Source organism: Schistocerca gregaria, chromosome 3 (genome assembly GCF_023897955.1).
Source record: "Schistocerca gregaria isolate iqSchGreg1 chromosome 3, iqSchGreg1.2, whole genome shotgun sequence".
NCBI lineage: Eukaryota > Metazoa > Arthropoda > Insecta > Orthoptera > Acrididae > Schistocerca > Schistocerca gregaria.
In genome coordinates, this window is record NC_064922.1 from 453,105,879 (window position 1) to 453,394,236 (window position 288,358).

Below are 288,358 nucleotides of genomic sequence, written 5' to 3' on the forward strand. Positions count from 1 at the left end.
TAAGACATTAGGCAATAATTTTGATTGTACTAGAGGGAGCCGTAGAAAGCATAAATTACACAGGAAGAACATATAGATCAAATAATTGAGGAAGTTGAGTGCAGGTGCTACACTGAGACGAAGAGATTGACACAACAGAGGAAGCCTGAATGTAACACGCAATAATTTTGGAGGGAATGTTTTGGCCTGATTGCTGTTTCTTGTTATGTAAAATATCACTATCAGTAATAGTGCGTCGACTAACATATAAAGTTATAGTTGAATATGAACAACTAGCAACTTGTAGAAAATTAGGTTTTAAAGCGTGTCACAGCTCTGCAGTATATTATGATTCCAACTCACACGTATTGACAGCAGCTCTCAATATTTCTATATTACGACATTAACATGGTCTATTTTCCATTACAGAAACTGCAGTCAAGAGACGCATTGTGAAAAAGAGTCATAACAGTTTTATTTTACGCCTTAAAAACGGATTTTCTGTCCTACTATCCTTACGAAGAAGACAATTTGTGATCACTCACACAGGCGGTCAAGCATAGACACGCTGAAATAACAGGCGATTCCTGTGACTTACGCCGCCACACTTCATGAACTGAACAGGTAACAAGAAGCAATATCCAGAGCGTAGCGAAAGCCGACGTAAACGTGTGCTAACAGTCCAATGTGCGAACCGAATCGATAAATGTAAAAAGAGCCAAAGTCAATTACTATCAATCACGTGTACCGAAGGTTTCACGGAATAGAGAGGACTGGCGGAGCCTCGGTTTTTACTGACGCTGTCGTGTCACTGAAGGGGCGCGAGAGCGAGCTGCGGCCGTGCCGCGGAGCACGAATACATCTGACCTTTGGTCCGGACAGACAGGCTGTGCAGGAATCCGTATCACTGTCGGACACTAAATGCCTCACTCCCTTAATCGGCACTCAGGGCCAGAAATTGTCCAGTCTGGTTCAACTTTGAGACTAAGGGGTCACAGTGGTGCTGGAATATCCGCCAAAGGTTCCCATGGCGTTTCCTCGTCGTGATCGGCGAGATCATATTTCGGAAATGTCTCTGAAACTGCTGGCTTGTAGACGATATCTAGGGCGCCGCTTGGTACTGCCTGCACTAGAGTGAGTGCCAGTCGCAGATCAGATGGGGGCAACGGTTCACCCTCCGTGGGTACCTCAATCCAGGAATGATCAACGCCTCATCGGCTACAATCGTTGGTCTTTGTCGAGCCTCCTTTGGCGTCTGAAATGAGGGCGAAAGTTGTAATGGTGAACAGTCTTGTCCTGGGCGTGATTGCATATCACGTCCAATCTGCTGCTGAGGGGAGGGGGCGCTACAGATCTGATTTCTATGCCGGACTATAGGCTCCTGGCTGGACGCATCCCCAAACATTTGCCAACTCCTACTGCCGACCATGAAGCCTAGGGCCTACCTGAGGTTCCTGCCAAAAGTGCGAGCCCTCACGTAGGAGCCCACATGACAGTAAATCTGTGAGCATGGGTGGTTAGTTCGCTGTGCCAGGCGCAACTGATGTGGAAGTGGGTGCGAGGTTCTCACCCATGTGAAATTCGGCCCGACTACGTTCACGAGGATGAACCCGTAGGTTGTGAGGAAGGTAAATGCTTCCTCAAAATCGATTGTCATCATTATTTAGCCCGTCTATGTTTTGAAGGTTGTAACTCGCCAAGGACAGAAAACCCCAATTAACAAAATTTGTGGAAACTTAAAGTAGGGAAGTGAGTCATCTTGACAGTGACAGCAACTATTGACTATAAAATCTACACTGGTAATATTTTGATTAACACCTATATAATTCAAATACTGAGAATAGCAAACAAAAAGGGGGAAGAAAAAGGAAAGAATTATCATAGATTCTTTATCAAACATCCATAGAATAAATTCAAAATCATATGAACGAACGTTAAATCCAAGAAAGTTATTCACTCAAACATAACATTTACCATGGGAGAGAGTTGTAGCCGAACCGAAAAGAAAATCCAATGCGACTACAATGCAACTCGGATATGGAAATGTTCCGGTAGTTAGTTGCTCTTGAGTCACTCTAGAGTAATTTTGCGATAGCTGTCTGGACGCAAACGCTATTAGATTGTTTCAGTTTTGGAAGTTTGATCATTTCTGAGGTAGAGACTGAAGTATTGCTCAGTCATTTGATTGATGAAAGTTAATCTTTACCGTTCTTAAAGCGACTGTATCGTAAGACGAGTGTTAGACTTCAGTTGAGTGATATTGGTTTATCGGACTTAGCTTTCGTACTGATGAACAATTACAAACCTTGAGAGCAATGGATCAACGACAGATAAACAATTCGTAGTCTTGAGTAGGACACAGTGAAACGAAGACACGAAAAAAGACAAGTACGCCGATTAGTCAAAAGGTGTTGTCAGCGTCACGATTGCTGAACTGAATAGAAGTTAATCTTGAATGATATATCAGTGTGCGTGTGTTGTAGGGACAAACAATTAATTACAGAAAGAACAATAAAATCTGAGTCAAAAGATAAATCTTACGTGTCGCCTAAATCATTAAACGGACAATACGATGATTATTAATGCAAGTTGATTTACCCTTCAAACATTTTAAGTGACTGAGTGAGTACATAAATAATGGACAGTGAAAAGTGATTAGTTTAAACCAGTATTACGGCGTATTAAAAAAACATTTACTTCAACATAAGTTATCTCAGGAGTTACGTCGGAATCGTTGTTAATAACTTGACGTAGCAACAGCATACCAATGCAATAGTAGTCAGCAAAATTTCATCCTCGCTATGTATGATGCGAAAAATGACCGTACTGTTCAAAGCAAGAATCAATATTTTATTTCATCGCGGAACTAACTGGGCATAAAAATTACCAGCTCGCACAAGCTCAGAAGACTTTTGCGGACAGATATCAGAATATTTCTAAACCACGCGAGGAGTTGTGTTCTTACGATAGTTACAGATGCTGTTCCACGTCATACCGATGGGGACGAACATCGTTACGAGTAGCGTCTCCTCCCGGCGAGTGAAGGAGGAGGGAAGGGACGTCACAAGGTTCGAACTATCTACCTGCTTTGCCTTCAGAAATGGAAGCTAGATGGCATGGTGTCGCGGCTAGGTGTTCAATAGTATTGCATTTACAAATATCATGAAACGCAGATGCCGCGGATTGGGGGCTGCTTTCGGAAATCAGAGTAAATATATCCCTCTACAGGAAATATGGTGGCGCGGATGGTAGCTGCTCGCGGATGGTAACTGCTGCATTGGTGCCACGTGTGGGAAATTAGAGAGAGCGTCGACAACTAGCAACCATATTCTTCCTCAGTATGTACTCTGTGCCCTGGCTGGTGAGGGCAGCACTAAGGGTTGGAATGCTGTTGGAACGCTGCGCCGGAGCTGACTGATGGGGTCATATGCCCCGCAGTTCCGGACTGTGCGTTCTTAGGTGGTGTCGACACTGGACCAATACAGTGGCGTCTACCCCATTCTGCGTATCCTCCAGTGTTGGGTGGGCGTCAGTTTCAGCATGTGATGGCAGAGCGTGGGCGAAATTACCACCAAGCCTAACAATAAAACACCATCAGTTGCCTCACTCCGGGACAACGAAATAACGTGCGCCATACCGGATCTGTGTTCCTGGGCAGATACACCAGCCAATCCCAATGTACGGCAGACAACGTGGCCTGTTTCTGTTGTTGCTTCACACGCCGTAATCGAGAATTCGTCGAAAGTGTGTCACTGATTAGCGTGTAAGGCAAAACACAGCATTTCGAGCATGTCAAATTCTGCATCCGTGTCCCACGTCGCGCTGGTAACTGCGTCTGCATTTGTCTGCCACATGACAGTCCCATATTGAATCTCGCAGTTATAATTACCAAATAACAACGCCGACTACTGCAGCAACTGTGCTATATTAACAGGAAGTTTCGAAAAGGGACCCAGTGGCTAAATGAGGGATTTGTGATCGGTGATCAGGCCAAACGTGGTACCATAAATACGTGACTCTGCTTGCCGCTGAATATGACAGCCACTGCCTCTTTCTCTCCTTCTAATTTTGCTGTGCTGCGTTTAATATTTTAGACACTAACGGCGTGTTTGCAGGACAACACTGCACTATTCCCATAATTCAAGCATTTACCAGGGGTTAGACGTAACTGAAAAGGGACAGAGCTAACAGACATTTTATGTTGTAAGAAAGCTTTCTGGACTCCTCTGACTACACGAATTTAACTCTTTTTCAGGGCTACTGATTAAAAGAGAATGAAATTAGGACTACGTTGGAAATAAATATTGTGTAATAACTAACTCTGCCCAGGAACGATTGTAGTTCTCTGATATTCTTAGGAGCTGGTAAGTTATTGACTGTGTCCTCATGATCCTGTCTGTGCGTGAACCCTTCTTTATTTCATATGTGCGGCTAGTACTTTACACTTGGCTCAAAGAAACTATACTCGTCGAAGCAACAACACGGACCACTGGCATGAAGTTGTTCAACCAACACAGGTAGGTTTTACAGATGCTGATTCCAGGAGGCTTCAGTGATCTGGAAGTCATCTAAGTAATTAACACACTTGGGAATATCATGGATGCTTTCCTCAAGGTATCTCTGAAATATTGTGAGGCTTCCTGAACCAAATGGCATTCTGTTATTAAGATACAAGCTGAATGCCGTATTAATCACAAAAATTATTTTTGTGATCATTATAGGTAACTGAGAGTAGTCGTCATCAAGATCTATTTTAGAACAATTATGGGCACAGCCAATTTTTTCAACATTTCCTCTGGCCTAGGAATTGGATCCTGATCTAAGTTAGGTCTAGCGTTAATGGTAGATTAACGTAATGTAATTAATACATTTGTCTTCTTTACTTCTACCAACGGCGTTTACTATAAGCAGAGCTAGTTGCTGAGCTACATTTTTATTCGTACCTCGGACTATGTTCACACCCGCAACGGGATAGAACCTCTATTGCATACCACGGCTCTGCATGTTATTACTCTCCTTCAGTAGCACACATTGTAAGCATCCAGGTTAACGTAACTCGTCTACCTGCTAAACACTTGGAAACACAAGGAAGAAGAACATTGGTCCCACAGCCAAGTGTCTTCAGTGAAAGGTTTGTGTGAGCACAAGTCCACCGATGAAGATAAGGTAGAAACGCTATTAATGTATGAAAGAAAACGGTATGTATTTTCGTTGTTTCTACATAGAGGGAAAAAAATCGCAACACCAAAACATAATTAATGTAGGATAATGAAATTTCGGCCATAAATTTGTCTCGGTAACGTAGATCGCAGGTTAATGATTCAAATGGCTCTGAGTACTATGAGACTTAACTTCTGAGGTCATCAATCCCCCAGAACTTAGAACTACTTTAACATAACTAACCTAAGGACATCACACACATCCATGCCCGAGGGAGGATTCGTACCTGAGACCGTTGCCGTCGGACGGTTCCAGGCTGTAGAGCCTTGAACCGCTCGATCACTCCGGCCGGCAGGTTAATGAAAGCGCGAGGTAAGTCATTACTAATGAGAAATGCTGGTATATTAACAACCAGTGTAACCGTCACAATGGTGAATGCAAACGTACAAATGTACGTGTATTGTGTAGTACAGGTGCCGGATGTTCGTTTGTGAGATAGAGTTCCACGCCTGTTACACTTGCTTTACGCTTGCTCTGTCAGTACAGGGACGATTAATGCTGGTTGTGTTGTCGTCCGATTAAGTCCCACATGTTCTCGATTGAAGACAGATCTGATGATCGAGCAGGCCAAGCTAACATGTCGACACTCTGTAGAGCATGTTGGGCTACAACAGCGGTACACCGAGCGAGGTGGTGCAATGTGTAGCACACTAGACTCGCATCTGGGAGAACGACGGTTCAAACCCGCGTCCGGTCACCCTGACATAAGTTTTCCATGATTTCCCTAAATCGCTCCTTGAAAATGCCGGGATCGTTCCTTTGAAGGAGCACGGAGAACTCCCTTCCCCATCCTTCCGTAATCCGATTGGACAGATGACCTCGCTGTTTGAGCCCATCCTCCAAATCAATCAACCAATCGACCAACCATCCAACAGCGGCTTTTCGGCAAGTGTTATACCGTTGGAAAACCCCTCCCTGGAACGACCATCACAAGACTGGCATACAGTTTTGGGGGCAGGATGCGTGGGATAGAAACAAGAGTGCTCCTGCTGTCATTCGAAATCGCATTGCAGACCATAACTCCAGATGTGGATCCCGTGTGTCTACCACACAGATAGGTTGATTACAGGCCTTCAACTGGCCTCCTTCTAACCAACACACGGCCATCGCTTGTACTGAGGCATAAACAGCTTTCATCAGAAAATACAAGAGACTTCCACTTCCACCCAGCCCTCTAATGAGCTCTTGCTTGATACCAGTGAAGTCGCAAATAGTAATGGCTTGGTGTCAATGGAACGCACACCACAGGACGTCTGGCTCGGAGATGGTTCAAAATAGTTCAAATAGCTCTGAGCACTATGGCACTTAACATCTGAGGTCATCAGTCCCCTAGAACTTAGAACTACTTAAGCCTAACTAACCTAAGGACATCACACACATCCATGCCCGAGGCAGGATTCGAACCTGCGACCGTAGCAGTCGCGAGGTTTCGGACTGAAGCGCCTAGAACCGCTCGGCCACCACGGCCGGTGCTAGGAGATGTCCTTGAAGTAAACGATTTGTAACAGTCCGTTTAGTCACTGATGCCAACCGCTGCTCAGATTGCTGCTGCAGATGTAGTACGATGCCCCAAAGCCATACGCCGAACACGATGGTTCTCCCTTTGGATAGTGCCACGTGGTCTTCCTGTGAACCCACGTTCTCGTGATCACCGCTGCCAGCAAGAATGGACAGTGGCTACATTCCTGCCAAGCCTTTCTGCAATATCGAGAAGGAACATCCAAATTCACGTAGCCCTACTACACGACCTCGTTCGAACTCAGTGAAGTGCTGATAATGGCGTCTTTGTTGCCTTAAAGACGTTCTTAACTGACATTAACTCACCAATTCCAGTCTCAACGGTAACTAACGCTCACGAGCCTTACAGCGTGTATCTAAAGCAAACGTGATTTGCGTCCTCACAGTTGCGCCAGTGTTATGCAACTGGCGCAAAATCCGAATGACGTCATCAAACACGCCTAAAAACTATCGTTTCTGTCTCACAACTCCTATCTGGTGTTAAGATTTCTTTGTTCCGTCGGTGTATAATTTACTGTCGACTACCTACAAATATGTTCTAGTACAGGGATTCAAAGTCAGTGTTGTGTTACTTTATAATAATGTCATATTTATATTAATGGCACACTGTGACACGCTCTCTAACAAGTCTTGAGATGCGGAAATGGATTAACGAGCAAGTTTAAAAAATCGTACTGTTATTCACATCGTCGTAACGAACAAAGCTACGAGAAAAGCAGTCATACTGGTTGTTGTGTCCCTGGTAGCTAAACAACGTTTAATTAACATTTTTAAATTTTTTTTACTACAAACAGTCTAGTTGTGGTAGACTGGACAACAGGCTCACCTTGCACATGGCTTGTGGTATTCCACTATACTGTATAGCAACAACGTGCTGCGACAATGATATTAAAACATCATTCTGTTCTACTAAAGCGAGCCTGAATTCATTCCTTAGGTATCTACTTGTAAGCATCTTCTACGGTAGTCCAGAGAGCTTTATATACGGTTGCTGAAGGATTGCGACACACAATTAATCGACCAGTATTACCCCAGTCGTGATCGAAAGGCACATACCAGGAGAACGTAAAGGCCAGGCAGTCGGAGGCTTCCATTCTTAACACATGGAGCATTACATATGCAGTTGCCTGATGGAGGCGTCTCAAGGATGATAAAGTGGTTGCTGCTGAGATTATTTCCAGTCAGTAGGAGCATTTGGTGATGTCAGTTGTAGCGTTGAACAAAGTAACCTGTTAGACTGCAGTCACCTCGGAAGGAAGATCACCGCCTAGTATACTTTCGCCAGCGTGGCCTGTAGAGATGGATCAGCAGAAACTAGGTTGGGGCAAAGATGAAAATGTAGTGACTGCTCGTCTGGTTCGGCTTTCCATCGTAGTCTATTTTTCACTTGCGTTTAATGTATTTAAGTCAAAGCGAAGTTGCTCACATTATTCTGGCTTTATTACAACTGATGAAGCTATTGTGAGGACAATTATTTCCCTCATAAAGGCTTCCCACTAGCGGGTTCCCGGGTTCGATTCCCGTCGGGGTCAGGGATTTTCTCTGCCTCGTGATGACTGGGTGTTGTGTGATGTCCTTAGCTTAGTTAGGTTTAAGTAGTTCTAAGTTCTAGGGGACTGATGACCATAGATGTTAAGTCCCATAGTGCTCAGAGCCATTTGAACCTTTTTTGAACCCTCATAAAGAAAAACAGGATTCTGTTACGGGATTTTGTGAATGGAAGGATCTGTACTACAAGAAGTACTAAACTTGTCTGTTATAGATCATACTTTGCTTGTGTCATTTCAAAGACAGCGAAGTGATTACAACTGTTCATGCGAAAGTGACTCTGAGTATAATTTTTAAAGTAATACGGAACGTTGGGTCTTATAGAGAGTGCGCAATCTACGTAGTTTGATTTCCAGTTTTAACCCATTAGTCTCTTAGTTGAAAGCTGGTATTTATTATTTTTAGTTCCTGGCAGTAAAGAATCTTTTTACTTCGTTACATGGCGCCCGTTACTTAGCGTTTGACTGTAGGGTTATCGAAATATTAAATCACGTTTATTGTAATAAGTTTTGAGCCAACAACGCCTTACTGGCATAATGGCTTGGCAATTCCGAGTGAAAAAGATATGCTTCACATTTTGTTGGGTAGCACCACAATACAAAATAATATTGACGTTTACTGTTCGAGAATTCTTCAAATATTCTATAGCAGCAGTCCAGTAAAATAAGTTAATGAGCAAACTTTAGACGCGGAAGCTGAACAGTGGAATGAATAGTCTTCGTTCTCTCCCTCCGTTGTTTCCTGTGAAAGGCTCAACTTCGCCATTTATCCTTGTTAGTAAGGCGAAGAGCTTGGGAACTAATTCGAAGCTAAGATAAAATTATTCACCGCACGAGAACTTTAGCCGCCAGTACGGAAGAAATCATCGTTTGTCTTCCATTCAGGGGAAATTTCTAAATTCTGCAGCTCATATTGCAATAAAGAATAGCTCTAGTTACACTTGCTCTAGTATTAAAGTAATTTAATACGTCCAGAGGGTTAATACGTAGATAACAAGATCAGGGAACGATAACGTTGCTGCGTGAACGATTTTGTGCATTTAAGTACAATTTGAAACAAAATTTTCTACCACTAATATTCGACACTGAATGTCTCTGGTCGTACCCCGATAAGGACTACTGTCTCTCCAGTAAGCATGAGCAGCTATTAAAAGACATTCTTTAAAAAGTTACACAAAAAAGAAACCATGTGTAACGAGTATGACGCGTACAAATTATGTTCAACTCTTGACCTACAGTCTCACCAAAACTGTAAAATATCCAGTTGCACTAATTCAGTCTGCCTGTTTAAAATCACTTTTGTAGCTTTCACAGTTACAGGGAAAGAAAGTTATGTGACATCTTTCAGTTACAACACTAAGTGAATTTCAGTTTTTAAGATATCTTGATTACACCATGTACATAACGTTTGCAAAGTAAGATCATTCACTCCTCATGTGAACTATGTAGACTAGGTAACAGAAAGACTTTTTGATCGTTTTCAAAAAATACAATCTCTACGAAATTCAGCGTAAGTAGTTGGTATTTTAAATTAAAAATAACGTGTTGTAACTTGAGGACTGCGATAATCGTGTAGTTGAGGCAAGTGTGTATAATTTAAAATGAAATGTGCGCATAACAGATATAAACTAAATCGATTTTAGACTATCCGTGTACTGCAGTCAGTTGTTCATGTGGGTTCTGCCATTTTAATCACAACTTCGCTTCGGCCTGCTACAGCGACAAAATAGAGAACACTGTTCACGAATACTGTAATTTTGCTTGTTTTGTTTATGTCCATATTTAAGTGTTCCTTATTTGATAATTGACCTGTGATGGAAAATAGGAAACTACCTCTTCTTCTAGATGTACAGAAGCAGCAGTCGTTAGTTTGTTGTGTGTTCAGGTCGAAGCTGATCAATCTTCCTTAGTCACATTTCTCTCCACACCGCAGAAGGACGTCAGAACTGAAACTTGATTGCTTAGGTAAATGGAAAAGTTGAACGTTTGATTATCAGTTCATTTGTTTAGTAGGATCGGGAATGATGGCATCCTTAACGCGGTACAAGACACAGTAGAAATGGAAGAATGTTCATGTCTAGGAAGCAAGACTACACACGATCGCTTAACAATAGAAGCACCGGTCTTCGCCGTACCCCTAGTAGTAACATGTGGGTCATTTCTGACCCACCGAAGGAAACCACAGTTTCATTTGTATCTGGGTGTTTTCTCGAGTGTCGCCATGTTGACCATACGTTCAGGAAGACTTTAAAGTGTAAACAAAGGGTAATTTCGTCTCTAGAATGAATAGTACACTGTCAAACATAAATTTTCAGAAATAAACTTTTTTATTTTAAATTTTGCAGAAGAAATTCCATAGTCTTTCATCACTCATCGTTAAAACAAGTAAGTAAAACAACGTAACAGTGTTTTTCTTTATAGTCTGATTTTCAGTTCCATGGTGAATGACGGAGGTAGGCAAACTGCAAAGCAAGTCACCAATTCTGTAGGACAGCCCCTTGTTACGAAAGTTATGGAGGGGGTCTGTTGTAGGACTTTTTTATCCATATAACCCAGTAGACTGGAAGTGGAATAGAAGGGTTCCGGAGTGGGAATATTTGGAAGAGGATCTCCACTTCCGGAATTTGCCTGCTGACCAAGGGAAAGTTCTCGAAAACCTTAATGGGTTTCAGCGGATTGAGCCTATTTTTAATGTTTATCGAGCTTTCAGGCACAAACGACAACACAGTTATGAAGCCATATTCATAAGATCACTTAAATAATTTTGGAGTCTGATCCATTTTATTTCACCTGCATAAATGTATAGTCACCTTGAATTGGTTGACTACAAACAAAGCTCCTGATCTCCAACGTGTCGTCACGAAGGTGCTGACTACACGAAAAAAGTATTTCAAACTAAAAACTTGTTTATATTTCTGTAGTTTCTTGTTCCAAATTTCAGACACTGACTAACATGTTTGTTAAAAGCGTCATTGTTGCATTTAGGCATCCACATCCGTTTTCAATCTGTATTTCACGTGTATTACCGATTGTAAATGTATTATTTTGAAAATTTACTTGTTTGGAGCGTAGATATCAAATACAAGTTAGTTTATGTTTCTAGTAGATGCCCCGAAACCGCTCTGTTTGCATTAAAATAGAGTTTGATCTTTATTTATATTAAAGCAAGCTATTGATGATAGAAGAGTGGTATGTATCTTGTAAGTAGCAAACCACTTAGACGCTATAGTTTGATTTCTGATGACCTACAGAGAAGAGAAGTTCCCTGTAAGGTCATGCAGATTTTAAGGAAATGACGATGTCGCACAAACGGAATCTTCTCATTGAACGATAATTAATAGGGATGCCCTAGTCGAGCATGAAAATACGGGTATCACACCATGCATGGATGTGTTAATGAAAGAAGGGATCATCCGTTTGCAAGAGCACCGAGCGGTCACTATAACAAACAGGTTTATTATCATAAAGCATCAACATAAGAATTACTCTCTCGGATAAGCAAATGAACATTTACAAATGTACAAGGGACTATCTAGTTTGGCATAGGTGGGTGACCACGGTGAAAGTATAATTACGAGAATAAATTGTGGATATGTTCATTGACTGCAAGAATGGGTAGTGTATTATAGCTCCTTAAAGGAACGTAACTAACATTGTACCCTTACCAAATCAGTGGCTACAATTCCTGCCCATTCTTGTCACATTCATGCAGCATGAAGGTGGAAGTCATCAGCAGTAACGACACGTAACTTTGAGTCCAGCTCGTACTTTGTAGTTAGTACTAAAGTGAAGATAACCTTCTGTATGACAGCAAGTCTCGACTGCCAGCACGTTTTTACTCTTCGATCGCCATCCCGCAAGTGGCAAATGGTCTCTAACGTAACTCTCTGAAGCATGGCTGTTTGTGCCACAGCAGGAATCTTGACAGTCAATTGCTTCACATAATGCCAATTCTGTACATTAATAATTTTGTAAGTAAGTTAAATAAACTCTTGCATATTTAGCCATTATTAACCAATGTTGTAATGTTCTGGGGAGGAAGCCAGAAAACCACTTCCAGTCAATGGCTTGCTTATGAAGCTGACAAATTGAAAGGCTTACACGTGTACACACACGATGAAGTGCATGCTCTACACAAATAAACACTGTAAACCAATCATAAAACCCGTGAGAGGGATTTAAAACGAACGTTCTTGCATGGCATGTAAACCAAGGCAAACGGTGATTCTCATGCTGCACCATCTCTGAAAGTTTGCACCTGATTAGATTTTTATCTTTTTAAAGGAACTCTTCCCATTTTCGCGAACAATATTGGTTTCTGGCAGATACCTGGCCCTCTGTACCGCCCAGAATATGGGGTGCGCGACGTGAAATCCACTTTCGACTACCTGCACTGAAAGTCAGCTCCCAGCTGTGAACACAAATATGATCTCTCTTAGTCCCTTTAGATAATCTTTTTTGCAGCCCTTGCCATCTTGGAAGCTTTCAAGGCTACAGCAAAACTAAAAGGCCCCAGCCATAATAAAAGAATCGACGTCAAGTAGCCGTTAGCTGGGATAGTACTTAACGCTGTCTGCAGTTATGGTGTAGCGTAAGAGACCGACTACATTGACCAAACGGTAAAAGGATATATATCGTAAAATATGCTATGTGGCAGCTTTGGGAAAAGATGCCACATAACACAGTACCTGTGTGTATCGTGGCCGTTACTAAGAGACTGCCACGCCATGCCATGTCAAACAAGTCAGCACATTTTTAGTGCCAGCACTGAGAGATGAAAGCAGCGTTTGTCCCCCCCTCCCTTCTGCCCTACCATTCGTGTTTGTCCGTGTTCGGTTTCGGTAGGCGACATTAGCTTCTTCCGCACCCCATACCTCTCACTCCCCGAAAAACTATCCTACACCTTTTACTGCGCATGTATTGTAATTCCTCAAACATATTAAGAATGAATAATTTTGGAATGAATTGCTGAAGCTCGACTGAATCTCCCACACTGCAGCGGCTTTCTGACAGTATTCCTCGTGAAATGAAAGATTCTGTGTTGAATTTCAGGTGTGGCACACAGTTTTATTCTGGCAAGGAGTTTCAGATATTCTCTTTCTCTGTACTATAAGCCGCTGTGATAGAATCTCGAAGCCCTTGTGACAGTTACTTTTCTTTCACCAGGAATTCTTAAATCAACTCTGTTATAGTGATTTTCGTTATTTTCCAAATGACAGAAATATGAAGACGCCAGTAGCACCATATTTTCCAATTATTTCTAATAGTAGTTTTCATCTACATGAATACTTCAGTGAGGTATGGTGTGAGGTGAGAACTATTGTACTTGTAAAGTAGATAAACCTCTGCATGAGCCGGACTTTCTGTCATAGTCGTCTCGCACTTAGGGAAGAAGTAATATATTGCCTCGTTCTCTGGGAAATTTGATTGTAAATCTAACTAATGACGCGCGGGAGTGTGTGTGTGTGTGTGTGTGTGTGTGTGTGTGTGTGTGTGTGTGTGAGTGTGTGGCAGCAGGAAACCACACGAGCGCCACTGCGAGCAGAAAGAAGTGTCCATCACGAATCCAATATAGCCTCTGGCCCGAAACAATAACCAAACACCTGCCCGCCGCAACCGCAGCTCATCTCGTGTGGTGACACGCAAGATCAATGCGCACGGAAACCGCGGTATATCAGCACTCGATGGACGCAGCCGCCATACAGTCAACACGTTGCACGAAATCTCTTCGCTTGGCACAGTTTTAACGTAGCTTAAGGTGAGGTTGTAAATAAAACAGACGGTGATTACAGGCTTATTGGATGTAATTTCAGGAAAAGGAGTAGCAGAGATATTGACATAAGATGAAAAAATACAATCCCTTTGGTAAATGTTTGGAATTTGTTAAACATACTGCAAGAGTATTGTTGCGTTACACGTGCTATGTGAACACGGTTCTGAAAGTCATAAAAAATCTGAAAAGATTTGTCGTGGTTTCTAAACTGTTAGCACCAAATGTGTGAAGGAAGGGTGGGTGGGAAAAGTAGATGCCTCCAAGAGAAGCTGCCACCCAGACTACAAAAAAGGTAGGTAAAATCTCTAAAATAATCTAAACAGCCTAACGTCTTCATTAACAAGTCTTCATTAACAAGCACTCGTATTTTCAACAGCTTTCGAACGTTTAAAAAGTATGCCGTCCTCCCAAAAAATTGATACAATATTAAAAGATATTAGTTATTAAACAAATTTCGTGGCGCTCTGCGTATTATCATTTGCCGAAAATCTCGAGCTGATATTTTGAATCTTTCACTCAGTATTTGTAAACTGAGTGGCAGTTGACAGAAATTATGTTAAGCTCTCTTACGCCCAAACCGTTTACTTCGCTTGAAAAAAAAAATGCTTATCGTTGGCTTTCAAGCCAAGGGATAGTACTGAAACGGCGAATTTAGGAAATTTTCTCATGTCTCTGTGACAAAGTGTTGTTATGAGTGAGGTAATGGCAGCATTACGAAGAAATAGCTTGGAAATTGTGGCTCCTCATGCAATATTGATGTCGACGTCGAATACAATGAATAGTATGTTGAGGCCACTCGACTTCCTAAAATAAATAGTTGCATGACATTTTACATTGGGACACCCTTAAAGCTAGGTTGAGCCACCGGCATAGAAAGTATTTATTTCTCTGCATACACTGGCTTCTTTCCTTCGTGAAATCTAACATTTTTAAGGACGGGTATTAAGTGTTCTTTACTTTGATGAGTGTGTGTGAAATTTTAGGGCCATAACTGTGTTTGACGTAACTGCGTTAATGAAAGAGAGAGAAGAAAGAAGGTGAAACCCACTTCCGGCATACTGTCTACTACTGACAGGTAGCATCAACAGAGTCGCCGATCTTAACGACGGACGAGGCGGTGGTGCTGGTGGTGGTGGTGGTGGTGGTGGTGTGGGAAATCACGGAAAACCTAAATCAGAATGGCTGGACACGGGATTATATCGTCGTCCTCCCAAATGCGAGTCCAGTGTGCTAACCACTGTGCCACCTCGCTCGGTACGGACGAGGCATTCGGTAGTCAGCCATGAATATCTCAAGGCAGTCATGCACGCTCTTGGATATGGGAATCTGCTAGCAAATTCACATTCTAGAGTGGACGACAACGGTTGAAGTAACATAAAAATGATTCAAATGGCTCTGAGCACTATGGGACTTAACTTCTGAGGTCGTCAGTCCCCTAGAACTTAAAACTACTTAAACCTAACTAACCTAAGGACATCACACACGTCCATGCCCCAGGCAAGATTCGAACCTGCGACCGTAGTGATCGCGCGGCTCCCGACTGTAACGCCTAGAACCGCTCGGCCACCTCGGTCGGCTGAAGTAACATACATATTTCCGATCATGTGCTCGTAAAACAAAGATACCCTACCGCTCGATCCATTACTACTCGAAAGCTCGCACAGTCTGTAAGGCTTAGACAGACGATGTATGGATATTTATTACACATTTCCAAGATTTGTAAAAATTGAAGCAAGGTTTAAATCTATACGAAAGAGCATCGGGTGCAGCGATAGACCCCATGAAAACTTGCGCTCATACCAAGCACTGACAGTTCAGGCGGCCTTGGTAAGTAATAAAAGAAAAACATAAAATCCTAGGTGTACCCGTCCGATCCAATATTCAATACATGACAGCTTACAACTGGTGAACAGCACTATATTTTACTGGAGCACTAACTATAGCAAACTTAACGGGAAACCTGACACTGACAGAAGTTAATAAACAAACAGATTTTTACTGTCAACATATTGGTACATTGTCCTAATTCTATATCTGTCCAAAGAACTAGGACGAGCTATAACGCAAGCATTCTGTTGGCTACTGTGGGATGGAGACGTATTTAAGGCCGCAAGCACCATGTGCCCTCTACAGCTAGAAGAGGGATGCCTCGGCCTGATCGACTTTACGAACTGATCTCCTAACACACAGCTTATTCAAAACCATAGAAAACAACTTAGTCAATCTGACAGTCTTGCTCGATAAATACAGAGCAGAGTCCACAACAGCGCCGATGCACCGCAGAAAGATTCCATCTACATTCTGTTACATGCAAAAATGCTACACGCTACTACAAACTACATAACAGGAAGCGCCTTCACTCCCAGGAAGAAGAACTACATGATGCCCACACAAGAATGTTGTTGTTGTGGTCTTCAGTTCTGAGACTGGTTTGATGCAGTTCTCCATGCTACTCTATCCTGTGCAAGCTTCTTCATCTTCCAGTACTTACTGCAACCTACATCCTTCTGAATCTGCTTAGTGTATTCATCTCTTGGTCTCCCTCTACGATTTTTACTCTCCACGCTGCCCTCCAATGCTAAATTTGTGATCCCTTGATGCCTCAGAACATGTCCTACCAACCGATCCCTTCTTCTAGTCAAGTTGTGCCACAGACCCCTCTTCTCCCCAATTCTATTCAGTACCTCCTCATTAGTTTTGTGATCTACCCATCTAATCTTCAGCATTCTTCTGTAGCACCACATTCCGAAATCTTCTATTCTCTTCTTGTCCAAACTATTTATCGGCCATGTTTCACTTCCATACATAGGTACACTCTATACAAATACTTTCAGAAACGGCTTCCTGACACTTAAATCTATACTCGATGTTAACAAATTTCTCTTCTTCAGAAACGCTTTCCTTACCATTGCCAGTCTACATTTTATATCCTCTCTATTTTGAACTTCATCAGTAATTTTGCTCCCCAAATAGCAAAACTCCTTTACTACTTTAAGTGTCTCATTTCGTAATGTAATTCCCTCGGCATCACCCGACTTAATTCGACTGCAATCCATTATCCTCGTTTTGCTTTTTTTGATGTTCATCTGATATCCTTCTTTCAAGTCACTGTCGATTCCGTTCTTCTGCTCTCCCAAATCCTTTGCTGTCTCTGACAAAATTACAATGTCATCAGCGAACGTCAATGTTTTTATTTCTTCTCCATGAATTTTAATACCTACTCCGAATTTTTCTTTTGTTTCCTTTACTGCTTGTTCAAAATACATAATGTATAACATCGGCGAGAGGCTACAACTATGTCACACTTCCTTCCCAACCACTGCTTCCCTTTCATGTCCCTCGACTCTTATAACTGCCATCTGGTTTCTGTACAAATTGTAAATAGCCTTTCGCTCCCTGTATTTTACCCCTGCCACCTTCAGAATTTGAAAGATAGTATTCCAGTCAACATTGTCAAAAGCTTTCTCTAAGTCTGCAAATGCTGCACTCCTGGAAATGGAAAAAAGAACACATTGACACCGGTGTGTCAAACCCACCATACTTGCTTCGGACACTGCGAGAGTGCTGTACAAGCAATGATCACAAGCACGGCACAGCGGACACACCAGGAACCGAGGTGTTGGCCGTCGAATGGCGCTAGCTGCGCAGCATTTGTGCACCGCCGCCGTCAGTGTCAGCCAGTTTGCCGTGGCATACGGAGCTCCATCGCAGTCTTTAACACTGGTAGCATGCCGCGACAGCGTGGACGTGAACCGTATGTGCAGTTGACGGACTTTGAGCGAGAGCCGTACACCTCTGGTGATCGTCGAGGGGACACTGAATAGTGCATGGTACATCCAAACCGTCATCGAACCCATCGTTCTACCATTCCTAGACCGGCAAGGGAACTTGCTGTTCCAACAGGACAATGCACGTCCGCATGTATCCCGTGGCACCCAACGTGCTCTAGAAGGTGTAAGTCAACTACCCTGGCCAGCAAGATCTCCGGATCTGTCCCCCATTGAGCATGTTTGGGACTGGATGAAGCGTCGTCTCACGCGGTCTGCACGTCCAGCACGAACGCTGATCCAACTGAGGCGCCACGTGGAAATGGCATGGCAAGCCGTTCCACAGGACTACATCCAGCATCTCTACGATAGTCTCCATGGGAGAATAGCAGCCTGCATTGCTGCGAAAGGTGGATATACACTGTACTAGTGCCGACATTGTGCATGCTCTGTTGCCTGTGTCTATGTGCCTGTGGTTCTGTCAGTGTGATCATGTGATGTATCTGACCCCAGGAATGTGTCAATAAAGTTTCCCCTTCCTGGAACAATGAATTCACGGTGTTCTTATTTCAATTTCCAGGAGTGTAGAAACGTAGGTTTGATTTTCCTGAGTCTTTCTTCTAAGGTAAGTCGTAGTGTCAGTATTGCCTCAAGTGTTCCAATATTTCTACGGAATCCCAACTGGTCGTCCCCGAGGTCGGGGAGTAGTATAGTCAAATTTTCAGTAGTACCGGCGGAACAGCGTACGGGAAAATGACTCCCGCGTTTGTTACTACCAGAGTTCTTCGGCATGTTGTACAAGATTGTTAACAGTATGATACCCACCAACGAGAAACTAAAGGCACACATATGATCTGGACAGATTCCTCTGACACGTGCAGTGACCTAGAGACTCTAGAGCGGAGGATTTCGTGAGAAGAGTCGTACCCGTTTGACAAACTATCAAACAAACAGCCAGATCTACAGAACCGTACTGGTCCATTTTGAAGCCACAACAATCACGGCACCATACTTCGAGCAGTTCTCAGCATGCTTCGTACTCCATCTTCAACCTATGATTGATTTCTAGCTTATCTATGGGACCAACATGAAAAAATAAGTAAAAACATCAAATTATTCAGATATCTTTATAAACGTTAGAACAGCCTTTAAAAAACTGTGTCGAATGTCAGTAACCGGTCCTGCCAACAAACTGTTTAACAGCAGCAAACTGACGGATTCGTATCAACATCAAGACACAGCAGAACAGCGCGTCAAGAGCTGAGTGGGAAGAAAGCTGTAGCGGTCAGTGAAATGAGGCACCGCTTTGCAGCGAATCTGATTTCTAGAAAACCGCGCCACAATGAACCTCGACCTGTGAATTAAACGACTGTAGAAAGTTCATGAATATGGAGATTGAAAGACTTCACACGAGTTGCTTAGAAATGCTTGTGTTCTGGCAATTAGTAATTTGTATTTTTCCTTATCTCTTTCACTATTCATTTCATCCCATTACTCCAAATGTCAAAACATGTTATTGCTTCAGTTTCAAATGTTGAATTAACACTGTAAACATATCGTAATAATTAAAACTACTCAACAAATTCATCATTTACAGTGTCACATGGTTTCGCACCGCAGACATGCTTACAGTTTTAACATAGGACACTGTCACAAACATTGCTGATCAGAAACGTTAATCCTTCTCCGCTAAATACTAGCGATGAAAATGTTTTCCACGACGAGAATTCGAAGAATCCGTCGCTCAAACTTGTGCTAGTAGCCTCGGTTACACGGATAAGTATCAACATGTAAGATCTGACCAACTTACCGTCCGGGCTACAAATGGGAACAGTGAGAGTGTCACTAATCACAACAATTGCCCGAATCGTGTAGAGTTTGACACAAAATGAGAAAGACGATATCTGAAACCATGCTAACGTCGATAAATGGAGGTAAGCGACTTGGAACCGCTCGACGTTATCGAAAGATAACCTGATCAGACATATTTTCTGTTTCATATGTAAAAAGGGTGTTAGGGGTACAGGTGCACATGTTTCTAAAGATGACAGAGGACAGCGTACTGAACAACATTACATCAGCCTTTAGTTCATTTGAGGATTAATAATTAGAGCTATTACAACTAGTATGTTTGTTACGTCGGTTCGTACCCCCAAGTGCGCGTGTCACGAGACAGGTACTAACGTTTATTTTCTCCTGGGCAGCAAGACACGTATTCAAGTGTGGACGAGACGACGCAAAACGGATAGACTATACCGACAGGTGTACTCCGCGGTGCTGCACTTACGACCGTGCAGAAAATATTGGGTAGTATATGAAGTGAAGTGTTTGCGAGAAGACTGTTCGACTCAACACTCAAGTGGGTACATATTAAGGTACAAATCATCACAATTCTTTTTTTCCCCTCATCAGCCTTCAGATTGGTTTTAGGCAGTCCACTGCGAATCCTTTTCCTGCCTCATCTCTTCCTCTCAAAATGGCAATTGGACCCAATGTTCCTGATTACCCCTTACATATACCCCTAGCTTTGTCTTTCCCTACAGCTTTTGCCCTCAAGAGTTCCCCTAGTGCGTAGAAATTATTCCCTAATGCTTTAACACATTTCTGATCATCCTGTCATTCCTTATAGCCAATGTTTCCCACATTGTTTTCCTCGCCGATTCTGTGGAGCATTTCTTTGTTATTGTGCGGTCACTTCATTTCATTTTCAGCATTCTTCTGGATCACCACATCTCAAAGGCTTTGTTTCTTCTCTTTCCAGTTTTTCCCACAGCCCCATTAATTTATTGGGTCTTAATACCGCCGTCTACTTGAACATACATCGGACCAACTTCAACATAGCATTCGCTGTAGAATTATTTTCTCTTAAGTAACCCTGCTAAGCAGTGCAGCTACGCACAGAAATCCATTACCATGCAACTGAATCTTCTCCAAATTATTTAGCAGATTTCGCAAACTCTAGACACTACAAGTCAGTTATAAATAAGGGTCACGACAGTGAAGAGGTACGTTGAAAATACTGTAAGTCAAGTTATAGGGCTTGTAATACATACAATACTTCCCTGAGTTCGCGCTGGAGGTGATTATGAGTTATTTATTTACGTTATCATTGAGTTCATTTCTGTCCAGAAAGCTCCACAAAGTTAAAATTTTTGTTCCAGTCCTAAGCGTTTGTTTGACATGGATGTGATCCACAAACACTGACTGGCCCGACTGCCACACGTTCATGTTTTCGTAGTTATGTGAATAAATCATTTGCTACAACTGTAGCTTTCATTTCAGTATATCAGCCCCATAGTACTTGTACGTTAGTATCCCCTCCTCTTGTTCGTAGATGATAGTACCTGAAGATGAAGCTTTAAGCTTCGAAACCGGTCGTAGAATAAATTAAGAAAATTACTAGCAACTGAAGCGGATTTTTAGTCTATAAATTTGTTTCTCAGTTGCGGATGTTCACCTGATTAAATATTTTGTACCAAAGTGTTGTGTCGGGCAGCCAGAACATGTTATCATCTCTTCAGCATGCGAAATAAATTAATTGAGTTAAACACCAGCATAAAGTTCAGCAAGGTGTGCTTATAGAATAAGATTATACCTCATTATGTCAAATAGTGTTTTAACAGCACTAATGCTCACTTCCCAAAATATATACAGCAGCTTATGAGAGCAGCTGTGCGTAAATAAATTAGAGCACTGTACTCCAAGAAAGGCAACTGGAATAAAAATGCGTACCTCCCTCACCTACGATTAGTTGAAAACCTCAATAGTTCCACTTTCGACTTTGCTTTCATGCACATTATGTACAGTATAAAGGTCTTGGGAGACGAAATAACATGCACCCACAAAGTTGAAAGACTTAAACTATGTACTAACGCATCTATTTCAGATAAAACGCCTAAATGTCACTTCCTATTTCATATCAAGACAGAGAATCGCTGATGAGGTGGAACTATTTAACAGACGCCTCTCATACAACAAAGAAACCCACATACAACCATTAACTAGCAACGGTCTCAGTAGCGTACATCACTGCAGCATTAGAATAAGAATAATGCAATGTTGCTGACAAAACACCTTATCTCCGTGAAATTAAATAAGGCCATCTCTCAGGAGTTAGCTCAGCAACATGCTCATGTACCGACCGGGTGAATATCACAGATGCGTCACACACGACCTAGAGATCAACTGCTAGTCCGTAGAGACTGGAGAACAACTAACCCCTGACCATACGTACAGACAGAGGCCACTTGTGGTGGAGTCCACTGGGGGCCGAACCGTACAATAAACCTGGGTTCGGTGTGGGGCGGCGGTGAAGTGGGTGGACTGCTGTGGCCTGTTGTGGGGTTGTTGACCACGGGGGGCTACGGCGGGGACGAAGCCTCTCTGACGTTTCTAGGTCCCCGGTTCAATATACACACATACACACATCTTCTAATTTTGTTACAGTTTTATATTTTATCCTTTTGTTGGCACATGCTCCAGTAGGTTGACTTTTAGGCAGTTCTCCATACACTTATTCTTATGTATTATTACATTTCGTATCTTAAAAGTGACACTCCCATGTACGTAATTAGTTTACATTATTCCGTTTCGAGGACTCTGTCGTTGCATTAATCCTATTGTACCCCAACTACATGGAACCCATGCGTGACACACTCGCTTTCCTCGGTCCTAGTTTGTAGCTCCTTTACTCCTCGCTTATTTTTTATTACTCTCGATATTGTGTGGATGCGAAGTGCTGCCTTATATGTGTGCATTGTTATCCCTTTTGTGCATATCATTTTAAGCCTAACTAAGCTTTTTATACTAAAGTGTTTTTGCTCTGTAAGGACGAGTTTATACCAGGATAGCGACCCTAAAAGTTTACAGCATTCTCCTGCCATATCTCATCTCTCGTTGTCTTGCTGCTCAATTTTTTGATGTATTTTATACACCATCAGTACACACTGTTTTAGTTGCATTTTTGTCTTATATCGCTTTAATCTGATGCTCTCTGTCGCGTTGTCTTTCAGGCATTATTGCCGATTCCCCGATTGTATGGTATTTTAATATTCTTAATTTGTAGTTCTAGATTGTGTCGATCTTGTGAACCACGCTTACATAAGAGGACGGACCAGTCAACCCCCTTTTACCGCTGTTTTGCGGCTGTTTGTGCTCCTACATCAGTCGCTTCCGCAACCGCAATCTGGTTCTGGAACACTTCGTCATCGAGCGGGAGGCAAACACTGCAGATGCTAATATCCTGAAATGCCCTTACCTTAACAGCCACAGCCTCCAAAGGTGTTTTAATAGGCACACGTTCGCTGTACAGAGTGTCTAGAACAAATAGGCAAACTCCACCCAACATCCTGTCATAGGTAGCACAATTATTATACTATCCACAGTAAACCAAGTCTCCTAAAGGACAATGCAGAAAGCAGGAGAAGTTCTCAAAAGGTGTTGTAGCTCAGAAAGGTGGTGGAAATGAAGGCTAATATTAACGATGTTCTGTGAGGCTATGAATGGCGGCAGGCTTTGCCCTAGGGTCACCTGCTGCCACTGGTTTATGGCCTGCAACGGTTTATGGCATCAATGTACATAGGTTCCAGATTCCATTGTGTGATGCGAACTGCGCTTCAGGGGCCGCTGAAATCTCTGCCTCAGCCACACGAGTGGAACAGGGAGACGTGGGGGCAACCGGAATCTCCTTCTTGGAGGACTTCTTTGTATCTTCCCACTCTTTAGAGTATTTGAATGATAGCGAGAGCTTCTTTGGAGCAGTTTCAGGAAAAAAAATGATGAATCCCTGCGACCAGCAGCCTCTGCCTCATTCGGCCACTGGCTAGTGTCCAGTTGTAGACCAGCTGAAACCTTGTAAGGAAGTGTCCCAAGGGGCCACTTCCTGGTGGGAGGTGATTTGTCTCTGGCTGGGAGTGGGGGAGGCAATTTTTCTAGTGGAGAGAAGTAGGTGTGCGAGAAGCAGCAAGAGGAGAGCCCCCAACCATCAGGGAGCAAGCATGATTGCGTAGCCCTTAGGGCCCACTGTAGGAAGTGTACGTAACAGGAGCCAGTAGCACCACCAAAGATGCGATGTCGTATCTGTAGCTTATGATACTGTCGTACATGCTGGGTGCAACTGCTCATACTTCTTCTTGGTTCCTTGATGAGTTAGTTCGTCCAGAGCCTTACACTCTTGTATTTTTTCTTCTCTCTGGAAAACAATACAACTTAGTGAGCAGGGAGAATGGTGCTTTCGACCGGTGACACAGATGGGGAGAGGCAGAAGGAGCGTTCACATGCAGTACTCGTTTGCAGATGGGTCTAGCAATGCAACGCAAAGACATATGCCCAAATTTCAAGCACACTTGAAGCAACATATGGGGACGGGGTGGGGGGGGGTGGGGGCTGAGATATGGTTTCACAACTCATCGGTCTAACATCACCTTAAACTTTTCATGTAATGAATCGCCCTCAAAGGCAAAGTTGAAGACTCCGATAGCGACGCTATTGTCCTTTGGCTTCCTGTGTACACGGCAGACGAAGCAAAGCTCCAAGGTGGCATTTGCCAATCATCAAATTGCAAGAGCAGGCTGTGGTGGAAAATGATGTCCTGAACTGTTCTTAGACTATTATGGGGAGTGATAGTCACCAGCATGTCACCTACCTTGTTACAAGTGAACATCGCCTGTGGCTGCGCAAACACTCTATTGAGAGAGTATCTCCTTCCTTGACACTTATCCCTATGTTCTTCCCATGGTGTATTCAGGGAAGGGGACATTTCAAGGTCGTTGCTCTCTGCATTACATGAGAATTTCCTTCTGTAGAGTATGCTGGGGCCATATGGCCACTAGCAGGAGATAACTTCATCCACTTCATTTGCAGCTGATCCAGCAAAATGCCACCCACTCGGAATGGGGGCTCCACCAAAGGGCGCCACTCACCTTCAGCAACGGCTTTCTTTTTTAGTCATCAGTCTTCTGACTGGCTTGATGCGACTCGTCACGACATCCTCTCGTGTGCCAACCTCTTCATCTCAGGGTAGCACTTACAACCTAAATCATCAATTATTTGCTGGATGTACTCCTATCTCTGTCTTCCTCTACAGTTTTTGTCCTCTACAGGCAACCTCTGCCTGGCCATAAATCCATTGCTCCGAGCCCCATGCTCCAGTCACGATGGGCACATAGTTCTTGGCATACATTCGGAGTTTTCAGCTCAAGCACAAAAGGTGCGGTCCGTGCGTGGTCATGGGGCACCAACATGTAGGTACTTGACGACACCCCCTCACAATGGGATGGAGTTTTGGGTGTATTACATAAAGGGAATGGTACAACAATGTAAAAGCCAAAGGTGGAGCAGACACGTCACTGGGCGACTTCCCTCACGACCCACACTTTTCTAGAATTTTGCAAATTGGTGGCAGGTCAATCCCAAGAATGGGGACGATGTGTTTATTTAATGAAAAGTTGTATAAAACGCTGAAAATGGAAAGTCGAGTCCCAGATCATAAACCTGGTGCACTTACGGTCTCCACCAAGAAAACCATTCTATGGAGAAGCAGAGGGGGAAGGGGTAGTGGAAGTATAGTCTTGCAGCACGGAAAGGAAGTAATGTCGCAAAACCTGGGGCCCCTTGGTACCCAAGCACGTACTCACAAAAAATTTTGAGCCCCTTGGGGGTGAGAGCTGGAATTTTCCCGTGTCTTCGGGCCTATTCCACGTGTATCTCCTTCCCTTGTGTTTCTTGAATAGGTTATTCGCTGTCTGTACTGAATTTTTTTTTATTTTTATTTTGAGCGTTTCGTCATTACAGAGGCTTATCTCCAACATAATACTTTTACTCGTAAATTACAATACAAAGAATAAACGTTCTTAAAATATATTTTCAAAACATCGATCTTGTGTGTCCTCTTCCTTTGCGCCCATTCCACCCATCGTGTGCTGTACGATTTGGAGCCAGGTGGTCATAAGTCGTCTTCTTCTTCTTCTCCCCTCCGGTTCCCAATCCAGTATCAATTTTGGTATTCTGGATTTCTCCATTCGTGGCACATGCCTGTACCTCTGTAATTTCTTCCTATCAATTGCGCCATATATTCTTTCTTTTATTTCCATTATCCTTAGTATTTCTGTGTTCCTTATCTTTTCTTTCCTGGAAATTCTTGTCGATCGTCTCCAGAAGTCCATCTCTAGAGCTTGTAATTTTTTAATGTGTTTCAAATTAATTGTCCAGGTCTCCGTTCCTTACAGAAGCACACTTCTAATATGGATTTGTATATTAATTTTTTAGTTCTGCTCATTATATTCCTGCTCCATAAAACTGAGTTAAGCATCTCAGTGACCTTCCGTCCGCTACTAATTCTTTTATTGATTTCTGACTCTGATTTTCCCTCGATTTCTAAATTGCATCCAAATAGCAGAAAGCGTTTATCTTTTTGATTTTCTTTCCTTTAATGTATAGGTCATCTGAACCATTAGCCAAGTATTCTGTTTTTTGGTAATTAATCTTCAAACCCCAAGTTTTGTATGCTACTGCTAGTTGATTGCACATATACAGGGTGGTCCGTTGATCGTGACCGGGTCAAATATCTCACGAAATAAGCGCCAAACGAAAAAACTACAAATAACGAAAGTTGTCCAGCTTGAAGGGGGAAACCAGATGGTGCTATGGTTGGCCCGCTAGATGGCGCTGCCATTGATCAAATGGATATCAACTGCGTTTTTTAAATACGAACCCCCACTTTTTATTACATATTCGTGTAGTACGTAAAGAAATTTGAACGTTTTAGTTACACCACTTTTTTCGCTTTGTGACAGATAGCGCTGTAATAGTCACAAACATATGGCACACAATTTTAGACGAACGGTTGGTAACAGATAGGTTTTTAAAATTAAAATACAGAACGTAGGCACGTTTGAACATTTTATTTCGGTAGTTCCAATGTAATACATGTACCTTTGTGAACTTATCATTTCCGAAAACGCATGCTGTTACAGCATAATTACCTGTAAATACCACATTAATGCAATAAATGCTCAAAATGATGCCCGTCAAACTGAATGCATTTGGCGATACGTGTAACGACATTCCTCTCCACAGCGAGTAGTTCGCCTTCCGTAATGTTCGCACATGCATTAACAATGCCTCGACGCATGATGTCAGGCGTTGTCGGTGGACCACGATAGTACATATCCTTCAACTATCCCCACAGAAAGAAATCCGGGGACTTCAGATCCACTGAACGTGCGGTGCTTCGACGACCCATCCACCTAATATGCTATTCAATACCGCTTCAACCGCACGCGAGCTATGTGCCGGACATCCATCAGGTTGGAAGTACATCGCCATTCTGTCATGCAGTGAAACATCCTGTAGTAACATCGGTAGAACATTACGTAGGAAATCAGCATACATTGCACCATTTAGATTGACATCGATAAAATGGGGGTCAATTATCCTTCCTCCCATAATGCTGCACAATACATTAACCCGCCAAGGTCGCTGATGTTCCACTTGTCGCTGCCATCGTGGATTTTCCGTTGCCCAATAGGGCATATTATGCCGGTTTACGTTACTGCTGTTGGTGAATGACGCTTCGACGCTAAATAGAGCGCGTGCAAAAAATTTGTCATCGTCCTGTAATTTCTCTTGTGCCCAGTGGCAGAACTGCACACGACGTTCATAATCGTTGCCATGCAACAATTCCTGGTGCATAGAAATATAGTACGGGTTCAATCGATGTTGATGTAGCACTCTTAACACTGACGTTTTTGAGATTCCCGATTCTCGGGCAATTTGTCTGCTACTGATGTGCGGATTAGCCGCGACAGCAGCTAAAACACCTACTTGGGCATCATCATATGTTGCAGGTCGTGGTTGACGTTTCACATGTGGCTGAACACTTCCTGTTTCCTTAAATAACGTAACTATCCGGCGAACGGTCCGGAAACTTGGATGATGTCGTTCAAGATACCGAGCAGCATACATAGCACGCGCCCGTTGGGCATTTTGGTCACAATAGCCATACATCAACACGATATCGACCTTTTCCGCAATTGGTAAACGGTCCATTTTAACACGTGTAATGTATCACGAGGCAAATACAATCAGCACTGGTGGAATGTTACGTGATACAACGTACTTATACGTTTGTGACTATTACAGCGCCATCTATCACAAAGCGAAAAAGTGGTCCAACTAAAACATTCATATTTCTTTACGTACTACACGAATATGTAATAAAAAATTGGGGTTTTTATTTTTAAAAAACGTAGTTCATATCCGTATGACCTATGGCAGCGCCATCTAGCGGGCCAACCATAGCTCAATCTGGTTTCTCCCTTCAAGCTAGACAAGTTTCGTTCTTTGCAGTTTTTTCATTTGACGCTTATTTCGTGAGATATTTGGCCCTGTCACGATCAATGGACCACTCTGTAGTTAGCATCCTCCCATCTTCTGCTACGACTACTTGATCATCAGCAAACAATAAACGATGTAGGTATACTCCATCTCGTATTTCCAATCCCTTATGAGACCATGTTCTAAGGCTAATATCTGTACACCACCATTACTCTACCACCCAAACATGGAGGTTAAATTCGTCTGGTGTGAGACGTTCCCTGGGGGAGAGGGTCCACCGGGGGCCGAACTGCACAATAACCCTAGGTACAGTGTGGGGCGGCGGAGGGGTGAAGTGGACTGCGGTAGTCGTCGTGGGGTTGTGGACCACTGCGGCTGCGGCGGGGACGGAGCCTCTCCGTCGTTTCTAGGTCCCCGGTTATCATACAATACAATACATTAATTTTAATCTGAATACTTCATTCTTGGTCTTCGATCTCCCTTTGATTCTTGTGCAAAGTGTATCATAAAAGTCTTTCCGTATAGGTTTCACCTCTTGTTCTAAATTTCAAACATCTTGCACGGTCTCATATTGTCGAACACATTTCTTTTTACGTCGCCAGATCCTATGAAGGTGTTTTCATTTTTCGTAAGTATTCCTTCCATTAACAAACTGGCTCTCTGGTGCATTTCCCTTCCCTAAGCCTAAATTTACTGGCATCCGACAGATCCCCAAATTTTACAATTCTTCTGTGCATTAGTATCATCTTGGATGCATGAGCTGGTAGGCTGATTTCGCGATAGATCTCGCCCTTGTATGCTCTAGCTGTCTTCCGAATTGTGCAGGTCATATTGTGCCGTTGTTATCTTCGAAATTGTACGGATGTATGATGGTGAGTCTCTAGATTCACTTACTATACAAACCAACTTGAATGTTAGTATGGTGTCGGCCGAGATGGCCGAGCGGTTCTGGGCGCTACAGTCTTGAACCGGGCGACTGCTACGGTCGCAGGTTCGAATCCTGCCTCGGGCATGGATATGTGTGATGTCCTTAGGTTAGTTAGGTTTAAGTAGTTCTAAGTGCTAGGGGACTGATGACCACAGCAGTTAAGTGCCATAGTGCTCAGAGCGATTTGAACCATTTTTTTGTTAGTTTGGTTGTCATTTATAATAACAATTTTAGAAATTCTGAAGGAATGTTATCCGTGTATTACACTATATTTGATCTCAGATCTTCCAAAGCTTTGTCAAATTCTGTTTCTAATACTGGATCTTCTTTTTCTCGTGTAGACTCCCATCTGTTCTTCTGTCACGTGATCAGGCAATTGCTTCCTTTAGTAAAGGCTTTCAGTGTACTATTTCCTTCCATCCGCGCTCTCCTCTTCGTTTAATAGTGTAATTTTTCTTGCACCGTATATGTCGACGCCTTTGATATTCGTTTCAATGAAGGTAGCCTCCTAAAATAGTCGTTGTTCCCTCTGAAAGACGCTGTATATAAAACATATGACTATCGTGTGGAATTCCTCTTAACTTAGGGCAATAAGACATGGATTTTAAATGCAAAAACCATTTGTAGTTGCGAATTATTCGGTAATGGAGAGATGCACATTGGTAATTAGTATGAGACAAAGGAATATGAAGGAAAACGTTGGGGAACAGGTTTGAGGAAAAAACGGCTTTGTGGCCTTAATGACAATGAAATGGAAGTCTGGACGTGTAGCAGGCGAGAAAGTTCTTTTGCGCATTTCAAGATATAAAGCTCTGAATGTGAGATAGGTAGATGACTAGAAAGCATGCATCACCACTGTGGATGCATACTGCTGTGGACCGTAATTCATGGCGAGGTCACAAGGCGGCCTGCATCCGGAAGTGGAAATTAGTAGAATTAGACTATAAACACGCAGACGATTTGGATAAAAAGGAAATATTCTTCACGCCTGTAATATGCCCGTCCCAGTGTACATCGCCATTAAGACAGAATCTACTGAAGCAGTAGGAAGAAAATCACTTAACCTGTTTGGTGGTGAAAGCAACTCCACTGAGTCTTTTACGACCACAACAGAGCGGAAGCTGCACTGCCTGAGATAAGGGCAGATTTAGTGGCCGTTTGGACGACTAGGCGGATCTTTATTGCGTGCAGCTGTCCGCCTGATCCCACAACAAATCAGACTTTGCTCCCCGTATCACAAAGACTGTTACCGAGCCTAGCCATCACAAGTTCTCATACTTCCGGTCTCACAGCTATCGCATGTGAATAAAGCTGTGCTTAATCTTCAAAATCCTTTATTGTTAAAAATAATATTTTAAGACAACTGCTGATAGGGCGAAGAAAAAATTCCTCACTTGAAAGTTGGCGTGCCATTACTCATCCAGACTCAAGGCAAATGATTATCTGCCATAATCAGATCGCGTGCATCTTGAAAACACGTGTATGAAAATGAGGAGACGGCAATGAGTGTCACAACGCTCATAGCCTCGGAATGTACAGAGGAACACGTCACCCCACAATATCGTACCAGTCGTCGTTGGTCACTGTGCATACAGCTGGAACATCAAACCCACATCAGCCACGGGGCTGTTGTTCGAATTATCGTCAGTTTTATTTTCTATTTTTTAGACTTCCGTTCCATAGTTCTCGTCGTTTATAAGCAGGACATCACTTTTTCACGTGACAATAGCCTATCACATGAGAGCGCAATCCATTAAATAGCATGCGTGTGTCTACTTAACGCGCAGTTTACGACCATAACTGGTCCTGTCAAGTTCATGTAGTGTGAATATGTCGATATGTGCTTTTCATGCTGGGTGCATCCGAAACCAAACAACTGCTGCTGTTTATCGTGCTCATGCCGCAACAGTACCCTCAAAGGCTTCATCCTGATAACAATGTTTTTCGTTGCCTGGAGCAACGCCTTCGGGAAACCGGTAATCTTCGTCCATAAGTAATGGACAGAGGTCGTCCGAGGACTAGATGTACTCCACAAACGGAAGACACTATTCTAGAAATCATTCCACCATGGCGAAGTACCCGCGATATTTCAACGTATTTCCAGATACATCAAAAACTGGTTGTTGAGCTACGGCACTATGAGGGATTAGCCGAACGGTCTACGGCGCTGCAGTCAGGGACTGTGCGGCTGGTCCCGGCGGAGGTTCGAGTCCTTCCAAGGGCATGGGTGTGTGTTTGTCCTTAGGATAATTTAGGTTAAGTAGTGTGTAAGCTTAGGGATTGCTGACCTTAGCAGTTAAATCCCATAAGATTTCACCCACTTTTTTTTTTTTTTTTTTTTTTTTGCTCTTTCATAGGTTCATCTACAAAATAAGTTTCAGGGAGAAACGTAAATACGAGTAGGTAGCTGAATGGTTCAGAGACACAGGAGACAGTATATATCTGTTGCCAGGTTGATGCAATGCCCTTAACTTCGGAAGACGTATGAGACAGTTTTGCAGTGCAGCTACGGAATATCATAGCAGCTTTGTGATTGGATTGTCGTCTCCCAAACAAATAGTACACAGATCGCCTTTTGTAACATCGTCCTGGCAGGTGTACGTTTATGTGTTCCTGTACAGCCAAGAGGAAGTGAGTTGGAGCAGCATAATGAAATCTTCTTACAGCTGTGGCAGAAGCCACAAGGAACGGATGTCGAGGTAGCAAACATACGTGACAATTTTCACCACGAAAAAGAAGGGGCCTTATCCCTTCTTCTTCGACTATGCGACACTAGAGAATCTCATTTATGTTCAATTGAGAAATGGGGTTTTTTTCTCTGCACCAACAACACATTTTGCTGATTAACTTTAACATTAGTGTGAAACGTTACATAGTCACTAAAAATTAACCTTCTTGATATGTCTTTGTCATTGACCGTCCTTGCCAACATCTCGATGCTGAAATTAGATTTTGGGGCATAATATTCTGGAATGAGTGCCTGGACGACAGCAGTTTGCATGGACTCGCATTCGGGAGGACGATGGTTCAATCCCGTCTCCGGCCATCCTGATTTAGGTTTTCCGTGATTTCCCCACATCGCTTCAGGCAAATGCCGGGATGGTTCCTTTGAAAGGGCACGGCCGATTTCCTTCCCCAGCCTTCCCTCATCCGAGCTTGCGCTCCGTCTCTAATGACCTCGTTGTCGACGGGACGTTAAACACTTATCTCCTCCTCCTCCTCCTCCTCCAGTTAGCACGGCTTCGTGCGCAAGGGATTAGGCAACAGTTCGGAAACGGTTATTTGCGGGATCTGAAGCTCTAGACATGTTGATTTCTGTGGGCTTCGCTGGAATTCTGCTCCCACGCGACTATTTTGTTTCGATACGGAAGAACGACCAGGAGTTTAGCAATGCAAATGCAGCCCTTTTCTTCAAACTGCTCTTTGCGGACATTACTGTAGACTCCGTTGGTGACGCTCCTAGTGAATGTTTGTGTGAAATGCTCCTTGAACATTTTTTACCGACTCCCTTTTTGTAACTGAAAGGCACACTAACTTCTCTGTTGCAATGTCGTTGCCATACTCTACATTGGTGTTCTCTGGCGACGGCCGCCTGCAACAACAAGTATTGAGTCTATAGGTAAAAGAAGCTTCCAGTAGTACTTTATTGCCGGCCGGAGTGGCCATGCGGTTCTAGGCGATACAGTTGGGAACCGAGCAACCAGTACGGTCGCACGTTTGAATCCTGCCTCGGACATGGATGTGTGTGATGTCCTTAGGTTAATTAGGTTTAATTAGTTCTAAGTTATAGGTTACTGATGACCTCAGAAGTTAAGTCGCTTAGTGCTCGGAGCCATTTGAACCATTTGATACTTTATTGACAGGTCAAGGTTTGAAGCGAACAAGTTGCACCTATTCGTTTGTATGAATTTTTGAAAGTAAAGTTCTTTTGCACTCACCATCTATATCTACATACTGTGAATAACTCAACACCGGCACTCAGAAGACCGCATTCGACGAGTATAGTTCTGTGAGTGGCTTTTGTACCAAATGGAAGACAACGAACGTTTTATAAATAGCGTCACATAGACTGGCAAATCTAGCTTCACTCACGAAGGTGTTTTCAACCTCCACAACAACCATTTTTGGTCGATAAGTGACTTTAAAGCACGCTTTGGCATAAACCTGTGGACTTGAATCGTGGGAGAAATGCTTTCGGGCTCTTACCTGTTGCCAGACAAGCTGAATGTGCCCCGGTATTGTACATTCTTTACTTTCCCTGACGCATTAGGAAACGTTCCACTTGGTGTTCGGCACAATGATGCACAGCCAAACTTTGGAATGAATATTTGTAACTATTTAAATGAAGCGTTTTCAGGGACATTGATTGGTCGTCGACGTCCAATTTTCTGGCCTACATGCTCCTCGGACCATAATCCATTACATTTTTGTTTGTAACGACACTTAAAGTTACAAGTTTATAGTACTCAATCCTTGGATCCAGCAGATTATTATCCAGCGTATAGTAAAGTGTTTGCAAATCCAAGGTGGTCGCTTTGAAGTTTTTCTCTAAAGTGACTGGTGCTCGTACGTGTACGTACCGATTCTGTGAAAATAAGCGTGGACATAAACAAACAGAATGGAATTACTGTGCGTAGCATAATGTGCAATCTAGTGTACCTTACCTGTTTTGTTTTTGTACCTCCTTGGATACAGACGATGTTACTGTATCCGCTATTATTTTCTTTTGGATTTGTTTGTCCCACAGGCAAAACATGGTGGTCGTTTACGTCTGTAAGAAGTTCATGTTATGTCTTAATGTTTAAAATACGGTAACAGTAAAAGAACGAAATACACAAGATGCATTGTGGAGTTGTACATTGGATACAATTTGGTACTTTAAACGTTTTTATGTTCATCTGTCATATCAACAGACAGTTGATACACATCCCAGACGCCGGCCGCGGTGGTCTTGCGGTTCTAGGCGCTTAGTCCGGAACCGTGCGACTGCTACGGTCGCGGGTTAAGTGGTTAGTGTTTAACGTCCCGTCGACAACGAGGTCATTAGAGACGGAGCAGAAGCTCGGGTTAGGGAAGGATTGGCAAGGAAATCGGCCGTGCCCTTTCAAAGGAACCATCCCGGCATTATCCTGAAACGATTTAGGGAAATCACAGAAAACCTAAATCAGGATGGCCGGTGACGGGATTGAACCGTCGTCCTCCCGAATGGGAGTCCAGTGTGCTAACCACTGCGCCACCACGCTCGGTAAAGCGCAGGTTTGAATCCTGCCTCGGGCATGGATGTGTGTGCTGTCCTTAGGTTACTTAGGTTTAAGTAGTTCTAAGTTCTAGGGGACTGATGACCACAGCTGTTAAGTCCCATAGTGCTCAGAGCCATTTCAACCATTTGAACATCCCAGACTTTCTCAGTGCACTCATCCCACTTATCCGCTCACTCCTCTACATTTAATATCATACCTTCTTTTACAGTCTCAATGTAAGGATTTAGAAGCTTATATCATTATAGGAAAGATAGATGCTGCCTGTAGGAAAATTACAGAGACCTATGGAGAAAAGAGAAGCAGCTATATTAATATCAGTAAGATGGAAAACCAGTCCTAAGCAAAGAAGGAAGCAGCGATTGAGAAGTGAGTGAGTTATTTAAACTGTGTATTGAGTAAATAGTAAAGGGAACCAAAGAAACGGAATTAAAGTTGGAAAAGGAATAAAAATTTGAGGTTTGCCGATGATGTTGTAATTCTGTCAGAGACAGAAAAGGACTTGGAAGAGCAGTTGAATGGAATGGACGGTGTCTTGAAAGGTTCATACAAGATGAACATCAATAAAAACAAAAGAGGGACAATGGAATGTACTCGAATTAAATCATTTGGTGTTGAGGGAATTAGATAATGAAAAAAGAAACTTGAAATAGTAGATAGTTTTGCTACTTGGGCTGTAAAGTGACTGCTGACGGCCGAAGGAGAGATAATATAAAATGTAGATTCCTAATGACATGAATAGCGTTTCTGAAGAAGAGAAATTTGTTAATATCGAACATAAATTTAAGTGTTAGGAAACCTTTCCTGAAAGTATTTGTATGGCGGGTAGCCGTATATGGTAGTGAAATATGGACAACATACAGTTGAGACAAGAATAGTAGTTTTTGAAGTGTGGTGCTACAGTAGACTGCCGAAGATTAGATGGGTAGATCACGTAACTATTGAGGAGGTAGTAAAAAGAACTGGGCAGAAAAAAGTTTGTGGCACAACCTGACTAGAAGTAAGAATCGGGTGACGAGACACATTCTCAGACATCAAGAGATCACCATTTTATTATTGGAGAGAAGTGTTTGGTGTAAAAACCATAGAGGCAGATCAAGATGCGAATACAGTAAGCAGATTCAGAAGGACGTAAGTTCAAGTAGTTATTCGGAGATGAAGAGACTTGCACAAGATAGACTAGCATGGAGAGCTGCATAAAACCAGTCTTAGAACGGAAGACCACAACGACAACAACAATGTTAACGACTTTTCTCTCCGAAGCGTATTTTGACATTTCTGTGTATTTTCTGTGAAAGTCAATACCGCTTCATTTTAAGACGTCTATTCCAATTACTAGCTTCGACAGAATCGTGCTGTCATGTTCAGATTGGCATTACACTTCGCGAGCATGTTCAGTTTGAAGATGACAGCACTATTCTATCGAAACTAGCAATTGCAATAAATGTCTTACGATCATGCGGTACTGGCTTTCAAACATATAAACAGAGATCGCCCCAACAACATTTTAGAGTTATGTATTAATCTGTAATCCTGTCCATTTAGTTTTTTATTTCATTTATGTTTCCTTCAGGCCTTTCACCTTCTCTGTAGACATCAGCTCCAAGTGACTTTATTGCTGTAATCCATCCTTCTCTTGAAGCTTCCTAGCAACTTACTGTTGCCACCTCGATTGAAAGGTGCTCATTATTACCTGGTAATCATTAGAAATATTCCGTCACAGTTGTTAGGGAAGATATTGTTTGCTGTCAGGGAGAGGATGTGGTTTCCAAAGCGCATATCCTATCCACTATGATCCCAGTGTCTGTGAGCACCTACATCATACAGTCACATCATTGCATTCGAAGGGAAGGTCCTGTCCCATGGCCTACAGGATCGCCTGATCTGACCCAAATGGATTGTTTTCTTACAAGCTTTCGCGTATAAAATTTCAGCAGAAACTGAAAATAATCTACCCTACCTGCGTGCTTAACTGTGCAGCTAGCATCTGTGATATTTGCGAGACTTCGATAAAATTTTATCTGCGTTTCTCATACATGTATTGAAATTCGATAGTCATTTTCACCAGTGGTTACCAGTTTTTGCTGTAAAATGTGAGTTGTTTACGTCTATAAAAAATTAAATATTATTTTCGATTAAAGCTCTCATCTGAAAGCAGACGGTTCAAATCTTATAAGTTTGACCGGAAAGGTTTGCGACTCTTTCCTCATTTGACTGCCTCATGTTGTAATTTTGTCTCGAATTATGAATTGTGTTGCTCTTTCATAGCCGCGGGCGATTAGCCGATCGGTCTACGGCGCTGCAGTCAGGGACTGTGCGGCTGGTCCCGGCGGAGGTTCGAGTCCTTCCAAGGGTATGGGTGTGTGTTTGTCCTTAGGATAATTTAGGTTAAGTAGTGTGTAAGCTTAGGGATTGATGACCTTAGCAGTTAAATCCCATAAGATTTCACCCACTTTTTTTTTTTTTTTTTGCTCTTTCATAGGTTCATCTACAAAATAAGTTTCAGGCAGAAACGTAAATACGAGTAGGTAGCTGAATGGTTCAGAGACACAGGAGACAGTATATATCTGTTGCCAGGTTGATGCAATGCCCTTAACTTCGGAAGACGTATGAGACAGTTTTGCAGTGCAGCTACGGAATATCATAGCAGCTTTGTGATTGGATTGTCGTCTCCCAAACAAATAGTACACAGATCGCCTTTTGTAACATCGTCCTGGCAGGTGTACGTTTATGTGTTCCTGTACAGCCAAGAGGAAGTGAGTTGGAGCAGCATAATGAAATCTTCTTACAGCTGTGGCAGAAGCCACAAGGAACGGATGTCGAGGTAGCAAACATACGTGACAATTTTCACCACGAAAAAGAAGGGGCCTTATCCCTTCTTCTTCGACTATGCGACACTAGAGAATCTCATTTATGTTCAATTGAGAAATGGGGTTTTTTTCTCTGCACCAACAACACATTTTGCTGATTAACTTTAACATTAGTGTGAAACGTTACATAGTCACTAAAAATTAACCTTCTTGATATGTCTTTGTCATTGACTGTCCTTGCCAACATCTCGATGCTGAAATTAGATTTTGGGGCATAATATTCTGGAATGAGTGCCTGGGCGACAGCAGTTTGCATGGACTCGCATTCGGGAGGACGATGGTTCAATCCCGTCTCCGGCCATCCTGATTTAGGTTTTCCGTGATTTCCCCACATCGCTTCAGGCAAATGCCGGGATGGTTCCTTTGAAAGGGCACGGCCGATTTCCTTCCCCAGCCTTCCCTCATCCGAGCTTGCGCTCCGTCTCTAATGACCTCGTTGTCGACGGGACGTTAAACACTTATCTCCTCCTCCTCCTCCTCCAGTTAGCACGGCTTCGTGCGCAAGGGATTAGGCAACAGTTCGGAAACGGTTATTTGCGGGATCTGAAGCTCTAGACGTGTTGATTTCTGTGGGCTTTGCTGGAATTCTGCTCCCACGCGACCATTTTGTTTCGATACGGAAGAACGACCAGGAATTTAGCAATGCAAATGCAGCCCTTTTCTTCAAACTGCTCTTTGCGGACATTACTGTAGACTCCGTTGGTGACGCTCCTAGTGAATGTTTGTGTGAAATGCTCCTTGAACATTTGTTACTGACCCCCTTTTTGTAACTGAAAGGCACACTAACTTCTCTGTTGCAATGTCGTTGCCATTCTCTACATTGGTGTTCTCTGGTGACGGCCGCCTGCAACAACAAGTATTGAGTCTATAGGTAAAAGAAGCTTCCAGTGGTACTTTATTGCCGGCCGGAGTGGCCATGCGGTTCTAGGCGCTACAGTTGGGAACCGAGCAACCAGTACGGTCGCACGTTTGAATCCTGCCTCGGGCATGGATGTGTGTGATGTCCTTAGGTTAGTTAGGTTTAATTAGTTCTAAGTTCTAGGCGACTGATGACCTCAGAAGTTAAGTCGCTTAGTGCTCAGAGCCATTTGAACCATTTGATACTTTATTGACAGGTCAAGGTTTGAAGCGAACAAGTTGCACGTATTCGTTTATATGTATTTTTGAAAGTAAAGTTCTTTTGCACTCACCATCTATATCTACATACCGACGAGCCAAAATATAGTGACCACTGCCGACTGTGAGGTTAATGACGCCAGCTGGTGTAGCGGGCACGTGACGTTATTACGAAAGGGTGCACACGGAACAGAGACAAATAGACAAACATTCAATGACGATTATGTGCAGATATAGTGTGTATACACACGGAGATAGCAAAAGCTATGGGATACCTCCTAATATCGTGTCGGACCTCCTTTTGTCCGGTGTAGTGCAGCAGCTCGACGAGGCACTGACTCAACAACTGGCTGGAGGTCCCCTGTAGAAATATTGAGCCATGCTGCCCCTGTAGCCGTCCAAAGAGTTACCGGTGCACTATTTTATACATGAGCTGACCTTTCGATTAGGGCTTTCGTGTCGGGCGATCTGGATGGCCGAATCATTCGCTTGAACTGTCCAGAAAATTCTTCAAAGCTATCATGAATAACTGTGGCCCGTGACAAGGCGCAGTGTCATCCAAAAAAAAGTTCGTCGTTGTTTCGGAACAGGAAGACCATGAATGGCTGCAAATGGTCTCCAAGTAGCCGTAAATAATCATTTCATGTCAGTGATTGGATCAACTTAACCAGAGCATCCAGTCCATCCCACGTAATTACAGCCCACACCAACTGAAATCGGATCTCATAGGACGAGGCCACAGTTTTCCAGTCGGCTACGGTCCAGTCGATATGGTCACGAGCCCAGTAGAGGCGCTGCAGGCGATGGCGTGTTGTTAGAAAAGGTACTCGCGTCCATCGTTTGGTACCATGGCCCATTAACGCCGAATTTCGGCCTACTGTCCTAACGGATACACTCGTCGCACGTCCCACATATCTTATTTCAGCAATGTTGCTTGTCTATTAGCACTGGCAACGCAAACGCCACTGCTCTCGGTCGCGAAGTGGAAGGCCGTCGCTCACTGCGTTGTCAGTGGTGATAGGTAATGCCCGAGATTTAGTACTCTCACTACGCTCTTGACATTTTGAATCTGGGAATACTGAATTCCTTAACGACTTCCGATATGGGATGTCCCATGCGTCTAGCGCCAACAAACATTCGGCGTTCAGTGTCTGCTGATTCTCGTCGTGCGGCCACAATCACGTGAAAAAGCTTCTCATATGAATCACCAAAGTAAAAATGACAGCTCCGCCAATGCCCTGCCTTTTTTATACGGTGTATACGCCATATTACAGCCATCTGTGTATTTCTATATCGCTATCCGATGACTATTGTCACCTAAGTGTATATTCATTTCCGCTCCGATTACAAACACTTTCATTACCACTACACGCGCCCGCAAGCCACCAGGCGGCATTCAGGCTCGCGGTGGGCAGTGGCCATAACGGTTTTGCTCATCAGTATGTATATATTACGTGTATAAAGGGAGATGAAAATCTGATAATCATGGGAGACTGGATCGCGAGTGTAGTGTAAGAACAAAAAAAAGGGCTACGGGAGAATATGAGCTTGTAAGTATGAATGAGAAAGACTAATTGAATTCTATAATAAATTTCGGATAGTAATAGCAAATATATTGTTCATGTCACCAGAGGAGGAGATATACACACATCAATAGTAGTTGTGCATCATCCCAGTTCCAGAACTCCTGAAGTTGGACGTTGACTTGGATATTATATCACAGACACAGTCCCTTTCAATGTTCAGAGATGTCACTAAAACCGGCCAAGGATGTAAACAACCATGCATGACAGCGCCTATTAGACGGAGAGGGTCTGATAGCCGATCAGTTCCAGTCATTCCATCAGGAATGGGGTACACGGTTCGTGTTGTCTGTAGTTCAACCATGCCTAGACCGTCAATACAGCGGTTCGATCGCATCTGCATCGTTACTTTGTGCTAGGGAAGTGTCCAGGCGTCTCTGAATGAACCAAAGTGATGTTGTTTGGTCATAGAGGAGATACAGAAAACGCAGGAACTGTCGATGACACGCCTCTCTCATGCCGCCCAAGGGCTATTACTGCAGTGCATGACCGCTACCTGCGGATTATGGCTCGGAGGAACCCTGACAGCAACGCCATTACGTTGAATAATGCCTTTCGTGGGGTCATAGGAAGTCGTGTTGAAACGTCCCCTTAGAAAAATTATACAAGACTGTGCTTAAACTGTCACACAATATTTTTAGCGCAACGCAATCTGACTTTCAAAAATCCCTACAAAAGAATGGCCCCGACTAACATTAACCTATACGTTTCACAAATCACTTACCTCACAAAAATCTTGGTTACTCGAACTACTGCAATACAGCGAGCACCACTACTGCCAGCTAAATAAAAGATTCAAACTACAGAAGGCACTAACTACTGATAGGTATAGTTAGCAAATGAATGATTTCAGTAGAGAACAAACAATGTATTTACCTTAATAGTCATATATATATATATATATATATATATATATATATATATATATATATATATATATATATATATATATCAATTCATGACATCCAGTCTTACAAATTTCAAAACTGCCCCATCTTTCTCCCCACGGCCACAACTGCTGGCGGCTCACCTCCAACTGCGCAACGCTACGCGCCGCTAACAGCCAACTGCCCAACACTACAATGGCAGACAACAATGTAAACCAGCCACAGACTGCACACGGCATAGCCAGTGATTTTCATACAGAGCGCTACGTGGCGGCGGCGTTACCAATACAAAAACCTAAACAGCCTACTTACATAGCCCCCATGTTCCCCACAAAAAAATTTACTAATTGTTTTGGGCAGTGGCCAATACAGATTTGAAAAAAATTTTTCGTAATTATGATTACAATAACAAAGAAATCAACTGCACACACTTATTGATACAATGTTGGTCAAAAGCTAAAATTTTTTCACAGTCCATAAAGACTGTCCTGATCGTTCATCACAGTAAAATAGCAGTGTTTTTCTCAACGTCTGAGCAGTAAAAGAAAATGCACACGAAAGTAGTGGATTTCCATGCAGTCTTGAAGAAGTAGTGTTGTCCTTCCAATTGAAAGACAGTGCTGACTCTTGACATGCAGACAGGTAATGGGCCACAACAGAGTCAGTCGACGTTGAAGACTATCAGTAGGTAGGTCATCACAGAGCAGACCCACTGTAGTCCTGGTAGAGATTACTATTGGTGGGCCACCAGAGGTGCAGACCCACTGCAGTCCTTGTAGAAATAATGGTATTGGTGGGTCATCAAAGGTGCAGACCCACTGTAGTCCTTGTAAAGACGGCCAGCAGCCATCTGTTGCAAATGTGCAGGTGCACAATCACCATTGAAGAGTCTTGCAGAGAATACAGCAAGTCCATAAATCACCACTTCCCCACTCACAAAGAATTTGTTTGAAATGTCCTTAGAACCAGCAATGCTGTTATCCAGTCCCTTGCTGAATTATTAACACATGTGCAAACACTATCAGTCCCTGCTTCTCACACATTGTCCATATACTATGGCCAACAGAAACGTGTGCAGTGAAATGTAACTTAGGAAGTTACTTAATTTGATGAACTTGTGTCAATTACAATTTTATAACATAAGAATACAATAACAAAGGTACAAAATACATCATTAAAAACATAATAATACAGAAACATTTGTAGTAAAACAGGATTTACAAAAGAATAGAAATAAACATGCACATCAGTGTTACAAAAATTATGACATAAGTACATACATAAAGATCAGAATAACTTTTGAAACATCAACTTCACATATGAGCAACAAACCAGAACAGATAAATAATCTCTAAACATGTTTACAAAGTAAATAACATATCAGAAAAATTCTACAACGTAACTCCTATCAGCTAAACACACAGACAGGAAAAAATACAAATTCACATAGCGTAATAACACAAAATATGGGACAGGGTTTGTTTTCAGTGTGACATTTGGTACTGCAGTCCAACCCAAAACTTCATTCTGTAGATCTTTCGTCGTATCTCAACATTTGTTTCTACCAAAAATATCCTATCCAAGCATGCTTTCTGTATTTTGTTCACATCCTCTTTCAAAAAATAGTTTTTCTCCACTGTACACTGCTTTTTTTGGCCAAATCATGTTCTTATAACTTCTCAATGCATTTCTTCCAATTCCTCATAGTTAGTTTCTTATATAGTCTACCCCTCTTAAGCTAACTTAAAATCTATTGAGCTCAGACGCTAAACTAAGGGACGAGGCAATGCAGCAGCACAAAACAATTAATAAAAACAGCAATGAAAAAAATGGAAGTTGTCGAAGCAGGCAGCTATATTACGACTAATATAAGGTAATATAACTTATACCTAAACATGACAAAACTCAAGCAGAAAAAATAGTACACTAAAGACAACAATGCAGATAAGGGAAATGTATATTCACATCTTAATGTCTACATTATTAAAATGGTGCACCAGAAAAACTTATTGTAAAAAAAATATTACCATGTACTTGAAAAGAAAATTATGTATTCAGTTACTGTTATTAATCCCATCTTATTGTTCTTTCCATTCAAAGTGCTCCTTTTTCGAAGAATATGGATCATAAAATTATTATTTAATAGATATGTTGGCAGAAAGTGTTCACATTAGCAAATGCATTTAATTTTATTTTATAAAATCAATGATGCAACACAGCTGGAAAACAGATATTAAATGAAATAAGCAACCATGAAGAGCAAAGCACAAAAATATTATTCAATAGTCATGTGACATTTCATAAGTTAGTAGAAATTCTCTCAACTCTCATAGAAAGACGCTTGTCATAATCAAGTGTGCAGATGTAAGTATCTTTCCAAGTAATGAGTGTGTCGTATTTGATATGCTTTCTACAAAGGACTGTCAATAGCGAGGATAATGGCCTCTTTTTTTTTTCACCTGATGGCTTTCTTTTGTCAGGTGGCTGTCGCGCAGCTGGGTGCCCACGACGTATTACGTGCAGGTGGTCACTTAACTGTCTTACCGAAATATTTACGACACCAGTTTCGGCTACAGTGGCAGTCTCATATAAAAAATTTCACAGGTCAAGAACCCGCGTTACAAATCTGTAGAAACAAAATCCTATTGATATAACAGTGTCCAAAATGTTCCGTCGGCACTGTAATACATTCACGCATTTACATACATTTCATAACTCTTAAAGTACGACTCTTGGTTTCCACCCACCTTTTTCACAAACTAGAGTCCCTAACCACTACTCATTATTCCTTACCTTATTCGTTGACGCTTCTTTAATATTTCATCACAACAGATACGTGGCATAATCAAACAAGCATCAGCTTATTGATCATAAACATACCGCAACATCGTCATCATAACATCATGAAACCTCAGCCAAATCTCAAAATTGTCGTAGCTTCTTCCAGTAATTTCAAAACCTTAAAAAAATTCTCTGCTCATATCAAAAGTGTCATCTACCTCAAACGTACTTTACAAATCGTGATCCCATAACAAATACATCATTCAAAGCGCTCATAGTATCACAATGGTTCTGAAAAAATATGAACAGTTCACAAAGTACAGACAAAATACAATTTCTTAAGTCTGAAGTCATCTTAATGTAATTATATCCTCAGGTGTTACAGATTACAGCAATGGAATGAAATGTATCATGGAAAACCTTTGTATCATTGTACTTCAAATAACTTTAAAAATAAATGTTTAAGTACAAAATGAATCACTCAAATACGTGTACGGTAGTGCTAAACTGTGCGTCTTGTTGTAAGATAATCTCTGTGGAAGTGTCGTAGTTATCGTCCTCCGAAAGCTAAGTTGTGCAGAAGTCAATGTACTTACCTCATGATAAACAAAAATGAAATGCTTTGCGTATAGATATCGTGGTTACTACGCTTATTGCTGTGATGAAGTAAGTACTGTACTGTAACGTATTGTTGCGCTACAGAAAACGCTGTCTCATTGTAGCTATACCACAAAGTTACTATTAAAACATGTTTTCCTTTCCAGAAGAATTCAGAAAAACTGTGCAGATATAAAACAGATACACCGCAAAAGCACAATGTAAATTGTGTCACACATTAGTAGCGTCGTGATACAATCGTGTAGCTATCAAAGAAACCAAATGCTAAGTCATCTTTAATCTCACAGAAAGTACTTCAAATAAAGAATGTCTTTTCAACTAAACCAAAATGTTGCATTAAAATCTCATTAACAGTATATGTTTTAAGTATGTAAGCCTTATAGTCGTTACGTAATCGTGCTACTAACAAGCAAGAATGTACAACACTGTGCCGTCTGTTCACTATAACAATGCATTCGTAATTTCTGTTTAAAAATGTTCCCTAGGTTCTAGACTGAATAGTTAACTTCAAAACATTGTTGCATGTTAACAGCTTCTCGGTGTGACAAAGCATACTAGAAATGTGAAGTGGAATGTTTTATGGCAAAGACAAAGTTAAAAAGCAGATTATCTTTCAATAAACGGTTTTACATGTGAAATGTGGTGTAAACCTTTACCCTTCCTAGTACGCAGAGTTTCAACTTCAACGCAATTATCATGTGGTATACATCGGATTCTGTAAGGTCCATTGTAAACTAGAAAGAATTTGTGACTCAAGTGTTTCTTCTTATGTGACAATGAATGAGCTTTAATGAGAACTTTCTGACCAATATATAATTTCTTTCCATTTGCTTTACCGTGTAATTTTCTCCTTTTGTCTGCAGCAGAATTTATATTTTTAATAGCCAAATCAATTATGTCTTTGTGTCGAAGTTTACGTGTATTCGGGAAAGGTACAAGCTCTCTGATTGTGTTCGGTGGTTCTTTATTCTTCAGTACAAGAACAGGTGGTAAAGCAGTGGAGTTATTCAGCACGTTTTGAAATAAGTGTAAATATCTGTCCCAATGCTGATGCTTTCTGTGACAATAAAGTCTGCAGAGCTTATTGATTTCTTTCATAATCCGTTCAGACAGGTTACAATGTGGTGAGTACAATGAAATAAAAACAGATTTGATTTTATGGTTACGAAGCATGCGTGACCAAAAAGCAGATCTGAATTGCGGTCCGTTATCTGAAATGACTTTACTAACGTGTCCAACTTCACGTAAGAAATTTTTAACAAAGGCGATGGATACAGACCGTCCAGTGGCTTTACGTAACGGAGTGAAAGAAACAAATTTTGAAGAAAGTTCAACAGCGACTAGAACGTACTAAAATCCATTAGATGTTCTGACAAGCGGTCCCAAGAGATCAACAGCAGCAAATTCTTTTAATTTAGAAGGAATGATGGGAAACAATGGAGCACGATGCGAGACAGTAGATGGTTTCGCCTTTTGACAAAGTTTACAAATAGACAAGACTCTTCGAATTCTCTTTTCCATATTGTTAAAATAACAAGTCGTTCGAAGAATATGATAACATTTTCGTGGACCAAAATGTGCATAGCTGAAATGAATGTACCAAATGAGCTTATTAACGAAATCGTCTGGATTGCAAAGTACCCATAGCTTGTCATCAACAGTGCAGCGTTTGAACAGTATGTTGATCCTAACCAGATAAAAATGCCGAATCTGTGAATGTGTCTTTTCATGCCATTTACTTTTGGTGTCTTTCCAAATCGGACCATTATCTTGTTCATGAGTAATGTCCTTTAAAGACGTGGTGATGATGTTTTCAAAGGCGACTTTCTGAATGTAAAGAATACTGAAATTTTTCTCGAGGTTACTTTTCTCAAGCCCAGCCGGTGCGCGTGACAGTGCGTCCGCAACAATGTTCTCCTTGCCGGGAATGTAGACTATTGTGAAGTGGAATTCTTGCAGAAACAATGCACAACGTTTTAACCTGTCATGATTTAATTTTGAAGACTTAAGAAATTGTAATGCACGATGATCACTGTATACTTTTACGTGCTTACCATAGAGAAAGAAACGGAATTTGTTAAATGCCCAAACGATAGCTAAAGCTTATAATTCAGTAACGGAATAATTTTTTTAAGATTTTGTTAGCACTCGGCTAGCAAAAGCAATGGTTTTCTGAAAGGTAGCGTCATTTTCTATGGCTTCTTGAAATAAATGGGCACCAAGTCCGACTTTAGAAGAATCCGTGCTGTGGCAGAAATCTTGTGACAGATCTGGATGAGCTAGTATTTGGCGCGTTAAGTAGCGATTCTTTCAAAGAATTGAATTCCAACTGTGTTTGTTCGTCCCAGTTCCAAATAGTATTTTTTCCAGTGAGAGAACAAAGTTTTGGTGTAACTAGAATTTGCATATTCAGAAAAGGACGGTAGAAGTTTACGAGACCTAGAAAACTGCGGACTTGTTTTTTTGTGGATGGAACTGGAATGACTCTGATTGCTTCTAACTTTTCAGGATCCCGCTGAATGCCTTCAGAAGAAATAATATGTCCCAAAAACTTCACCTTTGTCCTACCGAATTCAGACTTTTGCAAATTAACTGTAATTCCAGATTCTGCAAAAATATGTAACACGCTGTTGAGGATGCGATTATGTTGTTCCCATGAGGCTTCTGCTATCAGAATATCGTCCACATATAAGATGTTGTGACGTTTTAAGAGCTCAGGTAATAAGGAATTTAGCCCGCGAATGAATGCTGCCGAAGAAATCTTCAAGCCAAAAGGAAGTTTCCGAAACTGATAACAAACGCCGAAAAAATGGAAGGCTGTGTATTTTCTACATTCTGGATGAAGTTCGATCTGATAAAAGCTGGATCTGAGATCAATGGAAGACAACACTTTTACACAATTAAAATTTTGAAGAAGTTCTTCCAACGTTTGCGGCCTGTCTGTTTCAGGAATAATGATAGTATTGATTTGTCTCGAATCTAAGACAAGCCTGATCGATCCATTTTTCTTCTCAACAACATGTAATGGATTGTTGTATGAGCTTACTGCAGGCTCAATAATGCCCTCATCAAGCATAGATTGTATTTCTGTTCTAACACGGTCCCTATAATGTGCTGGAATTACGTATGGTCTAACACAAAATTTAGTATGCTCACGAACACGAAATTGGTATTGAAATCCCTTGATTGTTCCTGTTTTGTGAGTAAAAACTGTGGAATGTGCTGTAAAATCTCAAAAAGGTCCTGCCTATGAGTGTCATTACAATTCTCAATTGCTTGAATTTTATTCTGAATTATCTCATTAGTTTCAAATATGCCGTCGATATCATCCTTGTCAGTACTTGCAGAGCGATTGTTAGTGTCTAGTTCCGTAGAAAATTCCGAGCTGTTGTCTAACAGAAGGTAAAGCCGATTAATTTCCTCGTCATGGTTTGAGAGCCAATCTTCAAATTTCAAAGCTATTGACTTAACTTCTTTCTCTAAACTTATTTCAGCATCGTGAAAGTTTAAGATTGCTTTGTATTCATTGAAAAAGTCTACTCCCAATATAATTTCCGTCGACAACAATGGAACAATAAGAAAGTTCATAGAGAAGCTGTGGCTTTGACAAGAGAATTCTAAGTTGGTTTGCTGGCGTACATCTACACTTTTCCCAAAGATTGCATCTTGTAATTTAATCTTACGTAACGGAAGTGTGGGGCAATCGTTCGATTTGTTGCATTTGCTAAAGGCTGTTTCACTAATTACTGAAATGGGACTGCCAGAGTCAAATACTGCCGTAAATTTTACGTCATTTACTGTAACGTGAATCACAGGATATGCAATGTTGTTATGTTTTACGTCGTGTTCCTGGAGTAAGATGTCCCTAATATCTTCCATTTTTACGTAATTACTAGCTACGGCAGCTGCGTCGTCAGTTTCAGAAGTACGTTTTGTGGCTGCCAGCAGTACGAGTCATTGCCTATTGTGTCTTTGTCGGCGCGCGTCGTTATTGGGATTTGGAGACCAAACTACTACAAATTCACCTTTTCGAGAGGGCCCTGCTCTGTTTGAATCCCGCCAGTTCTGCTGCAATTCAGGTCTGTATAAGGTGATGTGACAGTCAGTAGTTAGTGCCTTCCGTAGTTTGAATCTTTTATTTAGCTGGCAGTAGTGGTGCTCGCTGTATTGCAGTAGTTCGAGTAACCAAGATTTTTGTGAGGTAAGTGATTTGTGAAACGTATAGGTTAATGTTAGTCAGGGTCATTCTTTTGTAGGGATTTTTGAAAGTCAGATTGCGTTGCGCTAATAATATTGTGTGTCAGTTTAAGCACAGTCTTGTATAATTTTTCTAAGGGGAAGTTTCAGTGTTACGACTCAAACTGTGCGCAATAGGCTGCATGATGTGCAACTCCACTCCCGACGACCATGGCGAAGTCCATCTTTGCAACCACGACACCATGCAGCGTGGTACGGATGAGCTTAACAACATGCCGAATGGACAGCTCAGGATTGGCATCATGTTCTCTTCACCGATGAGTGTCGCATACACCTTCAACCCGACAATCGTCGAAGACGTGTTTCGAGCCAATCCGATCAGGCTGAACACCTTAGACACACTGTTCAGTGAGTGCAGCAAGGTGGAGGTTCCCTGCTGTTTTGGGTTGGCATTCTGTGGCACCGACGTACGCTGCTGTTAGTCATGGAAGGCGCCGTAACGGCTGTGAAATATGTGAATGCCATCCTCCGACAGATAGTGCAGCATATTGGGGAGGCAGTCGTATTCATGGACGACAATTCGCGACCCTTTGGTGCACATCTTGTGATTGACTTCCTTCAAGGTAATGATATCGCTCGACTAGAGTGGCCAGCATGTTCTCCAGACATGAACCCTATCGAATGTGCCTGGGATAGATTGAAAAGGGCTGTTTATGGACGACGTGACCCACCAACCACTCTGAGGGATCTACGCCGAATCGCCGTTGAGGAGTGGGACAACTTGGACCAACAGTGCCTTGATGAACTAGTGGACAGTATGCCACGATGAATACAGGCATGCATCAACACAAGTGGACGTGCGACTGGGTATTAGAGGTGCCAGTGTGTACAGCAATCTGAAGTACCACCTCTGAAGGTCTCGCTGTATGGTGGTAAAATATGCAATGTGTGGTTTTCATGAGCAATAAAAAAAGACGGAAAATATGTTTGTGTTGATCTCTATTTCAATTTTCTGTACAGGTTCCGGAATTATCGGAACCGAGATGATGCAAAACTTATTTTAATGTATGTACTTGGAAAAGATCCAGAGACGCGAGAAGATTCCAGCTGGATTACATCATCGTCATCAGACAGAGATTCCTAAACCAGATATTGGATTGTAAGGCGTACACAGGAACATATATACACTCAGATCGTAGTTTAGTAATGATGAAGATGAGAATTAAGTTCAAGAGAAATGTACAAAAAAATTGGCATACTGGGATACTGAGTAATGATGAGAAGCGTTCGAAGTTCGCTAAGGATGTTAATACTGCGATAAGGAATATCGCACTATGTGGTTCAGATAAAGAGGAGTGGATATCTCTAAAAACGGTAATCACAGATGCTGGACAGTCAGACAAACGTTCACAGAAGATACTCCGAAGAAACCTTGGTTAACAGTAGGAATACCTAAATTGGGTGCAAATAAAAAAAACTATCACTTATCATCTCATGCATCCCAGCCCCTGACAAGAATAATACATAGAAGAAAAGAAAAGAAAAACAAAAGAAAAGAAAAGAAAAGAAAAGGATCTATTAGATAGCGATTAGTTAGGGTTTAGGGATGGTAAAGGTACCAGACATGCAGTTCTGACCTAAATGTGAAACATGCAAGATATTGTAAATCCTGAGAAAAATTGGAGTAAGCTGTAGGGACAGAGGGATGATATACAATATGTACAAGAGCAAGAGGGACCAATACGATTCGAAGACCAACAACGAAGTGAAAATGGTGGAATACAAGGATGCAGTCTTTCGTCCCTTCTGTTCAACCCACACCTCGAAGAAGGAACCACGGGAAAAAAGAAGGTTCAAGAGTTGGATTATAACTCAGGATGAAAGGATATCAATGATATTCGTTGATGACATTGCCATCCTCAGTGAAAGTGAAGAAGAATTACATGATCTGCTAAATGGAATGAACAGTCAAACTAGCACACATTATGGACTGAGAGGCAACTTAAGGAAGAGGAAACTAACGAGTAGTAGTAGAAATGAGGCTACTTGCCATCAAAATTGGCGATCACGAATTAGACGAAGTTAAAGAAATGTGATAGCTTGGTAACCAAATAACCCATGATGGTCGAAAGAATGAGGGCACTAAATGTAGGCTAGCACAGAGAGAAATGGCATTCCTAGCTAAGAGAAGCCTACTTGTATCAAACATCTGTTTGACTCAATGCCCAGGCGTATCAAGGCCGTTATTACGGCCAGAGGTGGTTGTTTTGGGTACTGATTTCTCAGGATCTATGCACCCAAATTGTGTGAAAATGTAATCACATGTCAATTGTAGTATAATATATTTGTCCAATGAATACCCGTTTATCATCTGCATTTCTTCTTGGTGTAGCAATTGTAATGGCTAGTAATGTAGTTTATTTTCTTTTAATTTCTTGCTTATTTCAGTGCTTTCTGGGCACTGTCTTCCATTCTCACAGCTCTGTAGTGCACAGTTCTGACGTGTTTGTGATTGATATGTTCAGATGCGAACTCAGTTGGTGTCCCTTCACGCACAGCTCCAGGAGGTGATGACTTGACGGTGTTACCAATGGATATCACTACGGGGAGCCAGATGTGGGGATCCGTGGGGGACGTCCAGCATGTCCCATATACCCTCGATCGCTCCACTGCTGTGGCCGCCACGGGTACCGTGGTCCAGTGGGAGGTCGCTCCAACCAGAGGCAGACAGAGAACGACTTTTTGTGGAGGCCCCTCGAAGGGCCACATCAGTTGTTCTGGCGAACAGGTTTCAGGTACTACCTGTCACTGACGAACTCGCTGTGCCAGATGAATTTGCTCGCCCTGTTCCAGAAGAAGCCTCTCGGCCCACAAGGTCTGAGCATTCACAAACGGTGGGAGTTCCCACAGTAGCCAGGTAATGGAGCCTCTTCGGGAAATGGCTACCAAGCAGGAGAAGGAATCCAGTGTGCCTTCAGTTTGCATACCGGGAGACGTTATTCCAGATGTGGAAACAGTGTAACAGGATGCTACGGAGAGCACAGGCTGTAACCTGCTGCAGGTGGTTGCTCTTGGTTTCAGGTGGCCAGCTGAAATAGTAAAGACTCCCAGTCTTTCTTGCGAAATGAAGACAGAGCTCGCCTTCTGTAGTATCGTCGACAGAAACAACAGAAACAAACTGTGGTCCTTCGGTAAATATCCGAGTGGATGGTCTGAATCAGAGCCTGTGACAGTTCTGTGACTATGTAGCCTGCAGATTCGTCGACTTGCGCCGTAGGGTGGTGGGTTTCCGGGTTCTGCTTGATAGGTCAGGGGTTCAGTACACAGAGGGAGCGAGCATACGAGCTGCGGGGGCTGTATGGAGGGGACTGGGCGTTTTTTTTTTTTTTTTCGCTTGGAGGGTCTCGGAAAACTACAGAATGGACATTAGTCTAAAAGGGTGCAGGGGAAACACAGGAAAGTAGACCTATAAGCAATCGTTATTGTAAATTGTCGTAGCCATGTTGGGAAACAACGAAAGCTCCGACCGCCAGTAGAAAACAATGAAGTTCAAATCGTTACAAGCATGAAAAGCTGCCTAAAACTGGAATAAGTTCAGCCGAAATATTTACAGAGGACCTAACCATATTCAGAAAGGACAGATTAATTACATTTGGTGGTGTAGTGTTTATTGCTGTCAGAAGTAGTTTACCTTGTAGCGAAATCGGAGTGGATGGTTTCTTAGTTAGTATGGGTAGAGTTTGTACTTGACAAGCAGAATAAGTTAACAAATTGCTCCTTTTACCGCACCTCCCCCTCCCCCCCTTCCGGACTCAGATTATTCACTTGCGCTGAACAGTTCAAAGAAAACTAGAGTCATTTCAAATAGGTCCCCTACTCAATGAATTATAGTTGGTGGTGACTTCAATTTGCCCTTGGTACGTTGGTGAGAAAAACCTGTTTAAAGTCGGGGGTTGGCGTAAAACGTCATCCGAAATCGTTTTGAATGGCTTCTCAGAAAATTATATTGAACAATTAGTTTAGGAACCCACTCGAAGTGCAAATGGATGCGAAAAAAAGCTTGACCTCTTAGCAACCAATAACCCTGAGCAAGGAGGAAGCATCATGGCAGATGCAGGAATTAGCGACAACAAGGTTGTTGTAGCGAGACTGAATACCGTAGTATCCAAACCCACCAAACATAAAAACAAAATATGTCTGTTTAAAAAAAGGAGGTAAAAATTCGCTTGAGGCCTTAATAGGAAAGTGTCTCCACTCCTTTCAATTTCACTATGTAAGAATAGACCAGATGTGAGATGGGACTGATCCCCCCTGGGACATAAAACAGATCACAACACTGCTGCCGAAACCAAATTTGAAAGAACGCAAAACCCTGAAGATTGGTGAAGTTTCACAGAACCTCGAAATTCAGCGTCAGTTTTACTGCAAGGAGCTTTAAGTACTTTCCACAACGAAACTCTGTCTCGAAATCTGCCACAAAATCCAAAGAGATTCTAGTCGTATGGAAAGTACACCAGTGGAGAGACAAAGTCAATACCTTCATTGTGCGACAACAATTGTCGTGTTAGTGATGACACTGCCTCTAAAACAGAGTTACTCAGTAAGAACACGAAGTAAATGATCCAGAATTCGAATCAAGAACAGCTGTCAACATGAGTAATTTATAAGTAGATAACCTCGGTGTAACAAAACAGCTTAAATCACTTAATAAAGGTAAGCCATCCGATCCTGACTGTATACCAGTCAGGTTCCTCTCAGACTATGCTAATACAATAGCACTATATTCAGCAATCCTACACAGCCTATCGCTTGTCGAAAGATCGTTACCTAAAGACTGGAAAGTTGCACAAGTCACACCTTATCCAAGAGAGGAAATAGGAGTAATCGGCTGAAATTCAGGCGTATATTGGTAACGTCGATTTGCAGTAGGATTTTGGTACATATACTGAGTTCGAACTTTGTGCGTTATATCGAACAAAACGATTTATTGCCAGACAGACAACACGGGTTCAGAAAATATCGTTCGTGTGAAAAATTGCTCTTTATTCTCATGAAGCAATGAGTGCTATTGACAGGCGTTGTCAAATTGATTCCATATTTTTACATTTTCAGAAGGATTTTGACAGCGTAACTCACAAGCGACTTCTGATCAGATTGCATGAGTATGGATTACTGTCTCAGTTGTGCAACAGGACTCGCGATTTCCTATCAGGAACGTCACTGTTCGTAGTAACTGACGGACATTCATCGAATAAAACAGAAGTAATATCTGGCATTCTCCAGGGAAGTGGAGTAGGCCCTTTGCTGTTCCTGATCTACGTGAATGATTTAGGCAACAGTCTGACTAGCAGTCTTAGATTGTTTGCGTATGAAGCTATCATTTACCGTCTTCTAAAGTCATCAGATGATCAAAAAAATTGCAATACGATTAGACAAGATATCTGTATGGTGAGGAAAGCGGCAATTAACTCTAAATGATAAAAATTGTGAAGTACCAATAGGAATCCGCCAAATGTCGGTTACACGATAAATCAGTTAAATCTAAAGACAGTAAATTCTGCTAAATGCCGGCCGCGGTGATCTCGCGGTTCTAGGCGCGCAGTCCGGAACCATGCGACGGCTACGGTCGCAGGTTCGGATCCTGCCTCGGGCATGGATGTGTGTGATGTCCTTAGATTAGTTAGGTTTAAGTAGTTCTAAGTTCTAGGGGACTAATGACCACAGCAGTTGAGTCCCATAGTGCTCAGAGCCATTTGAACCATTTTCTACTAAATACCTAGACATTACAATTACGAATAACTTATATTGGAAGGATCATATAGATAACACTGTTGGGAAAGCAAAAAAAGACTACGATTTATTGGTAGAACATCTGGAAAACGCAACAGGTCTACTAAAGAGACTACTCACACCATGATGTCCGCCCTCATCTAGACTACTGCTGTGCGGTGTGGAATGGGCATGAGATAGGATCTACGAAGGACATCGAAAAACTTCAAAGAGGCAGGTAATTTAGGACGATAGCGAAATAGGGGAGTGAGCGCCACGGATATCATTAAAACAGAAGCGTTTTTCCTTGTGGCAGCATCTTCTCTGGAAACTGCAATTACGAATTTCCACCTCAAAGCATGATGATATTTTGTTGGTGCCTACCTACAAAGAGAAGAATGATCATCACAATAAAATAAGATAAATAAGAGCTTGCACTGACAGATTTAAGAGCTCTTTTTTCCCCTCACCCAGTTCATGACCGGAACGATAGAAAAATAGCTGAAAGGTGATTTGATGAACCGTCTCCCAGGCACTTAATTTCAGATGGCTCCGAGCACTGTAGGACGTAACATCTGAGTCATCAGTCCCCTACAACTTAGAACTACTTAAACCTAACTAACCTAAGGGCATCACACACCTCCATTCCCGAGGCAGGATTCGAACCTGCGACCGTAGCGGTCTCGCGGTTCCAGACTGCAGCGCCTAGAACCGCTCGGCCACAACGGCCGGCCCAGGCACTTAATTGCAGTAGATGTAGGTGCAGATATAGTTAAGGACAGGTTCAAATGGCTCTAAACACTATGGGACATAACATCTGAGGTCATCAGTCCCCTAGATTTAGAACTACTTAAACCTAACTAACCTAAGGACATCACACACATCCATGCCCGAGGCAAGATTCGAACCTGCGACCGTAGCAGCAGAGTTGTTCCGGACTGAAGCCCTAGAACCGCTCGGCCACAGCGACCAGCAGTTAAGGATAGGGGAGAAGTACGTAACGTACCCTACGCCACACACCCAAAGGTAGTTTGTGGTCTATAGTTGTAGTAGTATGTTTAGCCCATGGCGGGTGCAGCGTTCCTTACAGTAATTCGTTTTAGTTTATAGGCTCCGCTTGTGTCTAGTTTTCTGCGAGGTACAGTGGTCTTGTGCGGCACAGGCTGTACGCAACTTTCATAACAGCGAAACTTCCCTCCGTGGTGGCCACACGTCCGTACGGTCTCCCCGAACAGCGGCCGCCGCCGCACGTGTTTGATTTACAGCGACACGCCGCTCTGACAGCTTTCATTTACCCGCAGCGGTGGGGCCTGCACGTCATATCCACCACGCGCTGCATTTCCGCAGTCTGTCCGAAGAAAGTTATATTGCCTTTCACATTAGCTGTTCAGCGTGCTAAATTATTGCTCCTCCTATACGGAAATGGTTGTCAGGGAGGCTTACGAAGTTCCTGTTTTATGAAAGCTTCATCACTCTGGAGCACTTTTCTCACAAGACTGAAATCTCCTTTCTCTCCGGAAATAATTGAAGGGTTTCAATGCTAAACTGACTAAGCGCCATTTTTGCCTAAATAGTGATTTCTAGTTCGTTAGAAGGTATGTGAACAGAACTTTTACACACTACAGTAGTGGACATAAGTATAAAGGCATGCACATTGGTGGAAAAATTTACTTTGTCGGTGGAATAACTGTGCACAGTGTTTATGCAATACTTTGAGAGCCAGTATACTAACAAACGCACTCAAACGGCATCGCGTTTAATGTCAGTAGTAAGTACATAGACATGTATCAACGATTCAGGTGGTAGAGGATGGAAATCAGGATAAAGGCAGTCGATTCTGTCCGGTGTTAGTGTGTGCGTCTATACAGTAGTACATAAAAGTATCCGAACGACCTTAATTACATTTCGCCTGATTCGCATACAACCGTCATAACGCAGCTGTCCAGCAGGTTCTCTAATCCTCCTCGGTACAGTCGTTTCACTATTGGAAATGGTTTCAACAAATAACGACAAGAAAACACTACTCTGTATCACAATAACTTAAGATGTAAATTAGTAACACGATAATACAAATATTATGGAACACATTATCACACATAAGACTGTCCTTAAGGCCTGTAAGCTGACATTTATTACAATAAATTACGTACCTGGAATGCTACCACTGTCATTATTATATTAGATAGGTAATGCGCGTAATAAGTTTGTCATATTCATGATTTCCTCTTCAAAGTAACATACCGCACTTATTATTTAACACAAAAGGACATCAAAAATTTAAGATTTTCTCGAGCTGCTAGTTGAGAATATGTATGAACTTCAAATGACACGACGAACCGCACGTTCTGCATATGGACTCAAACCCAGGTCATGCAGACTAAGCAAAGATTTCGTGACTGATGGAAACTAACAGCTATTCCTGACTAGGCATACAGAGAGCGATATACCTCGATTTTAGACAGTATCAGTTAGGAAATATCAACTTTAAATGACATAACGTAAACATTTTTAATGGACGTGAATTCCTACCCAGCATCAATTGTCCCAGTTAACGAACTATGAGAGATGTTAAATATTGCTTCTTCACAAGTAACTTACATGAAATGCCGTGAAGTAAAGCTTTGTGTTGGACATGGATTCAAACCCAGAATATAATCGGATTGTTATCGAAGCACAATCAACTGTGACATGTAGGATTTTCTCGGCAATAGCAAGATGTTTTAACTGAAATGACGAGACGAAACATTAATTTTTTCCTGACCAGAACTCCAACAGAGCACCTATCGCTGTTACATTCTAGAGAAAACGAACGTTAAATATGTTTTTGTTACACCAGCAGCGACATGCGAGCATGTTTGAACTAAAAATAATATGACAGAGTTCAGTGCTGACTGGTAATCGAACCCCACATACATCGTTGTTGACTACACACAAAGAGACGTCAGCTACCGAATTTTTCTCCACCAGCAGCACGGAATAACATCCTTGAACATACAGTGACGTCGCAAATAGTTCAGTGTCTCACTGGGAGTCAAAAATGTCAGATACGGTAAGTGTTGACAACAAATGAAAATACACTAAAAATTAAAATTATTATCCAGCAGCATATATGTGTTCTCATGCCAGAGCTTGATAATCATAATGAAAAATTTAGTGCCGGGCCAGGATTCGAACCCATTCAGGCGCAATATGTGGATATGTTGAGGAATCTGCAGTTTTGAACAAACAACAAATTGTAGTCGAGTTGTATTGTCACGAAGGGAACAAATTCCGTGTTAACGGCGGTCTGAGTTGCATTCCCAGTTCAGAACCAATTTCATCGACATACAGAAGCTCAAATAAAAGATGGAATAAGTGTCCTGTGACCCTACAAAGCGTTTGTTTAGTCCCTAGAAATAAATAACTAGTATAAGAAAAGTTGCTGTTGGTAGAGTTAATACATGTCGCCACTCCTCACTTTATTGTGGTCCAACCTAAAGTCTACTTGGTACAGAAGGAATATGATGTATAAGGGGATTATCCGACCAAAATGCCATTATACCTTCTTCAATTGGCGTAGCCAGAAGAGAATAGAATCTGTCTCTCCCTATCAAAAATCATCGGTAGAAGTTGAAATTGAACCCAGACACTGAATATACGAACCTCTCAGCACCCCAACAGTCCACCAGACAGGCATCTCTGTGGCTCATTTTTCTATTGTAACGCCGTTGCGACACACTGGATGATAATTCTGACACACAGGCTCAATGTGGTGGTTTGCAGCATGTTCAGTACATTAATTTACTTGGTTGACCAGATCGCCATGAACTAGCTGCCTCGGCTACCCAGTGCATACATTAGACTCTAGTTTTTAATCACCGAAACTAAATAACGTAATTGCCACCTACACAGAACTGCCAACAGTGTAGGATGCAGAAATTTAAGTAGGAAGTGTTCCTTTCCACTTGAGCTACTCTATTGCGCTATCTGTTTGTTGAAAGCGTCGTTCAGTGCAAAAGAAAAGCTGTAACTGTCTATCACTCAGAAGTCTACATCCGCCCATATCCATTATCTCACAACACTGTGGAATGCGGAAGTTCTGTAGGATTTGTTGTTGACTTCTTGAGCAGCTGAAGCTACTGTTCAGCTAGTTGTGTAGCGGTAAGTATAATGCACTGTAGACAAAAACGTCGCGAGTTCAAATACATTCACTGCTGCATTTTTTAAAAGGCAATTCTGCTGTCTGCTGAAGTTATCAGTCTAATGGAACGTTGAACATAATTCCCTTCACTTCTCATCTCAAAATATTCGCATGTGAAAAAAGGGCTAAATACTGCGACATTTTGTTCTTTTCAGGTTTAATAGACAGCCAGGCAGCAGATTCATCTTGAAACTTTTGTATTATGTTTGGGGAGAGCTCATCGTGCCAAAATACGCCAGATAAGAATTTTGTACATTAGCTGTCGTCTGGTAGGGGCATTTTATTCTTCTTCAAACCTTGTTTGACAGCTTTAATGCAGAACAAGTTTTCTACACCACATGCATGTAATCAATAAACTGCATGTGCATTGTCAGACTGTTATACCTAACGTCAGAGAATTCGCATGTATCATTGACGATTAATTTCTCTCTCTTATTTACTATTGTTTAAACAACACTAAAAGAGAACCTACGAAAATTGTGCACTGTATTATAAGAAATAAAATAAAACTACCCACAATAACCTTACGACGAAAGTCTGTTTTAATAAAGCTGAGCCGGCCGCGGTGGTCTCGCGGTTCTAGGCGCGCAGTCCGGAACCGCACGACTGCTACGGTCGCAGGTTCGAATCCTGCCTCGGGCATGGATGTGTGTGATGTCCTCAGGTTAGATAGGTTTATGTATTTCTAAGTTCTAGGGGACTGATGACCAAAGATGTTAAGTCCCTTAGTGCTCAGAGCCATTTAATAAAGCTGAGTGTCTGTACACAAGCGTGCCTCTATCGAACCGAATTAGTAAAATACTACTCACTTTGATTTCGACTGAGTCTGTGTAATTGGTATGATGTGTGATACTCAAGAGGTGTGCAAATATAGCATTTCGTGAATATAGTTACGTATTCCTAGAAACCCAAAATTCGCTTGTCAGCAACGGAAAGAGGCATTACCTGTTGTGCAGCATTGTAAGTTTTTCACCATTGCACTTTGAGCCGAAAGTGTTTTCTTGCGTTTTCCTTATCGATGTTTGATCTGACTGCTTGTAGCTCTTTCACAGAAGGGATAAAAACGCTACACTCAGTGAGACTGGAACCGCGACCCAGGACAGACGTTTTTTTAGAGAGCAGCATGTTACGACACAGCTAGCCAGGGATACACGTTTGGGATTCATATTACGTGGCCAATAGTGACTAGAACTAATAAAGCGCTAATTAAAGGACAGGATTAGTTGAAATTTACAGGTGCAACGACTTTCCTGGACTGAAAACCATAAATGTACGGACTTTTGTTACACCTCAAACGATAATAACTCAGATTATTCAATGGAAATAACAGGAAAAATCAAGTGAACTTTGAGGCTTAATTCCATCATAGCAGGAAGTAACTCGTCGATCGCAGAGTTGCCAAACATACCTTGCCTTGTTGCCAAATCTCAGTTACAGTACCAGCAGGAAAAGACGAACCGATGTGTTCCTACAGAGGGCTGGGAAGTGACCATAGCTGTCATATCATAGACGCGGCTGGCACGGCCTGGAATGCGTCTCATTTGCATTTCTGTAACTAGGTACATTTCTGTACACGTAACGTGTATCCACAGAACATATGGCCTGTAGTTGAAGAAGTGTCATGATGATCTCTCCATTGGCAAAAGATTCAGGAATAGTCCCCCATTCGGATCTGCGGTAGGGGACTGCCAAGGGGGAGGTTACCATGAGAAAAGGATTGAATAGTCAACAAAAGGATAACGTTCTACGAGTCGGGGCGTGGAATGTCAGAAGCTTTAACGTGGTAGGGAAACTAGAAAATCTGAAAAGGGAAATGCAAAGGCTCAATCTAGATATAGTAGGGGTCAGTGAAGTGAAGTGGAAGGAAGACAAGGATTTCTGATCAGATGGGTATCGGGTAATATCAACAGCAGCAGAAAATGGTATAACAGGTGTAGGATTCGTTATGAATCTGAAGGTAGGGCAGAGGGTGTGTTACTGCGAACAGTTCAGTGACCGGGTTGTTCTAATCAGAATCGACAGCAGACCAACACCGGCAAAGATAGTTCAGGTATACATGCCGACGTCGCAAACTGAAGATGAACAGATAGAGAAAGTGTATGAGGATATTGAAAGGGTAATGCAGTATGTAAAGGGGGACGAAAATCTAAAAGTCATGGGCGACTGGAATGCAGTTGTAGGAGGAGTAGAAGAAAAGGTTACAGGAGAATATGGGCTTGGGACAAGGAATGAAAGAGGAGAAAGACTAATTGAGTTCTGTAACAAGTTTCAGCTAGTAATAGCGAATACCTTGTTCAACAATCACAAGAGGAAGAGGTATACTTGGAGAAGGCCGGGAGATACGGGAAGATTTCAATTAGATTACATCATGGTCAGACAGAGATTCCGAAATCAGATATTGTATTGTAAGGCGTACCCAGGAGCAGATATAGACTCAGATCACAATATAGTAGTGATGAAGAGTAGGCTGAAGTTCAAGACATTAGTCAGGAAGAACCAATATGCAAAGAAGTGGGATACGGAAGTCCTAAGGAATGACGAGATACGTTTGAAGTTCTCTAACTTTATAGATACAGCAATAAGGAATAGCGCAGTAGGCAGTACAGTTGAAGAGGAATGGACATCTCTAAAAAGGACTATCACAGAAGTTGGGAAGGAAAACATAGGTACAAAGAAGGTAGCTGCGAAGAAACCATGGGTAACAGAAGAAATACTTCAGTTGATTGATGAAAGGAGGAAGTACAAACATGTTCCGGGAAAATCAGGAATACAGAAATACAAGTCGCTGATGAATGAAATAAATAGGAAGTTCAGGGAAGCTAAGACGAAATAGCTGCAGGAAAAATGTGAAGACATCGAAAAAGATATGATTGCAAGAAGGACAAACTCAGCAGACAGGAAAGTCAAAACAACCAAAAAAAATGGTCCAAATGGCTCTGAGCACTATGGGACTTAACATCTATGGTCATCAGCCCCTAGAACTTAGAACTACTTAAACCTAACTAACCTAAGGACATCACACAACACCCAGCCATCACGAGGCAGAGAAAATCCCTGACCCGTCGGGAATCGAACCCGGGAACCCGGGCGTGGGAAGCGAGAACGCTACCGCACGACCACGAGATGCGGGCACAAAACAATCTTTGGTGACATTAAAAGCAACGGTGGTAACATTAAGAGTGCAACGGGAATTCCATTGTTAAATGCAGAGGAGAGAGCAGATAGGTGGAAAGAATACATTGAAAGCCTCTATGAGGGTGAGATTTGTCTGATGTGATAGAAGAAGAAACAGGAGTCGATTTAGAAGAGATAGGGGATCAGTATTAGAATCTGAATTTAAAAGAGCTTTGGAGGACTTACAGTCAAATAAGGTAGACGGGATAGATAACATTCCATCAGAATTTCTAAAATAATTAGGGGAAGTGGCAACAAAACGACGATTCACGTTGGTGTGTAGAATATATGAGTCTGGCGACATACCATCTGACTTTCGGAAAAGCATCATCCACATAATTCCGAAGACGGCAAGAGCTGACAAGTGCGAGAATGATCGCCCAATGAGCATAACAGCTCATGCATCGAAGCTGCTAACAAGAATAATATACAGAAGAATGGAAAAGAAAATTGATAATGCGCTAGGTGACTACCAGTTTGGCTTTAGGAAAAGTAATGGCGAGAGACAGGCAATTCTGACGTTACGGCTAATAATGGAAGAAAGGCTAAAGAAAAATCAAGACACGTTCATAGGATTTGTCGACCTGGAAAAAGCGTTCGACAGTATAAAATGGTGCAAGTTGTTCGAGATACTGAAAAAAGTAGGGGTAAGCTATAGGGAGAGACGGGTCATATACAATATGTACAACAACCAAGAGGGAATAATAAGAGTGGACGATCAAAAACGAAGTGCTCGTATTAAGACGGGTGTAAGACAAGGCTGTAGCCTTTCACCCCTACTCTTCAATCTGTACATCGAGGAAGCAATGATGGCAATAAAAGAAAGGTTCAGGAGTGGAATTAAAATACAAGGTGAAAGGATATCAATGATACGATTCGCTGATGACATTGCTATCCTGATTGAAAGTGAAGAAGAATTAAATGATCTGCTGAACGGAATGAACAGTCTAATGAGTACACAGTATGGTTTGAGAGTAAATCGGAGAAAGACGAAGGTAATAAGAAGTAGTAGAAATGAGAACAGCGAGAAACTTAACACCAGGATTGATGGTCACGAAGTCAATGAAGTTAAGGAATTCTGCTACCTAGGCAGTAAAATAACCAATGACGGACGGAGCAAGGAAGACATAAAAAGCAGACTGACTATGGCAAAAAAGGCATTTCTGGCCAAGAGAAGTCTACTAATATCAAATACCGGCCTTAATTTGAGGATGTACGTCTGGAGTACAGCATTGTATGGTAGTGAAACATGGACTGTGGGAAAACCGGAACAGACGAGAATCGAAGCATTTGAGATGTGGTGCTATAGACGAATGTTGAAAATTAGGTGGACTGATAAGGTAAGGAATGAGGAGGTTCAACGCAGAATGAGAGAGGAAAGGAATATGTGGAAAACACTGATAAGGAGAAGGGACAGGATGATAGGACATCTGCTAAGACATGAAGGAATGACTTCCATGGTACTAGAGGGAGCTGTAGAGGGCAAAAACTGTGGGGGAAGACAGAGATTGGAATACGTCAAGCAAATAATTGAGGTCGTAGGTTGCAAGTGCTACTCTGAGATGAAGAGGTTAGCACAGGAAAGGAATTCGTGGCGGGCCGCATCAAACCAGTCAGTACACTGATGACAAAAAAAAAAAAAAAAAAAAAAAAAAAAAAAAAAAAAAAAAACTAGGTTTAGCGACTGGAGCGCAGTTACTAAATAGTAATCAGAATTGACTGTAAACTAAGCATCATAAATCAGTAACTCTCATAGTTGTTTATATATTCCTTTCGTAAGTGTACTCAAAACTAAGATATTCATTCATGGGCGATTTCGTGCCTGGCCGACAGCCGAGCACAACAAGCAAGAAAAATACAAAACAATGTATGTGTGTGTGAGAGAGAAAGAGAGAGAGAGAGAGAGAGAGAGAGAGAGAAATATAAAAAAGAATGAGAGAGAGAGAGAGAAATATAAAAAAGAATGAGAGAGAGAGAGAGAGAGAGAGTAAATATTGTTGTAAAGAAATTGCATCATGGTACGTAAAGAAGTCTTTTATTAAAATGACATGTTCCACATTATTACGATATTTCGTATTTATGATCTATGGAAAAATATTAATGGAATCAAATCAAATCTTATCTTATCATATTACTGACTAGCCATGAAGAGTCATGAATTACCTAAATATTCGCCAATATCGGTAACCAAATCTAAACTTGAAAATAAAGGACCACAGTTTTTGTAATAAACAGGGACTCCTATCAAGACCCTTTCGTCTCTGTTAACTAACCACGAAAGATGTCTGATATACCTCCATTCAGAAGTAACAAAGTGCGGATGCATTTAAAGAGGGAGCGTATGATGTGAAGTTCTGTGAAGGAGATACGAAACCAACACATAATCGGATTGTTAGCTAAGTAAAATCACATGTTATGTATCGGTTTTTCTTACCAGCTGCTAGCTGTTTGAATCTGAAATAAGGATACAAATTTTTGTGCCTGAGCGACAATCGAACTGCACACCTACCGTCCTTTTTTACCATCCACGAATATGGCTTAAGTATCAATTGGTTACTCACCGACAGTAAGATGTGTGCGTGTCTGACCCGAAATAACGACATCTATTGCGAATGTTGGCAACACATGCCCAGACATTAAAAATTCACTAGCAGGCAAGTATGCACGTGATAGGTCTTGAAATGAAATTATGAATATTTTTGTACTGGATCAGTATTCGGACCCACATACTTACCTTTGTAGTAGACCTAGAGGAAACTGCAGTCTTGGGGAAAGGGACGAAATGACTGAACTATACTGTTCCGAGAGATTCAGATCCTCGAAAGAGGAGATACGAATTCAAATCACACTCCAGCACCAAATTTTTCTACATCTGCAGTTCAATTAAGTACAAGTAATATAAGAGCCCTCTTCCTTTGAATGGCTATCGTTTCATCAAATAAAATAAAATTTCCTGACGTAAGTAAGTTTACTTGGGACAGTATTACTGTTTACCATTTCTTCCGCCTATGTCATTTCCCAACGTATACTGGCACTGCCTAGTTGGTAATGAAGGAACGTGATGTTTAATGTGGATTATGAATTATAACCTCTTTCTCTTGAGGTTACCAGAGGTAAAGTAAATTTGTTTGTGCCTGAACCCACGCCTATGTCATTTCTCAACGTAACTGGCTCTGCCCAGTTGGTAATGAAGGAACGTGATGTTTAATGTGGATTATGAATTATAACGTCTTTCTCTTGAGGTTACCAGAGGTAAAGTAAATCTTTTTGTGCCTCTTAAAATTAAATGGCTGAACCCACGCATTGCCTCTGAGATAGTTCATTCCACCAGATCATTGTGGCCACATTTCCCAGCCCCAGGAGTGTGCTGTAACGGATGATATGCTTAGCTTACAAAATTAGTCACGGTGGAAAACATGCGAGTCTATTAAATAGTTAAGTAGAAGCAATTTTCTGACACAGAGATTATGCTATTCTTATGTCAGGAGGATGTAAAGACTCTTCATTTACTTGCACCTAGAAATAGCTGTCGAATACTGCCAAACCAAAAGCCAAGGAATTTTACTGCCTTCCGATATACGTCGCTGTCAGTTCTTCCATATGATTTGGTCGACGTGACCTGTTTCAACTTGTGTATGACAGAGAATATTTTAGAAAATCAATTATTTTCCTTTGCAATAGACAGAAAGATTTTCATTCTAATCTACGGAAGTTCAAAATTTTCGCAATGTCAGTTCAAATTTAATATTCGCTTCTGTAATGTGGGAAAGTATTTCGCAGTTGCAAAACCCGCATCCGACCCATTGACCTTACGCTTAGTTGCTGACCATAAATTGTAGCTCAGAGTGACACCAGTTTAAGTAACCTAATGTAGCGAAGGCTGTTTGCCAGTGCTCTTTCTCACTGGAAAATACGCAATTAACCCATTGGGCTCCATCAATAAATTATAACATTAATTTCTGTGTGTATGCAATGCAAATGGATTGTAAAATTTAGTGGTGCTCTCCCTTCCACTTCTATATAAAATATGCCTGATTTAAACAGGCCTTTTATCATCACAGGTCCTGGGCAGTGCAACATTATACTGACAACAGTAATGTGCTTTTATTGACAACCTCACTGTTCGTTTTACCTGATTTTGTAATCTTTTAAATAAAACAACATACCTTCCAGTGGGAGACATTTCGTCCGCCTTTTCCTTCTGTGAAATTTGTCAGTAAGCTTTCTGCCTTCCAACCAGCGAAATGCGACAGAGTACGGTTGGTAAACGATTCACAAACCACGATTTAGTGCCGTTAAGACGATTTATTTAAACACTGTCGTAGCTGAAGGAATTTAGTTTCTTCTTAAATCGTCCTATGCAGCTACGTTCACAGATATCTCAAATAGGAAAAGCTCTTTATCCAGGTACGGAAGTTGTAAAACAAACTTTCCACAGTTTGTGTCAGGTTGATCTTTTCGTCTGATAGCACTGCGTAAGTATTTTCTCTAAGAGGTATCACAAGCAGTGTTCATGTAGCTGTGGGAACCATTGGTTGAAAACGAGTTTAACATCAATGGGTGAAAAATGCCGAGTTGCACTGGGGTCCAAAAGCCACGTTAAACTGTAGGTTCCCCTATTAACTGTCTAGGCAAGTCGACTCAAAGGTCAGAGGAAAGCTTCGGCATACGACCTCCAGCACGTCTGTGCCTATTAAAGCCCTGTGGTGTTCAAACCAATCTTCTAACTGAAGACTACTTTACTTTATTATGTGTTCCAAAGTTAATGATCTTCAGGCTATTTACATTTTTGTGTTTTCATGCTGTAGCTTTGATACCAGTAAACGTAAGTACCTGTTCGAGCTCTGTCACCACTCGAGTTGTCAAGGTGGTAGACGTCGATGCTGTCGACCCCTGTTACAATCTTGTTCATGGCTATGTTTCAGTCGAATACCACTTTGTGCCTTTCTGTGTATTTCAAAATATAGTTTTATATACTCTACACATATCCACATTGATATCTGATAGAGCTGTATTTAGCAACATGCATCAGATATGTTTTCCAAGCAATATATCAGACAACACGTCAGAGCAGCGAGATTTCGTTTGTGTGTTGCGCATGGTGCAAGAAATATTTGTGTTTTGCTTGCTTTTGTCACCTTAAATCCAAATGAATATCTTAAATATCACTTTTGAACAGTGTTCACTTCTCTATTAATTAATGTATGGACCTCAAAAAAAGTAATTTGCGTGAGTAGCTATAGAGCATGTTCTGAAAGGTATTGATACAATGTTTTGCATCCATTTACCATAGGGAATCAAAAAAACTAACCAAACGCATTACATTGCGTTTACTCTCTGTGCCTTGACTAACACATATGAATCCATGACAAAATAAATTATCTGAAGAATCTCCTGTGAAAGTAAAGGAACATGATATGACGCTTTAATTATGGCACACTGGATCAGAAACAATGAAATTAATTCTGTGGCACATTGATGTATTGCATACTAGTGAAATAAAATACTCATCAAATAAAAACGGTTTTGTACCTTCGTTGCAATCGAGTTTCAGACACAAATCATAGACAGATTTTATGGGTCACCACTCAACAACATTAAAGCATGTTACACTGTCCAGAGTGAAGAGTGGAGCAGACGTTGTCAGCAGAAGGCAAGGTAGCGCAGTGCCTCAGGCGCCGCCGGTAGGCAGCAAATGGGCTTCAGAGAACTCAGACGCATGCGGTGTTCAGAGGCAGATTGCCAGCCAAGAAATATCTCCCTAAAATAGTGTTGAACCTAACTGTTATTACCAATGTGACAGAAAGCGAAATATATTATAGATTCGCTTGAAATAAACTCATAGCTTCAGCACCGAGAGGAAAGGGTCAGTGAAAGTATTGTTGACGTGTGCTTTCTGTTGCCAGATGTCATATTACCTAGTCTCGTGTTTTACCTCAAGGCTACGGTTGTAGTCAAGACTGGTGTACTCAGACTGCAGTCAAGACAGCCTCTGGGAAGTGCCGCAGTCTTCAATGTTGCCAGACCGAGAATACTGCCGGACATAGAATTCTGAGGGACGCGCGACTGTATTGTCCACATTACGTGAATTGACGGCGGTCAATTTTTTGTGTCTAAGACTGTATCTGCAACACGTATTGCACATTGAAGACCCAGAAGAATTAAAAACAACAAAATTTGTTTGAGAGCAACGTTAACTATAGCGTTCACAGTATTCATAGTATGTCTTCCAATGCCTACTCAAGGAAGACAAGGATACACATTCTAGTTTCAATATTATAAATATGCCACAGTTTCTGAATGAACTCCGTGGTAGATTGATAATCATTTTGTACATTTAGCAGTACCGATATATAACATTTGATTTTACTTACTTAACAATCCGATTACTTGTTGGTTTCGTATCTCCGTCACAGAACTTCACATCATGCGCTCCGTCTTTAAATGCATGCGCACTTTGTTACTTCTGAATGGATGTATATCAGACATCTTTCGTGGTTAGTTAACAGAGACGAAAAGGTCTTGAAAAAAACTGTGGTCTTTTATTTTCAAGCTTAGATTTTGTTACCGATATTGGTGAATATTGAATATTTCGAAAATTCATGACTCTTCATGGCTAGTCAGTAATATGATATTAGATTCCATTTTTATTTGTTCCATAGATCATGAATACGAAATATCGTAATAATGTGGAACATGTCATTTTAATGAAAGACTTCTTTACATACCATGATGCGATTTCTTTACAACAATATTTACTTACTCTCTCTCTCTCTCTCTCTCTCTCTCTCTCTCACACACACACACACACACACACACACACTTTCTTTCCTCTCTCTCTCTCTGTCTCTCTCTCTCTCTCTCACTCACACAAATACATTGTTTTTTATTTTTCTTGCTTGTTGTGCTCGGCTATCGGCCAGGCATGAAAACGTCCATGAATGAATATCTTAGTTTTGAGTACACTTACGAAAGGAATATATAAGCAACTATGAGAGTTACTGATTTATGATGCTTAGTTTACAGTCAGTTCTGATTACTATTTAGTAACTGCGCTCCAGACGCTAAACATAGTTACAGAAATGCAAATCAGACGCATTCCAGGCCGTGCCAGCCGCGTCTTTGAGATGCCAGCTATGGACACTTCCCAGCCCTCTGTAGGAACACATAAGTTCGCCTTTTTCTGCTGGTACTGTAACTGAGATTTGGCAACAAGGCAAGGTATGTTTGGCAACTCTGTGACCGACGAGTTACTTCCTGGTGTGCACTGAATTAAGCCTAAAAGTTCACTTGATTTTTCGTGTCATTTCCATAGAATAATCTGAGTTATTATCGCTTCAGGTGTGACAAAAGACTGTAAATTTACGGTTTTCAGCTCAGGAAAGTCGTTGCATGTGGAAATACCTCTTGAGTATGACACAGACCCAATCGAAATCAAAGTGGGTAGCATTTCACTAATTCGGTTCGATAGAGGCACGCTTGTGTATAGACACTCAACTTTATTAAAACAGACTTTCGTAGTAAGGTTATTGTGGGTAGCTTTATTTCGTTTCTCATATTACAGTGCACAATTTTCGTAGGGTTTCTTTTAGTGTTGTTTAAACAATAGTAAACATGTGAGAGAAATTAATCGTCTACGATATACGCGAATTCTCAATGTTTGAAGAAGAATAAAATGCCACTACCACACGACAGCTAATGTACAAGATACTTTTCTGACGTATTTTGGCATGATGCGCTCTCCCCAAACATAATACATAAGTTTTGAGAGGCATCTGTTGTCTGGCTGTCTATTAAACCTGAAAAGTGTAAAACGTTGCAGTAGTTAGCCTTTTTTCCACGTGAAAATATTTAGAGTTGAGGAGTGAAGGGAATTATGTTCAAAGTTCCATTACACTGGCAACTTCAGTAGACAGCAGAATTGCGTTTTAAAAAATGTAGCAGTGGATGTATTTGAACTCGCGACATTTTGTCTACAGTGCATTATACTTACCGCTATACTACTAACTGAACAGTAGATACAGCTGCTCAAGAAGTCAACAACAAATCCTACAGAACTTCCGCATTCCACAGCGTGGTGATGGTTCAAATGGTTCAAATGGCATTGAGCACTATGTGACTTAACATCTGTGGACATCAGTCCCCTAAAACTTAGAACTACTTAAACCTAACTAACCTAAGGACATCACACACATCCATGCCCGAGGCAGGATTCGAACCTGCGACCGTAACAGTCACGAGGTTCCGGACGGAGCGCCTAGAACCGCTAGACCACCGCGGCCAGCACAGTGTTGTGAGATAATGGATATGGTCGGATGTAGAATTCTGAGAGATAGACAGTTACAGCTTTTCTTTTGCATTGCACGACGTTTTCAACAAACAGATAGCGCGATAGAGTAGCTCAAGTGGAAAGCAATAATTCCTATTTAAATTCCTGCATTCTACACTGTTGGCAGTTCTGTGTAGGTGGCAGTTACGACATTTTATTTCGGTGATTATGCACTGGATAACCGAGGCAGCTAGTTATTGGCGATTCAGTCAAGCAAGTTAATGAATGTACTGAACATGCTGCAATCCACTACAAGGAGCCTGTGTGTCAGAATTGTCATCTAGTGTGATGCAACGGCGTTACAATAGAAAAATGAGCCACAGAGATGTGTGTCTGGTGGGCTGTTGGGTTGCTGAGAGGTTGAAATACTCATGGTCTGGGTTCGATTCGAACTTCTGTCGATTTTCTTTGATAGGGAGAGACAGATTCTATTCTCTTATGGCTACGCCAAGTGAAGAAGGTATAATGGCATTGTGGTCTGAAATTCAAATTAAACATGATATTCCTCCTCTACCAAGTAGACGTTAGGTTGAACCACAATAAAGTCAGGAGTGGTGACTTGTAGAAACTCTCTCACCAGTAACCTTTTTATACTAGTTATATATTTCTAGTGACGAAACAAACGCTTTGTGGGATCACAGGACACTTATTCCATCTGTTATTTGATCCCTTCGTGACAATACAGCTCGACTACAATTTGTTTTTTGTTCAGAACTGCAGATTCCTCAACATCTACACATATTGCGCCTGAATGGGTTCGAATACTGGCCCGGCACTAAAGTTTTCATTATGTATTATCAAGCTCTGGTATGAGAACACCTATCTGCTGGTGGATAATCATTGATATTTAGTGTATTTTCATTCGTTGTCAACACTAACGGTATCTGATGTTTTTGACTCCCAGTGACACACAGAACTATTTGCGAGATCACTGTAAGTTCAAGGGTGTTATTCCGTGCTGCTGGTGGAGAAATATTCGGTAGCTGACGTCTCTTTGTGTGTAGTCAACAACGATATGTGTGGGGTTCGGTTACCAGTTAGCACTGAACTCTTTGTCATATTATTTCTAGTTCAAACATGTTGACATGTTGTTGCTGGTGTAACAAACCCATATTTAACGTTCGTTTTCTCTAGAATATAACAGCGATAGGTACTGGGTTGGAGTCCTGGGCAGGAAAAAATTAATGTTTCGTCTCATCATTTCAGTTAAAACATCTTGCTATTGCCGAGAAAATCCTATATTTCACAGTTGATTGTGCTTCGATAACAATCCGATTATGTTCTGGGTTCGAATCCATGTCCAACACAAAGCCTTACTTCACGGCATTTCATGTAAGTTACTTGTGAAGAAGCAATATTTAACATCTTTCGTAGTTCGTTAACAGGGACAACTGATGCTGGGTAGGAATTCGCCTCCGTTAAAAATATTCAGAACGAGACGGTTCGTCGTGTCATTAGAAGATCATACATATTCTGAACCAGCAGCTTGTGAAAAACTTAAATTTTTGATGTCATTTTGTGTTAAATAATAAGTACGGTATGTTACTTTGAAGAGGAAATCATGAATATGACGAACTTATTACGTGCGTTACCTATCTGATATAATAATGACAGTGGTAACATTTCAGGTACGCCATTTAATGTAATAAATGTGAGCTTACAAGCCTTAAGGACAGTCTTATCTGTGATAAGGTGTTCCATAATATTTGTAGTATCTTGTTACTACTTTACATCGTGAGTTATTGTGATACAGAGTAGTGTTTTCTTATGGTTATTTGTTGGAACCATTTTCAGTAGTCAAACGATTGTAACGAGGAGCGATTAGTGAACCTGCCAGACAACTGCGTTATGAGGGTTGTATGCGAATCAGGCGAAATGCAAATTAGGTCCGTCGGATACTTTTGAGCACGACTGTACCTCTATCAACACTGCATCGTGTAGTTCACCAGCGTCTTCGTCTGTGTGCTTACAAAGTGCAAATTCAGCAACATCTGACGCTGAACGACAATATGCTGCGGATAAGCTGCAGCGTATTGATGAGGATGCCAACTTCCTGGAAAGATGTTTGTTCTCAGATGAGGCAACCTTTCATTTATCAGGATGGGTTAAGAGGCATCATGTTCGGATTTGGGCACTTCAAAATCCCCACATTGTCATTGAACATGTTCGTGATAGCCCTAAACTAAATGTGTGGTGTTGGCTAATGCATGACAGGAGTTTTGGACCGTTCTTCTTCGAGGAACAAACATTGACTGGGTCAGTGTATCTGTGCATGTTGGAGCAGTTTGTGAGCCCTCAGATACAAGACTTCCAACACAACATTACTTTTTAAACAAGATGGAGCTCCGCCACGTTCCTGGATAGGAAATTTCCCAGTCGTTGTATCTGACGTGGTGGACCCATTGCCTGGCCACCACGTTCGTGAAGAACCGACTGTATGCGACAAAGTGGACGATATTCCTACGTTACGACATAGTATCACTAATGGGATTGCAGTTGCGACATAGTATCACTAATGGGATTGCAACAATAACAGAGGAAATAATGTTACAAAGAACTTGGCAAGAAATTGAATATAGACTCGAAATTCTTTGTGCTACAGATGGTTTACATGTAGAGGTGTATTGATGATAAATAAATAAATTCCTTGCGATGCTCTACAATGTGGTACATTTTTCATTGTCGTATCTACTGCGATTTTTTTTTCCTGGGCCTTGGAAATCAAGGAGGTTTGAGTGGTGGTACAGCCTGTATTTTATAGAGGCGTGGAGGGCTAACAGTTCTCTACCAGACGCCTGTATTGTTGCTGTCTTGACATCAGCTTCAAGGAGAAAAGGGCGAGAGGCAGCCAAGCATCGTTTACATGTTATTGTAGTAGGGCGCCGTTTACTGATTGGCTCGCGTCAACGACAGTGGCTCGCGTCAACAACAAGCGCGAGAGGAGCGTCCAAAGCAGGAAGTGCCAGTAGTACCGCCTCAACTATGACCACATAAAACAAATAGTGGGACAAGCAGATGCCATACTCAGATTCATAGGAAGAATCTTAAAGAAAGGTAACTCATCCACGAAAGAAGTGGCTTATAAGGCGCTTATTCGACACTTTCTTGAGTGTTACTTGTCAGATAGGACTTATAGAAGAGATAGAGAATATCCAACGAAGAGCGGCAGGTTTCGTCACAAGCTCGCCCTTGTCAAAACCGTTCAAACTTCTTAACTGATACAGATCCCATACCGCGCTTCAGTACGGAGCTTTACCGACGATCATTTCTTTCGTGTACATTTTGACAATGGAACAGAAAAAAGGAGAGGGGAGGGGCAGTGGCAATGGTACAAAAAGTACCCTCCACCACGTACCTCAAGACGTATTGTGGTATGTCGACGTCGGTGGATATGTAAACTGTTGAACAAGCTTTCGTATTAGTTTTATATCGTGCTGATCGAGAACCAGCATAATATTCTTCTAAACTGGTTGAGAAACTTCCAAGTTCGGTACGCGGCTTAGTCGCAATGCAACGGTCAATAATACTACGCTCTTATTCGATACAAGATAGTGTCATTTTCTTGTTTCGCATGGCAAATTTTTTACTCTATAAGAGCAACGGATTGTATAACTGAACAGCAGTGGCTCACGATAGTGAGCTCATTTTGTCGTCTTATTACTTGCACACTGTAGCTGGCCTCTGACTAAGTTACACATTTCGCAGTAAGTGGCTTTTTTTTCTTTTAGCTGTTATAAGTAAATGTAAGACGCATACATAATATATAACATAGAGTATTGTACTGAGGGGAGTAGATGTGGCATCGCCGTCGTGGATAAGCTTCTGATGGTGGTGGTTTGCCAATGCCTTCCTCTGACCTGTTATGAAATGCCAAGTGTGCATCTCCACAGCGTCGATGACTGTGATGGGTACTTATACAGTGCAGTGTTGGGTTTGTGTAGTTAACGACGAAGGGAAGGGAGAGAGGGTCAAACTCCACGCCGTCACAGAGCCTACTCCTCCCGAAGAGCATGAAGGGGACCTCCGACTCTTTATGTCCCCTACTACGGACTGATCACAACAGTGCCACATTCCCTCACTTCATCAGACACTGCGGAGAGTTTTGGAATTTAATCCAGGACACTGGCCCAAAGACTTGTGATTCGGGAACTTTACGCCGCCAGCTCTCCTCTCCGCCGGACAAATATTAGCTGTGAAAATATTCTAACAGGATTCTAACATAAAAGCTTGGCCCGAGTCGAACGCCATCACAGAAGCATGCGTTAGCGGTCTCTGTTACGGTGAACACTAAGCTAAATGGACAGATTGCGATTTTTCGAAGCATCCAAATTAATTGTTTTACGAAGACTGAATAAGGCTTACCGGCTCCACCGGGAACGTAGTTTACTATGTTCACAATGAAGACACACGTTTGTTTAGCTCCAGTGGGAATCTGCACGTACCGTGAGCAGAACACGCTCTGATACTGAAAACGCTTGCTTTTTCTGGTGCGGCATCTCGTCACCAGTAAAAACCGGACTTTTGTTATCGATAGGTTACAGCTGAAGATTCTATACGCTCTGAACAGTGGAGTATTACGAAACTGTTATCACTGATCGTTAAGAAAGAAGTCGTACGTCTCTCAATGCTACGCTGACGTTACGTTGGCGAGGAAGATAGTAAATGACAATCAATTTTATGATTGCATAAAAGATAACAGGAAGATAGTAAATGACAATCAATTTTATGATTGCATAAAAGATAACTAGTTTTACTGCATCTCTCTCTCTCTCTCTCTCTCTCTCTCTCTCTCTCTCTCTCTCTCTCTCTCTCGCTCGCTCGCTCTCGTAAGATAGTAAATGGCAATCAATTTTATGATTACATAAAAGAAAACTAGTTTTGCTGCATTTTCTCTCTCTCTCTCTCTCTCTCTCTCTCTCTCTCTCTCTCTCTCTCTCTCTCTCGCTCGCTCGCTCGCTCGCTCGCTCTCGTGCGATTTGTACGTGTGTGTCTTTCGAAAGCTGTTTGCTCCCCTAAGTGGCAATCAATTTTATGATTACATAACTAAGACATAGTAGTTTTGCTGCATTTTTCTCTCTCGCTCTTGTGCGATTTGTATGTGTGTGTTTCGAAATCTGTTTGTTCCCCTATTGTGGCGTCGACGGATCTCTCTTCGTGTACCACAGCTTCATGCAATGCTGTCGGATAGCCACAGGCGCAGTAATGGGACTGTCATGTCAGGGAGGGGGAAGAAGAAAGAAAGAAAGAAAAAAGGCAAACTAAGGTGATATTTTGCAATTTCTTAGTATTTATTTTGCAATTTCTTCTGTACATGATTTATCTCTGTATAGATTGGAGAGGGGTAAGCAGTTCCGGCATTTGACTTACAACCAAGGAAAACTTCCCGAAAACCCTGGTCGGAACTGAGGGTCCGTAGGCAGCTGGATGGGGCGGCAACGCTAAGCATCTGTCATGTAGAGGCGTCAAGCGTGACACATGCGCGAAGAGTCGGTAGAGTCCCTCTCTGCGTAGGGTGACCGCAGCGTAGTGTCGCACTGTCCATGGAAAACAGTCCGGTTCGTTCCAGCAGGAGAGGGCAGCATGGAGCGAGGCAGCTTTACACGGCAAGAATTTTTAACGTAAGTGCAGATAAGTTCGTAACACCACAGACCTGCCGACGAATATGCCTCTGCGATCGCGTCTGCGGCTCTTACATCTGCGAATCACACGCCTGCTCGCCTGCTCGCCTGCTCGCCTGCTCGCCTGCTCGCCTGCTCGACTAAACATTGGCAGCTATACACTTATGTGGTTCAGCACGTCTGGAACTACTCTTCTGTGATTCCTACATGTATGGGGGCAGTACATCTGGGACACACTCGCCAACGGTCAGCCCCCACAGTCTGAAGCACCAACCGTAAAGACCCTCCTGCGAAAGACCGACGAACGGTCCAGCAAGGCAACGCAGGGCCTACAAGGTCCAGCGCAAGGTCTTCTGGGTATCACACGTGGCAGCAACAGGACTGGCATCGCGGCTATAAGGCGTTTGCCACTGCCCTTCCAGTGTTCTTAGCCTGACCGAAGCATCGCGTAAGCTCGAGGACACACAATGTAGACTAGGCTCGTGGACGTTTAGTGTACATGCATAGCGTAGATTCACGGGCTCGTCACTACTTAAGAGTAGCAGATGCGTAGACTTGTGGAGGCACAGCACAGACTCGCAGACCTCGAATTGCTGGAAAGATTCTCAGACGCGCAGCGTGGAGTCGCCGACGGCTTCGTTCACAGACGAGCAGCGTACAAAAACGCAGCAGTCCTAGATGTGGAGTCTCAAATTCGTCACAGTCCTGTGCGCACAAATGGTGAACGTTCACAGACGAGCAGCGTACAAAAACGCAGCAGTCCTAGATGTGGAGTCTCAAATTCGTCAGAGTCACAGTCCTGTGCGCACAAATGGTGAAGATTCCCAGACGTACTTTCACACACATGTAGGTGTCACAGAAGAGTAGTCCCGCACAGATATGGTGAACCACAGAGGCGTACAGTCGCCAGTGCGTATCGTGCAGGCGTAGCAGACGCCAAGACCTGTAGACGCGTAGTCACCGAACAACCTGTCGAGTCACAGACTTGGCTACACTCAGGTGAAAACTCGCAGCTGCCGTCACCCCGTTGCCCTCACCTGCTGCTGAACTGGACTGAACTTCATGCACAGGGAGCCTCCTTATATAGCCATAGCGGTTCTGTTGAGCTGCTGTTTCCGAGGAAACCCGTAGCGATATTGTTGCTTCGCCACCCTGGTTCTAATGTTACAACAATCGGTAGCATATTTCACGTGTATACTCCTTATAATACCTATTAAGACACAGCGATACAGATCTTTCCGAGAATGTTGCTTTTGGCAGTTCTGGCGTATATTATTACTGGTTCCGATTTGGAACATCTAAGCAATTGAAGAAACGTGTTCTCTAATCTCGATCTCCACCAACATTTTGCGTCATCCGTTAGGATTTTCACTCCGAAAACAGCAGACTTCTGTCCGAGCTTCTTTTTTTTAGGTCATCGGTCTTCTGACTGGTTTGACGCGGCCTTCTACGAATTCCTATCCTGTGCCGATTCTTCATCTCAGAGTAGCACTTGTAACCTACGTCCTCATTTATTCGTTGAATGTATTCCGATCTCTGTCTTCCTGTACAGTTTTTGTCTTCTACAGCTTCGTACAGCCCCTTCGCCTTCTCAGTGTCTTCCACATATTCCTTTCTTCTCCGATAAGACGCCATTGGCTGCACCTCAGTGGGTTTGAACGAAGTCGTATAATAAGGTACGAGAAGCTGGATGCTCCTTCTGCGATGTTTCAGAAAGGCTTAGATACTGTAGCAGCGGCAGTCACGGGAACGTATGATCGCAGGATGACTAGGCTCCGGACGGCCACGCAGCACTTCCTTTTCTGAGTGGTTTGATGCGACCTCCCACGAATTCCTCTCCTGTGCCAACCTCTTCATCTCAGAGTAACCTTGCAACCTACGTCCTCAATTATTTGCTGGACATATACCAGTCTCTGTCTTCTTCTACAGTTTTAGCTCCCTACAGCTCCCGCTAGTCCCATGGAAGTTATTCCCTGGTGTCTTAACAGATGATCTTATAATCTTGCCCCTTCTCCATGTCAGTGTTTCCTACATATTCCTATCCTGTGCGATTCTGCCCAGAACCTCCTCATACCTCACCTTATCAGTCCACCTAATTTTCAACATTCGCCAGTAGCACCGCATCTCAAACGCTTCGATTCTCTTCTGTTCCGATTTTCCCACAGTCCACGTTTCACTACCATACAATGCTCTGCTCCAAACGTACATTCTCAGAAATTTATTCATCAAATTAAGACCTATGTATGATACTAGTAGACTTTTCTTGGCCACGAATGCACTTTTTGCCAGTGCTAGTCTGTTTTTTATGTTCTTCTTGCTCCGTCCGTCATTGGTTACTTTGCTGCATAGGTAGTAGAATTCCTTAACTTCATCTACTTTGTGGCCATCAATCCTAATGTTAAGTTTCTTTCTGTTCTCATTTGTACTACTTCTCATTGCTTTTGTCTTTCTTCGATTTACTCTCAGTCCATATTCTGTACTCATTAGATTGCTCATTCCATTCAGCATATCAAGTGATTCTTCTTCACTTTCATTCAGGATACCAGTGTCATCAACGAATTGTATCACTGATATCTTTCCCCTTGAGTTTTAATTCCATTCCTGAAACTTTCTTTTATTTCCATCATTTCTTCTTCGATGTACAGGTCGAACAGTCTTGGTGTCTTACACACTTTTTAATGCGAACACCTAGCTCTTGGTCGTCACAGACCGTGGTGGGGCAGTGGTTAGCACACTGCACTCGCATTCCGCAGGGCGATGGTTAAAACTGGCTTCCGACCATCCAGATTTAGGTTTTCCGTGATTTCCGTAAATCGCTTCAGGCAAATACCATGATGGTTCCTTCCCTAATTCGAGCTTGTGCTGCGTATATAATAACCACGATGTCGACGGGACGTTAAACACTGATCTCCTCCTCCTCTTGGTCGTCCACTCTTATTATTCCATCTTGGCTCTTGTACGTATAGTATGTTACCGCTCTCTTCCTATAGCTTACTCCTATTTTTCTCGGAATTTCAAACATCTTGCACCATTTCACATTTCCGAATGCCTTTTTCCAGGTCGACAAGTCCTATGGACGTGTCTTGATTTTTCTTTAGTCGTTCTTCCACTATCAACCACAATGTCAGAATTCCGTCTCTAGTGCCCTTACCTTTTCTAAATTCAAACTAATCGTCATCTAGCACATCCTCAATTTTCTTTTCCATTATCTTGTATATTATTATTGACAGCAACTTGGATGCAAGAGCTTGTTAATTCTCGCACTTGTCAGCTCTTGCAGCCTTCAATTTGTGTGGATGATATTTTTTCCGAAAGTCAGATAGTATGTCACCAAACTCAAACATTCTACACAACAACCTGAATAATCGTTTTGTTGCTGCTTCAATGTACTCTTTCCACCTATCCGCTCTCTCCTCTGCATTTAACAGTGGAACTCCCGTTGCAGTCTTTAATGTTAACTCCCTTGCTTTTAACGTCACCGAAGGTTGTTTTGACTCTACTATATGCTGAGACAGTCCTTCCGACAATCATTTCTATTTCGATTTTTTCACATTCTTCACTTCGTCTTAGCTTCTCTACTCTTCCTGTTTATTTCATTGATCAGCGACTTATATTTCTGTAGTACTGAATTTCCCTGAAAATTTTTGTACTTCCTTCTCTCATCTATCATCAAACGTATTTCTTCTGTTACCCATGGTTTCTTCGTAGTTACCTTCTTTGTACCTATGTTTTTCTTTCCAATTTCTGTGATTGCTCTTTTTAGAGACGTCCATTCCTCTTCAAATTTACTGCCTACCGAGCTATTCCTTATCACTCTACTATGGCATTAGCGAACTTCAAGCGTGTCTCGTCATCCCTTAGTACTTCTCCATCCCACTTATTTGCGTATTGATTCTTCCTGACTAATGTCTTAAACTTCAGCCCACTCTTCATCACTACTACGTTGTGATCTGAGTCAGTATGTGTTCCTGGGTACGCCTCACAATCCAGTATCTGATTTCGGAATCTCTGTTTGACCTGATGTAATCTAACTGAAATCTTGCAAAATCATCTGGTCTTTTCCAAGTATATTTCCTCCTCTTGTGAGTTTTGAACAGGGTATTCGCTATTACTAGCTGAAATTTATTACAGAACTCAATCAGTCTTTCTCCTCTCTCATTCCTTGTCCCATTTCCACATTCTCCTGTAACCTTTTCTTCCACTGCTTTCCTTACAACTACATTCTAGTCCCCCATGACTATTAGATTTTCATCTCCCTTTACGTCCTGTATTATCCTTTCAATGTCCTCATATACTTTCTCTGTCTCTAAAAAAAGTCCTTATTATTTGGATGTTTTGTTCATTTCGTTACACACGAAAAAATGAATACTTTTTTAGACACTTAGAAATTCATCAACAGTCACATGGCGAACACAAAGCCAATATAAACACGTATTTCTGTCTAATCTTCGGGAACCTTTATAGATATTTCGGTGTGTGAGATGATGACTGTGAAACACGTCAGAACAAGGAGTCCAACGCTCTATCACAAAAACGAATTCCTGTAGACAATGTACTGGGAATGTGACGGGATACAACACTAATACAACAACTGCGAAGCTACAGACCAATCATTGGACAGATTACATGAGCAGACAGTGGCAGAAAATGTTGTTCTTCGTAACTTTTGTCTTAGGACAGCCGGCCGGAGTGGCCGTGCGGTTCTAGGCGCTACAGCCTGGAGCCGAGTGATCGCTGCGGTCGCAGGTTCGAATCCCGGGCATGGATGTGTGTAATGTCCTTAGGTTAGTTAGGTTTAATTAGTTCTAAATCTAGGGGACTGATGACCTCAGAAGTTAAGTCGCATAGTGCTCAGAGCCATTTGTCTTAGGACTTGATGTTGTGATGGCTCTTAGGAGTGCCATAGAAACAGCGAGGGACTTCTGATATTGTCAGCTGTTTCCTGTAGCGCCTTACGAAAGTGGTGGAATATCTGTGAAATAACTAATGTCGAAAAGGTGTTACATGTCGGCAACACATCGATGAAAATGGAGTCGTAGTTGTTACCGTTGTGTGATGCAGAACATGTAGCAATTTTAGGCTGAACTGATAGAGAGTTACAATTGTAGAGGCAGAAAATTCGGTTTTGTATAGTGAATCATGGAATCTGTTACACCAGTAACTGGCCGTGTCAGAATACCACGGCTTCTACGACGTTGCCAATTTGAGAAATGTATCTTGGGGCAAACTCCGATGGCTGCAGCGTTACTGTATGGGAAACACTGAAATGTGATACTATCAGAATGCAGCATAGAAGACATAGACAGAAGTAATATTATCTCTAACCTTTTGAATCCATTAATGAATTATGTCGTTCCCCCAGGGCGCTGCATTTTCCAGAAACTCCTCTGATTATTTTTGTTTCCGAATTTGAGGAGCGTCAACAGAATTCAATACGTCTAGGACCTTACAAGAGTCTAAAGGCTATGCCAAACGGCCTGCACTTGTTTTGAACACCAGAGGTAGGGAAACATACACTGGGTACCTGAGAACATAGTGGCAAAACACCGTAAGGAGTTTGTCTATTTACAGCAAGTACTTGAAGTTAGGCGAGCCTTCCGATAGTCACCGACAAGAACAGAATAACCGTAACCGTATTCCGAATAAGTCTGAAAAGTAGTCGAGAAGTACTGGCAGAAATGAAGCTCTGGTGCTTGTTGTGAAACATACCAGGATCGCTAATTTAGGAAGAAAACTGGCCACGAAAGGGAAGGTTCCGTTTGGAGATCTGGACCAGAACATAGTTTCAATCCGTAAGCAAGTATCGCAACAGTGCTCTGAAATGTAGGCATATTTCCTAAGGTTGCGATACAGGTGTCACTGTAATTAACGGATTACAAAGGAAGGTAAATTACCGTTTTCACCTCACTGACTTTACGGCTCATACGTCTCGACAAATGTTCTAATTTTAACAAGAACAGGCTTGACAAAAAGTTATAGATAGTCACACCTCTTAGGGAAAGTATCTATTCAGATGGTAGGTAAGGTAGTTTCCTTTGCTTTCTTATTAACTTTTTATTTTTACTGTCACGACAATTCATTGACAGTAACCACGATTAGGATTTAACGGCTTTGTTGAAGAAGCACCAGCTTGCACTGGGCATGGACTGGTCAGTGTCTTTACGTCTGCGGCAGTGTAGTTGTCCTCAGAGTTAGCTATCCGTATATTCCTTACCACAAAATCATGTAAAAAAAAGCAACAAATAATTTTCATTTCATGATTATTTCTGATTTCCTTACTCAACTTGGTTCTACAGCTTTACCAAATAATATTTCTCCGAAAAAGTTTTAGACAGTTGATGACAATGACGTTATCATAAAAGACATTATTATAAAAGACGTTATTATAAATCTTTCCGATACGACTACGAACACCAGAAAATATTACTCAGGTGTGAGACAGTTTTGCAAAAAATTCCAACAAAATCGCAACCCCGGTTGACAGAGCAAGTGGGAATTGAAGGATCGTCATGTCAGAACGTTATCAAATAGGATCTGGGCATTTACTCCGACATGTTTCCTGCTACGCATGAGTTAAATGTTCCAGACCAACAGTGCGTGTTTAGTTCTCACCGTGGTTTCTGAATGGAAAGCTATCGAGGCATCTCGACCCCCATGTTTTCATTTCTTTAGATAAGGGTCGGTTCAGTGCGTTCGGGTATGTGAACTCACCGAATACATTCCTCCATGAAAATCCTAGTGAAGACTTTGATTAGTGTTTGTAGCGCAACATCCCGTCAGTTTCAGTTTGCCCGTTAAGTATCTATTGTTATAATAATTTTAAAAACTTTGATTCATCGTATTACCGTAAGCTACTTTCTTCTGGATTTATCTACGGCTCAGACATTACCAGTTTACATCAATTTCGGCGGTTCTCTCATTTACGAGGGGACCAAATCCCCGTCTTCTCAGGTCAACTGCATTGAGATTCTGTTTTTTTGTGTCGAGTAGGGGTCGACAGTTTAGAGAGCATCAGTCCGCAGCAGGCATGTGGATGTGGTCTTAATCGAGTCAGATCGCTTGGTTACGGAATGCCTATCACCAACTCCAGTCCCAAAGATGTACCCCTTGACCGATATTGCACCTCCTCCTGTAAGACGCGGAGTGATTCGTCACGCGAGTGCTGCAAATTAGTCTGAAAGTCACTTCAAGTTCGTGTATGGTCGTTCAAAAGAGCAGTGATAAGAGCTGAATGAGAGGATCACTTATCTAGTGACACGGCTTCACCGTAAGGCACTAATTCATTTTACAAGCTACGGCGAAGTAACGAGTATTTCGGTAAAAACCCTACCAGTCGAATAACACATCCCTGGTTCTATTCTCACACCGCCGGTATTGTAGCGACAAGAGTGAATCCACACACGCAACAAAGATTCCTATGTAGTATTTATAAATAATACTTTATTACAAAAAGTAGAAAATGAACTCATTCGAAAACAATGTCTTCGGGGACGCAACTCCATACGGTGTGAACGCACAGTTTGTCATCTCTCTGATTTTTTTGATACAAAAGAAATTGTAAATCTCTGAGGTTGTCGTTCGCTAACGCTAAGCAATAACTCTGAAATTATTGTTTGGTCGGAAGTCTATCACTGATGAACCACCATCACAAAATCAAAACTCCACCGCCGTATACCGTCCAAGGAACACGGTTTCACACTGAGGCCGAGATCAGTAGAGGTGATTGTGTAACACCAATAATCGATGGGTTAACGTATAATCCGTGCAAGGTGTCTGCTGACATTGTACTCTAGTGTATCGGAATAGTCAAGATCATTGGTTGTGTAAATACACTGAAGAGCCAAAGAAACTGGTACACCTGCCTAATATTGTGAAAGGCCACCGCGAGCACTCAAAAAAGCCGAACACGAAGTGGCAAGGACTCGACTGAAGTTTAAAGTAGCGCTGGAGGGAATTGACACCATGAATCCTGCAGGAGTGTCCATAAATCCGTAAGGGTACGAAGGGGTAGAGATCTCTTCTGAACAGCACATTGCAAGGCATCCCAGATATCCTCAATAACGTTTGTGTCTGGCGAGTTTGGTGGCCAGCGGAAGTGTTTAAAGTCAGAAGAGTGCTCCTGAAGCCACTATGTAGCAATTCTGGATGTGCGGGGTGTCACAGGTGCTGCTGGAGTTGCCCATCGGAATGCACAACGGACATGAATGGATGCAGGTGATCAGACAGGATGCTTACGTAAGTGTCAGAGTCGTATCTAGACGTACCAGGGGTCAAATACCACTCCAACTGCACATGCCCCATATCATTACAGAGCCTCCACCAGCCTGAACAGCCCCTGATGACATGCGGGGTCCATAGATTCATGAAGTTGTCTCCATACCCATACACGTCCATCTGCTTGATATAATTTGAAACATGTTTCCAGTCATAAATAGTCAAATGTCGGTGTTCACAGGCCCAGGCGAGGTGTAAAGCTTTGTGTCGTGCAGTCATCAAGGATACACGACTGGACATTCGGCTCCGGAAGCCCATATCGATGATGTTTCGTTGAAAGGTCCGCCTGCTGACCCTTGATGATGGCCCAGCATTGAACTCTGCAGCGATTTGCGGAAGGCCTACACTTCTGTCACGTTGAACGCTTCTCTGCAGTCGTCGTTGGACCCTATATTTGCAGGATCTTTTTCCTACCGGAGCGATGTCGGAGATTTGATGTTTTACCGGATTTCTAATTTTCAAGATACACTCGTGAAACGGTCGTACGGAAAAATCCCCACTTCATCACTACCTCGTTGATGCTGTGTTCCATTGCTCGTGCTCCGACTACAGCACCACGTTCAAACTCATTTACATCTTGATAACCTGCCACTGTAACAGCAGGAACCGATCCAACAACTGCGCCAGACACTTGCTGTCTTATATAGGCGATGCCGACCGTAGCGCCGTATTCTGTCTGTTTCATATCTCTGTATTTGAAGCAAAAATACGCATGTCTATACCAGTTTCTTTGGCGCTTCGATGTATGTAACAATCATGTTAATTATTTTGGCGTTTTAAGAAATTATGTTGCAATTGCACCTCTGGTTTTATATGTAATAGTCTGTGAATGTAATAATTTGTAAGAACTCTGTATATTTTACTGGTCCATATGTAGGGAAGCTAAATATAAAACCTGTAGCAAAGCCCCGCCGCTACGGAAGTAGTTCGACGAGACTGGAAAACGTGAACTTGACGAGCAAGGCTTTGATACCTTTGTGGCGAGTTAGTCGAGTTCTGACTGTGTTACTGAGTGGTCAGAGACAGTCTTGGTCCGCTATTGAGGTACGAAGAGCTTGCGAGCATGTAAATTAGCCTCAGTTGGAACGTAAAGTGGTCTATCGACCATGGTTTCATTGTTTACCACGTTTGGTTAAATTTACGATGCCAAAAAGAGCTATATGACGCCGTGGCTAACATGGTCGGGATATAGAGATCAGAGCCGCTGGACGTATCAACACTGAGGAAAAAATAAAGTGCCTTGGAATAGAATATACGAGTAAAATCCGCCGCATTGCCGCTCTCAATTATAGAAAATTACTTGCCACATTACGGGAAAGCATAAAACAACACAGCTTGCGTAATTTAAATGCAATACAAAAAGTGCAACTAGCAAATACCTATATAACTTCCAAAGTCAACTATGTTGCTCAAGTGCTGCCTCTGCCACGAACCATAGCACACCAAATGCAAGCAGCGCTTCGTTATTTTGTCAGCAGAGGTCAGATATTTAAGGTTTCATATGATACCTTGACGCTACCGACACGCAATGGAGGGCTACATCTGACAGACATTATCTTAAAGCGCAAGCGCTATACGTTAGCAAAACTTATAAACAGTGGCAACGATCACCGCGGACTTTAGTGGCTCATTTTTTACGTCAAATCACCCCAGTCAGCAGAGATGCACCAAGCGATGTTCATCACATCTCCCACGAGCTGTACCACTATAAACATTTTCTTGTGGAATACAGCTATGTACTCCATAGAATACCGGAGAAGGACATATATCAGGTTAAGGAGGTTTACGACACCTTGCTGGAAGGAAAATTGCCCGATATGCTAGAAAATAAGTTTCGACATTATAACTGGAAAAACATATGGGAAAACATATCTGACCCCATCTACCATCCAATGTGTGATCGACATGGTACCTCGCAGTCAATAGAAAAATTCCCCAAAACTCTAAATTGCACGCGATACGTCTGGCACACACACCAAACAGTTCGTCTGTGACGATGTGAAAGACGTGTGGAATCTCTTCAGTCAAAAACTAACACATGTGCTCCGCACGTCACCTAACTCGATTACACCGACACACGTCCTTCTGCCTGATGACGTGCCATATCCTAACACTAAAAGAAGGCCAGCCAATTGCCTCAAAAGACTGACAGTCCATTACATCACAACGGCAATGACGAAGAGTGAAGCAGATTATTGGATGTACTTGATGACAGAACATCAAAAGCTCGAACGACAAAAGAAATACAAAGAAAAATAAGCAAATTTCTTGAACCGAACGTTGTCTTACCGACAGAGCTGAAGAACGATCAAACGACATTTTGTTCAATCTCAGGATTCCTTTTTTTTCTTTATGAAATTATCTATTAAGTTTCTCAAAGTGGCTATTTCTTTTACCCTTTGCCCTCGTGTAGCAGCATTAATAGGTTGCTGACGCAAACATGAGACGCCAGCAGGCTGAAGTACGCCAGGCTCTCCTATAAGAATCGCTCCCGCACAATGATGAAAGAATGTAGCGGACCTATTTTATTTCCACAACCTCAAACGAAGGGATTTTGTTTACTTGTATACACTTACTTGGTCAGTCAACTATCTCCTATGGACCAAACATAGCACAGAAGCTAGCCGAAGAAGGCACAAATGGCGAGCGGAGGGACGGGCTGTAGGGGAGGAAGGGGCCCTTAAAAAATAGAAAAAAAAGAAAAAATAACAAAAAAATCGCCGTGAACTAGCTGCCTCGCCTACCCAGTGCATTCATTCGACTCTATTTTGTAATCACCGAAATAAAATCGCGTAACTAGCACCTACACAGAACTGCCAGCAGTGCAGGATGCAGAGATTTAAATAGGAAGTGCTCCTTTCCATTTGAGCTACTGTATCGTGCTATCTGTTTGTTGAAAACATCGTGCAGTGCAAAAGAAAAGCTGTAATAGTCTGTCTCTCAGAAGTTATCAGTCTAATGGAACATTAAAAAGAATTCCCTTCACTTCTCACCCCAAAATATTCTCATGTGGAAAAAGGGCTAACTTCTGCGACATTTTGTTCTTTTCAGGTTCAATAGACGGCCAGCCAGTAGATGCATCTCGAAACTTTTGTTTTATGTATGGGGAGGGCGCATCGTGCCAAAATATTTCAGAAAGGTATTTTCTACACTAACTGTCATGTGGTAGTGGCACTTTATTCTTCATCGAACCTTGTTTGACAGCATTAATTCAGAATAAGTATTCTACATGCACGTAATCAATAAACCGCATGTGCATTGTCACACTGTTATAGATAACATCAGAGAATTCGCATATATCGTTGATGATTAATTTCTCTCTCATGTTTACTATTGTTTTAACAACACTCAATGAAACCTTACGAAAATTATGCACTGTATTATGAGAAACGAAATAAAACTGCCCACGATAACCTTACGACGAAACTCTGTTTCAATAAAACTGAGAATCTGTACACAAGCGTGCCTCTATCGTCACGAATTGGTAAAATACTAATCACTTGGATTTCGATTGGGTCTATGTTTAATTGGTATGCTATGTCATTCTCAAGAGGTATGCAAATGTGGCATTTCATAAATAAAGCTATGTATTCCTAGAAACCCAAAATTTGCTTGTCAGCAGCGGAAAGAGTCGTTACCTGTTGTACAGTATTGTAAGTTTTTCACCATTGCACTATGAGCCGAAAGTATTTTCTCCCGTTTTCTTTATCGATGTTTGATCTGACTGCTTGTAGCTCTTTCACAGAAGGGATAAAAACGCTATACTCAGTGAGACTGGAACCATATCAGACGCTTTTTCACAGGTCAGCACGTTACCACATAGCTGGCGAAGAAGTATGTGCCTTAGCTTCCTCTTACGAGACCAATAGTGGCCAGAACTCGTAAACCGCTATTTGAAGGACGAGATTAGTTGCGATTTCCACGAGCAACGACTTTCCTGGGCTGTAGACCGTAAATTTACAATCTTTTGTTACACCTCAAGCGATAATAATTCAGATTATTCAATGGAAATGACAGGTAAAATCAAGTGAACTTTGAGCCTTAATTCCGTGCACACTAGGAAGTAACTCGTCGATCACAGAGTTGCCAAACATACATTGCCCTGTTGCCAAATCTCAGTTACAGTACCAGCAGGAAGAAGACGAACCGATGTGATCTTACAGCGGGCTGGGAAGTGACCATCACTGGTGTCTCCAAGTCGCGGCTGCTACGGTCTAGAATACGTAATGCGTCTGATTCGCATTTCTGTAACTAGGTTTAGGGACTGTAGCGTAGTTACTAATAATACTCAGAACTGACTGCAAACTAAGAGTCATAAATCAGTAAGTCTCAAAGTTGTTTTTTATTTCTTTCGTAAGTATACTCAAAACTAAGGACCTCATTCACAGCTCATCAAATAAAATAAAATTTTCTGATGTAAGTAAGATTACTGGCGACTGTATTTCTGTTTACCATGACTTCCGCTATGTCATTTCCCAACGTAAACCGGCTGTGCCCATTTAGTAATGAAGGAACGTGATGTTTAATGCGAATTCTGGATTAAAACGTCTTCCTTGTGATGTTTTCAGGGTTAAAGTAAATTTGTTTGTGCCTCTTAAAAGTAGATTCTTGAACCCACGCATGCCACCTGTGATAGTTCGTTCGGCCAGACCATTGTGGCCACATTTCCCAGCCCGAGGAGTGTGCTGTAATAGGTGATGCGCTTACCTTACAAAATTAGCCAGGGTGGAAAAAACTCGAGACTGTTAAATGATTAAGTAGAGGTAAGCTTCTGAAGCGGAGATAATGCTATTCTCATGTCAGCAGGTTGTAAAGACTCTTCCTAGGCACCATAGGCTCAATGTGAAGCCATTTTGAAATTTTCACAAATTCAGCAGATTTCTTAGTTCGAGAAAATCCACTGTGAAGTGTGAAGTTACTGGATAATTCGATTATTACCGTCATTATTACTATCATTTTCTTCATACCGCTGCTGGAACACTGTACTTGATGCCTTTTTGTCACTATAGAAGTAGTTTCCCTAGAACAGGTTCTTTCCCTGTCTACGGAATCCTTTTCATGTTAATATCAAACATCAGTAATAGCTCGTAGATTACATTAAAACTAAAGTAATTGATGAAGACGTTACTTGATAACACAAAGGCGCTGCCTTCTCCCTTTGCTTGGGCCTAGAAATGGCTATCGAGTACTGCCAAACCAAAAAGCAAGAGATCTTAGTAGCCTTCCGATATACGTCGCTATCAGTTGTTCCATATGATTTGGTCGACATGACCTGTTTCAAGTTGTGTATGACAGTCAATGTTTTAGAAAATCAGTTGTTTTCCTTTGCAATAAACAGAAAGATTTTCATTATAAGCTGTCCAAGTACAAAATTTTCGCAATATTAGTTCAAATCTAATATTCGATTCTATAATGTAGGAAAGTATTTCACAGTCGCAAAACTCGCATCCGACTCATTGACCTTACACTTACCCGCTGACCATAAATTCTAGCTCAGAGTGACACCAGATTAAGTAACCTAATGTAGCGAAGACTGTTTGCCAGTGCTCTTTATCACCGGAAAATACACAGTTCACTCATTGGGCTCCATAAGAACACTGTAACAGTAGTTTCTCTGTGTATGCAATGCATACGGATTAGAATTGAGTGGTGCTTTCTCTTCCACTTCTGAATACAATATGCCACACATGAACGGGCCCTTTATCATTACAGGCCCTGGGCAGTGCAAAATCATACTCACAACAGGGAGGTGCTTATACTGACAATCTGACTGTTCGTTTTACCTGATCTTGTAATCATTTAAATAAAACAACATGACCTTCCAGTGGGAGACATTTCGTCCCACTTTTCCTTCTGTGAAATTTGTCAGTAAGCTTTTTGCCTTCCAACCAGTGAAATTCGGTAGAATACGGCCGGTAAATGATTCACAAACCACGATTTAGTGCCGTTAAGACGGTTTTTTTAAACGCCACAAGACTTCACATAGGTGCAATCGATTTCGACGTGCAAAGTGTTTGTTATCTTACTTTTGTGACAGGTCGGCATAAGTGATTTCCAAAGACTTTTCATTGTACTGAAATAATCTTTTGTCCCAAAGTAACAAGGTAAGTGTTTTATTCGTATATATTTTGTAGGAAACTGTAATCCTGATGGAAGATTGTACACCTGAAAGTTTGACACAACTGGTAGGAGAAAACGCAGCATATTAACCAAACCCGGCGCCTCCTCTCCATATCCTCCTACGACACGAGCACGGGATTCTCCTCGCATACCGCTACAGAGCTGTCTCTAGCACAGCTGAGAATTGGCAACATCGTCACAAACATTAGGAAAATCACTTCCGCGTATGGTACTGAATTGACTCGCTAAATTCACTTGATTTCCCATTCTATTTGAATGACTCGTGCTATATAATAGTCATGTAAACCAAGACACTGAGACAGAAAATTCAGTTTTTTGCCTAAAGAAATGCTATTCTTCACACAAGTGACAACTTTTATTATCTTTCACGATGCGTTATGAGGCTGAGCGACAAATGCGACAAATACCATGATGAGAACAGCGTACAGGCAGCAGGGTGTCCGTAGCCCTGTGGTACCGCCCGTGTCTCTTGTCATAACGGCTCAATCACTCAGTCGTCAGTTCTAACCGTGCTAGGGGCCAGCGTATGCGAGCTTCTTTTCTGATATACACTCCTGGAAATTGAAATAAGAACACCGTGAATTCATTGTCCCAGGAAGGGGAAACTTTATTGACACATTCCTGGGGTCAGATACATCACATGATCACACTGACAGAACCACAGGCACATAGACACAGGCAACAGAGCATGCACAATGTCGGCACTAGTACAGTGTATATCCACCTTTCGCAGCAATGCAGGCTGCTATTCTCCCATGGAGACGATCGTAGAGATGCTAGATGTAGTCCTGTGGAACGGCTTGCCATGCCATTTCCACCTGGCGCCTCAGTTGGACCAGCGTTCGTGCTGGACGTGCAGACCGCGTGAGACGATGCTTCATCCAGTCCCAAACATGCTCAATGGGGGACAGATCAGGAGATCTTGCTGGCCAGGGTAGTTGACTTACACCTTCTAGAGTACGTTGGGTGGCACGGGATACATGCGGACGTGCATTGTCCTGTTGGAACAGCAAGTTCCCTTGCTGGTCTAGGAATGGTAGAATGATGGGTTCGATGACGGTTTGGATGTACCGTGCACTATTCAGTGTCCCCTCGACGATCACCAGAGGTGTACGGCCAGTGTAGGAGATCGCTCCCCACACCATGATGCCGGGTGTTGGCCCTGTGTGCCTCGGTCGTATGCAGTCCTGATTGTGGCGCTCATCTGCACGGCGCTAAACACGCATACGACCATCATTGGCACCAAGGCAGAAGCGACTCTCATCGCTGAAGACGACGTCTCCATTCGTCCCTCAATTCACGCCTGTCGCGACACCACTGGAGGCGGGCTGCACGATGTTGGGGCGTAGCGGAAGACGGCCTAACGGTGTGCGGGACCGTAGCCCAGCTTCATGGAGACGGTTGCGAATGGTCCGCGTCGAAACCCCAGGAGCAACAGTGTCCCTAATTTGCTGGGAAGTGGCGGTGCGGTCCCCTACGGCACTGCATAGGATCCTACGGTCTTGGCGTGCATCCGTGCGTCGCTGCGGTCCGGTCCCAGGTCGACGGGCAAGTGCACCTTCCGCCGACCACTGGCGACAACATCGATGTACTGTGGAGAGCTCACGCCCCACGTGTTGAACAATTCGGCGGTACGTCCACCCGGCCTCCCGCACGCCCTCGCTCAAAGTCCGTCAACTGCACATACGGTTCACGTCCACGCTGTCGCGGCATGCTACCAGTGTTGAAGACTGCGATGGAGCTAAGTATGCCACGGCAAACTGGCTGACACTGACGGCGGCGGTGCACAAATGCTGCGCAGCTAGCGCCATTCGACGGCCAACACCGCGGTTCCTGGTGTGTCCGCTGTGTCGTGCGTGTGATCATTGCTTGTACAGCCCTCTCGCAGTGTCCGCAGCAAGTATGCTGGGTCTGACACACCGGTGTCAATGTGTTCTTTTTTCCATTTCCAGGAGTGTATTTTATGGAGCTGCGAATTTCCAGAAAAAATTCTGTATCGAAATCGGAAGAAAACCGTTTCACATCAAACCCCCTTGGTAGCTCGACTCAGTAAGTTGTGTTAATGGTCATAGATCTTGGCTTTCTGACTACCAAGCTGCTTCGCGATACCAGCGTCTCTGAAGAAATTCGGATCGACCAGCAGCGATACAAATTACAATATCGTTCTTCACTTAAGACTCTCATGCTAGGGTGATAAGTATGAAGTAAATGAACCTCTTGATTATTACAGGGCCTCTATGCTAAATTTCCACAGTAGCAATTAGGAACTCGCTGTAGACATTTGCTAACAGCGGCTCTAGCAACTTACTTTTTCTCTGGGTAGCTTCAAATATGGGCATTTTGGTCGCATTAAATCCAATTGAATATTTTAAATATCACTTGTGAACAACGTTCACTTCTCCGTTAATTAAGGTATACACCTCAAAACAAGCAATTTGCCTGAGTAGCTACAGAGCAGGATCTGATAGGTATTGACACAATCTTTTGCATCCATTCACCACAGAGAATCAAAGAAAGAAACCGAACACATTACATTGCATTTCCTCTCTGTGCCTTGACTAAAACATATGAATCCATGACAATAATAAATTATTTGAGGAACATCCCGTGAAAGGAAAAAGAACAGAATGTGACGCTTTAATTGTAGTGCTCTGGATAAGAAACAATGACATTAATTCTGTGCCACATTGATGTATTGCATTCTAGTGTAATAAAATAATCATCAAATAAAAACGGTTTTGTGCCTCCTTTGCCATCAAGAGTGAAACACAAATCGTAGACAGATGTTATGGGCCACCACTCAACAACATTAAAGCATGTTGCACCGTCGAGAGTGCGGAGTGGAGCAGACGCTGTCGGCAGAAGGCGAGACAATGCACTGCCTCAGCCCCCGCCGGTAGGCAGTAAACGGGTCCCAGAGAACTCAGACACATGCGGTGTTCACAGGCAGATGGTCGGCAAAGAAATCTTTCGCTAAAACTTTGTTGGACCAAACTATTGTTACCAGTGTGACAAAAAGCGAAATCCATTGTAGATTCGCTTGAATTACACTCATAGCTTCAGCACCGAGAGGAAAGGGGCGATAAAAACTTTGTCGACGCGTGCTTTTAGTTACCAGACGTCGTATTAGCTAGTCTCGCGTTTTACCTCAATACTATGGTCGTAGTCAAAAATAATGTACTAAGACTGAAATCAAGACTTCCTCTGGGAAGTGCCGCAGTCTACAATGTTGCCAGATAGAGCGTATTGCCGGACATAGGATTCTGAGAGGAGCACGACTGTATTGCCCACCTTACGTGAACGACTCGGAGGTCAATTTTTTGCTCTAAGAATGTATCTACAACACATATTGCACGCTGAAGACCCACAAGAATTAAAAAACAAAAGTAGTTTATGAGAGCACCGTTAACTATAGCGTTCGAAGTATTCATAGTATTGTATACGTGTCTGTAAATGCCTTCCAATGCCCACTCAAGGAAGACAAGGATACACAGTCTAGCTTCAGTATGATAAATTCGCCTCAGTTTGCGGATGAACTCAGCGTTAGGTTGATAATCATTTTGAATATTTAGCAGTACTTTACCCATTGGTGTTAAACTCGTTTTCAACCAATGTTTCCGACAGCTACTGGAACACTACTTGTGATACCTCATAGACAACATACTTACGCAGTGCTATCAGACGAAAAGATCAAAATGAAACAAACTGTGGGAAGTTTGTTTTACAACTTTAGTACCTGGATAATGAGCTCTTTCCTATTTGAGATGTCTGTGAACGTTGCTGCTTGAGACGATTTAAGACGAAAAAAATTCCTTCAGCTACGACAATATTTAAAGAAATCGTCTTAATGGAACTAAATCGTGGTTTGTGAATTATTTACCGGACGTATTCTGCAGCAACTTCACTGGCTGCAAGGCAAAAAGCTTACTGACAAATTTCACAGAAGGAAAAGAGGAACGAAATGTTTCCAACTGGAAGGTCATGTTACTTTATTTAAATGGTTACAAAATCAGGTAAAACGAACAGTCAGGTTGTCAGTATAAGCAAATTACTGTTGTCAGTATGATTTTGCACTGCCCAGGGCCTGTAATGATAAAGGGCCCGTTTAGGTAAGGCATATTATATACAGAAGTGGAAGAGAGAGCACCATTAAATTCTAATCCGTATGCATTGCATACACACAGAAATTACTGTTACAGTGTACTTATGAAGCCCAATGAGTGCATTGTGTATTTTCCGCTGATAAACAGCATTGGCAAACAGTCTTCGCTACATTAGGTTACTTAAACTGGTGTCACTCTGAGCTACAGTTTATGGTGAGCGACTAATTGTAAGGTCAATGAGTCAGATGCGAGTTTTGCAACTGCGAAATACTTTGCTACATTTTTTTACTCTCTCTCTCTCTCTCTAATTCTTTTTGCTTTTTATCTCTCTCTCTCTCTCTCTCTCTCTCTCTCTCTGTCTCTCTGTCACACACACACACACACACACACACACATTCATCTTTTATTTTTATTTGTTTGTTGTGCTCGGCTATCGGCGCGGCACGAAAACTTCTGTCAATGAGTTCCTTAATTTTGAGTATACTTACGAAAGGAATAAAACACAACTATGAGACTTACTGATTTATGATGCTTAGTTTGCAGTCAGTTCTCAGTATTATTAGTAACTACGCCCCAGTCCCTAAACCTAGTTACAGAAATGCGAATCAGACGCATTATGTATTTCAGGCCGTAGCAGCCGCGACTTGGAGACACCAGTGATGGTCACTTCCCAACCCGCTCTAAGATCACATCCGTTCGTCTTCTTACTGCTGGTATTGTAACTAAGATTTGGCAACAAGGCAAGGTATATTTGGCAACTCTGTGATCGACGAGTTACTTCCTGATGTGCACGGAATTAAGCCTCAAAGGTCACTTGATTTTTACCTGTCATTTCCATTGAATAATCTGAATTATTATCGCATGAGGTGTAACAAAATATTGTAAATTTACGGTCTTCAGCCCAGGAAAGTCGTTGCACCTGGAAATCGCAACTAATCTCGTCCTTCAAATAGCGGTTTACGAGTTCTTGCCACTATTGGTCTCGTAAGAGGAAGCTAAGGCACATACTTCTTCGCCAGCTATGTGGTAACGTGCTGACCTGTGAAAAAGCGTCTGATATGGTTCGCAGTTCCAGTCTCACTGAGTGTAGTGTTTTTTTCCCTTCTGTGAAAGAGCTACAAGCAGTCAGATCAAACATCTATAAGGAAATCGCAAGAAAATACTTTCGGCTCATAGTGCAATGGTGAAAAACTTACAATACTGTACAACAGGTAACGACTCTTTCCGCTGCTGACAAGCAAATTTTGGGTTTCTAGGAATACATACCTTTATTTATGAAATGCCACATTTGCATACCTCTTGAGAATGACAGCATACCAATTAAACATAGACCTAATAAAAATCTAAGTGAGTGGTATTTTACCAATTCGTGACGAAAGAGGCACGCTTGTGTACAGATACTCAGTTTTATAAAAACAGAGTTTCGTCGTAAGGTTATCGTGGGTAGTTTGAATTCATTTTTTATAAAACAGATCACAATTTTCGTAAGGTTTCCTTTAATGTTGTTAAAACAATAGTAAGCATGAGAGAGAAATGAATCATCAACGATATATGCGAATTCTCTGATGTTATCTATAACAGTCTGAAAATGCACATGCAAGTTATTGATTACATGCATGAGAAAACGTGCTCTAAGTTAAAGCTATCAAACGAATTTTGAAGAAGAATAAAATGCCACTACCAGACGACAGGTAATGTAGAAAACACTTTTCTGACGTAATTTGATACGATGCACTCTACCCATACATAATACAAAAGCTTCGAGATGCATCTACTGTCTGGCTGTCTATTAAACCTGAAACGAACAAAATGTCGCAGAAGTTACCCGTTTTTCCACATACGACTATTTTGGGTTGAGAAGTGAAGGAAATTATGTTACAAGTTCCAGTAGATTGATAATTTTATCAGACAGCAGAATTGCCTTCTAAAAAATATGTCAGTGAATGTACTCGAACTCGCGGCAAATGAGCTAGCGTGCGCGATACTTACCATTACGCCACTAGCTGACACGTAGCTTTAACAGCTCGAGAAGCGAAAACAATTCCTCCAGAAACCTGCATTCCACAGCGCTGTGGGATAATGCATATCGCCCGGTCAATACTTATGAGAGACAAACAGTTATACCTTTTCGTTTGCACTGCACGACGCTTTTAACAAACAGAGAGCGCAATATCTCAAGTGGAAAGGAACACTTCCTATTTAAATTTCTGCATCCTACACTGTTGGCAGATCTGTGTTGGAGGCAGTTAGGTGATTTTATTTTGGTGATTACAAAAGAAAGTTGAATGTATGCACTGGGTAGCCAAGGCAGCTAGTTCATGGTGATTCGGTCAACCAAGTAAATGAATTTACTAACATGCTGCAAATTGATACAGGGAGCCTGTGTGTCAGAATTCTCAGCTAATGTGGTACAACGGTGTTGTGATAGAAAAATGAACCACTGAGCAGAGGATTTGGTGGTCTGTTGGGCTGATGATAGGCTCATATATCTGTGGTCTGGGTTCGATTCCAACTTCGGTCAATGATTTTAGATAGGGAGAGAGAGATTCCATTCTCTTCTGGCTACACCAGGTGCAGAAGATGTAATGGCATTGTGGTCTGAAATTCACATTAAAAATCATATTCCTTCTCTACCAAGTAGACGTTAGGTTGAGGCTCAGTAAATTCTGGAGTGGCGACATGTAGAAACTCTATTACCAGTAACCTTTCTTATACTATTTATTTATTTCTAGTGACAAAACAAACGCTATGTAGGCTCACAGGACACTTATTCCATCTTTTATCTGAGCTTCTGTATGTCGATAAAATTGGTTCTGAACTGGGAATGCAACTCAGACCACCCTTAACGCGGAATTTGATCCCTTCGTGACAATATAGCTCGGCTACAATTTGTTGTTTGTTTAAAACTGCAGATTCCTCAACATCTCCACATATTGCGCGTGAATGGGTTCGAATTCTGGCCCCGCGCTAATGATTTCATTACGTATTATCAAGCTCTAGTATGAGAACACCTATCTGCTGGTGGATAATAATTTTGATTTTTAATGTATTTTCATTCGTTGTCAACACTAACCATATTTGACGCTTTTGATATCCAGTGAGATACAGAACAATTTGCGAGATCACTGTAAGTTCAAGATGTTATACCGAGCTGCTGGTGGAGAAAAATTCGGTAGCTGACGTCTCGTTGTTTGTAGTCAACGACGATACGTTTTGGGTTCGATTACCAGTCAGCACTGAACAAAATGGTTCAAATGGCTCTGAGCACTATGGGACTCAACTGCTGTGGTCATTTGTCCCCTAGAACGTAGAACTACTTAAACCTAACTAACCTAAGGACATCACACACAGCCATGCCCGAGGCAGGATTCGAACCTGCGACCGTAGCAGTCGCACGGTTCCGGACTGCGCGCCTAGAACCGCGAGACCACCGCGGCCGGCAGCACTGAACACTTCGTCATATTATTTCTAGTTCAAACACGCTCACATGTCGCTGCTGGTGCAACAAACCCATATTAAACGTTCGTTTTCTCTTGAATATAACAGCGATAGGTGCCGGGTTTGAGTCCTGGGAAGGAAGAAAATAATGTTTTGTCTCGTCATTTCAGTTAAAACAACTAGCTATTGCCGAGAAAATCCTATATGTCACAGTTGATTGTGCTTCGATAACAATCCGATTATGTTCTGGGTTTGAATCCATGTCCAACACAAAGTTTTACTTCACGGCATTTCATGTAAGTTACTTGTGAAGAAGCACTATTTAACATCTCTCGTAGTTCGTTAATTGGGACAATTGATTCTGGGTAGGAACACGCGTCCATTAAAAGTGTTTACGTTATGTAATTTAAAGTTTATATTTGCTAACTGATACTGTCTAAAATCGAGGAATATCACTCTCTGTATGCCTAGTCAGGAATGACTGTTAGTTCCCGCCTTCACGAAATCTTTGCTTAGTCTGCATGTCCTGGGTTTGAATCCATATGCAGAACGAGACGGTTCGCCGTGTCATTAGAAGATCATACATATTCTCAACTAGCAGCTTGTGTAAAACTTAAATTTTTGATGTCATTTTATGTTAAATAATAAATACGGTATGTTACTTTGAAGAGGAAAACATGAATATGACGAACTTATTACGTGCGTTACCTATCTGATATAATAATGACAGTGGTAACATTTCAGGTACGCCATTTAATGTAATAAATGTGAGCTTACAAGCCTTAAAGACAATCTTATCTGTGATAAGGTGTTCCCTGATATTTGTAGCATCGTAGTATTACTTTACATCTTGTTGCAAAACAGAGCAGTTTTTTCTAGTGGTGACTTATTGGAACCATTTTAAATAGTCAAACGACTGTACCAAGGGAGCGATTAGAGGACCTGCTAGACAGCTGCGTTATGTGGGTTGCATGCGAATCAGGCGAAATGCAATTTAGGTCGTTCGGCTACTTTCGAGCATGACTGTACGTGTCACCTGTCAGAGTCGTATTTAGGGGTCCCATATCACTCCAATTCCAATTGCACATGCCTCACACCATTACAGCGCCTCCATCAGCTTGAATAGTGCCCTGCTGACATACAGGGTCCATGGATTCATGAGGTTGTCTCCTTATCCATACACGTCCATCCGCTCGATACAATTTGAAACAAGATTCGTCCGACCAGGTCGGCCGGTGTGGCCGAGTGGTTCTAGACGCTTCAGTCTGGAACCGCTCGACCGCTACGGTCGCAGATTCGAATCCTGCCTTGGGCATGGATGTGTGTGATATCTTTAGGTTAGTTAGGGTTTAGTAGTTCTAAGTTATAGGGGACTGATGACTTCAGATGTTAAGTCCCATAGTGCTCAGAGCCATGTGAACCATTTTTTTCGTCCGACCAGCCAACATGTTTTCAGCCATCAACAATCCAATGTCGCTGTTGACGGCCCAAGACGAGGCGTAAAACTTTGTGCCGTGCAGTCATCAAGGGTACAATGTGTTACCGAATTCTTGACATTCACGGTACACTCGTGAAATAATCTACCTCGGAGACGCTGTGTCCCATCGGTCGTGCGCCGACTAAAACACCACTTTCCGACTCATTTAAATCTTGATATCCTGCCAACGTACCAACAGTAATCGATCCAACAACTGCGCCAGGCACTTGTCTTATACAGGCGTTGCCAACCGCAGCGACATATTCTGCCTGTTGACATATCTCACTATTTTAATATGCATTCCTACACTACTTTCTGTAGTGCTTCACTGTACAATGCCACCGTATTTTCTTTTTCTACTTCTTGTACAGCATTAGTATTTGTTCCCTTGGCTCACCTCAGTTCCTGTTTGATAAAAAGCTTATTAATGATTTGTCCAGAAATGTGCCGTTCTGGCTCAGTGTCTTATGTTCCAGACTGCAAACTTAGGCTTAGGCTTCGATCCTCAGCTTGTCTTATGATTTTCTCCGTTCTTATCGCTTCTTTCAGCTATAATAATAACAATGATTCCAAGTCAAATTGCATGGTATTTCGGAGTCCATGTTGAAACGTAGATTCCTGTCGAATTGGCTCTGCGAGTCTGTTCCGATGTGGGAGGAAGCCAAGGGCACACCATGTCTCTTCAAGCACGGCAGTGCTGAAACCATCCTTCAAGTTGAGGTCAGCCTTACTTGATTACAGTATAACAAATGAAACATAAAAGCTTATAGGCCGACGCCCACAGCCATTTCGGCTATAACGCAGCCGCAGTGTTGAGCAGCAACTTTAGTCAGCCAGCTAACGGTCAAAAATGGTTCAAATGGCTCTGATCACTATGGGACTTAACTTCTGAGGTCATCAGTTCCCTAGAACTTAGAACTAATTAAACCTAACTAACCGAAGGACATCACACATATCCATGCCCGAGGCAGGATTAAATGCGACCGTAGCTGTCGCGCGTTTCCAGACTGTAGCCCCTAGAACTGGCCGGCCACCCCGGCCGGCGCTAACGGTCAGTCGTGATGGCTCCAAGTACTATGAAACTTAACATCTGAGGTCATCAACCCCCTAGACTTAGAACTACTTAAACCTAACGAACGTAAGGACATCACACACATCCATGCCCAAGGAAGGATTCGAACCTGAGACCGCAGCAGCATCGCGGTTCCGGACTGAAGCGCCTAGAATCGCTCGGCCACAGCGGCTGGTGTCAGTCGTGACCAAACACCCGAGCGAAATGGATGTGGAATATGTTATGCATTTTTCTCATATGAAACGTACTTTACTGTAATTAGAAAAAAATTTCCTTCATTTTACTTGCTTTCCACCGATTAACCAAACACTGAGACCACCTACCTAATAGCCGGTGTGCCCGCCTTTGGTACGGATAACAGAGGCGACGCGTCGTGGCATGCAAGCAATGAGGCCTTGGTTAGTTACTGGAGGGAACTAGCACCACATCTGCACATCCAAGTCACCTAATTCCGTGGTGGGGGGGGGGGGGGGGGGGGGATGAGCTCTGACGCCACGTTTAGTCACATCCCAGATGTTTTCGATCGGGATACACGACTGGAGAGCTGGGGGACCAGCACATCAAATGGAGCTCGACACTTTCCTCGAACCACTCCATCACACTCCTGACTTTGTGACATGACGCATTATCTTGCTGAAAAATGCCACTCCCATCGGGAAACATCATTGTCACGAAGGGGTGTACGATACTCCTTGGCCGTCATGGTGCCTTGCACGAGCTTCTCTGGGCCCATTGATGCCAACGTGAATGTCCCCAGAACACAATTGAGCCACCTTGTCTCCGTCCCGCAGTACAGGTGTCAAGAAGCTGTTCCTGGAAGATGAGGGATCCGCACCCTCCCATTGTCATGCTGAAGAAGGTATCGGAAACCATCAGACCATACAACGCTCTGCCACTGCACCAACGTACATTGCCCATGATCAAATGGATAGTCGTCGGCTGCTGAGAACCATCGTTAGAAGTGTTCGGTGCACTGTGTATTCAGACACATTTGTTCTCCGCCCAGCATTAAAGTCTGATGTTAATTCCACGACAGTTGTCTGTCCTGTTTTATCGCTCGGCCCAGCCTACGACGTCCGACATCTGTAATCATGGATGACAGGCCAACCCCACGACGTATGGAGTTGATGTCACTTTTTTTATCCTTAACTTGTTTCGGTTCGTCAGTCACTTCTGTCACCTCAGTGTAATAAAAAAACCACAGCGATTTTTATACACTGAATTAATCAGTAAATTTGTTTTCAGCTGATTTCGTGTGTCGTTTATGTACAGTACGATGAGCCAAGCGTGCCACCAACAATATTTCGAGCGTCGTTGTTTCCGCCGGCAACTCCAAATTAACCATTATAATGCACAGTAGTAATGTTGCATATTTGTGTCACAATGTCTTGGTTCAAATGGCTCTGAGCACTATGGGACTCGACTTCTGTGGTCATTAGTCCCCTAGAACTTAGAACTGCTTAAACCTAACTAACCTAAGGACATTACACACATCCATGCCCGAGGCAGGATTCGAACCTGCGACCGTAGCAGTCGCACGGTTCCGCACTGCGCGCCTAGAACCGCACACAATGTCTTCAGATAGAGCGCTGACTTCGTCGACTAAGCCATTATCACCAATGCCACTATTGACAAACGACGATAATTTCATCATAAATTTAACCGCTGCCATTGTCGTTACCATTTCTCCACCAGTCATTTGTGTCATTAACAGTTATACACAGGCATCCACAAATTTGTGAAAATGCTTCAGCAAACGCTTTACTCAGTGTGCGAACTCGATAGATTATTCCTCTGTCCTGGCGCCATTGAAGTTCGAGCACCAAATTCGGCAGCAATATTGTTCAATAGAGTTTCTTTTATCCATCCTATGCAGTACATCTAGGCCGGCCAGGGTGGCCGAGCGGTTCTAGGCGATACAGTCTGGAACCACGCGACTGCTACGGTCGCAGGTTCGAATCCTGCCTCCGGCATGTATGCGTGTGATGTCCTTAGGTCAGTTAGGTTTAAGTAGTTCTAAGTTCTAGGGGACTGATGACCTCAGAGGTTAAGTCGCATAGTGCTCAGAGGCATTTGAACCATTTTTGCATCTAGTTTTTTGCCCACGGACAATACACCTTCCTTCTCCTTCATCGTATTTTACATTCGCAGCGTCCGAGGAAAAGACAGTATTGTTTGTTGACTGTCAACCAGTTAACTCACGCCTTTCCAGAATTAGTGTATGGCGGTTGACTGACTTTAAATTAGGGGAGGTTGTCGTCGTCGTTCTCATTATTACTTGTAGCATACCGAATACTGTACAGGTAGAATAGAGGAAACAAATGTGCGGATGGACCAGCGAGGGCCAGATAAACGACGTTTCATCTGACTCCCAACATGGGAAATGATTATTTGTCAATGCACATTCGAGTGCATGATACGGAGAATCACTGGTGTATGTTTTATTCATCTCAAGCGGAAGGGTGTTTTGTAAACATATGAACCATATGATATTAAAGGACTGTTTCGAGTGTCTCCTCGAACCCTCACGGCAGTGCAGACGGACCAGCAGGTAGAGAAGTGGCGCGGCACCGGCCGACGGTGCGGCTGCGCGCTGTGGACTCGAAGAGTGAGGGGGCGGAATAATTCAGCAGCGCTGGGCGCCCATTTACAATTCGGATGCGCAGGCTGTCCTGCTGCCGATCCGCTGGCCGCTGCCTCGCTGTTCGCCAGGGCTGCCACCACCTGCTGCGAATGCCGCAGGTGCCACGCGTTTACTTTCAAATCCGCCGCAGGAGCTTTATGGAGGCAGCTGCGTACCAGTGTGAGTCTTTATGTACTGTTTTACTAAGAGGTGCATAGATCAAAAGCCATCACCTCTACAGCTTAAAGACAGGCTAGTATTAGCAACTGGAAATTAGCTCAAGCCTAAATTAAATAGCAATGACGTACTAAATTCAGATGGTAATATACTAGGTTGATGCATAGGTTCGTAAGTTTTTGTTTTTTATGTTGGTATTTCTGTTGCTGTATGTTTATTTATCGAGTGTCCTTTTTTTATTTGTAGTTCACTGTTGCTATTTAAATTTACATATTGTCATTTTGTCATTTGGAGGTGGTAAGTTGAGCTGTGGACTCCAGAAAATGGAGTGCCAAGTGGACAAATCGGAACTTTTCCGACATACTGTTCTGCATAGCGTCCCCAGGGAAATAATACGAAAAGACTTAGAAAACAGAATTTATAAAGAAGAGACATTTAAAAATTGAATAATATACATGTTTCTCATGTATCCGTATTATAATAATTTCTATGTGTAAGTTTCGAGGGCAACGAAATATGACAAAATTATCTAAAGAGACGACAAGATACGCTCTTTTGTTAATTTTTTAGTCGTCTTCACTTCTTCTCTTGTCTCGGTTGCGTGTAGACGGACATCTTGCGAGTGCTGGCCAATGTAAGCATATTTGTACTAATTAAGCAGATAATATATTGATATAATGTTATTGTACACTTTTAATTTGTAAGAGGTGATCCCGATTTGATGTCCGCCTTCCTTGAATTAACCTGCATTCGAGTAATTTTCAGTGCAACAATCGCAGCGGCCGATGCAGCCAACGACGCGATTACGTGGTGATATAAGCTTATAAAATCTAAAGGAAGCGAAAAACTCTTCCGCTATTAACATAATATTCATTTTTCTCCACAACCGCCCGACGTTGCAGAAAATACGTAGCTTTAAGATTCTTATTTTCAGTACCACAACCGAGAGCCAGAGCCAGCACTCCGACTACAATGCAATGGTTAGCGGAGGTAAGAAAAAATACTCTCGCGCGTGTGTGGGCCGTAATTTTAATTAATAACTAAGGCTTTTTTGCTTTAAAGTGAACTGACTAGCCGAAGAAATTAGTATGAAAAGATTATTCCATTGTTTAACTTATATGTTCATGCTTTAAGATTCAGTGGATCTAACATTCATTAACGTAAAAAATATTGTTAAAAAAAGAGAACTTCACAAAATCATTTAATTGTCAATTAAAATTGAATGAAATATAATTTGGTTGAGGCCCACCACATAAGCCGGCAAGAATTAACATTACCAATAAATAATATATTAAATTACGACGGCCGACGAGCGCGAGATCTGTTTGAGTTCAATGGAGGAGTGACAGCAGCGGAAACATTTGCGCCTTGTTTGGGTACCATTGGATAGAACACGGCAAGAAAATGACTTTCTCATTTTAAGGACCGTCGTTTTGACATTGGTAACAGAGAGATATTGGGGTTTGATGAAGATCGTTTAAACGTATTAATCCAGAATCAGCCACGTCAGTGTACTCGAGAACTGGCAAATGTGATTAATTGTGATCATTTCAGCATCATGTGACATCTGCATGCAATGGGGAGAGCTCAAAAATCGGGTGTATGGATACCGCATGCTTACAGGTAACTGCACTGTGAATGTGCATTACACATTTTGTTGACATCTTGAAAAATGCCATTTAGACTTTGTTTATTTGCAAATGGATCTCAGCTCGAAACTAGTCATCGAATGAAAAATAAAATATTTGCAACATGAACTGGTTTTTCGTTCCATTGATTAACAGAAGTTGCTGACGTAAGTTACTCCAGCATGCTGGATGTTCGTACCTACAAATTTAATTTTGTATTCTTCCCGCTATACTTTATACGAGGGTTGGAACTTCAATACTGGAAACTATTTATTTACAGCTCGTACAAAATAGATACGTGTTTCAAAGTTTTACTGACCTTCATAGTAGTCACCGGCGTTGTGTATAACCCGTTGCCAGCGATGTGGCAGTCGTGGGATACTCTTAGCAGTGCCAGTTGTGTTGACAGTTCGAGCGGCGCGGTCTATTTCCAGACGAATTTGTAGCAGTTCTGAAGCGAATGTCGTGAAGTGTTTCCTTCAGTTTAGAAATCGAGTTGAACTTGCGAGGTCTTAAGTCAGGGGAGTGCAGTAGGTGGTATAGCACTTAGCAGCACCATCAGTCAAACAAATCAGTAACACCTTGCACTGTACGTGCTTGAGGGTTGTTTGGGGAAGGAGACCAGACAGCGAGGTCATCGGTCTCATCGGATTAGGGAAGGACGGGGAAGGAAGTCGGCCGTGCCCTTTCAAAGGAACCATCCCGGTATTTGCCTGGAACGATTAGGGGAAATCACGGAAAACCTAAATCAGGATGGCCGGACTCGGGATTGAACCGTCGTCCTCCCGAATGCGAGTCCAGTGTCTAACCACTGCGCCACCTCGCTCGGTACGTGCTTGAGAATTGTTCTGCAAAATAATGGTCAAGTCCTACAGAAAGTGTTATCACTTCTGTCTCTAAGCTGGTCGTAGGTTGTGTTCCAGAAATGAACAGAATAGAGATAGAAGTGAGGACACTTTCTGCAGGACCTGACCATCATTTTGCAGGACAATGTTCAAGCACGTACAGTAATTCCAATTACAAAATGATTTAGAGAGAATTTCTTTGTGGTGCGAAAAGTGGCAATTGGTACTAAACAAAGAACAGTGCGAGGTCATCCACATGGGTACTAAAAGAAATCCGAAAAATTTTGGGTATACGATAAATCGCGCAAGTCTAAGGGCTGTCAATTCGACTAGATCCCTAGGAATTACAATTACGGGCAACTTAAATTGGAAAGACCACATAGATAATATTGTGGAGAAGGCGAAACAAAGACTGCGCTTTGTTGGCAGAACACTTAGAAGATGCGACAAACCCACTAAAGAGACAGCCTACATTACACTTGTCCGTCCTCTGCTGGCAGATTGCTGGAAGTGTGGGATCCTTACCAGGTAGGATTGAAGGAGGACATCGAAAAAGTGCAAAGAAGGGCAGCTCGGTGCGTGTTATCGCGCAATAGTGGTGATAGTGTCACTAATACGATACGCGAGTTGGGGTGGCAGTCACTGAAACAAAGTCGTGGTTGCGGTGTAAGTGCTGTCGCAGCGAACTGTGTAGTATATAATGAGATCCTTACAGATCCCGAATGTAAAATGTTCGTAGTGAAGTTAATCGTCAAATGTGGGATAAACATGGTAGTCAGATACTTTTACAGAGGACTTGATCACTTGCGTTAGTATCTGTTGCGACCGAGCTCATCAAAAACAAAAAGAAAATAGTCGGTAACTTAGATCCAACCCGTAATTGAAATAGAAAGGTCGTAGTGTGACACACTGGACAGAGAATTACACACGAATAACAATGGAACCTTTGATTTGTACATAACTTTATTCGTTTTCGAGCTACGACCGTGCATGTTGCTCTCTCAATGTTTAGGGCCGTGGGTTCAGGACAATTATGTCACAAACATTAACAGTTCAACGATCTACAGGCAGGAAATAATGAAATACAGTTAGTACTTTATGGGGTGTTTCTGCTCTTTGTTTGGTCTATGTAATATGTCTACATAAAATGCAAAATGTCCTTTTCCATGAAATAGTAATCCCAGTTCGAACTGAATATTTATTTATTCGTTTTAATGGTAGCTATGTAGTCCGGTGTTAACTTCGCTCAACATTAGAACAGAATTAAGGATCGCTGTTGGATAGGCCAGCATGAAATTCCTTTGAAGCCGATATCATCGTTACATAACATCACCCAGTCTATCTTCGTCTTAAACGCCCAGTCAACCTCCGTCTCAAATGCAAGTAGACTGTACTAGCCACTATCAGAAAGAGAAATTACAGTAGCGAATGAAGTTAGATCATCCTTTATCTACTGGAAACAGCTTCCTTAGGACATCCTAAGCTACTGTGTTCAGTTTTCTTACCGACTGCCGCCCTAGTAAGAGTCCAAGAGCGCATCAATGGAATTAGCACGTACAAAAGGGTCTGTCGGGGTGTTGACCTGTTACCCATAGATTGTTGTCATGATCTATAGTCGCAAGACATTTGATGCCGGTCATCAAGCTAGAAGTGGTGCAAGTCACTTCATCCTGTGCAGGTCTCTTCATCTCTGCAATAGTACTGCATAGAACATCTACCAGAATCTGTTTACTTTAGCCAAGTCTTGATATTTCAAGTCCTCAGCAGTCTCCGGCCAAATTTTAGTGCCACCGGCAAACACAAGTGCTATATGAGCTATAAAATAGTCTGTTTGCTTCCTAGCCGCAATGGGCATCCGATGCTGATGTTGATAAACATCATTACCCATTAGAACTCATTATATGATAAATACTGGATGTTTCCTCCATGGAGTAACAAAATATGATTCAAATGGGTCTAAGCACTATGCGACTTAACTTCTGAGGTCATCAGTCACACAGAACTTAGAACTAATTAAACCTAACTAACCTAAGGACATGACACACATATATGCCCGAGGTAGGATTCGAACCTGCGACCGTAGCGGTCGCTCGGCTCCAGACTGCAGCGCCTAGACCCGCTCGGCCACTCCGGCCGACCAAGGCGTAACACTCTCTATTTTCGAAAGCAGTGGCTTATATGCTTATAATGAAAAATGTTCGCTTGCAACTGCGTCAAATATTAACAGGGAACAGACCATAGTGTTGTTTCATATGGCCCATTACTGATAGTTGTTGAAGTAGTGCAATAACTAATGCGTCACAATGATTTGCCATGGTTCCGAAAAACTTGATGTATATAAGGTACTCCTTCAACGCGTTTGCAGCAAGCATTGATTTTTCTTTCGGCATGAATTACATTTTCCTTACACCTTAATTTAACGTACTTTTAGATACGGAAGGTATCCTATTTTTTAGTAGTGTATTCGTATGTCCCAAGTGTTTTTAGAGCTCCAGTACAGTACGTCTCCGGCCGTAAAGACTTTTGTAGAAAGTGTATTCGCCTTTGCAAAGAAGAGTAGCTTGGGTGGCAAAAACAAGAATATTTGGGTGGACGCCAGCTTTGGTACGAGAGCCGGCCTGTGTTTCAACAGCTGCTCCAGCGAAGAAAAATAACCATTTTCTCTAATTACTGAAATAAATTGATGAATGTCTTAAAAGTCAGAGAATACAGATAGCCTGGCTCCAGCTTTAGGATTCTTTTAGGAACCGTCTGTTGGTTCTACTAATGAGGTCCAGGACACTTTGCAGCTGTAATTAATAGACGTGCAGTGAATCTCGCCTCAGAGACAATTTGTTTTCAGAAAAAAAAACTGGCAATTCCATTCGAATATTTCTTCTTTTTCATCTGCCGAAAACTGCGTATTCATCAACTGAAAGGGTGTAACAACTACAACTCTGTACTATTGTACAAATAAGTAATTTTTTCTTCTGATTTTTCGATAAACTTGTGTTATTAATGTTCTGCTTTCATTTCGTTTTTGTTTCATGTCATTGTGTTAAGAAAACTGTAAACGAGTTTCAATGTGAATATTAATGTTTATGTCAAATGTCAAGCAATATTGTAATAGAATTGAAATGTAACAAATGTTGAAACTTTTGTAAGATGTTTAAAATTGTAACTGTGCGTCTGGTCCATACGTAGGCAATGTGTTAGGATATGTAGAATGCAAAACCTCGGGTGAATACCCTGTCTGTAAGGGAGCGGCAAAAGGTGGATGGCAGGCGAGCGCGGGAAAATGCACACGGGCACTGCACGGCACAACGGGCTCAGCAGCAGTAGTTGGAGTCTGGCATTGGTCTGAGCAACACCTTCTGGAGCGAGGAGGCTCTCCTGGAAGACGTAGTTTCAATGAGCCTCGGGTATGCCGTTCCAACGCCCACACAGCATGGCAAAATTCCATAGGCACTAAATGAAAAAGTATTGCGACGCTAAGAAGAATTAAAGTGCCGATACATCAAGAGCCATATCTGTGGTTGTATGTGTGCTCTGTGCCTCGCCATCTCACCGCCCGCTAACTGCCGCATCGATACAAGCAGTTTGAAACTTTTAGTACTGTATTCGTATGGACCATAGAGTGAACTGTTCAATACTAACCTAAATTTTACCAGAACTTTCCCCTCATTTAATTATCCTCACAACTAACCTAGACAGGGTCCTTTCCAAATGTTGTGCAGTCCGAGTGTCCCGAAATGAAAAATTAAATTTTGTGGTAATAATAATTACTTGCAGACCTAGCTATGTTAGAATGGTGTTTAAAGAACTGTTTTGTTAATGAACCAGCAAATGAATAACGAAGGTCTAACGAAGTTGAAAGATAACTTTAATATTGATATAGTAATGAAGTTTAATTATTTCGAGACAGATATAAAGGTATTTAAATAAGCAGTAAATAAGATGAAAATAGTAACTTATATACTGGAAATCTTGAACGCATAATAAGTTCAGTAATCAATTTTTCTTAATACAGTGATCATAACAGTTTCAGGAATTCCCTCCCCCCCTTTTTTTATTCATTTGAATTCTGGAGTGTTCTAAATTGGTGTGACCAGCAAAAGTTAAAGTCAATATAAAAGCCAAAATTTATCAGTGTTTTATCTTTACCAAAATTGACATTTTGTGTGTGGCTCGAAAGTGCTATTTCCAGGGTAATCTATGCCCGATTTTAACCAGATTAATAGACAGTATAAAGTTTTGTAGTATACATTGTAGTGTAGTGTTATGTATTCATGGTTTTTCCATATCTGTACAGAACGTGAAACTATCAGTTCAATAGATTTTATGGTTCTAAAATTCTACTATATTATGCAGTGTTACTACGTGTTGTTTTGAATGAATATACACCAATTTGTACAGGGAAGAAACTCAGTTAATGCCTAATTAGGCTGGCGACCCTATTATTATTAAATTGATAGCATCTTCTTTTGGTCCATACTGACGTGTAGTTGCATTTCGGACTCTCTTGACGGATCATTGTTATTACAGAGTGGGGTAAGTCTGATCTGCCACCATTCAGGTACACGCGGTCCATATCTGTAAGAAAATCTTTTCTCATAGGGTGAACCCCGCTCACTTACCATAGTACAGGCTTTAACGAGTATTGTGTGCCCGACGCGCACGTTATAGGGGCTTCTTATAGTTTAAAAGCATCAAGTCATCGTGATATGCACCGTTGCTGATATTATTAGAAATTTCTCCCCTAATGTGAAAATTTTTGTTTTCGATGTGCGAAACGAGAACGAACAGTGTCTTAGGTTACAATCGTAAAAGCTAAGTGAGTTGATGAACGGTAAAGTAGTGCAGGATGCCTTGTATAACATTCAAAAGCCCTCAGTAATATCTGAAAGTGTGAACATATAAACAAAACTTCACAATAATAAAATTTTGTGGACGCTTAAGAGTGTCAGCAACGCACCGCACGATGTTTTTGCCCGTCATCATAGATGCCCCTTAGTTTTGTTTTTGTAGTTTGAGCGAGCTTATATTGGTAAGTGGTTTTCAGAGTGATTTGACTGAAATCTATCATTCCTTAATCTATCAGTCTTCATAATTAGGGCATATCATGGTCTAATTGCCGCACTCACATTTCGTAGATATAGGCCTACAGGATGTAACAGGCGTAATTGCACATATTTTTATGCGTATAACTTAATGTGTACACACAGCTGTTATTCAGCAGTTGCTTTGAGTCTCCTCTAACTTGTCCACCGTGACAGTTGAACCGCATCTGAACCGGAGACCCTATTAGTAAACTGCCACAAAAAAGTAAAATTTAATATCTTGGCAACGAATTATGTGATTTCAACAAACAAGTTGTTTATGGATACATCTCGTAAAACTGTATTCGTCTGTGATAGTAGATTTACTGAAATTCTTCATGTATTTAAATGAGAGGCCGAAAAGTTGATTTCGAGCAATTTAAAACAGCTTTTCTTACAAAATAAACAGAGAAACATTAAAAGTATCGACAGTACTGTAAACTTTAGATATATAGGAAATTATTTAATGAATAATTTCAATTGTTTGTTAATATTTATACTTATAAATCTGAAAACAGAAGTAAACCATAAAAATTATTGTTTGTAAATAAACTATGGCAGATAAAAGAGAAATAACCACAGAATAATATTTCTCGGAAAATTTCCATGTGATTTGATGTATCATATGTGTATAAAAGATTATTAAGAATTTCAGCAATTTTCATGTTCAACAGTTTAACTGGCTTCAGTGGTGCTTGACAAAGGTTTCCTGGGTGAACGGCGGCATTTTGGAGGGAAGTCTTTGTTTGGACGCCTTTGGAGGCGGTCAGGCGTTGTTTGTGTTCCAAGAAAGTCTTATCAGATGAGCTGTGAAATAGCCGCTAGTTCGCGTGTGAGAATTATTCATAGTTCTTACTTTCCGTATCTGATGGACTTATTATTTTTCGTCTGCGTGTGATACGAGCCGCACTTAAAATGTATTAATGTGTAGCCATTGTGGAATTTATAGTCTGAGATACTGAAGAGCTTTAACTGTTTTCTAAAGATAACTCATGCAATTTTTTTTTTTTTTTTTTTTTTTTTTGTTTAATCAACAGCCTCTGAGATCTGAAGAAATTCGGTTAGGCTCTGAAATTAACTTGTTTTGAACTGTGACTTTCGATTTTTCTCTGTTCTTATTGGAAATAAACTCAAATTTGTGAAACTATTAAAAATATGTGAGTGTATACGTGAATTTTACATAGCAAATCCTGCCTACATTTGTATTACGAGTAAATATTTTTGTGGAACAATGGGTACATGCGACGAATGTGAGTTGACGCCCCATACAAGAAACGTAGCCAAACTTGAAAGTCCAACCACATTTATACGGTCCCATTTAAGTGTTTGTGCTGTGTATGTGTTCGTAAACCTCTCGCAACAGAATATTGCGGTTTCGAGTTGATATAGACGTTGCGAACAGTTTAGAACTTTGATTTTCTGCGAGTTGATGAGAGGGATGGTATTTTATTTCTTCACATACACCACATACACATTCCCATAGATCCTGTACAGTGCCAACGTGTACCTGTTACACCCCGTGCATTTTCTTGTAATTCAATATTTGCCATTTTTTGTTTTATTTCCTCAGCAGAAATGTATGTAATTCTCCTGATAGGTTCATTGAACATCTGTTGTCAATCAGAAGTTTTATTGTTGGTTAGTAGGTGATTACTTCAACCCATGATTAGACTTTCTTTAAGTCTTCCATTCTTTTAGAAAGCTTTTTTTAGCCAGACTCCGTGTCATATGTCATGTACTATACACATGATGGACTCAATCCGAACTAAAAAACAACACAAATAAAAACCAGTAATGGCGTAACATTGTTAGTTATGTGGTCTTGTTCATTTTGGCACCTTTTCGCTTTGATAACAGTTTGATTAGGAGAGAAAAGAACTTAATTCATTGCAAACCATTCTAATACTAACATAAACCATAACTGCAACAAAATTTTTTAGACTTCAAGGTGTTTACATTGAGCGTACAGAATGGCGGATGGCAAACTGATCTTTTTCAAAAGGGAACGTCTCCTTCGAAATTCATAGTTTTGGGCTTGATGATGCCGAAATTTCTCTGGATTGTCCTTGCTGTCCTAATTATTTAAACAATTCGTTACCCACCAGTATAAAAAGGATCCTTCTTCTGTGCACAGCGTCATGCCAAAGTCCTTTGTTCTCGTTATAATTGGGTAGGTGTTTCCCCTTGCACTAATGTTGTTGACACCATTACGATTTGTACCAATACGCAAGCATCGAAATGGCCTATATCCTGCTTCCATAAGACAAAGTTTAAGGTAAGAGAAGGGTAGCTCCATGACTGTATGCAATAATTTTGAGTCGCCCGTTACAGTGTCTGCTTTCAAGCTATGCTAATTCTAAGTTAGAAGTCTGTTCCAAAGACAGTCTGTAGCAGGGATTTGATAGCTTAATATACTACAGTCTTTTACCAATCGAGTGAAGGCATATCTGCTAGCCTATACTTTGGAGGCAGTGTCTACAAACCAATCAGAGGCCTTCACGGGCCATGTCACGTGTGTGTGAGGCGCGTTGAATGGTGAACAAAGCATTCCGCATTCTGCTTGCCATTGAAGCTCCTTCTGCTTCCTCCATAAGGTTCTGTTCTGAACGACAACAGTTTCTCCATGGACGTTGGTATTTTTATTGAGGTTAGTTTCTGCAGGGCGTTGACATGTATGAGCTACGAGAAATTAATATTGATAGCGACATGCATTTTTCAACTTAGTGTAATATTCTCTCTGTTACGTTTCAGCTCTTTAAATGTGCCTTCGCTTATGATCAAACTTAACTGCCATTGATCACTGAGGTAGATTGTGATATACTCATATCCACGGTACACGATCGGTTTTTCATTCTTTCATCCATACAGTAGGCGTACTAGCTACATTCCATTCCTGCCTATTTAGATATGTTCAAAATTTGTTAGTTACCCAGAGTTTTCTTTCGTTCCGTTTTATATATCGTGGACTTGTGCACCACGTGGTGCATCAGATAACAAGAATAATCATTTTTTATGTTACGTTTTTGAAATGAGTATTAATAATCGTAAATTTAACTAAAGCATCTACGATTTATTTTCATTCCCGAGTCACTCATCTGCGACTGCACACGTGCTTTTATATTCATTTTCAAATCTGTATTGAATTAGAGCACACATTACTCTGAATTGTACCTTCAGCAGGAGCATTAGTCAGGACGATGCAAAACTGCAATCAACAGTTTTTCCAAAGCTACGGTTAACAGACACATTATTCAGTTCTTTGTATGCTTAAAACCTCATAAGATAAGTGATGCTGCCAAGATTGCCTGCTGCTTATTAGATTATGTTCGTCGTGTTCGTTATAAATGAACCGGGTTTTTTCTGTGGACAGATGTACGTTAGACTACGAGCCTGAGGCACGCATGCTCATGGCACTTGGTTTATCTACAAGGAAAGTTAGTTACACGTCTACTGAGAGAGAGGTTAAGAAATTTCTAGAGGTAACTGTGATCTTAAATTCGCTCAAATATTCATTTTTGCTCCCATTTCTTTCCTTTACGTGATGTAAGCACCACATACTCGTCAATATGTTTGTGAAACCTGTTGTGTTGGCAGAAGAGCCAACACTGTCACTAGTGGAGGCCGAAATGCACGCGTTTTAGCTCACGCAGGCTGGCGTGAGGAGGGAAGGACTATACTGACGTGAGGTCTGGAACATGACTAGGAATTAGAATTCAGAAAGCGGACGTAATTAGTTTGATACTTAACTTTAATCCATTAATGATGAACGTCGCTCTTGACGGTACATTATTCAAAATATTATCTGTTCAGAATACATTCATAGTAACTGAATATGGCGCCTTGCTAGGTCGAAGCAAATGACGTAGCTGAAGGCTATATTAAACTGTCGTCTCTGCAAATGGCAGCGTATGTAGACAGTGAACCATCGCTAGCAAAGTCGGCTGTCCAACTAGGGCGAGTGCTAGGGAGTCTCTCTAGACTAGACCTGCCGTGTGGCGGCGCACGGTTTGCAATCACTGATAGTTGCGACACGCGGGTCTGACGTATAGTAACGGACCGTGGCCGATTTAAAGGCTACCACCTAGCAAGTGTGGTGTCTGGCGGTGACACCACAAAACCATTGTCAGATTGCGTTATAAACCATTTCCTGGGTCAAAATTCTGTACAAAAAAGGAAACTTATTCAGCGCATTTTTCTGGATACACATGTCCTTGTACTCCAACAAATTACGAAAAGGTTGTGGAAGTCTCACACGATTTACCAACGGAAATACTCCAATCAGTGGGCTATTGAAAGAAGAAAACGAGTGTTTCCGGAGCACTTATCAACTATTAACACATCTCCTTTTCTGATACGAAATCGATCACTTGATGATGGACCAAGTCCGAGATCGCTGTGAATTACGAACACGTTGTTATGCAACTTTATACACACACACACACACACACACACACACACACACACACACACACACACACACACAGTATTAGCGTGGTGGCTTCACGCAGGTAGCACTTGTCTGGCGTAGCAGGAATTAATTGTATAGTTATGTACAAAGAACTTCCTTGTCATCGGTGTTTCTTTTAGGGAATACATACAAAAATCCCTAGAATAGATTTTTAGGTAGACTTTAATTTATGTGTATGGATGTAGACGAAGAAATGCATACATGCACAGATATTATTTAAGCTCCGCAGCTCTCTGGTGTTGCAGTGACTGTTTACTGTCTGTTTTACCTGCCACGTGCCTCCTCCTCCGTAGTAGAATAGATCTCAGATCCTGTCATTGCCACTAAATGTCCCTCCAAACTGCAATTAAATATGGAGCAAATAACGATACGTATATCAACATCGTTACTTTAATTAAACTTCCTCGTGGTCTGTTCTACTAGTGAAAACCACATCAAATTCCCTGCAGTAATTTCTGGGATTAACCTTAAAATACAGACAGAAAAACCTGACGAGAAACCTCAATTTAGTAACATTACAGATATATCTTTGTAAAATATGTTCGTTGCTCTACGTGTCCTCCATAACCACCGGATCGATATCAACTAAACTTGGTGCACATATCAGTTACTACGCGTTAAGAAGCGTATTTTTTTTGTAAGGACAGTCGGCATCGAGTAGGAGTGAGGACGGCGTCAAAAAGAGTAACAAAGAAAGGCCTGGAGAAATTTCAACCAAATTTTGTATATACATGACTCATTGTTTATTGTATACTATTTTTTAATTAATGGTATAAAAATACTGTGGGCGGAAAGCCGTAATATTTAAAGATTTCAATATTTGCCGAGAACAGAATCGAATCCATTACTTTCCGGGTCTCCAGACTCATCGGTGACAGTCTTGATGACGTTCCATCCTTACAGGAGGAGGGAGCAGGGAGGTGCAAAGACAGTGACGTGTCTGTATACCTCTGTAACACCTGTAGCAATTTCTGCCAAACTTGGTGCATGTATCATTTGCGGCCTGGAGAAAAAACTGTGGCGGTATGCAGACCCAGTAACCCTATGGCTCAGGTTTTGTGGAAAGGATTAACTCAGAAACGCCAAGGTCAACTGAATTTGGTTTGTTTGTGACTCATTATTTGTATCAAAACACTGCGGGTACAATACGAGAAGGGATGGTACGTAAAAATGTTCGAAAATAACCTGTTTCATTCCCCAATTTAGTTTATTTGGCTTGCTTTAAAAGTATGAAGCGGAATCTGTGTTATTTCTCCTGTTCAGTGCGTTAATCATCTCGCGAGAAAGTGCACTGCAGCGAATTAATAACTTATCACAGAGTTTCGGAGCCAAAATTTACGGCACGTGGCTCAACAACACAAACTAACACCATCCGAACTGCCACTAACGGCCAACCGGCACCGACCGGCCGCCGAGTCGTTCGCAGGCTTTAGGCGGCACCGGATGCAGATTCAGAGTGGCAAATGGTCAGCACAGCACTCTCCCGACTGCCCTCAGTTTTCGAGACCGGTGTTTCTACTCGTCAGTCAGATAGCTAGTCAGTTGGCCACACAAGGGCTGAGTGCACACCGTGTGCCAACAACACTCGGCGGACCCAGATGGTGACCCATCCAAGTGATAGACAAGTCCCACACCGCATAACTTCGGCGGTCTGACTGTTACCATTGCGGGAAGGCGCTTGGCCCACTTGGCGCACCATCGCAGATATGTTATAACGTCCTCTCTGGAGTCGTAACGGTTGATCAGACAGTTGCCAGTGAGTGACCTACTTCTGGAAACGAACATCTGTTTTTGTTGTCAATATGCCTCAAATAAAACGGATGTCTGTCAGACAGATTAAACGAAAAGAAGAAAAGTGTGAAGTTGTTTCGTTATCCTCCTGTGTGCGACATGAGAAGCACGTTGGACAAAATAGCATGAAAGTAAAAATTCTAAGAGACCAGAAAGTTACATTATTTACGTACAGCAAAAAGCATTTTCTCTTTTCGTTTTATTCTACTATATGATCACTGTTGTATTTAGAACCTAAATATGGTAGATCTTCTGATTAATGATCTGCTGTTTTGCATATTTGTCTAATAATAGGTGTCAAAAATGGATGACGACAACCCATGCTTGTTTAGAACTGTTATTTTTGAGGAGAATATTTTGTCTCTTCGAAGGCGAACCTTTCTCCAGCACTCACCAAGTGACGCAACATTGGGTACATGTCTAGCTGATGTGCGTAGCTTAGTACGTGAACAACAGTTACAACCATTCCGTCTGCATAAAGTGAGGGCAATAATAGCGGAGGACTATCCACGACGAGTCCAGTTTTACTACACTGAAAACTCTAGACAATGTAACTAATGTCTGACATAGGATGGGATGTTATGCCAACAAGACTTCCTACTACACCGGTTGGATATATAATTATACAGTTATAATTAAAAATACTAATGACAGTAATAGAAGTGTAATGATGGTTCAAACAGCATTAGCATATATCTAATGCCATTTGGAATAATGGTACTCACTAATAGCAATACTGATAATAACAGTTATAATAATAACAGTAATAATAATAATTGTTGTTGTAATAATAATAAAAGCGACAGTAGGTAATTATTATTATGACATTAAAAGACACGAATATGTGATCTGATATGATACGTCGTAGATACTTCTAAGGAAAATTGAAACAGATGTCCACCAGATATCGGCTGAGAAACAGTTGGTGCAAAGAAGAGTTCCTAGTTGTAACTGGTTAAGGGTTGCACACAAAAACTATTCCACGCAATCGATGTTGTTTTCGGAAATGACTCATTAGCTGCTCTTTGAAACTGGATATTTGTTTCAGTTGTTTGATGTAATGACGAAGTTCGAAGTCGAATTCCTGTTACAGAGAAGGAGAAGGCAGTTTTGTGATGAAGTGTGACAGAAAGGATTTTGCTCCGATGGGAACGAAAGTTACTGCCGTGTATTTCCGATAAGAGCATTATGATCTGGAAGAGATATGAGAAAATGTGCAAGTTGATCTGAGAGCTAAGGAGACACAGTACATTGAAAACTCGTTTGTATCCAGTTAGCCAGGACAGATGGTGAAATATGATCAAAATGACAAACATCATAAATGTATCACACCCAAGTTTTTCTACAAGACCAATTTGTGATTCACTCTTAAGTATTTGACAGAGGGTTCATAGAACCACTTCCAGGCTATTTCTCGATCGTTCCATTCTCGAATACCTCCTCAATCTTTCTGTGCGTGCTCTGAATTCTCTTATTTTACGAGAATGGGCATTTCTCCCAGTTCTATCAACGTGCGAAGAGACAAAAAATTTCTTGAAAAGTTCCACCTCTGTCCCTTATGCAAGCAGTTATTCCTCATGGCATTGATTGATAAGAGTTGTTTGATGTCCTACTGGCGTACATCGTGCCAAATTATTTCCAATTGGCTCTTTAAATCGTCTAAATCCCAAGCTGATTGGAGGGTCCTGCCCACAATGCTTCAAGTTTTCTCAAATGGGGAGAGATCTGGCGACGTTTCTGGCCAAGGTAGGGTTCTGCAAGCACAAAGAGAAGCAGTAGAAACTCTTGCTGTGCACCAGAGGGCGTTATCTTGCTAAAACGTAAGCCTCGCTGTCTAGGGAGTCTCCAGACACGTCTTCGGCCTGGCATCTCATTTATTGGAGTAAAATATTGTTTAGTGATGGGTCCGACTTTGAACAGAGCTCCGATGACCCGTGAAGACGCCCCAGACAGCAGAGAGATACCAACGTGACTGTCAACTGTCACACGGCCCAACAAGCAGAGTGAAGGTCTCAGGTGCCACTTCTTTTCACAGCAGGACCCCTTCGGCTGCCATTTGCGGCACCCTTACAACAAAGCGGTACGTCGACGATATCCTATGCCCCATTTGGTTGTCCTTCGCAGCAAGCCATCCTGGGCTTACATTTCAGCAAGACAATGCTCGCCTGCACACATTGAGAGTTTCCACTGCTTGTCTTCCTGCTTGCCAAACTCGCTGTACCATGGTCAGCAAAGTCGCCGGTTCTTTCCCCAGTTGAGAATGTTTGGAGCATTATGGTTCTAAGAGCACCAGAATGAGTTTACATTATTCCCCTGGCCATCAAACTCCATTTATTTAAACCCAATCGAAAATCTGTGGGACCACATCGATCGGGCTGTTCGCGCCATGGATCCGCGACCGAGAAACCTAGCTCGGCTGGCCACGGCACAGTGCTGGCTGGTAGTCAGAGGAGCTGTGACAGCGCCCTTCTCTTGCATCCTTTTCATTAGAACCGAGCTAGAATCCTCCTACACGTTGTCAGGGGCCTGAAGATGGCTTAGTAAAACGCTGAAACTGGTAGCCAAATAAAACAAGTTTGGAAACCAGACTGTTGAAAGGTGTTTAATTTGACATCCTGTATCGAACAGCCGAGTCACGAAACCATCTCTAAAAAGATGGACATCCAGAGAGCATCCTATTCTGGGGAGGATTTTACACGTCACTGTTTCCACGCACTGGGAAACTCATGCAGACGACGAATTGTTGAGACTGTTGTGCAATGCTCTGCTCTGGAACATTGAACATCCCTGCTGGGAAGTTCTGGAACCTCATTATCACCCTGCACGTCCGCACTGCAAAAGGCGGGTATACAGGCTTTTGTCACGTTACCACATTTATGTTGCTATACAATGTACACGCCCTCGAATACCCCAGGAGATGCAGTGTCTGGCAGTCAGGGGATCTGTGACACCGTCCTTGTCCGCTAGGAATTTCACAAGTCACCGTTTCCACGCACTGGGCAAACGCTTGCGGGCAAAGACTGGTTGAGATTGTTGCACCACACTCTACTCTGGAACACTGAATTGTTATGCGTCAATGCAGCAAAATAGACGTGATATGGAGAGAAGTGCCATCATTGTTGTTACCCTGCCCCATGAAGTAAGAAGAAAGAATGACCAACTGCGATTATTGTAGAAGCTGAAGAAGCGGTAGAAGCTAGCCAATACCTCTGATGGATATAGCTTAGCAATACTACAGGTCTCGTTAAGCTCCTTCAGGAGGTGACTAAACAAGAAAAGCAGACCGAGTGGTAGTACACTGCTACTATGGTCTGTTGCCTCGGCTGGTATTATGAAGCTGCCGTTGAATTAATGGCCAATAGACTCTAATGAACAGAGCCTCCAAACCCGTTGAATGGAATGGCCTAATTGTACAGAACATGAATCTAGAGTATACCGAAGAAAAATGAAAGTAATGTGGACTAGCAGAAACGAGATTACTGATAAACTAAAAATGAAAATTGCGATGCACGAAGCAGACAAACTAAAGGAGGAAGCAAGAAGGGCATGAAAAGCAGACCATCACAGCCCAAGAGGACATACTTGCCCAAGAGAAGTGTACTGGTATCTAACATCGAACTTAATTTGAGGAAGAAATATCTGATAATATACTTTTAGAGCATGGCAATATATGACAGTGAACGATGGAATGTGAGGAAACCAGGAAAGAGAGAACTGGAGTGGCTGAGGTACGGTCCTGGAAGAGTGCGTTGAAAATTAGGTGGACATAGTATAAGGAACAAGGAGGTTCTCTGCAGAATATCAGGGAAAAGGACATACGGAATACACCGACAAGAAGACGAGACTGGATGACAGAACTTTTTTTAAGTCTTCAGAGAACTCCATGGTACTGTAGATTGTGGCTGTCAAAAATCTACCAAATAATTAATGATGTTGGAGAAACTTTTACTATGAGATGAAGAGGTTGGCACAAGAGAGGAATTCGAGTAGGTCGCATCTAACCAGGAAACACTGGCGTCGTATTGTTTATTTTAAAGTCCTAGCAATTCACTGCGTTTTAACAGTGGATGATAAATACAAGTTTCGACTGCGACATAAGTCCTTTTCAAAAGGTGTACTATATAGCTGAAAACGGCTACGCTGCCGAAACTGTACATAATTGAGGAACGTAAGGACAAAAGTAACTCTCGCTTGATATGTCACTGCCGAGTAGCATAGCTCGATGAAATTTGGACCGTGTCCAGGAAGAATTGCTACATATAGTACAGAAGGTAACTGAATGAATTACATCGTGAGACGAACACAAATGACACTTTTGTTCAAAGACAATAATTACTCTGAAGTTGCCGCGATGGTTGGTTGGGTTGTTGTGAGGGAGGAAACCAGACAGCGAGGTCATCGGTCTCAGCCGGCCAGAGTGGCCGTGCGGTTTTAGGAGCTACAGTCTGCCTCGGGTATAGATGTGTGTGATGTCCTCAGGTTAGTTAGGTTTAATTAGTTCTAGGGGACTGATGACCTCAGAAGTTGAGTCCCATAATGCTCAGAGCCATTTGAACCATTTCATTGGTCTCGTCGGATTAGGAAAGAACGTGGAAGGAAGTCGGCCGTGCCCTTTCACGGGAACCATCCCGGCATTTGCCTGGAGCGATTTAGGGAAATCACGGAAAACCTAAATCAGGACGGCCGGACTCGGGATTGAACTGTCGTCCTCCCGAATGCGAGTCCAGTGTGCTAACCACTGCTTCACCTCGCTCGGTGATTGTTGATGGTCCTCTGGATGTTAGGAAAGGCGAGATAAGGTTCTTAATAGACGTTATGGTCACCAAGGACAGCAGTGCATCGTTTACAACGTGCTCCCATGTCGGCGACAAAGTGGGTAAGGAGTTCTTGTCATAGGGCATTCCATTCCTCCACCAGCGCGGATGACTACTGCTGGATGGTCGCTGGTGCATGTGGAAGTGCAGCAGTACATCTCCCTATCACATCCCACATGTGCTCGATGTGATTTAAGTTCTGGGAACGGGCAGACCAGTCAGTTCGCGGAATATACCCTCGTTCCTAGAGCTCCTGCACCTGCGCTGTGCCGTCCAGTGTAGCCGAGCGGTTTTAGGCGCTTCAGTCTGGAACCGCGCGACCGCTACGGTCGCAGGTTCTAATCCTGCCTCGAGCATGGATGTGTGTGATGTCCTTAGGTTAGTTAGGTTTAAGTAGTTCTAAGTTCTAGGGGACTGATGACCTCAGATGTTAAGGCCCATAGTGCTGAGAGCCATTTGAACCATTTTTTGAACCGGCGCTGTTTGACGCGGTTGTGCATTAGCATCCATCAAAGTGAATTCAGGGCCGAATGCACCTCTGAAATAGGCACATGGGGAAGGAGTACAGTGTGAAAATAACCTTGGCCGGTGCTTATACGGAGTTCAAGGATTTGGAAATCAGTATGCCTAAGCAACATTATGCCACGTGCGACGCCCCAAGGACAGAAAAGCCCAATTAACAGGACGGCAACTATTGACGATAAAATCTACACTAGTAACATTTTGATTACCACCTATATCATTCAAATACTGAGGAAAAGCATACAAAAAGGGGAGATAAAAGGAAACGATTATCATAGATTCTTTATCAATCATCTATAGAATAAATTGAAAATCATATGAACAAAGGTTAAATCCAAGAAGGTCATTCAGTCAAAGAAGACAGTTGTAGCCACATAGAAAATGAAGTTCAATGCGACTACAATGCAACTCGGATATGAAAATGTTCAGTTAGTTAGTTCCTCTTGAGTACTTCTGCGATAGTTGTCTGGATGAAAACGCTATTAGATTGTTTCAGTTTTGGAAGTTTGATACTTCATGAGATAGAGATTGATGCATTGCTCAGTTATTCGACTGAAGAAAGTTAATCTTTACCGTTCCCAACGCGACAGTATAGTAAGACGAGTGATAGACTTCAATTTAGTTATATTGGTTTATCGGATGAACAGTTACGAACCTTGAAGCAATGGATCAACGACAGAAAAACAATTCGTAGTCTTGAGTAGGACACAATAAAACGAAGACAAGAAGAAAGACAAGTACGCCGATTAGTCAAAATTTGTCGTCAGCGTCACGATTACTGAAGTGAAAAGTTAATCTTGAATGATATATCGGGGTGCGAAAAATGAAATCTGAGTCTAAAGGTAAATCTTACGTGTTACCTTACTCATTAAACGGACAATACAATGTGTATTAATGCAAGTTGATTGCCTCTTTAAGCGTTTTAATTGACTAAGTGACTACATTAATAATGGACAGTGAAGAGTGATTAGTTTAAACCAGTACTACTGCGTATTAAAAAAAATAAAAAATAAAATCTTTTTCTCCAACGTAAGTTATCTCTGGAGTTATTTCATCACGGAACTAACAGGGCATAAAAAAAAGAGTGCAATTTACCAGTTCGCACAAGCTGCGAACACTGTTACGGACAGATAGCACAACATTACTAAACCACGCGAGGTGTTCTTATGAGAATTACAGGTGCTGTTCCACGTCATACCAACGGGGACGAACATCGTTACGAGTCGCGTCTCCTCCTGGCGAGTGAAGAAGGAGGGAAGGGACGTCACACTCCCCACATCATGACACTAGTCCACCGAAATGGCGCTTTAGATGTTCCCACCTCTCTCATATGAATCTGGAATCAATATCCAGACAAAATCTGATCCATGGTTATACTCGTCACAGGTCATTCATCTTGCAGTTTCCCCATAATTCATCCAAGCGTGAAGTCATCAAAATGTTGTCTCCGGTCCATTTTGTCATCAGAACACCACCACACTGTCCTTACCCGTTCCTTCAACTGCCTCCTGTTGCAGGGAGCAGCCTCATTTAGCGTTATAGTCACGTTGACCTCAGGCCACGTCACGCCCAGTTTTCTCTGCACTTCCAGGAGACGTCGGGCAACATTTTCTTGCACTTTCATTCATTTCCGCCGTGTTGTTAAAATCTTATGTTACTTTACCCGTCTCGTCCTTAGGTTCCGCAATGTAGTGTGTAATACTTTTTAGATAACGTTAGGTTGATGCGCCGACCGATGGGGTCGAGCTGTTCTAGGCGCTTCAGTGCGAAACCGCGCTTCTGCTACGGTCGCAGTTTCGAATCCTGTCTCGGGACGGCATGTGCGTGATGTCTTTAAGTTAGTCAGTTTTAAGTATTTCTAAGTCTAGGGAACTGATGACCTCAGATGTTAAGTCCCATAGTGTTTAGAGCCATTTGAAGCATTTAGGTTGATGCACAAGATCGTAGCGCTTTTGTTTTGCATGTTAATATTCTGGCTGCTGTGAGTTTACTTATCGATTCTCACTTCTTTCTCAGTACACTGTTACTATTTGAGTTTACATACTGTAATTATTTTGTCATTTGGAGTTAGAGAATGGACCCGTGGACGCTAGAAAATTGAGTGCCAAGTGGAGAAATAGGAACATTTCCGGCATATTATTCTGTCTGAGTTGAACGGAGGAGTGACAGGAGGAGAAACAGCCAGAAAAATTTTCGGCTTACATGGGGAAATGATTTTCTTGTTCTAAGGAGGATCGTTTTGATTTAAGTTACTTTCCACGTTCAGGAAGACCTATGGGGTTTGATGAAGATCGTTTAAACGCGCTAATCCTCAATAATCCACGTCAGTGTACTCGAGAACTGGCAAATACGACGGAATTTGATAATTCCACCATTGTGCGACGTTTGAATGCAATGGGGAAGTTTCAAAAATCGAATGTATGAGTACTGCACGTTCCAAGCCAAAAATCACGGAAAGCAGTGGGCGGACATACGCGCATCTCTGCTTGCTCGTCATAAATTGGATCGTGAACAACACCGATCATTCCTATCCTGTGTCGTTACTGGAGACGAGAAATGGCGCCTTTATGTTAACATTAGGAAAAGAAGGGAGAGGTTTCTCCCACGCAAAGCAGGGGTTTTCCGTACAAAGACCTGCGCGCATCCACAAAAGATAACGTTACACATCTGGTGGAACAGCGACGGTGTGAAGTGATGCTACACAGCGAAAATAATCGCGCGCATTCTGCTAGGCAGTCAAAGAGCACCATACGTGAGCTGGTTTGGGAAGTCGTTCCGCACCTATCTTCTTCACGTGACCTTGCACTCTCAGATTGTCACCTTTCCCGCTCTCTACGGAATGACCTTCCGGCTGAAAAAGCGCTCCGAACATGACGAGTTCCTCGCCTCAAAACCACGTGTTTTCTACACTCGCGGACCCGAGTATATAACTGATGACTGAAGTGTCTGTTTTATAGAAATACGCTACGAACTTACGCACCAACCCAATCCAAAAATTTGCAGCACACCAAATAAATGCGCTGGCAATCAACGTGTACTTCAGAGATGCAAAGCAGTGTCGGAGCGTCGGGATGAATTTTCTATAACAACGGAGCTGCTCCTGCAAATACGGGCGCTCACGCGAGAGGAATAACTGAACGTCGCTGAGCCGGCGGCAGGTACCGATATTCAATTAAAAGCCGGCGGCGGAAGCGCGCTGAATGGCCGCCGCCGACTCCCCTATTGACTTACGTAAGCCCGCTGCCCGCTGCCAGCGGCCGCGTCTCCTCCATCACGCCCTCCTCGCGGCTTCGCGGCACCTCATTTACAGCAATGAGAGCAGAGCGCCACTCGACCGTGGCGGCAGCCATTGTGCAACTCGGACCCGCACCCCTCTCCGTCGCCGCCTACTCACTTCGCACACCACCCACGCGAAATTGGGTGTAAAAGTGTGCCCTCGAAGCTCAAGTGATGCTTGCCTCTACAAGGAGTCAGCGCCAGCTCGCTAATCTGGGTGACAGCATTCCGTTTGAGAACAATGTCTCTGCTTCACAGAGGGAGCGGTTCATTGGAAGCCGGACTGAGCCGTGGTAAAAATTGCTGTTTTGAAGAGCGCGCCGCAGCGCGTAGTGTGAAGCAGTCGCCCTCCGTTTCTGCCGGTGGCGCCGCTGTGGCAATCGCAGCCTTGGTGTCTCCCTCGGTGCGAAAGCGGAAAGGTTGCCTGTTCACGTGCATTTAAGGGGCGCTATGAGCTCGCCAGTCGGTCAGTCTGGGTCTGTCTATCGTGTGCATTTGTTAGGCAGTTAATGTCTGCCTGTCGTTCGGATCAACCTTTAAAGCCGGCAAAACGAGAGTATTTCCACTCCGCCAGTAAGAGAATTCAGAGCGTGGTCGCCCGGTCGGGGCTTAGTTCCTGCATCTGAGTCTGCCCGTTAGGCCGCCAGTCTGCTCGAGTTTGCTTAGGCAATGGTCGTTGGCGGTTGGATCGATCGGTTGGTCAGTCGCGCACTGAGACACAAGATGACTTGTCCGTCTTGAGCGTGAGTCCAGTGGGCCGCGGCGTATAGCGAGGGGTAGTGACTTCGACGTCGACACGAGAGCAACAGGAGTCAACCCACGACATCAGTCTGGCCGCTGCGACAGACGGGAGATCGGCACGCCTTGTGTAAGTAGGCTGTTTAGGTTTTTTTATTGGTAACGCCACCGCCACGTAGCGCTCTGTATGAAAATCACTGGCTGTGCCGTGTGCAGTCTGTGACTGGTTTGCATTGTTGTCTGCCATTGTAGTGTTGGGCAGCGGCAGCTGGATGCTAACAGCTCGTAGCGTTGCGCAGTTGGAGGTGAGCCGCCAGCAGTGGTGGACGTGGGGAGAGAGATGGCGGAGTTTTGAAATTTGTAAGAATTGGTGTCATGAACTGCTATATATATTATGACTAGTGAGGTAAATACATTGTTTGTTCTCTATTAAAATCTTTCATTTACTAACTGTGCCTATCATTAGTTAGTGACTTCCGTAGTTTGAAACTTTTAGTTAGCTGGCAGTAGTGGCGCTCGCTGTATTGCAGTAGTTCGAGTAACGAAGATTTTTTGTGAGGTAAGTGATTTGTGAAAGGTATAGGTTAATGTTAGTCAGGGCCATTCTTTTGTAGGGATTATTGAAAGTCAGTTTGCGTTGCGCTAAAAATATTGTGTGTCAGTTTAAGCACAGTCTTGTAATAATTTTTCAAAGGGGACGTTTCACTTGCTGCGTCCGTTGAAGCGGCGGTTCGGGAGAGCGATTTGGTGGTGCTGCGCCAGGTCTTCTCGAGAAATCGCAGTTTATTAGAAGTTAAGTGATTGGTGACATGTTGTATGATTTACTCTTGTTAAATTCTACTTTTCTTCTTGGTGAGGTCACCAGCCGTTTTGCTTGGGGGTCGTCCCACCATTCTTCTCCGTTTGCCCACCCGCGGGAAGGCGGTTGTTTATAAATTGGGTGATCCGTTTTGGTGGTGTAGGGGCGGATTAGAGTAACCTGCGGTTACGATTGTTCGGTAATCTCCCTATCAGTCTACTGTAGTTTAGTAGCTGCCTCTGTCATGTTTGTCGGATTTGGTGTGTTAACGAATTTGTTGCTTGGAGTGTAACGGTTTAATACCTGAAATATGTTTTGCTCTTTGGAAACTTTGATATTGTTGCCTATGATATTGAGAGGCGGTACCTGTGTACTGTAGAAAATCTTATTAATTGTTTGGCCAACCTTGTATAATTTTATATAAGATTCATTTCATGGGTTTTTATTTAAATGATCATTTTAGTATATAAAGTTGCCACCCTTTCACCGTAAGACTTTTCTTAAAAGTTAAAATCAAGTTGCACCCTGGATGGCAAGATTAATATTTTAATTGTTAGTGTTTTGTACCATTTCCATCCCTCCTAAGGGGGTGCATAGTTTTTGTGCTTGTGTAAATTGTTAAAACTCTTAGTTTAAAGTTATCTGGTGTGTTGCAGATTTGCACTAGTGTATTCTTTCAGAGGCTGCAGTGAGCGGTCGTAACTATGGCCGTGTCAAAAGGGAGCGGCAAGGTTCTCTGCCCGAAAGCTCATACAGTCAAAACATATTTGTTTCTGCCTCTGGATAAATTGTAACTTCGATATTTTGAGGATGCTTTCTGATTATAATTTTACATCTATTTCTTTTAAAAAATGCTTTTAGGCACTATTAAAGTGAATAAAATTCCCATTTGTTAAAAGGAATTTGGTTATGATTTCATCAGTTACTCCCTGGCAACTACTTCCATGCTTACATAGTGTGATTAAATAAATTCTTAAGAATATTCTTTGAAAATAAATCGCGGTTCATGTCACTAAAAAAATGGCGCCGCTCAAAAGTTAGTAAAATGTTCGTAAAATTGGGTCATTTTGACCTCTGGAGGAGACTGTTGTCTTTGGCGTCTAATTAAACTATAGAAAGAACAGTCTTAGTAGCATTTTAGTATATTTAAATAGATAACGAGGACTTGTGTAACCACTTGTTCTGTTGAAGCCCCACTATTCCAGCGTAATTCGTCACGGTACCAGTACAGAGAAAATTTGACCTTAGTCCTAACCAAGAGTGCTAGTGGAGGTTCCCTCTGCAGCATCTGTCCGTTTGACCATGTCAGAGCTTTATTCACTCGCTTAGGATGTTTGCTACCAGGCATATTGCATAACTACAATACGCTATGTCTATGGGATCCTTAGTGCGCAAGCCCCCAAGTACCTTGCGTTAGAGATTACTACACGTCAAGTCATCATAATGGAAACATATGCTCTCACTTACCTAGTATAATAGTTGCACCACCGAACTCGAGCCCAAGCAATGAATATCTGTCTTTCCCCCTACCTTTCTCACTTTTATTACTACAGCAAATGAGTGAGTTGCATATTTCTTGTTCAGTTCATCAGAGATAGAGAATCATCATGAAACACAAGTAACAACAAGGATCAACCGGCGCCTCCTCAGGCAGAAAGAAGCTGGATTAAAAAAGAAGTCATGGAAGTACAAATAACCCACCACAACGCGATATGTAAAAAGTTGACTGTTGCTGCACACCAAATCTACATCACTCCTAAATTACGGCTTGTGTTACGTTGTAGTGGGCGTTGTCAAAGGGCTCAGTGTACTACCCACATAATTACTATAATTTAATGATGGCACAACGTTTTTTGTAAGCACTCTGCAAAGAAAGACTCCAAAACACTATTCCAAAACAAATGTGAGATCCTTGAATGTTTGATAAATTACACAACACAGTATTTAACAACAAATACTCACTTGCTAAGTACCAAGCCTTTAACATGCTATGTCATGTTGATAAAAAACATTAGCATAAAAAATTCAGGGCACCAACACTAATTGCTATTTACATTATTTTGAGTGTCTGTCACCTACATGTGTCCCAAGAAGGCGCACATACCCGAACAAGTAACGAACTGCAATCTTCTCCGTACATAAATGGCAAAGTGTCCTGACTGATTGACTGACTGACTCATCTCTCAACCCAAACCGCTAAGGGTAGAAACTTGAAATCTGGAGAACGTGAGGAACTTACTTTGCGAACGTCGTTTAAGAATGGATTTTTTGCAATTCCAACGGTAAGGGGTGACATAGAGTACGAACTTTTTTTATTATTTTTAATGTCGCTATACAGACAATTTTGAAGCTAGACATACGAAAATTGGTATTTGGTTTAGCGGTCACAAATAAAGAATTACCTGTTTCAGCATTTATAGAAATTAACTCTATGGAGATGGGCCGACCGGAGTGGCCGTGCTGTTCTAGGCGCTACAGGCTGGAACCGAGCGACCGCTACAGTCGCAGGTTCGAATCCTGCTTCGGGCATGTATGTGTGTGATGTCCTTAGGTTAGTTAGGTTTAATTAGTTGTAAGTTCTATGCGACTGATGAACTCAGCATTTAAGTCGCATAGTGCTCAGAGCCTATGGAGGTGGAATACTGGATGAAAGAGTTCTTTGAAAGTATGTCATTACTGAAGAGCTGCTGAAGTATTTTGAAAGCTATGTAGCTATGTCTATGAACATTGGTATTTGACTTCCCGGTTACAAATTAAAAAATACATCTTTCAGTGTTTTTGGAACATGTACATCGGTTTGTTCCGATGATGGGATAAATAGACCCTACGAAAGAGCAGACCATTTTACGATGTTTTGACAACCGGACAGATAAGATCCTAGTTTTGAAATATGTGAATTCTTAAGGGACCAAACTGCTGAGGGCATCGGTCCTTAGACTTACATACTACTTACACTATTGTATGGGACTGGGGAGCCAGAAACGACGGAGATGCTTCGTCCCCGCCGTAGCCCGCAGTAGTTCACAACCCCACAACACGCTACCCCCCCACACACACACACACAAACACACACACTGTAACATCAGACGAGACGAGTGTGACCCCAGTGTTTGCCTGGTAGAGAATGATGGTGTACGCGTACGTGGAGAAAGTGTTTGCACAGCAATCGTCAGCATAGTGTAACTGAGGCGGAAGAAGGGGAACCAGCAAGCATTCGCTGAGGCAGATGGAAAACCGCCCTAAAAACCATCCACAGGCTGGCCGGCACACCGGACCTCGACACTAATTCGCCGGGCGATTCGTACCGGGGACAGGCACGCCTCCCCGCCCGGAAAGCAATGCGTTAGACTGCACGGCTAACCGGGCGGGCCTACTTAAACTAACTTATACTAAGAACAACACACACACACACACCCATGCCCAAGGGAGGACTCGAACATCCGGCGCGAGGGGCCGCACAATCCGTGACATGGTGCCACAAACTGCGTGGACGCTCCGCGTTGACCTAGTTTTCAGTTCACTGAATGCTTCTCGCATACGTGTCCTTCTATCTTCGTTCAGCTACTGTGGCCAGGGCAGGAAGAGATTGCGGATCGTCAGTCAACAACTAGCAGGAATAGCACGGTAACCAAAGGCAACAAAGAATGGTAGCTAATTATCGAGTAGGTGATCCTTTTCAGGGCCATTTTAACAAATGGTAACAGTTAATACTAGAAGGGAACTATAAAGAGGTTAGAAGTTTGTATACAATGTTCTAACTCCTTCAATCTTCTGATACTGTTGTCACTTTTGCTATAGTTATTTTTTACATCACTACATTTCTCTGGGCGTTTGTGTTAGGCAACTACAAATGGTTCAAATGGCTCTGAGCACTATGGGACTTAACATATGAGGTCATCAGTCCCCTAGAACTTAGAACAACTTAAACCTAACTAACCTAAGGACACCACACACATCCATGCCCGAGGCAGGATTCCAACCTGCGACCGTAGCGGTCGCGCGGTTCCAGACTGAAGCGCCTAGATCCGCTCGGCCACAGCGGCCGGCTCACTAAACTGTAAGTCTGCTGAGCATGCATTAATGGAATGCATGTAATGAAAGGTGGCAATCCCTCAGGTTCTTCTGTGTTTCAAGCTGTCCACGAGGCAGCACATTCTGCACAGATCGCTTCAGATAGAAAGAACAAGCCGTGGAGAGTGTAAAACACCCCGGAAATATCCAAATATGCAAAGACTCTTAGCACGGACAGCTGCCCGTCGGAATAAAATCCGTGCTAGTCGGTGCAATTCTGCAACTCTCGCGATCAGCGCGCCCATTCTCAGACCCGATCGCTGACCTTCGCCTCGATCGCTGCCGCTGAGGGAACATTCCCATCTTTACACCACGCAGTCCCCGGACGAACTTCGCGAAAGATCCTCCAGAAAACTTCCGCCTTCAAAAACGCTCCACATGGAGTGCCTCGAAAAATTCTACCCACCAATTGCACGTGCCAGGATTTCTCTATGCCAAATGCGTAATAATGGAACATCTGTTGGTGAAAACAAGATTGAAGAAAAATCAAGTTAAGTTCATAGGTTTGTCAACGGGGAAAAACCGTTCGACAATGTAAAATGGTACAAAACGTTTCAAATTCTCAGAAAAAAGGGGTAAGCTGTAGGTAATATACAATATGTACAAGGCCCAAGTGGGCATAACAAGAATGGAACACGAAGAACCAAGTGCTGTTCAGTCTCTACGTCGAAGAAGCAATGACAGAATTGAAAGAAAGTTTCAAGAGTGGAATTATAATTCAAGGTGAAAGGATATCAATGATAAGATTAGCTGATGACATGTTCATCTTCAGAGAAAATGAAGAATTACAGGATCTCCTGAATGGAATGAACTGTCGAACGCGTGCAGAGTATAGATTGAGAGTAAATCGAATAAAGACGAAAGTAGTGAGAAGCAGCAGAAATGAGAACAGCGAGAATTTAACATCAGGATTGGTGATCACGATGTAGATGAACTTAAGGAATTCTTCTACTTAAGCAGAACAATAACCCATGACGGTCGGAGAAAGGAGGACATCAAAAGCAGACTAGCACTGGCAAAAGGGGCATTCCTGGCCAAGGGAAGTCTGCTAGCGTCAAACACAGGCCTTAATTTGAGGAAGAAATTTCTGTGCATATGTGTTTGGAGCACTGGACTTTATGGAAGTGAAACATGGACTTTGGGACAACCAGAAAAGAAGTGAATTGAAGCATTTTAGATGTGGTGTCACAGAAGAATGTTGAAAATTTGGTGGACTGATAAGGTAAGGTATGAGGAGCTTCTCCTGAGAATGCGGGAGAAAAGTAGTATATAGAAAACACTGACAAGAAGAAGAGACAGGGTGTTAGGACATCTGTTAAGACAGCACGGAATAACTTCCACGTACTACAGAGACCTGTGGGAGGTAAAAACTGTAGTGGAAAACAGAGATATGAATACATCCAGCAAATAATTGAGGACGTAGGCTACAAGTGCAATGCTCACGTAAAGAGGCTGGCACAGAAGGGAAATTTGTGGTGGGACCCATCAAGATGATGACTCCAAAAAAAAAGTATCAGGGCAAAGTCACCTTCCTGGAGAGAGGCACAAAATCACTTCTCCAATAGAGTGACCATCCACCAAAAGTTTCACGCACTCCCAGTACGAATTCTGACGTCATCGTCTAATTTCCGGTGATGACGTTTATTTTCAGCTCTCGTGCGAAATCGCTTGGCATGGGAACCAAAACATCCGAAAATGTACACAGTGGCTGCTCTAATGACAAATTGTCATATAACAGCACGGAGGTAGCTCAGACTCTGAGGAGAAACTTTTCACAATGCAAACAGATACGATTGTCTTAAAAATGTCCTCTGAAAGCCAGACCACGAAATGCCGTACGACTGGCATTTTGCACAATACAGCACAGTACTTTAACGGTAGGACATTGCACTTGCATGGGCGACTCCCCAGCTTTCCGCTCGCCTTCCCCGTGGCGTGTAAGCAGCGACCGACCCCCGTTCGATTCATGGCATTTTGCAGTCCAAGGCGGTGTTTCTGACTTCCCTGAACTGCAGCGACGGAGGCGGCCCTGCGGTAGCTGTCCGATCAGCGTCACAAAGAGCTCGCAAGGCTTTAGTGGACAGAGAGAAAGACTTGTCACCCCCAATGACCCAGCGGAACGACATACCGTAGCAAGCAGTATGCATTCACTTTCAGCCCACTTCATTACACATCATAACTGCCCTAGTGCTCTCCTATTATGTACTAGTGCATTAAACGCGCACATTCCGCTGAATTGAATTAATTAAAAATGAAAGTCGGCAATCCTTCAGGTTACTGTCTTTCAAGCTGTCCAAGTGGCAGAACATTCTGCGCAGATCGTAGTCACACAAACTGCTTCTGTGAGGTATCAGATTTTGCTTCATACCCTGTATTCTCCTTAAATGGCAGCCAGTGACTTCTTCCTATTTTGTCGGGAGAAGAAGCCATTTCAAAGCTGGCATTTCCAGAATAGCAGTAAGGTGATTTTCAAAATGGAAAAGTTTCCTGAACAGGCAAAACGCAGATTTCTACAACCAAGGTCTCCGAAAAATCATCAGTCGTTAGTTAACAAATTTTTACGGTAAAGGGTGAATATTGAAAGACGTGCTCACACCGTCATCCAGTTTCATGGCCGCAGATTAATTTTTTTTCTGAGTGGTAATTAAAACCTCGCGACTACCTCTTCTGAACGTGGTTCTCAATATCATCTCTAAGCCAAGTACTCCAGATTTTATAGAGGTTGCTGTTCCTTCTTTAATTTAGGAAATAGAACGCAAGTGTTCAATCGAGCACTAGTCACATCACAAACACGTTGCGACACGAATTACCCGGGTACCGCACTCTCAGCAGCACGCGTCGCATTGCACTGGTTCTGGCCCGCGCTTACGCTGTGCGTCATTTAAGCTGCGACAGCGCTCAGAAAGAAACGAGCAGGGCTTTTGCGCCGCCCTGAATGCGGCCGCAATTTTCCTGAGCGTCTCCCAGGGCCATCTGTCTTGCCGCAAGACAACAGCCTCACCTCTGGAGCCTCCAGCGGGACGCAGCTGCCGTTCCGCACGGCGGCTTGCGCCTGCATCCACGGCTCTGCTCGCACCAGTTCGCAGCTCTTAGGACAACACACCATCAAGATGCATTTCAAATATAAGCGTTCGATGTATTCTGTCTGTGTGGTGTAGGAAACACAAGTATAGTAGTGATAACTACATGAATTCCGGAGTTTCTAGTGGAGATATCAAGTTTTAGTGACACATAGGGTGAGCCCCGACTCGACCGACAAATTTCTGACCTTCTTCAGAGAGACTCTCTAAATATTTTGGCATTAGGGACCAATGATATTCGGTGTCTCATTACAAAGTAATAAAATAATTTATTCGATTTCTTCCCCGAGTTACCTTCACAGAGTGAAAATGCCTGTAATATGCAATCACGAAAACATTCGACAGAAAATACAGAGCAGTGTAACAACCAGAGACGTACTGTGATGTGATTACCGCTCTCCATTCAATTCAGTGAACATACGAGGTGCGACATTAAAGTAATGAGACTGATGTGAAAAAAAAGTTGCTTACGGTTTAGTCAAGTTTAGTGCTGTCTCCTTCAAAGTAGTTCCCTCTTGACCGCACACACTTTTTCCAGCGCTTCTGCCATTGATGGTAACATTTCTGGAACTCATCTTCTGTGCCGGCCGCGGTGGCCGAGCGTTTCTAGGCGCTTCGGTTCGGAAACACGGGGCTGCTGCGGTCGCAGGTTCGAATACTGCCTCGGACATGGATGTGTGTGATGTCCTTAGGTTAGTTAGGTTTACGTAGTTCTAAGTCTAGGAGACTGATGACCTCAGACGTTAAAGTCCCATAGTGCTTAGAGCCATTTGAGCCATTCGAGTCATCTTCTGTAATATCCTCCAAGACCCTCGTCACAGCCTTTTGGACATCTTGTGTTGTTTGAAAATGGTGTCCCTTGACTGCCGTTTTGATTCTTGTAAACAGAACAAAGTCGCACAGACCGGTATCTGGTGAATAAGGTGGCTATGCCAGTACTGAAATTTGTTTTGAGGTTAAAAATTTATGTACTAACAGAGCAGTATGGGATGGAGCATTATCGTGATGCAGAATCCAATTATCAGCAATGTTGGTACGGACACGAAGAACTCTTTTATGAACTCTTAAAAAATTTCTTTGTAGTAATATTGGTTAACTGCATGTCTAGGAGGCTCCCACTCTTTATGAACAATTCCCTTGGAATCAAAGAAGCACACAAGCATACATTTCACTTTTGACTCTGACATGCGAGCTTTTTTTGGTCTGTGTGATCCCTTTGAGCACCATTGCGAACTTTGGCGTTTTGTCTCTGGATCTTACTGAAAAAACCAACTTTCATCTCCAGTGATAACACGGCTCAACAATTCTGGATTGGTTTCTGTTTCTCTAATAGATCGGCTGATACATTTTTCCGTGTTTCTCGTTGTTGTGGTGTGAGTGTTTTGGGGACCATTTGTGCTAAATCCTTCTCATACGAAGATCTTCAGTTATTATTAGATGAATCGTTTCTCGATTGATGTTCAGTTCTTCTGCAATCATTTTCACGGATAATGTTCGATCATATAGTACGAGATCACACACCCTGGTCAAGTTGACATCCGTCCGTGAGTTTTATGGTCGTCCATTGTGGTCTTCATCTTCAACATTCGTTCTGCCTTCACTACACATTTTATGCCTACGAAAATCTTGAGATCTTGATATAACCTCCTCTCCAAAAGCCTTCCGAAGCTTACCGTAACTTGTCGTAGCGTTTTCACCGACATTAACGCGAAAAGAAATGGCATACCGTTGCGCAATATTATGCGTTTCCATTTCCGTGACGAGAGACACAAACACGTGTTAACTTATTGCAGCACATCTCACGACTGAGCAGTTGCATCGATGTACCGCTTGGACTAGAAGCAACTTACAAACCAAGGTCAAAGATATTGTGCCTACGCAAGCCTGCAGTGTTGCCACATCTTGCAAAGAAAATCAGTCTCATTACTTTATTGTTGCACCTCGTATACATGAAATGCAAACCATCAACTCCTCCATCTTATTCATACTGCTGTGTGCAAGTACAAGTATTAACGTGTAAATAGCATTGTCGTGGAGAGAAACCACAAACGGAACCAAGCAGTGCTGAATGTAACCTTGAGGGCATCTTCTCTGGTCATTGGGGAATAATTCGAAGCGGGTTCCAACACGGAATTCTACTGTAGTCAGTGAGATTCCGGGCCGAAGACGTGTATGGGTCTGACAGCGAAAGGATACCAGCCTCACTGTCGGTCACCATACGGCCCTACAGTCAGGAGTGATGGCCTGGGGTGCTGTTTATTTTCATACCAGGACACCTTTGGTTGTCATCCGAGGCACCCTTACAGCATAGCGGTATGTTAACGATATTCTACGCCTCTTTGTTTTGCCCTCAATGGCCAGCCACCCTGAGGTTACCTTTCAGCAAGATAATATCCGCCCGCACAAAGTTTCTACTGCTTGTCTTCGGGCTTGCCAAACCCGACCTTGGCCAGCAAGGCCGCCGGATCTCTCCACAGTTGAGAACGTTTGGAGCATTAAGGACAGGACATCCAAAAACTCTACCAATGCCAAGCAGAATAACTGCCTGCATAAGGGCCGGATGTGGACCATCACATTACTGGCTTGTTCAGTTTGTGAAGTTCTTTCTTCTGAATAAATCATTCAATTTTTCTGAAACTGTAATCATTTGTTTGTTTGTATATGTACATCACATATACCGATTTCATCCCATTCGGGTAATTCTTTAATACTCCGTCTTTATTTTTTAAGAGTGTATTTCGTGTAGCCCTTGAGTGAATAGAAGTGTTTGCACCGAATGAAGCACATTTCTTCGATACAGCTTCCTTGACTTAGTAGCTCTCAGCGTAACGCAAGCGTTGGAGTGCACAGTACGAGTTAATTAATTACATTTCAGTTACCCACATATTTTCTACTACAGAATGACAGTTTATATGTACAATATCTTATATAATCTAAATGTTCACGTAGACTTAGCATAATTCTCGTATTTCCATGTTTACCGACATCTTCTTCTGCGTTGAGGAAAAGCTCAAAAATAAATTAAACAGTAATCAGTACTTTACGCTAACCCCAGTTGTTTCGATATTGTGGAGGTATAGATAAAATTTTAGCTATTGTTTCGAAACCAAATACATACTGCAACGCGTTTAGCTCCTTCTGATTACATGCACTAGTAAAATTTATCTTAATTAATGTGCTTGTTTGTAATTTGGTCATTCATGAAATTCTCGTAAAAATACATCATCCAGTAACAAATCAGGTGCAGACATCGTCAAATGTATCCCACGAGTGACTTCACTACAACATGAGAATTCAGGTGCTGGTGAATAAGCATATGCCACTGTGATGACGCCACCTTCTGCAGGATAAGGAAACATGGAGTGGAATATCCCAGCGACCTCATTAGAGACTTATCAGATGCTGGGATTGGGAGAAGATGGAAATCCGCCGGGTTCTTTCCAAAGGGGCCGTCCCTACATCTCCCTTCAACATTTCAGTGAAACCGTGGAACACCTGAATCTGGATGGCCAGGCGGATATGTTATCCGCCGTCCTTCCGACTGCGGGCTCAGTGCGTTCCCACTGTATCACCTCGCTTGGTCCTTTTGTTGGGAAGGGAATCCCTGTGTTTCATCATCTCCTCTTTGAATCATGAGATTAAGCAATGTTCCCAAATATCAGCATAAAAATGCTATATGATAATTCTGTCATCGAATAAAAATGGACCGACGAAAGTCGTTTTAGAAAGGCACATAATATAGGCCCATATAGACTGTTACGTTTGGTCTCAGTGACAACGCTGAGTATCCGGGTACTAGGCCTACTTAGATTTGTGTCAATCGTTCTGATTCCCATCTGCGAACTCTCATCCTGAATGTTAACAACCAGACAATTTTCGTAAATTATTACCTTGTAATGACGGCAGTAGAGCTTGTGATATCCATATTCTTTTCTCTTTTTAATGTTATATTTATCCCTTCGTCCAGTATGGGCGGGTGTGGCCTGTCAGAGGTACAATATTCCTCTCTTCAGCCAAGAAAAATTGTAAAAATATAATAAGGACTAGTTTTCCTTTTTAAATTAAAAATTAAATACACAGCTAAAAAATTGTTGTTGTTGTTGTTGTCTTCAGTCCTGAGACTGGTTTGATGCAGCTGTCCATGCTACTCTATTCTGTGCAAGCTTCTTCATCTTCCAGTACTTACTGCAACCTACATCTTTCTGAATCTGCTTAGTGTATTCATCTCTTGGTCTCCCTCTACGATTTTTACCCTCCATTCTGCCCTCCAATGCTAAATTTGTGATCCTTTGATGCCTCAGAATATGTCCTACCAACCGGTCCCTTCTTCTTGTCAAGTTGTGCCACAGACTCCTCTTCTCCCCAATTCTATTCAATATCTCCTCATTAGTTACGTGATCTACCCATCTAATCTTCAACATTCTTCTGTAGCACCACATTTCAAAAGCTTCTATTCTCTTCTTGTCCAAACTATTTATCGTCCACGTTTCACTTTCATACATGGCTACGCTCCATACAAATACTTTAGTAAACGACTTCCTGACACTTAAATCTATACTCGATGTTAACAAATTTCTCTTTTTCAGAAATGCTTTCCATGCCATAGCCAGTCTACAGCTAATCAATTAAAATACATAAATTTTAAAAACACTGAATCATTGCACTTCCACTAAAAATCTGAAGGATCTGAGGTGAGAGAGAAGCATTTCGGGTTAAGAGAATATGTTCCATACGGTTTTGGGGTGTGGGTAGGAAAGATAGGGGTCTGTTAGGAAGAAAAACTATGGAGATAAAGGTAGGTGTTGGGGTGGATAGCGGGAAGACAGAAGTTGGGAAAGATAGAGGGTGAGGAAGAGTCTGGTGTTTGGGTAGAGTAGCGGTAACAAGAGGATAGGGATAGGAATGGATTCAAAGGGAATGGGAAGACTGAACTTTGGTAGGAGGAATAAATATGGGGGAGATTTCATTTTCTCGGAGAGGGGGTTGGCTGAAGTTGATTTGGGATACGATATGGTCTGTGTGTAGGTGTAGGGACGGTGGGACCTGCTTGTATAGCTGCAGCAGGCTACCTGGGTTGGCGATTAGAGTCGAGAAAAAGGGGGGTTATTGGAATCTATTTTGAAGATAGTATGGGAGATGCGGCGATGTTCAATGTGGGTGAGGAGTGTTGGGACTTTGATGAGATGATAGGAGATCCGTATGATAGAAGGTAAACGGATATGGAAAGCGGGACAGAGCGCATGGCATTCGAGGATTTGGAAGGACTTGCAGAACTTCCTTGAGGTGGAGATCCATGCAACATTTGCATAGCAGAGGATGGGTCGGATCAGGGTTTTCTAGGTTTGGAGAATAACGGAGGAATGTAATCCCCAAGTTCCAAGTGTTAGCATTTCATTCTATTATGGGTTTTTTATTCGACGGTTAGTAGGTGAGATTTCCACGTTAGTTGGCGGTCAAGGGCTAGTCCAAAATATTTTACTGTATTCATTGACTGAACAGGATGGTAGTAAATGGTAAGGTGAAAGTCATAGAGACGGAAGGTGTGGTTGGTTTGCCCCATAATTTTTGGGGGGGTTTTGGAGATGCTGACCTCAAGAATCCATTAGTTACACCAGGAAACATACTGATTGAAGTGGATTTGGAGGGATCGTTGGGATTTATGGAGTGTAGAGTAGAGGGCGAGGGGAGCGGAGTCATCGGCATACCGAAGGAAGTGGACTGGTGAAGGTGGTTTAGGCACATCAGCATCGTAGAGGAGAAAAGGGGGCTGAGCTTTGGAGTATTCCTGCAGTAGGACGGAAAGTGTGGGAATTGGGAATGTTAATAGTGGCAAAGGATGCGCGATCAGATATAAACGAGGCAATAAAGTGGATATATTGAATTTGCATGTGTCGGGAGTTTGAAAGGGAACTCACAACGCCACACACGGTAGTACGCTTTCTGTAGGAAGAGGGAGCCAAAAATAGCGGATTTGCAGGAACTGAGCTGACGAGACTCCTACTATCTTTTCATGTTCAAAACAGTCCTCCGCTGCCCTTTTGTGTCGGTATGTTTGGTCTACTACTGTATGGATTTTGATACGGGGTTATATCACAATGAATATTTGTGTACGTAGTTTATAAATATTTCTAGTAATCGGCTGAACTATGATGAATTCAATTCTCCTGTCGCTGTGGGAATGGTGCAATTGCCATCTAGCAATGAACCGCAGAAACCCAAGATAGGCATAAGGTGGATTAAAGAGCGGTAAGACAGGGAGTCGGGGCGTGGGAAAGCAGAAGTTTGAACGCGGTAGAGTAGCTAGAAAATCTGAAAAGGGAAATGGTAAAGCTGAGTGTAATAATGAAGTGAAATGGAAAGAAGACAATGATTTCTGGTCAGATGAGTGTAGGATAATATCAACAGCAGCAGAATATGGTATAAAGAGAGTAGGGTTGGTTATGAATAGGAATCTTGAGCAGAGCATGAGTTACTATGAACAGTTCATTGTCTGGGGTGTTCTCGTCAGAATCGGCAGGAAACCGACACTGATGACGATAGTTCAGGTATAAAGTATATGCTGACATCGCAAGCCAAACGCGAAGAGGTAGATACTATATGAGGATATTAAAAGGGTAATTCAGTACGTAAAGAAAGAATATGGGCTTGGTATTAGGGATGAAAGAGGAGAAAGACTAACTGAGTCTTGCAATAAATTTCAGCTAGTGATAGAGAATATTCAAGAATCAAAAGGAGATACAGTTGCAAAAGGCCGGGACATACAGGGGGATTTCAATAAGATTACATCATGGTTAGCAAGAGATTCCGTAATCAGATACTGAATTGTAAGGCCTACCAAGTAGCAGATATAGATTCAGATCACAATTTAGTAGTGATGAAGGGTAGGCAGAAGTTCAAAAGATGTTTCAGGAGGAATCAGTATGCAAAGAAATGGGATACGGAAGTACTAAAGAATGAAGAGAGACGCATCAAGTTCACTTAAGCTATAGATACTGCATTAAAATAACTCACTGGGAAGTTGAACTGAAGAGGAATGAGTAATCACGGAAGTTGGAGAGAAAACGTAGATACCAAGGGGGTAACTGAGAAGAAACCATGGGTAACACAAGAAATACTTCAGTTGATCGTGAAGAAAGGGAGTACAAAAATGTTCAAGGAAATTCAGGAAAACCGCAATACAAGCCTTAAAAACGAAATAAAATGGAAATGCAGGGAAGTTAAGGCGAAATTCCTGCATGAAAAAGTGAAGAAACCGAAAATGAATTATTTGTCAGAAGGACTGACTCAGCATATAGAAAAGTTCGGTGCAATTAAAAGCAAGAGCGGTAACATTGAGTCAATGGACATCCACTTTTAAATGAAGAGGGGAGAGCACATAGACGGAAGGAGTACACTGAAGACTTCTATGAGGGAGAAGACTTGTGCGATGACGTGATAGGAGAAGAAACGGGGGTCGATATAGAAGAGACAGAATTTAAAAGAGCTTTGGAAGACTTACGATCGAATTCGGCAGATGCGATGGACAACACTCCATCAGACTTTCGAAAATCGTTGGGGGAAATGGCAAAAAACTACTATTCACTTTGGTGAGTAGAATATATGGGTCTCGTGATGTACAAGCTGACTTCCGTAAAAACATCAATCACACAGTTCCTAAGATTGCGAGACAGGTCCCGAATCCAAGTTGCTGACCAAAATAATATACAGAAGAATGGAAAAGAAAATTGGGGATGTGTTAGATGACGATTAGTTGGTTTTTAGGGTAAAGGCACCAGAGTGGAATTTCTGACATTGCGGCTGATAATGGAAGCAAGACACGTTTATACGATTTGTGGCCCTAGAAAAAGCGTTCGACTATGTCAGATGGTGCAAGATTTTCGAAATTCTCAGGAAAGTAGGTGTAAGCTGTAGGGCAAGACGGTTAATATACAATAAGTACAACAACCAAGTGGAACAATATGAGTGGAAAACGAAGAATGAAGTGCTCGGGTGAAAAAATGTGTAAGACAGGGATGTAGACTTTAGTCGCTATAGTTCAATTTGAACATCGAAGAAGCAGTTAAGGAGATAAACGAAAGATTCAGAAGTGGGATTAAAATTTATGGTGAAAGGATATCGATTCGCTGATGACATTGCTATCCTGAGTGAAAGTGCAGAAGAATTACATGATCTGCTGAATGGAATGAACAGTCTAATGAGTACAGAACATGGACTCAGAGTAAATCGAGAAAAGACGAGAGTAATGAGAAGTAGCCGAAACGTGAACAGTGAGAAACTTAACTACGGGACTGATGGTCACGGAGAAGATGAAGTTAAGGAATTCTGCTACCTAGGCAGCAAAATTACCAATGACGGAGCAAGGAGGATACCAAAAGTAGACTAGTCTTGGCAAAAAGAGCATTCCTGGACAAGAGGAGTTTAATAGTATCAAACGTAGCCCTTAAATTAAGGAAGAAATGTCAGCGAATGTACGTATGGAGCACAGCATTGTATGGTAGTGAAACACAGACAGTGAGAAAACTGGAAAAGAAGAGAATCGAAGCTACAGAAAAATGTTGAAAATTATGTGAACTAATAAGGTAAAGAGTCGGAAATTTCTACGGAGAATCGGTGAGGAAGGGAACGTATGGAAAACATGACAAGAAGAAGGTATGGGGTTGTAGGATATCTGCTAAGACATCAAGGAAGAACTTCCATGGTACCACAGGGAGCTACAGAAGATAAAAATGTAAAGGAAAAAGGAGATTGTAATACACCCAACAAAAAATTGAGGTCGTAGATTGCAATTGCTACTCTGAGATGAAGAGGTTGCCACAGTAGAGGAATTCGTGGTGTGCCGCATCAAACTAGTCAAAAAGCTGATTACAAAAAAAAGAAAAAGACAGTCATGCAATCTTTCAGCCCTAGGGCCTACTTTCTATAATGAAGAGGCAATGACGGACACAAACGAAAGACTGAACACTAGGATTAAAATTCACGTTGAACGGTTATCAACGACAAGATTAGATGATGACATTACTGTCAGAGAAACCGAAGAAGGACTTAAATAATGAACATTAGCTGAGAGGAAATTCCCGTTGAACTTACACAAGATTGGAGACCACAAAGTAAAAAGGCCATTCCTAGTCAAAATAAGACTGCTAGTACCAAATGTAGACCTTATTTGAAGACGATATTTCTAAAATTGTACATTTAGAGCACAGAACTGTACGGAAATGAATTGTAGACTATGGGAAAAGAGGAAAAGAAACGAATCGAAGCATTTGGAATGTGGTGTTGGAGAAGGATATTGAAAGTAATTGGAGTGATAGGATAAGAAATGAGAAGAAGAACACGTGGAAAACTGACATCAGAAACAGGGCAGGATGATAACAAATAATTGAGGACGCTGTGTTCAATTGCATCTCTGAGATGAAGACGTTGCCACAAGAGAGGAATCCGCATCGGAAGACATCAAACCAAACGGGAGACTGATAAAAAAAGTCATCACATCACTGTGAAGAAACAAACGTGTTTAATATGACCAAAGCCTTAGCGCCTTTCTTCTTAAGTTCCGACTCACTAACGAAAAATGACTTTATAAAGCTACAATGCGCGAGCTATGTCGTATGACAGCACAGACTGCGGCGTAGTCCCAGAAAGACAACTAAAAGACTTCGGGTTGTTCAGAACAATTGGCACTCGAAGCCGCAGCATGAGAGCACTGTAAAGCCATTCATGAATTTACGCAAATGGGGCAAGAAAAGACAATAATCCGAGGTGCACGCGCAAAATTATTCATAAAGATGACCCTCCTGCGAAATACAGTACCCTCTATACAAGAGGTCTACGCAAGAACTAAAACTGTAAAATGACACCTGATCGAGATCGCTCTAAAATTCCATCAACCCTGATCATAGAAAACTGACAAATTAGAAAGAAACTAACTAGAAACAGGATCTAGTGACAAACTAGGAATTTTAGTTGTCATCTAATAAGATTTTTGTATTGTCTATTTCTTTTATTTTGATTAAATGTGTAGATTTAGCATCTGACAGATTTGAATGGTGAAGAACTGGAATAAAAGACGATAGACAGAGATCCAGGGCTCGACCTACCCCTCTTTAAAAACCTGAAAACGACCCTGAGAAAGCTCTGGGCCTGCACAGCAGCACAAGGGATCAGCTGCGACGAGATTTAGAAAACAGCATTCTCACATGATGACGGCGGCCACTGATAAATCTTTGGAAGCAGTAAATATCGGAAAATATCTAAGAACAACAATCTTGAACGACCTAAAGAAGAATGACCATATGAAACAAATAGTGGGAACAGCAGATGCGTATTTGATGTTCATAGGAAGAAAGATATGACCTACAAAACTCTTGTTCAACCGATTATTGTTCAGTCGTTAATCTTGTACCATTACTAGACTTATAGACAAGGTCCCACGAAGAGGACGCAAATCGTCATGGGATCTTTTAGTAGCCGCGAAATCATTACAGAGGTGCTCAACAAACCCCAGTGGCAAGAGCTGCAAGAGAGGTGTTGTGAATCATAGAGACATTTACCACTGAAACTTCGAGAGTGGTCTACAAAACTCTTATTCGACCATTACTAAGTATTTTCATTAGTCTGGGACCCTTGCGAGACTGAGTTATTGGAAAAGGTAGAAAAAATCGAACGAAAAGGGCGCGTATCGCCATGGGGTCGTTATGTCGGTTCGATATCATTACAGAGATCCCAAAAAACTCCAGTTGCAGTAGCCACAAGAGAGGCGCTGTGCACCACGGAGAGGTTTGCTATTGAAACTCCAAGAGAATGTGTTCCGGTAAAAGGACAACATACACTCCTGGAAATGGAAAAAAGAACACATTGACACCGGTGTGTCAGACCCACCATACTTGCTCCGGACACTGCGAGAGGGCTGTACAAGCAATGGTCACACGCACGGCACAGCGGACACACCAGGAACCGCGGTGTTGGCCGTCGAATGGCGCTAGCTGCGCAGCATTTGTGCACCGCCGCCCTCAGTGTCAGCCAGTTTGCCGTGGCATACGGAGCTCCATCGCAGTCTTTAACACTGGTAGCATGCCGCGACAGCGTGGACGTGAACCGTATGTGCAGTTGACGGACTTTGAGCGAGGGCGTATAGTGGGCATGCGGGAGGCCGGGTGGACGTACCGCTGAATTGCTCAACACGTGGGGCGTGAGGTCTCCACAGTACATCGATGTTGTCGCCAGTGGTCGGCGGAAGGTGCACGTGCCCAGCGACCTGGGACCGGACCGCAGCGACGCACGGATGCACGCCAAGACCGTAGGGGACCGCACCGCCACTTCCCAGCAAATTAGGGACACTGTTGCTCCTGGGGTATCGGCGAGGACCATTCGCAACCGTCTCCATGAAGCTGGGCTACGGTCCCGCACACCGTTAGGCCGTCTTCCGCTCACGCGACAACATCGTGCAGCCCGCCTCCAGTGGTGTCGCAACAGGCGTGAATGGAGGGACGAATGGAGACATTCGTCTTCAGCGATGAGAGTCGCTTCTGCCTTGGTGCCAATGATGGTCGTATGCGTGTTCGGCGCCGTGCAGGTGAGCGCCACAATCAGGACTGCATACGACCGAGGCACACAGGGCCAACACCCGGCATCATGGTGTGGGGAACGATCTCCTACACTGGCCGTACACCTCTGGTGATCGTCGAGGGGACACTGAATAGTGCACAGTACATCCAAACCGTCATCGAACCCATCGTTCTACCATTCCTAGACCGGTAAGGGAACTTGCTGTTCCAACAGGACAATGCACGTCCGCTTGTATCCCGTGCCACCCAACGTGCTCTAGAAGGTGTAAGTCAACTACCCTGGCCAGCAAGATCTCCGGATCTGTCCCCCATTGAGCATGTTTGGGACTGGATGAAGCGTCGTCTCACGCGGTCTGCACGTCCAGCACGAACGCTGGTCCAACTGAGGCGCCAGGTGGAAATGGCATGGCAAGCCGTTCCACAGGACTACATCCAGCATCTCTACGATCGTCTCCATGGGAGAATAGCAGCCTGCATTGCTGCGAAAGGTGGATATACACTGTACTAGTGCCGACATTGTGCATGCTCTGTTGCCTGTGTCTGTGTGCCTGTGGTTCTGTCAGTGTGATCATGTGATGTATCTGACCCCAGGAATGTGTCTATAAAGTGGATATACACTGTACTAGTGCCGACGTTGTGCATGCTCTGTTGCCTGTGTCTATGTGCCTGTGGTTCTGTCAGTGTGATCATGTGATGTATCTGACCCCAGGAATGTGTCTATAAAGTTTCCCCGTCCTGGGACAATGAATTCACGGTGTTCTTATTTCAATTTCCAGGAGTGTATAACGTTCTCCCACATGCGTCTCGCATATGACCACCATAATAATATTCCAACAATTTGAGCTAACACGGCGCCTTACCGATAATCATTCCTTTCATTTGCGAATGAAGCTGGATGTTCCTTCCGCGATACTGCAGAAAGACTTGGCAGAAATTTAGCCACTATAGGGCATTGCTGGCAGCAGTGGTCACTGGAATGTACGGTCGCAAAAAGATCGGGCTCCGGGTGGCCACTTGGCACTACCGAGAGGGAAGACCATCATGTTCGGCGTGTGGCTGTGACGCATCGTACTGCGTCTGCAGTAGCTATTCGAGCAGCAGTTGAGGCCACAGTGACAAAAACGTAAATCGGTTACTCCAAGCACAGCTCCGAGCCAGACACCAGACGCATTCCTCCGACATCAAACCACCGCCTTTTGCGACTTCAGTGGTGTCCAGCGAGATGTCATTGGAGGCAGGGTGGAGGTCTGCTGCGTTTTTTGATGGAGCCTGGTTCTACCTCTGTGCTAGTGATGGCCGTGTATTGGTCAGGAGGAGGCCAGTTGAGGACATGCAATAGGTCTAGACACACTGGACTTATATCTTTACATATGGTCTGGGATGAGATTTCTTATGACAGCAGGAGTACTCTCGTGGTTATTCCATGCGTCCAAACTGCAATTTTTGTATGTCAATCTGATAATCCGACCTTGTGTTGCCATATATGAATAGCATTCCAGATTGCAGAGGATGTTTTCCAACAGGATAACACTCGCCCACATACCCCACATACCGCTGTTGTAACTCAACATGTTCTAGGCAGTGTTGACATGTTGCCTTGCCCTGCTCTATCACCAGATCTGTCTAGAATCGAGCACGTATGGGACATCATCGGATGACAAACACAGCATCATTCACAACTAGCAGTAACCGTCCCTCTATTGACCGACTAAGTGCCACAGGCATGGAACTCCTTCCCACAGACTGTCATCCGGCACCTGTATAATACATTGCGTACACGTTTGCAATGCTTGCATTCATTACTCCGGCTGTTACAGCGGTTATTAATGCACCAACATTTACTGGCCTATCTTGCGCTTACCTGTGACTTAAATACGTTACCTAGACAAATGTACTACGGAAACTTCATTATGCTACATTAATTATTTCATGGTATTGGGATTTGTTTGGTACTGGGATTTGTTTTTCTGTCAGTGTAGATGTAATACCATGTCAGGATGATTGGATTAGCTGTCTGCAGTCTGGACAAGAATGTTGCAGCTGACACCACAGGTCCCACGACATCGTTTTCGCCCCTGCGTTGTCGCCAAGACAATTAGGAATGACGGCGGTGTTTATGTGGTCTGCGAGCGAACGTGCTCTCCATTGGCAGCCACTCTGACTGTGTATCCAGCGCGCGTGTTGACATGTGGGTAGCGGCCGCGGGTGCGTCAGGAATAGCTCCGCAAGTAGGCGGGACAGGCGACGCAAAGCGCTGTCCCGCCCATCACCTCCAGCCCACTCACACATAATCTCTGACGTATGGGCCAGCCGAATTCGTTGCTCTGCGTCAAGAGCAAATTTCTGTAAAATTTTGTTTCCAGAATTTACGAGAAGCCATTTCCGCTATATCCTCCAGACATCGAGGGTCCATTACATTTGTTTCACCTTTTTTTCTTCGTTCTATACTACCAGTGCCTTAAAATCGCTTATTCTAAAAATTTTCTACACTCTCTGGAATGAGAAAGTTTTATGATTGCTTTTGGCAACTAGTTCAGTTTCAACTGGACATCAACTGGTTAATATATTTTGTTGCTCGCCTTACGTATGATACTTTTTTTTATTTCAAAGCAGGCCTAAATCCTTGGACAGAAATTCTTGAAAGAGGCAAACAGAAAAGGGCCACAACTCAAGTGGCAAACTGCAGCTTAGCATGACCGCTGCATGAATTCCATTTCAATTTTAATGTTTTAAAGCCGTTGCTAAAAATTGCAATAACGCCGTCATAATTTTTTGTAACCACTATTTTACAAATAGGAAAAAAGTCGTAGCCTATCTTTCACGTACAAGAAAAGAATACGTCATGAAATTACGTTATGCTCTGTCTTATTCAACAGTATATCATTTGCTAAAGTAGTTCTATCGTCACGGTAGTGCACTGGGGCCACAGTTCGAGCAAGTAATCGACTTCACTCTGTATACACACATATGCTTTCAGGCAAGGTTTTACATTTGTGTGCATGGCATGTTCTTACAGAATAAATTTGATTCTTAAACCTCAGCTCTGACTAACATTTTCGACAGGTTTCATTTGGTTGTAAGGAGGACGGTTTTCCTTTGGCAACAAAGTATTTATCAGGCGAAATTTTAATAACGATTGTTTTTACCTGTATGACTTGAATGTGTCTTACATTCTGAAAATAAAAGAGCGCATTCCTCTACTAGTATGTGCGCCGATATATGATCATTTCACGTATTTGGTTGCTTGTGTCACATCTCAAGTTTTTTGTAGTTTTTATTAGGTTTCTTTTACATGTAATGTGTTAGTTTATTGATGGCAACTAGTATCTGAACATGTTCTGTTTCAGTTTTTGTGGAACTTAACACTTTCCGTCCCTTTATGTTACCTTCCGTATAGCGTAGCTACTTTCGGCTATCTTAATTTTTATCTGTATTATTATCTTGTGTTATACGAGAGACAGACGCTACATTGTATATTTGTTGAAGTTATAATGTACAGGGGCTTGGAGATGGCAGCTGTGAAGTGGCGAAACTGGTAGCTTAGAGAAAAGTAAATAATAATAGATTGAAGTTTTGCTGTTGTTTGGTTTTTGTTCTACATAGTAATATTTGCATAAGTGCTGCTGCATTCAGAGACCCAAACTGAATAATTAACATATAATTTATCCTACGTTCAATCCAAGCGCTCTGAGATTAAAATATACACTAATTACTTTACGTAACTGAAAATGCACATTAATAACGCTGTTATTAATGTACGTTGTGAACAGTTACTATGTGCAAATACAGCTCCCATACCTCTATTCCAGTGGAACAACAACAGTAACGGTACGGATTTTCTTATGTGTACACTACAAGACCAGCGCCACAGGTGTGTTTCTTCATTCCTTAGGTCTCGTACCGTCATGGACCGCTATCAACGGCCGGCCGCGGTGCCCGAGAGGTTCTAGGCTCTTCAGTCCGGGACCGCGCTGCTGCTACGGTCGCACGTTCTAATTCTGCCTCGGGCATGACTGTGTGTAATGTCCTTAGGTTAGTCAGGTTTAAGTAGTCCTAAGTCTATGGGACTGATGACCTCAAATGTTAAGTCCCATAGTACTTAGAGCCATTTGAACCATTTTTTCGTTATCAACGAAGACACTGAGATAAGAAGAAACGTATTTTCAATTTGTTTCTTGAAAGAGCAATATACAATTGATGAAATAGCTATGTATTTCTGGTTCATACTGTAAGGTCTGCACTGTAAATAAAAATTACATCACAATGCAATATTTTGAATTATATACCTGTTAACTTAACAAAAGGGTTAGGTTATTGATAGTCTACAAACTACTTTCCTCTGTGTAGACTACCATATAAAGTCGTCGACGGAAGACAAAATGTGGCAAAACAATACTGCATGTGCCTTGGGACAACAACTAACAGCAAACTGACGGTCTTACGAAATTATAATTTGCATGTGTCGAACTAATTTTCAGCTATTGAGCGAATGTTTGCATGTATTTATGATAGCAGGATCATATATCTGGTGACCAAGATGTATGAAATAGGCGAAATACCCTCAGACTTCAAGAAGAATATAATAATTCCAATCCCAAAGAGAGCAGGTGTGGACAGATGTGAAAATTACCGAACAATCACTTTAATTAGTCACAGCTGCAAAACACTAACTCGAATTCTTTACAGAAGAATGCAAAAACTAGCAGAAGCTGACCTCGGGGAAGATCAGTTTGGATTCCGTAGAAATGTTGGAACACGTGAGGCAATACTGACCCTACGACTCATCTTAGAAGCTAGATTAAGGAAGCGCAAACCTACGTTTCTAGCATTTGCAGACTTAAAGAAAGCTTTTGACAATGTTGACTGGAATACCCTCTTTCAAATTCTGAAGGAAGCACGGGTAAAATACAGGGAGCGAAAGGATATTTACAATTTTTACAGAAACCAGATGGAGTTATAAGAGTCGAGGGTCATGAAAGGGAATCAGTAGTTGCGAAGGGAGTGAGACAGGGTTGTAGCCTCTCCCCGATGTTATTCAATCTGTATACTGAGCAAGTAGTGAAGGAAACAAAAGAAAAATTCGGAGTAGGTATTAAAATCCATGGAGAAGAAATAAAAACTTTGAGGTTCTGTCAGAGACGGCAAAAGACTTGGAAGAGGAGTTGAACAGAATGGATTGTGTCTTGACAGGAGGATATAAGATGAACATCGACAAAAGCAAAACAATGATAATGGAATGTAGTCGAATTAAGTCGGGTGATGCTGAGGGAATTAGATTAGGAAATGAGACACTTAAAGTAGTAAAGGAGTTTTGCTATTTGGGGAGCTATATAACTGATGATGGTCGAAGTAGAGAGGATATAAAATGTAGACTGGCAATGGCAAAGAAAGCGTTTCTGAAGAAGAGAAATTTGTTAACATCGATTATAGATTTAAGTGTCAGGAAGTCATTTCTGAAAGTATTTGTATGGAGTGTAGCCATGTATGGAAGTGAAACATGGACGATAAATAGTTTGGACAAGAAGAGAATAGAAGCTTTTGAAAAGTGGTGCTACAGAAGAATGCTGAAGATTAGATGGGTAAATCACATAACTAATGAGGAATTATTGAATAGGATTGGGGAGAAGATAAGTTTGTGGCACAACTTGACTAGAAGAAGGGATCGTTTGGTAGGGATCACCAATTTAATATTGGAGGGAAGCGTGGAGGGTAAAAATCGTAGAGATGAATACACTAAGCAGATTCAGAAGGATGTATCCAGTATGAGATTTTCACTCTGCAGCGGAGTGTGCGCTGATATGAAACTTCCTGGCAGATTAAAACTGTGTGCCCGACCGAGACTCGAACTCGGGACCTTTGCCTGTCGCGGGCAAGTGCTCTACCATGTGAGCTACCGAAGCACGACTCACGCCCAGTTCTCACAGCTTTACTTCTGCCAGTATCCGTCTCCTACCTTTCAAACTTTACAGAAGCTCTCCTGGAAACTTGCAGAACTAGCACTCCTGAAAGAAAGGATATTGCGGAGACATGGCTTAGCCACAGCCTGGGGGATGTTTCCAGAATGAGATTTTCACTCTGCAGCGGAGTGTGCGCTAATTTGAAACTTCCTGGCAGATTAAAACTGTGTGCCCGACCGAGACTCGAACTCGGGACCTTTGCCTTTCGTTGGCAAGTGCTCTACCATCTGAGCTACCGAAGCACGACTCACGCCCGGTACCCACAGCCTTACTTCTGCCAGTATCCGTCTCCTACCTTCCAAACTTTACAGCGGCTCTCCTGCGAAACCTACAGAACTAGCACTCCTGAAAGAAAGGATATTGCGAAGACATGGCTTAGCCACAGCCTGGGGGATGTTTCCAGAATGAGATTTTCACTCTGCAGCGGAGTGTGCGCTGATATGAAACTTCCTGGCAGATTAAAAGTGTGTGCCCGACCGAGACTCGAACTCGGGACCTTTGCCTGTCGCGGGCAAGTGCTCTACCATGTGAGCTACCGAAGCACGACTCACGCCCGGTACTCACAGCTTTACTTCTGCCAGTATCCGTCTCCTACCTTCCAAACTTTACAGAAGCTCTCCTGCGAAACTTGCAGAGCTAGCACTCCTGAAAGAAAGGATATTGCAGAGACATGGCTTAGCCACAGTCTGGGGGATGTTTCCAGAATGAGATTTTCACTCTGCAGCGGAGTGTGCGCTGATATGAAACTTCCTGGCAGATTAAAGCTGTGTGCTCGACCGAGACTCGAACTCGGGACCTTTGCCTTTTGCGGGCAAGTGCTCTACCATCTGAGCTACCGAAGCACGACTCACGGCCGGTACTCACAGCTTTACTTCTGCCAGTATCTGTCTCCTACCTTCCAAACTTTACAGAAGCTCTCCTGTGAAACTTGCAGAACTAGCACTCCTGAAAGAAAGGATATTGCGGAGACATGGCTTAGCCACAGCCTGGGGGATGTTTCCAGAATGAGATTTTTCACTCTGCAGCGGAGTGTGCGCTGATATGAAACTTCCTGGCAGATTAAAACTGTGTGCCCGACCGAGACTCGAACTCCGGACCTTTGCCTTTCGCGGGCAAGTGCTCTACCAACTGAGCTACCGGAGCAAGACTCACGCCTGGTGCTCACAGCTTTACTTCTGCCAGTATCCGTCTCCTACCTTCCAAACTTTACAGAAGCTCTCCTGCGAAACTTACAGAACTAGCACTCCTGAAAGAAAGGATATTGCGGAGACATGGCTTAGCCACAGCCTGGGGGATGTTTCCAGAATGAGATTTTCACTCTGCAGCGGAGTGTGCGCTGATATGAAACTTCCTGGCAGATTAAAACTGTGTGCCCGACCGAGACTCGAACTCGGGACCTTTGCCTTCCGTGGGCAAGTGCTCTACCATCCTAGCTACCGAAGCACGACTCACGCCCGGTACCCACAGCTTTACTTCTGCCAGTATCCGTCTCCTACCTTCCACTGCCAGGAAGTTTCATATCAGCGCACACTCCGCTGCAGAGTGAAAATCTCATTCTGGATACATCCCCCAGGCTGTGGCTAAGCCATGTCTCTGCAATATCCTTTCTTTCAGGAGTGCTAGTTCTGCAAGTTTCGCAGGAGAGCCTCTGTAAAGTTTGGAAGGTAGGAGACGGATACTGGCAGAAGTAAAGCTGTGAGTACCGGGCGTGAGTCGTGCTTCGGTAGCTCAGATGGTAGAGCACTTGCCCGCGAAAGGCAAAGGTCCCGAGTTCGAGTCTCGGTCGGGCACACAGTTTTAATCTCTCAGGAAGTTTCAGAAGGATGTAGGTTGCGGTAGGTACTGGGAGATGAAGAGGCTTCCTCAGGATAGAGAAGCATGGAGAGCTGCATCAAACCAGTCTCAGGACTGATGACCACAACAACAACATATCTACCGATAGATTATGTTAAACACACATTTCAGTATCGCATACAGCCTTCTACATCTACGTTACAGTCCTGAAACATGCCTGCTAACAATAACAGAGAGTCGGGAATGTCATGCTGGGAGATAGCGCGCCAACTGTATTCCACCTGTCGTCACAGTTGCTCTAAGGATTCTCAGTCGACAGAAGACTATTTCGCAACCCACTGGCCAATTCTGATTTCGATTTATCACTGGTTTTCTTAAGCTACATGGTGCGGGTTCCTGGATTACTTAATGAACAGGGTAACAACATACTCGTTTCTTCATATATCTGTTATCGGATGCTCCAGTATGATGACACAAATGCTGGTGAATTTTGAAGCCCTAAATCGTAAAACAATTCCTTACGCCTCAGTCATTTAATTAACACGAATAATACAAAACGCACACAACGCAGACGTTAGGTTCCAAACCGCTCCGGATCACAATTAAGAGAATGTGACGTCAGCGTCTTACAGCTGGCTTGTAAAAGCAACTCATATAACTAGAGAAGCCCTACTCATTTCTTGATCACGAGAAGCACTCCTGAGATAAGAACTGCAAAACCATTAAAGCACGCAAAACGTACGCTACACGTGTTATTTGCCTAGTGTAGCAGCAGCAGCCGAGCCGAGAGGACGCGCAACAGCAACAGCAGTAGCACTTGTCTGATAAACAGTAAATTAATTTAGTCTTTGTTTTTGTTCACTTGCTTCTGCAAAGAAGTGAACTACACTTGTGTATTTTACTGTGTAGGCTAGTGGTTAGAAAAATAATCGTAGTTTTTGGTTTTGCATAAGTCTTGTGAATATCCTTGTGTAGGGCGGCTTCGTAGTGTAGATTTTCCCGTCGCCAGAAACTTCGTCAAGCCACTAAGTTAAACTTTGTGCTAGTAGACAGCATGAAGTTTAGATCAGTGCATCCTAGTTTCAATATTTATCTCGTGCGGTAATGTTTTGGTAAACAGCATTTATAATAACATAACCTAAGTAGACGAATTTATTCCTGTTTAATACCTTGCGGTCTCAGCGTACAGGGAGAAATCTGCACAGCAATTTTTAGTGTTACTTTATTCTCCTTTGATATATTTTGTATGCATTTCAAACACAGTAACGCCATTTGAGACCTTATATCTATTTTATAAACAGTACGATATGGCTCGGGAGTGTGTTTGTTGTGAGCGGACAAAACGAGAGAGTTGGCTGCTGTCCGAAAACAGCCGAAAGCCGCGTTGGCTACTGTCACAAAGCTTCTAACTAAGGCTCAAAGTTGTGGTGACATCGTGTTGCCAGTGATGAGACCTGTGACACCTTTTCATGCCACTGGAATCTCCTGGTGATCCGGACGTCGCTGCGGTTTCTGATACGCAACATCTAACCGGTTCGTCCTCACTCCAAGGTGGGTGGCACACAGCGGTGGGTTCGCGTGTCACTGGGCGGAAGGCGAAAGAGGGAGCAGGCCGTACGGCTGGCTCCCTACGTCTTAGAAACAGGTACGAGGTGATTTCCAGAGTTGATGACAACTCTGAGCCAGCGCTGGATGCCTCTCCTGTTGGGCCAGCGGTCGATTTTCCTGCCCAGTACGGACACGTACAGAGGGTGGGTATGGTTGCCATTGGGAGCTCCAATGTTAGGCGGACCATGGGGCCCCTTAGAGAGATAACAGGTAAGGCGAGAAAGAATTGCAGGGTGCATTCGGTATGTTTGCCGGAAGGTCTCATCCGAGATTTGGAAGAGGCCCTGCCGGCGGCTATCGAGCGCAAAGGGTGCAACGGGCTGCATGTAGTGGCACATGTCTGCACGGATGACGCCTGCCGCTTGGGTTCTGAGACCATCTTCTGCTCCTTTCGGCGGCTGGCTGATTCGGTGAAGGCAACTAGCAACGCACGCGGGGTGCAGCCTAAGTTGTCTATTTGTAGCATCGTACCCAAGGTTGATCGCGGTCCTCTGGTTTAGAGCAGAGTGTCAGACGACTCTGCGACGGTATCGGATGCGAATTTCTCGACCTCCGCTATCGGGTGCAGAATTGTAGGGTTCCCCTTAATAGGTAAGGCGTGGACTATACGCAGGAAGCGGTTACTAGGGTACCGAAGTACGTGTGGCGTGCACATAGGGTTCTTTTTTTAGGTTAGAGAACCCCTCCGTTGGGAGAAAACACGATTTTCTTGTTAAATCAGCCACAGTGACCTCAGAGAATCTTGGTCCTCATAGATCAGAGATAGAAAAGATTAATATGATTTTATTAAACTGCAGGAGCATCCAAGGAAAGGTCCCAGAATTAGTATCGCTTACTGAAGATTATAATGCACAGATAGTATTGAGAACAGAATGCTGGTTGAAACCAGACGTCAATGACAGCGAAATCCTAAGTTCAGATTGGAGTGTTTAGGGTAAGCATAGGATAGTCGCCAATGTTGGCGGCGTAGTAATTGCTGTACAAAATTAGTTAAAATATAGCGACGTTATCACGGATTCCGAATGTGAATTAATCTCGGTGAAATTGATTAACAAATAACGGTCAAAAATTGTGATCGGATACTTCTATAGATCACCTGGGTCAGGATCTTTTGTTGTAGAGTGCTTCAGACAGAACTTGCAGAATATCATTAGTAATTTTCCTGATCATGCCTTTGTAACAGGAGGTGACTTTAGCTTACCAGGTATAAATTGGGAGTGTTATGGCCTCAAAACTGGTGCCAGAGACAGGGATTCGTGTGGTAATGCCCTGGATGTCTTGTCCGAAACTTACCTGGAGTAGATAGTTCGAGAACCAACTCGTGAGGGTAATGTCCTCGACCTCCTGGCAACAAACAGATCTGAGCTTACCAAATCAGTTAACGTAGAGGAAGGTATCAGTGATCATAAGGCTGTCTACATCTACATCTACATGACTACTCTGCAATTCACATTTAAGTGCTTGGCAGAGGGTTCATCGAACCACAATCATACTATCTCTCTACTATTCCACTCCCGAACAGCGAGCGGGAAAAACGAACACCTAAACCTTTCTGTTCGAGCTCTGATTTCTCTTATTTTATTTTGATGATCATTCCTACCTATGTAGGTTGCGCTCAACAAAATATTTTCGCATTCGGAAGAGAAAGTTGGTGACCGAAATTTCGTAAAAAGGTCTCGCCGCGACGAAAAACGTCTATGCTGTAATGACTTCCATCCCAACTCACGTATCATATCTGCCACACTCTCTCCCCTATAACGTGATAATACAAAACGAGCTGCCCTTTTTTGCACCCTTTGGATGTCCTCCGTCAATCCCACCTGGTAAGGATGCCACACCGCGCAGCAATATTCTAACAGAGGACGAACGAGTGTAGTGTAAGTTGTCTCTTTAGTGGACTTGTTGCATCTTCTAAGTGTCCCGCCAATGAAACGCAACCTTTGGCTCGCCTTCCCGACAATATTATCTATGTGGTCCTTCCAACTGAAGTTGTTCGTAATTTTAACACCCAGGTACTTAGTTGAATTGACAGCCTTGAGAATTGTACTATTTATCGAGTAATCGAATTCCAACGGATTTCTTTTGGAACTCATGTGGATCATCTTACACTTTTCGTTATTTAGCGTCAACTGCCACCTGACACACCATACAGCAATCTTTTCTAAATCGCTTTGCAACTGATACTGGTCTTCGGATGACCTTACTAGACGGTAAATTACAGCATCATCTGCGAACAGTCTAAGAGAACTGCTCAGATTGTCACCCAGTTCGTTTATATGGATCAGGAACAGTAGAGGTCCCAGGACGCTTCCCTGGGGAACACCTGATATCACTTCAGTTTTACTCGATGATTTGCCGTCTATTACTACGAACTGCGACCTTCCTGACAGGAAATCACGAATCCAGTCGCACAACTGAGACGATACCCCATAGCTCCGCAGCTTGATTAGAAGTCGCTTATGAGGAACGGTGTCAAAAGCTTTCCGGAAATCTAGAAATACGGAATCAACTTGAGATCCCCTGTCGATAGCGGCCATTACTTCGTGCGAATAAAGAGCTAGCTGCGTTGCACAAGAGGGATGTTTTCTGAAGCCATGCTGATTACGTGTCAATAGATCGTTCCCTTCGAGGTGATTCATAATGTTTGAATACAGAACATGCTCCAAAACCCCACTGAAAACCGACGTCAATGGTATAGGTCTATAGTTAATTGGATTACTCCTACTACCCTTCTTGAACACTGGTGCGACCTGCGCAATTTTCCAATCTGTAGGTACAGATCTATCGGTGAGCGAGCGGTTGTATATGAGTGCTAAGTAGGGAGCTATAGTATCAGCGTAATCTGAAAGGAACCTAATCGGTATACAATCTGGACCTGAAGACTTGCCCGTATCAAGCGATTTGAGTTGCTTCGCAACCCCTAAGGTATCTTCTTCTAAGAAACTCATGCTAGCAGATGTTCGTGTTTCAAATTCTGGAATATTCCATTCGTCTTCCCTGGTGAAGGAATTTCGGAAAACTGCGTTCAATAACTCCGCTTTAGCGGCAAAGCCGTCGATAACAGTACCATCGGCACTGCGCAGCGAAGGTATTGACTGCGTCTTGCCGCTCGTGTACTTTACATACGACCAGAATTTCTTCAGATTTTCTACCAAATTTCGAGACAATGTTTCGTTGTGGAACCTATTAAAGGCATCTCGCATCGAAGTACGTGCCAAATTTCGCGCGTCTGTAAATTTTAGCCCATCTTCGGGATTTCGCGTTCTTCTGAACTTCGCATGCTTTTTCCGTTGCCTCTGCAACAGCGTTCGGACCTTTTTTGTGTACCACGGGGGATCCGTTCCATCTCTTACCAATTTATGAGGTATGAATATCTCAATTGCTGTTGCTACTATATCTTTGAATTTGAGCCACATCTCGTCTACATTCGCATAGTCAGTTCGGAAGGAATGGAAGTTGTCTTTTATGAAGGCTTCTAGTGGCACTTTATCAGCTTTTTTAAATAAAATTATTTTGCGTTTGTTTCTGATGGATTTGGAAGAAATGGTATTGAGCCTAGCTACAATGACCTTGTGATCACTAATCCCTGTATCAGTCATGATGCTCTCTATCAGCTCTGGATTGTTTGTGGCTAAGAGGTCAAGTGTGTTTTCGCAAACCATTTACAATTCGCGTGGGTTCGTGGACTAACTGCTCGAAATAATTTTCGGAGAAAGCATTTAGGACAATCTCGGAAGACGTTTTCTGCCTACCACCGGTTTTGAACAAGTATTTTTGCCAACATACCGAGGGTAGGTTGAAGTCCCCACCAACTATAACCGTATGAGTGGGGTATTTATTTGTTACGAGACTCAAACTTTCTCTCAACTGTTCCGCAACTGTATCATCGGAGTCTGGGGGTCGGTAGAAGGAGCCAATTATTAACTTAATTCGGCTGTTAAGTATAACCTCCACCCATACCAATTCGCACGGAGTATCTACTTCGACTTCACTACAAGATAAACCACTACTGACAGACACAAACACTCCACCACCAATTCTGCCTAATCTGTCTTTCCTGAACACCGTCTGAGACTTCGTAAAAATTTCTGCAGAACTTATTTCAGGCTTTAGCCAGCTTTCTGTACCTATAACGATATCAGCTTCTGTGCTTTCTATTAGAGCTTGAAGCTCAGGGACTTTTCCAGCGCTGTGAGAGTATCTATGACGAGGAATGTTAAGAAAGGTAGGAAGATATATTTGCGGAAGATATATTTGCTCAGCAAGGGTGATTGGATACAAATTTCAGAATAACTGAGCAGTCAGCATCAAATATTGGTGATGAGGACGAAGATGGGAGAACAAATGGTAAGAAACTCAAAGGCATGGTTCAATATGCCTTAGACAAGTATGTTCCGAGTAAATGTTTAAGGGATGGGAAAGATCCACCATGGTTTAACAGCCATGTTAGAAAAGCGGTAGGTAAAAAAGAGCACTTCATCTCAGATTCAAGAGAAGTAAAAACGTAGCTGACAAACAAAATGTGAACGAAGCGAAAATGAGCGTAAGGAGAACAATTAGAGAAGCGTTCAATGATTTTGAAAGTAAGACTTTCTCAAACGACCTGAGAAAAGACCCTAAGAGATTTTGGTCGTATTAAAATCAGTAAGTGGATCAAAATCATCTATTCATTCTCTCAGCGACCACACAGGCACCGAAACGGAAGATAACAGAAAGAAGGCCGAAACACTGAATTCGGTGTTCCGAAGTTGTTTCACCGCGGAAGATCGCAACACTGTCCCTCCTTTCAATCGTCGTGCGAACGTCGAAATGGCAGATATTGAGATAACCGATCGCGGAATTGAAAAGTAGCTACAATCGCTTAGTAGTGGAAAGACTTCAGGACCAGATGAGGTACCTATAAGATTCTATAAAGATTATGCGAAAGAACTTTCTCCCCTTCTAGCAGTAATTTATCGTAGATCGCTTGAGCAGGATACGTAAACGAGTGAAAAACAGCGCAGTTCATTCCCGTTTTTAAGAAAGGACGTAAGACAGATCCACACAATTATAGATCTATATCGTTGAAGTCAATCTGTTGTAGAATTATGGAACATGTTTTATGCTCAAGAATTATGACGTTCTTGGAGAATGAACAGCTCCTCTATAAAAATCAACAAAGAGTCCGCAAACAGACATCCTGCGATACTCAGCTCGCTCTGTTCCTCCACGAAATCCACAGCGCAATGGGCAATGGCACTCAGGCTGATGCCGTGTTCCTTGATTTCAGTAAAGCATTTGACACCGTCCCGCATTGACGTTTAATGAAAAAAACTACGAGCTTACGGAGTATCGATGCAGACTTGCGATTGGATTCAAGACTTTCTTGCAGATGTAACTCAACATGTCTGTCTTAACGAAACTAAATCTACAGATGTAGAGGTAATATTCGGCGTACCACAGGGAAGAGTGACAGGACCGTTGCTGTTTACAATATATGTAAATGACCTAGTAGAAAGTATCGGATGCCCTTTAAGACTATTCGCAGATGATGCAGTTATCTATACCAAAGTAGCAACGCCAAAAGATAGTAAGAATTTGCAGAACGACCTACAGAGAATTGATGATTGTCCAGGCTCTGGTAGTTGATCTTCAACATAAATAAATGTAACGCACTGCGCATACATAGGAAAAGAAATCCACTACTGTTCAACTACACTATTGATGAGAGACAACGTCTGCTGCAAAATATCTAGGCGTAACTATCGAGAGCGGCCTTTAGTGGAATGATCATATAAAACAGATAGTGGGAAAAGCAGACACCAGACAAGGATTCATCGGAAGAATCTTAAGAAATTGTAACTCATCCACGAAAGAAGTGGATTATAAGGTGTTTGCTCGCCCAATTCTTCAGTATTGTTCATCTCTCTCGGATCCCTATCACGTAGGACTGATATAAGAGATAGAGATCCAACGAAGAGCGGCGCGTTTCGTCACGGGATCATTTAGCTGGCGAGAGATTGTTACGGTGATCCTAAACGAACTCAACGAACTCCACTGCTAGACGTTACAAGTGCATCACGGAGATAGTTACTATTGAAATTTCGGGACAGCACTTTTCAGGAGGAGTCGGACAACATATTACTTCCCCCCACATACATCGCGCGTATTGACCACGAGGAGAAAATTCGAGAAATTACAGCAAAAACAGAGGCTTAGCGACAATCATTCTTCCTTCGCGTTATTGGCAAGTGGAGCAGGTTTGAAGGGATCAGATAGTTGTACCGAAAGTACCCTCCACCACAAACGATTAGGTGGCTTGAGGAGTGTGACGTAGATGTAGACGTATGTTACTGCGTCAGGTACTATGTTGGCCACATTGTTGTTAGCCAAATTTGATTCCACACTATAATGCAACATTATCGCATTGTTGGAATAGCTCCCCCACTATTGGAATGGCTGTTGCCGCTGATGTAGAGAGGGCTAAGCGAACTCATAACCCCCGACATCCACTACATGATCATCAGGCTGCAGTCCGTCGACTGAAGTCGAGAAAGAGCTTTATCGCCAGGACTCAACCACTAGAGGGAACACCAGAGTCTAACCGCATCACCAGGGGAGAGATCAAACTACCACCTGATATCCCTGTAAAGGAAGAGCTAGCTCCAGGAAATGACTTGCCCTACCCTATTTGGAGATCGCTCAGTCGTCTAAGGGTGGGCGTCCCTCTTTGCAAGGCCAACAAGCGAAAATGGGGCATTCTTCCAACCGATGGAAATACATCCTGCGAGTGCGGAACAACACAAGACGCGGCTCACCTGCTAATTTGTCCTCAACTTGAACAACCCTGCACAACACAGGACCTGATCGAGGGAAACAACAAGACCATCGGAGCTGCTAACTACTGGAAATGCTGGTTCATTTTGAACATACGCCTACACCATAATTACTCTATCACGCAAACATTGGGGTTACATTCGTCTGTATGAGACTTCCCACAGGGGTGGAGGGTGGGCGTCCAATGGGGGTCGAACCGCACAATAACCCTGGGTTCTGTATTTCTGTGTGGGGCGGCGGTGGAATGGGTGGACTGCTGTGGCCTGTTGTGGGGCTGTGAACCACTGAGGGCTACGGCGGGACGAAACCTCTCCGTCGTTTCTAGGTCCCCGGTTTAATACGTACATACATGCATGGTAATTAAAACACCGTGTTTCAGAACGTAATACAAAATCCTGCATAATTACCCTCATAGATTTTCTATTGTGAACGACGTAAAAATTCCACACACACAATTTGGGCGTGCTCTCCAGTAGGTGGCTCCCGGCTTAATCAAGTGGTATTCTCACAATTTCATTTCTTCAAATGAGGCCTATTTCACCCTGTTGTGGTTTGTGAATTTACAGAACATGCATAACAAAATCGGCGTCGGTACGTTGAACAGCCGTTACATATGTTACGGGTTTCCTGTAGGTTCACATTAGGGCGAATAAAGACCTGTTTGGAACATTCATAAAATTGGAGGAAGTTAGTGGTTGCAGACTTTGCAAAAAATAGTTCCAGCATTCAAGTAAGTGATGTAGAGAAACCATGAGCAAAAATTTTCGAAAGGGGATTCTAAAAATTTTCGAACGGGTATTTGAAATCCGGGCTTCTCGAATGCACCCATCTTTACTGACAAATCTCTTTTAGGAGTTCAAAAAATTGTTCAAATGCCTCTGAGCACTATGGGACTTAACATCTGAGGTCATCAGTCTCCTAGAACTTAGAACTACTTAAACCTAACTAACCTAAGGGCACCACACTCATCCATGCCCGAGGCAGGATTCGAACCTGCGACCGTAGCAGACGCGCGGTTCCGGACTGAAGCGCCTGGAACTGCTCGGTCACCGCGGCCGGCTCTTTTAGGAGTGTCTGAGTATATTAAATTGCCCACGTTGCCGATATATGGGAACTAATAACGTTTATGGAAGTCAATAAAAAAATAGGGGAAGCAAGACATGCACGCGTTAGCGTCACGACAGACTCATCATAACGATCGTTCTGATGGTAGGGTCGTGGAACCTGTCAACAGTTTAAGGTGTTCGGATTGTCTCAGAATATCCCTTACTGCAAACAAGCAGGCGCGAAGTGAAATATACAGTGAAGCGCGGAGGTCACTGCGGCACCTGCTTGTATAACACACGTCTGCATCTCGCCCGTTGTGGAGTTAACAGGACGTGAGGCACCACAAGTTGGCTGCCCTTGGTTGTTCAGGGATGGGCCGGCAGTGCAGACGACCCGTGTGGTGTTCCGTTACTGCCGCCTACGAAGGACGCAGGCCGCAGACGCCTGAGGTCGGCCCAGGAATTTGATACGACGGCCGCTGCCCGCCTTCCCTGCAGTCGCCTCGGCGCTGACGGCAACAAGGCTGCGTGGCCCTCTCCAGCGGATGCGCTGCTATAGTAGCGATTTTGGCGAGGTCCCTGATCCATTAAAGGAGAACGGCTACAGATCAACAGATTAAAGTCGAGGCCATTAGAGGTGGACAACTTGTGTAGGAAGACTATGTGGGTCGGCTTTGTACGAGGGGCTGTCAGACAGTTTTAATTATCACCACTAAAAAATAAAGTGACGTAATTGATATTTTTCTGTAAGTCTGCAGGCTTTCATGGATGTCTTCATCTGAACCGCTACATTAAGACAAGAAGTTTTTTTAACTATCTTCCCCAAACTTTCGAAAATTTTCAGAGTTGATGCATTAAGTTGTTCTGAAAGAGGTGTTGATATTCAAGACAATAAAAGCGGGTTAAAAGCTGTGAGGTATCTGGGGAAGCTAATCTTGCATTACTGAGCAACTGTTTCACCAGGTATCCAGTCTAGCTTACCAAATTCCCAACCAGACTAACATTAATTTTAATCTTTTAATAGGCATCTTACGCCAACCGGTGATATATATAAATAAATCAGTTTATATTTGGACATTTATTTTAACATTGATCATTGTTCCGTTAAGTTTTCAGCATATTAAACTTGATTCATATCTAAACTGGTGCCTTATTTAGGATTGTGAAAATGTGAGTTTGTAATCTTATGGAACACATCAAATATGGAGCCAAGATTGGGAGACTACATACAACACTGCATTCATAAAATAACACACGAAGAACGTTGAAACATATGCAAGAGTAAATTAACCACAACCAACCGATTCAATTGTCACCCAAAGAAGTTACGTTCGTAGCGAAATCCTGTCCGTCATGAAATTACCACTTACTGGTATGCTAAATTAATACTAACTCTCTGTGAAATCTTCCCGAAAAGAATAGCTGAGGGCTATTTTGATGATTACACCACATGCTTCACGTGGTCATCTTGCTTTGCACAAAGAGTGTAACTCCACAATAATTTTTAAAATTAAAATAAATTACATCGAAACGCAATTTACAAAAGAAAAACCTCGAACTGGTTAATATCGTCTTACTATTAAGCTGATGGGTCAAACAATTGTATTAGCACGTGGTTCTGGTCTCACAAAGTACATCCCACGTGGGTTGAACATAAAGAAAAGTTGCTATATTGAAAAATATTGTCAAGACGAGACGTTATAATCTCACGCACATTCGCATTTAAGATTGATGATCTTAGAGTTACTGATCAACATCTGGTTCCACATTACTCACAAGGTAGTGACAAAGCAACTACCAGAAGATATTCTGAACTTCACACTCGAATTACACTGCGTAGCAGTTTAAGATAACATTAGATATTTTAGATCTAAACCTGAAAATAAAGGTGATTAAGTTTTCAGTTAGGCTGAACTTAAGAAATCCATTGTCCTATAGACTTAGCAGAGACGCGTTTAGCCAGAGATCTTACCACTGCAGCTGCTCGCCGTGGACAGATTGCTGTGGGCCCCTACCGAGGGTGCTTCACAGATACAAACGGAAGTGACCAGAGACACAGCTTCCTATACCAAAATGACAAGGGATGGACAGGACCATACCAAGAATAGAAACCTCTTTGCTTTTAGAAAGCGTAGCTACCTGTTCTGACGTTGGTCCTACCGTTCTGTAGCAGACAGGTTTGTCTGCTACCATCAAGAATGCAACTAGAAATACATTTGCTCATTCATCCTTTCACACAGAAGGGAAGGGGCAGGACAGTATCTTATCATATAGAGTATATAAAGGAAAGCGGGTGGAGGTTCCGTATGAGACTGTGTGACATGAATTACATACAAACTGTTTTAAAGTGTAGTAGTGTGACAGATCGTTCTTGATTATGTGTATAAGTAACACGTTCCACTGCTCAGTCTCCTCCCAGATAGAGTCAGAAACACCACAGTAAATTTAGAAGTGGAATGTATGCAGTAAATGACAACAGATTTAAGAAATTAACATGAAAGAAATCCAACAGAAACTATTCTAAGTTCTTGACTGAGTTATGTACTCTAATAAGTGTTCGGACGGATATGCTTTATTTAATTCGGATAGATATTGATTACACATTTCTAATATATATAATACTATAATAGGGGAACACTGTTAGCACTAATCTCGAAAAAATCTTGATCAATCATCATCATTTAAGACTGATTATGCCTTTCAGCGTTCAGTCTGGAGCATAGTCCCCTTATAAAATTCCTCCATGATCCCCTATGCAGTGCTAACATTGGTGCCTTTTCTGATGTTAAGCCTATTAGATTCAAAATCATTCTTAACTAAATCCACGTACCTTCATCTCGGTCTACCCCGACTCCTCCTACCCTCTACTGCTGAACCCATGAGTCTCCTGGGTAACCTTACTTCTCCCATGCGTGTAACATGACCCCACCATCTAAGCCTGTTCACCCTGACTGCTATATCTATAGAGTTCACTCCCAGTCTTTCTTTGATTTCCTCATTGTGGACACCTTCCTGCCATTGATCCCATCTACTAGTACCTGCAATCGTCCTAGATACTTTCATATCCGTAACCTCAACCTTATTGATAAGGTAACCTGAATCCACACAGCTTTCGCTCCCATACAACAAAGTTGGTCGAAAGATTGAATGGTGCCAGATATCTTAGTCTTGGTACTGACTTCCTTCTTACAGAAGAGAGTAGATCGTAGCTGAGCGCTGACTGCATTAGCTTTGGTACACCTCACTTCCAGTTCTTTCACTTATGTTGCCATTCTGTGAGAATATGCATCCTAAGTACTTGAAACCGCCCACCTGCTCTAACTTGGTTCCTCCTATTTGGCGCTCAATCCGTTTATATCTCTTTCCCACCGACATTACTTTCGTTTTGGAGATGCTAATCTTCATACCATAGTCCTTACATTTCTGATCTAGCTCTGAAATATTACTTTGCAAACTTTCAATCTAATCTGCCATCACAACTAAGTCATCCGTATATGCGAGACTGCTTGTTTTGTGTTCACGTATCATAATCTCACCCAGCCAGTCTATTATTTTCAATATATGATCCGTAAATAATATGAAAACCAGTGGAGACAGGTTGCAGCCTTGCCTTACCCCTGAAACTACTCTGAACCATGAACTCAATTTACTGTCAACTCTAACTGCTGCCTGACTATCAATTAACTTCATATTTATACACGATTTTCTAATAAATGTCCGGACGGACATAGGCTACATACTTATTAATACATAGAATATGTAAATATATTTGTAATATGTAAAAGGGAAATGTTGTTAGCAAAAATTTCGAAAATCTCTTCACCTATTTACTCCAATTTTTTACACAATACGCTAACAAACGATGAGACGGCCAAAGATCTCATTTTTTTAGACAACAATGTTGAAGTTCTCCGTTAAAACTGACTGCGGAAAGGAAAATGATGTACTGTGCTATGAAAATGTACAGTTTCATTTTCTTTCCCACAGCCAGCTTTCACTATTATAGCAGGGCATAGATATAGATCAATCTTTTTCTCTCATAGATATTCTTTTCCATCATCATCATTACCATGTACATTTTCGGGTTAGACATGTTTTCCTGTTCCGAAACCAAGGAATTTAAAACTAATCGCACTATCTTCTTCGTGTTCTTGCTACTCTTCTTCTGCTATTCGGCCTCTACAGGGTTTTCCTTGGCATCCGGCTTTGATCTATAGGTAGTAGATGCTCATGTCACTTCTTTCTGAATTGTTGGGCATTTTCTACTATTCCTAGGACAAGGACCTCCTCTTATAACACTGTTCCCCTTGCGGTCTTCTAATTGGAATCCTGCCTAAGGTCTTGGAAATATCATTACTGCCTCTTCAATTTCCTGTAATTGTTTCTTCGTTATTATAAGAATACTGCAGTGTAATCTGAATTGACCGAAACTTTCTAATACTACCCGTTCGCAGATTAAAACTATGCGAGATACAGTCATTGAAGCTACTCTTCTCACAGATCATGTAGCTGGAAGGTTGTCTCTCACACCCAGTATAACAATGATCCAAGCCCATTTATCCATCCATTTTAAGCGACTTCATTTCCAAAGCGAGATTTCGTTTGAAATAACAGTAAACTAACGTCAAGCTCAGAGAGAGGCGGGAAGAGGAGATGGACAGAAAGGGGGATGAGGATATGGGCAAAGAGAGATTGGGAGAGGAGATACAAGGAGATTAGAACGTACATCCAATTCCCATTTAGCAACTGCGATGCATTGAGGGTTCGCTCATTCATAATGGCGTCATTCCTTTTCAAACATCTCCAATCAACTACCGGCCGGTTTCAGTCTCTGACAATGTTCACAGTAATCGAATACGCAATTATATAACCACCATCACATATCATACGTTTTTCGACATCCAAGCTAATCCTCCCTGGAAAAGTTGTCTTTTGTTATCAGCGTTTCTGTCTGTTTTTGAGCAGAGGAGAGCGTCCTCCAGTTCGGTGGATTTTCATTTGCATTTGCCAAATGGCCATATGCTACACCTACCAGCCTCCTGCAACGCCTGCCGCTTTTTGCCAACGCCATATTAGTAAAGTTTTTCCTCTTCGAACATTCAACATGGCATGAAAAAAATTCTTCCTGCGGTCCTCTTCATGCGCTTTGGCGTTGGAGCTCAAAAACATATAAACGAACGACAGAAATGACAGATTGCTTATGTAACTCGGCCATGTACGTCGTGTGGAACGCTACACTGTGCCGTGGTGCTCTTCGGAGCAAACTGAAATTTTTTTACGATATAATCGCTATTTGACTGTTCAACAGATTTTTCACAATCTAGATTTCGGCCTTAGGCGACAGATTCAAGCACACTAAAAGTATAAGTATTAGAAACATATCAGGGGAAACGGTTAAATTAATGTATGGGCTACATAATTTGTTACAATCCTTGTTGAATTTGATACATTCTACTGCTTGGGTTAATTTTTCGTTGAAAACCGATCAATTCTCAAAATTTCTGGCTAGAAAAACAGTTTATGATCATAGTCACATTAAACTTTTGTTGTGGTCTAATCTGTTGCTGTTGTAATACTTGAAAATGGCGTTAAGGCCGAAATCTAGATTGTGTGATGCTGTTCCAAGGTAAAAGTGCATTGAAGATATATCACAAACACGTCACCATTATCATTAACGTCAATTAATAATGCATCAATGATGTAAGCCTTCAGCAGATATTATGATAACCAAGACAGAAGGCTAAAAGCACACCAAGAAGTGCTGGCGTAATAGTTACTGTTGTGGCTTATACGGTCGAAAACTGTAGGTTGGCATGCCGCTGTATACTAATTTGTTTTCATGTCAACGTTGTTAACACATCCTGAGGCTTTCTTGTGAATGTAACAAAAGTATAATCAAAATATCCACGGGTGTACTGCCGGTCTATAGTGTCCAACGGACACAATATTTCGGCGATCAAACATGTCGCCATTAAAGGTGAACTGACGGACTGAGCTCCTGTGAACGTGCCGGCACGGAGATCCGTACGCTATGGCTGCTCAGGGGGAACTGGGTTCGGTCGCGGCGGAGGCCGATTTAAATACCCTCCGCCCGCGGCGCGCTCCCATCGCCGTCCGCGCCCCGCGCCACGGTCGCGCGGTGGAAAAGATAGCGACGGCGTCTGAGATGACGTAGGTGTGATGGCTCTGTCCGCCGTGGTCGTCACAACTATGCGTTTGCTCGATTTACTCTTGATTAACCCAATCGTTGGTTCCCAAGCCTTGCTAAGATTATAGCCACAGTCACGGTTTATTAGGTCGTCATTGGTGCGAATTTTGATGGCCTCTCTAACAACGCCGTCCCAGTATCTCGACATCTGTACCAGAATCCTCGTGCGGTCATACTCCATAGCGTGATTTTCCGACAAACAATGTTCAGCGACCGCCGACTTGCTCGGATACATCAGTCGAGTGTGCCTCTGGTGTTCACGGCATCGATCCTCGACGGTATGCATCGTCTGACTAATATACGACTTGCCACATTGACACGGAATCTGGTACACGCTGGCCTTCCTCAAACCGAGGTCATCTTTGGCGCTCCCCACCAGTGCACGAGTTTTATTCGGAGGACAAAACACAGTTCCGACCCGGTGTTTCTTCAAAATGCGGACGATTTTCCCCGGGAGTGCGCCTGTGTATGGAATAAATGCAGTGCCTACCTCCTCCCTCGTGACTTCATCCATCTCAACAGGTTGTGCTGCAGTGGTTGGGCGGAGAGCACGTTGGATCTGCCACTCTGAGTACCCATTTTTCTAAATACAGTTCTCAGATGTTCCAATTCCTGGGGTAGACTGTCTGCGTCAGAGATAGTGCGCGCCCTATGTATGTTGTTGTTGTTGTTGTCTTCAGTCCTGAGACTGGTTTGATGCAGCTCTCCATGCTACTCTATCCTGTGCAAGCTGCTTCATCTCCCAGTACCTACTGCAACCTACATCCTTCTGAATCTGCCTAGTGTACTCATCTCTCGGTCTCCCTCTACGATTTTTACCCTCCACGCTGCCCTCCAATACTAAATTGGTGATCCCTTGATGCCTCAAAACATGTCCTACTAACCGATCCCTTCTTCTAGTCAAGTTGTGCCACAAACGTCTCTTCTCCCCAATCCTATTCAATACCTCCTCATTAGTTACGTGATCTATCCACCTTATCTTCAGTATTCTTCTGTAGCACCACATTTCGAAAGCTTCTATTCTCTTCTTGTCCAAACTAGTTATCGTCCATGTTTCACTTCCATACATGGCTACACTCCAAACAAATACTTTCAGAAACGACTTCCTGATACATAAATCTATATTCGATGTTAACAAATTTCTCTTCTTCAGAAACGCTTTCCTTGACATTGCCAGTCTACATTTTATATCCTCTCTACTTCGACCATCATCAGTTACTTTGCTCCCCAAATAGCAAAACTCCTTTACTACTTTAAGCGTCTCATTTCCTAATCTAATTCCCTCAGCATCACCCGATTTAATTTGACTACATTCCAGTATCCTCGTTTTGCTTTTGTTGATGTTCATCTTATATCCTCCTTTCAAGACACTGTCCATTCCGTTCAACTGCTCTTCCAAGTCCTTTACCGTCTCTGACAGAATTACAATGTCATCGGCAAACCTCAAAGTTTTTACTTCTTCTCCATGAATTTTAATACCTACTCCGAATTTTTCTTTTGTTTGCTTTACAGCTTGCTCAATATACAGATTGAATAACATCGGGGAGAGGCTACAACCCTGCCTCACTCCTTTCCCAACCACTGCTTCCCTTTCATGCCCCTCGACTCTTATGACTGCCATTAGGTTTCTGTACAAATTGTAAATAGTCTTTCGCTCCCTGTATTTTACCCCTGCCACCTTTAGAATTTGAAAGAGAGTATTCCAGTCAACATTGTCAAAAGCTTTCTCTAAGTCTACAAATGCTAGAAACGTAGGTTTGCCTTTTATTAATCTTTCTTCTAAGATAAGTCGTAAGGTCAGTATTGCCTCACGTGTTCCTACATTTCTACGAAATCCAAACTGATCCTCCCCAAGGTCCGCATCTACCAGTTTTTCCATTCGTCTGTAAGGAATTCGCGTTAGTATTTTGCAGCTGTGACTTATTAAACTGATAGTTCGGTAATTTTAACATCTGTCAACATCTGCTTTCTTTGGGATGGGAATTATTATATTCTTCTTGAAGTCTGAGGGTATTTCGCCTGTCTCATACATCTTGCTCACCAGCTGGTAGAGTTTTGTCATGACTGGCTCTCCCAAGGCCGTCAGTAGTTCTAATGCGATGTTGTCTAATCCGGGGACCTTGTTTCGACTCAGGTCTTTCAGTGCTCTGTCAAACTCTTCACGCAGTATCGTATCTCCCATTTCGTCTTCATCTACATCCTCTTCCATTTCCATAATATTGTCCTCAAGTACATCGCCCTTGTATAAACCTTCTATATACTCCTTCCACCTTTCTGCCTTCCCTTCTTTGCTTAGAACTGGGTTGCCATGTGAGCTCTTGATATTCATACACGTGGTTCTCTTCTCTCCGAAGGTCTCTTTAATTTTCCTGTAGGCAGTATCTATCTTACCCCTAGTGAGATAAGCTTCTACATCCTTACATTTGTCCTCTATCACTCCCTGTTTAGCCATTTTGCACTTCCTGTCGATCTCATTTTTGAGACGTTTGTATTCCTTTTTGCCTGCTTCATTTACTGCATTTTTATATTTTCTCCTTTCATCAATTAAATTCAATATTTCTTCTGTTACCCAAGGATTTCTAGCAGCCCTCGTCTTTTTACCTACTTTATCCTCTGCTGCCTTCACTACTTCATCCCTCAGAGCTACCCATTCTTCTTCTACTGTATTTCTTTCCCCCACTCCTGTCAATTGTTCCCTTATGCTCTCCCTGAAACTCTGTACAACCTCTGGTTCTTTCAGTTTATCCAGGTCCCATCTCCTTAATTTCCCACATTTTTGCAGTTTCTTCAGTTTTAATCTACAGGTCATAACCAATAGATTGTGGTCAGAGTCCACATCTGCCCCTGGAAATGTCTTACAACTTAAAACCTGGTTCCTAAATCTCTGTCTTACCATTATATAATCTATCTGATACCTTTTAGTATCTCCATAGTTCTTCCATGTATACAACCTTCTTTCATGATTCTTAAACCAAGTGTTAGCTATGATTAAGTTGTGCTCTATGCAAAATTCTACTAGGCGGCTTCCTCTTTCATTTCTTAGCCCCAACCCATATTCACCTACTATGTTTCCTTCTCTCCCTTTTCCTACACTCGAATTCCAATCACCCATTACTATTAAATTTTCGTCTCCCTTCACTATCTGAATAATTTCTTTTATTTCATCGTACATTTCTTCAATCTCTTCGTCATCTGCAGAGCTAGTTGGCATATAAACTTGTACTACTGTAGTAGGTGTGGGCTTCGTATCTATCTTGGCCACAATAATGCGTTCACTACGCTGTTTGTAGTAGCTTACCCGCATTCCTATTTTCCTATTCATTATTAAACCTACTCCTGCATTACCCCTATTTGATTTTGTATTTATAACCCTGTAGACACCTGACCAGAAGTCTTGTTCCTCCTGCCACCGAACGTAACTAATTCCCACTATATCTAACTTTAACCTATCCATTTCCCTTTTTAAATTTTCTAACCTACCTGCCCGATTAAGGGATCTGACATTCCACGCTCCGATCCGTAGAACGCCAGTTTTCTTTCTCCTGATAACGACATCCTCTTGAGTAGTCCCCGCCCGGAGATCAGAATGGGGGACTATTTTACCTCCGGAATAATTTACCCAAGAGGACGCCATCATCATTTAATCATACAGTAAAGCTGCATATCCTCGGGAAAAATTACGGCTGTAGTTTCCCCTTGCTTTCAGCCGTTCGCAGTACCAGCACAGCAAGGCCGTTTTGGTTAATGTTGCAAGGCCAGATCAGTCAATCATCCAGACTGTTGCCCCTGCAACTACTGAAAAGGCTGCTGCCCCTCTTCAGGAACCACATGTTTGTCTGGCCTCTCAACAGATACCCCTCCGTTGTGGTTGCACCTACGGTACGGCCATCTGTATCGCTGAGGCACGCAAGCCTCCCCACCAACGGCAAGGTCCATGGTTCATGGGGGGCGCCCTATGTACTAGAGTTTTAAGTACCCCATTCCTCTGTGAAGGGTGGTGGCAGCTGTCTGCGTGCAAATACAGATCAGTTTAAATCGGCCGCAGCCGCCGCGACCGAACCCAGTTCCCCCTGAGCAGTCATAGCGTACGGATCTCCGTGCCGGCACGTTCACAGGAGCTCAGTCCGTCAGTTCACCTGATGATGGCGACATGATTGATCGCCGAAATATTGTGCCCATTGGACACTACAGAACGGCAGTACACCCGTGGATATTTTGATTATCAAATACGCCGGGAGAAACTCAAGAGTCATAACAAAAGTATGTTCTGCAATATTAAATGTTATTTACATTTCCGTCTGATGAAAGAGTGGAGCACGGAATAAATATTTGGTAATTTCTGAGTGAAACTAGAGGAATAACACTTATAATTTTGCATGTCACAAATAACTATCGATTTCCGAGTGTTGTTAGGCAAGAACCTAAGAGGACAGCTTTGATAGCTGCGATTGAAACAAGGAGCATTAACATTCATGTTTTCCCATGCCACAAATATTTCGCTCTTAATTTCTGAATATGTTGTGATCTCCGAGCGTGTGGATAGACGCGAACCTAAGAGGACAGTTTTAATTGCTGTGACTGAAACGAGAAGTAATAATAATCATATTCTCCCTTGTCGCAAAGTCAGTAACAATTCCTGCGACTGTCGGTATTACGTATGACGATAAACTGACGTCACATTTGCATAAAGTCTTGTGAGATGAGTGTTATTCGTTGTCATTAATTCGATTCTTTTTCGCTGCGAACAATATTTGCTTGTAATATGGAACAGTTTACATTGCTGCGTCACGAAAATTGTAAAATGAACGACATGTTTTAATATATTAGGTAATAGATCTTTAAACACACAGTAGTTGTTGTTGTTGTTGTTGTTGTCTTCAGTCCTGAGACTGGTTTGATGCAGCTCTCATCGCTACTCTATCCTGTGCAAGCTTCTTCATCTCCCAGTACCTACTGCAACCTACATCCTTCTGAATCTGCTTAGTGTATTCATCTCTTGGTCTCCCTCTACGATTTTTACCCTCCACGCTGCCCTCCAATACTAAATTGGTGATCCCTTGATGCCTCAGAACATGTCCTACCAACCGATCCCTTCTTCTGGTCAAGTTGTGCCATAAACTTCTCTTCTCCCCAATCCTATTTAATAATTCCTCATTAGTTATGCGATCTACCCATCTAATCTTCAGCATTCTTCTGTAGCACCACATTTCGAAAGCTTCTATTCTCTTCTTGTCCAAACTATTTATCGTCCATGTTTCACTTCCATACATGGCTACACTCCCTACAAATACTTTCAGAAATGACTTCCTGACACTTAAATCTATAATCGATGTTAACAAATTTCTCATCTTCAGAAACGCTTTCCTTGCCATTGCCAGTCTATATTTTATATCCTCTCTACTTCGACAATCATCAGTTATTTTGCTCCCCAAATAGCAAAACCCCTTTACTACTTTAAGTGTCTCATTTCCTAATCTAATTCCCTCAGCATCACCCGACTTAATTCGACTACATTCCATTATTCTCGTTTTGCTTTTATTGATGTTCATCTTATATCCTCCTTTCAAGACACTGTCCATTCCGTTCAACTGCTCTTCCAAGTCCTTTAGTTCATATTATCCTAGTCTACATAGCTGTAACACACAGTAATAAGCTGCTGAGACATCCACGGAAAGATCATTAGCAACAGAGGCACACATACTTACCATAGCAACGTACAAAAACATAGATCCTCTAGTTAAGCTGTATAAATCTTTACTGGAGCAAATAAAAAAATGTGACGATATAAGCCAGAGTGGCACCTTTGAGCCCAATAGAATACCCGGTCTTCAATCTAGTTCCCCAGCTACGTTTCCGTTCCCCGACCTCCTAGCTACCATCTCCCACCGGAACAACCATGAAATCCGTGTCGACATAAACGTCAACTGTAGCGAACAGTGCACCATCCAAGTGTCATCCCTGCTTGTCCTGCCATTCATCCCCCTGACCCCAGAGTGCCGTCCACTGTTGGTTCTTGCACTTTTCCACAGCAGATAATAATCTCCGTCATCAAGTTTAAATATGGTCATTTTCATACACTATCTAAATCATCACATTATAGATGCATTATTATCTCTTGGTATTTTTAAGAGATTCACCTCTAAACTTTAAATGTTTAAAAATCGTCATACTGTACTTTATGGTGAAAAAGCAAAATAATTAATACATCGGTTTTTTGTTCTTACAAAACTCTGCTAAACAGGTACATTTTCGAATGATGACTCGATGCCAGTTTCCGATTAGCCTACCACTCTATTTCTGCGACACTGAAATAATAATAGAAACATGAAGAATACAATCTATTTAAAACATTGAACTGTACGTGATACCACAATAACCATACTTGTGAGATGGCGCAGGCCTCCTCAGTTTTCGACATTTAGACATGTGTTTCACATTACTAATATTTCATTCAGCGACCGATTAGGGAGCTTGTTTAAAGATCATGAACAGATGGAGCAAAACATTACGACCACCTGTTTAATAGCGTGTGGACCCACTGTTCAAACACAGCACAACAGAGATTCTGCTTAGCATGGATTCCAAAAGTCCTTGACAGATGTCTAAGTACAGGTCAAGCAATTCCCGTAAATTGGGGGACGGCAGTTAATGGACATGCAGCTGTTCCAATGGGTACAGATTACGCACATTTGCTGGCCAAGATATCAATGGCAATTCACGATAATGCCCCTCAAATCACTGTAGCACGATTATGACTTCGCAACACGGACAGTTATCCTGCTGGAAAATGCCATCGCCGTAGGATGAAACTTCAAACATGAAGAGGCGCAGGTGGGCCGCAATAATCTTCGTGTAGTTCACTGCTGTTCACGTAGTTCAACTACCCCCACAGGTCCCATGGAAGCCCAGCTCAGTGTACCCCATAGCATAAATCTTCCCTCACGAGCCTGCATTTGTGGAGCAGTGCATGTTTCGTGCAGCCATTCGAGTGGATGACGGCGTGTAAGGACCCAACCATCGACCTGATGTAAGAGAAACGCGATTGAGTCGACAGGTGACAGACACCTTTCTACTGTTCCACGGTGAAAACTCTGAGATTTAGAGCACACTGCAATCATAGCTGACAATGTCGTTGGGTCAACACAAGAACACGTAGGGTTCGTGTGATCCGGAGCTCCATGTTCAACAGCGGCCTTTGAACGGTGTGCTCCGAAAAGCGTGTGCCTGCACCAGCACTGTAGTGTCGTCAAATCGGCCACAGATCCTGCCTGTCCAGGATTATACAAGGGGAATTCTCCGACCTCTACGTTTTGCGATGAGATGTGGTCGTCCAGTAACATACCGCCTACTCAGTATTTCATCGTCCTTCGACTACTTTCCACAGATGCTCACGACATTAGTATACGAAAACAGCCGACCAGCTTTGCCGTTTCAGAGCTTCTCGTTTCCTGCCGCAGCGTCACAACAATGTGTCCTTCGACACAACCGCTAATATCAGTGGATTTCCGCATTTGCGGCACGTGTCTTCGCTATAAAGACCGTCCATTCGTCTCTCTTAAGCTTTTATTGTTTCCTTACTGCTTCACGTGCCCCCAACACCATCAGGAGGCATGCAACCTGGCGGTAGGCAATGGTCATAATCTTTTGGTTCATCAATGTATCTTTGTTGAAAAAAACAGCGATATGACACAAAACCAAAAAAAGGGACATGTCCGGGGACATCAAGGAACAAATAAATTTTGTAATGGAGGGGAGTAGGCTTGTGGGAAGTAAAAATTATAGAGGGAGACCAAGCCTTGACTACAACAAATGAACGTAGTTTGCTGTAGTAGAGCAGAGATAAAGAGACTTGCGCAGAATAGTCTTGCTTGGAGAGATGGAGAAAGACAATGATCGGACTGGAGACCGCAACAACTACATCTTTGCTGCGACATCACACTCAGCTGTTACGAAGGATTCCAACAACTGTTAGTACACTATTTACCCGATCACAGCCAGCGAAAAAGTGCTCTGGCAGTCGCTCCTGTTTCCTGACTGATTCAATATGTGATTAATAAAAGAGGCACGCTTTCATTTATAATTCCTATTTCCATTCCCATTATTTATTTCAAGCTTTTAATGTATAAATTACTACTGTTACATTACCTTCTTTTGCAAGTCGATAGGAGCAGACGACGCCGCTCCTACACCGTTAAAAACAAAAAGACATTTTGTATGTGCATAGGGACGAGAGCATTTGTTAGCAGTATCTAACAGAAACTAACATCTCTTTAATAATTTTGAATACGTAGCTAGTGTACACAGAGCGATTAGTTACACTATCGTATTTACTCTGTAAACGCCAAAATCCAAGTTTCGCAAGAGCTTTCGGTCTATTTTATGACAGTTAATTTTCAGATATACAAAGGTAGGAAGAAGCCTGGAGATACTGACACGTTTCAGATAGGTTATATAATGGTAAGACAGAGAGTTAAGAGCCAGGTCATAAATTTTAAGACATTTCCAGGGGCAGATGTAGACTCTGACCACAATCTATTGGTTATGAACTGTAGATTAAAACTGAAGAAACTGCAAAAAGGTGGGAATTTAAGGAGATGGGACCTGGATAAATTGACTCAACCAGAGGTTGTAAAGAGTTTCAGGGAGAGCATAAGGGAACAACTGACAGGAATGGGGGAAAGAAATACAGTAGAAGAAGAATGGGTAGCTTTGAGGATGAAGTAGTGACGGCAGCAGAGGATCAAGTATGTAAAAAGACGAGGGCTAGTAGAAATCCTTGGGTAACAGAAGAAATATTGAATTTAATTGATGAAAGGAGAAAATATAAAAATGCAGTAAATGAAGGAGGCAAAAAACAATACAAGCGTCTCAAAAATGATATCGACAGGAAGTGCAAAATGGCTAAGCAGGGATGGCTAGAGGACAAATGTAAGGATGTACAGGCTTATCTCACTAAGGGTAAGATAGATACTGCCTACAGGAAAATTAAAGAGACATTTGGAGGAAAGAGAACCACTTGTACGAATATCAACAGCTCAGATAGAAACCCAGTTCTAGGCAAAGAAGGGAAAGCAGAAAGGTGGAAGGAGTATATAGAGGGTCTATACAAGGGCAATGTACTTGAGGACAATATTATGGAAATGGAAGAGGATGTAGATGAAGATGAAATGGGAGATACGGTACTGCGTGAAGAGTTTGACAGAGCACTGAAAGATCTAAGTCGAAACAAGGCCCCGGGAGTAGACAACATTCCATTAGAACTACTGACGGCCTTGGGAGAGCCAGTCCTGGCAAAACTCTACCATCTGGTGAGCAAGATGTATGAGACAGGTGAAATAGCCTCAGATTTCAAGAAGAATATGATAATTCCAATCCCAAAGAAAGCAGGTGTTGACAGATCTGAAAATTAACGAACAATCAGTTTAATAAGTTAAGGATGCAAAATACTAATGCGAATTCTTTACAGACGAATGGAAAAACTGGTAGAAGTCGACCCCGGGGAAGATCAGTTTGGATTCCTTAGAAATATTGGAACACGTGAGACAATATTGACCCTACGACTTATCTTAGAAGCTAGATTAAGGAAAAGCAAACCTACGTTTCTAGCATTTGTAGACATAGTGAAAGCTTTTGACAATGTTGACTGGAATACTCTCTTTCAAATTCTGAAGTTGGCACGGGTAAAATACAGGGAGCGAAAGGATATTTACAATTTTTACAGAAACCAGATGGAGTTATAAGAGTCGAGGGTCATGAAAGGGAATCAGTAGTTGCGAAGGGAGTGAGACAGGGTTGTAGCCTCTCCCCGATGTTATTCAATCTGTATACTGAGCAAGTAGTGAAGGAAACAAAAGAAAAATTCGGAGTAGGTATTAAAATCCATGGAGAAGAAATAAAAACTTTTAGGTTTGCCGACGACATTGTAATTCTGTCAGAGACAGCAAAGGACTTGGAAGAGCAGTTGAACGGAATGAACAGTGTCATGAACATCAACAAAAGCAAAACGAGGATAATGGAATGTAGTCGAATTAAGTCGGGTGTTACTGAGGGAATTAGATTAGGAAATGAGACAAAGTAGTGAAGGAGTTTTGCTATCTGGGGAGCAAAATAACTAATGATGGTCGAATTAGAGAGGATATCAAATGTAGACTGGCAATCGCAAGGAAAGCGTTTCTGAAAAAGAGAAATTTGTTAACGTCGAGTATAGATTTAAGTTTCAGGAAGTCGTTTCTGAAAGTATTTGTATGAAGTGTAGCCATGTATGGAAGTGAAACGTGGACGATAACTACTTTGGACAAGAAGTGAATAGAAGCTTTCGAAATGTGGTGCTACTGAAGAATGCTGAAGGTTACATGGGTAGATCATATAACTAATGGGGAGATATTGAATAGGATTGGGGAGAAGAGGCGTTTGTGGCACAACTTGATTAGAAGAAGGGATCGGTTGGTAGGACATGTTCTGAGGCACGCCGGCACGGTAGCTCAGCGTGTTTGGTCAGAGAGCAGGTTGGCCTCTGTAATAAAAAAACTGAGTGGAAGCATCAACAAACGAACTTCAACGGATGCCATGTGACGTCCGCAACGACCAAACACAACGATCAACAACGAACAAAATGAAAAAAAAAAAAAGATTCATCGAGGGATCACCAATTTAGTACTGGAGGGCAGCGTGAAGGGGAAAACTCGTAGAGGGAAACCAAGAGATGAATACACTAAACAGATTCAGAAGCATGCAGATTTCAGTAGGTACTGGGAGATGAAGAAGCTTGCACAGGATATAGTAGCATGGAGTGCTGCATCAAACCAGTCTCAGGACTGAAGACCACAACAACAACAACAAAGGCAGGAACCCATTTGTCTGCATGCGCTGATTAATGTATACAATTCAGTAGGCAAATCACGTATAACAAACGAACTGAAAAGGAGCACTGATGTTGGACTCGACGACGTTATTATCGTAATCATCAATAAAAACCGTATGACATTCACTGTTGGACAAGAGCTTTCTAAATAATTCTCCATGCTCATAATATATTCACATTTTCCACAAATTTCCCTCCTTGGTCTCTTCTTATTTCCTGGATCCTCCTAACCATTCGCATTGCCTAAGTTTCTGCCCATCTCCATACTACATTCATTACAACCACAAAAACGATTTCTAATTCAGTTTGTTCCCGAAACTATTTGTTTGTTTTTGTATCTCCTAGTAATTCCAACCAGGCTGCGCGGGGTAGCCGCGTAGTCTAGCCGCTTTGCCACGGTTCGCGCAGCTTCCCCCGTCGGAGGCTCGAATTTTCCCTTGGGAATGGGTGTGTGTGTTGTCCTAAGCGTAAGTTAATTTAAGTTAGATTAAGTAGTGTGTAAACTTAGGGATCGATGACTTCAGCAATATGGTCCTATAGGTACTTACCAAAATTTCAAATTTTTCCCACCATGCGGCTCTCAATTGCACAATGAACAACGTTCAGTTATTTTTAATTTTATTCCATGTCTCACTTCACTGATTCAAAACTGATAACAGACGCTAACTGTAAACTTTAGGACTCAGACAACTCAGAAACTTAGTTTTCTTTACAAGCTTCCATGCACCCATGTCCAATACACTCAGTAAAATAACCATGAAATGGTGGCACAAAATGAAATAAAATCGCTTAGTGATATGTGACAGTCGTACAACAAAACTTTCACTTTCACATCAGCTTGATCGCTTTCAAAGACGATGAGTTAGGTGGTGCGGTGGTAACACTCTTGAGTTACACTGAAGCGCCAAAGAAACTGGTATAGGAATGCGTATTCAAAAAAAGAAATATGAAAACAGGCACAATACGGTGCGGCGGTCGGCAACGCCTGTATAAGACAGCAAGTGTCTGGTGTAGTTGTTACATCAGTTACTGCTGCTATAATGGCAGGTTATCAAGATAAGATGGGACACAGCATCTCCGACATAGAGGTGAAGTGGGGATTTTCCCGTACGACAATTTCACGACTGTACCGCGAATATAAGGAATCCGGTAAAACATTGTAAGAAGGCTGTTTAGGTTCTTATATTGGTAATGCCGCCGCCACGTAGCACTCTGTACGAAAATCACTGGCTGTGCTGTGTACAGTCTGTGGCTGGTTTGCATTGTTGTGTGCCATTGTAGTGTTGGGCAGCGGCAGCTGGATGTGAACAGCGCGTAGTGTTGCGCAGTAGGAGGTGAGCCGCTAGCAGTAGTGGATGTGGGGAGAGAGATGGCGGAGTTTTGAAATTTGTAAGACGGGATGCCATGAACTGCTATATACATTATCACTTTTGAACACTATTGAGGTAAATACATTGTTTGTTCTCTATCAAAATCTTTCATTTGCTAACTATGCCTATCAGTAGTTAGCGCCTTCAGTAGTTTGAATCTTTTATTTAGCTGGCAGTAGTGGAGCTCGCTGTATTGCAGTAGTTCGAGTAACGAAGATTTTTGTGAGGTATGTGATTTGTGAAAGGTATAGGTTAATGTCAGTCAGGGCCATTCTTTTGTAGGGATTATTGAAAGTCAGATTGCGTTGCGCTAAAAGAAATATTGTGTGTCAGTTTAAGCACAGTTATGTATTGTTCTAAAGGGACGTTTCAACATCAAATGTCCGACATCGCTACGGCGGGAAAAAAATCCTGCAAGAACGGGACCAATGACGACTGAAGAGAATCGTTCAACGTGACAGAAATGCAACCCTTCCACAAATTGCTGCAGATTTCTATCCTGCTCCATCAATAAGTGTCAGCGTACGAATCATTCAACGAAACATCATCAATACGTGCTTTCGGAGCCGAAGGCCTACTCGTGTACCCTCGGTGAGTACACGACACGAAACTTTACTCCTCGCTTGGGCCCGTCAACACTGACATTGGATTGCTGATGACTGGAAACATGTTGCCTGGTCGGACGAGTCTCGTTTCAGATTGTATCGAGCGGATGGACGTGCACGGGTAAAAAGACAACATCATGAATCCATGGACCCTGTATGTTAGCAGGGCACTGTTCAAGCTGCTGAAGGCTCTATATTTATTTGGGTCGTGTGCTATTGAAGTGATATGGGACCCCTGATACGTCTAGGTATGACTCTGACACGTGACACATATCTAATCATCCTGTCAGATCATCTGCATCCATTCATGTCCATTGTGCATTCCGACGGACTACGGCAATTCCAGCAGGATAATGCGACACCTCAGACGTCCAGAACTGCTACAGAGTTGCTCCAGGAATCCTCTTCTGAGTTTAAACATTTCAGCTGGCCACCAGGCTCCCCAGACACAAACATTATTGACTTGCAACGAGCGGTTCAGAACAGATCTCCATCCCTCGTACTATTACGGATTTATCGACAGCTCTGCAGGAGTCATGGTTTCAGGTCTCTCCAGCACTATTTGAGACATTAGTCGAGTCCATGTCACTTCACGTTAGACACTTCTGCCTGCTCGCAAAAGTCTTACACGAAATAAGGCAGGTATAACAGTTTATTTGGCTCTTCAGTGTATATTCGGGCGGACAGCAGGTGAAATCCCCGCCCTTCCTTTGAAAGGCCACAGTCGACGCTAAGGATCCAGTATTTCTTTATTGCGTTTAGAGCTGAAGATACATTTAGAGCTGCAGCGCTTGTGCAATTATAGTGGAACTACCGTAACTGACGTGCTAACAATTATTGGGTAGTGGCAGTACCATTTCCATACTTATAAGTGGTGGTGTGAAATAGTTTGGTTCCAGATTACAGTCTAGTTGATTCTCCATTTCAGGAAAAACACGTGAACTTAAAAGTGGATAGCGGTGTAGGGTTTCCTCAACCTCCCCCACTCCCACCTTTCAGTGCCCTGCCATTCCACCCGACAAGCGGTAAGTGCATTAAAAGGTGGACTATTGCGCACTATTTGATATGTGCTTTTGAAGTAATAGAATCTATAGAAGTATGAATGAATCATAGGACCCACAGAATGTACTAACTGCTGGCTAAAATATCCAAAGAAAAAGTCACAAAAGTAGTATCTTCTTCAAAAGTCATCCCCTCAGGTTTGTAACGAACAAGTCGGATAGTCACTGCTGTGGCGTTTCCAATTAGGTCCGGTTCTCACCGAGGTGGCGACACATTACAGTAAATGTCTCGTGACGTGTTGCTTATCGGTACAGCACTCGTGTTCCCAATGGGACAATACATGCGACCCGCTGTACGATAAGCAACAAGACAGCACAAATCACGTTTTTATTTCATTTTCAGTAGTAATCATGAGTTCTTTAGAAGAGGACATTATTGTTGCTTATCATTATATAAAGCTCGAAAAAAAGGCAGTACTAAGTGCAGCGGTGCAACGTTATAAATACACTGGTGTCCAAAATTAAAGCAAGAAACGGAAAATCTGCAATGTTGCCTTTATTATGCCACAAAACAGTGTAAACAGATGAAAGTAAAGTAGAAAATGTATATAAAGAATACGGAACGAAAACAACTGCAGCATACATAACGGTAGACAAAAATGTTCTTCGTTTTTTCCAGCTTAACGGATTTGCACAAACATTCCGATAATTGATTAATGCGCTCAGCATTGGATGTGACCACATCTGGCGGCAACGCCGGCCTGAGAACGACGGAACATGCAGTGAATGATATCATCAGTCTCGTGTTGAGATAATACCGCACATTCTTCCTGCAGAGCTGTTTGCAAGTCTTGGGGAGTTGTTGGTAGGTGCTGACGTGATGCAATCCGTCTGTGCAGAGCATCGGAGACATGCTCTAAGGGATTAAAATCGGAAGAGCGAGTAGGCTGTCCCATCCATGCAATATCTTCTGTTTCCAAGAAAACGTCAACCACCCATGCACTATGAGGTCGAGCATTATTCTATATCAATAGGAAGTCTGAGCCCACAGCACCTCGCAACAACCGCACGCGAGGTCGCAAGTTCTCGTCACGATACCTGACGTCAGTTAAACCATGCTGATTCACCTGTATAGTTTCATAAACAGCTGTTCGAAATCCCTGGTCACACATTAAGGATCCCCCTCGATATCGGTCTCTTCCCACAATGTGTGAGCCCCAGACCCGTGTTCCATGTTCCCGCCAGATGCGAATCCGTCGATATACCCAGGTGGCATATTGACGACTCCGCTCTAGGCGTTCCCTTCTGTGACGACGTGTCAGAGGTACACATACAGCAAGACCCCGACAATAAAGGCCACTCTGAAGCAGCCTTCTGTACACCGTTTACTACATAGAACACGTCCAATGGATGCTGGAAGGTCAGATGCCAGTTGGCATGCAGTACTAGGGTGGTATCATCGTGCTCTTACAGTCAAATAATGGTCCTCTCTTTCTGATGTGACACGTGCTTGGCCCTGCCCTGATCTTTGAGATACAGTTTCGACTTCTATGAACTGTCGCCACATCCAAGAAACAACAGAACGATTCTCATTAAGCCTCGAGCACATCAGTTTGTGACTGGCCTACTTCCATTCTTCCTGTGGTCTCCACTGCAGAGAATCTGGTGGGCGCCTTCTCTGTGCCGTACTGCGCCGTCGGTTTCTGTGTACACAGCGATTGTCGATGTGGGACTACCCTTAAAATACTATCCCGTTTGATGGGTGGTCATCACTGGCGTGGTTGTCCGTTGACCGGAATGCCATCTTTCGTGCAGAACACGATCGTACTGCCACCTACTAACAGCCGATATGATCATATTGTGACTTAGCCACAGTACAGGGAAATAGTGGTTTGCTGCTTTAATTTTGCACACGAATGTGTCACAGATAGTTCGGTTGTAGTTTCTCATGAGGACCCTCAGCACGAACACAAATTCCAACAGTTCTACAGAATAATTCCAGACAGTTTCCAGTTTTTGGAGCAACTAGTATCAAATACTCCGGCAAAGCAGGACAGAAATTTTTGACTTGTGTCTCCTGCAGAGAAATTACTCACTAAAGTAAAGTAATGTGTCGAAAGCGTGCGACTGATGTTAAAAATGCCATTATGAAAAGTTTTTTTTGTGAGACTACCTACGTACGGTACAAACATAAATAATGGTTACAAATTAATAAACCTAGAATTGTATTTCTTCAACTGTTCAGATTCTCAAAGTAATACCATTCAGCTTGAGGAGAATTCAGAGGAAACGCTGTATTTGAAGTGAGATCAGTCATGATCGATGGTGTAGCTGTGGGTGGTCAGCCCTGCGTAGGAGTAGACAGTATGTTTGAAGAGACGGAAGAAATCCGTGGTGAAGATCCCGAAAAGTCCTTCTCGACTTCGCTCATCTTCTTATTCAGAAGTAACACAAATTTAGCTTTCAGATTTCTTTTACATCTATCACACACAATCAGAACCATCACCTGAAGACTCAAGGAGTCTTTCCATTTCAGTAAGTTCTTCGTTTCAAGCTTCGGCTTGCATCGGCAGCATGCAAAAAAGAGAAAGCAGATATTCAGTACAAATACAACGCGGTGATTTTCGATTTTTGTGAAATGCTATGGCGCTTTAACACTGCGTGCTCTTCTCCGTTGGTTCTTTTTGTTTTTTTTTTATTTTTTGCTTTATTGAGTTTCGATTCGCCTCGAAGGGGGCGAGATGGCAGCAACTTAGCACGCCGGTCGCTAGCCTACAGAATTTTTAAAACATAAGAAGATAATAATCAATACAAGCAGGTGACAAAAACGGTGACTTAAATTGTAAAATGGCGGGAAATGCTGGAAGTTAAAACATAAAACAAATGGTTGGCATTGCTAATAAAACATACAGGAGCACACAGGTAAAATAGTAGATAGACAAAAAAGTCTGGTTTCTGTTCGCAAGAGATATAAAAATCACACCCAGCAACAGTATGATTTCCGTTCATAACACTTTGGAATAGACCCACAACACTTAACGCTCATTTGAAACACTGCACTAAAAAGGTGGCATGGAGAAGCCACACCACAGCCAAGGGCAGATTGGGAGAGGGGGAGGGGGGTCTTGGACAGATGAGGGGGATAAAAAGGAGAGAGGAGAGGGAAAACGAAGTGGGGGGGGGCGACAGAGGAAGAGGACTCATTAGGAGGGGGGAGGGCAGGGCAGACACGATAGGGAGTGGGGAAAGGCAAAGGAGGGGAATGCAAAAGGACTTGGGGGGAGAGAAGGGTGGCAGAGATAGGGTAGACAGGGAAAAAAACAGGAAGGAGGGGGGGGGGGGAGAGGAAGCCCATGAAGAGGAAGGGAGAGGGAGGTGAGGATCAGAGTTGATAGGAGGGATAAATGGAAGGAGAGAGGGCAACATCCAGGAGGGTGAGTCAACGGAAGCCACCTTGGGAGAGGACATGAAGAGTGTAAAGGTGGAGGGTAGGAGGGACACAACGGTCAAGTTGTGGCAGAGGGCGGGGGGTGGAGAGGAGAGGAGCAACCAGGTAATGAGGGGTATCAAGGTGGCAGGAGGTGCAGAGGATGCAGATATGTTCGGATATGTTTGAGGAACAGGAGCAGATGGGGGAAAGGAATCAGGTCATAGAGGATCTGCATGGGGGACAGGAGGCGAATATGGAAGGCAAGCCAGAGTTCATGGCGCTCGAGGATCTGGAGGGACTTTAGAATTTGGGGGGGGGGGGGGGGGGAGGGCAGATATCCACGCGAGACTGGCATAACAGAGGATAGGACGGATTAAGGATTTGTAGATGTGGAGAATGGTAGAGGGTTCAACCCCAATGTCCAGCCAGAGAGGAGTTTGAGGAGTCGGAGGTGGTTGAGGGCTTTGGATTGGATAGAACGGAGATGAGGGATCCAGATAAGGTGATGGTCAATGGTGAGGCTAAGGTAGGTGAGGGTGGGGGAGAGGCAGACAGGATGGGCACAGTTGGTAAGGGAGAAATCAAGGAGCCGGAAGGAGCGACTGGTACGAACTACGATGATTGCCTGGGCCTTGGAATTTTCAGGAGCCAGTGGTTACACCATGTGGCAAAAAGGTTCTCCGCTCTTCTTCATAGGAAATTTAAAGAAACACAGACAGCAAACGGCGTTAAGAGTTATTCAGCGAAATCGCAATGGATGTCCAGTGGCATGTAGCCAACGTTGCGGTATAGTTAATTGCGAACTGAAAATCTCTCATTTACCGGGATACTTACTTTACGTCTCGTAAATTACTTCTAGGAATCACATAGTGGAAGCGGCCACAAGCCTTACCTCTTACGCTTTTACAGACTACCGCTAGATGGTGGTACTGAAACGTGATGTTCAACAGTATCACATGCCAGCCACAGATCGCAGAAATCCGTCGCCAGCGATTTGCCAAGCAATTTCAATCAGTACTACGAACACTGCTGTGTGAACGGAAGGAAGATTAGGTTTAACGTCCCGTCGACATCGCGCTCATTAGGAAGGAGTACAAGCGCTGATTGTGTCAAGAATGTGGGAAGAAATCGGCCGCGCCCTTGCAGAGGAATCATCCCGGCATTTGCCTGGAGCAATTTAAGGATATCACGGAAAATCTCAACCTGGATGGCAGAACGTGTGTTTGAACCGTCGTCCTCCCGAATGTGAGTCCAGTGTGCTAACCACTGCATTACCTCCCTCGTTACCATTGTGTCAAGAAGTTCTGCTAGGGAAAATGAACTGCTATCTTTAGCAGCAGTAGCAGCTGATGTCCAGAGCGAATTGTAATTTATTAAACTCTTCCTGAAACGCCTGTCTTGCGAGCTGTAGTTTACATTACGAGATATATTATTTTTTTTCACTGACGCCTAGTGGGTTCTGTACATCTTTCCAGTATGCTAGTACGACTCTTTCCTCATTTATTAGTCCACAATTCCTTTGCATTCATTAGTCTTACAACATTTAAACTATTCGTTTTGCAATCTCGATGTTGAGTATATCTGAACTGGTGATTACGGTAATTCTTGTTATAAATTGTGTGTGACCAAACTTGATTATATGAAATGACAAACGACTTGTGTATAGCTGCATAATAGATTTGCACTGAGCATTTGAATTAAAATGCCTGAGGAATATTACTATACATCATTTTGTTTGTAAGTTAGTAATTTCAAGAATGTCTGAAAGTGTTTCATAAATAACTCAGAAATGTCATACGGAGTCCAATGTATCGTGAATATTATTCTGAACGTCTCTTCAGTCCCATTTCTGCAGCACAAGCTTCAAAATGCTAATTACTGCGAAAGTGGAGGGTGTATTTTGTATTACTTCTTAATAGAAAATGGCATTTGTGGCTTCAATTTCATTTACCAGAGTTGTTCGCGGTCCCTGCATAACTATAAATTCTAACGCAAGGTTGCTACTCTACTTATGCGAAGCGAAACGAAGTATTCAGCCACGTTTAACGGTTAGACAAACGAGTCGCAGCTAGACAGACATATTGTCACACATCGTATGTTGTTCATCCAAGTGCGTGAAGGTTCATCTATATCTACATCTACATACTTACTCCGCAATCCACCATACCGTGCGTGGCGGAGGGTACCTCGTACCACCACTAGCATCTTCTCTCCCTGTTCCACTCCCAAACAGAACGAGAGAAAAATGACTGCCTATATGCCTCTGTACGAGCCCTAATCTCTCTTATCTTATCTTTGTGGTCTTTCCGCGAAATGTGGCAGTAAAATTGTACTGCAGTCACCCTCAAATGCTGGTTCTCTAAATTTCCTCAGTAGCGATTCACGAAAAGAACGCCTCCTGTCCTCTAGAGACTTCCACCCGAGTTCCTGAAGCATTTCCGTAACACTCGCGTTATGTTCAAACCTACCAGTGACAAATTTAGCAGCCCGCCTCTGAATTGCTTCTATATCCTCCCTCAATCCGACCTGATAGGGATCCCAAACGCTCGAGCAGTACTCAAGAATAGATCGTATTAGTGTTTTATAAGCGGTCTCCTTTACAGATGAACCACATCTTCCCAAAATTCTACCAATGAACCGAAGACGACTATCCGCCTTCCCAGCTACCATTACAAGCTTGTCCCACTTCATTTCGTTCTGCAATGTTACGCCCAAATATTTAATCGACGTGACTGTGTCAAGCGCTACACTACTAATGGAGTATTCAAACATTACAGGATTCTTTTTCCTATTCATCTGCATTAAGTTACATTTATCTATATTTAGAGTTAACTGCCATTCTTTACACCAATCACAAATCCTGTCCAAGTCATCTTGTATCCTCTTACAGTCACTCAACGACGACACCTTCCCGTACACCACAGCATTATCAGCGAACAGCCGCACACTGCTATCCACCCTATCCAAAAGATCATTTATGTAGATAGAAAACAACAGCGGACCTACCACACTTCCCTGGGGCACTCCAGATGATACCCTCACCTCCGATGAACACTCACCATCGAGGACAACGTACTGGGTTCTATGCAGACATTACTCTAGTCGGCGATTTACCCAAAGACGTGCGATCTGTAGATCTTTAGACATAGCGCACGACCTGCCGACGGATCGCTGCAGTCCACAGCTCTTCTGTGTGGCTCATAGTGAACGTAAAGATACCAGTGAGGAGTTGTGTGACATAAACGAAAGCTAGTAGGGCATTTGGTAGTGTCGAGCTAGAGCTCATTGGACGACAGGATGGAAGTCTGTTGTGTTTTCTGATGAAAGTTGGTTCTGCCTCGGTGCCAATGATGGCCATGTGTTCGTTAGAGGGAGGCTGATTGAGGTACTGCAGTCAACGTGTCTACGTGCTAGGCACACTGGGCCTACACGAGGACCTACAGCAGGAACACTCTTGTTGTTATCTCAAGCATCCTGACTGAAAATTCGACCTGTAGTGTTGCCACTCACAAACAGCATCGAACAGCGTGTTTTCCAAAAGATAACGCTCGTCTACACACCGCTGTTGTAACCCAACGTGCTCTACCCAGTTTCGACATGTTGCCTTTGCCTGCTCTATCACCAGATCTGTCCCCAATCGAGCACACGTGGGCCATCATCGGACGACAACCCCAGGGGCATGTAACACCAGCGTTAACCGTCCCTATTTTGACCGACTAGGTGCAACAGTCATGGAAATCCAGCCCACACATTGACAATCGGCACCTGTATAACACAATGCAGGCGCGTTTGCATTCAATATTCTGGGAGTTAAACCGTTTATTAACGTGCCACCATTTCACCTTTGCAATGGCTTATCTAGCGCTTAAATTAACCTGTGATCTTGCACTATTACTAACTTAAACATGTTTCCTAGACAAATGTATTTCCAGAATTTTATTACTCTGCATTAATTATTCTTTTGCGTTTTTGTGTTTTTTTCCGTCAGTCTGGTTTTGTAGTTAAACATTCAAAACTTTATGTCTTGTCTTTCACAATTTTATAGAATTGTTTTAGAAATTTCTGGCAGGTTCCCAAATTTACTCTCAGATGTAAAATATTCCAAAAATTCCATTCTGGAGGAAGGCTCAATTATCGCGAAATTTCTTTAATTTTCGAAATCTAATATATCCAAATGTTGTAAAATATATAAATCAAATTTCGATCGTCGGTACAAGTCGCAGCTCAGCACGTTTTCGTTAGTCACATTTTGACAACGATCATGAGAGGATCGAAGAGAAAAACATCAAAAGTGAAAAGTGAATATAGAAACAGTAAAATAAAAACTAAGAAAATATTTTGTTCTATTATTCATTGTATTCAGTTAGTTGGTTTGTTCGTCAGTCATTTTGCTGCGAAACCGGAATGCGCCGAAAACTTGTAATGGTGCAAGACTCTGCATCAAACAATAGCAGAATAACATCATCATAATCAGTGTAGTGACGGACAAAGAAACGGGCACGACTATTTATACCGTGAATACCTACATTGTCAACTGTATCACCGTTCAGTTTAAGGCGACTGCAATTTACAGTAAAGTTAGTTTGCGGAGTGACCATCAACAAAGCAAAGGACCGAACAGTCCGATATTGTGGCGCAAAACCTAAAGGAATCATGCTTTTCACAGGGCCAATTGTACATCGCTCAGAGCTGGATCAGCTCAAAATTTGTTCATCATTAGTCCGAACAATAAAACTGCAAATATAGTGTATGAGCGCTAAGTGTCGCGAATAAATGATAATATAAATATGTATATGCAATAAAAATCTAATTTTTTATTAAATAAAGTAACTTTTGATTCTCACCTGTTTTATTTAAATAATAATATTTTATCGCATGTATACACTACATACAAGGTACGTTTAATGGAATATATGTCTGTATACAGGGCGTGTCACTAACTATTGCCACCAAGAATAACTCCGGAAGTATGATAGGAGCTTAAAAAGTTTGTGGGACAAAAGTTGCATGGGACAACGGGGGCCATAATATGACGCTGGTTTGTTATTGCTAGGTGGGGTCACGTCAGAGATACGCAGGTCAACATTGTTTTTTTTTGTTTTTTTTTAAATGAGATGCTATAGTTTGGTACTTATTTTCAGATAACCGCTACCGAGACGAATCCAATGACGTGTAACAGTAAGGTCCTTAAAGGTCACAAGGGTGGCAAGAACGTCCATTTACAGAAGGTGTTCCAAGTGATGACCATTGGTATCAGTACAGTGCTGCAGTCTTATCATCGGTTGAGTGGTATTCCTTATCACTTCGGCACTTATCGAAGCACATACTCTGACAATTCTCTCTCGCACATGGTACAAATAGTAAATATTCGACGAATACGGCGTATCCATCTAACGTGCCACTGCCATATAAACACCATTCGACGGTTTCGCAATACTACAAAAAACAAACGTCATATTATGGCCCCCGTTGTCCCATGCCACATTTGTCCCACAACTTTTTCAGCTACTGTCAAACTTTCGGCGTTATTCTTGGTGGCAATAGTTAGTGACTCACCCTGTATATCTGATAGGGAGAATGGTCCTACTGCCGTGAAATGAGCGATAGATTCTGACATTACCAAAACCGGGTATTGTAGCTAGTATTGTTCTAAAATGTTACTTTTTTCTATTAAAATAACGAAAGTTCAAAAATTGGCTGAGTAATTTATTTACAGGGAACCTTCAAGGAAGCATTGTTTTGAAACAAATTGAAAATATCACGTGAATGTTTTTGTTGGGCGACTTTTCGACAATTTTTGTATTGGCAAAGTTCAAGAACAGTGCTTCTAATCGCTTCATTCAAATTTTGCTAATCAATCACTGTCAGAAAAAAATATTGCATAGTTGGTTCGCGGAATTTTGTCGTGGTTGTGCTTCCGAAAGAGGACCAACGTGTGACTTATCACGAGACGGAGGGGCCCTTAGACGTATCAAATGCTGCATTACATTCGAATTTGCTTTAACATTAGCTGTTAAACAGGTCCGCTCCCGATGAATTACAAGCAGTTTTACCGAAGCCCAAAAACTGGTGCAGACCAAACGATCCGAACTAGTGATGAAATAATTCGACAGAGGAAATGCAAAACGCATGCACAACAGGGTGACAGGAGACAAATTTAGGATATATTTGCACGAGTGGGCAACTCAGCTGCAGTCAGCTGTTTAGATGTTCCAAGATGAACCAAAAATATCACAAGTATTTAGGTCGCTATGTAGTTCCAAGGTAACTCACTTGTTTCTTTCGTTGCACTGAACATGTCGCAACCATTGCTTTAGAGAACCGGAACCGAAAAACAGTTAACAATGAATTGTATACAACAATTTGTTTTCAATGAATCTTTGACAAAATTAAAAAAATATCCGAAAATGTCGCTTCATTCATCGTGAGAATACAAGGCAGATAATGTTATCATTTCATGACCTTTTCTAGAAAACCCCGTCATCAAATTTATTAAAGACAATAAAAAGTCGCTTCATGCAGCCTTTTGTTTAACGTGATTAAACATTACAGCAGCACCGCCTGTCACACAGCTGGTGCAATCTCTTTCGTTGTAAATTTGTTGGTGGTGAGTTACTCATAATTTACAACAAAAAAAAAGGTAGCTGCACTGCATTCCGATTTACCATTATTTTTCCTTGTAAGCTTCTTTCAACTTTTTAGGGTCTTTCTTTGTGTATTTGAGGACATCGATATGTATATTGATTGCAAACTTGGTCCGACTTCTGTTTATACAGTACATATATTCTGTAAAAGCGTTCATGACGTAGAGATTCAAGCGACCTTCATCAGGGAGAGTTCCTTTTTTTAATTTTCTCCCCTTTATGCTTTTCTTTTTTAGTTCAATTCAAATTGAATGAGTGCGTTTTTAACCAATTGAAAAATTCAGCAAAGATATCAAAAGGCACCTAGAACGCATCACAGCAAATACTGGTATGTGTATTTTGGGCCAAAATATCTCAGCTTCTCCAAAATTCTGCAGCCTTAGAAACTTGTCTTTGGTAACGACAGCGGACGTCGTAGCAACGTAACTGCATTATATCCCTTGTGTGCAACCTGTCACACCGCAGCTGCTCAATTGAGATTGATCACCAGGTGATCAGCGAGTAGTGTGATTTGGTTATCATAAATATTCAGTTGTGCCAGAAGCAATTATCCGTTTGATGAGAGGGATTGCCGACGTGGCGTATCCCTAATGTGTTTCAGGTGACCCATGCAGGACATTAATGACCAGCTTCAGCATGGACGTGAGGCAGATAAGCTTGGGAAATCATTAGTGAACATAACAACGTAACTCCAGCAAATATAGGAGGTTGTTAATCGAATTGGTTCTTGTTATCTGTACTCGTAACTGCCGGCAGCAGAAAACGGGGAATATAGCACTAATCCCAACACATATATGTGCCTTCTCTCTCTGATGGCACTCAAACACGAATGTGAAGTTTGACTGGAGGGACGTTTGGCACTCCATTGAAACAGTAGCGTAGGAGGAGCCGAGGCTATGTAGGGGCTGAATAACGATGAAGAGTCGCTTTACACGAGGACGAATGGCTAGTATGAAATAGCTCTTCGAAATAGTGACAGGTTTCGTTAAGTGACCTCACTATCAGTAAGTGTTATTCTTGTAACAATGATATCCGAACTACCCAATAAATCTAAGGCCCAGTTATTTCTTATCAATATTTATTAGAGCACTTGCCCGCGAAAGGCAAAGGTCCCGAGTTCGAGTCTCGGTCGGGCACACAGTTTTAATCTGCCAGGAAGTTTCATATCAGCGCACACTCCGCTGCAGAGTGAAAATCCCATTCTGGAAATATTTATTAAATTTTTGACGTCAAATGTTTCATACAAATGATAGAAAATAGGAAAAAACGCATCCCTTTAAGAAAATGAACAGCGACGCTTTTGAGAATTCATGTTATAACGCTGAGATATAGCACTCAACTGGATGATTTAATTTAAATGTTTGTTAAATTCCTGAAGCTGGATTTAATTGTTCCTTAAAGTAAAGATCGACAAAATCTGTGGCCTCCTGATATGACGTTGCTGAAATGGACGAGATCGTTTGGAAAAAGTTAAACAATGTCCTAAATGAAGCTACGCATACGGAAAAGCTTAGCTTGCGATGGCGATTGGTGCCTGGCACAATCGAAGAAGGCTATTTATAAATCGCCTTTGAAGTAATTGGGCCATGTTGGTCCATCATCGCACATTGGATACACAACCGTGGTCAAAGCATATGGTCGATCGTAATGAAAGCGCAGTAGTAAAAGATAAAACTTCTATCTGCAAAAAATTTAACGGTAGCTGTTCATTGGCACTCTAAGGATATCATAAAAATTTAATCTTTATGAAAAATTGGAACACGTACTTTCTCATTATTAGATAGCAAAATGAGTTGAAGAAATAACTGTCCAAGAAGAGTCACAAAAATGTGCTCCTGCACGATCGCAGTGTACCTAAGTATAGGGGGTTGCAACAGAGAAAGTGACTAACTGGACTGTGAAATAATTACCCAGCCCTATTTTCTCGACATTCGGTTTCAAATTATTTACTATTTTAAAACTGACATGGACAGATAAATGTCATACTGGTCATACTGCAACTAAGTTTGCACATTACACTGAATGTAACACGGTGTTCCCATGCCATTTGTGAGTACTATGACATACTGGACTTTATGTATACTCTTTTCTTGCTGATATTGCTACCTTGATAATCTGCATAGTTTTAGGCCACTTCTTTAGTGCTAAGATGTACTGTATTCTGATATTTTTGCTCTTTAATGACAGACGTCTTGTCACACAGCAACTAAGTTTGCACATTCCTCTGGCATGTAAACTTCGTAAATACTTTTGGAAAACTGATTATTTACTTAGTTTTAAGCCACTTCTTTAGTGTTAAGATGTACTTTAGTCTAGCTCTTTTGTTTCTCTTTAAGTTTATATCTTCCTCATTTTGTTTCTCGATGTAGTGTGTGTATAAGTTCACCATTGTATTTCATTGCCTGGACATAACCTCTTGTTTTATATGAGGCATTTGTATTTTATTTGCACTCTGCACAGATACTGAAATATTTTCGTTCGGAGTCACTGTTAGCACTCACATTTTATTTTATTATATCCTGGCTTGTGATTACCGTGTACTGCATATACTGACTATACGTACTGTGGATGTCCCGTGGAGACATGTTTCTCAAGAGTGGTTAGGTTCTTGCTGCAATGTGGATGCACTTTTCTTAGCACCTTCTGAGCACGGTACCCCCTCATTACAAACATACCAAATTTTTCTGATACATTTACATCTACATTTATACTCCACAAGTCACCCAGCTTAGAAGAATGCTAGAGGGAACATGGCCTTCTAAACATGGCAGAGGAGACCTTCACGACACAGACGAAGAGGAAGACCCCGCTACGATGGAGTGAGGTGTGCGATGCACGACAGGGCTATACAAGAGCAGGACAGAAAACTTGGCTACGACAGACGCCGCATGTGATAGAAAACTTGCAGAAAAAAGAAAAGATATATTTAATACATATCTAACAAATATTTTTTCAAACAGACTACTAATGTAGCTGCTTGAACAGAATCAAGATCTCATTTATCTTGCTTGTAGATATTTGATACTGAGTCAGAAAAACTGTTAAGTCTTTCGTTAGTGTTTACAAATTCTCCTCCAGTTGTCCATGCTTTATAAAACTGTTTACTCGCGAGAGAAGGGCAAGTATTACTTATTAGTATGGTTAATGATGATCTATACATCATTTAATTCTTAATCAGCAAAATTAGTTTCATGCACAATGACGTTTGCTTATTATAGCGGGATGGATTTCTAACTGACTGGTATTTAATACCTTCATATCTTTGTGTTTGAAGTTAAATGGATCGAAACCGCCACGATAACGCTCTGAAAGTAATTCCGGTAAATATGATAAACAGTGAGTCAAATTTCATGCAAAGCAGATGATGTCGACAATCCATTACTGCTGGAGAAATGAATATTGATATTAATTCATTTTACAGTGGTTACTGAATCAGTCCATTTGTAAGAGCAATCAGTACCAAGAACTTTTTACATAAGATTGAAAACAGTTTCAGGGGTTTCTTCTCTTCTTAAAGATGAAACGTTTAAAACCAATCAATACTGAGATTCATTGGTATTAATCCATGGCCATTCATTCTCACATAGATGAAATGCCACAATTGGTCATTTTGCGTGCAAATGGTGTCCATTACAAGTTCAGTCGGGTATAAGAGTTCAAGAAACTAATTTAATATATGGCTAGGTGACGGTATTGAAAGACAAATACAGTTTTAAACTCTGTATTGCCTTGATTTCACATGCTATGAATATCACACATAGAAAGAATGAAATTGAAATATTTCTTGATTTTAGGAAACACGGTGGAGTACTATATATTATTGAACTACTTTACCCTTAATACGCCATGAATGAAAAAACGTACTGTGTTATGCTTACTATGCTCATCTACATAACAAAGTTAATCCTTTTGTGTTTATGTTCTCTTTATTACAAGTAATTCTGAAACACAACAGTCAGTAGAAGTGAAGCATATAAAGATTTAGTTACGTGTTGAAAACGCCGAGTATTTGATATCAAGTGCGTGGTGATGCTATGCAGTAATCCGTAGCTTGAATTGTAAAAAAACACAGGCTTCATGAGAGAACGTGAGGTGAATGTTGAAAGTTCAGTGCTCTAGTTCTATTAAGATAATAGTGTATAGCTTACATATTAACGTTTGTGTGTGACGAATATGCTTTCTGCAGCAAGTAACTGTTACACACATATAGACACACATGGACTTAGCGGAAATCAGCGTTAAGAAAGGAGAAAATCTACAGAGTCCATCTTTTCGAAGCAAAATTAGGATGTTCGAGAAAACATCAGAACGCGGATGGTCGGAATCGAAGAGATACATATTATCAATAATTCCCACTTAAGTAGAGCGCTAAGAAATTTCTTTCTGTCTCTCGTCTTTTCTTGCCAAAACACCTCTCGTATATTCACTGTGTTTCTTCTTCTTTGTAAACGTAAATTGCTGTAGAATAATTAATTAAATCTTTTATTAACAATTTTTGGTCGGACATGCTCTCAAATCTTGAAAAAATATTTCGATGAATGGTAATACTATTACACTGCGTGTGTCAAGAACTCATTCAAGGTGGAAAAGATGTGCATCTTGACAAGACACTGATTCATTGTAGCAAAATGTCGAAAACAATCTGGCTTCTAATGTCTTTCGCATGAAAACGTCTACCCAATGAATGTTTGTCTTCCATCTCAGTCATCATACGCAAGTTACTAACAGATATGCTTAGTAATCATCGTTATCTGACAGATATAGCAATGATATAAATTACCATTCCTCAAGAAAAGAAAACCCACTCCACGCAACTTCATTTGGTAATAGTAACTCAACAATAAGCATCAAGAATCCATGTATGTCTCTGAAACATGACGTATCACTTCTAGGCTCTTAAATACGGAAATCATTCTTTAATGCTTCCCAAAATTCTCTCCAACGCTGAACATTATCATCTGTCCGACTCGAGTATTCTGCTACTGCTACTCATACATACACATATTATTAATTACAAATGTTTCATCACATGAAATGCAGGCTTTTAGTTCTACTGGAAACTAATTTGAAAGCAATTCAGTGCCGAGCGTAATTACATGACATCAGTCGCGCTCTTTCGACACGTTGTTTACCGTGCGCATCTACAAACACAGTTTTATTTTAGACGAAGTGAATGTATAAAAATTACAAGGTATCTCTAAAATAAGTTTAATTATATAATTATATACCTTAAATTAGAGGTAATGGAGTTGTGATAATTCTTGGCACGAAAGCTTAACGCTTATCGTAACAAGAACTATTGAAAGTAATAGCGGGAACTTTCTACCAGACCAAAGCTTCGTGTCCGGCAGGGACGCGAACACGGTGCGTTAACTTCTGCGGGCAGTGCTCTTAGCCACTGAACTATCCAAGTGCTTGTATATACTCTGCGTTGGTAGATATCCAGAATTTGTCTCCTTACTCCTTTGATCGAAAAAGATGTTCATTTATGAATATTTTATGAGATACTGACTTTTTTTTCATACGGCTTTACACAGTTTAAAAGCACTTGATACAAAATGTAAAACTCAGATATCGACTGCATTTTAATTGATGAATCTTGTGACACTGATGGTCAGTAGTGTATTAATGAAGACCAGGCGTTCAGCATTCTCTGTTCTGATTCACCAATAAATCAGTTACACACAAATCCCGGACAGTTATAGCTGAGTTCTTCCGAAACTATACCTTCGAAAAAGCAAACTTTCTGATAGGAGTTACGAGTGGGTGTAAACAACAAGAACTCAATGTTGTACGCTAATATTTGTCATTGTTTAAAGAACAATGTAAAAGTAATTTTTCTACATGTTGTCTTCTTTGTTTTCCAGTCTCTTTTTTGCGCAGTTGCAGATATCAAAGTTATATAGGTTAAATACCGTCTGTTGCAACTACAATGAAAGTCTCATTAAGACCAAACAAGTTCCACCTTATTCTAAATCATCTTTAGTTGTCATTGTAACAATACGGTTTTTTCCTCCTCACATGCCTGAACTACAAGTACACAAATATAAATCTGCAGATTAAATTTGTGGAAACATGCTTTAAACCATGAGATTCACCGGCGATTGTTTACCTTTAAAACAAACATATTCTGCCTCAGACAAATGATAGTATTTACTAGAAATAAAGTGGAATTCACCGTTAAAATTCTCTCTGTCCAGGAATTAAACCAACGCTGCACTCACACCATTACTGCCACATTATTTACTATTCTGCCCTACTCACGTCACTAGGCAAGCATACAGATTGGAATACATACCGCATACGTCAGTATCTACATATCTTCAAACATGGGCAAATATTACAACTAAAAACAAATTGCTTCTAACAGCACATATTCAGTTGCTTGTAAACGAGTGGTATACGTTGAGTATCACGCAGTTCATTTTGTCTTACAGTCTGATCTTATACGTAGTTTTGTGCCACGTGCTATAATGTTCTTTATCTGTTTTTGTATGTTGACACACGCAGAAGCGCTGATCTCCTTGAATGCCGTTCTCCATCGGAAACTAATCTCAAAACAGGCAGAAACACGAGCAAGAGAACTACGACCAAAAACTCGCAGCCAATGGAAATTTCACACATGTTCTGTGTGATTCAGTTTGGGAGGAGCTCGAGATCGTAAATTCACTTGTTCAGTTACTAGCATTAAAGCTCAGTATACGCCTTGTCTGATCGACTTTTAAAATATCACTTATTGCACCAGCACACATTATAAATGCATACATTATAAATCAATGATGTTCTAGTGGAATAAAATTTAGTTTGTAGATAAAGTGACTTGTTAGCTCGCTCATCAACCTCACAATAACATAATTTCGAATCAGATGGCAAACTATACAGTGATTAAAAGAAGGTCCTACAGAACTTGTCATTCCAGAGACTGACGTAACGAAGACAATAGATTCAAAATACTTACACTAATTGTCGATCCAGCAATTATTACTAAAAACAAGTCTCCTTTCCACAGAATTAAGTAAACGTACCCACACTTGATGGTAAAAATGTGACGATACATGCTTGGGAATTTAAAATAATATTTGTTTGCATAATTGGTAGATCAAAATTCCCAAAAGTTGACATTCGTGTGAAAGCCGAACCAGTCGTAAAAAACTGCTGACACGGTCTACGAATAACTGAAGTACGAGTCTTAACCACGACACTTTGTTTAACTTGGTTTGGTGTGCCTCCAGTTCCATTTCATCCCGACATCTACGCATCTGTGCCTTTCAGCAAATATGGATATCTCGGCTTTATTCTCTCACGCAATCCGAAATGCCCTCTTAGGCTCTGCTCACGCACAAATGCCGTAGCGCTTTCGCGTTACAGCGCCGAGGCAGGAACTTGGCGCGGGCGGTTCGTGAACAATACACCGCGAAGTAGCGCTGTTAGAGAGACGCGGGCTGGTCCTGCTACAAATGAATCAGAATATGTCGTCTTCATTAGAAGAAATTGATGCACAAGACAGTTTGCAAATCGTAAATGCCAAGCAGCGAAGCCGCGCGGAGGAACAATGTCACGGATTGCGTGCCCCCCGCCCTCCCCCCCCCCCTTAAGTTAAAGTAGTGTGTAAATCTAGGGACCGATGACCTCAGCCGTTTGGACCCTTAGGAACTGACACACAAAATACATAATACAAGCAGCGAAGAAGAAACTGGGTACATACAGTAAGGTTGAAAAAAGGGAAAAGATATGGTATATTCGAAGTAGAAAAATATGTCATATTCGACGTACCGTAATGGAAGAACTAACCATGTATCCCGACTGTTCCCAGAATTTTTACAGTATGTCGCAAAAGTGCTCCTACATTGTGTTAGACAAAGTGAAGGACAGCAGTCAAAGAAAAACAACGAGACTGGAATGTCTTTATCATAATTTCTGTTTTTCATATTATCTCCATTTACACGTAAGCAGATTTTATGAGAGATGTTCAAAACATTAGGATACTTTTCCAAAATCCAATGATCCGCTGCTGTTAACCATAAATTCTTCGTCACAGGGCATTGTTTCCTAACATGCGACATTTTGCCCTCATAGAGAAGAACAAAACATCCTTTCACCCAGAAGACTGGACTCCGTTCACTACCAACGCTAAGGACAAAGAATTCCTTGCCTGTAAGATGGACCCGGAGAATTTCAGGGATCTTAGACGTAGGGTTGCACAAACGCACATTCGAAATAACTGAGTATGTCTGGTTATGCGTTACATCCGAAACCAATACTACATTAACGGGGAAAAAGGTCATAGTATCAGCAATGTGTATTTATCAAAGGATTTCAGAGATACCTTGAGGTACTGGGGAAAGAAATCTGCCACTAGGTAGCATCCGAATCAAGTTGGTCTTATATGGTAAACTTTTGCCAGTAAAAACTTTCAAAAAGGAAGTCTTACTTGACGTGTGACTGTATACACCACCTAAAAACCGGAATTTTTCCGAGCAAGTACCGAGTTAACAGTGGATTTTCACGTCTGTGAGGCAAAACCTATTGACGTAAAATGCAGTGCTCACTCTACGTGTTTTGTAATTGCAGCAGAAATAGTGCAGAATATTTTCATATATTCTTTTGTTGTTTCAGAAGATTTTTATTGCAATAAACACTATTTATTTTGATCTGTGTTATTTTGATCTGTGTCGTTGCACTTTATCAAAATAAACTATTTCTGCAATAAGTAACACAGAGAAAAACAGTATTTTAGCAGCACCAAGCTGTAACTACACAGATTCCACGTTCTTCGCCCAGCAAAATAAAAATAATAGCGCTATTTTTCGAAGATAAAATGAGTAGTTGTGTAATAACTGTTACAAAAGTATGCAAAATGGCGTTTTACGTCAATTACACTGTATATATTTACATAGCTCAAAAAGGTAAGCATAAAACAGGTAAGCAAATAAGAAGAATAACGCATCCAGAGCACAGTACACTTTAGTTATATCAATAGCAAATTCCCATTTCATACCTATTTCTCGCTGAAGCAGACGCCATTTGTTCGACAATATGTCAACACAAACATTTATTGAATGTTTCCTGAATGAAACTGCTCATGTAGATAAGAACCATTGACGTGTACTAATATCGCTAACTCTGCTGCTGAATCTGCGATTGCCTTTCTCTACTTTTACAATGAATGTAACTCTTAATGAAATGATAAAATACGATTGTAGCACACGAAAGCAACCATGAGCCACAAATCCGCATATCAAGCTACCATAACCTCCAGGGTGGCGCACGTTCATCGTTACGGCTGAACGGCAAAATGTATCACTAATTTACTCTGTACTGGGAAGATATATCGCTCTCTTTCTTCGATATGTTAGCTATATTTCCTACACAGTAACCTATGACCTAAAACCCGTCAAACTACGTTTTTCACTGCAAGCTTTTCAAAATATACCTGGTGGTCGATTTATTTGCTAAGTATCAGAATACATCTACATCTACATCTACATCCGTACTCCGCAAGCCACCTGACGGTGTGTGGCGGAGGGTACCCTGAGTACCTCTATCGGTTCTCCCTTCTATTCCAGTCTCGTATTGTACGTGGAAAGAAGGATTGTCGGTATGCTTCTGTGTGGGCTCTAATCTCTCTGATTTTATCCTCATGGTCTCTTCGCGAGATATACGTAGGAGGGAGCAATATACTGCTTGACTCTTCGGTGAAGGTATGTTCTCGAAACTTTAACAAAAGCCCGTACCGAGCTACTGAGCGTCTCTCCTGCAGAGTCTTCCACTGGAGTTTATCTATCATCTCCGTAACGCTTTCGCAATTACTAAATGATCCTGTAACGAAGCGCGCTGCTCTCCGTTGGATCTTCTCTATCTCTTCTATCAACCCTACCTGGTGCGGATCCCACACTGCTGAGCAGTATTCAAGCATTGGGCGAACAAGCGTACTGTAACCTACTTCCTTTGTTGTCGGATTGCATTTCCTTAGGATTCTTCCAATGAATCTCAGTCTGGCATCTGCTTTACCGACGATCAACTTTATATGATCATTCCATTTTAAATCACTCCTAATGCGTACTCCCAGATAATTTATGGAATTAACTGCTTCCAGTTGCTGACCTGCTATTTTGTAGCTAAATGATAAGGGACCTATCTTTCTATGTATTCGCATCACATTACACTTCGCTACATTGAGATTCAATTGCCATTCCGTGCACCATGCGTCAATTCGCTGCAGATCCTCCTGCATTTCAGTACAATTTTCCATTGTTGCAACCTCTCGATACACCACAGAATCATCTGCAAAAAGCCTCAGTGAACTTCCGATGTCATCCACCAGGTCATTTATGTATATTGTGAATAGCAACGGTCCTATGACACTCCCCTGCGGCACACCTGAAATCACTCTTACTTCGGAAGACTTCTCTCCATTGAGAATGACGTGCTGCGTTCTGTTATCTAGGAACTCCTCAATCCAATCACACAATTGATCTGATAGTCCGTATGCTCTTACTTTGTTCATTAAACGACTATGGGGAACTGTGTCAAACGCCTTGCGGAAGTCAAGAAACACGGCATCTACCTGTGAACCCGTGTCTAAGGCCCTCTGAGTCTCGTGGACGAATAGCGCGAGCTGGGTTTCACACGATCGTCTTTTTCGAAACCCATGCTGATTCCTACAGAGTAGATTTCTAGTCTCCAGAAAAGTCATTATACTCGAACATAATACGTGTTCCAAAATTCTACAACTGATCGACGTTAGAGATATAGGTCTATAGTTCTGCACATCTGTTCGACGTCCCTTCTTGAGAACGGGGATGACCTGTGCCCTTTTCCAATCCTTTGGAACGCTTCGCTCTTCTAGAGACCTACGGTACACCGCTGCAAGAAGGGGGGCAAGTTCCTTCGCGTACTCTGTGTAAAATCGAACTGGTATCCCATCAGGACCAGCGGCCTTTCCTCTTTTGAGCGATTTTAATTGTTTCTCTATCCCTCTGTCGTCTACTTCGATATCTACCATTTTGTCAACTGTGCGACAATCTAGAGAAGGAAGCACAGTGCAGTCTTCCTCTGTGAAACAGCTTTGGAAGAAGACATTTAGTAATTCGGCCTTTAGTCTGTCATCCTCTGTTTCAGTACCATTTTGGTCACAGAGTGTCTGGACATTTTGTTTTGATCCACCTACCGCTTTGACATAGGACCAAAATTTCTTAGGATTTTCTGCCAAGTCAGTACATAGAACGTTACTTTCGAATTCATTGAAAGCCTCTCGCATAGCCCTCCTCACACTACATTTCGCTTCGCGTAATTTTTGTTTGTCTGCAAGGCTTTGGCTATGTTTATGTTTGCTGTGAAGTTCCCTTTGCTTCCGCAGCAGTTTTCTAACTCGGTTGTTGTACCACGGTGGCTCTTTTCCATCTCTTACGATCTTGCTTGGCACATACTCATCTAACGCATATTGTACCATGGTTTTGAACTTTGTCCACTGATCCTCAACACTATCTGCACTTGAGACAAAAGTTTTGTGTTGAGCCGTCAGGTACTCTGTAATCTGCTTTTTGTCACTTTTGCTAAACAGAAAAATCTTCCTACCTTTTTAATATTTCTATTTACGGCTGAAATCATCGACGCAGTAACCGCTTTATGATCGCTGATTCCCTGTTCTGCATTAACTGATTCAAATAGTTCGGGTCTGTTTGCCACCAGAAGGTCTAATATATTATCGCCACGAGTCGGCTTTCTGTTTAACTGCTCAAGGTAATTTTCAGATAAAGCACTTAAAAATATTTCACTGGATTCTTTGTCCCTGCCACCCGTTATGAACGTTTGAGTCTCCCAGTCTATATCCGGCAAATTAAAATCTCCACCCAGAACTATAACATGGTGGGGAAATCTACTCGAAATATTTTCAAAATTATTCTTCAGGTGATGAGCCACAACAGCTGCTGAGCCCGGGGGCCTATAGAGACATCCAATTACCATGTCTGAGCCTGCTTTAACCGTGACCTTCACCCAAATCATTTCACAATTCGAATCTCCGTCAATTTCCTTCGATACTATTGCACTTCTTATCGCTATAAACACGCCTCCCCCTTCACTGTCCAGCCTATCTCTGCGGTATACATTCCAATCAGAGTTTAGGATTTCATTACTGTTTACGTCTGGTTTCAGCCAACTTTCTGTTCCTAGTACTATATGGGCGTTGTGACCGTTTATTAATGAGAGCAGTTCTGGGACCTTTCTATAGACGCTTCTGCAGTTTACTATTAGCACATTAATATTGTTATTCCTTGTTGCATTTTGCCTACTCCTGCCTTGCCGCGTCTCAGGAGGCGTCTTGTCGGGCCTAGGGAGGGAATTCTCTAACCTAAAAAAACCCCATGTGCACTCCACACGTACTCCGCTACCCTCGTAGCCGCTTCCGGCGTGTAGTGCACGCCTGACCTATTCAGGGGGACCCTACATTTCTCCACCCGATAGCGGAGGTCGAGAAATTTGCACCCCAGCTCTCCGCAGAACCGTCTGAGCCTCTGGTTTAAGCCTTCCACTCGGCTCCAAACCAGAGGACCGCGATCGGTTCTCGGAACGATACTACAAATAGTTAGCTCTGATTCCACCCCGCGAGCGAGGCTTTCCACCTTCACCAACTCCGCCAACCGCCTGTACGAACCGAGGATGACCTCTGAACCCAGACGGCAAGAGTCATTGGTGCCGACATGAGCAACAATTTGCAGTCGGGTGCACCCAGTGCTCTCTATCGCCGCCGGTAGGGCCTCCTCCACATCTCGGATGAGACCCCCCGGCAAGCAGACAGAGTGAACACTGGCCTTCTTCCCCGACCTTTCCGCTATTTCCCTAAGGGGCTCCATCACCCGCCTAACGTTGGAGCTCCCAATAACTAATAAACCCCTCCCCCCGTGTGCCTGCTCGGACCTTGCTGAAGGAGCAGCCACATGTCCACTCACAGGCAGAGCGGGCGATGCCACACGGCCAGCCTCCACATTGACCCTCCGCCTCGTGCGCCGCGAACGCCGCTGAACCCGCCACTCCCCTTGGGGAGAGGGTGGCCCAACCACGCCCGGTACCCGCGAAGATGTCTCGACAGCAGGGACAGTGGGTGAAGCATCTAACACCTGGGGTGCACCATGCGACGCACCAGACTCCCCACTGCCGCTACCTATGGGAAATAATGAAAACAAATCCAGTTCATTATAAGGATGTGATATCAGACTATAAGATGCGGAAAAATCACTTTTATTTACCGAATAGTTTCCTGATAACCGAACGGGTAGACTGCGAAGCAGAGAACACGCCTGGATCCCAGAACAGAGGTTTCTAATGTTTTACAAGAGAAACTATCTACAGAGACAGATGCAGCTCTTTATTATCTCGCAATCTGCACTTCACATTAAAAGAGAAGCGCACCACATGAACGTCTCCCCCTTCCGCAGCTTCAGTGCGCCACTCGTGGCTACAAAAAGACGTGTGGCACACCACGAAACGACGCGTCTCCATGACTGTGATTCTCTGTGTGATTTACTTCATTTCTTAATATAGAGGTGCCTTATAACAGCGCCACATCCCCGAAAGACGACCGTACCGCGCCATTTCTGTGTGAATAGGGCCTTACTTCACTGATGCCTGCTGATGGAAGCCAATATTGCTGAGCTGTTTATTTGCTAATGGTAGTATCGTGACGCAACAATTGCCCACCATACTAAACTGCTCTGTCAAGTGCTTTTCAGATCCATGAGTCATCGACGTTTTGTGATTTCTCTCGCTATTGTGGATACTTCTGTACAGTGGTACAATAAGAATTCTAAAAATAGACTGGGCATCTTGAGTTACCCAATTATTATTCTGAGAATTGTCTGCGACATACACTATAGGTGCATACCTCAATTTTATGCATTTCTATTTTGTGCATGTATCACAGGAAAATATTTGTAAAACAGGAAAGAATAATTAAGTTAATGAAACAGTTGCTTCTCTCTTCCAACTCTAATGTTTTTTACAGTAATTCGAAATTTTGTAAATGTCTCCTACTCATCATATTTAGGAAACGCTGTGTTCTATTCCCAAAAATTAGCATTATTTTACAAGAAATGTCTGACATGATCAAAATCGTAGTTTCAGTACTCTGTGTATAGATGAGAAGCGGTTATGTAAAGGACAAGATAGGTAGTAGAAGCTTGTAACTGAGTTTGCTTTATTTATTTATTCCGAGTTGAATTCGTATTACGCGTTATTTACAAATAAGATTACTTCGTGTACGCACTGTGTACCATCTTGTAATTCTTTGTCCGATACGTTTGACTGCATCATGATTTTTAATTGAATCTCGTATTTGGAAGGGTTTATACTGCAAGTTAGGACCTATGGATATGTGCTGTTCCAAAGCAGAAGCAAACTGAGCGTCTCTCGAAAACGCTTCGTTATTAGTACGATTTGTTACAATACAATGAAAGGAAACATCATATTGGTGGTTAAAGAACTTTCGTATTTTGCTGTTTTCGTATTACAGCTTGTGCGTAATGAAAGTATGTCGTTTCGACGTAACGACGCATTGACGATTTATCAAATATTCACTGTTCTTCATATGATTTATTACATTTAAATGTGAATAATTAATAAATTAGCAACTAAAGCCTTCAGAGACTGTAATACGAAACACACAGTCGTATAATACACAAGCTGAGTGTAGTGTAGGATATAGTGGCGTTTAGTTATGGCGTTAAGCCAATTGGTTCTTGTCCTCCTGTAGCCACATATTTCTTTAAGTCTCCTCCGTGTTCTGGGCTTCCTTATTACCGAGCGAGGTGGCGCAGTGGACTCGCATTCGGGAGGACAACGGTTCAAACCCGCGTCCGACCATCCTGATTTAGGTTTCTCGTGATTTCCCTAAATCGCTTCAGGCAAATTCCAGGATGGTCCCTTAGCAAGGGCACGCCGATTTCCTCCCCACTTCTTCCCTAATCCGATGGGACCGATGACCTCACTGTTTGGTCCCCTCCCCAGAATCAACCAACCAACCAACTTCCTCATTAACTTTATAGGAGTATGTTCTCTCGTATATTCGATGTTATGAAAGTATAAGACCGCTCTCTCTCTCTCTCTCTCTCTCTCTCTCTCTCTCTCTCTCTCTCTCTCTCTCTCTCTCTCTCTCTCTCTCTCTCTCTCTGTGTGTGTGTGTGTGTGTGTGTGTGTGTGTGTGTGTGTGTGTGTGTGTGTGTGTGTGTGTCTCAGCTCTCAGTATAAACCGAGTGAAATGGCGCAATGAACTTGCATTATGGAGGACGACGGTCCAATTCCGCTTCTGGCCTGCTCTGTCAAGTGCTTTTCAGATCCATGAGTCATCGACGTTTTGTGATTTCTCTCGCTATTATGGATACTTCTGTTCAGTGGCACAATAAGAATTCTATAAAATAGACTGGGCATCTTGAGTTACCCAATTATTATTCTGAGAATTGTCTGCGACATACACTACAGGTGCATACCTCAATTTTATGCATTTCTATTTTGTGCATGTATCACAGGAAAATATTTGTAAAACAGGAAAGAATAATTAAGTTAATGAAACAGTTAGCTTTTCAGTGACTTATTTATTCCAGCACTATTGCTTTGAAAGGATATGGCCTATTTCCTTCTCCATATTTAACAAAAAGTCCGAGCTTGTGCCCCCTCAAATGACCTCGTTGTTGAAGGGACACTTGACCCAACTTCTCACTCCTTCCTTCCTTTCTCAGGAGTGAGTTTGTTCAGTTTTGCGAACATGCCAGGAAACATAGACCAGTGCCTCACGGCCTGATTCGATATCATTTCAGTATTTATTTACTCATCCGAAAACAATCTAGATTTTGGGATCCATAATTCCTTCATGAACATCGTTTATGGTTGTGCGCACTTACAAACACCGCTGTTTATCGTGTGCACTTTCTCTTATGTACAGGCAAACACACACACACAAATATTTACCTGAAGTCTACATCTACATCTACATCCATACTCCGCAAGCCACCTGACGGTGTGTGGCGGAGAGTACCCTGAGTACCTCTATGGGTTCTCCCTTCTATTCCAGTCTCGTATTGTTCGTGGAAAGAAGGATTGTCGGTATGCCTCTGTGTGGGCTCTAATCTCTCTGATTTTATCCTCATGGTCTCTTCGCGAGATATACGTAGGAGGGAGCAATGTACTCCTTGACTCTTCGGTGAAGGTATGTTCTCGAAACTTTAACAAAAGCCCGTACGAGCTACTGAGCGTCTCTCCTGCAGAGTCTTCCACTGGAGTTTATCTATCATCTCCGTAACGCTTTCGCGATTACTAAATGATTCTGTAACGAAGCGCGCTGCTGTCCGTTGGATCTTCTCTATCTCTTCTATCAACCCTATCTGGTACGGATCCCACGATGTTGAGCAGTATTCAAGCAGTGGGCAAACAAGCGTACTGTAACCTACTTCCTTTGTTTTCGGATTGCATTTCCTTAGGATTCTTCCAATGAATCTCAGTCTGGCATCTGCTTTACCAACGATCAACTTTATATGATCATTCCATTTTAAATCACTCCTAATGCGTACTCCCAGATAATTTATGGAATTAACTCTTTCCAGTTGCTGACCTGCTATTTTGTAGCTAAATGATAAGGGATCTATCTTTCTACGTATTCGCAGCACATTACACTTGTCTACATTGAGATTCAATTGCCATTCCGTGCACCATGCGTCAATTCGCTGCAGATCCTCCTGCATTTCAGTACAATTTTTCATTGTTGCAACCTCTCGATACACCACATCATCATCTGCAAAAAGCCTCAGTGAACTTCCGATGTCATCCACCAGGTCATTTATGTATATTGTGAATAGCAACGGTCCTATGACACTCCCCTGCGGCACACCTGAAATCACTCTTACTTCGGAAGACTTCTCTCCATTGAGAACGACATGCTGCGTTCTGTTATCTAGGAACTCCTCAATCCAATCACACAATTGGTCTGATAGTCCGTATGCTCTTACTTTCTTCATTAAACGACTGTGGGGAACTGTGTCAAACGCCTTGCGGAAGTCAAGAAACACGGCATCTACCTATGAACCCGTGTGTATGGCCCTCTGAGTCTCGTGGACGAATAGCGCGAGCTGGGTTTCACACGACCGTCTTTTTCGAAACCCATGCTGATTACTACAGACTAGATTTCTAGTCTCCAGAAAAGTCATTATACTCGAACATAATACGTGTTCCAAAATTCTACAACTGATCGACGTTAGAGATATAGGTCTATAGTTCTGCACATCTGTTCGACGTCCCTTCTTGAAAACGGGGATGACCTGTGCCCTTTTCCAATCCTTTGGAACGCTTCGCTCTTCTAGAGACCTACGGTACACCGCTGCAAGAAGGGGGTAAGTTCCTTCACGTACTCTGTGTAAAATCGAACTGATATCCCATCACGACCAGCGGCCTTTCCTCTTTTGAGCGATTTTAATTGTTTCTCTATCCCTCTGTCGTCTATTTTGATATCTACCATTTTGTCAACTGTGCGACAATCTAGATAAGGAAGTACAGTGCAGTCTTCCTCTGTGAAACAGCTTTGGAAGAAGACATTTAGTATTTCGGCCTTTAGTCTGTCATCCTGTGTTTCAGTACCATTTTGGTCACAGAGTGTCTGGACATTTTGTTTTCATCCACCTACCGCTTTGACATAGGATCAAAATTTCTTAGGACTTTCTGCCAAGTCAGTACAGAGAAATTTACTTTCGAATTCATTAAACGCCTCTCACATAGCCCTCCTCCCACAACATTTCGCTTCGCGTAATTTTTGTTTGTCTGCAAGGTTTTGACTATGCTTATGTTTGCTGTGAAGTTCCCTTTGCTACCGCAGCAGTTTTCTAACTCGGTTGTTGTACCACGGTGGCTCTTTTCCATCTCTTACGATCTTGCTTGGCACATACTCATCTAACGCATATTGTACGATGGTTTTGAACTTTGTCCACTGATCCTCAACACTATCTGTACTTGAGACAAAACTTTTGTGTTGAGCCATCAAGTACTCTGAAATCTGCTTTTTGTCACTTTTGCTAAACAGAAAAATCTTCCTACCTTTTTTAATATTTCTACTTACGACTGAAATCATCGATGCACTAACCGCTTTATGATCGCTGATTCGCTGTTCTGCATTAACTGATTCAAATAGTTCGGGTCTGTTTGTCACCAGAAGGTCTAATATGTTATCGCCGCGAGTCGGCTCTCTGTTTAACTGCTCAAGGTAGTTTTCAGATAAAGCACTTAAAAATATTTCACTGGATTCTTTTTCCCTGCCGCCAGTTATGAACGTTTGAGTCTCCCAGTCTATATCCGGCAAATTAAAATCTCCACCCAGAACTATAACATGGTGGGGAAATCTACTCGAAATATTTTCCAAATTATGCTTCAGGTGCTCAGCCACAACAGCTGCTGAGCCCGGGGGCCTATAGAGACATCCAATTACCATGTTTGAGCCTGCTTTAACCGTGACCTTCACCCAAATCATTTCAAAATTCGAATTTCCGTGAATTTCCTTCGATACTATTGCACTTCTTATCACTATAAACACGCCTCCCCCTTCACTGTCCAGCCTGTCTCTGCGGTATACAAAGAGAAGTATAGAAAATATAACGGTAACACCACTTTACGAAATTATTCTTTGTAACTCTGTGTACAAAAGAACTTGCAGTAGGATATTTTACTCTTTCTTGTTTCGAGTATCTGAATTTACAAGTTCTAAAAATACTGTTTCTGAACAGAACCGGGGATCAATAAGACTGTCATTAGGGTTTTATTAAAAAATGGAAATTATGAAATAAATCTTAGGGTTACGTTTCTTAAGCATTAAAAAAACCGTTACAGGACCACTTTGTTGTGAGTGCGTCGCTCTATCTTACTGTCGAGAACCCATTTTATCAGGAACAGCAGACGTATCAGGTTGAAATTTATGCCCCGTACTAAAGTCTACGGTCCCCTGACAGAGTAACACATTTCAACTTCTAAGTCAATGCAATCAAATGATACGGCCATTAATGTCACATATTTTGACACCTGCAAACTCACTCATTAAAAATTAAAGGGTACGCTCCGTCAACCAGACATCATGAAATTTGGCAAGATGTATGGTTTCATAGTATAAGTAAAGAAAAAACTGCGAAAATTTTTCCTTTGTAATTATATAACACACAACAAACATTTTTTGATCAATTTTTATCCTACTGTCAGTCTGTCCACCTGTTTTGACCCTCTTTTCTCAGGAACGGGAAGACGTATCAACCTGAGATTTATGACACATGCTAAGGCCTATGGTTTCTTGGCTGTGTAAGAAATTTAAGCTTCTAATTCAATGTCACTAAAAGGTACGGCCGTCTGTATACTCACTTATAAAGACCTGTAGGGTACTTACCGTTGACCTGGAATCACGAAATTTGACGAGAAGGAAGGTTTCACCGTACAATTAAGGGGGTAAAAATCCGAAAAATATTACATTGTAATAAGATCACATAAAAATATATTTTGCCATTGATGTACACTGCATTCTTCACGTGTCAAAATCATAGTAGAAAAATATTACTGCATGCCAACATAAAATAGAAGCTATAGTCATGTTTTAGTAAGCGAATGAAAAATACAGAGTGTACATAAATTCCGGGAACACTTTCATTTATTTACTGCACAAGAACCAAACATTGTACAGATATCATGCGTGTGTCATTTTGAAGTGAAACCCTGAAAGCTTTTTATTTTTTGTTTTTCATGTATACCGCCACTGCGTAGTTTGGTAAACTGCCGATAGTCAGCGCTAGTCGCAAACAGGTGCGGAGCGAGCTTTCTGTGTGTTGGAGTTCGACAAAAACAAGTGTGCTACAGCTGTTCAATGGATATTTAGAACCGAGTACGGTAAGAAGCCACCAACAAGGAAGACCATTTACCAGTGGCACAACAAATTTGTTTCGACGGGTTGCTTGTGCCCGGCAAAGAGAAGCGGAAGTTCCAATGTGACTGAAGTGAGTGTGGAGCGGGAACGAGAGACATTCATAAGGAGTCCAAAGAAATCGATGCGTTGTGCATCCCTTGTAATCGAAATGGCTCCAATAACAGTGTGGAAAGTCCTGCGACAGAAGCTGTCTATGAAACCATTCAAATTGGAGCTAGTGCAGAAGTTCAATGTCGACGATAAAGACAAGCGTTTTGAGTTTTCTTTTCGCAGTTGCAGCAATTGGATGAGGATGGGGATGACATTGTGGATCGCTTAATTTTTAGCGACGAAGTCTCTTTTCACACTAAAGGGAAAGTGAACAGGCATAATTGTCGAATCTGGGTACAAAGCATCCATATGAATGCACTGAATTTGAGCGTGATTCCCCATAGGTAAATGTTTTTTTTTTTGTGCCTTGTCGAAAACTGTATGGGCCATTCTTCTCCGCCGTGAGCACTGTAACTGGATATTCCTAATTGGACATGTTGCAGCAGTGGCCGATGTCTCAAATGCAATCGGACTCTACGTTCATCTTTCAGCAAAATGGGGCTCCACCCCATTTTCATCGTGAAGTTCGTGGGCACCTGAACACGGAGCTGCCGCATCGATGGATCGGCCATGCTACAGAAGGGAACAGCCGTTTCATGAAATGGCCTCCCCGATCACCAGATCTCATTCCTTGTGACTTTTTTCTATGAGGACACATTAAAGATCTGGTGTATGTACCGCCTCTAAAATGTGATGTAGCAGAGCTCCGGGAGAGAATACGGGAGGCGACTGCCATAGCCGACGATGCCATGCTGGGACAGGTATGGCAAGAATTCGATTACCGTATTGACGTCTGCCGGGTCATTCATGGTTCGCGTATCGAAAGTTTGTAAAAAAGACTTTCAGAGTTTCTCTTCAAAATGACATATGTATGACATCTGTACAATGTTTAGATCTTGTGCAATAAATAATTGAAAGTGTTCCCGGACTTCATGTGCACCCTCTATTTTATTACATTTTCTCTGTCTCTACACATACGAAAAGTGTGAGAAAATTAATGAGAGTGATAACACTACAAGCGATCTCACAACGCTGTGTTGTTCTGCTTGTGTAGACCAGTGTGTTCATCCGTTCCAGATCTCAATCCGAATTTCAGTTCCGCCAGCGATCACGTGATTGTGTGTTAAGAAAATGAAACAGCGGAATTTAGAGCAGCGTTATGCTATCGAGTTTTATGTTAAATTTGGGGAATCCGCAAGTACAACCTTCGTAAAGTTGATACAGACCTATGAGGAACATTCTGTATCAAGAGCACACGCTTGTCGCTGGCACAAAACATTTTTGGAAGGACGAAAACTCGTTGAAAATGAATCTCGCTCAGGGAGAGCTTCAACTTAGAAAACCGAAGAAAACGTCGAACGCGTGCGCGCTCTTGTGACAGTGTTCCTCCAGGACAAACTGTCAACCAAGTGCTTTACAATTATGTTCTTCAAAGGCTCAGGAAAAGGATGAATCGAGTGAAACCGGACATTGCAGAGAAGTGGGTGCTGCATCATGACAACGCCTCATGACAAGCACCCACATCCATGACGGAATTTTTTACCTCAAAAGGCGTTCTTGCTGTTCCACAGCCAGCCTGTTCAACTGAGTCTTTGTGACTGTTTCCTTTTCCAGAAGTTGAGAAATGTTCTACATGCACTTCATTTTGGGACTTTGGAGAACATTCAAAAGAATGTGACCGACATGTTAAAGGCCGTAACAGTTAAGGTTTTCAGCCCCGCTGCCAGGGCTGGGAACAATGTGTGCACCGTTGTGCTGCTGCCGAAGGGACCTAATTTGAAGGGGATAATATTTTTGTTATAAAAAATAAAAACTTTCGTAAATGAAAAAATCAGTCTCATTACTTTTCTAACACAACTCGTATATAAACTGAAGACCCCTGCTCACTCCTTTTAGTATGTACAGAGTAGTGTCACGAACTACTTGTAAAGATTTTGATACGGACTTGGAATTCCCAGGAGCGATATCTTGCAGGTGTCCATATCAATAACAGGCAAAAATCGTCGAGAATCTGATTCCTGGGATGGATGAACTAACTATGTACACTACTGGCCATTAAAACTGCTAAACCACGAAGATGGGGTGCTACAGACGCGAAATTTAACCGACAGAAAGAAGATACTGTGATATGCAAATGATTAGCTTTTCAGAGCATTCACAAAAAGTTGGCGCCGGTAGCGACAACGACAACGTGCTGACATCAGGAAAGTTTCCAACCGATTTCTCATATACAAACAGCAGTTGACCGGCGTTGCCTGGTGAAACGTTGTTGTGATGCCTCGTGTAAGGAGCATAAATGCGTACCATCACGATTCCGACTTTGATAAAGGTCGGATTGTAGCCTATCGCGATTCCGGTTTATCGTATAGCGACACTGCTTATCGCGTTGGTGTGGATCCAATGACTGTTAGCAGAATGTGGACTTGGTGGGTTCAGGAACGCCAGTACGGAACGCCGTACTGGATCCCAACGGCCTCGTGTCACTAGCAGTCGAGATCACAGGCATCTTATCCGCATGGCTGTAACGGATAGAGAAGCCACGTCTCGACCCTGAGTCAACAGATGGGGACGTTTGCAAGACAACAACCATCTGCACGAACAGTTCGACGACGTTTTGCAGCAGCATGGACTATCAGCTCGGAGACCATGGCTGCGGTTACCCTTGACGCTGCACCACAGACAGGAGCGCCTGCGATGATGTACTCAACGACGAACCTGAGTGCACGAATGGCAAAACGTCATTTTTTCTGATGAATACAGGTTCTGTTTAGAGCATCATAATGGACGCATCCGTGTTTGGCGACATCGCGGTGGACGCCCATTGGAAGCGTGTATTCGTCATCGTCATACTGGCGTATCACCCGGCGTGATGGTGTGGGGTGCCGTTGGTTACACGTCTCGGTCACCTCTTGTTCGCATTGACGGCACTTTGAACAGTGGACGTTACATTTCAGATATGTTACGACCCGTGGCTCTACCCTTCATTCGATCCCTGTGAAACCCTACATTTCAGCAGCACAATGGACGACCGCATGTTGCAGGTTCTGTACGGGCCTTTCTGAATACAGAAAATGTTCGACTGCTCCCCTGGCCAGCACATTCTCCAGATCTCTCACCAATTGAAAACGACAGGTCAATGGTGGCCGAGCAACTGGCTCGTCACAGTACGCCAGTCATTACTCTTGATTAACTGTGGTATCGTGTTGAAGGTGCATGGGCAGCTGTACCTGTACACGCCATCCAAGCTCTGTTTGACTCAATGCCCAGGCGTATGAAGGCCGTTATTACAGCCAGAGGTGGTTGTTCTGGGTACTGATTTCTCTGGATCTATCCACCCAAATTGCGTGAAAATGTAATCACACGTCAGTTCTAGTACAATATATTTGTCCAATGAATACCCCTTTATCATCTGCATTTCTTCTTGGTGTAGCAATTTTAATGGCCATAACTGTATATAACTGAGTTTGTACGGAACCCTTAGTGAGCGAGTCCTACTTGCACTTTTTTGTAGTTTTTTATCTTATTTGGAATACTACGGGAAGTTTGTATCACACTATTTGCAATTGAAGTTCATAAGGAGATATTCTTAATAACTGGACACGGAACATTCTTTTTATAACGTGTTCATGGTTGTTGAAACTGATTTGTGTATCCTACAGAGATAAAAACATGATGAACTTTTGGTCAAGGCATAAATGTTCTTTTTAATAGAGCTAAAGTAGGAATTTTACGTCCGTACATTTACGTACGATTTACTAGCCACACACAGCCGACAACTGCCATTCTTGAGAGCTGCAGTTGCAAATCGTGGAAAGGAGCACGTTACGTTCCGTGCGATGCACCAGCTCGTTTCTAAGCGTGCAACTAGCCACGCTGTAAAAAAGCGTCTGACATGTTTAACGACGAGAAGCACGTCCCACACGAGGGCAGTTCCAGAGAGAGCGTACATCCACACTGGGCGAGTTGTTTTGTAATTACTGTGCCTCTCGTCCACAGAAAAAAGCACGGCTGAAGTTCATAGGGTACCAAATTTAATTCAGAGCTCTGAGTGTTGAGCTGTTTGGGTACGATAAGGCCAGTTTGCAGCCAGCGACGCGGAAGAGCTAGCGCGGCTGCCGGCGCGCTGCCGACAGTTGCAGGGTGTGGGAGGGAGGGAGTTATTTATACATTCGAGAGGGCGCGAGGTCGGAGGGACGCGCCGCTCTGTTCAAACTTGCATCAGGTGGATCTCTTTCGGAACTCGCTCAAGGTTGTCGATACACCGTTTCCATCCCACAGCGCCGAAACTGTTCGCTTGTTTGGCTATGTACTCCGTATGTCGAACATGTTTATGACGGAGCCAATGTGGGTACAATTAGCATTCACAGCGGTTATTTCTGATAACCTGATACTTATTCAGCGTTTTGGTTTTGTGGGTAATAGAAATGCTCTGCAGATATCTCGAAAGGTTTATTTTAAAATTTTCTTCTGAGGGTATCGACACGCCCAAAAATTTAGACTGGTAATCTCGTCTAGGGCTTACCAATAACGATGACTGTCGTATTAGGCATATAACAGGATCGGTTTGATTAAAAGTGTATTCTCGCACTGACTCATTGCCACCAGTTTGAATGACAGTCGTCTGATTTCGAAACGGAGACGCAAAAGTAATTTACTGAAAGTTATGTGAAGCCACACTTGGTAATGTGATTTCCTTAATTATCTGAACTTTAATATCAGCAGAGTAGTTTATGCTGAGCTGCGCTGACGGGATCTTAGGGAGGTGAGGTACTGTTCATATTGTGATATGTCTCTCCCCAAAGGAAGGAAGGCCATGATGCTCACTATAACTTCATATTGTTGTTTGGACGCTGGAGGAATTATTTTGCTGCTGCTCCATGCAGATATAACGCAAGACTTTTTTGACTCAACTAACATGTATAAGTGCGTACCTTTTTTTTTCTCCGGTCGCTTTCCATCTCAAGTTCTCTTTTGTTCGTTAAACCTTCCTCGAAAAAAATGTGTGTGTGTGTGTGTGTGTGTGTGTGTGTGTGTGTGTGTGTGTGTGTGTGTGTGTGTGTGTGTGTGCATTTTTCCCACGTTTGTTCCTAACCCACTGGATCGATTTCAACCAGTCCTGGTACACATACCCCTCACTATCAAGCAACAATCGCTATGAGTTCACCTACCTACCATAGCTCACGAGATATAAGATCATAAATAATGAGGTGCGTGAAAACGCCGCATGATGCATGACGTTTAAATTTATTACTTCTTTCGTACTAAATCTATTCGCAATAACTTTTGCTGACAGTATTCACGTATGCCGATGAATTTACATACAAAATTATTTAGTTATCTGCCGCTTAAATCAGGAGATATGGCTTCATAGACACTGAGACGCTTGAGAAACTCACGCATGGAGTTAAAATTTATTTCTTTGCTACTAACTCTATTCGCAACCTATTTTGCTGACAGTGTCTGCATACGTCATTGTATGATACATTGTTCGAGAGATATGACGTCATGAACACTAAGATGCGTGAAAAAATGCCGCCTCATGCAAGTTTTAATACACATCTTCTTTACTACTACGACACACCTACAGTACAGTGAAGCAAATTTCCGAAACCTGAGAGTGCTTTTGACAGCTTTCATCTGCGAAACGCAAACGGGTGTGGAGGAAAACAACAGCCGTCTATAGATCTATCAAGAGACATTACCATTGAGACGTTTATAAAATTGCGTTGTAGACATGTGAAGCAGCCTAGTATACTGCAGAAGAACAACTGAATGTGTCAGTCAAGAAAGCTACCGTGCACATACACACACATTCTAAATTGAAAGATCCCTATGACACTGATATCGTAAGGATATAAATCCTATACGAAAAAAAGTTGCAAGTCACTGACTTTGGTACTTTTCTGCTTTCCCACGCGTGAGCGCTAGTATCGACAAAACATTAACAAATCTATAAATTGGCCAAAAACAAGATTGTGCATGACGTTTCTACTAACAAGAGGAGGAAGGATGTTGTGAGAAGTGAAGAATATGAAAGAAATGATATTAAAAATGTATGTGTAAGTGGTGAAGCATCCATTTCCTATAGTGGAAGGCTAGTACCTCACCGAGAAATAGGCAAAAAATGCAGGTAAATATCAAGAAGCTTGAGTTACTGGTTTATCGCTTTAAATTGTAGATGCAACAATTAGTATGGTTCAGGAACAACGTAAGTAATTCGATACCTCTCAATCTAAACAATTAGAAATTCGGTTATAGACAGCGCCGGATTTAAAAATTTTGCGCTCCTAGGCACACCATATTATATGCACCCCGCCCCCCTTCCCGCCCCCCAAAAAACCGTGTTTACGTGTTTTAAATAACAACTATTACCAGATCGCTTCACAATTGCCGTTTCGGTTAGGAGCGCTGTGAACTGTTTCCGTACTCTGCTATTCGTTTTTCTAAAGGACGCTCAATAAAAATGTAATATGGTTCCTGAACTGTATTTGGTATACGGCAGCGGATAAAAAAAATTTAAAACTGCATTGTGTTAACACATTCTTCTGTCGAAAGACAACAGAAACGAACACAGGGAAACTAACAATTCTTTCATTGCCTAAAAATTCAGCAGAGCTGTTATACATTCACTTTTAATATTCTCTTTCACAAGAAACCGTTGAAAATGAAAATAAAAAAGTTGTGTTACGGTCTAATAAATGAAGCAAACGTGTCATATATTAGAAATTAATACGCACTTCTGCAGAAATGCGTTCAAAATTAAAATGAAGCTATCGTTTTACGATCTTATGACTTGAATGTGTAGCAGATAAAAAGAAGAAATACGTTCGGTAATAATACGTGAATCTATAGGGAAGCGTAAGAAATGAAAATGAAATAGAGATTTCGGCACGAACTAACAACTAAATACAGACGAACAAACACAGTACTGGATTTGTTATTACATAATTTTACAGGCTGTTGTTGTTGTTGTCTTCAGTCCTGAGACTGGTTTGATGCAGCTCTCCATGCTACTCTATCCTGTGCAAGCTGCTTCATCTCCCACTACCTACTGCAACCTACATCCTTCTGAATCTGCTTAGTGTACTCATCTCTCGGTCTCCCTCTACGATTTTTACCCTCCACGCTGCCCTCCAATGCTAAATTTGTGATCCCTTGATGCCTCAAAACATGTCCTACCAACCGATCCCTTCTTCTAGTCAAGTTGTGCCACAAACTTCTCTTCTCCCCAATCCTATTCAATACCTCCTCATTAGTTACGTGATCTATCCACCTTATCTTCAGTATTCTTCTGTAGCACCACATTTCGAAAGCTTCTATTCTCTTCTTGTCCAAACTAGTTATCGTCCATGTTTCACTTCCATACATGGCTACACTCCAAACAAATACTTTCAGAAACGACTTCCTGATACATAAATCTATATTCGATGTTAACAAATTTCTCTTTTTCAGAAACGCTTTCCTTGCCATTGCCAGTCTACATTTTATATCCTCTCTACTTCGACCATCATCAATTATTTTACTTCCTAAATAGCAAAACTCCTTTACTACTTTAAGTGTCTCATTTCCTAATCTAATTCCCTCAGCATCACCCGATTTAATTTGACTACATTCCATTATCCTCGTTTTGCTTTTGTTAATGTTCATCTTATATCCTCCTTACAGGCTAGTGTGGAAAAATCAGTTTTGTTTTATAATCTAATAGTTAACATGTAAAGCATCAGGGTCTGTGTAGCTACATGCTCCATAATGGGTGTACAATATACATTTAATCCATCTAAGGGCTGAACAGTATTGTACTGCAGCTACTGCTCTCACCACAGCTCTTTCTAGCGGTATTAGCAAACCTTTTACGTATTTATCGACAGAACTAAACTACGTTATTTATTAACACTTTTTCATCTGAGTGTACTCTCCGATTACGGATATTGCCGTAGTAACTATACATTTCAGCAAACGCCAAGAATACGCGCCGACTGCACAGCGCCGAGCGGCCTGGGTCATTCGGGTATTGTTTAGTAATGTCTGGTGCCTTCGGTCACGTCTGCGCGTACACGAGGTTTAGTTCCGCGTTCTGCCATCATCAACTGTAAAATAAACAGGTAACGCGTAATTTGTAAATCCAATGAATGTGCTCTAAGTTATAATAAAATCACATTATAATCTGAAGGTTTTAAAACCAATATGAATAAATAAACAAACTCACCAGGCAGAAAAGTTTGAGTCTGGCTTTGACAGAAAACTCGTTGATCATATCTGTATAGTTCAGATGGTTATCAGTTAGGAGGTCGGCTTCGATGAGAAGAATGGACAAGGTGTTCAATCTCTCCTCAGACAATGTAGAACGTAAGATTTCAGTCTTTTAAGAGCCAAAAACGAGCGTTCTCCTGAAGAACTTGTAAGTGCCATGCATAGAAATAGAATGTCAACATTCGGAAACACGAACTGTAACCTCTCTTTTCGCAAAAATTTATTCATTTCGACTGGTATATCACTAATTCCAGAAGATTACAAAAGTTCCGCGAAACGTACACATTCACTAGGGAATGAAGGCTCTAAATCTGCGTCATATAACGCTTGGAGTTTTGCTACACATTCAGCAATATCCTCAGGTGAACTGTTCTTAAGATTACTGAAAACTGTGAAGGAGTCCAACAGTGTTCTATAGCTTTCCTTCCTCCTCACTAATTCGGCGTACAAGTTGTGGAATACTGAGAGAAATGTTTCGACTATATTTTTCCCATCCAGTCAGAGAAACTTCTTCAGAGTCCGCTTCTTCGTCATCATGAAATTTGCGTTTTCGTGATCTTTTATAGGTGCATTCATAGTCTATATCAATCACAATATCCATGGATTTATTTTCATAATAGTTGAACATGAGATGAACAGATGCAATAAATCCTACAAGTGATTCATATAATTCATGCACTATTTTTGTGTCAATATTTATACTTTGCAATTTCAGATTTATACTATTAAATCTCTGGAGTATGTTCTTCCAAACTGTCAACATGAACACTGTTTCTAGTCTGCTGAGTTGATTAATAAAGTTGAAGCCTCATTTCGCACAAGTGGTTTTTCAAACGTACTATTGGCAATATGTGTGAGGGCATTGATAACGCCCTCCCAGTTTTCATATAGACTTACACACGCTTCCTCTCTTGGTGACCAACGTGATTTTGATAAACTTTTTACCTTTTATCTTCCTGGTTTCATGAAAAAAGAAGTTTATCCCAGCGCTGTGTAAGAGCAGAAAAAAATTATAAAGTAGTGCCGACTAAATCCAAAGAATGTGCTGCACAAGGCACATAATGCGCTTTCGGATTTCGTTCTTTAATGTGTGCCTGCAAACTAGTGTATGTTCCTGATATATTGCTTGCGTTGTCTTATGACTGGCCCCTACAGTCACTAATATCAATGGCATTTGTAAACAGGACTTTTAGTACGGCCTCATCTAAGTCTTCGGACTTATGTCCCGGCTTTGGTGAAACCAGAAGGAAACGTTCAACAGGTTCACCATTCTCGTCCACATATCTTAAAATGAAAGATAACTGATCAATATGTGAAATGTCCGCAGTAGAATCTACTATTATAGAGAAACATTTAGCTTGTTTTATTTCACTTATGATAATTCTTTTTATTCGTTCAGAAAGAAGCCCTATTATTTCAACACAGATTGTTGAAGAAAGATAACTTGTATGTCCCTGCTCTGGATTTACACATCGTTCAATGTGCTCTGCAAGAGAAAATACATCATAAATTGACCATTATGTAATGAATGGAATCTTTCAGTGTGTCCACGTAAGGGAAGTCCACGATTTGTTAGCTTCTTCAACACTGCAAACACCCTTTTCAGTACACTGCGCCAGTACATTTTTTTTCTGTTTCGGCATATGACTCGAAATGGTTATCTATTGTTCCAAGTGACTTTTTTCTTGTTAAGAGTGATAACTCTTCGGCCGTGACGCGGCTCTCCGTGGCTGTTTACGGATTCGACTGCGGCTCCGCGGTGCCGACGCTGCAGCGTTCGGCTGCGTAGGAGCATCATGTAGACATTCCGTGTCAGATTGCGAGAGAGAGGCCTCTACATCCCACTCGTCCGCAGACATGGGTTCACGGTGGGACAGTTGGTGAATAACAACGGGATCCACTGGCTCTGGAGAATCAATCAGTTGTTTGATGGGAGGAGGCTGTGACCCAGAGGGGGCGACAGAAATTCCAGAAGGGGGATGCGAAACAGAGTCAATAGGAGAAGTGTCAGAGAGCACCGGAGAAGACACGTGGCAACCAGAAGCAGGTTCCGTCACGGGTGTCTCCGAAGAGGCTGCCGCGGTAGCAGGAACAACGTCAGATAAGGTGTCAGGGAGCTTCTGCAAAGGCGTGATAGCACCTGTGGCTTCCTCATCCACGATTTCCGACTGGGAAAGAGAGTCCTTTACCGGAGGCCCATCGGAAGGGCGAGCCAATAAGGAAGATTCATTAGCCGCATCATCCTGTGTTCGCCGACGCTTGTTGTGAGAAATCAGCGCGGGAACATCGGAATTAAGGGCAGCAACATCCCTACTCAAGGACAACGGGGGAAAATCACGGCCGTTGTCGGGCAACGGATCACTGCGTCCCTCAGTAACAGTGAGCGATTCAGTCCGAGATCCTTGCGGGAGAAGATCAGCTAAAGTCCATTTTTTACGCTGTTCGTATGTAGGTTTTAATACCACCACACGCCGCGGACAATTAGTACGGAAATGACCAGTTTCATTACAATAATAACATGTTCCTTCCTGGCCACTGTACGTGATATGGACCCTATAACCACATACCTGTAGGTGAGAAGGAATAGGTTTTTTGACCACCATTTCCACCGACCGAATACCACTATATACCTGTAAGCGGTGCTGAGCAGACCAGCGTTCCTTTCGAATATGGCGTACGTCCCCATAAGGAAGCAAAACGGACTTCAGAAAAGAGTCGTCAACCTCGGGCGGAAGGTTAAATACCCGAACATTCGTATATATCACTTCTGCATTTGCCAAGAGAACCATACTAGTGGAACCATCACGGTGCGTAAAGGGTACCTGAGAACCATGACGAGAAAGTAGCCTATCAACCTGGAGCGGGTCAAGAAACTTAACAAAAAACACATATAATTCGCTGTCGAAATATGCGGTATGCACCTGATCAGTAGTGACCTTAACTGTATCGACTAACCAGTCATGTATCTCCAAAGAACCGGGCTGGACGTGACGCGTGGATTTGTCAAAGGTAAAACTGACTGTACCTGTACGCGGAACTTTCGTGGGAACCACGGTGGACATCACGGCGAGAGACGACGCCGCGACAGGAAGGGCCGCACGAACACCAAACACCAGCCGACAACCAGCGATGCGACGCGCACGGAGACCAACACGGCACTAAACTGACAGGAGGAAAACACGCTGCGCTACGGTAGAGGCGGAACTAAGAGTACGACCTAGTCGCCCGACGCGCGAAGCGAGAATGACACCAACTGAGCTACCCAAGCACGACTCACGCCCCGTCCTCACAGCTTTACTTCTGCCAGTACCTCGCCCCCTACTTTCCGAACTTTACAGAAGCTCTCCTGCGAACCTTGCAGAACTAGCACTCCTGAAAGAAACGATATTGCGGAGACATGGCTTAGCCACAACCTTGGGGATGTTTCCAGAATAAGATTTTCAATCTGCAGCGGAGCACTTGCTCGTGAAAGGCAAAGATCCCGAGTTCGAGTCTCGGTCCGGCACACAGTTTTAATCTGCCAGGAAGTTTGATATCAGCGCACACTCATTCTGGAAACATCCCCCAGGCTGTGGCTAAGCCGTGTCTCCCCAATATCCTTTCCTTCAGGAGTGCTAGTTCTGCAAGGTTCGCAGGAGAGTTTCTGTAAAGTTTGGAAAGTAGGAGGCGAGGTACTGGCTGAAGTAAAGCTGTGAGGACGGGGCGTGAGTCGTGCTTGGGTAGCTCAGTTGGTAGAGCACTTGCCCGCGAATGTCAAAGGTCCCGACTTCGAGTCTCAGTCCAGCATACAGTTTTAATCTGCCAGGAAGTTTCATATCAGCGCACACTCCGCTGCAGAGTGAAAATCTCATTCTGACTGCATTTGTAGATTGCGTCCTGACAGCTATGTGTATTTCCAAGCTTGTCGAATTTCGTTCTTAAGGCTTATTTAAACTAGCAAGTTGTTTAACAATATTAAAACTTTTTGTCGTTTGTAAACCCAGTTATTTTAAACCTTAAAAGGTTAAAATGAGTACAGAGCAAAAAATACCACCCCCCATAAAGTGCCACCTCTAGGCCCGTGCCTTGTGGACCTATATGTAAATCCGCCATAGATTATACTGATACTGATACATAGATTATACTGATGAGCCAAAACATTATGACCACTCCACACCGCGAGATTGAATGCCTCTTTGTGGTGTTGTGGGCAAGTGACGCTGTGAGGAAATAATATAAGCAAGAGAGAGACGAATGGGCAGACATTATAGGGATGATACGGGCCGCAAATTCGGAAATACACTGATAAAAGCGGTTTTGGCTCATAAACTCGTACTACTGTGTTGGATGTTGACTTTTTGTCTATCTTGGCTATGATAATGCGTTTTCTATGTTGTCGCTCATACTAGCTTTGCCGCATTCATATTTTCTTGTTCATTATGAGACCTAACCCCGCAACACCTCTGTTTGAATAAATTTCCTTTACTTTACGTCTAGGGACCATAGACGTAAAGTAAAGGAAATTTATTCTATATCGGATCACTTTTTTATTCGCGATATTGTCGTAGCTTGTGACCTCTATTTTATATTGCACTTATAACCCTGTATTCGTCTGACCAGATGTGCTGTTCGTCCTGCTACCAAACTTCACTAATTCCCACTCTAACTTCAACCTATCCATTTCCTTTCCAACATTTACTAGCATTCCGTTCACCGATCCGTAGAATGCCAGTTTTATCTTTGCTGATGATGACACCCCCCTGAGGAGTCCCCATCCGAAGATCTGAACTATTTTACGTCTGGAATACTTTAACCGGGGGCAGGCTTGAGGAAACTTTGGTGATACACCGATCTGGATTACATACTTCAGCTCGCAGGCGGCTTCGTCACGTGACGCGGCATCAGACTCCTCACACATCAAGTCAAAACTATAGCGTCCGTGACGTTGGTGTTGAGGTAACGCAACGAAAGCAAGCAACCGTCCAGACACAACACGCCAACAAATTAGGCCTCAAAACAAATATTTTTGAGAGTACATTCATATTATGCTCACTTCATTTTCAGATATTCACATTTATTTGCACGTTGTGAACTCTATTTCATTACTTATGAGGTTTTACAATAACTATGGTTAAAAATTCCATTGCAAAATACCGCAACGTCGTTGGCAACGAAAGAATTTTTACGACACGTAAATAAATGTAAACATCCGAAGATGGAACGTCAGGTATATTGAAATGTCATCGTAGAAAAATAAACGCCTATAAGAGCAATTGGTTGCGGGTGGTTGATTTTAAATTATCTTCAGTTTAAACAATTGCAGTGTTCCAACAGGTCAACAACGGAAAAAAATTATTTGCTAATGCTGTTACGAGAATAGGAAAACAAAATACTGTAGTGAGATTCGCTATTCCAGTCGACAAGCGATTAGGAAAATGTTGCAATTTTTGACCACAGGGAAGTCGTTCAAGTGTTTGAAATTTAGTGTGTCAGAATCCACAAACACTGTTAGCAAGCATTTTTATGGTACCGATGACCTCGCTGTTTGGCCTGTCACCCGAATCAACCAACCAAACAAGCATTTTTTAACAATTGTCCAAAAGATACTTTTGATGACTGATCACTTCGGCATGGGTCGTTTCTGTAATACTGAATAAAGTCAGCAGTCAGACTGTAAACGTGTTTCTCTCTGTGGTTCATATCCAGCGGTAGCGAAATGACATTCGGTGTGCGCGGAGTAAGCTGAACCATCACTGGTCTGAACTCCAAACCCGAGGGCAGCCGAGTACCGGCGGAAACATGTAAAACATGGATCCCGAGAGAAGTATAATTTGAACACCTCTCTCTCTCGCACACGAATTTCTTCCTTGGGCCAGGCTGGAACCAATAGTCGGGTTGCATCCGACACGCAGGCCACTAGTTACCCACCTGCACCGAAGAGGACGTTATCAGCATTCAACCATCCAGCAGAGCTGCATGTCGTCGAAAAAAACAGTGGCTGTAGTTTACCATCTCTTTCAGCCGTTCGCAGCATGGTCATGTTCACTGATATTATAAGGGCAGATCCGCCAGTCATCCAGACTGCTGCAGCCGCAACTACTGAAAATTCTGCCTCCACTATTCAGGAGCCACACGTTTGTCTGCCCTCTCAACTGATACTCCTCTGCTGTTGGTGTAGCTGTGATACGCATATCTGTATCGCTGAGGCACGCAAGCCACCCTACCTCAGCAATCTCACACTAAGTGTGATTAAATTTTGGTGACATAAGTCGTCTTACCACGTTAGATAACGTGTTACAGGGCACTATCTCCTTAGACTGACCTCTACCTGATATAGAGACAGTATCGACCGAGGTACAGAAGCACATGAAAAGCCTTTGTCCAAGTGATACGCTGCAAGCAGCATGTGCACTTTTGTAGGCTTACACATTTCGTGCTTTAAATAAGTTAGCGCAAAATGGGTATTGTTTTCGAATGTTGTAGTTTCGCAACGTAACTTGCATTTTTAGTGCCTGTATCAAATCCTCCTCTTTGGTCAAACCACTACTCGTAAGGTCTTGCAACACATAACACACGATTTAGCACTAAATTAGTAATATTAATTTTTGCAAAATATTTTAAAGTCTTGTACGCAGTTGTCCAAAACAGTTTCTTACAATGACGTCAAACACCAATCCATATGGTACTGAATACTGCACTCTATGCTCTGTGCAAGTCGTAACTGTTAATAAGTTCTCTCAATTTTTTTTATTCCAGTCTTTGATCACAATGTAAATTCCTTTGACGATGTTCTGTTTCAGTCAGTAATGACCATCTGAAACCTGTCATCATCATAGGAATTTATATTGTGATCAAAGACTAGAATAAAAATAAAAAAAACATTTGACAGTCTTGGATCACTGTTCATATTCGCACTATGTCACAGCTGGTGAAAATAAGTTCTCTATCTCGAACTTTTCTATTTTTGAATTATCTTCGGAAAGCACAAGAATCTTCAACGTGGCGCAAAGTGTAACAATATCGGTAACAATGTTTCATGTACGACTGGTCTCGTTAGCGGAGTGCCATACGTTCAAGGGGGGTAATTAACAAATAAATTCATTTACGAATTCTTATGCTTTTAGTTGTACATATCCCACGTATTTTGAACGTTTCTTTCTTATCCGTGTCCTTTCGGATTATATTCTTTCCTTTAATATCAACACATTTTCAAACGTATGTAATATATTATCCATTAATTGATCACTAAGCAAATCAGTGTTCCCAAGCACGTCTGACATAACACGTGAGCACCTGACCCCAGCAGTTGTCTACGTCACCTCTCTCCTCGCAGTTGTTGCGGTTAGCATTGATATTTAATTCCTCCAATTGTGCTTGTCACCACCTCACACTTACATAGAACGAAATAACTTTGTCCATCAGTTTCGTGCTGTCTTCTGAGAAACATTCTGAGTAATAAAGTTTCGTCATTCGTTCCTGAAGCCACTACTTTGTCGTCCCGTTGCCAGAGAGCAAGCCAGGAGGCGTACAGACCAGAGAAAAGGTAACTTTGGTGTTAATAGTTAGTGAGTCAGAGGAAAATACTATTTGCGATTACGACACATATTCCACATTACACGTGTGTGGTACTGGTATTTTGATATCTCAATACAGAACTCTCACAAAGCCAACAGGGGTACAATACACTGACAAAGTCAATAGGGGCATTCATCACACAACCCTGATCAATCTGTCAACGTTTTTGGTAGAGTTCGTACTTACCTATATGCACTTAGGCGAATTTATTTGTCGTTTGGAGATGAATATCTAGAATTATGTTATCAAGAACAGACACTCTGACAACAGTTGCTGTTTCTTAGAAACATGAGTCAGTTACAGATAAAGTTAAAACATTTCATCTACAAAGGCAGCATAGCCCGCTGCTGTCTTTTCGCGTTACATCTTCGACTTAGGACCCTTCATTGGAGTAACTTCGTATTTGTAACTGAAAAATCAAGTGGGAATACGTTGTAACAATATATTTTCTTATCGTCGTCACCATCTAAGGCCTGTCTGTTTCCATTTCACGCGTGAAGTTCGAATGCATGTGGAAGTCTCTCTAACAGCTCATGACATACAAGATTTGAGAATGGTGCTCGTTACATTTTTCAAGTGAACTGCACTTCTGCATCATGAATGTATGTGTATAAAACTGAATCCCGAAGAGCTGCATTTTTAATATACGACCATTGTACTGCTCACAAACATACGACGAGTACTCGTTAGTTGACAATTAGATAATTTTCAGTAGGTAAGAGTTCTGATTTTCAAATACATTTTCACTTAATTTAAAAATGTCGAATTAAAAATTCTGATAATGTCCGCTGTAAGACTTAGTTATAAAGTATTAAGATTTTTCGTCAGTGAAACTACGCCAGAGGCGAAGACCAAACTCGGATTACTAATGGATGGACAATGAAATCCACCAAAGCAAACATCAACCACATGTAAATGCGCCAAGATTTATACGTAATGTCGGACATGCATATGAGCAGCAATCTCTCCCCCTGCTCCCGAATACTGATAAAGTAATCCCTTACTTACTACTGGTTTCGACATCCAGTCTTCCTCAGGTAAAATGATTTTACGATATTTAACGAGCAAAACAGACGAGATCTATTTTTATTAACTATTATGAACTGTTTCGGCAGAATTCTGCCATCTTCAGAAAACACTAAACTAAAAGACCGTCGTTACTAGTTGCGTGAGATGGTGTGCGACGTACAACGACGGTTATCAGAGTTAATTAAACATGATCTAGACCGTTGTATTCATTAATTAACGAAACAACATCAATGACTTCTCTAGAGATAAAAATTCTGCCTTTCTGCAAATTTTACACCTTCAAGTGAGCAGACCATCGAAATCGATAGTAAGTAAGGAACTTTTTATCAGCAAATCTTGGCCGTTTTGAAATACTACATTTTTCACCTACAGGTAAGTATGTCACCACAACTAAAATTTCGTATTTACATTCGTTGGCTTTACCAACCCAGAGCCAAGTCGTTACTCAGCAGCTTAACATAGACACCGAGCTACAGTACAGATCAGCCTAACACAAAAGTATGCAATCCAAAAAATTAATATAATTTCAAATTAAATGTTTTCTGTGTTCTGTCTGCGTACGTATGATGCAACAACCAAATCATCATTACGCCAGTGGTCAAAGTCTACCTTCAGCATCGGTAACTTCAACTCACCCGTCTTTTTGTATTCTAATTGTATGGGAAATTGTAATTTACATCTAAATCTACATGACTACTCTGCAATTCACATTTAAGTGCTTGGCTGAAGGGTTTATCGAACCACTCATACTATCTCCCTACCATTCCACTCCCGAACAGCGAGCGGGAAAAACGAACACCTAAACCTTTCTGTTCGAGCTCTGATTTCTCTTATTTTATTTTGATGATCATTCCTACCTATGTAGGTTGGGCTCAACAAAATACTTTCGCATTCGGAAGAGAAAGTTGGCGACTGAAATTTCGTAAATAGATCTCGCCGCGACGAAAAAGTCTTTGCTTTAATGACTTCCATCCCAACTCGCGTATCATACCTACCACACTCTCTCCCCTATTAGGTGACGAGCGGCCCTTTTTTGCACCCTTTCGATGTCCTCCACACCGCGCAGCAATATTCTAACAGAGGACGAAAGAGTGTAGCGTCAGCTGTCTCTTTAGTAGACTTCTTGCATCTTCTAAGTGTCCTGCCTATGAAACGCAACCTTTGGCTCACCTTCCCCACAATATTGTCTATGTGGTCTTTCCAACTGAAGTTGTTCGTAATTTTAACACCCAGGTACTTAGTTCAATTGACAGCCTTGAGAATTGTACTATTTATCGAGTAATCGAATTCCAACGGATTTCTTTTGGAACTCATGTGGATCACCTCACACTTTTCGTTATTTAGCGTCAACTGCCGCCTGCCACACCATACAGCAATCGCTTTGCAGCTGATACTGGTCTTCGGATGACCTTACTAGACGGTAAACTGCAGCATCATCTGCGAACAGCCTAAGAGAACTGCTTAAATTGTCACTCAGGTCATTTATATAGATCAGGAACAGCAGAGGTCCCAGGACGCTTCCCTGGGGAACAACTGATATCGCTTCTACATCTACATCTACATTTGTACTCCGCAAGCCACCTAACGGTGTGTGGCGGAGGGCACTTTACGTGCCACTGTCATTACCTGCCTTTTCTGTTCCAGTCGCGTATGGTTCGCGGGAAGAACGACTGTCGGAAAGCCTCCGTGCGCGCTCGAATCTCTCTAACTTTACATTCGTGATCTCCTCTGGAGGTATAAGTAGGAGGGAGCAATATATTCGATACCTCATCCAGAAACGCACCTTCTCGAAACCTGGACAGCAAGCTACACCGCGATGCAGAGCGCCTCTCTTGCAGAATCTGCCACTTGAGTTTGCTAAACATGTCCGTAACGTTATCACGGTTACCAAATAACCCTGTGACGAAACGGGCCTCTCTTCTTTGGATCTTCTCTATCTCCTCCGTCAACCCGATCTGGTACGGATCCCACACTGATGAGCAATACTCAAGTATAGGACGAACGAGTGTTTTGTAAGCCACCTCCTTTGTTGATGGACTACATTTTCTAAGGACTCTCCCAATGAATCTCAACCTGGTACCCGCCTTACCAACAATTAATTTTATATGATCATTCCACTTCAAATCGTTCCGCACGCATACTCCCAGATATTTTACAGAAGTAATTGCTACCAGTGTTTGTCCCGCTATCATATAATCATACAGTAAAGGATCCTTCTTTCTATGTATTCGCAATACGTTACATTTGTCTATGTTAAGGGTCAGTTGCCACTCCCTGTACCAAGTGCCTATCCGCTGCAGATCTTGCTGCATTTCGCTACAATTTTCTAATGCTGCAACTTCTCTGTATACTACAGCATCATCCGCGAAAAGCCGCATGGAACCTCCGACACTATCTACTAGGTCATTTATATATATTGTGAAAAGCAATGGTCCCATAACACTACCCTGTGGCACGCCAGAGGTTACTTTAACGTCTGTAGACGTCTGCCCATTGATAACAAAATGCTGTGTTCTGTTTGCTAAAAACTCTTCAATCCAGCGACACAGCTGGTCAGATATTCCGTAGTCTCTTACTTTGTTTATCAGGCGACAGTGCGGAACTGTATCGAACGCCTTACGGAAGTCAAGGAAAATGGCACCCACCTGGGAGCCTGTATCTAATATTTTCTGGGTCTCATGAACAAATAAAGCGAGTTGGGTCTCCACTTAAGTTTTCCTCTATGATTTTCCGTCCATTACTACGAACTGTGACCTTCTTGACAGGAAATCACGAATCCAGTCGCACAACTGAGACGATACCCCATAGGCCCGCAACTTTATTAGAAGTCGCTCGTGATTGGTAGAATACCTGGAATCGTAGCCTCGGGCGCGGTGTCTTCGAGGAAGCAATACTCACCTACGACGGTTGTGAGCACGATGAAACCGAGGATGACGGCGATGGCGACGGCGGCTGCGAGCGGCAGCGGGCCCTGGTGGAGCGCCGCGGAGGCGTTGCCGGCGCCCAGGACGTCGTCTTCCTGCGACCCGCTGCAGGAGTAGTTCACAGCCGCGCACGGGCACGACGCGTTGCCTTCCCACGGCTGCGAGCAGTTCGCCGACATATCCTCAGACAGCTCGCTTCACCCTCCGGCCACACCACAAAACACTTGTCACCACTGTCAGTTGCACTGCACTAACCAATTCTGCCTTCATATTTCAATGTTAGTGTCGTTTTCTGTTCATCCATTTATATGCTAAACGAATGACGAGGGTATGTTTCATTAACGTCTACACAAAGGTACATCAGTCGCAATTTGCTTTAGCATTACTCTCCTCGAACCTTTCGTTATGTCACAAAAGCACCTTACTAGATCAGTTACTCGCCTTCTAGAAAGAGATGCTACTGGCTACACGGATATTGACGGACTGAACGAGCTTAATTCCATTCTACTGCATTTCCAAGTGACCTGCAGTACTGAAAAACTAATATTAAAGTCGTGCTTGAGGTCGTGTACTGAATTCCATAAGGCCACAAATCGGAGTATCCATTACCAGCTGCAGTTCATACTGCTAGTGCTCCCTTTCCTATCTGCGTCTTCGAACGAGAACTCTAATAGCTTACAGTTCGAGTAGCCCAATAATTATTACGGGGAACATGCACAAATCTCATAATGGAAGAGATTCATAATATACAGCTGCAGCCGTATATTATTCAAACCATTTCAATTGCTGTGGAACTACAATTATCTCCAGGGTACCAACACTTTGTGTGTGCTGACGTCGCATCCCACACAGCCCTCGAAGTAATAAAACATAATATCAGTATACAACAGTCTGGGATTTTGTTAGAATGAACACATGCTGCGTAATTATATAGACTAGGACTACATTATGAGGGCGATCCGGGTGAAGGAACACGGAAGGTTCTTGTATATAGTCTGAGTCTAATGGAACTCGGATGGACATCAAAGATGACTACTTTCCCGTTGCAGCCAGTCCCTTGCACCGTCCGTATTAGCGAGCGTAAGGCGACTACAATGTTCACTTGGCACACGGCAATAATCACTCTGAAACTGGTGTAAGAGACGAATCGTTGTTACGACAGCTACCTTGCGGCGAGGACAAAAATCACTCAACCCATATGTTGCTCAGTTTAGTGGTATAGCAGCGAATTCTCAAACTGGCGGGAAACCTGACTTTGCCGAGAGCACAGCATCCCGCGGGAGAGCTCGACAAGACGCGTCCGGCGCTGACGTCACGGGCTGACTGCCTGCAGCCGGAGGCACCAGCTGGCGCCCAACTGCGCATGCGCGACGGGCGACCGGACCCGCCCACCTGTTGTCCACTTGTTCTGACATGTGGATGAATAATACAGATCTAATCGAAGCGCTGTGAGCTTTTCAGTGTGCTTCATTTCACAAATGTAATACTTAACACTTGCAGCGTAACAACGAAGTTTTTCGATGTATTGCAGTGATGTATCTGCGACTACCAGACAGTAGAGATTGGTTCGCCGCTAGAACACATTCTAAGCTAGCTGAACGAGTATAAAGATTAAAGTGTGTACAGGGAGTGAGATGCATAGTAACCAGATGAGATTAGCACTTGATATCTGAGGTACGGCGAATTATTGAAAAATGTGTATGGATAATTCTCGCAAAGTGCAGTGCTTTTGATGAAGAACCCGCATACAAGATGTGATGCAATGTTTTCCTGTATTATATTTTGAGGTACTTGTCCAGAAAACACCACAGCAGATGTCGGTGGGATGCGTAGGTACACAGCTAGAATCGTAACGGCTAGCTGTGCCACATATGAAAGAGTAGCATTGCCCATTTAAGCGCAATAAGTTAAATTTACTATGATCATGGTCAGATGTCAGTCACTGTACAAACTGCCGATCCTCTGTGGATCTTCCAACATTCAGTCACAGTATTCTGGCGGTGTAATCTTCCTATAGACAATATCACAGTCCGCGAGCAGTATCGGAACCTCCAGCGTTATCCTCTAGATCATTAACATAAATTAGAAATAGTAGCGGCCCTCAAAATTACCTTTTCATTTGTACATTTTGTACCGCTAAGGGCAACATACTGAGTCTTGTTTATAACGAAGTCATGTATCCAGTCACAAATCTGTTCGTATGCTCGGCAGGCTCGTGTTTCGTGCACTAAACGACAGTGCGAAACTGTATCGAACGCCTTCTTAAAGTCAACGAACACGGCCTCAACCTGAGCACCTATGTTTACTGCGCTCTGGATCTCATGGACGAACAGAGCAAGTTAATTTTCGGAAGATCACTGTCTTCTGAATCGATGTTTATTTTTGTGGAAAAGATTTTCATTCTCCAAAACCGTCTAATGTGTGAGCGTGAAGCGCACCTTGCTTCTACAACAGACTTTAACGAGTACGTCGATAATTATGTGCGTCCTTTCGATGACCATTCTTGAAAACGTGGAAATGTGCGATTTTTTCAAGAATAAAAGCGGCGGGAGTCAATAATAAACTGAAACAGAGGGCATCCATAATAAGAGAGACTCCGCAAATGTGGTTAACTGTAAGAGACACAAAACGTTCTTCTCCGCAGGAAGGTGCAAGAACCTTGCACTGTTCTCGATCTAACCAAAGCTGATGAAAAAGCTGTTCATACTCCAGACTTTTGGCCTCTGTGATGATTTTGATCTCTCAGTATAATTTGTATATTAGTCAATGTATTTAACGACAGTGTAGCTGTAATCTGAGATGTAAGGCGCAAGAACCATAATAATCTGAATAAAACTGCTAGTCCAGGATTCTGGCAAGCTTCAGATATGAGAAAGTTGTGAGTCTATCGAAACCCACTTGTCAAGTACACATCTGCTTCAGTCAGTAGCCGGCCGCAGTGGCCGAGCGGTTCTAGGCGCTACAGTCTGAAACCTCTTCGGGCATGGATGTGTGTGACGTCCTTAGGTTAGTTAGGTTTAAGTAGTTCTACGTTCTAGGGGACTGATGACCTCAGATGTTAAGTCCCGTAATGCTTAGAGCCATTTGAACCATTTTTTCAGTCAGTATCTAGGCCAAAAACCCGAGAAATTAAATGAAGTGCAATAAATAAAACTGAAGGCTCAAAAAAAAGTCGTAATGCTAGACGTTTGCAAATATCGATATCTATAGTACGCAGGTTATCTTACGGTAAGTGGTGGAGCGTTTTTCTCTAACCACTATCTCTTCCCTCCTCCCTGTTCCATTCGCGAATGGCTGTACTAAAACCTCTGAACGAGCTCTGATTTCTATGATTTTTGTTATCGTAGACTTTTCTCGAGTCATCTCTGAAAATATGTAATATGTCGCTCGACTCTTCCCGCTACGTACCCTCCCGGAACTTCTTGATGCACAGTGCCACTCTTGTAGCGTCTTCCACTGCATAATGACGTAGGCTGCGGCAATGAATTAAAACTTGTAGCAGTACCACGACTTTTTTTTTTAATTGAAGGCACTCTTACAAGTGGCCGAAACCTGGTCAAAGAGACTTCATTTTTGTGACCGAGAGCTGCAGTTGTTTCAGTTTTGCAGAACAGTCTGGTGTGCCATCATCTACGCTAAGAGAACGACTCATACGAAATGCATCTGGCGCGCCGCTTGATTTTGGACCCGCTATTGTCTCATTAGCCAACTTCAAAACTAATTACTCGAAAATGGCGTAACCTAACAGAATTTTTCCTTAACAATTATTTCTCAGCACAACCTATCCTGCAACATTCTTAAAGACTTTTTGTGACTAACCTATGTAACTGACGTGACACAAGTCATTGGATAAAATCGAAATGATGGTACGGCGTCAGTGGCCGGGAGTTCCCAGACGGGAAGTTCGGCCGCCAAGTGCAAGTCATTGAGTGCGACGCCACATTGGGCGACTTGCGCGTCGACAATGGGGATGAAATGATGTTGAGGGCAGCACAATGCCCAGTCCCTGAGGGGAGAAAATCTCCTTCCCCAGTTGGGAATCGAAATCGGGCCCCCGTGAGTGGCAAGCCAAAGCAGTAGTGGTTTTTTTTTTTTTTTTTTAGGGGGAAGTCAGGGCGTGCCAGTGCGTCGAGGCCCAAACCCCTCCCACCCCTTTTTTCATGTCCCCTGTTAGGTCATAGCACTAAGTGTGCAGAAATCTCTTCTCTGAGTAGAAAACTGAACACTAATAAAACTTAACAATTCTTCTTGAATCACACAAATACTTTGGAAATCGAACACGAGTAATTCTGAACAAAACATTTTGAAAAAAAACTCTTCGTGTAACATAGAAGTTTCGGAAGCAAGGTAATGGTAAATAATAATAAGAACACAAGTGACTTTTAATTTCTCTTCTGTTCGTTCCCGTTCAAGGTGTTGTAGTGGTTCTACATATTTAACCGACACCCATTCTTTCAAACATGATCTTCAGCATGTTGCCGTAGTGCTTCTTGTGGTTGCGATACGTGCTGATTTTTGCATATTCACACTTCATGTAAACGCGGAATTCTATCTCGTTGTCCGATCCAAGTTTGTTGATGACATAACTAACATATTTTCCCAGCAGCTAATAGCGTTGATTTTTAATTTCGGAAAGTACGTCATGTCTGGTCTCAAGAGGAGCGATGGCGTTATATATTCCGTCGAGGATCTGGTGAGAAAGGCGAATTGTTGCCTGATCCAATTCCAACTATTCCCATTGTCGCCACAGTTGAATCTGTGGATGAGTGTATCCACCAGATTGCATTTTCCGCAAAGGTGTGTCTGATTTAAATCGATCCCGTATAGTCTCTCGTTGAAGCTGATGACATTGTTAACTGTTTTGTACCATACGGAAATAGCGCCTTTACATAGCCCGGCATAGTTGATGTTCCGCCATACAGCTTTCCAGTCGCAATTAGGGAATTTCTTTTCAATTTTGTTTCTGTCCTCATTTAACTTCCTTTCAAATATGATGTCGCGTTCTGTGATAAATGTGTTGCTTCTGATTTCGTCACTAAGATAACTTGCTTCGAGGAAAAAGTTCCTCACATACTGCAGACGGGCATTAATCCTTCGCACATCAATCGGTGCTTGCAGGCTATGGAATGTCACAGCCTCAAAGAGCTTTGCGGTTATACATTGTGGAAGTTCTCTGAGTATATGGAAAGTCCGTTTGAGGAACAGAGCAGACGCTTTATTTCGAATATCCACCAAACCGAGGGCCCCGTTTCTGACATCCAGTATAACGGTAGTCGCACCAACCCTGAATATGTCTCCTCGCCATAAATAATTGGTAACAGTGGACATGATCCCTTTCGCTACTAGTTTTGGGATTGAAAATACCTGCGCAGTGAAATACGCTTTAGACAAAATGCAGGAGTTGATGAGTCTGACTTTTTGCACCTGGTCCATAGTTCGATGGATGTTCTCCATTACAGCACCATGAACTTTCCTTCTAGTTTCCGTCCAGTTAAAAGCAGCCATCCTCATCGGACACGCCATTGAGGTTATTCCCAAAGTTTTATGTTTGTTGTCTTGTTTTTCCCTTGCCAGTCGGAGGTGATCTAAGCCCGGCAGATTCAATATTCTACTTTTGTTTTCATTTGTTGTCGCTCACGACGCTAGACAATATTTTTGGATTTCTCTTTCGTGTGTATCTGTCTCCTCCTTACCCCCACGTCATCAGCATAAGCTCGTATGACAGTTTTCTCACCACTCAATGTTATGCCTGTTAATCTTGCGTGGGCAGTGCGGAGAAAGGGCTCTAAAGAGGCGGAAAATAGAAACATAGATAAGGGACTGCCCTGTGGAACGCCTCGCCTTATCTGTATGGGTTTACATGTTTGGCCATTGATTGCTATTTTCGCATTTATACCTGTTGCAATATTTCTTAGCATGTTGACAATGTGAGGGTGGAAAGCCATTCTTGACAGCGTCGCAAAGAGGTATCTATGACTAACGCGGTCAAAAGCTTTGTTGAAATATATAAAGATTAAAGCACGTTTTATACTTGCCACTGAGGTAATTTCGCTGACGTCTCTGTATGCAGATAGACTTTCGAATATCGTCCTGGTTGGAGAACAAGATTGATGATGACTCAATATTTTGTTGGAAAAGGCAGAGAGTCTTTTGTTGATAAGACGCGAAATTATTTTGTAATCAGAATTTAGTAGCGAAAGAGGCCGAAAATTGTTTAAGTTGGTTTTGCCTTTCCTCTTAGGAATGAGTACTATTTTACTTTCCTTAAACTCTGCTGGGACCGATTTACCGTTCAGGACCTTATCCGCCATGGAAGTGATCTTGTCCCCAACTATAGACCAGTAGCGGGCATAAAACTCAACAGGGAGGCCATAAAGTCCCGGAGATTTTTTGAGAGGTGAGTTATGCACTACCTCATGCACTTCATCTTTAGTAATAGGTGACAGGATGTCAGCGTTTTCTGTTCCCGACAATTGTGGACCTGAAATAGTGAGAAAGTCCTCGAGAGCTGCATCGTCCACTGTGGTAGGGGCATTTAAGTTGTGATAGTACCTGTGGACTTCGTCCAGTATTTCTTTCTGACATGTGAGGCTTGTACCAGTATGCGTCTGGACTTCATCAGTAAAAGTTTGACGTCTGTTTTTAGCATGCCGCACCAAGTGATACAGAGAAGCTGTTTCATCTGCTACTACTGATGTGACTTTCGATTTAATTTTTAGTCCCTTCATCTGTTGCCGCTTAATGCTTAATAACTTGGCTCTCATTTTTTTGATATCATTCAGACGAATTATGTCATCATGTGCCTGTTGATATAAGTCTCTTAAAACTTTATAATAAAACTCCCTGTGCCTCGCTACACTATACTGCATGACAACTTTCCGCAGCCTTGGTTTAGCCCTCCTAGTCCACCGGTCAATGACCGTTGAGTGCTTGTCTGCTGTACGGAGGCAGATATTCCACGCTACTCTTATTTCCTGTTACAGTTCTTCGTCAGTTAAAACAGCGATATTCAAATTCCATTGGCCTCGGAATCGACGGGTTGGCTGTACACTTAAATTAAAGCAAGTCAAAAGTGTATTGTGCTCGCTAAAATACACGGGAACAGTTTCAACGTTCAATAAAAAATTTTGCAAATTTAGTGACACGTAAATTCTATCTAGTCTGCTGCAGGAGTGGCTGGTTATATACGTGAACTCGACTGACGTCGGGTGCTGAAGTTCCCACACATCCTTAAGTTGTAGATCACTAACTAACTTTCTTAACTGTGGCGAGTAGTTGAAATTGGGTTGTTCATCTTTCTGATGGGGCGCAAAGGCTAAGCACGGTCACACCCAAAATTTTTATGTCTACGGCTCTTCCTGATTCTAGTCGTTCGATTTCAGTCACCGGGATGCCTTCCCTTATAAGAATGGCTTTACCGATACTGGCTTCCATAAAAAAATTAACAATTTCAAAAAAGCCTGTGATCCGAAATTCCGTTATCGTAACTTCTTGTAGCAACGCGATATCTGTCCCAGACTCGTACAAGAATTCTTTTAGTGCTGCCAATTTCAAGGGTGACTGTATTTTATTAATGTTAATAGTAGTAATGCTATAAGCTTGCATCACAGACATACCAGAAGAAGCTATTTGGGATTAGGATCGGTATGATTATAGCAGCAACGTTCTTCTCTACAAGTCACGATCTTATAAGCTGTGTGCCCATTCCATGTACCAACTTCCTAGAAAAATTTCTACTGTTTTTAAACAAAGTGCTTGAGAAGAAAATTATCTTGACATCCTGACAATGTATTGTTATAAGTCACTGTGGTCTTTCTCTTTCTCCTCGTCAGTGTTAGCCCTGATGACTTCATATTTAATATTCTTTTTCTTGATGTCTTTCTTCCCTGGTGTGGCTTTCGCTTGACGACGCGTGACAGCAAGACCTGGTTTCGGTCGTAGCCTCCGACGGTGGCCGTCTGGTGTAACGGCGGTGGCCTGTGAGTCGTCAGTATTTGGCTCCGGCGTGTTGTCTGTTGTGTTGTCTTGCTGGCGAGGCGGTAATGCTTGTTTATTTCCACCTTCGTCGCGGTGTTGCGCTTCGGAGTCATCAGGTTGGTTACTTGGTTACTGCAGCTGTGATCTGAGGCCCAGGGTCACATTTTTGTGAAAGGTTCTAACATTCTGCGTGGTGTCTGTTTGTACTATATCGTGTCTCCCTACCACTTTCGTACAACGGCTCTCTGAGCGTGTTTTTTGGGGAATTGACTAGTTTGAACCTGGGACCTGTTGCTGGTAAGGAGACGCCAGACCACACATGACATGTAGAATTCAGAAGAGTTCAGTAAGACTAGCGATGATATAACCAAATACTGAATGATTTCAGCGTCAGCTCCACTGCACTCCCTGTAAAAGAATCTTAATACTAACTAAATTTAGTGGAAGGGGTTCAAGGCTTTCCTATTTTTAGTTAGCTGGTAAAATAACGCCGAAAAAGCAGTTAAGTTTACCATTGGAAATTTTATTCTACTCACAAAACATTGTTTATAAATAGCACTATTGATAAGAGGAGATGTTTTAATACAGGATGGTAAAAACCAACTGCGTTCAACAAAAATGTGAACGAATATTCCCTGAATGGGTTTCTAAGTTCTACAATGGATCGAAGGATGACCTATGCCATATCACATATATAATCTAGGTTTAAATTAAGTTTCACAAAAAACTATCAAAATGGTCTACAGTGACCCTCAATTATCTTTAATTACTTATCAAACTTGTCGTAAATTACAGTGGCTGATGTGGCTTCTCAATAAGTACATAACAGAAAAATCATCGCGTTTCAGATTTTTACTTCAAGTGGCAAATGTGTACACCATGAGCTTTAATTGACGATCGACACTAGAATTACGCAAAAAGGGGATGTAACAGATGAGACTTCTGCAGTTCTGAGTGAAGCTTTATGCGCTGTTATGCGGCATCGTGTGCGTTCATTACCTTGTCGGTGTTCGTCAGGGGGCGGCAGGCAGCACAGCTCCACTCACCTCGCTGTCTCGGAAGCAACTGCCTCCTAACTTCACCTTACTACAATTTACCGAAGTTGGTTTAAAAACTATCTGGCTGTATTTTCATCTGACCAATCAGGGTATCAATGTTAACCTTAAGCTCCGTCTACAAAAATTCTGTCTATCCAATGAGAAACCTTATACTTTTCGTGGTGGGACAATGTTTTTAAAGTTTGCAACGTAACAGAGACGCGAAAAAGTCTCACGCTAAAACTTGCAGCTGGAGTGGTCCTTTTAGCGTTATCGTAAGATCTATACTGTTCTTCTGGAGGGCTATATCTTTTAACATGGGCTGGGGGGTGGTCCTAACGTAACAGAGACGCGAAAAAGTCTCACGCTAAAACTTTGCGGGTGGTGTGGCCCTTTTTGTGTTATCGTAAGATCTATACTGTTCTTCTGAATGGTTCTAGCTTTTAACATGGGCTGGGGGGTGGTCCTAACGGTTAGCTGGCGACGTTGGTGTCCGTCCCTTATCGTAGGGCCTTCTAACTTAACACGGTTCTGCTCTCGGCTTCTGTTCTCGTTTCTCCCCTCGGAACTGCGTCTGTCTCACGGTGGGAAGGTATGACATGCATTTATGCATTCTTGTGTTAGTCTCTGGTATTACTTTGGTTAATTTAATGTCACGATTTACTCGGAGCTATGTGACATACTACTGGATTTGTTTATCATGTCAGGGTTTTAATGTAAGGTGTTGGATTTGCCTGACACCTTACAAGGTCACTACCAGCTGTCACTATGTGCTCGTGGCGGTATAATTCCCTGTGCAGAAGTGGGAGCCACATCGATCTGCATTTCACCTCCTTTTTCCACTTCCAACAGATCTTCAAGACTTGTCTTCGGCTTCCTGGCAACGGGTGTTTCACAGGAAGAGTACTCATCAACATTTTTTTCAGTGTCCTCTAAAGGACGCTTTTTAGTGGGAAACTCGCTGTCATGGGACGGAATTTCAGCGGTTCATGCAGGTTTTAAAGACGGAAATTCATTAACATTAAGTGCAACATTTTCAGAGGTAGTAACAGGATCCACGACAGCCGCCGGATCTGTTGTGTTACTGTCTGGCAACAAATCGTTGAGTGTTAGCTTCCGGCGTTGCGTAAGGTTTTTTTTAGCACTAAAACACGGCGAGGGCAGTCCTGACGGAGGTGACCAGACTCGTTACATACATGACATGTAGGGGTTTGCCCTGAGTAAATAACATGTGCCTTGTGGCCCTCAACAAAGATGTGGAAGGGAATGTTTGCCTTCACTTCCATCTCCACGGAGCGAATGCCGTTAAAGAACTGCAGCTTCAAATGCAAAGCCCACCTTTCGTTCACTATTTGCCTGACAACCCCATACTTTGAAAGGACATCTTTAATTTTCTTCGAGTTGTCTACTTCTATGGGAATATTCAAAACCCTAACATTTCTAATTACAGACTCAGAATTCCTGAGTTTTACAGTACTTTTAGTACCATCACGGTGTATATATTCCGTTTCATAACCAAATTTTTCCAGAAAGCGGTCTGCACTCACGGGATCGTTAAACTTTACAAAAATGCAGTATTCATCAGAGTCTAGCTGCATGGTATGAACAGATTCAGAATGAAGGCCAATTACCTCGGTAATCTAGTCGTGTATTTCAAGTGCAGAGGGCTTTACTCGAAGGGTGTACTTGTCGAAGGTGAAAATCACGGTGTTTTTTCTCACGGAGTTTGCCATGGTGTTCTGCAGCGAAGAAATTTCGGACAACGCCGAAATCCCAACGGCACTACGTAGAAAGACGACACGAACGAAGACCAATAGCTTAATTTGTAACACTAAATTGACGTGCAAAACGCCAATAAACAATCACGAAACACGAAAACACTGGCGTAAACACTGAACATTCACGGAGCAAACTTGAGGAGTTTGCGACCGCGGCGACAGCTAAAGCCAGACTGTCTCGAATCTAGGTCTCCTGCTTAATAGGCAGATGCGCTATCCGCTACGTCACACTAGCACTCCATTCAACAGAGCTGCACGGCATATCTTAGTGCGTCTCCCTCGCCGATATAGTTTCCACTTCACTGTTCAGCCCACTGTTGTTCCCCTTCTAAATTCGCATCAGTACTGCAGAGGCTCTTCGATATTGAAATAGCACATTAGCAGTTAGCGAAATGGGGTTAATTCTGCCTGTTCTTCAGGCGTAGGTCATATATTAATCATATGCAGTTGATATTTCTGAGACATATTAACTCTACGATAGACTCAGTATGATTAATCTTCTACTGGAGTCTGTTAATCATTGCTTAACGCTCTTGCACCAGTTAAACGTCCCGTGACGAAATGCGCGCCCTTCGTTGGATCTACATCTTTTCCGTTAATCTATTCTGGTAAGGGAAGCAAACTGGTGAGTAATACTCGAAAATAAATTGAATTTTCTAAAGATTTTTCCAATGAATCTGGGACTGGTATCTGATTATCTGCAGCTTTTTTTATAGGCCTATAACAATAATTTTTTGTACAGTTCAACTGGACGCCACATAGATGACTTCGTTTTGTGTCGTGATTCCACTTCAGACCGCTTCGGATGGTTACTCCTCGCTACGTTGAATAATGCTGTTGCAAGCTCTACAGTCTCCAAGGCAAAGTGCAAATCGTATGGCAGTGCTGGCTGGGAAACGCCGAGGGGTAGGTTCAACTGCCCATTTGGGAAAGTTTTCTTTCTTAGGGCGTGTTTGCACCTTCCCTTTGCTAAATGTGTTGTTACATAAGCATTCGCTGAGTACGGATGACTGTGATACATGAGTGTTGTCAATGATGAGAGAGAGAGAGAAGAAAGAGGATGGAAGCCGGTGACGTCAGAAAGCCTATTCCTCTTGAACAACACTACCATGCATAACGTCCCCAAGGGACGGGTGGTATCCTTTCAAAACTGACACACGCCCTCGGTCTATGAGACACTGTGGAGTGGTTTGGAATTTAATCAATAACTCTAGCGCAGTGCCTGGTGACCAACATCTCCATGTGTAAGCCACCTCCTGACTTCCCCGTTCCTGCCTAAGACTGACGATGAAAAGTCTTCCACCAACAGGATTCGAACCAGCTATCACCGAGTAGAGACCTCCGCGACGGTTGTGTGCGCTACAGACTGTATGAGTGATCACAGTTTTCGGATTGAGGAGCGACGGACATGTCATATCATGTCAACATTAAGTAGTTAGGGTACCTATCGTACATCTACATCTACATCTACGTGATTAATCTGCTATTCACAATAAAGTGCCTGGCAGAGGGTTCAATGAAACACCTTCAAGCCCTCTCTCTACCGTTCCACTTCGAACGGCACGCGGGAAAAACGAGCACTTAAATTTTTCTGTGCGAACCCTGATTTCTCTTATTTGACTGGTTTGATGCGGCCCGCCACGAATTCCTTTCCTGTGCTAACCTCTTCATCTCAGAGTAGCACTTGCCCTCTACAGCTCCCTCTAGTACCATGCAAGTCATTCCCTCATGTCTTAGCAGATGTCCTATCATCCTGTCCCTTCTCCTTATCAGTGTTTTCCACATATTCCTTTCCTCTCCGATTCTGCGTAGAACCTACTCATTCCTTACCTTACCAGTCCACCAAGGTCTTTAGTAGACCTTTTGCGCCTTCTAAGTGTTCTGTCAGTGAATAGCAGTCTTTGGTTTGCTCTACCCACAATATTATCTATGTGATCGTTCCAATTTATGTTATTTGTAATTGTAATACGTAAGTATTTAGTTGAATTTACAGCCTTCAGATTTGTGTGACTTATCGCGGAATCGAAATTTAGCTGTTTTCTTTTAGTACTCATGTGAATAACTTCACACTTTTTCTTATTCAGGGTCAGTTGCCACTTTTTGCACCATACAAATATCTTATCAAAATCATTTTGCAAGTCGTTTTGATCATCTGATGACTTTACAAGACGGTAAATGACAGTATCATCTGCAAACAATCTAAGACGGCTAATCATATTGTCTCCTATGTCGTTAATATAGATCAGGAACAATAGAGGGCCTGTAACACTTCCTTGGGGAACGCCGGATATTACCTCAATATTCCACAAATCACGTTAAGGTGGGTAACGGAGAGTACATCTGGTACATCTTTTTCACACCGCCCTGACCCATTCGCAAATTGTGGGTGGCAAGAATGATTGTCGGTAAACCTCCGTATTAGTTCTCATTTCACGACACGTACCTGGGAGAGAGTAATATGCTCACAACTCAGCCTGGAAGTCTCTCGGAATTTCAATGCCAAATCTCTATGTGATGCTTATTTCCCCTCTTTTACTGTCTGCCAATGGAGTTTGTTGCGCACCTCTTAAGTGTTCTCGCTCAGACAAAACGAACCCGTGACGAAATGTGCATCTCTTCGCTGGGTATTGTGTATTTCTTCTATTAATCGCATATCGTAAAATCCCAGATTGGTGAACGACACTCAAGAATCGAAAAATTGTTTTGTAAGGCCTTTCTTCTCACAGCTGAACTGAACTTTCTTATGAGTCTCTCGACGAATCTCTGTCTGGAATCTGCTTGTCCTATAAATTTTCCTTTGGTAAAGAATGTATAACTGAGCTGGTCATGACCTACTCATAGTAACTATCCAGCATACCTCAGCATTGATTTAGAGGAAGCATAGGGAACCATGAAATGGATGGATAAATGGCAATTTGACTGTCACTCGGTCATAAAACGAGTTTTATATTGATGAATGCCAGCCTGGCTCTCCTTTCCCCAAGGTTATATTATGTCGTCATACCACTTAGGGTAGCTCTGGATGGTTACACCTGGATATAATACGGTGTATACTGTTCCCTGGAATTTGTCACCAATACTGTAATTCTGCAGTAGTAGATTTATTCTCCCATGTATGTGCAATATGTTACAAGTATTTACTTTCAGGGTCACTTGGTAGTCTCTGCACAGTTCATCAATACTCTGGAGGCCTTCCTGAAGTCCACTGCAGTCTTCTCGCTTTGCCACCTCCTTATAGACAACTGCGTCATCTGCAAACAGCTTCGTGGATACGTCGACGCTATCCACTTAGATGACTGAGGTTACAACCGTCATGGAATACCTCCTAATGCCGTGTCAGACCTCCTTTTTTCCGGCACAGTACAGCAACATGACATGACATAGATTCAACAAGTCGTTGGAAGTCTTCTGTTGAAATATTGAGCCATGCTGCCACTATAGCGGCTTATAATGGCGAAAGTGTCTCTGGGGCAGGATTTTGTACACGAACTGACGCGTCGACTGTGTCTCATAATTGTTCGAATGGATTTATGCCGGGCGATTTGGGTGGACCAAATCATTTGCTAGAATGTTCTTGAAACCAGTCTCGGACAATTGTGGCCCGTTGACATGTCACCCACAAAAAATTCCATCGTTTTTTTGGAACATGAAGTCCATGAATGGCTGTAAATGGTCTAACATAACCATTACCAGTCAATGATCGGTACCATTGGACCAGAGTACCCAGACTATTCAATGTAAACACATGCCACACCATTAAGGAGCCCCCAACTGATGACTTAGGTCCATGGATTCGTGGGGTCTGCACCACTAACCCCACCATCAACTCTTACCAGCTGAAATCGGGACTCATCTGATCACACCACGGTCTTCCAGTCGTCTAGGGCCCAGCCGATATGGCCACGAGTCCAGAAGAGCCGCTGCAGTTGCTGTTAGCAAACGCATTCGCGTCGGTCATATGCTTTCATAGCCCATTAAGGCAAAATTCGCCGAACTGTCTTAACGGATTCCTTTGTAGTAGATCTCACTTTGATTTCTGTGGTTATTTCAAGCAGTGTCACTTGTCTGTTAGCATTGACTATCCTATGCAAGTACCGCTACTCTCGGACGTTAAGTGAAGGCCGTCGGCCACTGAGTTGTCCGTGGTAGGAGGTAATGCCTGAAATTTGGTAGTCTGGGCACACTCTTTAGTGGGCCGAGAATACCAGAATCTCGCAATTAATAAATTCCCGAACTATTTCCAAAACGTAATGCCCCATACGCGTAACTTCAGGTACCACTCCGGTTTCAAAGTCTCTTAATTCCTGTCGTGCAGCCATAACCACGTAGGAAACCTTTTCACATGAATCATAGGAGTATAAATGATAGCTCTGTCTATGCCCTGCCCTTTTGTACCTCGTGTACAGCATACTACCGAGATCTGTTTATGTGCGTATCGCTATACCATGACTTCCGTCACCTCAGTGTGCTGAATTTCGCAAGACCGTTGTTTGCGGAATCTAAGTAATTCTACAGATTGACGTCAGTGACATAGGCTTATAATTACGTGTATCTGTCCTATGACCTTTCTAGCCAAACGACAATTATCTGCTCTGCTTTTTCTTCAACCGCCATGGGCTCTTCGTTGTTTCTTAGGACCGAATTCCGTATTTGTGCCTTTTCCTGTCATCTTCCGTTTCGGTGCCAGTATGGTCTCTGAGTGACTCAACGGATCGTTCCCATCAGCTCACTGATTTCACATAAGGTCAAATCTTCTTAGGATTTTTAGTCAGATCGCTTTATCGACTAGACTTTGACTTTTCCTAAATTTGGTTCCGTAGCTGCTTTCCAACACGGCTATTAACCCTTGCAGTACCAACGTATTTTTCATAAGGCACAGTACCAAGGCGGTAAGAGGTAGGGGGTAAAAGGCAAGGGGTGTACTTTGCGCCCACGTCAAAGAAAATTTATAATTCAAATTTCTTTACTTTGTATTGACCTTTATCAACCAAATATTGTATAAAGAGCTATTAATGTGTAATAAAGTTCCAGAAACAGAAAATTTCTTTTAGCGCTTTCTACAAGGGCGTATTCAGTATTTATCACTTTTTCCATCATTTGTGCGTATTTCGTCTTATTTCCTTGAGCAGAATTTCTTTACATTGGTAGTAAAAGTTATTACAGAGTTGTTGAAGAACACTTTATTATAATTCAAAAATATTACTGATATTTTAGATTTAATACAGTACTTTACATTATATAGTTTCTGGGAGCACTTATTCATTACTTTCTTCGTAAATGACTTCATGCGTGGAACATACAATAGTTTTCTTGCTGTATTTACTGCATGAGTGTCTCTTCCAGTTGTTACAAATCGTTACTGTACTTCAGTGCTTTTGGCTGGCTTTCACGACAACACAAATTACATCTTCCCATTCCTCCTGCAGCTTCCTTTTCAGCGATCTTGTGCTTGATATTCCGTCCGAGAATACCTCCCATGGCTGAAACCACACACTTCTGTAGTCCTTTAATACTCGTAGTCCTTTCTTCAATGTATGATTTGAAGAGCTGTAGTCCCAGTTCTTGAAGAAAAGGCGATGCTTATTAGATTTTGTCTTACTCCACTTCCGAAAGTTGAGCAGAAACAATGCATGACCATTTAACGCTGAGTATAGAAAAGATCACGGCCACCTTTTCGTAGCCCTCTTAGTTGAAAATTTTCTCGCCATTAGATCGATTGTGTCAACGCCGCCTTTCGTCTCATTACAATATAAAATTATGACTGTTTTCTTCTAAGTGTCAATAAGCGAACAAATTGCAGCGTCAAGGTTTCTTTTTTTGGGGGGGGGGGGGGGGGTAGGAGGAAGGGAGAGGGGGGAGAATTCACGGGGATACAAGAAACAATTGTGATTAATTATTTACTGGAATATAATTCTCTTCTTGAGATGTCTTTCAGTTCTTGAGGGAAATGCTTCCTATTAGCTTGTAATTTATCACGAGAGTTAGCTTGTGATTTCTCTACAAATCTTAGGCCAGATCAACTGAAGTGCAATATCTGCCTGTGGTGACACTGCACCCTGAATTACGTACAGGAACAAGCAGCGTTTCACTACAGCTGCAGCTGAATTTGGTTGTTGTGTACCATTGTTTTTCTTCCCTGCATACGGCTCCAGCTGAGGACGTACTTGGTTTTAGAGTCTGTGAACATTCATATAAGCATACCATACATTCCAGGTTCTTCTTCATGAAGGCCTTGAAGAGACACCTGTCACGTAACAATGACAACTTCTCATCAGTTACAGTGTACATCTCAGCAGAATAATATCTTGGCATTAATTTCTAAATTTTATCATATACTTCTCGTACTGCAGCACTCTGTCATCTTCCTGCGCCCATTTTGCGTCTGTCATCAAATCTTACTATTTTAATAAGCTGATTAAATCTATTTCTATTCATAGTATCAGTATAAGAAAACGCTTCCTCAAGTATGGAACCATAAATTGGGAATAAGTGACTCCTTCGTCCCTCCACATAATACTAAGTAATCCTACATATGCCATGCACGGAAGTCCGTCTGTTTTGTGTAAATTATATCTCAATGCTTCTTCGTTGGTATACTTAATTACGATGTTAATTTTTGGAGCAAAAATCTTTTCAAATGATTCTCTTATTGTTTTTCCTTTATCTTCATTTCTTATACCTTCTCGGTCTTTCACTATATATACAGTCAGCCTCGCCCTCTTACATATCTTCTTGGCGTCGGAATTATATTTACAGGGTCAGAAACCTGTCATGGTAATAATTTCACAAAATGCAGCATCCTAGGCCCATAAACACTGCCCTTGAGCTCTTCTGGCCTCAAAAACCCTGGAATGTGAGGCACAATGATCAGCTACTGCTAGCGAGTTGTTAACTGAAGCACTGCACAGCCCTGACTCCTTACCCATCACAAAGGACGAGTTGCGACTTGCGCACCAACCACACCTTTTCCGCTCTGCCAGGCTACTTCCGTATCTGTGGGGCTTCCTCACATCTTTTACATTCAACACTACGTTCCATAACTACGGACCCAGTCATTTACAGTACAATTCATAACAATCCTTCCCTTAGTTTTTTAAGTACACAAACATAATTTAAGCAACATCGTTCAGACGTTTCACATAACTGAAGCATGTATACACAGTTAAAGAATTCCCATGATGGATACAACATTAGACATAAGCAATACTACAAATTGACTTAGAAATACCTATACCGATACAAAATAGGTCAAAAATAAGTTCAAATTGTTCAAATGGGTCTGTGGACTATGGGACTTAACATCTGAGGTTATCAGTCCCATAGAATTTAGAATTACTTAAACCTATCTAACCTAAGGACATCACACAAATCCATGCCCGAGGCAGGATTCGAACCTGCGACCATAACAGTCGCGTGGTTCCAGACTAAAGCGCCTAGAACTGCTCAGTCACACCGGACGGCCAAAAATAAGTGTTACAGCTTCAATACTATCTAATTTCACATGAGAACACACAAAGCATTGCAGTATACAGGGCGCCTAGCCAGGTTGGATAGCGAAAACACAGTTTCTGTTTCTAAATTTTTTCAAGTTAAATGTTCGTTTGTGATGGTGCAGAAAAATGCATTGTGGGTCTAGATGTCGAGTCGGATCGTCACCTGAGAAGAGGATATTTGTTTTTGTAAAATACGATGACCATCAAGCCCCTATGCACCACTTTTTAAATAGCCAACCAGGAGTGCGGAAGAGATCACATGCAGGATGACGGACACAGCTGGAGCGTCAGTCCAAGGCAGGTCGCTCTCTCTGGCTTGGTCTCCAGCTACACACGTTGCACCTGCCTTTCCATCTTGATTGTTATCGGGTCTTGATTTCACAAAAAACATTTTTTCACGACCACCCTAACTAGCTAATGAACTGGCATTTTGCCCTGGACGCGCCCAGTTGTGTTCTGACCTTCCATTTATAGGAAGATGAGTTTAAATATTTCTTATTTCAGCAAGAAATTTCTTTAGGTACTCACATACTTAATCATCCTGACAAGACTCGCCGACGCTTGTACAGCATATACAACGTCATTTTCGTCAACACTCTCCAGTGGTGGCAAACTATTGTCGCCACATTGGGATTAGATTTTAACAGGCCTACAAGGCGACATGGCTTTCAACGATATTTTTATCGAAGGTTGCTAATTCATTGATAGACAAAACAAAACGACACACCATAAAGAAATTATCCGAATGAGATGAAAATTGGTAGATGTAATATATATGTACAGACAAAAAAGGAATACAATTGGATGTACCTGCGGAGCATGTTATCATACACACTCTCCACCCCATTTGCTGTATCTTCAATTTCTAGTGCAGTGGCCAGATGTCGTGCCAACAGATTTTCCTCTGTCTCGCAATAAGGCAGATGTTAAATGCCATCAGGTGATCATCTTACATAGTACACATCATCCTGTGAACTCTATTGCATGCCAGGACGTGCAACACTGACAAGGAACCCCTGGAGTGTGAGGTCATAAGTGCAGTCTTTAGTAAGTCTCATTTGAAAGTGTTGTGTTCTAACATGTGTGAGACTGGTTCGCATCTGTCTTCCTACCACAGTTGCACAAGGACACTCTGTGAGTGTTTTAGGAATTTGTGTTGAACCTATGGCCTGCACGGTAGGTAGACATCAGCTCACCATGCAGAGTTCAGAACAGTGCAACAGTATGCATACTGATGTAATTAGACAATGATCTCAATGTCTGTTCCACTACACTCCCTGTAAAGCAAAAGATATCATTAACAGAAATTAGTGTACGGCTTCAGGCGTGGCTATATTTTAGCAAAAAATAAAAATCTTGGATTTTCGTTATTAAGACCCTAAGTATGACTTTATGATATATCAATCATAACTGCAATACGTACAGAGTGATAAAATGTTGATATTGGGTGTTCACGTCTGTGAAGTGAAATTCCTAACTATGCTTAGGTTTTTTAATAGAAAGATTGTTGATCATCATGTCTGGGGGTCGATTAAACAAGTTAAATACAATTGGGGCCAGAGATATCAATTAAGCTAAAAATGCACAATAAAAATGTCCAAAATTGATTGGGGTCTGCAGAGGGTACGTAAATGTCACTGCAAAAATAATTGTACAATTCAAACAGGTAAATAACTTCAGAGCATAAAGCACTCTGCAGAGGATGGTCAGTCCTTTTCGATAAATTGAAAATCTCGCATTTCTGCTTCAGTTAAGCCCGACCATCGTGAATATGTTTAACTACAGGTCGTGGTTGAATTTACGAAAAAATAGATGGAGGCGACCGCTTGTCTGAGTGTCAATTGAATATCACTTTCTGGCATGGCGAGAGCGCCCATGTTTTACCTTTCGTCAGCGGCGGCAGTGGCTGCTGTCCGCAAGAGCTGCGAACCTGAGAATCTACTCTAAATCTCACTCGACTGTTAAACACCAGTCTGATACATTTCCTACATCTTTGGTGAACCCTAGACTCCTAGCTGTTCAATAGCTAAGTTAACTGGGATGTATTACGGTATAACTGTATATGTATGTGGGGGCCCTGATCACGGGATGATTATATATTTTTATTTTTATAAATATATATTTTGTAATTTTGGTTGGGATGCCTTAAATATTGTGGGCTAGCATGAGCCTTTTAATTAACTTATACCGCGATAACACTAGTACTGACATCGACAGCCCCGAAGTGCGTACGATATAATATTTTTTAAACACAAAGCGCGACTCACCGCCTTCTAATAAATAGTTTGCGTGAGCGCTGCTATATAGAAAAGAAAATATGCGTATTCTTACGCTAACTGTAATTATTAATATGGGTCTCAGGGGCTAGTGGTTATTTATGTACCAAACTACACAAAGGTAAACTGAGATATTGCTGAGCTAATTGAATGGAATGATTTTCAATATTTTTTATTCGCTATTTGCAAGGCAAAACTGGAGAGAATCTCGTTTGCCGTTAAGAGGACAAAATGAAACATAATGAACTCATTCAGTGCTGTGAATTGTAGTAAATGAAATCTATCCCTACTCTTTTTAACTTTGGAATTAATGAAAGATAAAAACTGAGAAGTCTCTAGCATTTACATTTAATATTATGACATGAAATTGTAATTAAATACACTCCTGGAAATGGAAAAAAGAACACATTGACACCGGTGTGTCAGACCCACCATACTTGCTCCGGACACTGCGAGAGGGCTGTACAAGCAATGATCACACGCACGGCACAGCGGACACACCAGGAACCGCGGTGTTGGCCGTCGAATGGCGCTAGCTGCGCAGCATTTGTGCACCGCCGCCGTCAGTGTCAGCCAGTTTGCCGTGGCATACGGAGCTCCATCGCAGTCTTTAACACTGGTAGCATGCCGCGACAGCGTGGACGTGAACCGTATGTGCAGTTGACGGACTTTGAGCGAGGGCGTATAGTGGGCATGCGGGAGGCCGGGTGGACGTACCGCCGAATTGCTCAACACGTGGGGCGTGAGGTCTCCACAGTACATCGATGTTGTCGCCAGTGGTCGGCGGAAGGTGCACGTGGCCGTCGAACTGGGACCGGACCGCAGCGACGCACGGATGCACGCCAAGACCGTAGGATCCTACGCAGTGCCGTAGGGGACCGCACCGCCACTTCCCAGCAAATTAGGAACACTGTTGCTCCTGGGGTATCGGCGAGGACCATTCGCAACCGTCTCCATGAAGCTGGGCTCCGGTCCCGCACACCGTTAGGCCGTCTTCCGCTCACGCCCCAACATCGTGCCTCCAGTGGTGTCGCGACAGGCGTGAATGGAGGGACGAATGGAGACGTGTCGTCTTCAGCGATGAGAGTCGCTTCTGCCTTGGTGCCAATGATGGTCGTATGCGTGTTTGGAACCGTGCAGGTGAGCGCCACAATCAGAACTGCATACGACCGAGGCACACAGGGCCAACACCCGGCATCATGGTGTGGGGAGCGATCTCCTACACTGGCCGTACACCTCTGGTGATCGTCGAGGGGACACTGAATAGTGCACGGTACATCCAAACCTGTGCCATTCCTAGACCGGCAAGGGAACTTGCTGTTCCAACAGGACTATGCACGTCCGCATGTATCCCGTGCCACCCAACGTGCTCTAGAAGGTGTAAGTCAACTACCCTGGCCAGCAAGATCTCTGGATCTGTCCCCCATTGAGCATGTTTGGGACTGGATGAAGCGTCGTCTAACGCGGTCTGCACGTCCAGCACGAACGCTGGTCCAACTGAGGCGCCAGGTGGAAATGGGATGGCAAGCCGTTCCACAGGACTACATCCAGCATCTCTACGATCGTCTCCATGGGAGAATAGCAGCCTGCATTGCTGTGAAGGGTGGATATACACTGTACTAGTGCCGACATTGTGCATGCTCTGTTGCCTGTGTCTATGTGCCTGTGGTTCTGTCAGTGTGATAATGTGATGTATCTGACCCCAGGAATGTGTCAATAAAGTTTCCCCTTCCTGGGACAATGAATTCACGGTGTTCTCATTTCAATTTCCAGGAGTGTAATACAGTCAGCGTAATGGCCCACTAAATCCTGCTAGGGGAGATGAGCTCCCTGCACTAAGAAGTTCTGTAAAAACTTCGTTAATGAGAACTAATGGTTGCTATCATGAGAGGTGACAACTAAGTCAATAATACACACTTTCTAATAACAATTTCTATCATATTTTTCAAAAATACAGATAAAACTTACGTTAATTATCAGACAGCACTACAATGGCGGCCTACCTCTAGACGAAACAAAAACAGGAGAGCTTTCAATAAAGCAATAGTCTCCAGTCATGTTCATTTTCATTACACAGATAAAAAGAATGTTCTTTTTTTTATATCACATCGCTGTTTGTGATTTTTGGTGGTATTATTTAACTTTTTTAATCTTTATTATACATCGCGCACACGCACACAGTCGTGAAATAATTTATAATTCACACGTGACACAACAAAAACTTCATTTCCCTTTCTCCAAATGTCCATTTATGTGACTTACCGTCACACATGGTGCACGCTATTTGGCTGGAATGGTGCGTATGTCGTTGCCCTCAAATCCCTCGAAAGTGTTAACTGACAGTGGTCGGCACAACTCTCCATACTAGGAGACTACCGAGCGAGGTGGCGCAGTTGTTAGCACACTAGACTCGCATTCGGGAGGACGACGGTTCAATCCCGTCTCCAGCCATCCTGATTTAGGTTTTCCGTGATTTCCCTAAATCGTTTCAGGCAAATGCCGGAATGGTTCCTTTGAAAGGGCACGGCCGATTTCCTTCCCCATCCTTCCCTAACCCGAGCTTGTGCTCCGTCTCTAATGACCTCGTTGTCGACGGGACGTTAAACAACACTAACCTAACCTAACCTAGGAGACTTTGCAGTTTAACTTCATATGAGTTGAGAACAGCCTGTGAACAAATCCTCACATAATGACTCTTGTAATCGTCTCAGTGCGTCGCGAGTCGCCTTGCTCAAACACTCGACGATTTGCTACAAGAGAAGAGTGAATTTTTCTGTCTGCATTTGCCTATATCAAAGCTGGTGGACAGGCCTTTTCCTTTTGGCCAATCACAGCGATTGTACTTGTTGTAACTCCACCCACTAAATTTTTTGTAGTCTATCAAAGGCGTCGTTTCTCTCGTAGGGCAGAGTTTAACTTCTACTACGAAATACTGGCACAAACAGCTTTTTTCCACTCAGGTTTTAACAAATGTGGCTACAGTGAGTCACCAGTGTTTTGAGTTGGGTTTCTCTGGACGTTTATCTGCCATCTCCTGCTGTGTTCCTGCAGAAAGGCTTTCCGAAGTGTCGTTGTTAAATGCAGGGACAAGGGCAGATTTTGCCGATGTCCTGCACAGTGGCAGTGATTACTAGTGTGAGTGTTAGTGGTTTATATTCATGAAATGTTGGCATGTTTGTTTGACTTTCCTGTCAATCGAATCCGTACATTTTCACTTAACTACATCACGTGACATATCAGTTTAACCGGAATTGTTTCATGGAATTCAATGCAAGGTGTGTTATTTGTCTGACAATTTACAGTGTTAACAATTATGACAGTAAAAATATTGACTGCACATCAGGTGGGCGACAGAAAATGGGTGTCCGGGAGGTGCAGGGATCAACCCATTGGATGTGTGTACTACACCTCACTAAATGTACATCATCAACATTCACGTCGTGTCCAAAACAAACCATTTAACTTGCACTATGAGCACAAAATGAAAATGGCGCGCCACAGTGATCACAAAGGGTCACACCATCAAGAATGAGGGTGAACTCCGTGGTTGTTACAAACTGTGCAAGATGTTCAGCTGGTATCCACTCTTAAAGAACGCATATCAAATCGTATTGATCTAATGGGGTGGTGAGAACTGATGGAATGCGATGGCATGCAACAGAATGCAAAACAATCTGTTGTGGAGCTTATTGTGAAACTGACTATCCTTTAAGGGATAGAGATAATATGCACTAGTGTGATAATATATTCAGAAAAGAATAAACATCCAGGGACTGAATCAGTCCAGTGGTTTCAGGTGGTATGAAATACAGCGTCACATACGTTTAAGGAGAAACAGTTTGCCAAAGGAATGCGCAAATAACAATTTTAGTTCTCTTATGCCCATTTTTCTACTCTTGCTTGCTGTGACGAAAATATTCCCTACTTCTCTTGCAAGATCACACACATAAGAAAGAATATTTGGAATGAGGGCGGGGGGAGGGGGGCAGAGAACCTCCAACTTCTCTCCACACATTAAATAACTTTCCAGACAATTTACCGTCTAGATTAACAGCTGACGTAATCGTATATGAGTGCAAGGCATTTGTATTAGTTGATCTTGATATAACACTCTTTGTACCTCTGATTTCCAGTGTTCCTTTCATATGCATTTCCTCTTCAAATTCAGATTGGTCAGAGCTGGAAACGAATTACCTACCGAAAGATGGAATAAGTATTTTTAGCTCTTCTACAAATTTCCTGCAGATTCCACAGTTTTTTGTGCATCGTCAAGTTGACTTTGTTTGAAATTTCGTTATCTTACATCTTCCAATTCTGTAGCACTTTTTGACTTTATGCAACGAACCACTGCCTACCTTGTAACCACTGTAATCTATTTTGTGTGCAATTTGATGTGCATAACGTAGTAGGACCCACTATCACACCCGTCCTGTGAACTGTATCGAGCGTCCTTAAGACGTGGAAACACCAGTTTTGTAACAAGTGCGCCTTGTCCTCACTTGAATGTCCGTTTTTCTTCTGTATTACACGCTCATACTGATGTGGGCTTATTCGAAAGCTATTACTACGTTTCACTGGAGATGGGATTTGTGGCTCCCTGTCCGACAAGGATGAACTACATGGCTCGACCTCTGTTTCAACATCACTTTCAGTTGTTAATCAAACATCGTCATCATTGTACTCCTCATGCACAATGTCTGCGCATTATACGGCACGACACATTCCACTGACTCGCTAGTATGTCATCTTCCACTTCTTTCTCTCCCTGCGAACGTCGGCAATTATTTTTGTAGGTACAATGCAGTGTTTTCTTCGTTTATCGTTGACATTACTCTGGTTTGTATCAGCATCACTAGCAGTGTAGCTCCATGGTGAGTTAGTGTCGACTAAGCAAAGTCTACTAACTACAACGCGTTTATGATTTGCTGGGTGTTGTAACGGTAGATCAGAGGAAACAGTGGTTCTTGATGTTGTGACTGACAATTCTCAATTTTTAACAAACACAACTTTTATTGATGTAAGCCACAAGATTGATGACTGAACAACAAACGAAAGATAACAATGACGATGACAGTAAAAGTCTCCTAATTGAGTCAAACAAAAATTCACTTCTACCTTTCCACAAAGGTTCGTGGTAACAAACACACACACACACACAACACACACACACACACACACACACACACACACACACACACACACACACACACACACACACACACACACACACACACACACACACACAGTATTAACAGTCCAATTCAGAGACGAAGACGTAATCTTCAACGGTCGCAGTACACGAGGTCGGCATCCGGCGTGAACTGAACTTCTGCGCTGTTTCTAGCCCCTAAATAGCTGTCTCCAGCCAATCAGACTTTGGCGTAGTGATACTTCCTGTAGGCCGTGGCTTGAGCTCTCCCTGCAGGAAGTAGTGCTCGGAATGTCTGTTTCCATTATCTTGTATGTAAATAGCCGGTATTTACCATGGTGCTTTAGGTACGCCTTGGGCATAGACAATCTCATCCTCTGTGGTGTAATATGGGTTGCTGGCCCTCAGGGGCTACCTTGGCTCCGGTATAACAATTGATGCCACAGTATAGAATTTTTGGATGTAAATTTTGTTTGCTATACATTAGTATTTTTCACCAAAATGCGTTTCCCGTTGTAAGGGAGCTCTTTGTGCCTAGTTTTAAAGGCTCTTCGCGCTTGGATACAGCAAGGGCGTCAGAGAAGTGAGCCTAACCGTTCGAGAAAGGAAGTGTTAGCCAATCTAACTTTGTAACCTGTCACAAACTATGAAAATGAACACTGTTAGGTTGGCTGCGTAAAGTAGATCCTTCGCACAGTCGGTCGTTTTCTCCGAATCCCGAAGTCTGAAGTAACGCCAACCCCAAGATCTCTGTCTAGACGTGTTCCCATGGCTAGTACAGTACGTCCAAACAACATGGTTCTACCTATTAGCTGTCATGTGAAGATAGTTAACTAAGCGTTTCAAGCACCTTGCAATAGTTTCAATGTTACCACTTAGTCGAAAATCAGTCCGTAGCCTATATAATCGCTAGCTGTGGCAATCTGACAATCGAAATTTGCGATTGTCAGTCGTAATCGAACTAACCGCAGGACCACTAACGTGTCCGTGCAGCCGCTAGGTACACTGAGCTGACAAAAGTAATGGGACACCACCTAAAATTGTGTCCGACTTCCTCCTGCCTGGAGAAGCGCAGCAACTCGACGTGGGATTGCCTCAGCATGTCGTTGGTAGTCCCGTGTAAAAATATTGTGCGATATTTTTTCTCTAGCCATCCACAATCGCGAGTGTTGCCAGTACAGGATTTTGTGCACGAACTGACATCTCGATTACGTCCGACTAACGTTCAGTGGGATTCATGTCGGGCGATCTTGGTGGAGAAAATCATTACTCTAATTGTTGGAAAGTTCTTCAGACCAATTGCGAACAATTGTTGCCTGTTGAAATGGCGCATTGTCATCCATAAAAATTCCACCGTTGTTTGGGAACATGAAGTCAATGAATGGCACCAAATAGTCTCCAAGTAGGCGACTATACGACTATAACCAAATTCAGCTACTGATCGGTTCAGTTGGACCAGAGGAACCTGTACATTCCACGTAAACACAGCCCACACTAGTATGGAGTCACTACCAGCTCGCACAGTGCCGCCGGCCGAGGTGGCCGAGCGGTTCCAGGCGCTACAGTGGGGAACCGCTTGACCGCTAAGGTCGCAGGTTCGAATCCTGCGTCGGGCATGGATGTGTGTGATGTCCTTAGGTTAGTTAGGTTTAAGTAGTTCTAAGTTCTAGGGGACTGATGGCCTCAGAAGTTAAGTCCCATAGTGCTCAGAGCCATTTGAACCATTTTTTTCGCAAAGTTCCTTGTTGACAACTCGTGTCCATTTATTCATGGGGCCCGTGCCACTCTCGAACCCTGCCATCACGTCTTACCAACTGAAAACGGCGACGGTTTTAAAGTCGTTTAGGTTCCAACTGATATGGTCACGAACCTAAGAAAGGAACTGCAGGCAATGTCGTGCCGTTAGCAAAGGCACTCACGTCGGCCGTCTGCTTGCTATAGCCCATTAACGCCAAATTTCGGCCCACTGGCCAAAACAATACGTTCGTCGTACGTTCCAGACTAATTTCGTTGCCTGTCTGTTATCACTGACAACTCTATGCAAACGTCGCTGCTCTCGGTCGTTAAGAATGACCGTCGGCCACTGCGTTGTCGATGGTGAGAGGTAATGCCTGAGATACGGTATTCTCGCCACACTCTTTACACTGTGAATTTCTGATATTGCATTCCCTAACGATTTCCGAAATTGAATGTCCCTTACGTGTAGCTCCAACTGCCACACCTCGTTCAAAGTTAGTTCCCGTCCTGCGGCCATAAATCACCTGAGTACAGATGACAGCTTCGTCAATGTGCTGCCGTTTTATACCTTTTGTACGCGATGTTAGAGCGTCATCTGTGTATGTGCCTATTGTTATCCTATACCTTTTGTCACCTCAGTGTAAACTACTTGGTTTTTCTGCCATGTGCCACCATTAGACCTTATCTGTCTCACTCGCCCTCAAATGTGTGTTGTGTTTCTTCCCTTGTTAAGCGTCCTTTAATAATTTGTGCGAACAATTTTACTCGACCGATCGAGCTATGACTCTCGCTCCTCTAATCTCTGTCATCAAGGCACGTTTGTTGCTGATTTCAGTGTCTTCTTTTTATCTTGTATAAACTACATTATTTATGTAGTTGAGGTCCTTTTTTTAAAATTATACTTGTCTAAAATACTCTTCAGTCGATTTTTGTGTCAGTAGAACTTTCATAACCCCTTTTGTCCTTAAGCTATCATCACTTCAGATATACTTGCAAACAAGGTCGAATTACACCTGTAGTAGTAAGTGAATCCGATGCTTTAGGCACGATCAACGTAGGAAGTATTGCAGTGAGTCCTCATTTTCAAGCCATGCAGCTTCGATCGTGCTTCCATCTTTTCACAAGCACTTTAAACCACATTTTATAAATTTATCCGTCTTTATTAGCCAATAACGGGTCACTTCACAGCTAGATCCAGAATCCTTCATTTCGCCATTCCACGATAAAACAATTATTACATACTTCAGACTTAATAACTATATTTCCTTAACGAACAACTTCAGTGGTCCACGTCCTAACACTGTACTACTGGAAACGTAGGCCTAACACTTTGCCTTAAGCTGATTATGAGCTGATCCAATGTTATAAATCGCCTTAATTCTGGCCCTTTAAACAGTTCCTACATGGAAAACTACTGTAAGCGAAAGAAGAGGTAAAAAGATATTCACTATTTCGACTCAATAACATAATCGATATCTTCGTAGGTAATACTAATCATTTCATCATTTTTTTCTCTTACTGGGTAATATATTTTGCACATGCATGTATTTTCACTATAAGCATCTGTTTTACACTTACATGTCCTGCTACTAGAATTATCCATGAATACTTTCTATTCAGTGTCCTGGATGCTTTGTTCTCAACTGTACGACAATATTTGATACCAAGAGACATGCTTTAAGGCAGGAGGTATATTTGGTTGCGCCAATCTCCCTTGCCTCTGGAATTCTGTATAACTTCCTTTTAGGTACTGCTCACTCCCTAGTTCTGATTTTTAGCACGTCATTTTTCTGATTTTTCTACTCTAGCCTCATTATTTAATACTAGTGTGTATCATTTTGGCATGAGCTCAGGAAACATATCTAGAACACGCAACAGAAAGGGTTTTTACTGTGTGTAACGTAATATGTATGTCGGAATGTGAAACCTCTTACGCTTCATCAGGAGCGACTACGCCATCTGATACTGTCATAAAGCTAAATCCGTTATTATTCAATGGGAACTTCCAATATGAAAAGTGATACTGTTATAAAGGGAAACCAGTATTCCACATATTATCAAGTTACAACGATACTTTGCATATATGATTCAAAGCAGTAATGTTATTACATTATCTTTATGCCGTGCTAGCAACGTTAACGTTGTCAGAATGAATGTAAAATTGGTAGTAAAAGTTAACGATGCCATAAAAACTTGCTCGCTGACTAAATATGGGCATGATCGAGATTAATGGATACTTAAAGGCAAGAAATACGTTTGGAGTAAATATATTGCTCTGAGACATCCGTGGCTCGATTCGCATGTCCTTCGTTCACGGCAGAGCAAATTCGCAGAATGTAACTTATCCGTGGTTGGGACAGCCATGAAAATATAAAGAATGTTGAATTTTCATAGCTGGTCCACCGTGGTTAATATTTATTACTCATTTTCACTTTTACGGAGAAAACTTCGATGTCTTGAATACATAACTGGACTGAAGAGTTCAACACCATTACGAAACTACCACCAAAGAGTGAAATTCTTCGTGCATCTCACAAACGTGGTATTTAAGTTCGTTACCAGTAGGAAACCTAGAGAGATTATCATTTTTCTATGAAGTAATATAGGGCTGCTCCAACTATCCGAGACCATAGTTCATCGGTGACGATAAGCGATGGGCGCTTATAGCTGAGGTGCCAATGGAATTTCACAATTTTCTAGTCGTCGAGTTATTAACATAAACCAGCCAACAAAACTAATAGTACCTGCTGTACAGGTTGGGCGTTTTCATATTCATATGTAGAAGAATGCTGAAGATTAGCTGGGTAGATCACATAACTAATGAGGAATTATTGAATACAATTGGGGAGAAGAGGAGTTTGTGGCACAGCTTGACTAGAAGAAGGGATCGGTTGGTAGGACATGCTCTGAGGCATCAAGGGATCACCAATTTAGTATTGGTGGGCAGCGTCGAGGGTAAAAATCGTAGAGGGAGACCAAGAGATGAATACACTAAGCAAATTCAGAAGGATGTTGGCTGCAGTAGGTACTGGGAGATTAAGCAGCTTGCACAGGATAGAGTAGCATGGAGAGCTGCATCAAACCAGTCTCAGGACTGAAGACCACAACAACAACATGTACACTGAAAAATGTTTTATCACTGATGTTTACAATCTGGACAGGAATGTACAGTTAAATTAAGTGTTGTCGACGTTGCCGGTGAAATTCGATACACGCGGAATTATCGTGCTTCCCATTCATCAGAGATGGCCGAAGTTTACAAAAATACTGCATGCTATAATTTACTGAGTTAGCATGTCTTAGAGCTGCCGTATTGTATGACGACATTTCATAATCATACATTCCACTGAGAGGCCAGATTGAAGTCCCAGACCAAAGTCCCATGAGAGTTTTCATATTCTACCGGGAGTGGTATTGCTGCTCGCAGAACAAGGGCACTGGAGACTTAGATGTCTAGACTCAGAGAAACCTATCGCCGTCATCATCATCAACACATAGTACTTCTTCCAGAAATCTCTCATTCAGGTTTTACATTACACTATCTTCGTGGAGTAGCCGCGCGGTGTGAGGCGCCTTGCCACGGTTCGCGCGGCTCCCCCTGTCGGAGGTTCGAGTCCTCCCTTGGACATGGATGTGTGTGTTGTCCTTAGCGTAAGTTAGTTTAAGTTAGATTAAGTAGTTTTTAAGCCTAGGGGCCGATGACCTCAGCAGTTTGGCTCCATAGAAACTTGCCACTTATCATCGCACCGTCTTCAGGTCCCTTTGTGATGGCTGGTGATCATGCAGATAGCGAGTAATCATCATTATAGATCTCACAGAAGGTATAAAAACTCGATGTGCGCTACATTCAATCTTCTTTCTTATGGTGTGAACGTCAGCAGCCACACTTCTGGCCTAATTCTGTCACTGAGCAACATTCCACATCACTCTAGCATTTTTACTTTGTCTGAGTAAATTGTGCCGTGTGCCAGGAATCCCTGCCACTTGTCCTCTAGTAGCAATCCTTCTTAGCTTGTGGTCTTTGGCCGCTGCTGTCAGAACGAAATTGGGGTCTATTGGTGGTGGTGCCCACTGACGAACGGGTACTTAAAGGAATAGCATAGGCAGGACATTGGAGAGTCGCCTGTACGAGGAAGCACGAGTGCTGTATGGGGACCTCAGCTGTCCGCGGTTTCCATATACCAAAAATGGTTCAAATGGCTCAGAGCATTATGTGACTTAACATCTGTGGTCATCAGTCCCCTAGAACTTAGAACTACTGAAATCTAACTAAACTAAGGACATCACACACATCCAAGCCCGAGGCAACACTCGAACCTGCGACCGTAGCGGTCACGCGGCTCCAGACTGAAACGCCTAGAATCGCACGGCCACACCGGCCGTCCTCCATATGCCAGCAGTGGGGCTGTCGCCGTGACGAGAGGGGCAGTGTGTGGTGTTAGCAGTCCAACCTGCCCTGTGGAGTTTATTCGGCAATGTGGTGCTGGGCGGAGCTTTATAACAAAGCCGATACTGGAACGACTTCACTGCAAAATAAAAGACTGTAATGGTGAGCAATTTCTTGGCAACTTCGCCCTTATTTTTGTGTGAGCTTGAAGTTTTGTAAACATTTTCCGGTAAGTTGTGACTGCTCCATGTCCGTTCTGTCTCATTCTGCCCACGTTCTATATTAGCGGTAAGCGATGATATTATATGAATCATTATGACTACGGCTACTGCAGGCAGAGTCAGTGTTCCTGGTATTCACTTGCAGCTCTGCAACAGCGATTAGTTTACTTGTATTTTGGCTCACTTCTCTGGTCTATTTGCTGAAGGAATATTTTCAGTATTTGTCGTGTAACATGCAAATTACTGTAAGATTCTGTGTTCAGAAACAACTGGTTTTAAAACTGTATTGTCTGATGGAACCTTCTGAGTCGTTGCTGGAAAATTAGACTAATGTATTGAACTCAACAAAGACGGCTCAGATTAGCGCTTAACGTATGGTAAGATTGTTGCATGATTATTCGTGGGTTTTGGCGGTGTTGTCATATATCAAACTTGAACAAAGTTAATAAACTTACTCTCAGTAATTAAACTATCGAATCTCTTGAGCTATCTTCTGCTGTATTAAAATTTCAGGCCAGCTCATAAATTTTAAGTTCCTTTTATCAAACATTTTCAGAAGTGCTCAACATCTCGTCTTCGACAAATGATCAACTATGCTGACTCGTGTATCAATAATGCTGCCTTAAAGTATAAGACTGCTCGTTTAATGGCATTGAGTATGCTATATTTAATGGCATGTGTGGTTGTAAACTAATTTGGCCGGTGGACAGTGGTTACAAATTATTGTCCAAAAGACCGTTAATAGAAAATAGAGAATTTTTAAACAGTTGTTACAATATTAATTTTGGTCGTTGTTGTTTTCGGTCAGACCAAAACACTTACTTTCTTTCATTGAAAATTCTTAATTGTGTAGTAATTTCAACTACTAGAACACTGTTTAAACATTTTTTAGTCTGCTGTACTCTAGTCTTAAGGTTGTTCTGGTAGGTTTTTCTTCGTTTACTGTCTTCGTGAAAGTCTCCAATACTGTTCATTTGGTGTATCCAAAGGAGCTTCGTCCAGCATAGGGACTTGCTTATTAAGAAATTTTCTGAGCTGTCTGTTATTAGTAAACATTTGTAGCATTTCGACCATACACACGATTGAGGAACACATGTAACAAATTTAAAGCTACCCTGATAACAGCGCCAGGCATACAGATGCTAGAGGTATATTAAAGTGTGAGCATTCCTTAAGCGAGCTTATTGCAGATGTAATGATCTTACGTTTTGAACTGAGTGCAGATTTCATTTATTGAAAGCTGTGTTTCTTTAATTCACTGATTGTGTCAATGTTGCACGTTGGATCTGAAAACTTGTTGAGTAAATGTTGTATGATTCTTTTTGTAATTTTCACTGGGCTCATCAAAAAATTACTTCCAAGCCCGAAAACTGCCGTTTCAGAAATAAAAAAGATATCTGTAGTGGAAGCATTTCCGTACTGTCTTAATTTTGTAAGGCAGTAACTACATTCGTTACCGAATTTCGAAAAGCTGCAGCAGAATCAATATTGTGGCAGAACTATCTGCAGGAAACCCACTCTCGGTGTGAGACACGCAGGAGGCCACGCAGTCGGCTGTTTCCAGACGGAGGCCCTTTATTATTGAAACATGCTGCCCAGTTCTCTTTCTGCGAGAGCCGTAAACCGTGGTGTTTGAAGCGGAAGAACTTTCTCCCAGCCGAGTATCTCTCCTCCTAGGTTGCTCCAATGGCCCGGCCAGGTCCCGCGTTCCAGGTTTTATACGTTCCAAAGCAGCGGGACAAGACGCCGTGCCCTGATGCGGCCCTCCCAGCACCTCCGCTACTGTGCCTTTCGGCCCGGGTGGATCATCGTCGCGGTGAGGCTGGATGCCTTTTATTACGTCCCCGCGGGGCGTTTGGGTACACAATGCATCCGTGCTGTACGTCCGCGGCTTTACGATGCCCTCACGGAGCCCACGTTCGGCAGGGCTGATAAATAGTCTTAAAGGAGGCGCAGCGTCAGACGTGCCCCAGCCACGACGTACACGTGTTTTCTTGCCTGAGAGCTTCTGAAGGCTCCTGTCTTAGCAAGCTACTCACCTGCAGGAACTGCCATTAATACCCGTTTGGTTAAGAATTACTAGTAATGTGTGTTTTATTTCCACATATTGATTTAACGAAGTATATTTCAATAAATGAAAACTGAATCAGATTAATAAATGTGCACTACGACGTACAATACCTTAAGCAACATACACTTACCACAACTCTGGCCTACTCCTACTGCTGCTACAAGGCAGTACGAGTTGCGATCTTTGATCGTGGGACATGTGATTACCTTGTCGCCTATCACTCTAACCGTTTAGCCAATACATGAGTATTTACGGTGCCGTTGCTCCTTTATTCAAGTAGGTCCTCATCTGGTCTCACACTGCTAGGTGGACACTGTTCTGGACCTCTGGACCTCAGAAAAAAATCTAAGAAAGTACTGGTAACAGATCCCCCCCATCCTTCCGCACCGAGAACAGCGACGCTAAACGTTATTTGTTTACTTTACGTCTATTTCTTCGTCGTTTATCGTCAATGGTTCTATACGAATGTCCCACAACATCTTTCCAATTCTGTCGATGAGAACGTCACTCACTTTTTTATTACAGAGATTACCCAGTCCCCTGACCGAACGCGCTGAGCTACCGTGGCGGCGAAGCATACGGCGCCACGGAAGCGGTCTTAAATAAAGTAACTAATCATCATCAGCAACATCGTCGACGAGCTCGGTCACTTGGTGCTGTGTCTTGTTTGCGTCGGTATGCGACACAGGATCCCAGCAGGTTCTTAGATTTTTACCAATCTTTAGCTGCTTCTTGCCAGTTAAATCCAGTTTCTTCTGTAAGTCTATTTTATCATGTATCTGGTGGTCTCCCCCTCACCTCCCCCTTAGTAGGACAAACTCCGGTATTGAGTACTTTTTTTCACTATTGAAATCACAGCTGTCGAGAAGTCGAGTGCTTAATTCGAAACGACACGGCTTAAAAACCACGACGATTGTATTCGTTGATTAAAATACTTACAATTAAAAGGAATGAAATACAATTTCTCATAAAATTACAATCACTTTCTCCCATTTTCACTCATATTACTTATCCAATGATGAATGTGCAACATGTGCAACTTTGACAGTAAAAACCTGACTGAACTATAAAATAAACATTAAAAACCTTCAGGAAAAATGGTTCAAATGACTCTGAGAACTATGGGACTCAACTCCTGAGGTCACCAGTCCCCTAGAACTTAGAACAACTTAAACCTAACTAACCTAAGGACATCACACACATCCATGTCCGAGGGAGGATTCGAACCTACGATCGTGGCGGTCGTGCGGTTCCAGACTGTAGCGCCTAGAACCGCTCGGACACCTCGGCCGGCAAACTTCAGGAAAGCGCCGCTACGTGATCACTTGCAAAAAAAAATATCCTGTCTGCCAGTCACGCTGTGGAAACATTAAAAACACCCTTCTTAAACGTTTAGGAAGCAAGTCAGATGTTCAACAAAATCTTAAAAGTCTTAGCACATTCGTCTTTGTCTGCTAAGTTCGCACATTAACCTCTACATTCTTCCTTGAATTCACAATTAATTTAAAATGTATCTCTGATAGTACTTTCCTGTCACGATGCGTTCTGGATTAAAACCTCCAGCTCCTGCTCTCAGCACAGTTAAATACACTCCTGGAAATTGAAATAAGAACACCGCGAATTCATTGTCCCAGGAAGGGGAAACTTTATTGACACATTCCTGGGGTCAGATACATCACATGATCACACTGACAGAACCACAGGCACATATACACAGGCAACAGAGCATGCACAATGTCGGCACTAGTACAGTGTATATCCACCTTTCGCAGAAATGCAGGCTGCTATTCTCCCATGGAGACGATCGTAGAGATGCTGGATGTAGTCCTGTGGAACGGCTTGCCATGTCACTTCCACCTGGCGCCTCAGTTGGACCAGCGTTCGTGCTGGACGTGCAGACCGCGTGAGACGACGCTTCATCCAGTCCCAACCATGCTCAATGGGGGACAGATCCGGAGATCTTGCTGGCCAGGGTAGTTGACTTACACCTTCTAGAGCACGTTGGGTGGCAGGGGATACATGCGGACGTGCATTGTCCTGTTGGAACAGCAAGTTCCCTTGCCGGTATAGGAATGGTAGAACGATGGGTTCGATGACAGTGTCCCCTCGACGATCACCAGTGGTGTACGGCCAGTATAGGAGATCGCTCCCCACACCATGATGCCGGGTGTTGGCCCTGTGTGCCTCGGTCGTATGCAGTCCTGATTGTGGCGCTCACCTGCACGGCGCCAAACACGCATACGACCATCATTGGCACCAAGGCAGAAGCGACTCTCATCGCTGAAAACTACACGTCTCCATTCGTCCCTCCATTCACGCCTGTCGCGACACCACTGGAGGCGGGCTGCACGATGTTGGGGCGTGAGCGGAAGACGGCCTAACGGTGTGCGGGACCGTAGCCCAGCTTCATGGAGACGGTTGCGAATGGTCCTCGCCGATACCCCAGGAGCAACAGTGTCCCTAGTTTGCTGGGAAGTGGCAGTGCGGTCCCCTACGGCACTGCGTAGGATCCTACGGTCTTGGCGTGCATCCGTGCGTCGCTGCGGTCCGGTCCCAGGTCGACGGGTACGTGCACCTTCCGCCGACCACTGGCGACAACATCGATCTGTGGAGACCTCACGCCCCACGTGTTGAGCTATTCGGCGGTACGTCCACCCGGCCTCCCGCATGCCCTCTATACGCCCTCGCTCCAAGTCCGTCAACTGCACATACGGTTCACGTCCACGCTGTCGCGGCATGCTACCAGTGTTAAAGACTGCGATGGAGCTCCGTATTCCACGGCAAACTGGCTGACACTGACGGCGGCGATGCACAAATGCTGCGCAGCTAGCGCCATTCGACGGCCAACACCGCGGTTCCTGGTGTGTCCGCTGTGCCGTGCGTGTGATCATTGCTTGTACAGCCCTCTCGCAGTGTCTGGAGCAAGTATGGTGGGTCTGACACACCGGTGTCAATGTGTTCTTTTTCCATTTCCAGGAGTGTATATCACAATATCTTTTTCAAAAATCTAATCAGTGTTCGATGTTATCTGTTCTCTGGAATTGTATTTCAGTATCAAAAATAATGTCCCAAGTATTTATGCGATGTTTGTGTATATATCAGCGCGCTTATTAAGTGTCACTACTTTCTAGTATTCGCTTTCTGAAGCTCACCGAAATTAGTCTTCTGCTGCCAGACGCCCCGCTGCGAAGTTCGACGTAGGCTACAACTCCTATAGAAATTAGACTTCTCGAAAGTTCATAAGTTGTCTACTCAATAACACTAATCTAGAGTGCAATCTGGCCGTATTATCCGTCCAAGGAAAACGTCAAAAAGGAGGAAAAATTTTGCTGTGAATGAAACTTTCTAACCGTACGCAGGCTCGAGGATTTGCTTCCAAAGTCCATCCGTCCGAATGTCTATTCCGATGTGCCACACGTCGGGATTTACATCACTGAATCACTTGAAATAAAATCGTAGTTACCGTTTCATATTAGACGACGCTGTATTTCCTTATATTATTCTTATACAGCAGGAATCATCATTCATATATAACTTATTTCCCATTTATCAATTCATCAACATTGTCCGGCCCCGGTAGCTGAGTGGTCAGCGTGACGTAATGTCAGTCCTAAGGTCCCGGGTTCGATTCCCGGCTGGGTCGGAGATTTTCTCTGCTCAGGGACTGGGTGTTGTGTTGTCCTAATCATCTTCATTTCATCCCCATCGACGCGCAGGTCACCTAAGTGGCGTCAACTCGAAAGACCTGCACCAGGCGAACGGTCTATCCCACGGGAGGCCCTAGCCACACATTTCAATTTCATTTCATCCACCTTTAGAAATCGAAAAGTCACAGAATGGCTGACTACAATGCATTCAGTTGGATTCGTACCAAGTGCAGTACACTCCTACTCCCACTTATATTTAACACCAGCGTGTGTTATATCAGTTCATCAATTGCTTATTCGTGGGCAATACTCGTTTCACCATACTTCCTGCAGGCGTGACGTCATTTTGAGGTCGGGCGCAATAATGACGATCGCATGATCAACTTTCGTTAGTATTCGATACGGACATGTCATAAGCCTTCGGAGAACTATAAAAACACGTCATTAATGAAAGGAATTATTGTTATTATTATTACTATTATTATTATTGGCGAATTCTCCCCTAAAATGGAAAACGTTAAGCAAATAACTACCAATTTTTCTTTGAGTTCTTCTTTTTCTTCCAGCAGGCTTTCATTCATTCCCAAAACGCTTGTTTAGGCTCATCCTACCACTTTGGTCTGTTCTGTTTTTCTTTTGCTTACTTTCATATAACTTCCCATTTATCTACTTTGTGTCTGAAGGTGGCGTGTCTCTCTAGAATGTCGGCTGGTCTTATGTTTGCATTATTTAGGTCCTTTCGAATTTCGTCAAGCCGAGGTGTGGAATTCTTAAGTGAGCTTACATAACGTATTATTTTCTTCATCAATCGATTTTCTGGTAGTCGGCAGAGATAACCAAAGAATTTCATTTGCCTTTTCCTAATAGCAGTTTCGTTGTTTGAAAACTTTTGTTGTTTTTATTGATTGTAGCCTATAACCGTCTTGGGTATATCTTCCTCTTAGAATTTTTCTGATGATCTTCTTATCTTCTTTTTTGATGTCTTCAAGTTGTTTGCTGTTAAGGGTTAGTGTTTCACTGTTGTAGAGGATTGCTCGTTATGTGACTGTATTGTGGTGTCGAACTTTTGCCCCTCTTGACATTGATTTTTTTTGTTGCAGAGGTTTTGCGTTAACCCTAATCCTTTATTAATTTTTTGGAGGCGATGTTGCTGTGAGATTTTTTTCAATACCTGTCGGTTCGACGGATTCTCCAAGATATTTGAAGTATGGGACCCTGTTAATTTTACCATATTTTGTTTTCAAGCATGAAATTTCTTTTTTAAACGAAAGAATTCAGTTTCCTCAAATGAAATTTGTAAACCTAATTTTTCTGCACATTCTTTGAGTATTTCCAGCTGTTTGACTGCCGTCTGCTCATCCTCTGTTAGTTTCGCCAGGTCATCCGCAAATGCAAGATATGTAGAGGTTGATTTTGGCAACGCCCATCAGATTGGCTTCCAAACCCCACATTTTTAAAATTATTTCTCCCATTCTTCCATAACTTTGTCTAGAGCTACGTTGAACAGAATAGGAAGGAGTCCATCACCTTGTCTTACACCTGCTTGAATCTCAAAGGATTCTGAGATCTCCACCATAAACTTTACTTTAGATTTCCTGGCAATTAGTGTTTTTTTATCATTTCTCTTGTTGTGGGAGATAATCCTCTCTCTTCGAAAATCTGGAGTAGTTAGAGCCTGTCTATTGAATCGTATGTATTTGTAGAAATGTGCATACTACATGTTTTTGTCTGAGAGCTCGCATTTTGAGTATGGCTTTGAGGTTGAAAATTTGCTCCGGACATGATCTGTTCGGCCTGAATCCTGCTTGATATTCTGCTATTTTTGGTTCTAATTGCTGTTGTGTTGTATTCAAGAGACAAGCTGATAGAAGTATGTAGGTGATTGTTAAGAGAGAGATTCCACTATAGTTTTTAATATCTGATTTAATACCTTTTTTATGTAGTGGATGAATCAGTAATCTTCCAGTCATCCGGGACTTTTTCGGTTTGCCAGATGTTTTGGATTATTTGAGTAATTTCTTTGAGTGAATTTGTCTTCAAGAGCTCTGCTATAATTCCGTCCTCCCCTGATTCTTCATTGCTTTTAAGTTTCCTGATATGTGCATAAATTTCTTCTTGTGTTTAAAGCGGTGTCGAGTTCTATGGTGAGATATCTGGCTACACTTTCGGAAATCTCACTTTGGCTTCTGGAAAATTTAAAACGTGTGAAATGTGTGTGGCTGGTACTTGGTAATTTTTTTTATTTGTCGGGGCCAATTTACTATCTTGTTTTGTAAAGCAAAGGTTTTTTGGTGAGTACCCTTTGATCTGATTTCCAAAGACCTTATAGAAATCACGTGTATTGTAGTTTTTGAAGTTTTCTTCGATGGACTGCAGTTGCTCACTGACATATTTTCATTTAATTTGTCTTAAAATCTTGGAAGTCTGTTTGCGCATTTCGGAAAATGTCTTCTGTGTTTCTTCTAATTTGTTGCAATTGTAATTCTGAAATGCCTTTCTTCAGTCTTCTACTGCGTTCTCGCCTTCTTGATTCCACCAGGGTTTTTTTTTTTTTAAGAGGGATCAGATAGTTTGCTGTTTTGATGATTTTAGTTTGAAATTTCTCCCAATCTTCTGCGTGTTCTTCCCATTTTTCAGTGATTTTGAAAGTCTGATTTTGTGTAGATCAGATTTTGGGATCAGTCGTGTTTTTCTTTTTAATCTCCTTTTGGGTGTGAATATAATTTTTGTTCTGGTCAAATAACGATCCGAATCTATATTTGCACCTCAGCGTACTTGCACATTGTGAATTTCTTTCTGGTAGTCATATTATGTTGCAACATGATAAATCTGAAATTCTCCTAAATGTGTATGGGTGATCGCCACGTTTTTTGGGGTGTTTCTGAAGTGAGGTTGACATCATTTTTGGGTTGTTTTGTTCAGTGAGTCTCGTGCTTTTCTATTGGTAAATCTGTGTGCTGGATAGTTTACTACTATCTTCTTGTATCTGTGTTTTTTGCCAATTTGTCCATTGAAGTCAGCGAGCAGAATTTTCACATCATCTTTTAGAATTTTGGCCATCTCTGTTTTAAGTTCTTCCCATAACCTTTCTGTTTTCTTTAAGACTCTGTTTTGTTATCACCATTTATTGGTGCGTATATACTAATACAGGTGCTCTTTTTTAATGTTTGATTCTTAGGGTCCTTAGTCGATTGTTGATGGGATTCACATCTGTTGCTGAGTTCAGCACCTTTTTTGTCTACAATAAAGGCCATTCCAAATAGTGCCGCTCCTTTGCCAATTTTCTTGTTTGTTCCTCTTAGTCTATCGTTTCTGAATCTGTATAGCGTGTTTCTTGCAAGGTGAGAATTCGAATTTTCTGCTTCGTGAGTTCTGTCGTGGATCTGTGTAATTTTCCTGCTTGAATAAGTGTCTGAATATTGAAAGTGTCCATATATGTGTGTTTTTCGTTGAACCTTACCAGAGCACTCCGACTTGCTCTCTCGTATGAGTCCAAGCTCCCATAATCCGAATGCTTGGTTGGCACGTTGGAGTGGGTGAATTGTCCACCTGGGGTAATTTTGTCCTTACTTGTACGAGTCATGTTTTCATGTCATCAATTGTCTACCTTTGCCAGCTGTGTAGAATCAGGGATTGTGAGCTCCTGGAGTATGTTTACAGCCGCACATCCTGGTGAACAGAATCCGACCATACTGCCGCTTGCTCCAAGTCAGACGCAGCATGGATTTTGTTTGTCATTCTGGTCCGCGGGTGGTATTTTATTTCCCACCTACCCCACAAACCTACCGAGCATCCCCCATCCGCCACCTGAAGCGCGCCAGATGAGGGTTGACGAACCCCACATTGGATAATAATAATAATAATAATTATTATTATTATTATTATTATTATTATTATTATTATTATTATTATTATTATTGCTTTAGTTAAATATCATAATGATTTATAGACGACTGATGCCATCATATACGAGTGCTTTCTTAGGTTTCAGTTGTCATCTTCAATAATTTAGAAATCTGGCATGAAACATAACTATTATAATTTGTAGTCGGCCGTTTAAAGATAATGGAGCACTGAAAATTAATTGCAAACGCATCACCATTATCATTAAATATGACTTAATAAAGCATCAACCACGTAAGCCTTCAAGAGATACAATGATAACCAAAACAGGAGACAACTGGTATACCACTTCATCCTAGCGTAATAAATAACGTCGTGGTTTATGGAGTTGAAAGATGTAGGTTCGCATCACGCCAGTGCATGTTTTTTTATGTTAGTGTTGTTAACATATTCTGCGACATTCTCCTGAATGTAATACAAGTATGTCCTGCGCTGTTTGATGTTATTTATATTTCTGTTTGATCATAGAGCGAAGAATGAAATAAATACGTAGCGATATCCGAGTGTGTGGTTAGGAGGAACCTAACAGAACAGTTTAAATTGCTGCGAGTAAGACGAGGAGCAGTACCATTAATATTCCCCCCTTTCACAAAGTCACGTTAAGTGTTTTGAGGCGAGTGTTTCCCCTTATATTCGCAAAATCCAGAGAGAAGCGATGCTTAGTTTACACGATTTGTGTGTCTCCGTGTAATCGCTACATCGTTGAAACTTTCACTGCCATGCAAACACTCACACTTCACAAATGAAAGAAAAATTAAGGACGCGATGTTTTCGCGGGCTGCGCGCGCTGTGCGAGTAACGTCCTGGTGCACTGCAGAGACCGGGGGCGCTACGGTGCCGGCCAGCTGAAGTCTCCTTAGATCGGCAGACAACCAGTACGGACGGCCCGAGTCTGCCACACCCCGAGACGCCGCCGAGTTGGACCCACCAGCTGGACTCGTTATCAGCGGACTATTTTGGGACGATACCGGTCGGTTTCACTTTTGCGAAGGAAAACTGTATAACGAAATAGCTCTTGTGTCTCTTGGGGCCCCGTATTTTTATTCGGTTGCTGATTTGCTTGTGATAATGTTTATTTCGGTGTCAGTCAGCAACTTGAAATTTGCTCATTTCTTCGTGAGCCAGTGCTCGTTCGGTATATCTAACTGTGTTTCATTCGCTGCTTGCCTGTGGTGGTGAGATTCATTCAGATGTGTGTTACGGTACACATCCCCTCTGCTGGGCACACTTCCCTTTGGTAGTTAATGATTATTACACCAATACATATTTTCGCGAAGATATATATTGATACAATTTTCCGCCGCGTCAACAGGTTAAAAAATCATGAGCATTCAGCCTAATGCTCCTCGGTCATTGTCAAGTGTTGACTTTCGAATGATTTCTGATGCCGTCCTTATACGGCAGCGCTGTATTCACTGACGTCACTAGTGCTCGCTCCAGCACCATATATATGGTAATGTTTTCGTTATACGCTTGCGGTGCCCGCTACAGACTTTCAATGGCTGGATTCCAAGCTGTGCTTCGCTGCAGGCCACCGACTTCATTGAAGGATATGTCAGAAACTTTTATCTGGATGGTGACGCTGTCACAGAAATTATTAGTCCATGTAATAACAGTTGTCTTCGCGAATGCAATAGTAGAGTACTCGTGGTGCTGGTGCAAAACTAATATGCAATTTAATTAATTGATCAATTAATTACCTCACTGACCACGACCACCCCCACACCTGGATGACATCTTGTGTTTTCATCAGCTTGCACGTTGCACGTTGACCCCCACACACTCCCTCTCCCCGTCCCTCGTCTTCCCCGTTCCCCACCTACCCTACTGGCGAGAATTTCGAATTCTGGCGGAAGTTTCTTCTGCCAGGGCTGTGGTGATGTCCCATCCAACCTCCTCCCCTCCCCTCCCCAGAAACAGGCAGTGAATTAAAAATAGCGGTACCAGACTAACCCTGGTCCTCCTAGATGGAATTGGTGGTGCTCTTTCTGGGACACAAACCCTAGTCTTTCTGGATGGAAGTGCGCCCCCCAACACATCTAAACTGGCCAGATGCCAGAGAGAAAGGTTAGGTTAGCGTCCTTTCTTTATTTTGGTCGCGAAAATGGAGTAAAGACCGGTCACAATAACGTAATTAATCATAAAGGACGGCTAAAATTACCAACTACATGCATAGCGCTACACAACGATTTCCTAAAATCGCAATACAGTTCAAAAATTGACAATACCGAACAACTGGTGTCATACTGCTGGGAAAAAAATTTCTTAGTACCACTCGGAACGAGTAACAGACACTCAAACTCGACCCTTCATCTGCAAGCTGGCGGAAAAAAGGCTGGGGTGTAGGGTACTATCTTAATTATTTAAGGTGGGTTCAAATGGTTCAAATGGCTCTGAGCACTATGGGACTCAACATCTTAGGTCATAAGTCCCCTAGAACTTAGAACTACTTAAACCTAACTAAGCTAAGGACATCACACACACCCATTCCCGAGGCAGGATTCGAACCTGCGACCGTAGCAGCCCCGCGATTCCGGACTGCAGCGCCAGAACCGCACGGCAACCGCGGCCGGCATTTAAGGTGGGAAATATGTTCAACTGATTGACAGAGAGGAATTTAATAAGCGTAAGCATGCAGCTGAGGGCTGTATCTATTACAGTTTGACGTCAGAATTCGCTACAGACCCTGCAGCCTAGGTAATAGAGGCCCAATACGCGGTACCACAACTGATATAAAATGCATCACTGTTACAGAAATTATTGTAACAAAACCAGCACTTGAACGGATCATAATGCAACACATGTAATGGGGTTGAGAAAAAATTGTCGTAATAACACAATTACCGCAAAAACCTGTAGCTGTGTCCTCTAAGGGCGCTCACGAACTAACCAACTTTGAGGTAATCTTACACTCCTCACATTACGCCCCTCATATCTACCCACCTCTTCACACACACACACCCCCCCCCTAAGCTAGGGATAGATGCCTGTTGTACCTTGCCACTGGTGGTGCACAGTGAGGTCCTTCTGGTGCCATTGGTATACTGTACTGTTTACAATCTGCGGAAATCAGTCACAGATAGAGAAAAGGCAACACGAAGAGAACGCTTGCTGCAAGCAGTCTGTTGATCCATCATGACCACGGGACATCGGCTGGTTAAGTAATTGTCAACATCTATAAATTCACCAGCAGCCGTGTACTTTAAGGCATTTTATTTTATTCTGAAGGCAACCAGTTTCGGTAATTCATTATGCCATCTTCAGGCCCCATACGTTTCTATCCAAATAAAAGAACTTGTCGTATAGCGCCATAAATCACTGGAAATCGTGAATTTAATTGTTGCTTCATTTGAAGACGTGGCAGCAGTTGCTGTGATTCAAAAATAACTGCACACTTCTTGGATGTAATGTATGGATTAAAATAAGGAAGTTAAACAAAATTTTGTCTGGAATTGCGTTATTCCGAGGTATCATGAATAATGACATTTGCTATAGGCATTAAAGGAGGGGCCAGCTCAGGCTTTTGACGTGTCATGTTCGCCTGCCTATCGACTGATGTTGCTTTGTCGACGGTGCCCCTGCACATTTCTGTCGGGGGGCAAGAGAGTGTCTCAAAGTTTCTCATCCCGTTAAGTGGACAGATCGTGCACTACCAGTTGCTTGGCCCGCCAGATCTCCGTACCCTACCACCCTGGACTTCTACCGGTTGTTCCAGCTCAAGGCGCTCGTGTATGGTGTTGCAATTGAGAAAATAGCAATACTGCAGTAGCGAACTGGAAATAGCTGTACAAGAGTGTAGAATGAGGAACAGAGCCTGCAACATTCTTAGAGTGATAAGAGATCCAGCACGTCACTCTCTTCGTCTACTTGCTCATCATTTTTAACATGTTCTGGGGTAATCTTACAGCACTTAACTGAGTTTAATTTAGGGTCCCTTCTTGTCGTTGTTTTCTGAGAAGAATTAATTTTGTGTTGCACTTGTGATGCATACTCGACTGCATAACTCTGAAATAAAGCAACATTTTATTCTTATTTTGTTGCATATTTTACACGCACGAAGTGTTTATAGTTACTTTTGAATCACCCTGTATATAAACGCTTTGGTCACTGTTACAAGTGGCCTTCATCACGGTGACAAATTTACCGCTCTTAAATGACGCAACATCAAAATATTCGTGAGATCGAATGGGGCATAATCATCTATCTTCGGGAAATTGGTTTGTCATACTATGAAATTTCCGACCATACAGTGTTCGCTTCTTTGACAGTGATGCTTGTGCAGACTTAGATCACGAGCAGAATGAGCAATGCTACCACAGTTAGTCACAGCTTCGCTCAGTTTTTTTTCCTTTAATCGAATTTTTATGATGTTCACAAAACGCAAAACCTTCTGAACTTTTCACGGCCATAGAAGCATGGTCTTCAGCGAATGTACTTCTAGTCAAAAAGCAATTCTGGTGTCCAAGGTTTTTGTTAATCATGGCTTTTGCTTTCTTCTGATCATATTTCCATAGGACTTTCCATCACTAACAGACGTTTTTTTATATCAAACCGAGAAGTGCAGTTCCAGCTTCATAGATTTAGTTTAAAACATTTTTTTAATGCAGCAAAATATTTTCTTAAATTTTTTTTTGCTATATTTCACCATTTCAGAGTTTAACGTCTAAAAACGGTGAAACACATAGTTTTATTTCTAGCAGAGAGGCCAAAAACTAAATTTCGTACTTTTACCTTTGAAAATGGTTTCATAATGAAACAATTGCCTAAAACTTTTCATCCCCTATTTCGATCATTTAGGGAGTTAAATTACCAAAAACACGAAATTTATTTTTAACTGACGTAAGATACCAATTTTCATGGTTGTAGCTATAAAAATTCGACTATTTAAGCCCTTTAGTGATTGAATTTCCAAAAATGATGATGGTTCAAATGGCTCTGAGCACTATGGGACTTAACATCTGTGGTCATCAGTCCCCTAGAACTTAGAACTACTTAAACCTAAGTAACCTAAAGACATCACACACATCCATGCCCGAGGCAGGATTCGAACCTGCGACCGTAGCAAAAAATGATGAAATGCATATCTTTTTCTTTTTATTTTTGGCTGACGAAGCAAGTACCAATTTTCATAGTTACAGCTTCAAAACTGACTCAATAGCGACACGTTTTCAAGAAGCCCTTCATGTGTTACTTCACCAACTTAGTAGTAGTTTCGTATAATCTCGTCTTAAACGATTTGTATAGTATAAGATCCACATCCTCTTTTAATTTCAAGTTTATATCCTTAACGATTTGGGATGGGCGATGATGAGTCAGTGATTAAGTCTTACTCTATTTAACCCCCTTAGTAGTTAAATTTCCAAAAACAGTGGAACACGTATTTTCTTATTTGGCCAAATACCAATTTTCATAAAGGTCATTTTAAAAACGTTTTAGTAGATTTTTAATAACGAATTATTTTCAAAAAGAACTTTCACCCTGCATCTCACCACCACAGTGGCGGAATTTTGAAAAATCCCATCTCAAACGACGCCTACAGTATAAGATCACCACCCGCTTCAAACCGAGTTTCTATCCTTAGATGTTTGGGCTGGGCGATGAGTCAGTGAGTCAGACGGGACATTGCCTTTTGTATACAGAGACTGTCACTTTGTCAACATGATTGTAATGGAATGTATAGTTAAGACCCCAGTTTCTCGACAATTTGTTTTCTCGTGCGAGCTGGATGACTGGTATGCCCAGGGCCGGTTCGACAACACTTTTCCACACAAGTGACCTATGAATTGGCGTCCCCTCTCCTCTTTTCCCTTGCATACTTCCACTCCTGTCAGTTTTCGCTACAATTGTGACGCGCATTGTACAAAAATCTCACCTCTGGGCACTCCTTTCAGCTTGACGCATCATGCGGCCGCTCATGGTTGTGACTGATAGGTCCTTATAGAAATCTTGTTATGTCCCCTCTGGCGCCCCTCTCAGTGTAGCGCACCAAACGGCGACTCATACTTGGGCCTGAAACCGACCGTGGTTATACTTCCAATAAACTGGGCACCATTGCCGAAAGATTAAATACGTCTCTGACTACAGTTGGCACACCAATGCCCTGAGCGTCAAAGTATATTTCAGGCGGACGAGCCATACGTGAACCTGTGGTGACCGCTTTCTACCGCGGTTATAGACTGAGGCGCTGCTTCATATAACATTGGCTCTCGACTCTAGTACTTGGGGAAATCTGAACAGCAACAGCTACAGCAGAGGCATTTTAGAAACCGACGTCAGGCTGACCACCTGATATGTCATCAGAAGTAAATCTGACCATAGGTAGCGATGAAAGTGTAAGCTGTCTCCCATATGATTGATAGCCTCCAACATTCCAGTTTCAACACGGTAATAGGTTCCAGAACCTGTTATCTAACAGGTTCCCTATCAGGCCACGAAGCATACTGAAACCGCGAAATAGCTGACACTACTATAGAAATGCTTTCTAAGAGTATTATGTGATAAAGGAAATCATTTTAGTTTTCACTAATTTTTAAGATTCTAAACAATATATTTATGCTTTCGTCAACAAGTAAATCATTTCTGAACCAATACCTTTTCTAGACGTTCCGTGCTTAAGCGTTTACGACAATGATTGTTAACTGCTGAACTTGTTGAGTGTCTTCGCATGTTTGACAATTATCTCACTGTCCAATTATGTTACTTTCGCCTCTAACCGAAAAATATCCCCCCAAATAACTAGATTTTAATTCATCATCGATAACCACACGTATATACCCACAAAATTGAATGTAAAATTGTATACGCACTTTTCCATATCATTGCACATCAGTACAACATTCCTGTACAATTTGCGTTGTAGATGCTGCACGAGTCCTGCACTGGCACTGCGCTATGGAACGTCTATCTTCGACTGTCCGCCACTGATAACCGTTACCAGGAAACGAATACGTTACAACTGCAAATAACACCCTGACCACGCAGTGTGATTAATGAGTGGCGGATGCAGCACGGAATGGTTGCGATGGAACGTTTTGAAGGAGTGAAGAAGTTGGAGACGCGCGAGTAACATTCACCTCGTGTGGAATTATTGCTGACTTCAGCGTCGAACGGTTGCGATGGATCATTCTGAGAGAATGAGTATTTTGCCGGGGCGTGAGTAACACCCTTAACAACGGGCATAATATTTTACGGAATGGAGCTTTGAGGCTACCTATTGTGGTGACAAGGCACAAATATATTTACTTGTTCAAAATTACTGCAGTTTCAACAACAACAAGAAAAACATTGTAATAAAAACCGGTCAGTTTTCTCACGCTATATAGTGAATGGTAAAAACTAATTTTCTCCTGGTAAATCCTCTCTAATACGTCCTACGAGATTACTATTATTCGCATGTAGGTACGTCTAGTGAACAGTTGTAATAGTTTTTTGGATAGCACCCTACCCTAGGAAACACACTTCTGTGGCCTGTATGTTCGCGTGAGATGTCATTGGTCGAACTTTACAGGAGTGGGGATATCGGCAGCTTCATTAGGATCCTCCAGCAACCATCACGATGCTTTGTAGATTCGCACAAAAACCGTGTTGAAAGGAATTCCCTAAGGACATACCTAGGCCTTCTTTGGCTCGATGCCACAACGTTTTACATGTTCCGGCTGCAGCCCTGAGGGACTTGCGACTTATTGACTTTACAAAGCAAGAAATAAAATATAGTTATCCAGCGGTAATTATTCGATTGTTGTCATGTTTTAATATGTGACGCAAACTTCGTTTCAGTCTCATGTATCCTTCATGTTGGTGCAATTGCACCTATCAGTCTGTGTACGGGAAAACAAACACCTAAAGTAATGCATGCTACTAACGATAACCGCTAGCGAAATAAAACTTTGAAGTTATTGGCATTGTTCCTTCACCATCTAAGCTATTAGTTATTTCTATTTCTTGTAACTGCAGGTGTGCTACACTTGATGACCACAATGATCAGCCGGAACATGACTCACCTCTCGCAGAATCCCTGAGAATGCATCCGCCGCGCGGGGCAGCCGAGCGGTTTGAAGCGCCTTGTCACGGTCCGCGTGGCTCCCCCCGTTGGAGTTTCGAGTCCTTCCTCGGGCATGAGTGTGTGTGTGTTCCTTTAGGGTAAGTTAGTTTAACCCTTTAATGCAGAGTGTATCTGATCAGCTGCAGACTTCATTTCTTCGATGTATCCTATGCTGAGCAACATTTTGTAACAAATTCGTTATGTAGTTAAATGTATACATTCTACTGCAGCTGCTAAGCTGCTAGCAGTTCTTCATAGCGATCGTAAATGACAGGATGAACTGAACCAGTTCGACAATCAGCTGTGTGGATGTACTGCCACGCGTGTGTTTTGGCGGAAAATAGAGGTGTTTTTTTTTTTTTTTGGTGTTTGTGCACTGTTTTGTGGGTTCGAAAATTACTTACTTTTTTATTTTGAAAACGTAAGTATATATGGCGTAGACAGTTAATTCGAGTGTCTCCACGATAGATTTGAAATTAAGTCTGTTTTTGTGTTTGTAGCGATTGTCGACAATAATGCTTTGTTAATTTAATTTAAAAAAATTTCAATATTTTTTTCGTAATGTAGGCACTGTAAACTAAATGTGGAAATTTTTGCAGCTTGAATTAGATTAAGTAGTGTGTAAACTTAGGGACCGATGACCTCAGCAGTTTGGTCCCATAAGACCTTACCACAAATTTCCAGAATGCGTCCCTGAAATATATGTTGCCACCTGGATATCTCTGCACACTTCTTCGATGATACATCATGCTTCAGACAAAACCAGCACTCGTCGTTCAAGGGACTCCAACCCCACTGATTCAGATAGCCGTTTTAAAGAAGTAAGATAGATTTTGCTTTTTTACAACTATTTAGGTAGAATTCTACCAGCTAAAAATTTTCCTTGCCTGAGCAAAAAAAAAGAAAAAGGCGAATATGCCGCTCTTCGACCCAAAAGTGGGGATCTAGCTGCCTCAATCATCATTCCGCCTTTCTCACCAAAAATTTTGGCATTCCAGCATATTATGCTGTTGTAGTACAGAGCGTTCTGAATTCTTTTACGTAGTCACTCTTTATAGTGAGGCCTCCACACTCAGCAACTTCCTCTCACTGCCACTGTCGATATGTATCTCTGTGCCACTCTCTCATTTTCATCCATGGGCACTTACTCCTGTTTCTCTCCCACTGTAATTGTCTTTATGCGTTCCACTCGCTCTTCCTTTCCACTGTTTTCTTCTGAGATTTCCACTGTCTCTGTGGCCCACTACCGTTGTCTTTGTCCCACTCTTTTTCTCTCCCATTGCCACTGTCTCTTCCTTTTTTCGCTTACAGTCTACTGTCTTTATCTTCAACATGTCTTTAGCGATTGTTTGCTCGGGGTTTTGACCCGTATACCGTAAACTTCTATCCTTCGCAAGTTCACTTTACACTATTTTTCATAAAAATGCACATTTTAGGCTACACCAGCAGTAAACCAAAAAATATGGTGTGTGATTTAAAAGTAGGAAAAATTTCATATTACAGAACAATTTTTGTAAGGTGCTTATGCCCTGAGATGGCAACACCGAATAATTTCCAGGTCAAGATAGCCTGTGTAGGCGTGAGGTGCCTATCATACAGAAAGTGCGTCATAAAGTTGTTGGTGAAAAATGCTGGCTAAAAACAGTTTATGTTAAAAATGAAGAATTCCTCCAGCTGTATTCAAGGTGTGGATTTGATTTTCGCAACTAGTTTCAACGTTGTAGCAACGTTATCTTCAGGCCCATACACCTGTTGACGTCAACTGAGTGCGGCTGACACTAGAAGTCAGTGGCGAGATTTGGACGTGCTCCGTGTGGAAGGTGGTTAGTAACTCGACACCTTAAATACAGCTGGAGGAAATTATTCATTTTTAACATAAATTTATACCAGCTGCCGTCCCACTGTCCTCCATTTCAACTACGGATATATGAAGATTAAAAACAGTTTGGTGGTCTGAGAACTCTTGCAATGACCATACAACTCCTGCCATGTGTATAGTGCATCAGTTAAAACTACATTTACGCCTCAGACGGGATATTACACGCTCAAATACGGTACACTTTGAGCTTCTGGACCTCGGTAATGGATAACGATTACGATAACGAAAAATATTTCGAGGTTCCCCGGAAACATCATCTTAAGACCATATGGTAAAAATTTCGACGATTTGTTTTGAATATAAATTATAGAAGTAGCCATCGCCACAACTGGTGCTTTTGATGCCAAAAAATCATGTTTCTTTCCGATGTATCTTGATAATGGATAAAGATTTTCGAAAACTGGGAAACGGCGTTTGTAAATTAATATCTAAATCATGTGCAGTTAAAATCTGAGCCTTTTCTATGGTTAGATATTTAGGTAATTGCGGCCCATGGTCCAGTGACAGCTAAATACAGCTTTTTGCTTTTCTCTGCATAGTTACGTTACATACTCTTGAGGTGAAAATGAAACATACGGATCATCTCATGATTGTTGCACATCTACTTCATAACCTTGAATCAAGGCAGATGAATAGGAAATTAATTGTTTGAATCTCAATGTGATTTGGAGTGTTTTGTCTCTTGCTTCTTTTGAAAAAAGTAAAAAGGTCTGTTTACAGGTTGGCGAAACTTTTAATGTCTTTGTTTTCATATTCCCTGCTTTACCGTACACGCATAGCTCATTTTAAATATACTGTTGGAGACAGTACTCAGACATTCACATACGACGAATTTAGCCTCTAGGCGTCCATTACAAACAGCGGCAGTAATCCCCCGGCAACTTGGTGTGCAAAGGGGTGGAACAAACAATACTCTATCTGATCAAAATTATTTCGACTCCCTTGTGTAATGCGAATTGATCACTAAATGTTCTAAAGGTGGACTCAAGCCATAAAGAGGAGCGTCGAGCATTGGAGGAGGGTCATTGAAAAAGACTGAAATCAGCTAAAGGAATCATTCGTGAGTTCCCATCTGCTACCAGCAGTCCCGCTAACCCAAGGCAGCGCGTACGGAGTTAAAAAGAATGGGGTACCGCAGTTAAGCAAACCTCAGGGTTTGGCTCTGGCGAATGGCTGGAGAGCGTTATCCGCCATCGTGTGTAGAGTCAACAGTGAAATAATAAGGTGCTGGTGTGAAGGTATGGGGCTGTTGCTCGTGGTTAGCGTGTAGTTCACTTAACACACTCAAGAAAACGATAAATTCAGAAGGATATGAACACATTTTACAGCGTTCTATACTATGTAGGGAACAGTCTTGAGATGAGCTTTTTTATCAGCATCTCAATGCACTCTGTCAAAGCAGCATCTGAAATGCAAGATTTGTGAACAATAACATTCGTGAAACGGACTGGCCAGATCAGAGCCCCAACCTGAACCCAACCGAACACGTTTGGGGTGGACTGTAACATCCAGACCCCAACATCCAACATTAGCTTCTCCATTTTCGGCTTCTGAGGAAGACGTTCAGACACCGCACTGAAAGTGCCCCAGAAGAGTTCAAGCCATCATAATGGCGAAGAGTGGACACACCCCATATTAATGTTCACCTGTAGGTGTCCGGATACTTTTGAACAGATGAATTTTCCCCCAGAAAATTTAATACCAGAACGACACATTATAGCTTGTTGCTGTGATATTATTCGTGTGATGGCTTCTGTTATGCCGGAGCCAAGGTAACCCCTGAGGGCCGGTACCCCATATTACACCACTGAGGACGAGGTTGTCCATTTTCAATGTGTACCAAAAGCACCATGGTCAACATCGGCTATTTACATACAAGATAATGGAAACAGACATTCCGAGCACTACTTCCTGCAGGAAGTATCACTACGCCAAAACCTGATTGTCTAGAGATACACTCCTGGAAATGGAAAAAAGAACACATTGACACCGGTGTGTCAGACCCACCATACTTGCTCCGGACACTGCGAGAGGGCTGTACAAGCAATGATCACACGCACGGCACAGCGGACACACCAGGAACCGCGGTGTTGGCCGTCGAATGGCGCTAGCTGCGCAGCATTTGTGCACCGCCGCCGTCGGTATCAACCAGTTTGCCGTGGCATACGGAGCTCCATCGCAGTCTTTAACACTGGTAGCATGCCGTGACAGCGTGGACGTAAACCGTATGTGCAGTTGACGGACTTTGAGCGAGGGCGTATAGTGGGCATGCGGGAGGCCGGGTGGACGTACCGCCGAATTGCTCAACACAAGGGGCGTGAGGTCTCCACAGTACATCGATGTTGTCGCCAGTGGTCGGCGGAAGGTGCACGTGCCCGTCGACCTGGGACCGGACCGCAGCGACGCACGGATGCACGCCAAGACCGTAGGATCCTACGCAGTGCCGTAGGGGACAGCAGTGCCACTTCCCAGCAAATTAGGGACACTGTTGCTCCTGGGGTATCGGCGAGGACCATTCGCAACAGTCTCCATGAAGCTGGGTTACGGTCCCGCACACCGTTAGGCCGTCTTTCGCTCACGCCCCAACATCGTGCATCCCGCCTCCAGTGGTGTCGCGACAGGCGTGAATGGAGGGACGAATGGAGACGTGTCGTCTTCAGCGATGAGAGTCGCTTCTGCCTTGGTGCCAATGATGGTCGTATGCGTGTTTGGCGCCGTGCAGGTGAGCGCCACAATCAGGACTGCATACGACCGAGGCACACAGGGCCAACACCCAGCATCATGGTGTGGGGAGCGATCTCCTACACTGGCCGTACACCTCTGGTGACCGTCGAGGGGACACTGAATAGTGCACGGTACATCCAAACCGTCATCGAACCCATCGTTCTACCATTCCTAGACCGGCAAAGGGAACTTGCTGTTCCAACAGGACAATGCACGTCCGCATGTATCCCGTGCCACCCAACGTGCTCTAGAAGGTGTAAGTCAACTACCCTGGCCAGCAAGATCTCCGGATCTGTCCCCCATTGAGCATGTTTGGGACTGGATGAAGCGTCGTCTCACGCGGTCTGCACGTCCAGCACGAACGCTGGTCCAACTGAGGAGCCAGGTGGAAATGGCATGGCAAGCCGTTCCACAGGACTACATCCAGCATCCCTACGATCGTCTCCATGGGAGAATAGCAGCCTGCATTGCTGCGAAAGGTGGATATACACTGTACTAGTGCCGACATTGTGCATGCTCTGTTGCCTGTGTCTATGTGCCTGTGATTATTTCAGTGTGATCATGTGATGTATCTGACCCCAGGAATGTGTCAATAAAGTTTCCCCTTCCTGGTACAATGAATTCACGGTGTTCTTATTTCAATTTCCAGGAGTGTAGATATTTAGTTGCTAGAACCAGCCCCGAAGTTCAGTTCTGGAGACAGCTATTTAGGTGCTAGAACCAGTCCCGAAGTTCAGTTCACTCCGGATGCCGACCTCGTCTACTTCGACCACTGAAGATTACGTCTTCGTCTCTGAATTGGACTCTTACTAGTGTTTGTGTGTATAACCACGAACCTTTGTGGAAAATTAGAAGTGAACTTCTGTTTGCCTCAATTAGGAGACTTTTACTGGCATCGTTATTGTTACCTTTCGTTTGTTGTTCAGTTATTAACCTTGTGAAATTACATCAATAAAAGTTGTGTTTGTGAAAAATTGCGAATTGTCAGTCACTACAGCTTCTCCTTGCTTTCCACATCACAGAGAGACTTCAAGTGATGATTTTCATCTTCGCCTGTCTGTGTTTTTTCTCTAGCTGTACCCATTTTGTCTCCATGTGTAGTCACTAATACAAACGCTGACACCGACTTGATTGGTTTATTTGAGGTTTGCTCCGAATAATTATTTTCCTTGGCACCATCTGTATCTGGGAGATGTGTATGGCTGTGATAAATGTACAAGACCAAACAGGAAATCCTGAAAAGCATTGGCGAAGAAAGGGCATTTGGGAAAACACCGCGAAAGAGACAGGAACAGATTGGTCACGTAATACGACACAACCTATTCTTAGTAAATGGCAGAGAAGGAAAATTACGACGGAAAATAACTCAAGGAAGAGAGCCAAGAAATTTTTTTAAAATAAGCTGTGCATAATGCAGGAGTCTCTAATTATGTAGAAATGAACAAGTTACTTTCAAATGAATCAAGGTGCAAGGCTGTTATACCATCCATAC